At 40.2% G+C, this 263933-nt stretch overlaps 4 protein-coding genes and 2 pseudogenes across 12 annotated transcripts in view; 2 read left to right on the plus strand and 4 right to left on the minus strand.

Annotated features, from left to right (window-relative positions):
• Positions 1–29948: 29948 nt before the first annotated feature.
• LOC129024774 (zinc finger protein 630-like) lies at positions 29949–61420 on the minus strand. Its single transcript, XM_054471971.2, has 4 exons — positions 61382–61420; positions 52582–52708; positions 52257–52352; positions 29949–30326 (listed from the first exon to the last, which is right to left on the minus strand). The coding sequence occupies exons 2-4, from the start codon at positions 52685–52687 to the stop codon at positions 29992–29994; spliced, it is 537 nt and encodes a 178-aa protein (XP_054327946.1). The 5' UTR covers positions 52688–52708; positions 61382–61420; the 3' UTR covers positions 29949–29991.
• A 3507-nt stretch (positions 61421–64927) lies between these two features.
• Positions 64928–67135, plus strand: LOC129024059 (actin-binding protein WASF2-like). Its single transcript, XM_063660217.1, has 2 exons — positions 64928–64953; positions 65107–67135. Exons 1-2 carry the CDS (start codon positions 64928–64930, stop codon positions 66752–66754), a joined length of 1674 nt encoding a protein of 557 aa, XP_063516287.1. The 3' UTR covers positions 66755–67135.
• Positions 67136–103594: 36459 nt separating this feature from the next.
• LOC129024773 (uncharacterized) lies at positions 103595–104353 on the minus strand (annotated as a pseudogene).
• Positions 104354–104456: 103 nt separating this feature from the next.
• LOC129024771 (zinc finger protein 81) lies at positions 104457–204115 on the plus strand. 2 transcript variants are annotated; one of them, XM_054471969.2, is made up of 5 exons: positions 104457–104558; positions 119678–119894; positions 169846–169972; positions 177713–177808; positions 193414–204115. In XM_054471969.2, exons 2-5 carry the CDS (start codon positions 119841–119843, stop codon positions 195120–195122), a joined length of 1986 nt encoding a protein of 661 aa, XP_054327944.1. In that variant the 5' UTR covers positions 104457–104558; positions 119678–119840; the 3' UTR covers positions 195123–204115. The 2 variants fall into 2 exon arrangements, with proteins under 2 accessions (XP_054327944.1, XP_054327943.1); XM_054471968.2 differs by having other exon boundaries at positions 104461–104578.
• On the minus strand, positions 111735–115269 carry LOC129024775 (ribosomal protein uL30-like; annotated as a pseudogene).
• Positions 204116–261610: 57495 nt separating the features above from the next.
• Positions 261611–263933, minus strand: part of ZNF182 (zinc finger protein 182) — a 31872-nt gene continuing 29549 nt past the window's right edge. For all 8 annotated transcript variants that reach the window (XM_063660500.1, XM_063660497.1, XM_054472719.2 and 5 more), the window contains one exon: positions 261611–263933. This exon is cut by the window's right edge and continues 632 nt beyond it. In XM_063660500.1, the coding sequence (XP_063516570.1) occupies positions 262935–263933 (999 nt within the window). In that variant the 3' untranslated portion in view covers positions 261611–262934.

Raw genomic sequence — 263933 nt, forward strand, 5'->3', positions numbered from 1 at the left:
TTTATTGCAGCACTATTCACAACAGCAAAGACTTGGAACCAACCCAGATGCCCATCAATGATAGACTGGATAAAGAAAATGTGGCACATATACACCATGGAATACTATGCAGCCATAAAAAAGGATGAGTTCATGTCCTTTGCAGGGACATGGATAAAGCTGGAAACCATCATTCTCAGCAAACTAACACAGGAACAGAAAACCAAACATCGTATATTCTCACTCATAAGTGAGAACTGAACAATGGGAACACATGGACACAGGGAGGGGAACATCACACACTGGGGCCTACGGGGGGTGGGGTGCTAGGGGAGGGATAGCATTAGGAGAAATACCTAATGTAGATGATGGGTTGATGGGTGCAGCAAACCACCATGGCATGTGTATACCTATGTAACAAACCTGCACGTTCTGCACATGTATCCCAGAACTTAAAGTATAATAAAAAAAGAAATATTAAATAAATAAAAATTAAAAATATATATATATACTTAACTGATATTGAAATACCCTTGAATTCCTGAAATACAATGCTCTTTGCCATAGTGTATTACTCTTTTTTGTTGTTGCAATTATTAATAACAGTGCTGGGTTTTTATTTAGAATATTCATTCATATGTATAAGTAAGATTGGTCTATAGTTTTGGTTTTTTTCTTTTGTTTTGAGACGGAGTCTCGCTCTGTTGCCCAGGCTGGAGTGCAGTGGCATGATCTCAGCTCACTGCAACTCCACCTCCTGGGTTCAAGCTGGGATTACAAGCATGCACCACCACGCTGGGTTAATTTTTTTTTTTTTTTTTTTTGAGACGGAGTCTCACTCTGTCACCCAGGCTGGAGTGCAATGGTGCGATCTCAGCTCACTGCAAGCTCTGCCTCCTGGGTTCATGCCATTCTCCTGCCTCAGCCTCCCAAGTAGCTGGGACTACAGGCGCCCACCACTATGCCCAGCTAGTTTTTTTTGTATTTTTAGTAGAGACGGGGTTTCACTGTGTTAGCCAGGATGGTCTCCATCTCCTGATCTCATGATCCGCCCGCCTCGGCCTCCCAAAGTGCTGGGATTACAGGCGTGAGCCACCACGCCCGGCCTGGGCTAATTTTTGTATTTTTAGTAGAGACGGGGTTTTGCCATGTTGTCCAGGCTGGTCTCGAACTCCTGACCTCAGGTGATCTACCTGCCTTGGCCTCCCAAAATGCTGGGATTACAGGTGTGAGCTACTGTGCCTGGCCTATGGTTTTGTTTTGTCTTGTGTTTATCAGGTTTTCATATTAATGCTGCACTGGCTATATCAAATGATTGGTGAGTTTTTTTTTTTTAATTGGGATACTTTAAATAATGTTGTAATTATCCCTCTTGCAACCCTAGTACTTTTTAAATTATGGATTTAAAAAATCACTTTACACTCTCTTCTTTGTAACTGGTCTATTAACATTTTAAATTTCTTCTTGGGTTAGTTTTGGTCATTTATGTTTTTCTAGAAAATTATCCATTTTCTCTAGATTTTCCAATGTGTTGCTATATTGTTGCATGCAGCATTTCAAAGTGAATCTTTCTACCTTCATCTTATTTTACTTCTTGGTAGCATTCTACAGAGTTGAAGATTGTACTTGTGAGTTTTTTTGTTTGTTTGTTTTGTTTTTTTTTGACAGAGTCTCACTCTGTCGCCCAGGCTAGAGTACAGTGGCGCGATCTCGGCTCACTGCAAGCTCTGCCTCTGGGGTTCACGCCATTCTCCTGTGTCAACCTCCCGAGTAGCTGGGACTACAGGTGCCCGCCACCTCGCCCAGCTAAATTTTTTGTATTTTTAGTAGAGACGCGGTTTCACCATGTTAGCCAGGATGGTCTCAATCTCCTGACCTCATGATCCGCCCGTCTCGGCCTCCCAAAGTGCTGGGATTACAGGCGTGAGCCACCACGCCCGGCCCTATATTTGTGAGTTTTGAGTTTCTTGATTTATTGAATGGATGTGAGGAATTTATATCTTTAGCGTGACCATGCAGAGAAATGTATGATGGATAGTAATGGAAAATTACAGGAAATCTGAAAATTTAATAAATTGTTTGTTGACAAAAAAAAAGAAGTCTCAATTTTTCCTGCTTCCACCCCTTGACAACCAGTAATCTACTTTCTGTCTCTGGATTTGCCCTCTGGACATTTCATAAACATGGAATCATGCACTATGTGGCCTTTTGTGTCTGGATTCTTTCACTTAACATAATGTTTTCAAGGTTCATCCATGTTGTAGCTTGTAACAGTACTTCATTCTTTTTTTGTGGCTGAATAATATTCCATTTTATGAATATACCACATTTTATTTGTCCATTCATCAGCTGATGGATAGCTTCATTTTTCTAGTTTAATGCTAGGCATTTAAAAATTTTATTTTTTAATTTATAAAGAAAAGAGGTTTTTTTTGCCCATGTATTCTGCAGGCTGTACAGGAAGCATGGTGCCAGCATCTGCTTCTGGTGACGGCCTCCATCACTGTTCCACTCACGGCAGAAAGTGAATGAAAGCAAGTCTGTGCAGAGATCACACAGTGGGAGAGAAAGTGAGAGAGAGGGGAGGAAGTGCCAGACTCTTTTTAACAACCAGCTCTGGTGGCAACTAACAGAGTGAGAACTCACTCATTGCTGCCAGGACAGTACCAAGCCATTCATGAGAGACCCATCCTCATGACCCAAACACCTCCCACTAGGCCCCACCTTTAACACCGGGGATCAAACGTCAACATGAGATTTGGATGGGTCAAATATCCAAACTATAGCATTCTGCCCCTGGCCCCACAAATCCCACGTTCTTCTCATGTTGCAAAATATGATCATCCCTTCCCAACAGTTCCCAAGAATCTTAACTCGCTCTACCATCAACTCAAAAGTTCAAAGTTCAAAATCTCATCTGAGACTTAAGGCAAGTTGATTACAGTTGTGAGCCTGTAAAATAAAAGGCCAGGCATGGTGGCTCACGCCTGTAATCCCAGCACTTTGGGAGGCCGAGGCAGGAGGATCACCTGAGGTCAGGAGTTCGAGATCAGCCTGGCCAACATGGTGAAACCCCGTCTCTACTAAAAATACAAAAATTATCCGGGCTTGGTGGTGCACGCCTGTAATCCCAGCTACTCGGGAGGCTGAGGCAGGAGAATCGCTTGAACCTGGGAGGCAGAGGTTGCAGTGAGCCAAGATTGGTCCACTGCACTCCAGCCTGGGCGACAGAGCAAGGCTCCGTCTCAAAAAAATAATAATAATAAAATAAAAATAAGAAACAAGTTATTTACTTCCAATATACAATGCTGGTACAGGCATTGGGTAAACATTCCCATTCCAAAAGGGAGAAATGGGTAACAGGCTCCATGCCAGTCCAAAACCCAACAAAGCAAGCGTTAAGTCTTTCTTTAAAAAGTCTTTATAAAATTAGAGACAGGGTTTTTCTCTGTTACCCAGGCTGGTGTGCAGTGGATTAATTGCTGCTGAGTGCAACCTCGAACTCCTGGGCTACAGTGATCCTCCTGCCTCAGCTTACCAAAATGCTGGGATTACAGGCATGAGCCACCATGCCCAGAGAGCATTAAGTAACAGTACCTGGTAGATTATAAGTCCTAGATAAATACACAGCAAATAGTAATTGCCACATAAATATTTATAATAATAATGATCATCATGATCATCATCATTGTCATATGACTCATATTTCCCTGTGTTCCAATTGGGTGAACAATATATGCTTTCTCCTCCATCCTCTAACTATTCTTTCAGTTATAATTACTCTCTCTTTTACATTTCAGAAGGGGAATTTGGGCTTGAAGTCGCACAGCAGTAAATTCTGAAAAAACTTGACTTCACAGTGAGATGCTTCCTGTTAGAAAAAATTATGATGACCAGATGGAGAAATATCAGGAACATCCAAACAAACCCTGAAGTCATATTTCTTTCATCAAAAAGAAAACATTAAATACAAGAGAGATTATGATTATTACAATGTTGTAAAAGTATTTGAAGTGGTTCCAAACATTGTCCTCTAACAAAAAGACCCCATTAATCTGATTCATTTGTAAAGAATTAGAAACAAAATGTAGACTCACAGAGTGATAATAGAAGCAGTACCACAAAGAACCTTGACAAGATTAACTATTGACTATTTTCATGTGTAGTTCATTCTGTAATAAACATGAAAATATTTATGCAGGAGAGAAATTTTAAAATGCAATCCATGGAAATGAAATCCATGTAGAGTGTGTATTCACAAAACTCATACAGTGCTCTACGGTGCTACAAAGCACTCTGTGAGTGTGGCGAATACACAAAGGCTCCATCCAGAAGGCAACACTCAAGGTCCAACAAAGAATTCACACTGGACAGAAACCTGACAAGTGCAGTGGCTGTAGAAAAGCCTTCACTGGGATTTCACGTTTCAGGAAACACCAGACGATTTATACTGAAGAGAGGCAATGTGAATACAATAGTCAAGTGCAGTGGTGTGCGCCTATAGTCCTAGCTACTTGGGAAGCTGAGGCAAGAGGATCGCTTGAGTCAGGAGTTCAAGACTGCAGTGTGCCACGATATGATCATGCCTGTGAACAGCCACTGCACTCCAGCCTGGGCCACATAGTGAGACCCCATATCTTAAAAAAAGATTATTGTGAATGTGGTACAACGTTCAATCAGAAATCAATACTAAATATGCATCAAAAAACTCACAAGGAGAGAAACTTTATGTACGTAATGAATGTGGTGAGGCCTTCAGCTGGAAGTCAAACTTCATTACCCACCAGATGATTCATGCTGGAGAGAACCTTAGGATGCAATCTTGTGGGAAATTCTAAACTTCCAAGCCACAACTCTTATGGCAGTCAGCAAGTTCACATTGAAGCCAAGCTATATTTATGTACCGAATGTGGAAGTGCTTTCACCAAAAAATTAAGCCTTCTCACACACCAGAAAACTCATACTGGAGAGAAACTCTGTACTGACTGAGAGAGGACCTTCAGACAGAGGCCAGAGTTGATTATACATCAGAAAATTCATTCTGCAGAAAAGCCTTATTAATGTAGTGTCTGTAGGAAATCTTTTGCTAGGAAATCGTGCCTCCAACTGCGTCAGCAAATTCACACAGGAGAGAAACCCTACATATGTTCTGAATGTGGGAAGGCCTTCACCAACAGTTCCACACTGGAGAAATGCTACAAAACTTGCATTTAAGATAAACCCTACAAGTGTAGTGACTGTGCTAAGGCTCCATTCAGAAGTCTGTTCTCATCATGTGTGGAACTATTTATACTTTTGAGAAAACCTGTTTGTTTTTGAAAAACGATAAAGCTTTCTCAGGAATCAGATCTGATCGATTTATGTGGAAAAGCCTTAAGTGAGAAGTTGTTCCTTACTGTACATGTGGGAAATAATTCTCAAGGGAACCTTTAAGAATGCATGGCAGAAAGCGGGGAAATTCCTTTTAAAAATATTTTTTATTTTATTTTTTGGTAGAGAAGGGGTCTCCCTACGTTGACCAGGCTGGTCTTGAATGCCTGGGCTCAAGCAATCCTTCTGCCTCAGCCTCCCAAGCACTGGGATTACAGGTGTGAGCCACCATGCCCGGCCAGGAAATTTCTTATTTGCACCAGCCTTATTGATTATCACAGTCTTCATGTTGACAATTTAATGCATTAGGAAAGCTTTCTTGTAAAATTTTTCAAAACAGATTTTTAGTAGAAAAGTTTGTGGGAAATTATGTAAAGAATAATGCTATATACCGTGAAAAGTTGTGCATTTTAAAGTGTGAAAAAAATGAATGATAGGTTCACAATATAGCTCTGAGGGAAACATGCTCTTAAATCCATAAAGATTATGTTGCAAAGTAAAAGGAGTAACAGGAAGTATAAATGTATTGTTATTTTTAAAATCTAAAGTAACTGCATTTCACATTCTCTACTCTAACAACATATTCTAAAATAAAAATCATGACACTAATTTATTCATCTATACATACACAATAGTGTATGTATAGTTTTTAGTAAATGCATGAACATGATCTAATCATAGATACTGGCTTATGTAATATATCTTTTATCCTCCTTGTTTACTTTTCCACCCCCTCTTTCCCAATTCATTGCATCTTCACCCACATCAGCAACTCCCTAGAGATATCCATCTAGTGTGATCTGTTTTATTTTTGTCCCTGTGCTTATAATTATTTATACACACATAAATTATCTCTACATACTTGTATAGGAATTCATTTCTTCTCTGTTTTAGAAAAGTAACATTGTTATTCCCACATCCCTGCATCTTCGTTTTTTGCTTAACACCTCTTTTAATGGTATTGAATTTTCCCAACCATTACTCATGTGTCAGTTAGTTACCAGGTAATCAACACAAGAGCTCATAGGCATGTTCCTATAAGTGTTCATCCTCACAGATTTACAGTTCAGCTGGGGTTCTGTTCATCCAAGCTAGGCTTGGTTGGGTGGCTCTATTTAAGGTTGTGGTAGCTGTGGCATCTCCACTCTTCAACTCTCTCAGTGTGGGGCTTAAGTTTTAGGGGCAGAGGTTCCCCATGGGAATATTCTTCTCACAGCTATGGCAGAAACATAAGGGGACATGGGAAAACTATGGGGTGACTAATGAGGGTCTGTGGTACGGTTTATGGAGGGATTCTGTGTGGTCAGTGATGAGGAAATCTGTGCAGTTAATAACTGAGGATCTTTGGGATCAGTGATGGGGTTCTGTACCTCTTAAGGCCTAGACCTAGAGCTGACACACTCACTCTCACATGCTCTTGGCCAAAGTAAGTCACATGTGCAAGTCCAAGTTGAAGAGGCAGGGAAGTATACTCTGCTCATGTGAGGGCAAGGCAAGGATGTAGATGCAGGAAGGGCTGAAAGGTTGGGGCCAATGACTTCATCTATCACAAAACAATGGTTTTTTTTTTCTTTTAACAATTTCTCTACTTTTGTTTTCCACCCAAAAGAATGTTGTCAATAAATATCATAGAGAGAGGGAGTAGAGCATAAATAGGTGTTTCAGCTCAGGAGCCAGACTTTCTAAAATCCATATGGTAAAAACACACATGCAAGAAAAGGAGGAGAAATGAGAGAGGCTAGGACTGCCCAACTTTAGATTCTACTACAACCCCCCTATAATTAAAGCAATGGGATACTGACACAGGAATGGGCAGACAGACCATAGACTAGAAATAAAAATTCCAGGCATAGACCCAAGTATATCTAGAAATTATGGTACTGTGTATGAGAAAAGAGTTCAAGACACTGGGGCAGGCTGGGCATGGTGGCTCACACCTGTAATCCCAGCACTTTGGGACGCTGAGGAGGGCGGATCACTTGAGGCCAGGAGTTTGAGACCACCCTGGCTGACATAGCAAAACCCCTTCTCTATTTTTTTTAATTTAATTTAAGAAAAGACACCGGGGCAAAGATGTACTTTTAAATAACTGGATAGCCATTTAGAAAAAAGATTAAATTGGATCTATACCTCGCACCATACATGAGAATTGTAAGAGCCCAATAATAGACCCCAGGTAGATCCTAACCTTTGTCTTAAACTAAAACTGAAAAGTGTGTGGTCGGGGAAGAAGTGGGGCTTAGAAGATAAAACAGCCTCTGATTTCTTTCAGCTGGGAACTGGCCTTCTCCCGACAGCTAGGCTTTGATGTTCTGCTGTTGAACATAAACAATTTCCCAGTACAAGAGATAAAAACAGGACCACCCTGTCAGCACAGTGGACCACAGACAAAACAAAAAAGAACTCCAGATGTGCTAACTCTAAGTCTCTCCTTTCTCTACAACTTAGGAAGTGTCTGGCACAGTGTTACCTTTTGCTCAGCAAGTCACTGATTTATATCAGGGGCTCCCTGCTGTGGAGCAGTTTGAATAAAGCATTTCTTATACTTTTCAGCTCAGTCTCAGATTTGAAAGTTTTTAGATAGAATAAGCTGTAAATGGATGAGAGATCTAAATGTAAAAATAATGAAATTATACAGGTACTAGAATATAATATACGTGAATTCCTTTCTAACAGTTGTAAGGAAAGGCCTTCTAAATGACCCAAATCCAGATACCTCGTAGATTCGATGTAAGAAAAAAACTGAATTAATACACATAAAGCACTTGGAAGTGGAGTTAGTAAGTGCTCTATGAATAGTACACCTGAGCCTTCATGCCAGAGTTTTTGTTTTGTTTGTTTGTTTCTTGAGACAGGGTCTTGCTCTGTCACCCAGGCTGGAGTCCAGTGACATGATCATGATTTACTGCAGTCTCGACCTCCAGGACTCAAGCAATCTTCTTGCCTCAGCCTCCTGAGGAGCTGGGACCACAGGAGCATACCAGCACACCCAACTAATTTATTTTTATTTTTATTTTTTGTAGAGATGGGGGCTCACTATGTTGCCCAGGCTAATCTCGAACTCCTGGGCTCAAGTGATCCTCCTGCCTTGGCCTCCTAAAGTGTGGGAATTACAGGCGTGAGCTACCATGCCTCGCCTGTTTTGTTTGTTTTCGTTTTCTTGTGTTGTCATTTTTGTGTGCTGATTCGTTTCCAGTATCTACAAGAGCAGAATCCAAGGAAAAATAGAGACTAAGAAAACACCAGTTGTCCATATTAGATATTAATGATAATTGCTTCTATTTTCCTGTGAAGGTTGGGGTGTGTTCTGATAGTTATTAAGAGGGGCTTTTAGAACCCTGCCTCCACTTGCCACCAGTACAGTTGGAGTGGGCTGTGCTGTCATAGTATCTTCTCCTCATTTTCCCCAGTATTCTCATCCCAGAACAGCATGTAGCATCCTGACAATTACCCCAGTGTTATCTCCTAGGCTCTCATTCCTGGCTCTTTCCCATCCTCTTCTTAGCAAATGGTCCCTTGACACCATGCTATGCACTGAGGGGCACCTCTGCTTCTCTAAATATTGCAGCAAGCTCTAGGTACCAGCTCCAAAGACACTTCCCTTCAGAAAACCTGTCCAGAGGAGGACCCAACCCTTGCTGCCTGCTGCTCTGGTATAAGTTCACAACTCTGCTCTGTGAGGCAGGAGGTGCCTTTGTCTTCTGTATGGAATGGACACCTTCCCCAGATAATGATGCCCACAGTGAACAGCCAAGTGGGCACAGCCATATTCCCTGCCCTACAGCACTGCAGACACCTTTTCATTTCTATTGCAGTAGTGAAAGCTGTCAAAACAATACTAAGTAATGGTGATTATGGAGCCTATCTTGTCGGTTTCTTCAGTGGAGACGTCTTCAGTATTTTTCAATTCAGTGTTATGTTTCTTGATGACTTTCAGTAAATGATCTCTATTGTATTTAAGGTTTTAATATTCCTGCTTTGGTTTGAATTTTGATTGAGAATGACTGCCAATTTGTGCCCAATGCCTACTGTATATCCATTGATATAATCATGTGTTCCCCTAGGGATCATGTATACTTGCTGTGGTACTATAGCGTCCTTTCTCCTCGGGACCAACCTCCTCTTCAATTAATGTGCTCTGGGTCTGAAAGTGGCTCAGGTCTGGAAACTCGCCTCTGTTGCATTGCAGTCCTATCATCCTCAAAGCAATCAGTTAGCAAAAGTCTGTAACAGCTTTTCCTATTGCCAGCCCTGACCTAGAAAGGAGAGACACCACTGAACTTAGTGATGTCAGTGTCCTTCTCACCTGAAAATTCTTAATGGCCTTTGTAAATAGGACTTCTCGTGGAGTGTAATTATCCAGTTTCTGGTAGTGTATCCAGCAGGTCCACTTCCCTGAGACTTTTCATCCCTTCTCCCACTAACTGCCATGGCAAATCTGGCATTTCAACATCACTTTGCACAGATTATTGCTTTCCCCATATTGCAAGGAACCATCTCAGTGGTGAATTACATCATTTCCTGAAGTCCTTGCCAAGATGTTAAATCCTGTGTTTCTCTTTTACCCATTCTTGTGTTCTTCCCATCCACCACCTCTTGATCCAATGCCCTCAGAATCCCTCTTGATCAAGCACCCTCAAAATTCTGCCCCATATGTACTCCTCCAGCTCTTGTTGGTACATGCAGCCCAGGCCTTGCATCGCCTTTGCAGTATAGTCACTTTCCTCCCTTTTCATGCCCAGCACATATCTGTGGGTTATGCCGTGGCTTAACCTTATTTATAGGTATAGTGGCAAAGAGGGGAAGTGAGGATAGATCCTGATGGGGGCACAGTGGAGGGGCTGCACTGTACTTCAGCATAGGGGTGTGATAGTCCTTAACAGGGAGGGATGGGCCACTTCTGCAGGCTTACAGCATTCAGAGATATGGTAACCAGCATCCAAGATGGATCCTAATAACCCTTGCCTTCTGGTATTCATGCCCTAGTATAGTCCCTTCTCACACTGGCTAAGGACTTGGTCCTGTATGACCAATTCAGTACACTTGAGTCTACGTCATAGAAATCACTGCAGCTGTTTCCTTGACCTCTCAGATCATTCACTCTGGGGGAAGCCAGCTGCCACACTGTGAGAACAGCCCTGTGGAGAGAGCCATGCGGGGAAGAACTGAGGCTCCTGGCCAAGAAACAGCCAGTACCAACTTGCTAGCCATGTGAGTGAGCTAACTTGGAAGTGGACACTCCAGGACCAGATGGCCTTACAGATGACTTTAGCCTCAGCCAATATCTAATGCAACCACAAGAGAAACCCTAAGCAAGAACTGCCGAGGCAAGTCCTTGAATTTCTGACCCACAGAATCTGTAGGCATAATAAATGGTTGTTTTACATAACTAAGTTTTGGAGAAATTTGCAACATAGCCATAATAACTGGAATAAAAGGAATCTGGAGATTCAGGATTTTGGAGGTCATCAACCCAGATGTACCCTGTGTCAAGGTTGCTTCCTTTCCCAGTCAGAGCCCTGACCTCGGCATAGAAGATTTGCCTTAGTCGGGAGTTTCGCTTTCCTTGTACTCTGCTGCTCTGACCAAGTCCTGAGCCTTGTCCTTAGTGTCCTTTGCCCTTCCACTTCAGGACATGAAAGCTTCTTCATATGCTGCTGCCAAGGAAGCCCCTTGAGGCTTTTACACTTTGTTTCATTGCCTGTTAACCACCCTGTGTCTTTTATTGTCGTTTTCTAGATTGTCAATTGAGCTCAGCAAAGGCACCAAAAACTTTTAGCCTGATTGTTACTATTTCCCCCATGTGCATCCCCCTCCACCAGTAGCCAGTCCAGTTCACCACCTGTGAGAGTTTTAACAATTGAATTGTTTATTTATTCCAGGAGCTGTTTGCACTCCACCTGCTACTAATAATGATGACTTCTTTCTCAGATGGGCAGTGGGTGATGTAGTTCCAGAACTCCATTTCATCCACAGCTTGCTTTCTCAGAGCAGTTCTGATACTAATTGTTATGTGTTGAGTTCCCTAGGAAGCAGGCTCTGAGAAAGAGTTTAGAGTACAGGATGTTTATTAGGGAGGGCCCTTGGGAGAAACACCTGTGGGAAAGAGTGGAAGGAAGCTGGAGTGAACAGAAGCTGAGCCGTGCTGCAGACCAAATGACAGCCTTAGCCAATCCTGCAGGGAGCTTTGGAGCTAGAATGGCTCTTTGCTGTGCTGAGTTTTTACTCCCTAGACTTGATCAGACATTGGATGGGGACTGCCCCAGGAAAGGGCATGATCTTGGGCATGGTAGCTCCGTGCATCTTAGGCAATTCCTGAAGGGATTTACAGTCCTGAATACTGTCAGCTGATAACTGGGAAACCATCTTTCCTTGAAGAGAGATCTGGGTGGTATGTCACAGTGATCATGGGAGTTGTTCAACAGACATTGGGCTGAAAGCAAATGGGGTATCTTAATGTTACAGGAATCCCTGCTTACTGGGCCTCTGGTTTAATAACATGTGGCTAGAGTGAGTCCATTTTGGAGTGAGGAACTAGGCACTCACAAGGCACCTATAGGGTTAATACTTATGATGTGAAAATAGCCACATTCTAAGTTGACCATCAATCATAAATACAGAATATTTACGGCCATACAGAGCATCTCCCACCAAGCCAGCAGAATGTCCAGATGTCCTAAGCTTGCAGCCCACTTTATGAGCAAGTTTAGGTTGAAGGATTAATGGTCATTAATAACACCAATTGCTCCTACCCATAGTGAACACATCTGCACTTTCCAAGTTTAATTCTAGCTCCTTATAGTTTCTTATAAGTAGGGACACTAACAAAGGACAGTGCTTTCCTCCTCTTGCTTTCTGAGGACACCCTACTCTGTAACAGAATAGTTTCCACTAAACTTGCTTCTTTCACTGTGCTCTGTGAATTGTCTCTAATTCTTTCCTGTGCAAGATCCAAGAACCTGCTACTGAAATCTGGATCAGGACCCTTTTTTCTAATAACAGTGAGGCCCAGTGAAAGGACCTCATGAGGTTTTCCACAAACACCGTGATGGAGGAAAACGAGAAGTTCAGCAAATAGTGTGCTGAAGGAAATAGCGGGAGAGCAGACTGCTGGGAGAAAATGGGGAAACAACAGATGCTGTTCAGGGGACAATAGGGATTTGAGGACACTATATCATCTCCCAACACCCTCTGCACCCCTTCAATTTTCCCCCAACATAACCCCTGAAACACTTTGGTTTCATTGCCTGTTAACAACTCTCTGCCTTTTATTATCATTTTCTAGATTGTCAATTGCGCTCAGCAGATGCACCCAATACTTTTAGCCTTATTGTCACTAGCCTTATTGTTACAGAATAATAGTGTGATGGGGGCTAATGATGAACTCATTGACACAGGAATTTTCTCTCAGCTCCTTTGCCAGACTCGCAGCAAGGGCACCCTCTCTACTCAGCCCGTGCCACTCAACCCCTTGTGGGAGGGAGCACATGAGCAAGTGAGTGTAGGATAAGCTCTTTTAGTTCTGCTGTCCACAGCCCATTGAACAGCGGCGTGTTAGCAGCTCAGTTGGCTCCTGGCCCCGTCGTGTGGGGTGGCTGCCCTCTGCTGGCGAGGGCAAAGGGCCAGTGCAACAACCTTTATGGGTACCTGCACTAGGTGGGTCCTGAACTCTTGTTCAGCATCCAAGAAGAATGAGGATACGCTATCAAAGAGTGAGCAAGGCGGGGGGTTTTACTGAGGGATGAGTGATGAAATAGCTTTCTGTGGAGAGGGGACATGTGGGTGGTCCCCCTATCTGAAGGCAGGAAAGAGCCCCCAACCCCCCACCCTCCGCTGCAATGTGTCTGAGTCTGGGGCTTTCATGGGCTCAGAATAGGGAAGGGGCAGGCAAACAGGAACAGACATTTTCACTCTGGTCCGAGGTTTTACCTGGGACTGTCCTCAGCTTGAAGGTGGGGTTTCACCAGGGACCCACCCCTATCTTCCTAGGCGTTTGGCTGCCTCCTGTCGCTATCATCATTAGCCTCCATCACATTATTATTCTGTGACTCCCTACTGTACCCCAGCACAGGATCTATGAATCACCAACAACACCCAGGGCAACGTCTACTTACTCCATCAGCACCCCCTAGAATAGCATTTTCTACTCTACCTGGCCCTGATCCGTGTCTTCTGACATCCGAATAGCCTGAATCACAGTGTCCAATGACTTCACTAGGCCACAGCTCAGTCACAGCTGTTCCGTTTTGAGTTTTAATCTTCTTTTTCAGCAGGCACTCTCTTTGCAACCCAGGATCCCTGGGTTTTGGAGTATGTAACCGAACTCAGGCCTGGGCCACTAGTTATTTGAAAGCCAAAAGCTCAAAAGACAAGCTTTGGTAAAAGGAAAGTTAGCTTTACTTGAGAAGCCAGCAACCTAGGGGAGGCAGTGAACTAGCATTCAAAGATTCAAAGACTACCTTACTGAGTTGTGTCTCTGCATCAGGGAGGTTTAAGGGAAATTAGGGGAAATGATGATCAAAACATTTGCACGCGTGCAGTCTCGGGTGGGCAGTTAATCATTGCTTTCTTGGTCTATGTTTTGTGGCCTTCTGCAGGCGCTATCAGCGTATATTCTTATCAGGCTGGTCAGCCTGTCCCAGAGTTGTTGGTCAGCGTCTTTTCTTTTATCTCTATTGAAGGTCATGTTTCCTGAGGCTGTTTTTCCTGAATAATCTACAAACTCAAGCAAAGTAATAATTATATTCAAACAAATAAACTTTTGTCTAACATGGAGTCAGTACTGTGAAAAAGTATCCATTTTTAACTGTTGCACCTTGGGTTCTTATTTCAAAAAGTTCCAGGAAGAAGATCAGCCCCAGCAAAACAAACAAACAAACAAACAAAAACAGTTGGATCCAGAGATGCCTGAGTTAGAGATGATTTTGGCAATTCTCCTCATTGGCATACTTAAAACCCTACTCAGGGAGGAGCTTATTTGCCACCTTCTATGTGGAAGCATGTTCATGACTGCACCTGTGCTGCCTTTACTCCACCTCTACGTACAATGACTCAGCTAACTAGCCCCACCAAAGCCCTTGTTTTCATCTTCGTTCCAGGAGGTGCTGCTTTGAGGAATTATCCCCAGTGTCCTCCTTGTTGCAAGTAATAAAATCCTCTTGTTAAATCCTCCTTGGTTGTGGTCATTGGCCAAGCAATCAAACCCACTCGTATGAGTAACACCTTGTTGAGATGTAGCACAAGGATTAGTTGGGTATGTACTCTTAGCTTCCTGTTGGTTCCTGCTTTCACCACCTTGGCAAAGAGATGTGCCAATGCACAGAAATACAACTTCACCTTGACTCTGGGGACATCTGCACCGCCTCATTGAGTACATGTCAACGTATAAGGTCATCTCCACTGAGCCTGGCTGATGCGAGGGAGAGGAAAAGCAGGATCTGACACACTGCCTGTTGCTGCAGGGTGGGAGCAGAAGCTCAGCTCCCTATTGGGCCCTGCTGATGGCAAGGGTGGAGGAAAACAGTGTGTCCTCTAGCTGTTTCCTGCCACTTCATTCTGCCTCATTGATGCCATGTGTGGCTTGATTCTCAGGTTCTAACTGGGATCCACTGACACCCAAGTGGTGGCCTTGTTCAGTCTCATTCCCTTCTAGATGGGCCTCACTGGGCCCCACTGACCCAAGGGGTGGGAGGCAAGTGGAGTTCTGACTGGCCCTGACTTTTGCTGCATTGTTCAGTCTTTTTGATACCAGGTAGAGTGGAGGCCCAGCTCACACCGGACCTCCCTGATACTACCATTGTGGAAGAATTGGAGGACTGCCTGCTTTTTCCAGGCAGGGGGATGTATGTAAGATCAGATCTGCACCCCACCTTGGTGACACTAACCTGGCAGGAGAGTGAGAGTGCCACATGCTTCCACTGGGCAGAGGATGAAATATTAACTCCCTGCTCTGTCCCATCGACACTACCCCAGCAGGGGATAAGAGCGCTGCCCTGTGCTTTCTGCAAGGTGATGGGGTGGGGATCAGGTCCCCACTCATCTCGCTGAAATGGGTGGGGTCAGGTTTTTCTATTGGTATTTGGCTGGAGTAGGATGGGTACTGCCAAAAAAGTTTTTCTGATTTTCCCTTTTCACTCCTTGTATAGTAACCACATAAATCTGTTTTCTGTTTAGGTTTGTTCTGTCACCTATCTGTATTCCTTTGCCTTTGGACTCATTTGAATTTTTCTGACCATGTTATGATCTCATTAAGGCCTCAACCCAAATAGCTGCTCTTGTTGGCAATGGCAACATCAGGGCTAGGACTTTTTTTTTTTTTTTTTTTTTTTTTTTTTCTAGACAGGGTCTCACTCTGTCACCCAGGCTGGAGTGCAGTGGCACAATCACAGCTCACTGCAGCCTCAATCTCCTGGGCACAAGCGATCCTCCCTCCTCAATCTCTCAAGTATCTGGGACTACAGGTATGCACCATCATGCCCAGTTAATATTTTTATTTTTATTTTTTGTAGAGACGAGGTCTCGCTATGTTGCCCAGGTTGGTCTTGAACTCCTGGGCTCAAGTGATCCTCCTGCCAGGCTGGGATTACAGGTGTGAGCCCAGTGAGGACTCTTTTCTAATTTGTCACAGGAATTGAACTACTTCACTGCATAACATGTGCTCAGTTTTGGTTTGGCTGCCTGACACTGGGGTTTGGTGGTGCCATTTAAAATACCACCAGACCCCATACAGGGCTTGCATTGTCTCTTCTACCATAGGGTTATGTAATCATTCAGTCATAGTTAGACTCCTGATTAGATGACGGCTTCTGCTACCAAAATCCACATCTCCACAGAGTAGAGTGACAGTGAAATATCCCTGCTGAGGACCAGACTGGGATTTTTTTTTTTTTTTTAAAGAAGCTATCTCTTTAAGCACAAACAAAGACAAAGTCAGTGCACAACCCCCAAAATACTAAATATCCCCCTTTTCTTGGCTAAAATGAATGACTTCTGCTTCTTTATCAATTTTAGCCTCATCTTCACTCTATCTAGTTTGCCTTCTCTATAGATAGGACTTGTTGAGATACTCAATCATAGAATTGTTCTGCTTTCTGACAACTCCCAATTAGAGCTGGTCTCCACTTCTTTGAACCCTTCAGAAAATTGCCCAACCAAAGCTCAAGTCCTATAATATGTCCTTTTAATATCCTCTTATTGAGATGCTCCATGGTACCCCATGATGTGCACTCTCCCCTGCTACAATGAGTAATAACTCAACTTACTCAAGTATAGCTGTGTTCTTGGTGATCTTTGACTGGAGGGCATTGATATCTTGTAACTCTTTGGTTAAAAATTCTTGCTTTTCCTGAATTTTCCGTTGGTTTTCTCATCTGGGATTTAATCATGGGATTGCAAGAAGCAAAGTAGGTAGTCTGGCATATTCCCCTCAAGAAACTTGGAAAGTCAAACTACATAGATGAGAAACAATAGGTTGAACCAGTGAGAAACAGCTGGTTGTGCCTATGAGATGGGAAGATTCTCAGAGTTGTATTGAGTCTGTGGGAGGGAAGACTGTTGTAAATTACTTCAGAATTAATTGGTCTCTGTCAAGAGGTAGGTATGAGGGGGATATGGGCTTAGTACTCGGCAATGTGTACCTCCCTCTTATCCTTAGGAATACTATGAACAACAAAGACAGGTAAGGTAGATTATTCTCTGAGGCTGAGTCATTTGCAAATAATCTGCTATTCCCTTCACTGGAAAAGGGGCTGCAGGTGAGCAACCACTCTTTCCTCTATAGCATCTACTTTCTCTTCATCAATCTGAACTCACTCCTTAACTTGTCCTGAAATAGCCCACATCCCTGACATTTTATTAATTCTCTTTCCTGGACTTGACTCCAGAAAGTACCTAAGAGGGTAAATACTATGTAAGACACTGTGAGTAGAACTTTAGACTCTCCACCTCCACTTCTTCTTCCCAGTATACCCATTTAACTAACTGCCCTGGGAACATTGTTAATAAATCTCTGTCCCATCGTATGGACTCCCTGTACTGTACCAATAAGGCCCCTGGTTAGGGGGCACACTCTTTCCCTTTCAGGCAATCCCAGAATGCTTTTACCCTTACCCCGATCATCCCATCTCTTCCATGTAGCAAGCCATGCTGCAAGATCAATTGGAAATTCTGCATCAAAGTGTTGCGAGACATTAACATAATTTGAAAACATTCTGTAATATGTGGTTTGTTCAACAGAAAATTATGGAAAAAACATTGAAGAGGATCAGAATTCCAGTGATACTGAGTGAGGATATCCATGAAGAGCTGCTCTTCTTATCTTCCCAGCCACAAATTAATTTCCCTAAGTGTCCTAAGCAGAAGTTTCATGGGAGGAGAACATTTCTTAAAGCCCTGGCTAGGTTTTATCAACTAACAAGTGCGTGTATCCTTGTGTTAGTCCATTTGCGTTGCTATAAAGGAATACCTCAGGCTGGGTAATTTATAAAGGAAAGAGATTTAATTGGCTTACAGTTCTGCAGGCTGTACAGGAAGCATGGCGCCAGCATTTGCTCCTGGTGAGGACCTCAGGAAGCTTCCAATTATAGCAGAAGACAAAAGGGGAGCAAGCGCATCACATGATGAGAGCAGGAGCAGGAAAGGGGGAGGATGGAAATGCCATACTCTTTTACAACCAGGTCTCGCGTGAACTCAGAGTGAGAACTCATTCTACCAATGAGGAGAGCACCAAACCGTTCACGAGGAATCCACCTCCGTGACCCAAACTCCTCCCACCAGGTCCCACCTCCAACATTGGAGGTCACATTTCAACATGAGATCTGCAGTACACAAATATTCAAACCATATCAGTACTATTACAAATTATGTCACATTGTCATGTGCATCTAACAATGATTCAGCTCTGAGAAGCCACTGTAATACATATATGTTTGATTACTGTGCAGCTATTCTGTACGATAGTTCTGGGACTTCAGATGACCACTGGAAGCAGACTTCTCTGGTGGCCACACTAGGCATCACTACTACAGATATATAATTCCACTTTTCTCCCTTTTACACACTCACACATTTAAATTATACGCACACATATACAATATTATGTCATCAGGGCTTTCACTTTGAATGAGGAAGCTGCAATATTAATCTGGAACACAGCTTTACATTTTCTGCAATCAGTTTGCCTAGGAAGAAATCTCTTCATTTAAAGATTAATAATAATTATGATGATAATAATAATTGTTCCCGACCCACAAAGATACTACAAAATAAAATAATGGAAGAAAGAAAAAGTTATCATACACACACACACACACACACACACACACACACACACACACACAGATCCTGGCTTTTGGATTGAGATATATAAATTTTTAAATGTTAAGAAAGTATGCATCATTTCCACTTTTCTTGAAGGTTTTTAAATGTTCATACAGTAAAATTGACCTTTTTTGGGTCTGCATCACAGTAAGGATACAGAACAGTTTCATAACCTCTAAAAGATCCCTCATACTACCTCTTTGTAGCCAAATACTTCCTCCCCACCAGTTCCTGATAATGACTGATCTGTCCTCATCCCTATAGTTTTGTCATTTCCACAATGTTATATAAATGAGATCATATAGTATGTAATCTATCATGAATGGATGTTGAATTTTATAAAGATCTTTTCAGTATCTATGGAAATAATCATACAAGTTTTCTTTTTAGGCTCATTAAAAATAGTGAATTATATTAATATGACAACTCAAATTTTAATCACACCCCCAAAATTTATTAGCTATATGACATTAGACTGGTTACTTGTTCTATGTTCCTCAATGAGGATGAAATGAGTTAATCCAGGTAGAGCACTTAGACTTGCCTGGAACAAGAATATTATATGAACATTTGCAAGTATAATTGCTAACGTTATTACCGAATACATTTGAGATTATAGAGAGGAGGTTTACACACTTGGAAAGTATCTCAGTTATTTGTTGCTACAAAATAAATTACCCCAAAACTTAGTGGCTAAAAAAGACAACCATTTTATTAGTTCATGATTTTATAGGACAGCAGCTTTAACTTGGCCCATTTGGAGGACAGAGTGGTTCTGCTAGTCTTGTCTAATGTCATTAGTGGGGCTGCAGTCATCTGGCAGCTTGACTGGGACTAAATGTTCTAAGATGGGCTCACTCACAGGTCTGGGGATAGCTGGAAGGCTGGTACTTCTCTCCACTTGATCTTGCCTCATTCAACAGTCTTGCCCAGGTTTCCTTTCATAGTAGTCTCAAGGCAGCAAAAAGATGAGAACAGAAGCTGCAAGGCCACTTGAAGCTCAGGCTCTGGAACTGACACAATATTTCCACTGTATTCTATTAGTCAGAATAAGTCACAAGGAAGCCCAGATACAAGGGAGGGGGAAATTGATTCCATCTCTTGATGGGAGGAATTGCAACATAATGCAGCCATATATTTCAATCTATCAGAGGGGAAATTTGGAAATGGACTAATAATAAACATATAGAAAATTAAATAAACCACTAAGCCAGACAGTTGTTAACTCCAGAGAAGACAAAGAGAGAAACAGAAAAGGAATAGTAATCACAGTATCTATATTATTAAACTCAATTGTGACTACAGTTTACAAAGCCATAATGATAATTATCACTGACCCTAAGTCTGACCACAATTATGATGCATCTATATTAGGAGGATGGAGGCAGTAGAATTATGTATGTGAGTGATGTGCATATGGGATGAGATAGAGAACTACATCTTCTTCCAGTAGGAATTCAGTCAGTAGAGAATACTTAATATTGAAAAATCAAGGAGCAATCTGATTATGTTTCTGACAGTTATGAAGGTAAATACCAATAGAATCCTTGAAAAGGGTAAAAGGTGGTTGCCTCTGGGATAAGAGAATAGGATGAGAGGTGGGGCAGAGCAGGAGAAAACTATTTTTTGTAACAATTCTTGTAAAACTACTTAATTATTTTTATGATATGCACATATAATTTTGATAAGTCTATAATTTTCTCAAAAATCTACCTTAATTAAAATGCAAATGATGGTTGGGCGTGGTGGCTCATGCCTGTAATTTCACCACTTTGGGAGGCTGAGGCAGGTGGATCACTTGAGTTCAGGAGTTCAAGACCAGCCTGGCCAATATGGTGAAACCCTGTCTCTACTAAAGATACAAAAAATTAGCCAGGCATGGTGGTGTATGCCTGTAATCCCAGCTACTCAGGAGGCTGAGGCAGGAGAATCGCTTGAAGCCGGGAGGCGGAGGTTGCAGTGAGCCGAGATCACGCCACTGCACTCTAGCCTGGGCAATAGAGTGAGACTCTGTCTCAAAAAAAAAAAATTCCAAATGACAAAGAAGCAAGAAATAGTCACAAATTTATATATAAGAGAAACTATTATCAATCTTATTAAGGTTGTTATCCTTAACATATACAAAGCTCTTTAAAAATAGATAAACCGGCCGGGCGTGGTGGCTCAAGCCTGTAATCCCAGCACTTTCGGAGGCCAAGGCAGGCAGATCATGAGGTCAAGAGATCAAGACCATCCTGGCCAACATGGTGAAACCCCATCTCTACTAAAAATACAAAAAATTAGCTGGGTGTGGTGGCACACACCTGTAGTCCCAGCTACTCAGGAGGCTGAGGCAAGAGAATCTCTTGAACCTGGGAGGTGGAGGTTGCAGTGAACCGAGATAGCACCACTGCACTCCAGCCTGGTGACAGAGTGAGACTCTGTCTCAAAAAAAAAAAAAAAAAAAAGATAAGCTAAGTCAATCAATAGAAAAATAGATCATCAAGGGAAAGGAAAAGAAATTTTTAAAAAATAATGAACAGTTTAAAAGTTTTAAAGGTATATTTCATTTTTAAAAGTAATGGAAATTGAATAAAAATGGGATGCTATCTATCATAGATCAAATTAAGAAAGGTAAAACATAATAACATCTAGGTTTGGTCAGAGTGTGGGCTAATGGGCACTGCTTATAGTAGTGTACAACAGTGTAGGGGCAATTTGGCAAAGAATATAAAAAAGCTTAATAATGGGCTATGCCCTTGTCTCAAAAGTTATAATCTAGAAATACATGCTAAGGAAATAACCAAAGAGAGTAATTTAAAAATCACAAGCATAGTCAGCACAATTCTGTTAATCAAGGCAGGAAATAATGAAAAACTTAAATAACCAACAGTAAGATCTTGGTTAACATAAAATATATAACATCTAAGGGCCAGATGCAGTGGCTCATGCCTGTAATCCGAGCACTTTAGGAGGCCGAGGCAGGCAGATCACCTGAGGTCAGGAGTTCGAGATCAGCCTGGCCAGCATGGTGAAACCCCATCTCTACTAAAAATACAAAAATTAGCTGGGCATGACGGCACGTGCCTGTAATCCCAGCTATTCAGGAGGCTGAGGTAGGAGAATTGCTTGAACCTGGGAGGCAGAGGTTGTAGTGAGCCGAGATCGCACCACTACACTCCAGCTTGGGCAACAGAGTGAGACTCTGTCTCAAAAAAAAAAAAAAAAAATCTGTGTAATGGAATACCATTTAAATATCAGACAAAGAATCATTATTATTGACATAAAATATTTAATATGAAAATTATTTTTAAGTAATCAAAAAAGATTCAAACCTTTGCATATAGTATAAATTCATATTGGTAAAATGTATCTACCTTTCCATCTATAAACATATAGAAATGTTATATGTAGATGATAAAATTACTGGTAATTCATCTTTCTCCATCTTGCTCATCATTGAAAAGATATTTCTGGAACACATATATTTTCCTTGTTTAATTAGAAAAAAACTAAAAACATAATAAAGGTACCCTGTCAAAAAAATATTCTCGAGGGATATCCACCAAGTTGCTAAGATTTGTTATTTCTCTGTAAATTATGCACTTGCAAGGTTATTACATTTGTGCAGTGGGTGGGACATGTGAAATAAGTTGAAATCTTGGTTCCTTTTCTTTTAAGTTTTTCTTGTTTAGTAATATAAAAATCATTTAAGGCTCAGAATCTTCTTATTATGGCCTTAATTGGGTCCCAGAGGTTTTTATAAGTGGTGTTCTTATTATCATTGATTTCTAAACTCATTTCAGTTTAAAATTCCTCTTTGACTCAAAATTCACTAGAAGACAGTTTTAGACATAAAAATATTTAAATAATATTTTTCCAACTTATCACATATATTAGTTATCTATTGCTGTATAACAAATTATCCCAAGACTTAGCAGCAGCTTAAAATAACTCATATTTATTATTTTACATAGTTTCTGTGGGTCAGGAATCCAGGCATTGGCTAGCTGAGTGTGTCTGGCTCCGTGTCTCTCATGAAGGCCGCAATCTTATCTGAAGGCTTGACTGAGGCTGAAGGATTCACTTCTAGGCTCACTCACATGGCTACTGGTGAGTCTCAGAAGATCTGCTTCCAAGCTCACCCATGAGGGCCTCTTCACAAGGGTGCCTCCTGACATGGCAGCTGGCTTTCCCCAAGACAAGTGATCCAAGATAGAGTAAGCAAGGGCACACCCAAGATTTTATAATATGATCTTGGAAGTGATATCTTGTCACTTCTGCCTTATTTTATTCGTTAGAAGCAAGCCCTTAGGGCCAGTCTACATGCAAGAGGAGAAGATTAAACAAGGGTGTGAATAGCAAGAGGCAGAGATGATTAGAGTCTATATTAGAAAGGAGCATACCATACTATATTAGAGAAAAAACTCAAGGAAGAATTTTAAATAAGTGAAAACTGAATCAGCAGAGAGATCTCCAAGCAGGTAGTCAATCACTCTTGTGAACACACACACACACATCCATATATATTAATTACACACATATATATATTCAATGTATATATGTGTAATTAAATTGTAAGGAAGAAAATGTGATTGTGAATCTGAAATAAAAACTGTTACATAAGGACTCTTGAAACAGAAGAAACATGCCATAAGTAAAATATAAATACCTGGGAATTAACATTTTAAAATAATATTTGAAATATTCAGAACTAAAATTGTTTAACTTGCTGAGAAAAAGTGGGAATGAGGAGGCATCTGTCTGTGCAGGTGGAGTTACAAGTTTATAGAAACATGACAGCCTTAGTTGTGCTTATTAAGAATGGAACATATCCACTTGAACAATTTACAGAATTAAAAATTGCTGAATGAACAAGGTGGGTGGAAGAAGAACGTGAACAGAAACTTGATTAAGCCAGTAAAAGTAAAGAAAAAGAAAGAGAAAAACAAAGAAAAATAAATGGTAACAATAAAATCAAAGGCATAAAATTCGTTATTTCATCATTACATTCCATTGAATAGGCTGAATTATTCTATGAGAAGATATAGATATGAAATCAGGATAATAAAATCAAGTACAATAATATTTATTTAATGTATTATTTTTAAAAACTTTTATTTAAAATTCAGGGGTACATTTGCAGGTTTGTTACATAGGTAAACTTGTGTCATGGGGGTTTGTTGTACAGATTAGTTCATCACTCAGGTATTAAGCCTAGTACCCATTAGTTATTTTTCCTGATCGTCTCCCTCCTCCCACTCTCCACCCTCCAAAAGGCCCCAGTGTATGTTGTTCCCCTCTATGAGCCCATGTGTTCTCATCATTTAGCTCCCACATAAGTGAGAATATGCAGTATTTGGTTTTCTGTTCCTGTGTTAGTTTGCTAAGGATAATGGCCTCCAGCTCTATCCATGTCCCTGCAACAGACATGATCTCATTCTTTTTCATAGCTGCATAGTATTCCATGGTGTATACGTACCACTTTTTTTTTATGCAGTCTATCACTGATGGGCATTTGGGCTGATTCCATGTCTTTGTTATTGTGAATAGTGCTGCAATGAACATATGCATGCATGTGTCTTTATAATAGAATGATTTATATTCATTTGGGCATATACTCAGTAATAGGATTGCTGGGTAAAATGGAAGTTCTGTCTTTAGGTCTCTGAGGAATTGCCACACTGTCTTCCACAAGGGTTGAACTAATTTGCATTCCCACCAACAGTGTATAAGCGTTCCTTTTTCTCCACAACCTTGTCAGCATCTGTTATTTTTTGACTTTTTAGTAATTGCCATTCTGACTGGTGTGAGATGGTATCTCATTGTGGTTTTGATTTGCATTTCTCTAATGATCAGTGATACTGAGCTTTTTTTTAATATATGATTGTTGGCCACATGTATGTCTTCTTTTGAGAAGTGTCTGTTCGTGTCCTTTGCCCACTTTTTAATGGGGTTGTTTTTCTCTTGTAAATTTGTTTCAGTTCCTTATAGATGCTGGATATTAGACCTTTGTCAGATACATAGTTTGCAAAAATTTTCTCCCATTCTGTAGGTTGTCTGTTTACTCTGTTGATAGTTTCTTTTGCTTTTACAATAGCCACAAAACCCCAAAAATATCTAGGAATACATCTAACTATGGAGGTGAAAGATCTCTACAAGAAGTACAAGACACTGATGAAAGAAATATTAAATGACACAAACAAATGGAAAAACATTCCATGCTCATGGATTGGAAGAATCAATATCATTAAAATGGCCATACTATCAAAAGCAATCTACATATTCAAATGTGTTCCTATCAAACTACCAATGTCATTTTTCACAGAATTAGAAAAAAACTATTCTAAACTTTATACAGAACCAAAAAAGAGCCCAAATAGCCAAAGCAATGTTAAGCAAAAGGGACAAAGCTGGAGGCATTACATTACCTGACTTCAAACTAAACTATAAGGCTACAGTAATCAAAACAGCCTGGGAATATTTTTATCTTAACAATATTAATTCTTTCAATTCATAAACATGGGATATATTTTCATGAGTACTTGATTATTTTTGGTGCTATTATGGTTGATATTGTTTTAAAATCTCAAATTCCAATTGTTTATTGCTGGTATAGGAACACAACTGAATGTTGTATATTGATCTTGTAACTTACAGCTTGCTAAAATCACGTATTACTTCAGGACATTTTCTTTATAGATTCTTTGGGATTGTCTACATAGAAAGCCATGCCATCTGTGAATAAGGAAAGTTTTACTTATTTCTTTGCAATCTTATGTGTTTTTTATCCTTGCCTTATTGCACTAGCTAGAACTCCCAGTACACTATTAAATAGGAAGTGGTAAGAGACCATGTCCTTGCTTTGTTTCCAATCATAGGGGGAAACATTCAGTCTCTCACCATTAAATATGATGTTAGCTCTGGGTTTTATTTTTAGATATCCTTTATTAGATTAAGGAAAATTCCTTCTATTCCTAGTTTGCTAAGAGAGTTAATCATGAGAGGTTGTCAAGTGCTTTTTCTTCATCTACTAATATGATAATATGGTTTTTCTTATCTAGTTTGTGAATTACATTGATTGTTTTTTTTTTTTGAGATGGAGTTTCGCTCTTATTGCCCAGGCTGGAGTGCAATGGCATGATCTCAGCTCACCGCAACCTCCGCCTCCCAGGTTCAAGTGATTCTCCTGCCTCAGCCTCTCGAGTAGCTGGGATTACAGGTATGTGCCACCACGCCTGGCTAATTTTTGTAGTTTTAGTAGAGATGGGGTTTCTCCATGTTGGTCAGGCTGGTCTCGAACTCCCGACCTCGGGTGATCTGCCCGCCTCAGCCTCCCAAAGTGCTGGGATTACAGGCGTGAGCCACCGTGCTGGGCCCACATTGATTGATTTTTGAATGCTGAACAAGTCTTGCATTCCTGGAATGAATCTCACTATTTTTGATGTATTATCTTTTTTGATATATTGCTGGATTCAATGTACTAATATTTTGCTAAGGACTTTTGTATCTATATTCATGAAAGATATTGGTGTGTAGTTTTCCTTTTTTGTAATGCCTTCATTTGGTTTTGGTATTCATGTAAAAATTATCTAATAAAGTGAGTTGAGAAGTGTTTCCTCCTTTTCTCTGAAGACATTGTGTAGATTTAGTATTATTTCTTTCTTAATATTTGATAGAATTCACCACTAAAGCTATCTGGGCTTACAGTTTTTTTTTCTTTGAAGGTTTCTAGCTACAAATTTAATTTATTTAATAGATATTGGGCTATTCAAGTTATCTATGTCTTCTTCAGTGAGTTTTGGTAGATTTTGTCTTTTAAAGAATTGGTCTATTTCATCTAAGTTATTAAATTTATAGACCTACCATTGTCTGTGGTAGTCTCTATTATCCTTTTGATGTCTATTATGTTAGTAGTGATGTACACTTTTATTTCTGATATTGGTAGTTAGTGTCTTCTGTTTTTCTTGGTTAGCTTGGCTAAAAGTCTATCAATTTTATATTTTCAGTCACCTTTTTGTTGTATTGATTTCTTTTTATATTTCCTGTTTTAATTTTGTTGATTTCAGCTCTAATTTTTTATTATTTCTTTCCTTTTGCTTAAGGTTTACTTTGCTCTTTTTTCTTGTTTTCTAATGTATAAATGTCTGTTACTAGTTAAGGTAATTCCCATTTTCTAATATATGCATTTAATGTTATAAATTCCCCTTTGCTCTCTGCTTTCTCTTCATTCCACAAATCTTGATAAGTTGTATTTTCATGTTCATTTAATTCAACATATTTTAAATTTCTCTTGAAATTTCAAATTTATTTCGAAGTATATTGTTTAATTTCCAAATATTTGGGAGATTTTTCCAGATATATTTCTGTTATTGATTTTTATTTTAGCTCTGCTGTGATCTGAGAATATTCTTTGTATGGTTTTTATTTTTTAATTTGTTAAGGCTTGTTTTATGGCCCACAATATGGTCAATCTTAGTGCATATTCCATAGGAACTTGAGAAGATGAAGATGTGTAATTTTTTGTTATTTGGTGGAGTATTCTATACGTGTCAATTCAGCCAAGTTGGTTGATAGTGCTGTTTGGGTTAGTTATAGGCTTACTTATTTTCTGCTTATGTGCTCTGTCAATTACTGAGAGAGGAATGTTGAACTCTCTAACTTTAACTGTGTATTTATCTATTTCTCCTTTCATTTCCATCAGTTTTTCTCTCATGTATTTTGCATCTCTGTTGTTAGTTGCATACACATTTAAGATTGTTATGTCTTCTTGAAGACTTGATCCCCTTATCATTATGCAATGTTCCTCTTTATCCCTGATAATCTTCCTTGTTCTGAAGTTTACTTTGAAATTAATATAGCCCCTCCAACTTTCTCTTGCTCAGTGTTTGCATAATATATCTTTCTCCATATCTTTACTTTTCAACTATCTAAACCTTCATGTTTGAAGTGTTTTCCTTATCGACAGTATACAGTTGGTCTTGCTTCTTTATCCAATCTGAAAATATCTGCCTCTTAAATGGTATGTTTAACCTCTTCACATTTAATGTAATATTGGTATAGTTAGATTAAAATCTACCATCACACTAGTTATTTTTTCTTTGTTGCATTTGTTCTTTGTTTCTTTTTTCCTCATTTTCTGCCTTCTCTATTTTTTATTGACTATTATCTATGATTCCATTGACTTACTACTTATACTTATTTTAAACACTTTTTTTTTTTTTGAGATGGAATTTCACTCTTGTTGCCTAGGCTGGGGTGCAATGGTGCGATCTTGGCTCACTGCAACCTTCGCCTCCCAGGTTCAAGCGATTCTCCTGCCTCAGCCTCCCAAGTAGCTGGGATTACACGCGCTGCCACCATGCCTGGCTAATTTTTTTGTATTTTTAATGGAGACGGGGTTTCACCATGTTGCCCAGGCTGGTCTTGAACTCCTGACCTCAGGTGATCCATCCGGCTCGGCCTCCCAAAGTGCTGGGATTACAGGCGTGAGCCACTAAGCTTGGCTTTAAACACTTTTAAAGTGGTTGTCCTAGGGTTTAAAATATATGTTTTATAAAATTAAAATGGAGGCTACAGTATAAATATTCCCCAAGACCAACCACCCATAATCACTTAACCAAAATGTAAGTCATCTTTATTTCCCCACAACACGGACTCTAGTCATCAACAAAATACAAAATGTAAGCTTTTGGACATCCTTGTTAGTGTGATTCAAAGAAATGAAACCAATCAGCTATACACAAGTCAGCTTACACAGCTCTACTTGCCCTAAAAAGAATGCTAATGTATAACAGCCAATGATGAAATAGATCAAAATACTTGCTCCTTTCTGCTGTATCTGTGCTGTGACTGCAGTAAGGCAGTATCTTACCACTTGGCTGGAAGTCTTTCACCGTGATCTGTACTTACTTTCATTGTATGACAGTAAACCTTGAAATGTTTCCTAATATATATGTTTTAATATAATCTGGGTCCATATTCAAATAATACCGTAATGCTTCACATGTAATATAAGGACCTTATGACAGTACATTTCACATTTACAGATGCTATAAATATTCAATACACTGTTACTTTATTGCTTAATGGCCAATCATATTTTAGATCAATTACAAATATGGAAAATAATATCACATTTTACCTTCATTTATTTCATTTCTTGTTAAAATTTTTCAACTTTTATTTTAGATACAGGGGTACATGTGCAGATTCGTTACATGGGAATATTGCATGATGCTGAGGTTTGGAGTATGAATCCCATCACCCAGGTAGTGAGCATAGTACCCAAAAGGTACCTTTTTAACCATCTCCCCTCCACCCTCTAGTGGTCCACAGTGTCTATTGTTCCCATATTTATGTCCATGTGTGCTCTGACACTTCATTTATTTATGTAGATCCAAGTTTCTGACCTATAACATATTGCTTCCCACTTAAAAATTTCCTTTGACAAGGTGGCCAACTAGAAGCAGCTAGTGTGCATGGCTCCCACTGAGAGGAACGGAAGGGGTGAGTAAATACAGCACCTTCAACTGAAACATCCAGGTACATGCACTGGGACTAATCAAGGAAACAACTTGACCCACGGAGAATGGAGAAAAGCAAGCCCACCCAGGAGCGACACGGAGCCAGGGCAACCTCCCCTGCCCAGGTAAGCCATGAGTGAATGTGCAACCTTCTGGTCAGGAGATCCCCTTGTGAACCCACTCCACCAGGGCCTTCACTCTGACACACAGAGCTATGTGGAGTCTCAGCAGAGCAGCCACTCAGGCACATGCAGAGACCTGGAAACCATAGATACTCGGGCTTTCTGGGCTTCCTGGCAAAAGCAGGAGGTTAGACCCCCATAAATACTCCTAGGAAAGAGGCTGAATCCAGGGGGTTGAGCAGTGACAGTCCACAGGCCCCACCTCATGGCACCTCATAGAATAAGACCCACTGGCTTAGAATTCCAGCCAGCCACCAGTAGCAGTAGGGGACAGAGCTCCTAGGGGGAGGGGCAGGCTACCATCTTTGCTGTCCGGGTACCTTAGCCATTCCAGCCTTCCGACTTTGGAGGCTCCAAGCTGACCAGGGGTGGAAGAGATTCCCCAGAACAGCACAGCCGCTCTATGAAAATGTGGCCAGACTGCTTTTTCAAGCGGGTCCCCAATCCCATTTTTCCTCATTGGGCAGGCTCTCCCAACTGGGGCCACCAGTCACCCTGCCCCCCTCCCCCTCACCCCCGCCCCCACCCGCCTAGTGTTCTCCAGTGGACAGAAATTTGAAAACTCCCTGGGATGGAGCTCCCAGAGGGAGGGATGAGCCGCCATCTTTGCTGTTTGGGTGACTTAGCTGTTCCAGCCTTCAGGTTTTGGGGTGTCTGAGGCAACCAGGTGCTGAAGTGGACCCCCAGCACAGCACAGCTGCTCTACAAAAACGTGGCCAGCCTGTTTTTTTAAGTGGGTCCCAAATCCTGTTCCTCCTCACTGAGTGGGACCTCCCAATCAGGGTCTCCAGCCACCTCCTACAGGTGCATTTGGGCTGGCAGCAGGTTGGTACCTCCCTGAGACAGACCTCCCAGACGGAGGGGCAGGCCACCATCTTTGCTGTTTTGCAGCCTTCACTGATGATACTTCCAGATACCGGAAAATCCGAGGTGACAAGGCACTGGAGCAGGCCCTTGGAAAACTGCGGCAGTCCTATGAAAAAGTGGCCAGATTGTTATATGGGTGCGCGTTCCCGTATCTCCTCCCAGGCAGATCCTCTATGCCTGGGCTTCCAGCCACTTCCTGCCAGAGCTATCGAGCCAGTAGCAGCTGGCCAACTCCCTGGACAGAGCCTCCAGGCTCAACTGAAAGCTTCTCTGCCACTGCCTCTGCAGTGGAACTGCCCTTGCTAACCTTGGACTAATGAAGGAGAAGAGACCCTCAACATTGGACCAAATGGATCTGTTAGACCTCTACAGAACTCTCCACCCCAGAACAATAGCATATACATTCTTCTCATCACCACGTGGCACATACTCTATAATTGACCACATAATTGGACATAAAACAATTCTCAACAAATGCAAAAGAACCAAAATAATACCAAACATACTCTCAGACCACAGTGAAATAAAAATAGAAGTCAAAACTAAGAAAATCACTCAAAACCATGCAACTACATGGAAGTTAAACAACATGCTCCTGAATGACTTTTGGGTAAATAATGAAATTAAGGCAGAAATCAGGAAGTTCTTTGAAACTAATTAGAACAAAGATACAACATACCAGAATCTCTGGGACACAGCTAAGGCAGTGTTAAGAGGGAAATTCATAGCACTAAATGTTTACATCAAAAAGTTAGAAAGATCTTAAATTAACAATCTACATTACAACGGAAAGAATTAGAGAAGCAATAACAAATCGATCCCCAAACTAGCAGAATACAAGAAATAACTGGCTAGCCATATGCGGAAGATTGAAACTGGACCCCTTCCTTACATCATATACAAAAATTAACTCAAGATGGATTAAAGACTTAAATGTAAACCCTAAACTATAAAAACCCCAGAAGAAAACCTAGGCAATACCATTCAGGACATAGGCATGGGCAAAGATTTCATGATAAAGACACCAGAAACAATTGCAACAAAAGCAGAAATTGACAAATGGGAACAAATTTAACTAAAGAGCTTCTGCGCAGCAAAATAAACTATCTGCGCAGCAAAATAAACTATCAACAGAGTAAACAGACAATCTACAGAACGGGAGAAAATATTTGCAAGCTATGCATCTGACAAAGGTCTACTCTTCAGTTTCTATAAGGAATTTAAAGGAATTTACAGGAGAAAAACAAACAACCCCATTAAAAGTGGGCAAAAGACATGAACAGACACTTTCCAAAAGAAGACATACATGCAGCCAACAAGCATATGGAAAAAGCTCAGTATCTCTGATCATTAGAGAAATGCAAATCAAAACCACAACGAGATACCATCTCACATCAGTCAGAATGACTATTATTGAAAAGTCAAAAATAACAGATGCTGGTGAGGTTGCAGAGAAAAGGGAATGCTTGCTTATACATTGTTGGTGGGAGTGTAAATTAGTTCAACCATTGTGGAAAACAGTATGGTGATTCCTCAAAGAGCAAAAAGAGGAACTCCCATTCAACCCAGCAATCCCATTACTGGGTATATACCCAAAGGAATATAAATAATTCTACCATAAAGATACACGCACATGAATGTTCACTGCAGCACTATTCACAATAGCATAGACATGGAATCAACCTAAATTCCCATCAATGGTAGACTGGATAAATAAAAGGTGGTACATATACACCATGGAAAACCATGAAGCCATAAACAAGAATGAGATCATGTCTTTTGCAGGAATGTGGATGGAGCTGCAGACCACTATCCTTAGCAAACTAACACAGGAACAGAAAACCAAATACCGCATGTTCTCATTTATAAGTGGGAGCTAAATGTTGAGAACGTATGAACACAAAGAAGAAAACAATACACACTGGGGTCTACTTGAGGGTGTAGGGTGAGAGAGGGGAGAGGAGCAGAAAAGATAACTGCTGGGTACTGGGCTTAATACCTGGGTGATGAAATAATCTGAACAACAAACCCCTGTTAAATGAGTTTACCTATGTAACAAACCTTCACATGTACCCCTGAACCCAAAATAAAACTTAAAAAAAATTCCTCTGATATTTATCATAGGTTAATCCTGCTGGCAATGAATTTTGTCAGTTTATGTTTTCCTGAAAAAAAATCTTTATTTCTCCTTCCATTGGATATTTCCACTGGAAAATTCTAAATTAACATTTTTCTTTAAACAATTTAAAGGTGTCACCTTATTGGTTTTTAGCTGTGTGGTCCTCACAAGAAGCCTGCTCTAATTCTTATCTTTGTTTTCCCATAGTAAGGTGTTTTTTTCTTCTCATTGCCTTCAAAGTTTTCTCATTGTCTGGTTTTCAGCAGTTCAAATACTATATATCTAGGTGTGGGTTGGTTTGTTTGTTTGTCCTGCTTGGTGTTCTCTGAGCTTCTTGGGTCTGTGGTTTGGTGTCTGCTACTATTTTTGAAAATATTATGGCCATTATGTTCTTCCAAATTTTCTTCAGCTCCATTCTGTCTTTCTTTTCCTCTGGAATTAAAATTACACATATATTGCATCATTTGATGTTGACTTACAGCTCTTGGACTCTCTGTTCTGTTTTCTTCATACACTTTTCTCTTTGTGTTTCAATTTGGATAATTTCTATTGACCTATCTTCGAGTTCACTGATTTCTTTCCTTGACTGTGTCAAGTCTACTGATGAACTCATTGAAGGCATTCTTTATTTCTGTTACGCTCTTTTTATTTATTGTATTTCACTGGATTCTTTCTTATGGGGCTTCTGGAGGAAAAGCCTGCAAAAGGGTAGAAACCCCACCACGTTTGTAGCACCTCCCCCAGGAACTTCACAACCTTACACTAGCCCACACTTGGCCCTTAGCAATTCATTGAAAGTTCTAGTTAAATTTCCTACTAGTTTATACGGCATTCAGCTGGCATCTGCTCCAGGTAAGCAAATGTTTGTGTTGTGTTTTCCCCTGAAGGTGCCTGTCTCTCTCAAGATTTTATAATACAATAGTTGCTTGTTCCATGACTTCAGTCTTCTGATGGTTTCTAATGGGTTTAATTTCCAACTTGTCCAGTTTTTTTCTTGTTGTAAGAATGGCAGTAATGTCGTTTCAGCTTTATATGACTCCAAGCTGAAACTGGAAGTCCTATAAAATTTTTTTGAAATTTATTACTGCCCCACAAATCCCTTTTATCACCCCATGCCTTAAGTCATCTCAATACTCCTTAGGTGCTAAACCTTTGAAACCTTGGATATCTTCCATGCAGTAGCACTAACTCCTACACTGAAAGCCGCTGTTACTTTGGGAGCTCACCCCTAGCACCACACCTTCTGAAGCTGTGGTTTTGCACATACTTAGGAACATTGACACCACAGTTGGCCAACAGTCAGTATGGTACAGATAGTCTGTGTTTGGTCTCCATAAGTGGTGTTTGTAGGCAGGGAACATGGTAGAGTTTACGGTGAGCTCCCCCATGGGGGCTGCCTTCTTGGAAAAGTATCCATTACATACAGAGAAGGAAGCTGCCTTGCTTGTTTTAACAAAGGGTTCAGGGATTAGAGGTGTTGGCCTTCACTAGGCAGGATTCCTGGAGTAGGAGTGTTTAGATCTGAGCTATAGGGATCTGTGGTATTTACAGAAGCTTAAGTGCCCCCTCAGTTTATGGCATGGGGCAAGGCAGATAAGTGATCTCCTAAGAGATACAACTGTGGGACAGAGGTAAAAATTTGGGATAGAGCCATCCTCTTCTGAAGGATATCACTGGAGAGAATGGGGAAGTCAGAGAGGTACAGTAAACTACTGGGAAATACCACTGGAGAAGATGGGGGAGATGTCAGGGTGATATATATCCCTCTAGGTAAATAATCCTCGTGGTTATGAGTGAGTTCAGGGTAATACAGTCCACATGTGGGTGTTACCACTGGGGGAGAGAGGGGAGAAGTCAAGATGGTAAAGTTCCAGCCCTGAGTGCTACCACAGGGAGATGGAAGGAGAAGTCAAGGTGACGGAGAAGCAAACAACCTCTGAGAATCTTAGGGACATGTCCACTATTCATCGAGCATTGACTGATTGCATGCATTGTTCTAAATGCTTTACATCTATTAACTAATTTATTTCTCTGAGATATCTGAACTTTAAGGCACAGCTGATCTGGGCTAGAAAGGAATACACCCAAGTTTTTTTCTAATACTTGTATATTATTTCATTTTTACATTTAAATCTCTGATCCATATGGAGTTTGTTCTCGTGTATGGTGTAAGGTGTATATCCAATTTAATCTGTTTCTAAATGGCCATGTCTAGTGGGTTGTTGTCTCCCTAAAAGATGTGTCCCCAGAACCTGGGAAAAGGATCTTTGCAAATGTAATGAACTTAAGGATCTTGAGATGACATCATCCTGGATTAAGCCAGTGGGCCCTAAATCCAATAATAAGTGTTCTTATAACAGACAGAAGAGGAAAAAGAAACAGAGAGGGTGATGTAAAGACAGAGGCAGAGATTGGAGTGCTGCGTGTACAAATCAAGGAATGGCAAAGATCGCCGGAGCTACCAGAAGCTAGGAGAGGCATAGAATAGGAGAGAGGCATAGAATAGGACAGAGGCATAGAATAGATTCTCCCCCAGAGCCTCTAAAAGGAAACAGCTCTGATGACAACCTGATTTTTGGCTTCTAGCCTCCAGAGCTGTGAGAGAATAAATTTCTGTTGTTTTAAGCCACCCAGTTTGTGGTAATTTGTTACTGCAATCCTAGGAAACAACACCATTTATGTAAAAGTTCATCTTTGCCTCTCATGATTTGAGATGCCATTTCAATAATATACAAAAATTTATTCTGTATTTGGATCTATTTCTGGACCTTTTACTCTATTTCACTGGTTTGTGTACTCATGTGACATAACCACATAGTTTTAATTATAGAGGCTTTATAGTATGTTTTAATACCTGGTGGGGTTAATCACCATCATTACGTTTTTTGGGGAGTGGCTTATAGCTATTCCTTTATGTTTATTTTCCCTTATAAATCTTAGGCAATTTGGTTTCTGAGTTGATGCATTTAACTATTATGCTATGCTAACTTTCCAGGATATTTATTAGAAAAAAGTCAGGGAAAGGGGTGAGTGACCATTCATTGAGTTTTGGGAGATTGAATGATTGGTCCCAATTTTTCCCTCCTCCCTGTGTCCATACCCTTTCCCCCTTGACTTTGTGCTTGCTCATGTGATTTGCTTTGCTTAATGGCATATGGGTAGAAGTAATATGTCATTTCTGAGGCTAGGCCTTACAAGGCTTTGCCTGTACTGGCTTGCCTTCTTGCCCCTTTGCACCACTATAAGAGGATACACAGGTAATTGCTGCCTTCCAGTCTCAGTTCCAGAATGGGAGACATGTAGAGCATAGTTTCCCCAGCTGCAGTGCCAACAGTGGGGCCCAACTTAGATTAGACAAACCTCAGTCAGTTCTCTAGATGCTGGAGAATAAATTTGGCACTTACCCAACCGATAAATAATTGCAGGGAATGGAAAAATTCTATCATGTTGGAGTTTTCTGTCACTATTTAAAATGTATTATTGAGTGAAAAAATCAAGTTGCAGAGAATTGAGCATAATATAATCTCACTTTTGTGAAACATCCAAAAAGAATGTATGTGTGTAATATAGGAGAAGTGTGTGTGTGTGCATGTGTGTGTATTACAAACATGAAAATAAGAGTGAAATTATTCATACATGACGGTTTGCACTGGTGATCTGTAGGGAGGATTGCAGGTATTAGTGAAGGTAGAATAAAAGGATGAGGGAGGGAGGAACCAAGATGGCCGAATAGAAACAGCTCCTGTCTACAGCGCCCAGCGTGAGCGACGCAGAAGACAGGTGATTTCTGCATTTCCATCTGAGGTACCGTGTTCATCTCACTAGGGAGTGCCAGACAGTGGGCGCAGGTCAGTGGGTGAGCGCACCATGCCCCAGCCGAAAGCAGGAACGAGGCATTGCCTCACTCGGGAAGTGCAAGGGGTCAGGGAGTTCCCTTTCCAGGGCTGACAGATGGCACCTGGAAAATCGGGCCACTCCCACCCGAATACTGTGCTTTTCCGACGGGCTTAGGAAACGGTGCACCAGGAGATTATACCCGCACCTGGCTCAGAGGGTCCTACGCCCACGGAGTCTCGCTGATTGCTAGCACAGCAGTCTGAGATCAAACAGCAAGGCGGCAGCGAGGCTGGGGGAGGGGCGCCCGCCATTGCCCAGGCTCGCTTAGGTAAACAAAGCAGCTGGGAAGCTCGAACTGGGTGGAGCCCACCACAGCTCAAGGAGGCCTGCCTGCCTCTGTAGGCTCCACCTCTGGGGGCAGGGCACAGACAAACAAAAAGACAGCAGTAACCTCTGCAGACTTAAATGTCCCTGTCTGACAGCTTTGAGGAGAGCAGTGGTTCTCCCAGCACGCAGCTGGAGATCTGAGAACGGGCAGACTGCCTCCTCAAGTGGGTCCCTGACCCCTGACCCCTGAGCAGCCTAACTGGGAGGCACCCCCCAGCAGGGGCAGACTGACACCTCACACGGCCGGCCGGGTACTCCAACAGACCTGCAGCTGAGGGTCCTGTCTGTTAGAAGGAAAACTAACAAACGGAAAGGACATCCACACCAAAAACCCATCAGTACATCACCATCATCAAAGACCGAAAGTAGATAAAACCACAAAGATGGGGAAAAAACAGAGCAGAAAAACTGGAAACTCTAAAAAGCAGAGTACCTCTCCTCCTCCAAAGGAACGCAGTTCCTCACCAGCAATGGAGCAAAGCTGGACGGAGAATGACTTTGACGAGCTGAGAGAAGAAGGCTTCAGATGATCAAATTACTCCGAGCTATGGGAGGATATTCAAACCAAAGGCAAAGAAGTTGAAAACTTTGAAAAAAATTTAGAAGAATGTGTAACTAGAATAACCAATACAGAGAAGTGCTTAAAGGAGCTGATGGAGCTGAAAACCAAGGCTCGAGAACTATGTGAAGAATGCAGAAACCTCAGGAGCCGATGCGATCAAATGGAAGAAAGGGTATCAGCAATGGAAGATGAAATGAATGAAATGAAGCGAGAAGGGAAGTTTAGAGAAAGAAGAATAAAAAGAAATGAGCAAAGCCTCCAAGAAATGTGGGACTATGTGAAAAGACCAAATCTACGTCTGATTGGTGTACCTGAAAGTGACGGAGAGAATGGAACCAAGTTGGAAAACACTCTGCAGGATATTATCCAGAAGAACTTCCCCAATCTAGCAAGGCAGGCCAACATTCAGATTCAGGAAATACAGAGAACGCCACAAAGATACTCCTCGAGAAGAGCAACTCCAAGACACATAACTGTCAGATTCACCAAAGTTGAAATGAAGGAAAAAATGTTAAGGGCAGCCAGAGAGAAAGGTCGGGTTACCCTCAAAGGGAAGCCCATCAGACTAACAGCGGATCTCTCAGCAGAAACCCTACAAGCCAGAAGAGAGTGGGGGCCAATATTCAACATTCTTAAAGAAAAGAATTTTCAACCTAGAATTTCATATCCAGCCAAACTAAGCTTCATAAGTGAAGGAGAAATAAAATACTTTACAGACAAGCAAATGCTGACAGATTTTTGTCACCACCAGGCCTGCCCTAAAAGAGCTCCTGAAGGAAGCACTAAACATGGAAAGGCACAACCGGTACCAGCCACTGCAAAATCATGCCAAAATGTAAAGACCATCGAGACTAGGAAGAGACTGCATCAACTAACGAGCAAAATAACCAGTTAACATCATAATGACAGGATCAAATTCACACATAACAATATTAACTTTAAATGTAAATGGACTAAATGCTCCAATTAAAAGACACAGACTGGCGAATTGGATAAAGAGTCAAGACCCATCAGTGTGCTGTATTCAGGAAACCCATCTCACATGCAGAGACACACATAGGTTCAAAATAAAAGGATGGAGGAAGATCTACCAAGCAAATGGAAAACAAAAAAAGGCAGGGGTTGCAATCCTAGTCTCTGATAAAACGGACTTTAAACCAAAAAGATCAAAAGAGACAAAGAAGGCCATTACATAATGGTAAAGGGATCAATTCAACAAGAAGAGCTAACTATCCTAAATATACATGCACCCAATACAGGAGCACCCAGATTCATAAAGCAAGTCCTGAGTAACCTACAAAGAGACTTAGACTCCCACACATTGATAATGGGAGACTTTAACACCCCACTGTCAACATTAGACAGATCAACGAGACAGAAAGTCAACAAGGATACCCAGGAATTGAACTCAGCTCTGCACCAAGCGGACCTAATAGACATCTACAGAACTCTCCACTCCAAATCAACAGAATATACATTTTTTTCAGCACCACACCACACCTATTCCAAAATTGACCACATACTTGGAAGTAAAGCTCTCCTCAGTAAATGTAAAAGAACAGAAATTATAACAAACTATCTCTCAGATCACAGTGCAATCAAGCTAGAACTCAGGATTAAGAATCTCACTCAAAACCGCTCAACTACATGGAAACTGAACAACCTGCTCCTGAATGACTACTGGGTACATAACGAAATGAAGGCAGAAATAAAGATGTTCTTTGAAACCAACGAGAACCAAGACACAACATACCAGAATCTCTGGGATGCATTCAAAGCAGTGTGTAGAGGGAAATTTATAGCACTAAATGCCCACAAGAGAAAACAGGAAAGATCCAAAATTGACACCCTAACATCACAATTAAAAGAACTAGAAAAGCAAGAGCAAACACATTCAAAAGCTAGCAGAAGGCAAGAAATAACTAAAATCAGAGCAGAACTGAAGGAAATAGAGACACAAAAAACCCTTCAAAAAATTAATGAATCCAGGAGCTGGTTTTTTGAAAGGATCAACAAAATTGATAGACCGCTAGCAAGATTAATAAAGAAAAAAAGAGAGAAGAATCAAATAGATGCAATAAAAAATGATAAAGGGGATATCACTACCGATCCCACAGAAATACAAACTACCACCAGAGACTACTACAACACCTCTATGCAAATAAACTAGAAAATCTGGAATAAATGGCCTTATACAAAAATCAATTCAAGATGGATTAAAGACTTAAATGTTAGACCTAAAACCATAAAAACCCTAGAAGAAAACCTAGGCATTACCATTCAGGACATAGGCATGGGCAAGGACTTCATGTCTAAAACACCAAAAGCAATGGCAACGAAAGCCAAAATTGACAAATGGGATCTAATTAAACTAAAGAGCTTCTGCACAGCAAAAGAAACTACCATCAGAGTGAACAGGCAACCTACAAAATGGGAGAAAATTGTCACAACCTACTCATCTGACAAAGGGCTAATATCCAGAATGTACAATGAACTCAAACAAATTTACAAGAAAAAAACAAACAACCCCATCAAAAAGTGGGCGAAGGACATGAGCAGACACTTCTCAAAAGAAGACATTTATGTAGCCAAAAAACACATGAAAAAATGCTCACCATCACTGGCCATCAGAGAAATGCAAATCAAAACCACAATGAGATACCATCTCACACCAGTTAGAATGGCGATCATTAAAAAGTCAGGAAACAACAGGTGCTGGAGAGGATGTGGAGGAATAGGAACACTTTTACACTGTTGGTGGGACTGTAAACTAGTTCAACCATTGTGGAAGTCAGTGTGGCGATTCCTCAGGGATCTAGAACTAGAAATTCCATTTGACCCAGCCATCCCATTACAGGGTATATACCCAAAGGACTATAAATTATGCTGCTATAAAGACACATACACACGTATGTTTATTGCGGCATTATTCACAATAGCAAAGACTTGGCACCAACCCAAATGTCCAACAATGATAGACTGGATTAAGAAAATGTGGCACATATACACTATGGAATACTATGCAGCCATAAAAAATGATGAGTTCCTGTCCTTTGTAGGGACATGGATGAAATTGGAAATCATCATTCTCAGTAAACTATTGCAAGAACAAAAAACCAAACACCGCATATTCTCACTCATAGGTGGGAATTGAACAATGAGAACACATGGACACAGGAAGGGGAACATCACACTTCGGGGACTGTTGTGGGGTGGGGGCAGGGGGGAGGGATAGCAATGGGAGATATACCTAATGCTAGATGACGAGTTGGTGGGTGCAGCGCACCAGCATGGCACATGTATACATATGTAACTAACCTGCACATTGTGCACATGTACCATAAAACCTAAAGTATAATAATAATAAATAAATAAATAAATAAATAAATAAAAAGAAATACTTAGAAGAAATAATGGTTTTGGTTATTGTGAATGCTATTTAATAAACATGAGAGTGCAGTTAAAAAAAAAAGAATAAAAGGATGAGGAAGTTGAGCAAATAAAAGGAAGATTAAAAGTACTACATATTAAAATCTAATAAGAATGATACTATTGTGGAATGCTATTCAGTCATAAAAGAATGAAATCGTGTCATTTGTAGCAACATGAATGGAAGTGGAGGTCTTCATGTTAAATGAAATAAGTCGGGCCAGGCGTGGTGGCTCACGCCTGTAATCCCAGCACATTGGGAGGCCGAGGTGGGTGGATTGCCTGAGGCCAGCAGTTCAAGATCAGCCTGACCAATATGGTGAAATGCTGTCTCTACTAAAAATACAAAAATTAGCTGGGCGTGGTGGCGTGCATCTGTAGTCCCAGCTACTTGGGAGGCTGAGGCAGGAGAATTGCTTGAACCTGGAAGGCAGAGGTTGCAGTGAGCCAAGATTGTGCCACTGCACTCCAGCCTGAGTGACAGAGTGACACTCCATCTCAAAAAAAAAAAAAAAAAAAAATGAAATAAGCCAGGCACAGAAAGACAAATATCCCATGTTCTCACTCATGTGTTAGGTAAAAAAGTTGATGTTCTAGAGGTAAAGAGTAGAATTATAGATATCAGAGGCTGGGAAGGATAAGGGGGATAAATAGAGGTTGGTTAATGGATACAAACAAAGAGTTAGATAGGAGTAAGTTCTAGTGTTCAATAGCACAATAAAGTGACTACAGTTAATCATTTACTTTATATTTCAAAATATCAAGAAGAAAAGACTTGCAAGATTCCAAACACAAAGAGAAGATAAATGTTTGAGGTGATGGATATACCAATTACCCTGATTTGATCATTATGTGTTGTATGCATGTATCAAAGTATCACATGTACTCCATAAATATATCCAATTATTATGTACTAGTAATAAGAAAGAATAATAGCATTGTGTTTAGGCTTTCACATGAATGTCTACAGAAAGAAGAGAAAAAGTATTGTGAAATAAAAGCTAGTATGATAGGATTATATTTACACATTTACATAAAAACAGAATCCTATATATATAAAGGAATCAAAATCATGGTTTTATTGTGGAATCTCTTGCTAGAAATACACACTAGGGAACATATTTGACAGGTACAATTATACCATATTACAAAAATATTTAAAACACATACTATACCTTCTGTTGTGCAGTGTATCATGAGACATATTCTCTTGAATTCAGGGTATGTCCATATCAGATATACTAGTTAGTTGTCCTACAACTTAGTTTGTTGACACTATAAAATACTTAAAATTTCACAGAAAACAGGAAAAGCATTTACATAATTTTCCATATTCCTTTTTTATAAGGAGTTTGGAATCAATTTATGTTATAGCGGTTTTTGTGGGAAGTCTTTTCCTAAAGGATTAAACTTGAGCAATTTCTCCTCAGTTGGGTTCTATGAATTCTATGATACCATCTCAGGTCAGGTTCCCTTCTATACACAGAGGCTAAGAAAGGCATCTGGAAGCATATGATTTATGTGTTCTTCATGGTGAACCTGTAAGGGAATAAGAGAAGGATAGGAAAAGAGGAGTCATCACAAGGATGTGGTTTCATGTAGAGTCAAGCTTTGGCCCCATGCGGGGCAGAGGAGTGTGGAGAGGGGGAGGAGCCTCTGGATTGTAAATTTCACTGCAAAGTTGTTCTGCCTTGAGGGAGGAACTTGGGCTCTTGTATCCTTTTATAAATCACTCACTGGCTACTCCCTAGGAGGGCAGTATAACCATCTGCAAGCACGTTGGCACTATGGAAAACCAAAGGCAATGCTCTGGAAAAAGTTACAGGTATAAGCTGTTTGCTACAGCACTTGCATCAGTTAGAAAATGGATGCCCTGGCCAGTCAAGGGGATCAGGGTGAGGCACCAACAGTGTATACTCCACATAATGAGGATGTGCAAATATGGAAAGATGCTGCTCTGATGCATTCTTAGGGCTTCTCCTCTTAACTTGGCTCATGAATATATTCACATGGTTTTTCTGCTGCAGGCATTCTACAGCATACACTTAGATCCAACTTCTCTGAGAAGGCTTTCTCATATTCAAGAAACATATAGATTTTCTTTTAGGTAGGAATACTTGGATGCATATTGAAAGCTGATCTCTGGGTGCAGCCTTTCCCACAGTCACTGCATTTATAAGGTTTAGCTGGAGAATGAGTAATCTGGTACTTATTCAAACTTGACTTGTTGGTGAAGGCCTTGTCACACTCGGTATATACGTAGGGCTTTTCTCCTGTGTGAATTCACTGCTGCTGCTGAAGCTAGTGGTGTGTGTGTGTGTGTGTGAAGGCTTTCCCACAGTCACTGCACTCATAAGGCTTCTCTCCAGTGTAAATTTTCTTTGATATGTAATCAAAACTGACTTGCATGTGAAGGCCTTCTCACACTCAGGACATACATATATGGGATGTATTAGTCCATTCTCATGCTGCTATAAAGAAATACATGAGACTGGGTAATTTATAAAGAAAAGAGGTTTAATTGGCTCACAGTTCTGCAGGCTGTAGAGGAAGCATAATTCTGGCATCAACTCAGCTTCTAAAGAGGCCTTAGGAAACTTTCAATCATGATGGAAGGTGAAGGGGAAGCAGACATGTCTTACATGGCCAGAGCAGGAGGAAGAAACAACAAGTGGGGAGGAGCTACACACTTTTAAACAACCAGATCTCATGAGAACTCACTCACTAGACAGTACCCAGCAGGGATGGTGCTAAACTATTCATGAGAACTCTGCCCCCAATGATCCAATCACCTCCTACCAGGCCCCTCCTCTAACAGTGGGGATTACAATTCAACATGATATTTGGGTGGGGACACAGATCCAAACCAGATCATGGGATTTTGCTCCAATATGAGTTTTCTGATGTGCAAGGAGATGTGATTTTTTGAAGGCCTTCCCACATTTAGTGCATGCATAGGGTCTCTCTCCTGCATGACTTTGTTGATTCTCATGGAGCTGTGAATTGAAAGGATTCCCACAATCACTGCATTCATTGAGTTTTTCCCTAACATGAACTTCTTAATGTGTGATTAAGTTTGACTTATGGTTGAAGGCTTTTTCATGTTCAGTACATACACTGGGTTTCTCTCCAGTGTGAAAATTCAGATGTATGTTGAGGTGAGACTTCTGGGTAAAGGTTTTCCCACAGTTGCCACATTCATAAAGTTTCTCATCTTTGATGTGTAATCAAGACCAATTTGTAAGTAAAGGCCTTTCCACATTCAGTACAGACATAAGCTCTCTACAGTATGAGTCTTCTGGTGTGCAAGGAGATTGGATCTTTTGGTGAAGACCTTCACACATTTTGTGCCTGTAGAGGGTTTTTCTCCTGTGTGGGTTTTCCTATGCTCATGCACTTGGGATTTGGAATGAAAGGCTTTCCCACAGTAACAGCAATCAAAAGGCTTCTCTCCACTATATATTCTCTGATGTGCAATCAAGTGTGTCTTTTGGATGAAGGCCTGCCCACATTCAGTGCATATATAGGGTTTCTCTTCGGTGTGAATTCTCTGTTGCAAAGTGAATATTGACTACTGGGTGAAAGCATTCTCATTTTCTCTGCATTCGTTGGGCTTTTCCCCAGAATGAAAAGTCTGATGTGTGAAGATGTGTGACTTCTGAGGGAAGACTTTTCCACATTCAGTGCCTACATAGGCTATCCTCCCAGTGAGAAATTTTAGATGAAGAATGTGTCCATTCTTCATCCAAATTTGTCACTGAGGACTTTTCTACATTGATTAGGTTCACAAAATTTCTCACCTGTATGAGAATTAACATAGTATAAGAAGCTGTAAGTAAAATTTGACTATAATTAATAATCTCAAGGTTTTTCTTGCATTGCTTCTATTGGGACTTGTAAGTTTTAATTATGTTTCAGATCCTTTCCAAATGAATCATATTTAAGGGATGGCTTCTGTGAACTAATTAGATATGGGCTCATGTGAATTGTTTTTCCAATGTACTTATATTCATAATCTTTTTCATTATTCAATATGTTACTGTTGATGAAAGCAAATGACTCAAAGATCTATTTTGGTTTTCCCACTCTCTATCTGTTCATCATCTTGCCACAGTTTTCACTAAAAATGGAAACAATGAATTGTCCCTCTTGAATTCACCTACTCTCTTATTGTGAAATAAAGCTTTTAACAGAAATTTACTATTATAGAATTTCAATCCCACACTTCCCTCCTAAAAGGAGAAAAAGAAGGTAAAATTGAAACATAAAACAGTTAGCTTAGTATAGAGGAGCCGTATGCAACTTATCCAGACTGAACACAGAGAAATCACATGATGATGATGATAATGATGATTCTCATTATATGCTGTACACTTAGCACTTAGAACATGCCAGGTACTTTTCTAAGTGATATAAAAGTATTAATACATAATACATATATTTAAACTCATTTAACTTTCATAGCAACCCTCTGAGGTAGATATTATTATACATGCTTTCAGAAGAAACAGCTGAAGCTCAGAATGGGTAAATAATTTGCCCAAGATGACACAGGTCCTGTGTCAAGTAGACTGGATTTAAACCAAGCCAGCCTGTCTCCATTTACATAGGCTATCTAGTACCCAGTTAGTTCTTATAGCAGCTCAGTTTTACCCTAAGTAATAAATAAATCAACTTACCAAGAAGAGGAAATCACTAATATTTCAATTATTTTTACAGAAGATGAAATATAGCAGGTTTTCAATATTTATAAAATGCATAAATTGCACCAGCAGTCCCCAACCTTTTGGGCACGAGGGACTAGTTTTGTGGAAGACAATTTTTCCATGGACCAGGGAGGGGGGATGGTTTCAGGATGATTCGAGTGCATTACATTCATTGTGCACTTTATTTCTATTCTATTATTATTACACTGTCATATACAATGAAATAATTAGACAATTCACCATAATGCAGTGGGAGCCCTGAGCTTGTTTTCCTGAAACTAGATGGTTCCATCTGGGGGTGATGGGAGACAGTGACAGATCATCAGACATTAGATTCTCATAAGGAGTGCACAACCTAGATCCCTCGCATTCTCAGTTCACAATAGAGTTTGCACTCCTATGAGAATCTAATACCCCCACTGATCTGACAGGAGGGGGAGCTCAGGTGGTAATGTGAGTGACAGGGAGCAGCTGTAAATACAAATGAAGCTTCGCTTTCTGGCCCCACTGCTCACCTCCTGTTGTGCCGCCTGGTTCCTCGCAGGCCACGGACTATCTTCCACTGGTACAAGTCTGTGATCTGGAGGTTGGAGACCCCTGAATTACACCATTATTCTATTCTACCAAGTTTGAAGATACTGAGCATGATCTGATCATAAAATCCCGTTTGTTTTCCTCTTGTAGCCAGGCTAAAATACTGGCATCCAGAACCTTGTCCCCCAAACTCCACTATACTTTCACTCTTATACTATACTCTTATATCCATAAATCTCTTTTCATTTATTCTTAAGCATGTCAATTCATAGGCACAGATGAGGAACTTTTTTGAACTTCGTACTTCATTTAGCATACACACACAAACACACATACATGCACACACACACACACATATACACACACACACAAACACACGCACACAAACACAAATCTTTTACTGGAGCCAAAAATATTTAGTTACAGCTACTACTCTTCAATGTAAAAAGTTCATGCCTGTGCTGAAAATGTTATCTTTAACACTCTTGAGCCCACCAACTTCATAGGCCACACATACAGTCATTGGTTTGAAAAAATAGATAGTATATGTGAGTTTGCATTCCATTAGTAAGTAATATTTACTCAAAAATCCAGTGTATTCCTAAATCCAATCATTATTCACATATTCTTCTCTCATTAAGCTTGTTTTTTCTGCTTTGTGACTCAAAATGTATATGTGATTCAAAATGCATATGTGATTCATAGATCAGTTAAGAGTCCTATGCTCTGAAAATTAATCTCATGATCTAACTACATTTCTAGGGAGACATGATTTTCTCTAAATTTTAAGAGCAGACACTATCTATGTTACCCACTTTTATGGTTTTTAAATAATTGTTGTCCACATTGCTGGAATGATTAATGAACAAAGGCTGAATTCTTTTTGTTTTCAAGCCATGTTTTCCCTTCCCACTAACAATCTGTTTCTTTGAACACTTTTCAACACACTGAAAACAATCCCACTGAAACAAAACACCCTGGTTTACCTATCTCCACAAAACCAAAAATTTTAGTACTTGAACTGGTTTATCCCTTTTTCTACTAAAAAATTAAGAATAAAATATTGCTATCATTTTTATTCTTAAGGATTTTAGAAAAGTTCTAGGAGGGAAATCATCATCTGTTATACAATTTGAAAATATATAATTTGCATATAAATATTTCTGGAAGGAAGCCATTAATATTGGTAGTCCCTGGGGAGGGATATGGGAAAAAAGAGATGGGAGTGAGAATTTTCACTGTGTACTCTTTCATATTTTTGAATTTCAAACCTTGTAAATATATTATCCCTCCCAAAAATTTAAATTAAAAACTAAAATAAAGGGGAAAAGTTATTAGTTTTGAAATTCTGAGGGATGGAAGGTGAAGAAAGGGAAAGATATTCAATGCTAGAGTAATTAAACATTAAATTTAATAGAACTAGTGAAACCCATATCTGGAGAGAAACAGCCTTAAATAATCAACAGCCAAGATGCAGAGAGGAATTTCATATGTAGGAAACATTAAGGAAAATGAGAAAAATGGAATAGAACATGAGTTACAGAATATATACAATGTTCAACTAGAAATTTGTGGCCTGTTGTCACTGAGAAGAGTTTAATGATCATTTGCTACATAATAGGGAGTAACTTCCATTTTATTTCATACAGTGAGCATAAAATAGATGTCATGGTTTAGATAATAAAATCTGCCAGCAGTACTTAAAATAAACTTGTAAAAAAAAACCAAGGGAATTAGCTAATCCCATTAAGAACAGAATAATACAGCAATTTTACTGAGCTCATTTATCAGTTCTAACAGTTTTTTGGTGGAATTTTCAGGATTTTCTATAATATAAAATTGTGTCATTAGCAAATAGACAATTTCACTTTTTCCTTTTCTATTAGGATGACTTTTATTTATTTCTCTTAGCTAATAGCCAATTAATCAACAGAAAGAAGGAAAAGGCATCCTAATAGAAAGGACTTAGTTCAGGACTTACAGAACTATGTTGAAAAGAAGTGACGAGAAGGACATCCTTGTCTTACCTCTGATCTTAGTTAGAGGGAAAGCTTTCAATTTTTCACCATTGAGAATGATATTAGCTATGGGTTTGTCATATACAACCTTTATTGTATTGAGGTAAGTTCCCTCTATACCTATTCTGTTGAGAGTTTTGATCATGAAACAGTTGAATTTTGTCAAATGCTTTTTCTGCATCTATAGAGATGATGATATGATTTTTATTCTTCATTTTGTTAATGTGGTGAATCATAATTGTTGATTTGCATATATTGAACCATCCTTACATCCAGGGATTAAATTTCACTTGATCATAGTGATTAATTCTTTTAATGTGCTGTAGAATGAAGTAGAAGAAAACACAAATAAATAGAAAGATATCACATATTCATGGATTGGAAGAAGATACAACAACGACAACAAAAACACATCAGGTCAATATCCCTGATGAACGCTGATGCAAAAATCCTCAATAAAATACTGGCAAACTGAATTCAGCAGCACATCAAAAAGCTTATCTACCACAATCAAGTTGGCTTCACCCCCAGGATGCAAGGCTGGTTCCATATATGCAAATCAATAAACATAATTCATCACATAAAGAGAACTAAGGCCAAAAAGCCCATGATTATCTCAATAGATACAGAAAAGGCCTTCAATAAAATTCAACATCCCTTCCTGTTAAAAAGTCTCAATAAACTACATACTGACGGAACATACTTCAAAATAATAAGACCCACTTATGACAAACCCATAGCTAATATCATACTGAATGGGCAAAAGCTGGAAGCATTCCCCTTGAAAACTGGCGCAAGACAAGGATGCCCTCTGTCACCACTCTTATTCAACACAGTATTGGAAGTTCTGGCCAGGGCAATCAGGCAAGAGAAAGAAATAAAGGGTATTCAAATAGGAAGAGAGGAAGTCAAACTGTCTCTGTTTGCAGATGACATGATTGTGTATTTAGAAAACCCCATCATCTCAGCCTAAAAGCTTCTTAAGCTGATAAGCAACTTCAGCAGTCTCAGGAAACAAAATCAATGTGCAAAAATCACAAGCATTCCTATACACCAACAATAGACAAGCAAAGAGTCAAATCAGGAATGAACTCCCATTCATAATTGCTACAAAGAGAATAAAATACCTAGGAATACAGCTAACAAGGGAAGTGAAGGACCTCTTCAAGGAGAACTACAAACCACTGCTCAAGGAAATAAGAGAAGAGACAAACAAATGTAAAAACATTCCATGCTCATGGATAGAAAAATCAAGATTGTGAAAAGGGTCATACTGTCCAAAGTAGTTTATAGATTCAATGCTATTCCCATTAAACTACCACTGAAATTCTTCACAAAATTAGAAAAAAACTATTTTAAAATTTATATGGAATCAGAAAAGAGCCCAAATAATCAAGACAATCCTAAGTAAAAAGAACAAAGCTGGAGGCATCACATTACCTGACTTCAAACTATACTCCAGGGCTACAGTAAGCAAACCAGCATGGTACTGGTACAAAAACAGACACATAGATCAATGAACAGAATAGAGGGCCCAGAAACAAGGCCACACAGCTACAACCATCTGATCTTTGACAAAGTTGACAAAAACAAGCAATGGGGAAAGGATTCCACATTCAATAAATGTTGCTGGGATAACTAGCTAGCCATATGCAGAAGATTGAAACTGGACACCTTCCTTACACCATATACAAAAATTAACTCAAGATGGATTGAAGACTTAAATGTAAAACCCAAAACTATAAAAACCCTGGAAGAAAACCTAGGCAATACCATTCAGGTCATAGGAATGGGCAAAGATTTCATGATGGAAATGCCAAAAGCAATTGCAACAAAAGCAAAAATTGACAAATGGGATCTAATTAAACTAAAGAGCTTCCGCACAGCAAAAAGAAACTATCAAGAGAGTAAACAGACAACGAACAGAATGGGAGAAAATATTTGCAGAGGTCTAATATTCAGCATCTATAAGGAACTTAAACAATTCTACAACCAAAAAGTGAACAACACCATTAAAAAGTGTGCAAAGGACATAAACACTGAAGACACACATGCAGCCAACAAGTATATGAAAAAATGCTCAACATCACTAATCACTAGAGAAATGCAAATCAAAACCACAATAAGATACCATCTCACACCAGTCAGAATGGCTATTATTAAAAAGAAAAAATAACAGATGCTGGTGAGGTTGTGGAGAAAAGCAAATTGCTTATACACTGCTAGTGGGGGTGTAAGTTAGTTCAGCCATTGTGGAAAGCAGTGTGGCAATTCCTCAAATAACCTAAAACAGAATTACCATTTGACTCAGCAATCTCATTACTGGGTATATACCCAAAGGAATATAAATCTTTCTACCATAAAGACACATGCACACGTACATTCATCACAGCACTATTCACAATAGTAAAGACATGGAATTGACCTAAATGCCCATCATTGATAGACTGGCTAAAGAAAATGTGGTAATATATACCAGGAAATACTATGCAGCCATAAAAAAGAACAAGATCATGTCCTTTGCAGTAGCATGGATGGAGCTCGAGGCCATTATCCTAAGCAAACTAATACAGGAACAGAAAACCAAATATCACATATTCTCACTTATAAGTGAGAGCTAAATGATGAGAACTCATAGACAAAAGAGGAACAATACACACTGAGACATACTTGAGGGTTGAGAGTGGGAAGAGGGAGAGGAGCAGAAAAACCTATAGAGTACTATGCTTCTTACCCAGATGATGAAATAATCTGTACACCAAACCCCCATGACATGCAACAAACCTGCACAACAAACCTGCACATGTACCTATACAACAAAACTGCACATGTACCTCTGAACCTAAAATAAAAGTTAAAAAAAGGAATAATATAAAAAGAACAGTATAATCCAAACATGATTAAAAAAATGGACTTAGTTTTAGGTGAAATAAGTGGGATTTGAAAAGAAAGGACATCTAAATATTTCCAAGAATAGAAAAAAAGGTAGGAGTTCCAGAGTGAAGAGCCAGGAAATATATTAGAATCCAAAAGAATTTAGGAGGTAAGAACATTTTCTGATTCAGGCAATGAAAATTCCACTTACTAATATATTAAAGTGAAGAAATTAAATAGCTGTGATAAATCTTATTTTACACAGGTAAATATGGTACTACAGCACAGTTATAATGCAAAGACTAAAGGTACAGTGGGTCCTCCGTAATCCGTGGGTTCTGCATCCATGAATTCAACCAATGGCAGATCAAAAACATTTTTTAAAAAGAGAATGGTTGCATCAGTACTGAACATGTACAGACTCTTTTCTTGTCATTATTTCCTAAACAATACAGTATAACAACTATTTACATGTCATTTACATTATATTAGGTATTATAAGTAATCTAGAGATGAATTAAAGTATAAGAGAGGCTGTGCATAGGTTATATGCAAATACTATGCCATTTTATTTCAGGGACTTGAGCATCTGTGGATTTTGGCATCCAAAGGGGGTTCTAGAACCAATCCCCCATAGATAATGAGGGATGACTGTATATAAGTCAATAGAATAGGAAAACAAAACATGAGTTCAGAATAGATGAAAGACTCCTTTAAGGAAGATATTCTACAAAGGGAAGAACAGAGGACAGTATACAGGGCCCTAGTGAAGGGCACCTCAGCTACAGGGAGTGGAGGAAGAAAAGTCTGTAAAGATAAGAAAACAAACAGTACAAATCAACAAGTAAAAGACAGAAAGATCTGTGGTTAGAAATAGATATAACAATAAGAACAAGCAATCCACAGAAATGAATCCCACATGGATAACAAATATAATTAAACATTCCAAGTAGCTAATTATAAGAGAAATGGAATGAAAGTATGAACACCACAAAGTGAGCAGTTGAGGCTGAGGCGTGGGTTGGTGAGGAAGAGTATAGATTCTGATGGAAGTGTTGACAGACCAGAAATGGCATGAGGATAGTTGTAGATGGCAGTTCTGAGAAGCTGGAGAGGAAATGAAATGAAAGGAGATTAAGCAGAAGCAAGAGTGGGATGCAGTGATTTTGAAAGGAGGCAGATCCATAAAAACCTGAATACATAAGGACTGAATCTAAGATCACTGGAGAGGGCAGGGAAGAAAATGTAAGAGAAGGGGAAAACAACCAAGAAAGGGAGGTCCTTGAGGGGCAGCTTGATACGTGATCCAGAGTGCAAGGATGGGGAAGAGGAGGCAGATCACTCTCCTGCTAAAAGGCCAAGCAAAGAAGACAATGGATATTGGCAAGAGTCATACTCGGAGATGACATTTAGGTATCTGAGGAACTAATACTCTCTATATTCAGTTAACCCCAAAAGTTTAGAACTTTCAAGATGGGTTATCTTCAAAGTGTTTCCAAGACATCAGGTTCTCCTAGGGAAAGTGAGACTGACTTCCATGTCCCCATCTGCCTGGATCACGCTCACTCACCTGAATAGCTCTTATGTGGGGCTTCCCCCTCCAGCGTCCATGGCCCCTCTCTTTGCTCCAACTTGAAGGTGGCCTCTGACTTGGGGACTTGGTACCCTGTTAAGAGGACATGATACACGATTGGGTCCAGCTGATTGGGTTTCAGGGGATTTTCAGAAAAGTAAACACATTTCACTGGGAACAGAGTAATAATCACAAAAATGAATAGAACTGAATCTCAGACAAATCAAGGGTCATCACATATGAGATGTCAGGCAGCACTCAGCAGCTGAGATTAGAAATATCCTCACTGAGGCCTCAAAGATGCAAGGGCAGCAGTGCTTACCCACTGAGAGCAGGTGGCTGTAGTTCTCTAGTGTCATATCCCAGTACAGGCATCTCTGAGCAGGGTCCAAGTGCTGCCACTCCTCCCTGCTGAAGTCCACAGTCATATCCTCAAATGACACTGATACCTGTAACAACACAATCCCGTTCAAGGTAGCATGGTCAGCACTGGGGATGGAAGAAGGTCGGAAATTGTTTTTAATGCATTTTCTCCATGATATCCCATATGGTATGCCTCTTAAATACCTAGTTATACTTAACATTGTGTAGGATAAAAATATCTAATGTAAATTTCTCCCACTCATTGTGTATTAAATTCAATCAGCAAATCATGTCTCTACTCAATCTCAAGCCTTCTTTTAGTTTCTTGAACATAGGGAATACAGTTATAATAACTGCTCAAATGTCTTTATCTACTAATTCTATCATCTGTGTCCCTTCTGGGTCAATTTTGATTGATTTTTCTCTTCATTATAGGCCATATTTTCCTGCTTTTTTTGCATGCCTGGTAATTACTGGATGCCAGACATTGTGAAATTTATCTTTTTGGGCCCTGAATATTTTTGTATTCCATAAATATTATTGAGCTTTGCTCTGGGAAGCAGTTAGGTTACTTGGAAACAGTTCAATCCTTTAAGGTCTTAGTTTTAAGCTTTGTTAGGTGGGACCAAAGTAGCATTTAGTTTGGGGGCTAATTTTGTCCCACTACTAAGAGAAAGACCCTTTTGACTACCTGATGCTTCATGAATTATGAGCTTTTCCACTCTGGTGAGAACAGGCACTATTTCCAGTCCAGTATGAGCTCTGCTAATATTGTTCTTTCCTTGGTCTTGAGTAGTTTCTTCACACACACTCATAGATCAGTCTACCCAACTGAATATATAAGGGAGACCTCCTGCAGATCCACAAAGTTCTTTCTCTATGCAGCTCCCTTTTCTCTGGTATTCTGTCCTGCAAACTCCAGCCACTTTGGCCTACCTGTACTGTTAGCTAGCCCTCTTCAACACAGGGAGACTGCCAGGATCTACCTGGGTTCCTCTTCCTTATTCTATGGATTAGAAACTTTCTCCGGGTTGTAAGCTGGAGCATTCACAGGGCTGATCTTATTTGATTCTTATTTCTCAGGGATCACTGTCTTTCAGTGACCGACACACAATGTCTTGAGAATTTTGTTTTATATAATTTGTCTGTGCTTCTTTTTAGTTTTTTTTTTTTCTGTTGAGATGGCAAATCCATTCCCTGTTACTCTACCTTGTTCAGAAGTAAAAGTATAATCAGATTTTTTATGTTAAAAATATTATGCCTCCTATAGGAACTGTACTTCAGGGTTACCTATAGTTGATGATATGAAGTTCTTTTTTTTTTTTTTTTGGAGGCAGGGTTTTGCTTGAGTACAGTGGCATGGTCATAGCTCACTGCAGGCTTGAAGTCTTGGGCTGAAGTGATCCTCCTGCTTCAGCCTCCTGAATAGTTGGGACTATAGGTGTGTGCCACCATGCCCAGTTATTTTTTTAAATGTGGATATAGGGTCTTACTGTGTTGTCCAGGCATGTCTACGAACTCCTGGGCTCAAGCAATCCTCCCCCTCGGCCTCCCAAAACATTGAGATTACAGGTGTGAGCCACCGTGCCTAGCCTGAAGTTGTTCTTTATAGAAGTATTCCAGCTAATAAAGAGGGAGGGATAGCATTAAAATATCACTATTTTGAAAATCCTAATTAAATAATGGACCTAGGCAATGATCATCAATGGATGCTAAACATTTAAGTGAAAGGCTGCAGGGAGCTTTATAATCTATGGATCAGGTTCAACAACACCTGAGCCCACTGATTAATCTTAGCACATAAAGATATTGAGGAATTATGCACCTCCCAGTGATATGCAAGAATATGTACGAAACACAACTTATGAAGCATTTTGCCAAAAAATTAAACCTGAATATGTTCAAGCCTCTAGAGCTAACAGCTTACATTAAATATGAAGGATCAAGGAATATCTTCAGTGATATCACAAGGATGTCATCAGCCAAATCCAGAATATGGGACATTCTACAGAATAAATGACCCAGTTTCTTTAACAAATAAATAGCAAGGGAAAATGTGAAGCTAATCTTTTATAGAGTAACATAAATTTAAGAACTGTATCTCACAAATGCAATGTGTGGCCTTTGTTTGAATCCCAATTCATTTTTTTAAAAAGGCATTCATCAGATATGCCCAACTGACTTTTTTTTTTTTTTTTTTTGAGACAGGGTCTCACTCTGTCACTCAGGCTGGATTGCAGTGCCATGATCATAGCCCACTGCAGCCTTGCCCTCCTGAGCTCAAATGATCCCCTCCTGCCTCAGTCTCCCAAAATGCTGGGATTACAGGCATAAGCCACTGCACCCAGCCTCAACTGATTTTTGAGGAAGATGTAAAAACAGTTCAACGGAAGAAATATAGGCTTTTCAACAAGTGGTGTTGGTGCAATTAGACATTGTAACAAGTAAATAACCTCAACATAAACCTCACACCTTATACAAAATATAATTCAAAATGGATCATGAACTTAAATATAAAACATAAAACAATAAAACTTTTATTGGACTTCATCAAAATTAAAAACTTTTGCTCTGTGAAAGATCATGTGAAGAGAATGAAAGACAAGCTACAGACAGGGAGAAAATATTTGGAAACCACATATCTGACAAAAGACTGACATCTAGAATATATGAAGAACCTCAAAACTCCATGGTAAAAATCCAGACAATCCATTAGAAAATGGGCAAAATATATGAATAGACATTTTGCCAAAGAGCATATAGAGATGACAAATAAGCACATGAAAAGGTGTTCAACATCAGTAGACATTAGGGAAATGCAAATTAAAAACACAGTGAGACACCTATCAGAATGGCAAAATGAAAAGTGGTGACAATGTCAAATGCTGGCGAGGGTGTGGAAAAACTGGATTATTCAAGCATTGCTGGTGGCAGTGTAAACTGTAAAGTACCACAGTCAGTCTAGAAAAGACTTTGGCAGTTCTCATAAAACTAAACATGAAATTACCATAAATCCAGCAACTGCACTCTTGGGTGTTTCTCTCAGAAAAATAAATGAAACTTGTGTTCACACAAAAACCTGTACACAAATGGTCATATCAACTTTAGTTGTAATAGCTCCAAACTGGAATCAACCAGTTATCCTTCAACAGGTGAATGGTTAAACAAACATGTACATCCATACTATGGAATACTACTGAGCAACGAAAAGGAATGAACTATTGATACATGCAACAGCTTTTCATTCATTCATTCATTCATTGAATGAACTAATTCATGAATGAATGAATGAATCTCCAGGGAATTATGCTAAGTGAAAAGAGCAAATCCCAAAAGGTTACATACTACAGATTCTACTCAACATACATCCCGTTATAAACCCATTGTAAGTTGAGAGTACCATAATTCAAAAATGCATTTAACACACCTAACCTACTGAACATCATAGCTTAGCCTAGCCTACCTTAAATGTGCGTAGAATACTTATATTAGCACAGTTGGACAACATAATCTAGCAAGAAGCTTATTTTATAATAAAGTATTGAATATTTCATGTAATTTGTTGAATATTGAACTGAATGTGAAAAAACGGAATGGTTGTATGGATACTTGAAGTACAGTTTCTACTGTATGTGTATCACTTTTGCACCATGGAAAAGTTAAATAATTTTAAGTCAAAACATTGTAGGCCAGAGACCATCTGCACATGATTCCATTTATATAACATTTTTGAAATGATAAAAGTTTAGAAATAGAGACTAGATTAGTTGTTGCCAGGGGTTTTAAGACAAAGGGATAAGAAGAGAAGATAGTTATGGTTATAAAATCGCAACAATGAGGATCGTTATGGTGACAGAACTGTTCTGTATCTTCACTGTGGTGGTGGATATAAAAACTTATACATGTGATAAAATTGTACAAAACTAAATACATAAATAAGTACAAGTAAAACAGGAAATCTGAAAAAGAACAGTATATAGTATCAACACCAATATTCTTATTTAAATTTAAACAAATTTAAATTAAAAGGACACTTATGAGACTATTAAGGAAATGCTATGGTTTGAATGTGGCCCCCAAAGTTCATATGTTAGAAACTTAATCTCCAATGCAAAAGTGTTGAGAGGTAGGACTTTTAAGAGGTGATTAGGTCATGACAGCTCTGCCTTCATGAATGGATTAATGGTGTTATTGTGGGAGTGGGTTCCTGATAAAAAGGATGAGTTTGGTCCCCTTCCTCTCTCACACGCACATGCTTTTTCACCATGCGATGCCTTCTGCCATGTTATGATGCAGCAGATGTGGCCCCTTGACCTTGGACTTCTTCTTCTTCTTCTTTTTTTTTTTTTTTTTTTTGAGACAGAGTTCCCCTTTTGGTGCCCAGGCTGGAGTGCAATGGCACGATCTTGGCTCGCTGCAACCTCTGCCTCCTGGGTTCCAGTGATTCTCTCACCTCAGCCTCCAGAGTAGCTGGGATTATAGGTGCCCACCACCACGCCCAGCTAATTTCTGTATTTTTAGTAGAGATGGGGTTTCGCCATGTCAGCCAGGCTGATCTTGAACTCCTGACCTCAGGTGATCCACCCACCTCGGCCTCCCAAAGTGCTGGGATTACAGGCATGAGCCACTGCGGCCAGCCAGACCTTGGACTTCTCAGCCTCTAGAACTGTAAGAAGTAAATTTATTTTCTTTTCTTTATAAATTATCCAGTCTGTGGTTTTCTGTTATAGCAACACAAAGTGGTCTAAGAGAGGAAATTTATACACAGTGTAGGAACAGATAATATTAAGAAATTATTTTCTTAATATTGTTAATATTTTCAGTGTGATAATGGCATTGTAGTTAAGCAGGGATACGTACTAAAGAAAGTAAGGAAGAAATGATATTACTTCAGTGATTTTCTTTAAAATAACCCAGCAGTAGTAGATAAAACAAGATTGGCCATATGCCCATAACTATTGATAACTGTTGTATATTGATGATGGATACAAGGGGGTCCATTATACTATTTTTGTGTTTCTGAGTAGCTTGAATATTATAAATTACACATGGATAAGTTCTGTAATATGAAAAAAATAGACAATTTTTAAGAAAAAAGGAAATGAACACAGAATGGGCTCCCATACGGTCTAAAATTGTACTAAAAATTATATATATAACTAATTCCCCTTATAATTTTGATCTATCTGTGGCTCAAGCAGTGTCAAAAGACTGCTGTTATAGACTGAAAGTTTGTTCCCCCAAAATTCATATGTTGAAATCTTAACCCCCAATGTGATGGTATTAGAAGGTGGGTCCTTTTGGAGGTAATTATGTCATAAGGTCAGAGCCCTTATAAATGGGATTACTGCCCATATAAGAAAAGACACGAGGGAGATGATCTCTTTCTCTCTCTCAGCCATGTGAGGATACAACAAGATGACCATCTGCAAACCAGGAAGAGGGCCCTCACCAGCCAAAGATTTGCCAGCACCTTGATCTTGAACTTCCTAGCCTCCAGAACTGTGATAAATAAATGTTAGTTATTTAAGCCATCAGTCTATGGCATTTTGTTATGACAGCCTGAACTAAGACAGCTGCCCAAGAAAACTATTACATGTCACTGAAATGCATTCAGTCCATCCACTGAACATATAATTGAACTTTTTCTCTTTGTATGAAATCAGGCCATCAGAAAGGTGTGTCCTCAAATACTCTTGGTTGCTTGTTATAATACATTTGCTGAGATTTGCTTTGACCCTAGACCTTTTGCTGCCTCTGAAGAATGCTCTAGAACAGAGGTAGGCAGCCACCCTCATTTGTTTACACACAGTCTAAGGCTGCTCTCACGCTACAACAGCCGAACTGAGTAGTTGCTACAGAGACCATACGACACACAAAGCCTAAAATATTTACTATCTGGCCCTGCAGACAAAGCTTGCCAAGTCCTGCTCTAGAAGATAGCCAAAGCAAACACAATACAGTAGTCCCCCCCTTATCCATGGTTTCATTTTCTGTGGTTTCAATTACCCATGGCCAATCACTGTCTAAAAATATTAAATGGAACATTCCAAAAATAGAGAATTCATAAGTTTTAAATTATGCACTGTTCTGAGTACGTTGATGAAATCTTATACCATCCCACTCCATCCTGCCTGGGACATGAATCATCCCTATGTCCAGTGCATCCATGCTGTATACCCTATCTGCCTGTTAGTCACTTAGTAGCCATGTCAGTTATCAAATCAACTCCCGTGGAATCACAGTGCTTGTTTTCAAGTCACCCTTATTTTACTTTATAATGGCCCTGAAGTGCAAAAGTAGTGATGGTGTCAATTTGGATATGCCAAAGAGAAGCCATAAAGTACTTCTTGTAAGTGAAAAAGTGAAAGGTCTTGACTTAATAAAAGAAAAAACTTGTATGCTGAGGTTGTTAAGATCTACAGTAAGAATGAATTTTCCATGAAATTGTGAAGAAGGAAAAGGACATTCATGCACAGGATATGTAGGAATCAGTAATATCCATGGTTTCAAGCATTTACTGGGGGCCTTGGAACATATCCTCAGCAGATAAGGGGGGACTGCCATACTACTACTACACACATGATGGAGTTGCTATAAATAACAGTGTTATTTATACCCTGGGGGATACATGATTTGCTGTCCTGGAGAATTGAAGGACATCTTGTTTTTAGGCATGACTGGAACAGAGCCCCAGTGTTCCAGCCAGTCCCTGCCTATTTCAAGATGTTGCCTTCCAAGAATGTTCTACAGTTATCTTGAGAACTGCAAGTGAGAAAAGAGGGAGAACCGGGTCAGTCCAAGGCCACCCAGAGTTATTATATTGCTATAAATAACAACATTATATATTAGTCAATATATAGTCTTATATTGAACATATAGTCAGCCTAATAATAGGGTTCTGTGACTAGTTGTTATAGCATAATTATGAACAGAACCCCCATGTATCAATTTATATGAAGATTTATCAAAAATCTTTTGAAAACTCCATCCAGAGAGTCTTTACTATAGAGGAATTGTCACATTGTCCTTGTGGCAATTAAATGTAAATTATATAACTGCTTATATTTCTTTCATTCTATATCTGCCACAAAGAACACAACTTTATAGTTTAATTTTAATAACTATTGCAGGACAGTTCTCTGGGTGGCCTTGGACTGACCCGGTTCTCCCTCTTTTCTCACTTGCAGTTCTCAAGATAACTGTAGAACATTCTGGGAAGGCAACATCTTGAAATAGGCAGGGACTGGCTGGAACAGCCGGGGCTCTGTTCCAGTCATGCCTAGAAACAAGATGTCCTTCAGTTCTCCAGGACAGAAAGTCATGTATCCCCCAGGGTACAAAACCCAGGGTGAGTTGCTTTCTGGGATCGTCCCTCAGCTGTGGGGCAAGTGAGGCATACACAGACAAGACTTCTTCCTTCTCTGGCAGCTTTCCTGAGCCTCAGGGGACCCGCTCATAATGATTCCTAGGCTTCCATTGTCCCTTGCTGCCTGTCTGTAAGTAATAAACCTGATTCATGTCATTTGTTGTGTGTGTGTATGTTCTGTCCCACTGGACTCAGAGAAGTTGGTAATCAGTGCACAGTGAACCTGTTTCATATCTATGTTACTAAAATTCATTCAACATTGCACGAATATTTACAGTCCACTGATGCTCTGTTGTTGACTGTGTCAACATTGTCTGTGTTTTCCCTGATCATATTATAGATTCACATGTATTCATGTTACTATTCTGATTATTATAAACCTCCTAAATCCAATGGTAAATGGAAGCAGTAACTAAACAAAGAAACAAATGATGATTTAGCAGAGACCAGGTCTTTTCTGGTTCTTTTGTAGACAAGAAAAGGGATCTATGAAGTCAGAGTTGGGGAAGTGAGGATGTACAAGTGAGGGGATACCTTGCAGAGTCTAGAATCGGCAGGGAGCTGCCTCCCTTCTCCTCTAGGCCATGGGGCTGAACCCTCCACATCCCCCCTCTCCTCCATCAACTACACTATACAGTCCACTGAAACACACAGGTCTCTGGATAAGCTGCTGAAAGGGGACATAGACATTGGAAGTCAGAATGAAACTGATTTATTTGGATTTGGAAATACTCATGAGTACCCAGACTTACAGATGATGTTGTTTGGAGCATTATGGTGCAACATCCATAAGGTCTCTGGGAAAGCCTGCCTTATATTCCCACACAGAGGGTACAACAGCAGTAAACTCCACAACAGAGGGATATGCCTATCCCTGCGGTCGGGGTCAATGTTATAAGCAACTTTTGCCATTAGAATTGTCCTGACCTGAATCAGGATGCTAAGCATTAGTCTAGAGACAATGTGTGGCCAGACATAGCTTTGATTTGTTGGTGCATGTCTTGTAGGGCTATCTGGGGCATTTCCTGAATTCTTAATTATAAAGCAGTTTCCCCACTGCCAATCACAACCAGATATGATGATAGGTTGGCTAAGTATATATATTTAACAGGCTACAGAGAGAGCTATGAATACTCATGAAAGTAGTGATAAGCCCTGTCCAGTTCTTGAGACTGGATCAGCTTAAATAGCTGTGTCTCATCCAGGAGGCGGCATTACAGATGGGCTAGGCCCCTGCATCTGATGGAGACAAATTTTTAATAAGAGGCATTTCTATGGAAACAGAAGAAAAACAAAGATTAATGTTGGGCACAATTTATTCAGATGTTAGACTCCAGTATCTTTAGTTATACAGGAGGAAGGAAGAGGCAATCTGACACTTTTTTCTCACCTGTGTTACAAGGAATAAGCTTCAGTTTGCAGGGCTTCAGGAAAAAGGTAGTAGCAATTTCATTGAATCCAAGTCAGAAAAATAAAAGAAAAAATTGGAAAACATTAGTTTGGGGACTCATAGCCTGGAAATAATTTAGGATTCACTCCAAATTGTAGAAAATAATACAAACTCAACAACAGTGAACAAAACTAGAATCTAACAATAAGTGTACTACATTTTTTTCCAAAACATACTTTTTCTCTCTCCAGTCCCTGTTTTTACTAAAGACAAATCATAGTAGGACAAATGTATTTGCAAAATAAATTTTAGTCTTAGTATTCTTGGCCTGAGTGTTTGCATAAAGTCAGCAAGAATAATTATTTGTCATATAGGCTCTTTCGAAAATTGGCTTTGCTGGAACTTTATTCCATAAGGAATCTTGGATTAGACTTTCAAAGCCTTGAGCCCAGCCATGGATTCATCTGTGCCTGTAATACTTGTATGATTTGGGTGAATTCCTTACTTCAGGTCCCAAGATAACTTGGGGCTCCTAGGCCTGTCAGAGAATGACATTCTTTACTTACCACAAGTCAAAAACCCTATACAGGGACTGCATAGACAATGTATGAGGCCAGTTTTTCCAAGGGGCTTTTATGGGCTTTATAAGTCAACTTTGATTCCTTAAAGCAGTATGAAAGTGTGCTATTCCAACCAAAGCCTTGGTAAAGTAACCACTATCTCCAGTTGTGTTTTGTTAGAAAAGAAAACAGATTCTTATTGAACTTATGCAAATAACTTAAGTTTACTAACAAATGGTTTTAAAATTCTGGAGAAAGCAAGTAGAGAGAAAGAAATGTGTTTCAAGTTTTGCTCACAGGAGTGTACTTTATGCAATTGTTAAAAGCTGCAAATAGCTCAAAAGAAAAAGTTTTTCTGGACTCTGAAAAACAAGAGTTAGCAACGTTTTAAACAAAATGCCATAAAAAGATTTTGGTCTTCTGTTGGTTCAGTCTACGTAATTAACTCCTGTTCCACTCAATATTCATGAACACATTAGCTCTCTACGGGAGTCTTGGAAGTTTTTCCTCTATTCTGATGCCACAATCTCTGAAGTTATCAGAAACTTGCATTCAAGAGCAGCTCTCAGAGTCCTACAGCTGATTATAAAATCATTTGAAAATAATCAAAGTAAAACAATTGTGGATGACAAAAGTCTTAGAATAACCATGATTAAAGTCTGAACATCTCTGTGGCATGCAGCAATTTAATATAACAATTATAATTATTACTTATAATATATACTGAGACATATCAGAATTGCAAGAATCTTACACAATTTTGGAACACACACCAATAACACATTTATACAAATACAGCCCAAAGAGATCTGAAAACCATTTTGTACTTGACAATACTTCCTGTATGATTTTAATATGCAGAACAAGCTGAATATGTCCCTATTGGACTTTAGGGGATCCAATATCTAAAAGTGTTAACCAGATCAAAAAAGGGGGCTTAATTTAAAATCTGACTGTGGAAAGTTTGTCAAATATCAAAGGTTTAAACACTTAATATTATACAATAAAATTCTAGGTCACCATTAATAAAAGCGAAAAATCTGTACTCATTAATAGAGGGGAAACGGCTTTCCAAACAGGACCCAATAAAGATGCATGAGGCCAATTGAATCTGTCTCCTCTCCCCTCGCTTTTTTTCTGTCATTTATTCCAAAGGTAAACAAAAATATTTCACTATCTTTTAATATTACATGCAAATCTTGTTCAAAAGAGAAAGCTAAATTTCACCTTTGTTTGCATTAGTGTACTATTAATGTTAAACCCAATTCTTAATAAAACCTTATAAACAAAATCTATCCAATCTTAATTAGTTTGACTATAAGGTAAAATTTCCAGAAATCTTTTATAATCCTTTACAGCTTTCTGTTAAACAGCAGATCAATTCTCTAAGAAAACCCTGTTACTCAGACACAGGGGCCCAGATTCTGGCCCTGCATCAGTGTGCTTTTATTTCAATGTTCAATCCACAAAAAAACTAAATCATCCCTTTCAAATCTCAGGCAACTTGCTTATACCCACTGAACTTTGTTTATAAGATCCACTCTTCACAAATTCTTCACAACTTGCTTAAACTTTCAGTTTCATCCCATTACTCCTTTAGGTTAGGACAGACAAAATTACGTTCCCTTTAACAAAAACCATGTTTTCATGCCTTCTTATAATCTTTTACCAAAAACACATTCTACTTTCCTTATATACCTTGCATGTAAAACTATTTTTCCAGTAGTCGCAAGTACATATTACAATGTTAACTCTTAGCAACTTTTATTGTTGGTGAAAACCTGGCGAGTAAGCAATTTTAACCATGTATAAGATTGCAGAACACATGACTTCCCAGCCTAGCCAGGGGGCCTGGCTAACTTCATATGTCCCCAGGCCTTACCTACGATCTAATTGCTGTACAACAGGCAAGTCAAACAATTACTAAAAGTCACAGAAGCAGTTTATGACCTTAAAACATCTAGCAAACAGTATCTGATCCCCCCAATTTAGACCAAATATCTAAATTTTGAAGATATTTTTATTTTACTTTACCAATAATCTTTAAGCTGTCTTTATTTTTCAAAGATTGTTAGAGACATTGTGACTTACAAGGCATTAAAGTCTCTATTTTTCTGACAAAATATTTTATTTAAGTGCTTATCATTCTTAAGCCAATAAATTAGACCACTGTCATATATTCTGGTAGTAAAACATCACACACATCATATATAAATACACAGATATGGAGATGATTTGGTAGGGTGACAAAAGATTAGATGCAAGAGGAAGGAGGAACAGACAGGAGCAGGTGCAGAATTAGACAGATATCCATCAACTGAGGAGGTTTGAGAGGCAGAGCAGGGGTTTAAAACAATATCCATGCACATATAGTGCAAATATCAGCCTTAATTAAGTTGATTTCGAACTACAGAGCTCTCCAAAGGAAAATCATTTTAAAATATTTTATTACTAGATTTTAGCCAAGAGAAATGGCCAATATTTCTGGCTTTTGAATTCTTTTACCTCCTACATGAAATCAATAAGCCTTAACTAACGGTATGACTTTACCACAGGTGCATGAAGTATCTTCAATGAGACAGCAAGCGGTTTTTACAAGACCTAGAATTGCTCCAAAGGTAGCCCAGAGAAAAGAAAATTTCAAGACAGGAAATCAGAAGCTGTCCATGGAAGGGAAAAGAACCAATAAATGGCAAAAAGTCACACACATAACGAATGGGAAAGGACTAATTACCTAAGCTGAGAATTGAACCCAGGCTGCCAGTGTGAAAGAGCAAAAATCTTAGCTACCGAACTATTGCACAAGGTGACCACTACTACTTCTTCTCAGGAGTCTAGAGCAGTCATTTTTGAGCTTGCAAATGATTTTAACTATTCAAGAAAATTAAGACTAGATATAACACAATCATGTGTCCTTTTTAGTCTCAAGAGTCAAAGCCCTGTAACTTAACGGCGCAAGGACTTTAAAGACAATACAGAAACTTACATGGATACAATAACCTTTTTAAGTCCGTAATTTGAATTAGCTTTTAAATAACTTTTGAATTAGACAAAATTCTTTTTTGTCAATAAGAACATATTTTCCTTGTCACATTTTCTATAAAACTAGGAAGCAAGAAATTCTTTTTTTGAAAAAGTGAAAGCAATTTTATTAAGAAAGTAAAGCAATAGCCGGCCGTGTGGCAGCCCGCGAGGCGGTCCGCGGGAGCACACTCTGTGCGGAGACTGGGCGGCCGGCCTGCCCTTCCTGTCGCTGACGGTGACTGCGGGAGGCCAGGTTGTTTTTCATCATTCAGAACATTGCCTGAAGCAGGTCCACCATGCCGTTAGTAACGAGAACATCGAGCCAAGGCACCTGTGCCGTCAGAGGTTGCCTAGCGTTAGAAGCAAGCTGGAATGCGTGACCAACATCACCCTGGCAAATGTCATCCGACAGCTGGGCAGCCTGAGTAAATATGCAGAGGACATTTTTGGAGAGCTCTTTACTCAGGCAAATACCTTTGCCTCTCGGGTAAGCTCCCTTGCTGAGAGGGTCAACGGACTACAAGTTAAAGTCACTCAGCTGGATCCCAAGGAAGAAGAAGGGTCACTGCAAGGAATCAACCCCCGAAAAGCCTTCAGAAGCTCCATCATTCAAGACCAGAAGCTTTTTGACAGAAACTCTCTCCCAGTGCCTGTCTTAGAAACATACAAGACCTGTGATACTCCTCCCCCTCTCAACAATCTTACCCCTTACAGGGAAGATGGAAAAGAGGCACTCAAATTCTACACAGACCCTTCATACTTCTTTGATCTTTGGAAGGAGAAGATGCTGCAGGACACCAAGGATATCATGAAAGAGAAGAGAAAGCATAGGAAAGAAAAGAAAGATAATCCAAATCGAGGGGATGTAAACCCATGTAAAATCAAGACACGTAAGGAAGAGTGGGAGAAAATTAAGATGGGGCAAGAATTTGTGGAGTCCAAAGAAAAGGTGGGGCCTTCTGGGTATCCACCCACCTTGGTGTACCAGAATGGCAGCATTGGCTGTGTTGAAAACATGGATGCAAGTAGCTATCCACCACCATCACAGTCAGACTCTGCTTCTTCACCTTCTCCTTCCTTCGAGGACAACTTGCCTCCTCCACCAGCAGAATTCAGTTACCCAGTGGACAACCAAAGAGGGTCTGGTTTGGCTGGACCCAAAAGATCCAGTGTGGTCAGCCCAAGCCATCCACCACCAGTTCCTCCTCTAGGCTCTCCACCAGGCCCTAAACCCGGGTTTGCTCCACCACCTGCCCCTCCACCACCTCCACCTCCAATGATAGGCATCCCACCTCCACCACTGCCTGTAGGATTTGGGTCTCCAGGGACGCCTCCACCACCCTCACCCCCATCTTTCCCACCTCACCCTGATTTTGCTGCCCCTCCACCTCCTCCTCTACCACCGGCAGCTGACTACCCAACTCTGCCACCACCTCCCTTGTCCCAGCCAACAGGAGGATCACCTCCTTCTCCCCCTCCTCCTCCTCCTCCGGGGCCCCCTCCTCCCCCTTTCACTGGTGCAGATGGCCAGCCTGCTCTACCACCACCGCTTTCTGATACCACCAAGTCCAAGTCCTCCTTGCCTGCTGTAAGCGATGCCCGTAGCGACCTGCTTTCAGCCATCCGTCAAGGTTTTCAGCTGCGCAGGGTTGAGGAGCAGCAGGAACAAGAGAAGCGGGATGTCGTGGGCAATGACGTGGCCACCGTCGTGTCTCGTCTCATTGCTGTTGAGTACAGTGACTCAGAAGATGACTCCTCTGAATTTGATGAGGACGACTGGTCCGATTAACTCTTTCTGCCTGCTGCCCACTTTCTTTTTCCTTCCTTCCTACCTGCCTTCTTTGATGCCAACCCCAACAGACCCGTAGGGGAGAAAAGGGAGGAAAAACATAATTTTAAGGGGCCGAAGCTTTCCCTGAAGCAACCAAAGATATATCCAAGTGCTTCCTCCAAGTCAACATGTATTTCCTCTTCCCATTGTCAGGCCCTGTGGGGCTCCTGAGGCTCAGTAGCTGGGATGTTCCCTCTTTCCTTCAAGTGCCTGTTGCATATTTAAAGGAAGGAGAAATCCCAAAGCAGATTCCTTTGATTGGGTTTCCGTTGGAGATGGGGCCTTCCCTTAGGAGCCATATTCAACTACAGTCTTCTAAAACCTGTGCTCTCAGCCACTTCGAATAATGCCAACCACCTCTGGTTCTAAAGCAGGGGGAGTGGCCTGAATGGACACAGCTGGCCCCTTTCCCGTGCACTGAAAGCGCAGAGCAGGTCGAAGGCTCCAACGGCCAAACTGCCTCACCCTCTGCCCTAATCAGCAGGGTGGGCCTGCCTTTTGCTAAGCGATCTCTATGCCTGGGATGCCCTTTATTCCAGGAGGCATCAAGCCTCTAAAGAATGTCTCACCTCCTCTGCCCAAAAATGATGCTCTTCTATAGGCTGGTGTTGTTGCTTCCCTCCCAGGATCCCTTTGGTGAGTATGGTGTTCAGGATGCACTACCACCACCTCTACATGCCTTCAGGCAACACAGTTCAGTTTTAACCTCTAGTATCCATGACCAAACTATCCCTGACACATAAGGACAGGAGCCTCTTCTGGCTGTCAGGAGCAAAGCCTGAAGACTTGGAGCTGCAGGACTGGAAGAACAGTGGAGCCCCGTGGGTCTCACCCTTTAACGATGCTGAGGCCTAGAGATGGGAAGTGACTTGCTCAAGGTCACACAATTGGTTAGTGACATAGCTAGAGCCCAGAGTTCCTGATTCCAAGTCACCTGTGCTTTCTGGGACCAAAGAATGGGCACCTGCTGGAGTCTGGGAAGAGCTTTCTCGGCTGTATTGCTACTCCAGACCTCACCATAGGTTGGGGTCCCAGTAGGAGGGCTCAGGGTCTGTGCCAGCCCTGTCAGTGCTGCTCAGACCTTCATAGCCTCTCTTGTCATTCTTTGTTGCCCCTTTTCTGTCACCAACCAACCACATAGCCTTGGGACCAGCCCCTCTGGGGGACCAGAAGTAGTGAGAGAAGGAAGGGGATAGGCAGCTTTGACAGGTGCTGTTTTCAATTCCTCTGCAACTCCTCCCCCTTTTATTTCCCTAGTTTAAACAAAGATTCTGCCAACTGTGGAAACTTCAGTCCCTCAGGCTGGCAGCTGTGCCGGTACCTGCCTGGGGGGTCCTGGCAGTTGTGAAGCAGGCTGAAAGGCAGAGGGGCTCCAGGTCCTGTTTCCAGCTCCCCTCACTGCACATGGTGAAGCTCCCTCCCTCCCCACTTTTCCCAGAGCTAATTCACAGGTGCTATTATTCAGAAAAAAACTGGTCAGCTCTAACCAACAGTGAGGTTTCTTCTCTTCTGCCCTAACTATTGTGTAGCCTCTTATGCTGAAATCGGCTTCTGCTGGCTTCTCTGGCTTTCAGAGCCCTGAAACAAAGAGAAACAGGACCTGTCCCTACCCAGCACAGCAAATAGTTGTAGTAATTGCCAAAGCCCTCGTAAAGCCCTCTGGCTTGAGGAGAGAGTGTATAGTCATGAGTTCTGCCTCTGTCGCCTTGCTGGCTGCTTCCCCTTTGCCTTCTTTCCTGGAACTCAGGGTGTGGGGACTGACACTATAGGGGTCAGCATGCCCTCCTGCTGTGGCCACTCCCAAGTTATGCCCTCTTCCCTCACTCTAGATCAGGTGTCTCTAGCACAGGACTTGGCACCAAGCTCCATGCTGAGACACCAGGCTATGTGGGCCCCCACCTTGTTTCCCAGCCTGTACCTTAGAAGCTGAAGGTGCTTTCATCAGAATCCTAAAATGGCTGTTGAAGGTGCCTGGGCCGCAGCCCAGCAGTAGCTGCAGAGGCAGGCAGAGGGCAGTGGTTGTCCCAAATAGGAGACCTGGGGCCTGGCCAGGCCAGGGTTTGGGCCTAATGGCTTTGACTGAATTACCCCCATCCTCCTCCTTTCCAGAAAACGGAGAGCTAGAGCCACTCACTGTCATTCTGCTCTGACCTTGAAGGGGGCGGTGTTGGCCTGGCTTCTGGAATGGACTGAGTCCATTGTGGAAAGGGCTGGGGGCAGGAGGAGGTGGGGAGGGGCACTGCCTGTGGAAGGTAGGATTAGATCATTAGCTCAGTGACCTCCTAGGGTTTCGATGTGCTGTGTTCTCATCCTACAGCTGGTTTGGTAATGATCTGCAAGTCCGGAGAGCAACAGCAAAGCTCTGCCTGACACTCTCATTAAAATCTATGCAGCCAAGCTCAGCACTTTGTCGCAGCCAGCCTTGCGAAGCCTCCTCAGCTTGGGGGGCCGGGGACCCAGTGAGTCGGGAGGCCCTCTGGGCTCCACCTATGTGTATGCACCAAAAGAAAAACAAAAAAAGGCTTCTTTAGACCCAGAGCCCTTTAAGATGATAAAGGACCCAATGCAGGTAATCCTGTTTTTGGACTCACATAATGTAGAATGCAAAGTTTAGTGATTATTTAATCTGGGCCTAAGCTAGTGAGAGTATGGAACAATGGCCCATAATGACTCCTAAGCGCTGAAGCCAAGGAGCCTCCTCCCTTCCTGGTTCACCCCACCCAGGGGACCTGCCCCCATTCCTGTGGCCCTGGGGCCCAGCTTCCAATAGTGTCAGAAGTGACTTGTGGCTTTGCCTTGGTTGTGAGATGGGTACATTCTAAAGGAGCAGCCCGGGGGAGGGGGCAGGCTCAGCCAGCCCTTGGAGGCTCAGAGCAGCTGACCCAGGCTCCAGCTCGCCTCCAGTGGAAGCTCGAGTGCCGTCAGAAACGACCCTGGCCAATGTCACTGCAGAGCCGAGGCGGTGTTGTCAGGGCTAATGTGAAATCTCTTCCCGTGGCGCTGATCCTCCGACTCTGCAGCGCCAGCTTGGACAGATTGAGGTCTCTGTGGCTTTGCTGACCCTGCTTAAGCATTCCCACCGTGTCCCAGCTCTGCTCTAAGACTGCCTCCCACTGCGGCCCCTCACCTGACCTCAGGGTATGGGGAGGGAGGGAGCCAGTGCCCCAAGGCCAGGGGGCTTTGCTCATGAGAGATGTCAGGCTTCCTGGGGGCATCAGGCTTTAAGCCCTGCTGGGGTCCAGCTGACCTGGCACCAGGTGTCGCGCAGAGATGTGCCTCATTCTGTGCCTCCTGCCGTGTTCACTTTAACCGTGCCTCAGTGTGGGTTAGGGAACAATTTTGTCATTGTATTAAGTTTATTCAGTTAATTCACTTGAGGAAGTAACTAATTTTTACTTTCTGTCTAGAATGATGTACATGTAGTAGAGTAAGCCATAATGCTCCCAAAGTGCCTTGTTTTCTCTGATACAAACATATTTACAAGGACGTATTCCAGTGGGTTCTTGGGTGTGTTTGCCACATCAAGATTTTAGGGAAGGGGTGTAAGTGTAGTAGGGATGCCGTTTGAAAACAGGCCCTCTTCCCCTGAGGATGGGAAAAGAGCTCTTCAGTTGGAGATTTGGGCAGTGGGTTAAGCCAGACCCCTAAAGTGACCCTTTCCTCTTCTGCCCTATTCTTCTCAGACCCTCAGAAAGACATCCAATTTTTTTAAAGCCCTGTAGCTCCAAGCCTGGTCTCATTTGCTTCCCTGCCAGGCTCATTGTGTGTATACCACATTTGTGCCCCATTGACCTGAAGGTTCCATGTAACTGTACACACATGAATACTTAAATGCCAACATTTTAAATAATTTGATAAAGACTTTGTAGCCACAAAAAAAAAAAAAAAAAAAAGGAAAGGAATAAAGAATGGCTACTTCATGGGTGGAGCAGTGGCATGGGCTGCTCGACTGAGTATATTTATAGTTATTTCTTGATTATATGCTGTATTAATCTGTTTTCACACTGCTATAAAAGAACTTCCCTGAGACTGGGTGATTTATAAAGGAAAGAGGTTTAATTGACTCAGTTTTGCATGGCTGGAGAGGCCTCAGGAAATGTATAATTATGGCAGAAGGGGAAGCAGGCACCTTCTTCACAAGATGACATGGGAGAAAAGAGCAGGGGAAACCGTCACTTATAGAACCATCAGATCTTGTGAGAACTCACTCACTATCACGAGAACAGCATGGGGGAAACTGCCCCCATGATCCTGTCACCTCCCATCAGGTCCCTCCCTTGACAGGTGGGGATTATGGGGATTATAATTCGAGATAAAATTTGGGTGGGGACACAAAGCCAAACCATATCATATGCTAAACAACGGGTGGATTATTCATGAGTTTTCTGGGAAAGGGGTGGGGATTTCCCAGAACTGAGGGGTCCTCCTCTTTTTAGACCATATAGGGTAACTTCCAGACATTGCCATGGCATTTGTAAACTGTCAAGGCACCGATGGAAGTGTTTTTTTAGCATGCTAATGGATTATAATTAGCATATAATGAGCACTGAAGATTACCAGAGGTCACTTTCGCTGCCATCTTGGTTTTGGTGGGTTTTGACTGGCTTCTTTACTGTATGCTGTTTTATCAGCAGGGTCTTTGTGATCTGAATCTTGTGTGGACATTTTATCTCATCCTGTGAGATAAGAATGCTTAACCTCCTGGGAATGCAGCCCAGTAGGTCTCAGCCTTATTTTACCCAGCCCCTATTCAAGATGGAGTTACTCTGGTTCGAACACCTCTGACATATTTCCCCCCTCCCTTTTACAAGGGAACCCTTAATCCTAGCAATTGTAGAGGGACAAAGATCCATCTTCTGTGATTTTCAGGCCAAATGGGGCGATGACATTCCCGCCTAACTATTGGGGTGTCTTGTATCCAGGGTAGAGAAGAGCTCAGTGAGAAAACATCATTACACTGAGGGCCATTCATAACTCCGAGTTCTGACCAAAGGTGATATCTGGAAGATTGGTATGTGTTCAATTTAAGAAAACATTGAGTAAGCTTACCTATCCAGCATTTCTACACAGAGTACAGCAGGAATATATTTCACAACAGTAAAGTAAAATAAGCAAAATTATTCTAAGTAAACGAAAAAAATAAGGCATTCAATGAACTGGGCAACTGTTGGGACCAAACTGATATTGGGTTGCTAGCCAATTCCAATATGTGCCCAGAATTAGAATATTGATCCAGATTTCTACAGTACCCATCCCTCTTGTTTCTTCTGAGCTCTAGTCAAAGATCACTGGTTGATTCACAGGAATAAGCAGGGTTAGTCTAAATTACAGAAAAAAAAAAACAAAAACAACTGATGAGACTAGAATCTAATAACAGGTGTGCCATAGTTCTTGAAACATAATTTTTCTCTTTCCAGTCTTCATTTTTATTAAAAACAAATAATAATAGGGCTAATTTGTTTATAAAATAAGCTTTAGTCTTATACTTGGCCTGTTTATTTGTATAAAGTGCAGCAAGAATAATTATTTTCACATAGGCTTTTTAAAAATTGGCTTTGATGAAACTTCGTTCCATAAAGAATCTCAGATAAGACCTTTTTTAAAGCTGAGCCCCAGCCATGGGTTTGTACTGTCAAATGCCTATACGAGTCAGGTAAATTCCTCTCCTCTTGAGGTTCCATAATTTTGGAACACATATCAATAACATATTTATTATAAATAAATAAATAAATAAAATAAAACCTTTACTCATTAATACAGGGAAGACTTAGTTTTCCAAACAATCTGTTTCTTTTCTTTCCCCTATTTTTACTATAATTTATTCAAAAGGCAAACAAAAATCTTTCAATATTTTTAATATAACATGAAAATCTTGTTCAAGAGAGAAAGCCAAATTTCACCCTTTGCATTGGTGTGCTATTAATGTCAACCCCAATTCTTAATAAAACCTTATAGACAAATCTATCCAATTTTCATGCCTGACCATAAGGTAAGAGTCTCATAAACTTTTTATAACCCTTTACAGATTTTTGTTAAAGAACAGATCAGTGCTCTAAGAAAAATCTATTGTGCTTTTTTATTCCAATGTTCAACTTATGAAAAAACTGAATACCCCTTTAACTTTAGCCAGTGTTCACACATAGAATTTCTTTTACAAGATTAATCTTTCATAAACCTTCCATAAGTTGCTCAAAAGTTTAGCTTTTTCCTATCAAACTTAAAACAAGACTTTAACCCTTTAATCTAGGCAAAAAAAAAAAAAAAAAAAGAAAAAAGAAAAAAAAAATCCACATTCCCATGCCTTCTTATAATCTTTTACCAAAAACACATTTTACTTTCCTTACACACCTTGCATGTAAAACTGTTTCCTCAGTAGTTTCAATTACATGTTACAATATTAACTCTTAGTAACTTTTATTTTTGGTGAAAAACTTAGTAAGTAAGCAATTTTAATTATGTACTAGGTGTGAGGCTTAGGACACCAGACAGAAGTGCAGATAAAGTCTGACTCTTGTCAGCATTGGTAGGGGTTATGGCTAACTCCACATGTCCCCAGGCCTTATGTAGAATCTAATGGCTCTAAAGCAGGTAAGTTGAACAATTTTCAAAAGTCAAATAAATAACTTATGACCTTAAAGCATTTATCAAACCTAATATCTGACCTGCCTAATTTAGACCAAATGTCTAAATTTTGAAGACATTTTTATTTTACCAATAATCTTTAAAACTATCTTTATTTCTCAAAGATTACTAAAGTTATGTGAACTAAAAGGCATTACAGTTTTTATTTTTCTGACAAAATATTTGATCACACATCACACACACATACAACACATATAAATACACAAACAGTCAGAAGATTCTGTAGTTGTAAGATTTTTCATTTGCCAGTTTTTGTTTCTCAATTGGATTACTGGCTTCAGGGTAGAGCCCTTTGAGGAACAGGGCCAGGAAACCATTCAGTTTCTAGGGCCTAATAAGCAGGCACAGCTGGAAGGCAAAACAGATCCCCCAAAATTAAGGGTCCCATTTTTATACTAGATTTTAGATCCCAAAGAGGAGGGAATCAGCCCATATCCCATAAAAGCCCATAACTGCCATTAGCCAGCCCTAAAAGTATATTTCCTACTTAGTAATTAGACACCAAAGTTCTCTCATAATGCGAAGTAATTTCTGATACCCCCAAATGTCAAAAACATCAGATAACACAATGTAATACAGAACAGGGCCTTAGATTTTGAGAGAGATCTATCCACTTTCAATTCCTGGGGTTTCATGAGGAAAACAGAGGTTTTTCCCCAAACAGGGTGTGTGGCACCTCCTCTGTTTTCCCCAAAGAGTCCCAGGCTGTTAGAAATTTTCTTAGGTCCTCTCATGTATGCATCAAGAGTGGCAAGAAAACAAAATGGAGAAAAATGACTTTTCAGTTGACTGAAAAGAAAAACTTTTTCCCAAGAAAAACAAGATTTGAGAAAAAAACATAAAGGCCTTTTCAATATACCCATAGCTTGAATATCCACTTTTAATTAAGCTGACTTTTAACCATAGTGTTCTTTTTAAAAAAGTCTTTTAAAATTTCTTATTATCCAACTTTTAGCCGAGTAAAATGGTCAATATTTCTGGCTTTTGAACTTTACCAAAGGTAACTTCCCAGGTGCTCAGAGAAAGAAAAATTCAAGAGAGAAGTCAGAAGTTGTTCATGGAGAGGAAGAGAATCAACAAATGGCAAAGGTCACACAGATATCAACCAAAAAGTACTCATTCCCTAGACAGGGAATTGAGAGCCTGGGCTACCACTGTAAAATGGCAAAGCCTTAGCTACTGAGCTACAGCACTGAGCAGTTTTCATTGCTCTTCCTAGGAGTCTAGAGTCAGCCAATTTTGAGCTTGCAAAGGTTTTTAACTGCTCTGGATAATCTTTAAGGCTAACTATAACACGAACTCCAAAATTCCTGTTCCCTGGATGGTGGAGACCAAGAGAAAGTACCACCCACTTGGTTACAAAGTCAAGCTCCCAAGGACATAAAACAAGATGAGAGGGAAACTTCATCCAGTTTTTTTGTTTGTTTGTTTCACAGGTCTCCAACCAGGAGTTTCAACATGTGGTCTTTGGACAAGATGGTTGCTCTGAGTAACAGAAAATATAGGAAAGGGAAAGGAGAGAAAGAGAGAGAGGGCCAGGCGCAGTGGCTCACACCTGTAATCCCAGCACGTTGGGAGGCCGAGGCAGGTGGATCACGAGGAAGAGATTGAGACCATCCTGGCCAGCATGATGAAACCCCGTCTCTACTAAAAATACAAAAAAATTCGCTGGGCATGATGCGCACACCTGTAGTCCCACCTGCTTGGGAGGCTGAGGCAGGAGAATCACTTGAACCCGGGAGGCAGAGGTTGCAGTGAGTCGAGATCGCGCCATTGCACTCTAGCCTGGCGACAGAGCAAGACTCCGTCTCAAAAAAAAAAAAAAAAAAAAAAAAAGAGACAGAGAGAGAGAGAAAGCATTCCCTGCGGTGGGGAAGGTGAAGAACTCAGGGAGGCCAGAGAAAGACCTACTCATTGCAGCAACACTGAATCAAAAGTTCAAATGGCCACTTGTCAGTTGTGAAGGGATCTTTTCCAGCAGTCCCATCAGCTCTCAAGTTTCCCCTTTTGGGAAGGAAAAAGTTCCCCATGTTCCACGGTCTTGTATACGCCTAATCCTGTCACCCACAGTCGTCAGCAAAGAGTATAAGACAGATTAATCCAAAGAGAATAGCGGTTAACATCCCATAATGCCAAATTCATTTTTAACCAAGAGGGACTTTACTGAGAGGGGCCTTTAACCCTCTAAATCTTAGGAAGGACTCTAACCTTCCTAAGTTGGGCCTGAGACCCAAGTTTGGTCAAGAAGCCTTGCCTTTTATTAAGATGGGCCTTTAACCCTCTCTATCTTAGGAGAGTCTATCCTAAGGTGGGCCTCTAACTCAATCCCACCCTTTACCCAGGTAAAATATACCCCACCACTTACCCAAAATCAGCCAGTTGGTGCTGCAGTCTATTTCCGTTGGATCAGGGGGTCTCCTCAGTATAGTCCCTTGTGGTTCGCCAGGAAGATGTTAGTGGAAAGGGGTCTCAATCCAGACCCCAAAAGAGGGTTCTTGGATCTCACACAGGAAAGAATTCAGGGCGAGTCCACAGAGTAAAGTGAAAGTTTATTGAGAAAATAAAGGGATAAAGAATGGCTACTCCATTGGCACAGCAGCCAGAAGCAAGAAGTTCTGAACTGCCTATCAGATATTACCATTTTATAGATGAGAACCAGTCCATAATTTTGGAACATGTTTCCTATATAATAACCCTTTCTTAGTTGGAAATGACCCAGACATTCAACAAGCATCTACAATGATTTTAAGATCTTAAATCATACAAAAAAGTTTTACTTAGAAGCATTTATCTCATTTATATGCATATAATTCTCCCATTTTTAACCGTTTACTTAGATTACTTCTGAAAACTGAGATCTTACCACAGAGGTAGTCATTATTGAAAGTTAATTCCCTGTTAACCATTTTAAAGCTTGTGAACATCAGGTGTTCATCTAAGTAAGAACCTTAAAGTTAAAACACATAGGCGTTTTGTTGATAACTCATAAGGTTTAGCTATTTTCCTCAAACAATATTAAATGTCTTATTTATCAAAAATTACACAAAGATCATTCTGTCTTGGGCTGGGTTTATAGTTTTATAACTCTTATGCCAAATTTTGGCACCTAATGATATCTGGCAGAGATAAATATGAAACCGCTTGATCAATAAACTCAAATGGAAATGTATGTTGACAATTCTTAAGATATTTATAATATTATTTTACCAATAATGTAAAGCCAGCTTATTTATTAAAGATTTTACTTAATTTATGAGTACGTCTTAACTCTAAGGAATTTGGTTCCTTGTGACCACAATACATAACAAAATACATGTACGTATGCATAAACACACACATACACACTTATATAAAGCAGGCCAAAAATAAACAGAGGAAGATATCACCTGGCTGCCTTCTGCAAGGGTGGCATGAGGTAGGGGAAGAAAGAGATGAGAGAATAAAGCGATGGAAAGGGAGCTCAAGAGCCCTCCTGCAGACATTGAGTGGTGTGAGGTTGATACCTCCACCACCATCATTTATCTCCCATCAGGGAGAGCCTCAGCACCCTAAGTCTGCACAGTGTGGGACGGGTTCCTCCTACTTCTGCAAGTCACTGGTCAGACCAGAGGGAGCTAGAGCCGCCTGCAGCTGAGAAGAGTAAAGCTGTAAGCGGCTCTCCAAAGATAGAAGGGTGAAGTTGGAGGTAGAGAGAAAAGAAAGAAATCAGGGCCCATACACAAAGCCATATATTCATATACGCAAACAGACAGCATGCTTCCAAACGAGTCCCCAACCAAGGGGGCTGGGTGAGGTCCTGAATCCCTCTCCCCAGTTCCAAATGGCTCCATGGGCTGTTAAGTCCAGTCCGAGCACAGGTCCCATGGTGCCGCACATACAAATAAATACAAATGCATTAAAATGCTCAAATGATGTCAATAACAGCCAGGTCTTAAGTAGAGCAGGGCTTCAGTGACACCCCAAAAGAGACAGAGGGTGGTCAGGTGCACTGCCAACCAAATTACCCAGTTCCAAAGTTTGTCAGCTCTTTCTCTTTTTCCCCCAGAATTCACTTCCCTTGCACAGGCAATGCGTTGAAGGCAGCAAATGTTGTGCTGGGAGTGGGGAGCAAAAGGGAAATTTCCCCCCAAAAAAAGCATTTTTTTGCAGCTGCTGGGAAGCTCCCTAACGCTTTCATCGTGGGATCTGATAGCCATGAGCAGCTGGCACTCACAGGTGACCCCATGTCTCATCCGATAGCGAAACTGGGTGGTCAGGCACAGGCCTACCTGGAGCACAGAGCATGTCCCTGTGTGGGCCACCAAAAATTGTAACCAAAAAGTGGGTTAGTCGCTTGCTGCATGTAGAGTCCAATTAACAAGAGTGAGTCCTGGTACTTTCCAGAAAAGTGATTTTATTTCCAAAGCTAGCTTGGGGGAGTGCACAAAGTGTCCAGCTTTAAATGTACTGCTTCACCTTTGGAGCAAAAAGTGAGCATTTATATAATGTAGGGGAGGAAACGAGCAAGGGCAGGGCTCTTCTGCTAGCCTTATCTGTACCTTATCTACTGGGCCATTGTGTTGCCACCTTCCTGGGCAGAAGTAAGTTGTAAAAGTGGCTAAGTGGGCATGCTCTGGGCATGTCCTCCTGAGGCAACACCCTGGAGGTGGGAGTTCCCTCTTGGAGCACATAGATGAACTTGCCATGTAGGAAATGTCTGGAGAGGGGGAGGTGAGAGGTTATTTTGCACTTGAAAAAGGGCTAATGGGAAGTAGGAGGAAAGGGGAAAGGAGAAAAGAGAAAAAAACTGTTGCTTAGGAAAATGGGAGTACTCAGTTACAGTTGTGAAACTGCCTTTGCAAAAATTATATCAGTGAGCAAATTATGACAGTGAAAGAGATCTGATCTAGCCCACCACCCATCTTGCCTTTTCCTTAATTATTCCTGGGCTTTGGGGCTGAACTAACTTTGGAAGATATTTAGGTTATGGTTTAAATGATAATAGCTCTTTCCCAAAAATCATTGTAAAGCTAATGGAAGGCCATCAGGCTAGGGGTTGGAGAGGAACCTGATTCTGCTAAGGTTTAGACATAGATTGCCAGCCATTCCTGCAGATAACACCACTACTGTAGATTGGCATTTCGAGATATCTTTTCAGGTTTTTTGCATGTCTGACATCCATGGCTCCACCTAGACTCACCAATCCCACTCCTGTGGCCCCACCCTGAGGCAATTCAGCATGCAGGAGGACAGCTTTCACCTCCTATGATTTCATCTCTGCCCCAACCAATTAGCAGCAAGCCTAGCCACCCCCACTGCTTCCCCCAAACTGCCTTCGAAAAACCCCCAACCTACAAGCTTTGGAGGAGATTGATTTGAGTACTATAATAACTCTGTCTGTCATATGCCGTGGCCCGCCTTGTGACTATTAAACTCTTTTTTTTTTTTTTTTTTTTTTTTTTTTAAATCGAGACTGAGTCTCGCTCTGTCGCCCAGGCTGGAGTGCAATGGCGTGATCCCGGCTCACTGCAACCTCCGCCTCCTAGGTTGAAGCGATTCCCCTGCCTCAGCCTCCTGAGTAGCTGGGACTACAGGCGTGCACCACCATGCCCAGCTAATTTTTGTATTTTTAGTAGAGACGGGATTTCACCATGTTGGCCAGGATGGTCTCGATCTCCTGACCTCGTGATCTGCCCGCGTCGGCCCCCCAAAGTGCTGGGATTACAGGTGTGAGTCACCACGCCTGGCCTAAACTCTTTCTTTACTGCAATACTGTGGTCTTTCTTTGTGCAGTGGGCAGGAAGAACCCCTCAGGTGGCTACAGTTGCACAACAATGTGAATATACTTAACACTACTGAACTATAAACCTAAAAATTGTTAAGATGGTAAATTTTATGTTATGCATTTTTTACAATAAAAATGGGATGTTACAATAAAAAATTGGATGCAACATATGCTCACCTTTGGGTGGTCCCCAGGTGTGCATACGTTGTGGCCGTACATGCTAGTATATATGTTACATGTCTTACATCTCCACCCAGGGGTGTGTGTGTGTATATATATATATATATATATATATATATATTTACTATTAAAATGAGCAAAACGTTACCTTTAGGGCAAGCCAAGCTGAAGTGCACATGCTTACTGCTGGGGAAAGTCCCTACTGAAGTTATGTCCTGCCAGGGCCAGATAAGTCCCAGTTAGGGCCAGATAAGCCTAACTGCAAGTCCAGATATGGCCATTGTTTTTTCTGATTGCTAGTGGGGTAAGGTTTCCAGGGCTTCCTTACTTTGAGGCTGCCTTTCCTGCTCATGTCTGTCTGTCTGTCCTGTCTGTCTATCTAGCTATCATCTATCTATCTATCTACTCTAACATCTGGAGTTTTTTTTTTTTTTTTTGTCTTGTGGATGGAAAGATCTTAAATAAAATTTTAGCAATTTGAATCCAGCAAGTATGGAAAGAAAAATTTACCCCATGACCAAACTGGATTTTCCAGTAAGGCTGTTGATGGTGATTGTGAGTCCTCAGTTCTTGTCTTCCTGGTTTACAGAATTTAAGCAAGAGACACACAGCAAGGGAGATACAGCCATAAACCAGTTTATTACAAAATTGAAAGAGCACTCTGAGAGCTGAGTCAGAGTGGGCTGCTCAAGAGTGAGACACCCCTGGCTGACACTAGGGAAGCTCCCTTTAGGGGAGTTTTACATGATTATTCATAAGAGTGTGGGAAAGGGCATTGCTAGTAAGTATGTGATGGGTGGTCCTCTAGGTGCACATGTTCGGTAACTGTACATGTTTGTTCATACACCACCTCTCATTAGCATCTTAAATCTCCACCCAGTAGTGTGTTTTTCACTAGTATAATGAGCAAAAAGTCAGTCCAAGGACAAGTAAAATCAAAGTGCATGCTTTCTACAGGCTGAAGTCCCCACTGAGGTTAGTTCTTGCCTAAGCCAGAGGAGCATGACCACAAAGCAAGCACTGTATTAACACATCCTGATAGACATGGCTACTTTCTTGACTACGTCTCCTACTTCAACTTCAAGGTAAAGATGGTTAATGTTAGTACATCTATCCGTTTATTTCACTACATCAAGAAATAAAAGAGAAAACGACAAAATCACATCAATGGATACTAAAAAAGCATTTGACACAATTTGGCAGTATTCTCAAACTAAAACCAGACTAAAATGGGAATATAAAAATTCAGAAAAGATTACAGGCTCAAAATCACCAGGAAGCCTATTACTAAAAGGTAAAATGCTGAAGTTGCTACCAATAAAACTAGTAATGACATACAGTTGTTCCTATCACAACGGTGTTTTGAAAAAAGCTCTAGCTAATGCGATGAAATATGAAGATAAAATAAACTGATTATATATTAAGAAAGGAGAGATAATCATTTTTATTTGCAGATGATATCATTGGAAGGGTGTTCATGCTATACAGTTAAAGAAGTTGTGGCTTCCCACCTCACAGAGCAGAACAGTGGTGCTCCCCCGGGAAGAAATGGCCTGCACTGCTGTTAGAGTAGGTGGATAGGCAGATATGAGCAGAAGAGGATAGGGCCCCAAAGAATGTCAAGTGACTCTCAGTTGACTGTCAGGTGGTTGTCAGGTGGCTGGTGACAGGGAGGGGAAAATTTCCTAACAAACAAGAGACATCTTGAGCTTGTTGGCAACAATTTCCCAATAAGAACTTAAAATGGCAAAGTTTGATCTTCCTCTGGGAACATGTCCAGGCATGCACAGTAAGGGGCAAAATGGTGGAGTCTGACCTGTATATGATCTTCCTCCAGGGGCACTAGACCAGTAAGTGAAAATTGCCCTAAGACAGCATGCACATAACTTCAATCATCAAATGGCTCATGCCGCCACTCCCAGATACTGGCAAGTCACTGCCTGTGGTGATTAGCCAACAGCCTGTCCAAGAGGAAGGATGAGACTGGGAAGAATCAGGAAATAGTAACTCTATATTATAATTATTATATAAGAGCCATGAGCCAAAAATCAGGTGGGGCGTTCCATCTTTTGAGTTGCTTGCTTGGTTCCTTTCAAGTATACTTTGCTTCAATAAACTCTCATTTCTGCCTTAAATCTACTTCTGTCTCTCGGCTGAATTCTTTCTCTCAAGAAGACAAGAATTGAGGACTGTAGACCCTGCCCAGACTCACTGCCAGTAACACTTCTTTGGGTAGACTTCCTGGTGGACAGATTCATCCTCTCCTTGGTGATACTACTGGATGTGAAAGGATGCAGTGGGAGTGGTACAGTCCCCATCTAGGAGATACCATGAGGAGAGAGGGGAGATAAATCAGAGTGGTACCGTCCAGTCCCACTGTGTTGGTGATGGGAGGAGAGGGATGCGGTTGGAGTAAGAACCTAAATATCCTCATAATCTCCATGAGCTCCCCCACAAGCCATCTCAACTGAAATGATAATAGGTATCAATTAAATAAGTCTTAAGTTGATATGGCTACTAGTTTTCTTTAATATGTGTCAACAAAAACATCTTTTAGAAAATTTTATTGTTCATAATTCCTATGGAAGCATAGCATTAAGACACATTTCTGACCCTGCCCCACAACCAGTTTGCTGCCTCTTAGCACCTCAAATACAAAATTATGGAGATGCCAGTGCCCCTCTGGGAGATGTCAGAGGGGCAGAGGTAATAAGAATCCATACATCCCCTCAATGGATGAACTGCTACACATTCTGCAACACCCAGTTCAAGTACCTCCTATGAGAAGCCCTCCCTGACTGTGGTAGGAGACTCTATGCTAGCTGAAGAACCTTTTGACCCAGCAAGTAGGGAAGACTTTTTTAAAGGGCTTGTTCCTAAGCTCTGGTGTCCTCTATCTTTGTGCCCTCAGATCAGTCACACCCTTTTTGGAGCCCAGTTCAACATTCTAGACATTAGAGGGTTAGAGTCTAATTATCACATAGTTCTCTGTCTTTCCTACAGCCCTGGATTGGATTATTTTTTGTTTGGTGAATGATATGGTTTGACTGTGTCCCCACCCAAATCTCATCTTGAATTATAGCTCCCATAATTCCCATGTGTTGTGGAAGGACCTGGTGGGAGATAATTGAATCACAGGGGCAGTTTCCCCCATATGGTTCTCATGGTAGTGAATCAGTCTCATGAGAGCTGATGATTTTATAAGGGGTTTCCCCTTTCGCTTGTCTCTCATTCTCTCTTGTCTGCCACCATGTAAGATGTGCCTTTTGCATTCCGCTTTCCACCATGATTGTAAAGCCTCCCCAGCCACATGGAACTGTGAGTTAATGAAACCTCTTTTTCTTTATAAATTACCCAATCTCAGGTATGTCTTTATCAGCAGCATGAAAACAGACTAATATAGTGAACAAATAAAAGAAGAAATTGAATCAGTGGAAACTTGCTAGCACACGTATACATATCTAAAAATGTTTCAGGCACAGGAGAGGAAGAGGAGAAAAAGAAAAGGAAAGTGTCCTAGTGTTATGTTAGAGGTTTATACTGAAGTGTATGGATGAAATGATATGAAGTCTGGTATTGGCTTTAAAATACTCAACCAATGGGGCTGTTTAACTAGGGGTGGAGAAGTGAGGAAATAAAATAGAATGTTGATAACTGTTGCAGCTGAGTTTTGGGTACATAGGAAGTCACTATTGTATTTGATCTACTTTGGTGTATATATACAAAAAGTTTGCAGTGAAAAGGTTTTAAATGAAGAAAAGAAATGGATGAAAATATTCACGAGTAACGATATTAACATTAGACAAAATATATTTTGAAGTATAGAATTTAAAAAGGGATAAACAGAGGGAGTTCTTAATTTAAAACCATGCAAGCCACCAAGAAGACACACCAATCATGAGCATTTATATGTGTGTGTGTGTGTGTGTGTGTGTCTATGTACTTTTGAAATACATAAAACAAAAACTGACACAATGGGGAAAATTTTACGAGTATTCAGTTACAAAGGAAGAATAATATATCTCACAGAAACTGACAAGATCAAATAGATGAAATATGTAAGACACAAAGACTGGAATAATACAATCAATAAACTTGGTATTTGATATAGCTATATTCAATCTTTATTTTGTACTCAAGAGAATTCACATGTTTTAAACATGAATGAGACACCCTTAAAAATTCTTGCACTAGACTACAAACAAAATAATGAATCTTTAAAATGATATCACAAGGCAATATTCATAACCCACAATGAAATAAAAATGGAGGTAAAAGCAAAGGGACAATAAATATTTCAAATACCTGGACATTAAAAGCACTCACATACAATTAATACTTGGGTTAAGGAGGAAATTAAAATGGATTACCAACTACCTAGTATTATGAGAGCACTACATATAACATCTATGGGCTGGGAAAATTAATATACTTAAGATTATGTATATCATAAAATGCGTTTATTAGTAAACAAGAAATTCTGAAGATGAATTATCTAAACTTTTAGTACACACTGTAGGAAAGGAAAATGAAATACCCACAAAGGAGGTAAGTAAATGTTAAAAACAGAAATTAATAAAATAATGAGTAAAACATTACTAATCAGAGAATTGCCTATTGAGAACATACTGAAATACTCTCTTATATCCATTCATTTGGTAAAAATAAAGCAGTTGGGCAAGATTAAATGTTGCTAAGGATCTCTTATACAATTTTGGTGGGAATGTAAGTTAGGGAAACCACTTTGGAAAGAAGTTTAGCATTTCCTTCTATAATTGGACATTCACACACCTCATCACACAGAAAGTCCACTCCCAGAAATAGCCCCAAGAGAAGCTCTTGCCCAGGTGCCCCACAAAATATGTAAAAGGACATTCATGAAAGCCTATTCATGTCATAAAAACCTGGACACAAACCAGATGCTCACCAAAGGAGTAAAAATGAACAAACTACAGTAATATTTAACAACACGAAGGGATGCTAAGTGAAAAAGTGTAAATTGCCAAAGATTATATAAAGTATGATACATTCATTACAACATTTTATTATGAACATTTTGGGACATAAAGAAAAGCTAAAAGAATTTTAAAGTGAGTATGCACAAAACCACAACCTAAAAATCTATAACAAATATTTCAGTATATTTGCTTTATCTCATATCTATTCATACACATATCTTTCTTTTCATTCATCAACCCATCTTCTTTTTTTGATGCATTTCGAATTATGTTACAGTCGTCAGCACACATCACCCCTAAAGTTTCAACATGCATATCATAAACTAGAGTTTAGTATTTGTCTATATTCTAAGGCAAAATTTACACACAGTAAAACACACAAATCTTATGTGCACTATTTGATGAGATTTAACAAGTGAACACAGACTTCTAGTTTCAGCTCTGACATGTTAAGAGCTTGGAAGTAATCACTCCCATCCTTGCAACAATAATAAAGGCTGAACAAACTGAAACTCAATGACTTTTCATAGGCCGTCAGAGAGTTTAGGTCACAAGGCAAACTGCCACCCCCAAATCTGGAGAGACAGACAAATACAGAGAATCACAGCTGAGATCAGCTTACTTTACCTGGAGCAGAAGCTGCTGGATCCCTAAGCAGATAGGAACACTTCACTGGTGATTTTGACAAATTGCTAGAGGCTGAGTATGAATAGCTTGAGAATAAGAAACCTCTTACGGAGGTCTCATGCTTTCCTGGGTTTTACCTCCAGGAAGCCAAGAAGGTCCTCAGGTGAAGATCTAAAGACAATCCCCTCAGGTTTCTGGCAAGAGGAGGGTAGGAGGGTAAGAGGGTTCAAATTGCCATTTTGAAACACACTCAGAGCTTTCTCTATAACGAAGGACTGCTCTCTAGGGGAAGAAATTTTTCCAGAGACTTGTCTACCTGGGTGAAGGGCACCCAGTCAAAAACGTCCTGTGTAATCTCAGGGGAGAAAAAAAGGCTAAGAAATACTTTTGAAGGTCACAGCCCAGAGACTAAGGCCCACAAAAAGAGTGAGATTTAATCATAAGATAATGGAACATTTCCTCTCTTTCACTCTTTACTACTGCAGTATAATAACAGTGAATTAAAACTGAAAGAGCTGCAAGACACAGACCCTATTTAATGAAGGAGTTCTTAGGGAAACTCAAAGACACCAGGGGAGGGAAAAAATAAGAACACTGGAGAAACCTGAAGCCTCTGGCATCTAGAACTACAGCAAACATTAAACACAGACCAGCTCCTAGATTAACATAAAACCTCATACTAAAGATCTGTATTTGTTAGATACCTGATACATCATGTCCAGCATTCAACAAAAAATTACAAAACCATGCTAAAAGGCAAGAAAAAATATAGTCTGAAGAGGCAAAGCAAGCATCAGAACCAGACTCGGATATGACACAGATTTTGAATTTATCATGTAGGGCATTTAACAGAAATATGATTAATATGTTAGAGGCTCTAATGTAAAATGTGGACAACATGTGAAAACAAATGGGTAATTTAAGAAGAGAGATAGGAACTCTAAGAAAATCAAGAGGAAATGCTAGAAATAAAAAAACACTATAACAGAAATGAAAGAATGGCTTTTGTGAGCTCGTAAGTAGCCTGGACATAGCAGAGGAAAGAATCAGTGAGCTTGAAGAAAGGTCATAGAAACATCTCAGACTGAAAAGCAAGGATAAGAAAAAATGAAAAAAAAGCACAACAGAATTTCCAAGAACTGTGGGATAATTACAAAGAGTGTAAAATATGCATAATTGGAAAGCAAAAAGGGAAGAGAGGAAGGAGCAGAAGAGAAATATTTGAAGAAATAATGGCAAGAATTCTACAAAATTAATGGCAGACACCAAACTGCAGATCCAGTAAGCAGGATGTCTTAGTCCACTTAGTGTTGTTATAAAGGAATACCTGAGGCCTGGTTATTTATAAAGAAAAAAAGATTTATTTGGCTCATGATTTGGATGATTGGAAAGTTCAAGATTGGGCATCTGCACCTGGTGAGGGTCTCAGGGTGCCTCCACTCATAGTGGAAAGCTGGCATGTGCAGAGATCACATGGTGAGAGAAGAAGGAAGGGAGAGTGGGTAGGTGCCAGACTCTTTTTAACAACCAGCTCTCCTGGGAACTAATAGAGTATAAATTCACTCATCGCTGAGAGAGAGCATTAATCTATTCATGAGGAATCCACCTCCACGACCCAAACACCTCCCATTAGGCCCCTCCCCCAACACTGGGGATCAAATTTCAACACAAGGTTTGGAGGGAACAAACATCCAAACCATAGCACAGGATAAATACCAAAACAATCTACACTAGTCATATGATAGTTGCACTGAAGAAAACCAACAACAGAGAAAATATTGAAAGAATCCAGAGGAGGGGGAATCTTACCACTAGAAGAACAAGATTAAGAATTACATTGGACGACTTGTTGGAAACCATGAAAACAGTAAGAGAGTGGAGAGGCACACTTAAAGTGTCAAAAGAAAAAATCCAACAACCTAAATTCTAGATCCAGTGAAATTATCCTTCGAAAATGAAGGTGAAATAAAGACTTTCTCAGATAAACGAACACTGAAGAAATTCATTGCCAATAGATCTGCCTTGCAAGAAATGTTGAAAGGGGTTCCTCAGAAAGAAGGAAAATAATCTAGGTCAGAAACTCAGATCTACTAGGAAGGAAGAGGAAGAATAATTAAAGTTAAAATATTTTATTTTTCTTATTCTTAATTGATCTAATAGACAACTGTTCAAAGTAATGTATTATACGATTATAGCATATTTATAAGTGAAATAAATGACAGCAACGTTATAAAGGATGAGAGGAAGGAATTGGGAATACTCAGCTATAAAGTACCTGTACTACCCATGAAGCAGTATAGTGTTAGTTGAAAGTGGACTTAGATTAGTTGTAAATGTATATTGAAAAGTCTACGGCAACTGCTAAAAAATATTTTTAAAAAGTGTAATTGATAGAGGAGAGAGGAGAGAAAATGGAATCATATAAAATGATTAATTAAAACCAAAGAAGGCAGAAAAAAGGGGAAGATAAAAAAGGAAAAAGTACAAGTACAATAAAGAGAAAACAGTTTAAAAGATGGTAGATAATTAAACTACATCAATCATCACCTTAAATGTATTAGTCTGTTTTCACACTGCTATAAAGAACTGCCCAACACTGGGTAATTTATAAAGGAAAGAGGTTTAATTGATTCACAGTTCAGCATGGTTGGGGAGGCCTCAGGAAACTTACAATCATGGCAGAGGGCAAAGGGGAAACAAGGAACCTTCTTCACAAGGCAGCAGGAAGGAGAATGAACACAGAAGGAACTACCATACACTTATAAAATCATCAGATCTTGTGAGAACTCTCTCACTATCACGAGAACAGCATCGGGGGAACCACCCCCATGATTCAATTGCCTCCACCTGGTCTCTCCCTTGACATGTGGAGATTATGAGGACTACAATTCAAGATGAGATTTTGGGTGGGGGACACAGCCAAACCATATCAAATGTGAATCATATAAATACACCAATTAAAAAACAGGGAGTGTCAGAGTGCATAAAAAACCAAGACCCAACTATATGCCAATCTATAAGAAGCCCACTTTACATATAAATATACAGATAGTTTAAAAGCAAAGGGGATAAAGAAAGGTATATCATGCTAACACTAAGTTTAGAGCATTCTAATTTAGGAACATTAAACAAAAACATTCCTAAATGAAATATTAGCAAATAGAATCCAATAGTACATTAAAATAATAATAATATATCTGTACATCTATTATATATCAATAATTTTTTTAAAGAATAATACATCATAACTAAGTAGGACTATATTAGGGTTAAAGGGAAGTTTTAAAATTTGGCAGTATATTAATGTCATGTTAACTGAAGTAAACATAGGCAAAATTCATTGAGAGAAAAACGAATACACAGGATTTTAATAACATGAAAGCATGCTCAACCACCCTCATATTAAGACAAAAGTAAATTAAAACTACACTTGAGATATCATTTCCCACCTCCCAGATTGGCAAAATCTAAAAGCTTAACAACCCATACTTTTGGCGAAATTATGAGAAAACTAATACTTTCATCTATTGCTGGGGTGAGTCAAAACAATACAATTCTATGGAGATGAATATGGCAATATTCAATAGTTCAGTTGTTTCTCAGTAGAGCTCAAATAAATCAATGAAATCAAGTCATCAGCATGATTCCAGTCACTAGAATCAAGAAGCATGAAGATATTAGATTAGAAGTAAGAAAAAAATGTGGTTTCAGAGCCAAGACAAGATTTCTGAGGACCAGTATATCTGACATACTGCAATTGGGGAAGAAAACTGGAATTGATGAGTACAGATTATATGTCCAGGAGTTCTAGTAGACTATTATAGCAGTACTTATCATTTATTCATTGCACTGATACTTCTTAAGCACTAATTGTGTGTTATGCAATGTATCTGCAATCAGAAAAGCAGTAAATCTGATGGTGGGACATGACTATAATTATTCTAAAAAAAAAACCCTACATGCACAGGGAAGGAAAATTCTTTAACAAAAAATGCCAGCTAATACAGAAAAATAATAGAATTAGAGAAGCACATTTTGCCACCCTAAAGTTAATAATTATTTTAGGCAAAGATCATCAATGGACCCAAATTAAGGTTGTTGAGGTAGAAATAATTTGGAAAAGTTTTACTGGAAGCCAAATGTGAGGATCAACCCAGGAAGACACACCAACAAAGTTGATCATGTTCAAGTTTGCCATAGGCTGAAAGGCTTTTATGGGAAAATTTAGAAGAAGGGAGAAGGACTCTTCATGTCAGTTGTCCTTTTTATTGAAGGGTATAATATAGAGGTTATAATCATTAACTATAGATTATAACACATAGGCTAAAATGTTCTACACGTAAGATAATCAGTAAAACTTTATGACTTAGCAAAAAATTTGTAAAACATCATGATTTAGAAACAAATTAGTGTCCTTTTTAGTGTCAGTAGGTTATGTATTAATCAGTTTGTCAATAGTTTGAGGAACTCATAAGATTTTTTGCTCCAGGGACAGGAAATAAGCCATGAATTCTAATACTTCCCTGGGTGGGTTAATTTGGAAGCCTGCTAAATGTGACCTGTCAAAGTGCTAAAACCATTTTTGTGAATGCTTCTTGGGGAACAGATTATTCACAGGGTTCCCAAAGAATGACCCCACAGCTAAATACAAAGGGCAGAGGTGGCTTTTTTTGCAATGGGGAGATTTGGTGGTCCATCCCTTATCCAAGAAGTCAAACTTAGTATAATATTACCAACAGAGTGAACTGACACATGCCTCCAGATACGACTTACCGAGAGGGACACATCACCCATGTAGTTTTCTTTTCCAAGTCGTTTGGCCTAAATCCGTTTTTGAGAAAACAGTTAGAAATGCAGAACCATCTGTAACTGTAACCATCTGTAACAATTGACATAAGCCCTTCAAAAATATTAACATTGTGACAGACAAAAAGGCTGGGAAACTATTATAGATTAAGACTAAAGAAGAGATTAGAGACTAAGGAGATACGACAACCAAACGCAATGCATGAACCCTGTTTGGATACAGGATTTTTTTTTTTAAGTTGTAAAAAAAAAAATTGGAGCTAACTAGAAACATATGGAATTTGGACTGCATAATATTTTTGTATCATTGTTAAATTTCTTAGGTGTGATGAGTTTTTTTGTGGGGGAGGTGTCATGGAACTGTTCTGTATGCTGATGGTGGTGGTGGTTACACAAATCTACACATGAATTAAAATTTATGAAACTGGTCTGGGTGTGGTGGCTTATGCCTGTAATCCCAGCACTTTGCAAGGCCAAGGCAGGAGCATTGCTTGAGGCCAGGAGTTTGAGGCTGCAGTGAGCCATGATCACGCTACTGAACTCCAGCCTGGGCAATAGAGCAAGACCTCCACTTAAAAATAAATTAATTAGGCTGGGCATGGTGGTTTACGCCTGTAATCCCAGTACTTTGGGAGGCTGAGGCAGGAGGATCACTTGAGGTTAGGAGTTAATGACCAGCCTGGCCAACATGGTGAAACTCCATCTCTACTAAAAAAATACAAAAATTAGCTGGGCATGGTGGTGGACACCTGTAATCCCAGCTACTCAGGTGGCTGAGGCAGGAGAATGGCTTGAACCCGGGAGGCGGACGTTGCAGTGAGCTGAGATCAGGCCACTGCACTACAGCCTGGGTGACAGAGCGAGACTCCATCTCAAAAATAAATAAATAAGGTAATTAATTAATTAAACTGTACACCAAAAAGTCAGTGTTACTATATGATAATTTAAACATAAAATTTTAAATCATTTAAAAAAACCTCTCAAATTTCTTAGGGGTGAGAATGGGTTTGTGGCTATGCAAGAAAATGTCCTCGTTCTTAGGAGAGTGGAAATATACACAGACGATCCAATGAGAAAAAGCAGAGACTTTTCAGAGCTTACTATAGTAAGGTATTGGGCCATTATCACTTGGCGTTTGTCAAAGACTCAAAGGCAGGCAGAAGAATGGGAAAGCTTTATATGTAGTAGAAAAAGGGGAAGGCTTCAGGTGTGTCCTGATTGGAGGGTGTTGGAGTGCACAAGCTGGAGGTGGACTAACTGAAGTGGGGCAACCTATGCGATTGATTTGGGAAGTAGATTCGGCTTTTTCTGGTTGGCCCTGAGTTGGAAATTGGGTTAAAAAAATTGAGAAGCTAGATGTCATCAATCAAATCCTGACCATCTGGGCTGATTGCTACTGAGGTTGTGGTTTAGCTTCCCATGCTTATTGCTGTAGAGGTTGTAGGTCAGGATTCTATTGTTATACATGGTCTGGCCATTGCCTGTTTGGATATTCAGTCCCTCAGGAGATACATGCTGAGTATATATCCTGCTGAGTATAAGGAGCATGATGTCTGCAGCTTACTGTACAAAGGTATTGTAAAACAAACACGGTGGAGTCCTCAGTTTCTCTGTTGCCTTGTACCTTGCACCTTTCATCCTTTTTTGCTATCTCTCCCCTGCCCCCATGAGCTCTGACTAGCAGATAAGCCACAATGTTTGCAAAAGTAATCCTCTGAAAATACTGTCCTGAAGGGTTCTGATTGAGCAAGGGGCACAAAAACAGGAACGACCCTGCCACCAACTACGAGTTTCACTTAAAGTCAAAAACTGCTACCCAGTCTAGGCATGGTAGCTCACCAACTATAATCCTAGCACTTTGGGAGGCTGAGGCAGGAGGATCGCTTGAGGACAGGAGTTTGGTACCAGCCTGGGCAACAAAGCAAGACCCTGTCTCTCTCTAGTGTGTGTGTGTGTGTGTGTGTGTGTGTGGTGTCTGTGTGTGTGTGTGTGTGTACACACATACAGCTACCTAAGCCAAAAGCAAGAACACATATTCCACTTTCCCTCATAAAAACCCTGATCCTGCTTCAATCAGGACATCACCTGATGCACCTCAGCTGAATAAAGCCTTTAAGCTCTATAGCAGTCACTTCAATCATTTTCTTTTGACTCTGTTTTTAAATGATGGGGCCTGTATATATGCAAACAGAAATATAAGGCAAATGTGACATAGATGAACAATTGTTACTTCTAGGTGGAAGGTATCTGAATATTCATAGTGCAATTCTTTCAACTTTTGTGTAGGTGTGAAATTTTTTCCATTAAAAATTTTTCCATTAGAAAAATAAATAAGGTATTATTGCTTGCTATCTACCGAAGTATATAAATGGTTGTGGTTATTGGTCTGAGGTCCCTGCTGAGCCATTGAACCTGACACTTTTCACAAAGTTTTCTTTGACTTTTGTCAGTGGAAGACTTTGTAAAATGTTTTCCCCTACTAAAGGGAGGCACACAAGACAAGAGTGACCAGGAGACCTTGGCTGTGGATTAATTTTTGCATCTGCTCTAGGACACAGGTGCTCATCATTATGTCCTTAGCTGCAGATATAAAAATACTCAGACTTTGCATTCTTCTTGGTTTTCAACTGGGTACCCACATAAATGTAAAGAATCCTGACTGACCTCTCTATTTAAAGTGGCAGTTCTGGAAATCAGTATATGGAAGAAGTATCTGCACTCCTATGTTTGTTGCAGCACTGTTTACCATAGCTAAGATTTGGAACCCACCTAAAGGTCCATCAACAGATGAATGGATAAAGAAAACATTGTACTTATACATAATGGAATACAATTTAGCCATAAAAAGAATGAGACCAGTCATTTGGAACAACATGGATGGAACTGGAGATCATTGTTAAGTGAAATAAGCGAGGCACAGAAAGACAAACATCACATGTTCTCACTTATTTGTGGGAGCTATAAATCAAAACAATTACGGAGATAGAGAGTAGAAGGATGGTTACCAGAGGCTGGGAAGGATAATGGGGGGCTGGTGGGGAGGTGGGGATGGTTAGCGGTTACAAGAAATATAGTTAGAAAAAATGAATAAGATCTACTATTTGATAGCACGATAGGGTGACCATAGTCAATAATAACTTAATTGTACATTTTAAAATAACTTAAAGAGTGTAATTGGATTGTTTGTAACTCAAAGGATAAATGCTTCATGGGATGGATATCCCATTCCCCATGATGTGCTTATGTCACATTGCATGCCTGTATCAAAATATCTTGTGTGCCCTATAAATATATACACCTACTATGTACCCACAAAAATTTAAAACATAATTTTTTTTGAGATGGAGTCTTGCTCTGTCGCCCAGGCTGGAGTGCAGTGGCACGATCTTGGCTCACTACAACCTCCACTTTCTGGGTTCAAGCAATTCTCTGCCTTAGCTTCCCGAGTAGCTGGGATTACAGAAGCCTGCCACCACACCCGGCTAATTTTTGTATTTTTAGTGGAGACGGGGTTTCACCATCTTGGCCAGGCTGGTCTTGAACTCCTGACCTCGTGATCCACCTGCCTCAGCCTCCCAAAGTGCTGGGATTACAGGTGTGGGCCACTGTGCCCAGCTAAATTTTTTTTTTAAAATAAAAACTGAAAACATAAAGTGGCAGTTCTCCCAGCATTTCCAACTCATATCACTCCCCTATAACATCCCCTCTTTAGCAGTTGTCACCTTTGTAATTTGCTCTTTTAAAATGCTTATTGCCGAGCTGGAGATTTGAGAACGGGCTGACTGCCTCCTCAAGTGGGTCCCTGACCCCTGACCCCCAAGCAGCCTAACTGGGAGGCACCCCCCAGCAGGGGCAGACTGACACCTCACACGGCCGGCCAGGTACTCCAACAGACCTGCAGCTGAGGGTCCTGTCTGTTAGAAGGAAAACTAACAGAAAGGACACCCACACCAAAAACCCATCTGTACATCACCATCATCAAAGACCAAAAGTAGATAAAACCACAAAGATGGGAAAAAAACAGAGCAGAAAAACTGGAAACTCTAAAAAGCAGAGTACCTCTCCTCCTCCAAAGGAACGCAGTTCCTCACCAGCAACGGAACAAAGCTGGACGGAGAATGACTTTGACGAGCTGAGAGAAGGCTTCAGACGATCAAATTACTCCGAGCTACGGGAGGATATTCAAACCAAAGACAAAGAAGTTGAAGACTTTGAAAAAAATTTAGAAGAATGTATAACTAGAATAACCAATACAGAGAAGTGCTTAAAGGAGCTGATGGAGCTGAAAACCAAGGCTCGAGAACTACATGAAGAATGCAGAAGCCTCAGGAGCCGATGCGATCAAATGGAAGAAAGGGTATCAGCCCTGGAAGACGAAATGAATGAAATGCAGCGAGAAGGGAAGTTTAGAGAAAAAAGAATAAAAAGAAACGAGCAAAGCCTCCAAGAAATGTGGGACTATGTGAAAAGACCAAATCTACGTCTGATTGGTGTATGTGAAAGTGATGGGGAGAATGGAACCAAGTTGGAAAACACTCTGCAGGATATTATCCAGGAGAACTTCCCCAATCTAGCAAGGCAGGCAAACATTCAGATTCAGGAAATACAGAGAAGGCCACAAAGATACTCCTCGAGAAGAGCAACTCCAAGACACATAATTGTCAGATTCACCAAAGTTGAAATGAAGGAAAAAATGTTAAGGGCAGCCAGAGAGAAAGGTCGGGTTACCATCAAAGGGAAGCCCATCAGACTAACAGCGGATCTCTCGGCAGAAACCCTGCAAGCCAGAAGAGAGTGGGGGCCAATATTCAACATTCTTAAAGAAAAGAATTTTCAACCCAGAATTTCATATCCTGCCAAACTAAGCTTCATAAGTGAAGGAGAAATAAAATACTTTACAGACAAGCAAATGCTGAGAGATTTTCTCACCACCAGGCCTGCCCTAAAAGAGCTCCTGAAGGAAGCGCTAAACATGGAAAGGCACAACCGGTACCAGCCACTGCAAAATCATACCGAAATGTAAAGACCATCGAGACTAGGAAGAGACTGCATCAACTAACGAGCAAAATAACCAGCTAACATCATAATGACAGGATCAGATTCACACATAACAATATTAACTTTAAATGTAAATGGACTAAATGCTCCAATTAAAAGACACAGACTGGCAAATTGGATAAAGAGTCAAGACCCATCAGTGTGCTGTATTCAGGAAACCCATCTCACGTGCAGAGACACATATAGGCTCAAAATAAAAGGATGGAGGAAGATCTACCAAGCAAATGGAAAACAAAAAAAGGCAGGGGTTGCAATCCTAGTCTCTGATAAAACAGACTTTAAACCAACAAAGATCAAAAGAGACAAAGAAGGCCATTACATAATGGTAAAGGGATTAATTCAACAAGAAGAGCTAACTATCCTAAATATATATGCACCCAATACAGGAGCACCCAGATTCATAAAGGAAGTCCTGAGTGACCTACAAAGAGACTTAGACTCCCACACATTAATAATGGGAGACTTTAACACCCCACTGTCAACATTAGACAGATCAACGAGACAGAAAGTCAACAAGGATACCCAGGAATTGAACTCAGCTCTGCACCAAGTGGACCTAATAGACATCTACAGAACTCTCCACCCCAAATCAACAGAATATACATTTTTTTCAGCACCACACCACACCTATTCCAAAATTGACCATATACTTGGAAGTAAAGCTCTCCTCAATAAATGTAAAAGAATAGAAATTATAACAAACTATCTCTCAGATCACAGTGCAATCAAGCTAGAACTCAGGATTAAGAATCTCACTCAAAACCGCTCATCTACATGGAAACTGAACAACCTGCTCCTGAATGACTACTGGGTACATAACGAAATGAAGGCAGAAATAAAGATGTTCTTTGAAACCAATGAGAACCAAGACACAACATACCAGAATCTCTGGGATGCATTCAAAGCAGTGTGTAGAGGGAAATTTATAGCACTAAATGCCCACAAGAGAAAGCAGGAAAGATCCAAAATTGACACCCTAACATCACAATTAAAAGAACTAGAAAAGCAAGAGCAAACACATTCAAAAGCTAGCAGAAGGCAAGAAATAACTAAAATCAGAGCAGAACTGAAGGAAATAGAGACACAAAAAACCCTTCAAAAAATCAATGAATCCAGGAGCTGGTTTTTTGAAAGGATCAACAAAATTGATAGACCGCTAGCAAGATTAATAAAGAAAAAAAGAGAGAAGAATCAAATAGATGCAATAAAAAATGATAAAGGGGATATCACCACCGATCCCACAGAAATACAAACTACCATCAGAGAATACTACAAACACCTCTACGCAAATAAACTAGAAAATCTAGAAGAAATGGATAAATTCCTCAACACATACACCCTCCCAAGACTAAACCAGGAAGAAGTTGAATCTCTGAATAGACCAATAACAGGAGCTGAAATTGTGGCAATAATCAATAGCTTACCAACCAAAAAAAGTCCAGGACCAGATGGGTTCACAGCCGAATTCTACCAGAGGTACAAGGAGGAGCTGGTACCATTCCTTCTGAAACTATTCCAATCAACAGAAAAAGAGGGACTCCTCCCTAACTCATTTTATGAGGCCAGCATCATCCTGATACCAAAGCCGGGCAGAGACACAACAAAAAAAGAGAATTTTAGACCAATATCCTTGATGAACATTGATGCAAAAATCCTCAATAAAATACTGGCAAACAGAATCCAGCAGCACATCAAAAAGCTTATCCACCATGATCAAGTGGGCTTCATCCCTGGGATGCAAGGCTGGTTCAATATACGCAAATCAATAAATGTAATCCAGCATATAAACAGAACCAAAGACAAAAGCCACATGATTATCTCAATAGATGCAGAAAAGGCCTTTGACAAAATTCAACAACCCTTCATGCTAAAAACTCTCAATAAATTAGGTATTGATGGGACGTATCTCAAAATAATAAGAGCTATTTATGACAAACCCACAGCCAATATCATACTGAATGGGCAAAAACTGGAAGCATTCCCTTTGAAAACTGGCATAAGACAGGGATGCCCTCTCTCACCACTTCTATTCAACATAGTGTTGGAAGTTCTGGCCAGGGCAATTAGGCAGGAGAAGGAAATCAAGGGTATTCAAGTAGGAAAAGAGGAAGTCAAATTGTCCCTGTTTGCAGATGACATGATAGTATATCTAGAAAACCCCATTGTCTCAGCCCAAAATCTCCTTAAGCTGATAAGCAACTTCAGCGAAGTCTCAGGATATAAAATCAATGTACAAAAATCACAAGCATTCTTATACATCAATAACAGACAAACAGAGAGCCAAATCATGAGTGAACTCCCATTCACAATTGCTTCAAAGAGAAGAAAATACCTAGGAATCCAACTTACAAGGGATGTGAAGGACCTCTTCAAGGAGAACTACAAACCACTGCTCAAGGAAATAAAAGAGGATACAAACAAATGGAAGAACATTCCATGCTCATGGGTAGGAAGAATCAATATCATGAAAATGGCCATCCTTCCCAAGGTAATTTACAGATTCAATGCCATCCCCATCAAGTTACCAATGACTTTCTTCACAGAATTGGAAAAAACTACTTTAAAGTTCATATGGAACCAAAAAAGAGCCCGCATCACCAAGTCAATCCTAAGCCAAAAGAACAAAGCTGGAGGCATCACACTACCTGACTTCAAACTATACTACAAGGCTACAGTAACCAAAACAGCATGGTACTGCTACCAAAACAGAGATATAGATCAATGGAACAGAACAGAACCATTAGAAATAATGCCACATATCTACAACTATCTGATCTTTGACAAACCTGACAAAAACAAGAAATGGGGAAAGGATTCCCTATTTAATAAATGGTGCTGGGAAAACTGGCTAGCCATATGTAGAAAGCTGAAACTGGATCCCTTCCTTACACCTTATACAAAAATCAATTCAAGGTGGATTAAAGACTTAAACGTTAGACCTAAAACCATAAAAACCCTAGAAGAAAACCTAGGCATTACCATTCAGGACATAGGCATGGGCAAGGACTTCATGTCTAAAACACCAAAAGCAATGGCAACAAAAGCCAAAATTGACAAATGGGATCTAATTAAACTAAAGAGCTTCTGCACAGCAAAGGAAACTACCATCAGAGTGAACAGGCAACCTACAAAATGGGAGAAAATTTTTGCAACCTACTCATCTGACAAAGGGCTAATATCCAGAATGTACAATGAACTCAAACAAATTTACAAGAAAAAAACAAACAACCCCATCAAAAAGTGGGCGAAGGACATGAACAGACACTTCTCAGAAGAAGACATTTATGCAGCCAAAAAACACATGAAAAAATGCTCACCATCACTGGCCATCAGAGAAATGCAAATCAAAACCACAATGAGATACCATCTCACACCAGTTAGAATGGCAATCATTAAAAAGTCAGGAAACAACAGGTGCTGGAGAGGATGTGGAGAAATAGGAACACTTTTACACTGTTGGTGGGACTGTAAACTAGTTCAACCCTTGTGGAAGTCAGTGTGGCGATTCCTCAGGGATCTAGAACTAGAAATTCCATTTGACCCAGCCATCCCATTACTGGGTATATACCCAAAGGACTATAAATCATGCTGCTATAAAGACACATGCACACGTATGTTTATTGCAGCATTATTCACAATAGCAAAGACTTGGAACCAACCCAAATGTCCAAGAATGATAGACTGGATTAAGAAAATGTGGCACATATACACCATGGAATACTATGCAGCCATAAAAAATGATGAGTTCATGTCCTTTGTAGGGACATGGATGAAATTGGAAATCATCATTCTCAGTAAACTATCACAAGAACAAAAAACCAAACACTGCATATTCTCACTCATAGGTGGGAATTGAACAATGAGAACACATGGTCACAGGAAGGGGAACATCACACTTTGCGGACTGTTGTGGGGTGGGGGGAGGGGAGAGGGATAGCATTGGGAGATATACCTAATGCTAGATGACGAGTTGGTGGGTGCAGCGCACCAGCATGGCACATGTATACATATGTAAGTTACCTGCACGTTGAGCACATGTACCATAGAGCCTAAAGTATAATAATAATAATAGTAATAATAATAATAATAATAAAAAGAAAAAAAAATGCTTATTGCCTCTATTCCCTGCTAGGATGTTAACTCCATGAAGTTAGGGATTTGGGGGCTGTTTTGTTGCACCAAACATCAAGTACCAAGAACAGTGCTGGATGGTCAATTCATCAAGTATTTATAAGTTCTCCATCTCTTTGGTATTTCATGCATTACTTATACCACATTAATTTTATTATAGCAGTCATGTCGTCCAGAGATGCCTGCAGAGTCTTGTGGGGAAATCATTAATATTTTAAGAAAATGACTCTGATGTGTGTATTTTGCTGCCCTCTACATTGTATAATAAAGATACTGGAAATAAAGCAGTTGATTACTCCATATATGTAAGAAGCAGAAATCACTGCAGTATCAGCATGAACAAGTAAATGAGCAAACAGTAAACAAATACAATAATTTCTGATACAAAGGAAGGCTATGAAGAAAACTGAAGCCTGGCGAAGAGCTCGAGTGTTGGGATAGACCAGGGAAGAAAGACCTCTGAAGAAGAGACATTTGAGCAGGTAAGTGACTCGATAGAGTGACCCATGGAGCCAGGGGCAGCAGTAAATGTCAAGGCCATGGAGCACCTGCCTCCCTGTTCATCCCACCACTAGGTGGCATCTCTGGGCTGGAGCCAAATGTTTTCTTGCCCCATTAAAGGGAGAGATGCCACTTTTCTCCATACAGATTTTTTCTTTTTATCAGTTAGATATTTATCTGTATTAGTCAGGGTTCTCTAGAGGGACAGAACTAGTAGGTGATATATATATGAGTTTATTTAGCAGTATTAACTCACACAATCACAAGGTCCCACAATAGGCTGTCTGCAAGCTGAGGAGCAAGGAAGCCAGTCCAAGTCCCTAAAGCTGAAGAACTTGGAGTCCCATGTTTGAGGGCAGGAAGCATCCAGCAGGGGTGAAAGATGTAGGCTAGGAAGCTAAGCCAGTCTAGAGTCTTCACATTTTTCTACCTGCTTTATATCCTGGCTGTGCTGGCAGCTGATTAGATGGTGCCCACTCAGATTAAGGGTGGGTCTGCCTTTCCTAGCCCACTGACTCAAATGTTAATCTCCTTTGGCAACACCCTCACAGACACACCCAGGATCAATACTTTGCATCTTCAATCCAATCAAGTTGACACTCAGTATTAACTATCACATTATCTAACATCTTAATTTTCCCAATTAATTTAAATATTTAGTTACTTTTAATAATATAATTAGCTATGATCATGCCACTGCACCCCCGCCTGGGCGACAGAGTGAGACTCAGTCTCTAAAATGAATGAATGAATGAATGAATGAATGAATGAATATATGCACCTACCACCCAAAAGAAAAGGTACGGACTTGATGATAACCTCCATCTATCCATGGAGTCCCCCAATTTGTTGCCTTGCCCCACCCTCAACTGAGGTAAATATCATCCTGAATCCCAAGTTCGTCGTTTTAAAATTTCTTTTTAATGTAATTTTATTGCAACTACACAAAATCCTAAATAGTTCATATCCTTTATATTAGTAGCTTTTTTTTTTAAAGAGACAGGGTCTTGCTCTGTCACCCAGGTTGGAGTGCAGTGGCACTATCATAGCTCACTGCAGTCTTGAACTCCTCAAGAGGCTCAAGGGATCCTCCCACCTCAGCCTCCTGAGTAGCTGGGATTACAGGCACACACCGCCACACCTGGCTAATTTTTAAAATTGTTGTAGGGACGGGGATCTCACTTTGTTGCCCACACTGGTCTTGAACTCCTGGCTTCAAGAGATCATCCCACCTTGGCCTCCCAAAGTGCTGGGATTACAGGCATGAGCCACTGTGCCCAGCCTATATTAGTAGCTTTTAAGTTTATAAAAGTGTGTTATGCTTTATATAATCTTTTGGGATTACAGTTCCTCCCCCTTAATATTCATCCATATTGTTGGGTGTTGTTCTAGTTCATTCATTATGACTCCTGTTGATGAGCATCCATTTTTGTTTCCAGGTTTTGCTGTTGTGAACAGGATGCCATGCTGGCATGGCTTGAATATTTGTCTCCTCCAAAACTCATGTTGAAATTTATCCCCAATGTAGCAGTATTGAGAGGTGGGGCCTTCAAGAGGTGATTGAGTGTTGAGGTCTCTGCCCTGCCCTCATGAATGGATTACTCCATTAATGAGTTAATGGATTTAATGGGTTATCATGGGAGTGGAACTAGTGACTTTATAAGAAGAGGAAGAGAGGCCAGGTGCAATGGCTCATGCCTGTAATCCCAGCACAAGGTCAGGAGTTCGAGACCAGCCTGACCAACATGTTGAAACCCTGTCTCTACTAAAAATACAAAAATTAGCTAGGCGTGGTGGCACGTGCCTATAATCAGGAGGCTGAGGCAGGAGAATCGCTTGAACCTGGGAGGCAGAGGTTGCAGGCATCCGAGATCGCACCACTGGACTCTAGCCTGGGCAACAGAGAAAGAATCCATCTCAAAAAAAAAAAAAAAGAGGAAGAGAGACCTCAGCTAGCATGCTCAGCCCCTTCACTGTGTGATACCCTGTGCTACCTTGGGACTCTGCAGAGAGTCCCTACCAGAAAGAAGGTCCTCACCAGTTATTGCCCTTCAACCTTGGGCTTCTCAGGCTCCATAACTGTAAGAAATAAACTCCTTTTCTTTAGAAATTACCCAGTTTCAGGTATTCTGTCGTAAGCAACAGAAAACAGACTAAGAAACATGCACAACATGCATATCCTAGGTTTCTTGTGCAAGTGTTTCTCTTGGCTACATTCATGAGAGTGGATTCACTGGATTGTAAGGTATGTATATATTCACTGTAGGAGAAAATGCAAAAATATTTTCTAAAGTGGTTGCACTGATTTACATTCCTTCAACAGGGCAAAAAGATCCTGTTGGCCCACATACTCTCCAATTCTTGGTATTGTCAGACTTTTACGTTTTTGCAATTTGAATGGGTATAAAATGTCATTTTTATCATGTCTTGATTTGTATTTCCCTAATCACAAATGACTTTGAACATCTCTTTATATATTTCCTTCTTCTCTGAAGTGGTTTAACAGAACTTTTTTTTTTTTTTTTTTTTGTTGGTACTATTATGACATCCAAGAACACTAACAGTGATTCTTGGCACTCTATTAGAAGTGTATGCATGCCAAATATGCTTCCACTGATTCCATTCTTCTTTCATGTATTCATTCAACAAACATTTGCCCAGACCAGGGATGCAGGAGCAGAATGACAAGCTGGGATAATCAAAGTTCAACTGCTATGGTTCAAATGTTTGTCTCCTCTGAAACTCATATTGAAATTGCCATTGTAACAGTATTAGGAGGTGGGGCCTTTAAAAAGTGAATAGGTCATGGAGGCTCCATTCTCATAAACTGATTAATGCTGTCACTGAGGGGATGGGTTAGTCACCTCAAGAGTGGGTTGTTATAAAGTCAGCCCAGTCCCTTGTGCTTTCTCTTTGTTCATACACTTGCTTGCCCCCTTGTCCTCTGCCATGGAATAATGCAGCAATAAGACCCTCACCAGATGCTGGCACCAAGTTGGACTTCCCAATCTCCAGAACTATGAGCCAAATAAGCTTATTTTCTTTATAAATTACCCAATCTGTGATATTCTGTTATAGTAGCAGAAAATGGACAAAGATACCAACTCTCTTAAGAAAATTAAAATGAAAATCGGACTATAAAAATCTGCCTTGCTATTCATCAGGATGGAAGAACAGACACATATAAAGCCAAATGCAAAATTCACAGGAAACATTATTTCTTCTAAGGACATGCTGCATTTGTAATGCCATAAAGAACCCCTACTTTAAGTGCCTATTGCTTTCTTAGTCAATGAGAAACTTTGTTCTCTACAATCATAGACTATCAGAAACTTTGCTATTTGAAATGATATCAGTAAGAGGGAAACATGTGATTCTCATGGGAGATTCTAAGTCACTTCCAGACAGAGAAGCAAGATTCAATTTTCAACCCAGGTGCAAAGCTTTAGGCAAGAGTTATCTGGGGACACAAAATTCTACATCTAAATTGTTTCCAAGGAAACAGCACTCTGGGTTCACTTCACAGTCCAGACCTGACAATGACCCTTTACATACAGCCCTGCTTTCCTTTGAGCCCATTAAAACACTGCTTCATTTAATTTCATCTGAACTCCACTATTCCTCAAAATCCTATAAGAACTCTATCTTTTCCTTTGCTTAGTGAGCTGCCCATGGTGCCCCGGGTGTGCAGTCTCCCTTATTGATTGCTGGATCTGTCAGACTAAAAATTAGTTTGAGGCTAATTGGACTAGGACACCTCTAACTTTCGAGATTGTTAAACCGAGGGCCAGAGGGGATAAGACTGGATTGAGAGCCCCCAGCAAGTCCACACTTCAGCCTACACCAGGTCCTCTCAAAATATTTTTTTCACCTGAGGATTCAGAAAGGCCTTCAGGAGGGCACACAGGCTTCTAGCTCTGTCAGGAGGATTCTCTGGAGGAGGAGATATTTGAACTTGGTATTGAAGGATGAATAGGCATTCATAGGTGAAGGACTGTATGACTTCTTCCCCTTCTGCTCCAGTGACATCTCCCAGAGGGCAGGGGCATCTCCAGAATTTACACATTGGAGGTGATATGGGGCAGCAAACTGGTTGAAGGGTAGAAGCAGAGCCTTGTATTAAAGCTACATTTCCAAAGTAAGGGCACCATGACCACATATATTTTACTTCATGAGGAAATAAAAATAATAAAGTTTCCTAAAGATTTTAATTGACATATTGCATTGGACTAAGGACACATTAAAAATTATTAGTATTGGTACTACATAGTCCCTTTTTAGCTGGGGTAGATGGAGTGGGAGATAAGGTAGATTGGAGCATTCAAACCCCCGCATCCAAACCCCACAGGCACAGCAGGAGGGGAACCCCGCACTCTGAGTTCTCCCTTTTTCATACCTCATGGCATATCCTAGGAGGACTTGCATAACCCTGATTTCTCCTCCTCCTTCCCTTGTGGTATGTCCTAGGAGAAGCCTGTAACCAGCCTGACATCTCCCCGCTTCTCATCCTGTGGTATCTGCCAGGAGATAGCCGCGGCCGCCCCTGATTCTTTCCAAGAGGCCCTTCAGTTTCTCGGAGCGGTATCACACAGATCCATAGACGACAGGTCCAAAGACCCCTCCTCCAGTTAGCCCGCCCAGAGAAACGTCCCTACCCGTGCTCCCCGCCACCAGCGGGACAGCTCCACCTGAGTTTAGAGAAGACAGCTCCAAATTCACAGCCTGCTCTGTGAGTTTAGAGGTGTCCTCATCCTCAATACGGATGGACACTCCTCCAACATGGTGTACCCCATGGGGAAGCGCGACGTGGGCGCGGCCATGTTCCCCACCTGACCACGCCGCCGAGGGTCACCGAACGTCCCAAAGCACCCGCTTCCGTAACTTCTCCATGTTGACTCCTGGCTAACGGCAGCTTCAAAGGTGGTTTTGCGCACGCGCGGACCCCCCCCTTCCCCTCATTCATGTGAAGTCCCAAACCTCGAAAAAGGGCGGTGCTAGGGGTAGTGACCGGAAGCGGCTGCGGTTCTCGCCGGTTCTCAGCCGGGGTTTGGTAGTTGTCAGGAGGATTCGACGTTCAGTGCCCAGGGATGTGGAGGTGATGGGGGGCCGGGGAGGGTGAGTGCTGGGCGATTTTGTGTGGCCAGTGATGGAATCGTTTATCTAACTTGAGTTGGATGATTCGGTCATCATTTTGCAGGCTTTTCTCTTTTCTAATATCACCGTTAAGGTCTTAAAGTTCATTCTAAGCCCCATTGGGTTTGGAGCATTATGCTTTTTAAGAGTGTTAACTTGTATTCATTTGTCTTTTACCCAGGAGTTATTCAAAAGTGGGGTTTCAGTGTGCAAAAGTTTATCTCTGTAATGGATCTCTAACCTTAGTTTTCTGTGTTAGAAAAATATCTACGTGAAGCTCATTCCTTGAAATATAAGGAGACTTATGGCCTAGTCCGTGGTGAATTTTTAGAAACGTTCTGTATATAACTTGAAAATAATATTTAATTATTTAGTCCTCAATTGTGTCATAGAAAATCTATCCTTTTTTGTCTGCTTCTTCTGTTACTTCGAGGAGAGAGAAATTCTCCACTGTGATGGTGATTTGTCTGTGTCTCCTTACTGCTGTCTGTGATCCTCTGTGAGTTACTTTTTGTATAAAGTATGAGACTTAGGTCGAGGTGCATTAATTTGCTTATGGATGTCCAGACTGAAGCACTATTTGTTGAAAAGACTATCTTTCCTCCATTGACTTGTCTTTCACCATTGTCAAAAATAAGTTGGCCATACTTGTGTGTGGGCTCTTTCTGGGTTTGCTATTCAGTTCATTGTCTATGTGTCTATCCCTCTGCCAGTACTACCTTGCTGTCTTGAATTGGATAGAGTGATTCCTCTCACTTTATTCTTTTTCAAAATTGTTTTAATGCCTCTGGTTCCCTTGCCTTTCCTATATGCATTTTACAAAATCTTGTCTCTATCTACAAAGCATCTTGCTTGGATTTTGATAGGAATTGCATTAAACCTGTATACCAACTCGGGAAGAAGTTAAGTCTTAACTGTGCCAAGTCTTCCAATCCATGTACATAGTATGTCTCTCTATTTATTTAGATCTTTTAAAATTTCTGTAAATGGTATATTTTAATTTTCATCACCCAAGTTCTGTACATGTCTTATTCAATTTATACCTAAGTATTTAATTTTTTTGGAGTGGTCATAAATGGTGTTATCTTTTAAATTGCTGCTTATATATAGGAATACAATTGAGTTTTGTCTGTTGGTCTTGTATCCTGCAATCTTGCTGAGCTCAATTATTAGGTTTTACACCTTTTTGGCAGATTCCTTGGGTTTTCTGCATGAGCAATCATGTCATATACAAACAGGGATAGTTTTATTTCTTTCCAATCTTTATACCTCTGCTTTTCTTCCCTTATTACACTGGCAAGAAGTTCCAGTACTATGTTGAATAAGAGAGTGGACATCTTTGCATTGTTTTCAGTCTTAGGGGGAAAATATTCAACCTTTTACCATTAAGTATGATTTTAGCTGTAGGGCTTTCTTTTTTTGGACCCTCTTTTTTGAGTTGAGGAAGTTCCCCTCTATTTTTAATTTCAAAAGTAGTTTTTATCGTGAATGGGTGTTGAATTTCATCAACACTCTGAATTTTTATGATCTTGTGATTTTTTTTCTTTTTTAGCTTGTCAGTATGGAGGGTTATGCTGATTGATTTTTGAATATTGATCTAGTCTTACATTCCTGGAATAAACCCTACTTGGTTGTGATGTATAATTCTTTGGATATATTGAAGGAATTGATTAGCTAATGCTTTTTTGAGGATTTTTGCATCTAAGTTCATGGGAAATATTGTCTATAGTTTTCTTTTTTCTACTATCTTTGTCTGGTTTTATTTTTTATTTTTCAGACAGGCTCTCATTCTGTTCCTCAGGCTAGAGTGCAGTGGTGTGATCATGGCTTACTGCAGCCTTGACCTCCCAGCCTCAAGTGATTCTTCCACCTCAGCCTCCTGAGTAGCTGGGACTGCAGGCACATGCCACCACACCCAACTAATTTTATTATTTTTTGTAAACGGGGTCTCACTATGTTGCCCAGGCTGGTCTCAATCTCCTGGGCTCAAACAGTCCTCCTGCCTCAGCCTCTCAAAGTGCTGGGATTACAGGTGTTAGCCACTGCTCTTGGCCTTGTCTGGTTTTAGTATTAGGGTAATACTGGCCTCATTGAATGAATTGGGGACTATTTCCTCCTCTTCTGTTTTCTGGAAGAGATTGTGTAGAATAAGTACTAATTTTTATTTAAATATTTAAATATTTGGTAGACTTCTCCAGTGAAGCCATCTGGGCCTGGAAACTTCCATTTGGAAGCTTTTTGATCATGGCTTCAATGTCTGTAATATTTATGTAACTATTCAGATTATCTATTTAATATCATTTTAGACTATCTACAGGTTAAGCATCCCTAATTCAAAAATCTGAAATCCAAAATGCTTCAAAATCCAAAACTTTCTGAGTGCCGACATAATGCCACAAGCAAAATTTCACACCTGATTTTGTGACAGGTCACAGTCAAAATGCAGTGAAAACTTTGTTTCATGCACAAAATTATTATTATTATTTATTATTATTATTATTATACTTTAGGTTTTATGGTACATGTGCGCAATGTGCAGGTAAGTTACATATGTATACATGTGCCATGCTGGTGCGCTGCACCCACTAACCCGTCATCTAGCATTAGGTATATCTCCCAATGCTATCCCTCCCCCCTCCCCCCACCCAACAACAGTCCCCGAAGTGTGATGTTCCCCTTCCTGTGTCCATGTGTTCTCACTGTTCAATTCCCACCTATGAGTGAGAATATGCGGTGTTTGGTTTTTTGTTCTTGCGATAGTTTACTGAGAATGATGATTTCCAATTTCATCCATGTCCCTACAAAGGACATGAACTCATCATTTTTTATGGCTGCATAGTATTCCATGGTGTATATGTGCCACATTTTCTTAATCCAGTCTATCATTGTTGAACATTTGGGTTGGTGCCAAGTCTTTGCTATTGTGAATAATGCCGCAATAAACATACGTGTGCATGTGTCTTTATAGCAGCATGATTTATAGTCCTTTGGGTATATACCCAGTAATGGGATGGCTGGGTCAAATGGAATTTCTAGTTCTAGATCCCTGAGGAATCGCCACACTGACTTCCACAAGGGTTGAACTAGTTTACAGTCCCACCAACAGTGTAAAAGTGTTCCTGTTTCTCCACATCCTCTCCAGCACCTGTTGTTTCCTGACTTTTTAATGATTGCCATTCTAACTGGTGTGAGATGGTATCTCATTGTGGTTTTGATTTGCATTTCTCTGATGGCCAGTGATGGTGAGCATTTTTTCTTGTGTTTTTTGGCTGCATAAATGTCTTCTTTTGAGAAGTGTCTGTTCATGTCCTTCGCCCACTTTTTGATGGGGTTGTTTTTTTCTTGTAAATTTGTTGGAGTTCATTGTAGATTCTGGATATTAGCCCTTTGTCAGATGAGTAGGTTGCGAAAATTTTCTCCCATTTTGTAGGTTGCCTGTTCACTCTGATGGTAGTTTCCTTTGCTGTGCAGAAGCTCTTTAGTTTAATTAGATCCCATTTGTCAATTTTGGCTTTCGTTGCCATTGCTTTTGGTGTTTTAGACATGAAGTCCTTGCCCATGCCTATGTCCTGAATGGTAATGCCTAGGTTTTCTTCTAGGGTTTTTATGGTTTTAGGTCTAACGTTTAAGTCTTTAATCCATCTTGAATTGATTTTTGTATAAGGTGTAAGGAAGGGATCCAGTTTCAGCTTTCTACATATGGCTAGCCAGTTTTCTCAGCACCATTTATTAAATAGGGAATCCTTTCCCCATTTCTTGTTTTTCTCAGGTTTGTCAAAGATCAGATAGTTGTAGATATGTGGCATTATTTCTGAGGACTCTGTTCTGTTCCATTGATCTATATCTCTGTTTTGGTACCAGTACCATGCTGTTTTGGTTACTGTAGCCTTGTAGTATAGTTTGAAGTCAGGTAGTGTGATGCCTCCAGCTTTGTTCTTTTGGCTTAGGATTGACTTGGCGATGTGGGCTCTTTTTTGGTTCCATATGAACTTTAAAGTAGTTTTTTCCAATTCTGTGAAGAAAGTCATTGGTACCTTGATGGGGATGGCATTGAATCTGTAAATTACCTTGGGAAGGATGGCCATTTTCACGATATTGATTCTTCCTACCCATGAGCATGGAATGTTCTTCCATTTGTTTGTATCCTCTTTTATTTCCTTGAGCAGTGGTTTGTAGTTCTCCTTGAAGAGGTCCTTCACATCCCTTGTAAGTTGGATTCCTAGGTATTTTCTTCTCTTTGAAGCAATTGTGAATGGGAGTTCACTCATGATTTGGCTCTCTGTTTGTCTGTTATTGGTGTATAAGAATGCTTGTGATTTTTGTACATTGATTTTGTATCCTGAGACTTTGCTGAAGTCGCTTATCAGCTTAAGGAGATTTTGGGCTGAGACAATGGGGTTTTCTAGATATACTATCATGTCATCTGCAAACAGGGACAATTTGACTTCCTCTTCTCCTAATTGAATACCCTTGATTTCCTTCTCCTGCCTAATTGCTCTGGCCAGAACTTCCAACACTATGTTGAATAGAAGTGGTGAGAGAGGGCATCCCTGTCTTGTGCCAGTTTTCAAAGGGAATGCTTCCAGTTTTTGCCCATTCAGTATGATATTGGCTGTGGGTTTGTCATAGATAGCTCTTATTATTTTGAGATACATCCCATCAATACCTAATTTATTGAGAGTTTTTAGCATGAAGGGTTGTTGAATTTTGTCAAAGGCCTTTTCTGCATCTATTGAGATAATCATGTGGTTTTTGTCTTTGGTTCTGTTTATATGCTGGATTACATTTATTGATTTGCGTATATTGAACCAGCCTTGCATCCCAGGGATGAAGCCCACTTGATCATGGTGGATAAGCTTTTTGATGTGCTGCTGGATTCGGTTTGCCAGTATTTTATTGAGGATTTTTGCATCAATGTTCATCAAGGATATTGGTCTAAAATTCTCTTTTTTTGTTGTGTCTCTGCCCGGCTTTGGTATCAGGATGATGCTGGCCTCATAAAATGAGTTAGGGAGGAGTCCCTCTTTTTCTATTGATTGGAATAGTTTCAGAAGGAATGGTACCAGCTCCTCCTTGTACCTCTGGTAGAATTCGGCTGTGAACCCATCTGGTCCTGGACTTTTTTTGGTTGGTAAGCTATTGATTATTGCCACAATTTCAGCTCCTGTTATTGGTGTATTCAGAGATTCAACTTCTTCCTGGTTTAGTCTTGGGAGGGTGTATGTGTTGAGGAATTTATCCATTTCTTCTAGATTTTCTAGTTTATTTGCGTAGAGGTGTTTGTAATATTCTCTGATGGTAGTTTGTATTTCTGTGGGATCGGTGGTGATATCCCCTTTATCATTTTTTATTGCATCTATTTGATTCTTCTCTCTTTTTTTCTTTATTAATCTTGCTAGCGGTCTATCAATTTTGTTGATCCTTTCAAAAAACCAGCTCCTGGATTCATTGATTTTTTGAAGGGTTTTTTGTGTCTCTATTTCCTTCAGTTCTGCTCTGATTTTAGTTATTTCTTGCCTTCTGCTAGCTTTTGAATGTGTTTGCTCTTGCTTTTCTAGTTCTTTTAATTGTGATGTTAGGGTGTCAATTTTGGATCTTTCCTGCTTTCTCTTGTGGGCATTTAGTGCTATAAATTTCCCTCTACACACTGCTTTGAATGCATCCCAGAGATTCTGGTATGTTGTGTCTTGGTTCTCGTTGGTTTCAAAGAACATCTTTATTTCTGCCTTCATTTCGTTATGTACCCAGTAGTCATTCAGGAGCAGGTTGTTCAGTTTCCACGTAGTTGAGCGGTTTTGAGTGAGATTCTTAATCCTGAGTTCTAGCTTGATTGCACTGTGATCTGAGAGATAGTTTGTTATAATTTCTGTTCTTTTACATTTATTAAGGAGAGCTTTACTTCCAAGTATGTGGTCAATTTTGGAATAGGTGTGGTGTGGTGCTGAAAAAAATGTATATTCTGTTGATTTGGGGTGGAGAGTTCTGTAGATGTCTATTAGGTCCGCTTGGTGCAGAGCTGAGTTCAATTCCTGGGTATCCTTGTTGACTTTCTGTCTCGTTGATCTGTCTAATGTTGACAGTGGGGTGTTAAAGTCTCCCATTATTAATGTGTGGGAGTCTAAGTCTCTTTGTAGGTCACTCAGGACTTGCTTTATGAATCTGGGTGCTCCTGTATTGGGTGCATATATATTTAGGATAGTTAGCTCTTCTTGTTGAATTAATCCCTTTACCATTATGTAATGGCCTTCTTTGTCTCTTTTGATCTTTGTTGGTTTAAAGTCTGTTTTATCAGAGACTAGGATTGCAACCCCTGCCTTTTTTTGTTTTCCATTTGCTTGGTAGATCTTCCTCCATCCTTTTATTTTGAGCCTATGTGTGTCTCTGCACGTGAGATGGGTTTCCTGAATACAGCACACTGATGGGTCTTGACTCTTTATCCAATTTGCCAGTCTGTGTCTTTTAATTGGAGCATTTAGTCCATTTACATTTAAAGTTAATATTGTTATGTGTGAATTTGATCCTGTCATTATGATGTTAGCTGGTTATTTTGCTCGTTAGTTGATGCAGTCTCTTCCTAGTCTCGATGGTCTTTACATTTTGGTATGATTTTGCAGTGGCTGGTACCGGTTGTGCCTTTCCATGTTTAGCGCTTCCTTCAGGAGCTCTTTTAGGGCAGGCCTGGTGGTGAGAAAATCTCTCAGCATTTGCTTGTCTGTAAAGTATTTTATTTCTCCTTCACTTATGAAGCTTAGTTTGGCTGGATATGAAATTCTGGGTTGAAAATTCTTTTCTTTAAGAATGTTGAATATTGGCCCCCACTCTCTTCTGGCTTGTAGGGTTTCTGCTGAGAGATCCCCTGTTAGTCTGATGGGCTTCCCTTTGATGGTAACCCGACCTTTCTCTCTGGCTGCCCTTAACATTTTTTCCTTCATTTCAACTTTGGTGAATCTGACAATTATGTGTCTTGGAGTTGCTCTTCTCGAGGAGTATCTTTGTGGCCTTCTCTGTATTTCCTGAATCTGAATGTTGGCCTGCCTTGCTAGATTGGGGAAGTTCTCCTGGATAATATCCTGCAGAGTGTTTTCCAACTTGTTTCCATTCTCCCCGTTACTTTCAGGTACACCAATCAGACGTAGATTTGGTCTTTTCACATAGTCCCACATTTCTTGGAGGCTTTGCTCGTTTCTTTTTATTCTTTTTTCTCTAAACTTCCCTTCTCACTTCATTTCATTCATTTCATCTTCCAGGGCTGATACCCTTTCTTCCATTTGATCGCATCGGCTCCTGAGGCTTCTGCATTCTTCATGTAGTTCTCGAGCCTTGGTTTTCAGCTCCATCAGCTCCTTTAAGCACTTCTCTGTATTGGTTATTCTAGTTATACATTCTTCTAAATTTTTTTCAAAGTCTTCAACTTCTTTGCCTTTGGTTTGAATATCCTCCCGTAGCTCGGAGTAATTTGATCGTCTGAAGCCTTCTTCTCTCAGCCCGTCAAAGTCATTCTCCGTCCAGCTTTGTTCCGTTGCTGGTGAGGAACTGCGTTCCTTTGGAGGAGGAGAGGTACTCTGCTTTTTAGAGTTTCCAGTTTTTCTGCTCTGTTTTTTCCCAATCTTTGTGGTTTTATCTACTTTTGGTCTTTGATGATGGTGATGTACAGATGGGTTTTTGGTGTGGGTGTCCTTTCTGTTAGTTTTCCTTCTAACAGACAGGACCCTCAGCTGCAGGTCTGTTGGAGTACCTGGCCGGCCGTGTGAGGTGTCAGTCTGCCCCTGCTGGGGGGTGCCTCCCAGTTAGGCTGTTCAGGGGTCAGGTGTCAGGGACCCACTTGAGGAGGCAGTCTGCCTGTTCTCAGATCTCCAGCTGCGTGCTGGGAGAACCACTGCTCTCCTCAAAGCTGTCAGACAGGGACATTTAAGTCTGCAGAGGTTACTGCTGTCTTTTTGTTTGTCTGTGCCCTGCCCCCAGAGGTGGAGCCTACAGAGGCAGGCAGGCCTCCTTGAGCTGTGGTGGGCTCCACCCAGTTCAAGTTTCCAGGCTGCTTTGTTTACCTAAGCGAGCCTGGGCAATGGCGGGCGCCCCTCCCCCAGCCTCGCTGCCGACTTGCTGTTTGATCTCAGACTGCTGTGCTAGCAATCAGTGAGACTCCATGGGCGTAGGACCCTCTGAGCCAGGTGCGGGCTATACTCTCCTGGGGCACCGTTTCCTAAGCCCGTCGGAAAAGCACAGTATTCGGGTGGGAGTGGCCCGATTTTCCAGGTGCCGTCTGTCACCCCTGGAAAGGGAACTCCCTGACCCCTTGCGCTTCCCGAGTGAGGCAATGCCTCGGCCGTGCTTCGGCTGGCGCAGGGTGCACTCACCCACTGACCTGCGCCCACTGTCTGGCACTCCCTAGTGAGATGAACACGGTACCTCAGATGGAAATGCAGAAATCACCCGTCTTCTGCGTCGCTCACGCTGGGAGCTGTAGACCGGAGCTGTTCCTATTCGGCCATCTTGGCTCCTCCCCCCCATGCACAAAATTATTAAACATGTTCTATAAAATTACCTTCAGGCTATGTTATAAGGTAACATAGTGTACATGAAACATAAATGAATTCTGTGTGTATATTTGGGTCCCATTCTGCAAGATACTTCATTATGTATATCATATATTCCAAAATAAAAAAAAACCTGAAATCTGAAACACTTCTGTTCCCAAGCATTTAATAGTGGGTGAATTGTGGTACTTTGCGTTTTACAAGGAATTGGACTGTTTCATCCAAGTTGTTGAATTTATGTGCACAAAGTTGTTGTGGTATTCCCTTACTATCCTTTTAATGCAAGCTTGTCCAACCTGCTGTCCGTGGGCCACATGTGGCTCCGGACAGCTTGGAATGCAGCCCAACACAAATTCGTAAACTTTCTTAAAATATTGTGAGTTTTTTTTGCATTTTTTTTAAAGCTCATCCGCTATCGTTAGTGTTAGTGTATTTTATGTGTGGTGAAAGACAATTCTTCTTCCAGTGGGGTCCAGGGAAGCCAAAAGATTAGATACCCCTGTTTTAATGGCTGCAGGATCTTCAGTTACATCTCTGTGTTTCATTTCTAATATTGGTAATTTATGTCTTCATGTCTTCTCTCTCTTTTTATTTTTTCAGAGACAAGTGAACATTTATTTTTGTGCCTTTCTTCCTATGTGTATTTGAAGTCTTTTTCAAAACAAGGCCCCAGGAATCTCCAGATTCAATTATGTCCCTGGGCTTGGTCGACTGCTGCAGGATTCTTAGGAAGCCTTATACAAATGCTAGAGTTACTCATTAACCAACATTAAACCCTAGGATAGAAGATGCAGCAAAGCAGGACTCCTTCCTCCCTGGAATGTGCTGATATCAGATGAGGCCGCAGCCAATGTAGAAAATGGTGGAATTTTTCCTTGGAACTGGACTGTGATGAGAGGTGCTTGCCGTGAACATAAGCTGCTGTCTTTTCTTTTCTTTTACTTTTTTTTTGAGACGGAGTTTTGCTGTTGTTGTCCAGGCTGGAGTGCAATGGCGTGATCTCAGCTCACCGCAACCTGCGCCTCCCAGGCAGATTCAAGCGATTCTCCTGCCTCAACCTCCTGAGTAGCTGGGATTACAGGCATGTGCCACCACGCCCGGCTAATTTTTGTATTTTTGGTAGAGATGGGGTTTCTCCATGTTGGTCAGGCTGGTCTTGAACTCCCGACCTCAGGTGATCCGCCCGCCTTGGCCTCCCAAAGTGCTGGGATTACAGGCGTGAGCCACCGCGCCCGGTGAGCTACTGTCTTTTCTTTGACCCTTCCTTTCCAGTTTTTGAAGATAAAGCTGGAAATAAACTTCTCTGAAGATACTTGATAAAAATTCCCCCAAAAAATAAAAACACATGCTTCCACTCCATTGATACAAATTTACTGCAGTTTGGCACCTGGGTCTAGTTCAGCTGGTGGATGAGCAGATTGATGTGTTCACCCCGATAGCCAGGTGTGCCCATCTCCTTGAGGAAGCCCACTCTATTTTTGTTAGCATGATGGGCCACTGACAGGTGGAAAGGGCTCAAGAACCATGAGATCTCCCGGAAATGCTTCCCTGGGAAGGCAATTTCATGAATGAGGTCTTCCAAGCAAATGACACCAACTTCCCCAGGTGCTTCTCAATCACTGTACTGTCTGTCAGAGGGATGGTCTTATTCTTGACCTTGGCTTGTCTACGTTTAAAAATGAGTTCCCGGACAGACTTCAGATTTGGAAATCCCCAGGTCACATAAGGTTCCACTATACGCAGCATTTTTAGGTTCTGGGAGGTAACTTTTACAAAGACACCGCTAAAAATTTTCTTTAGGCGGTCTTGCAATGGTTCTCTGCACCAGTAAACTCACGCCATCAATCCTTTCGATGTGTATGACAAAGGCCAAGGAATGTTTATCTGGCAATTCCAAGGCATGAAGTTTCACTTCTAGTCGTCTGAGACGCACCTTGTCACGTTTCTGCCACCAGGAATCATGTAGGAATGATTCCAGTCACTTAAACCTGAGCCCTTTTCCTTTCCTCTGCTCCTTCTTTGCCAAAAGTGCCTGCTTTGACTGGGTGGCTTTGAGGGCTTGATAAACCTTCCTCTTTTTTTCAGGAGATTTTCTGGAACCAAAGGGATTTTTCTTTGCTCTTGCTCTGCCATCTTTCTAGTCGTGTCTTTTTTATCCTTGTCAATCTTGCTGGAGGATTACAAGTTTTATTGTTCTTTTCAAAAGACCAGCTATTGGATTTATTTATTTTTCTATTGTTTTTGTGTTTTCAATTTCATTGATTTCTGCTCTTATATTTATTACTTCCTTCCGCTTAGTTTGAGTTTTCTTTTTCTAGTTTCCTGAGGTGGGAGCTTAGATTATTGATTTAAGACCTTTCCTCTTTTCTCATATAAACATTTAGTGCTATAATGTTCCCTCTCAACAGTGCTTTATCTGTACCCCACAGATTTTGATAAGTTACATTTTTCGTTTTCATTCATCCCATTTTAATTTCCCTTGGGACTTCATCTTTGATCCATGGATCATATAGAAATATATTATTTAATTTTAAAGTATCTGGAGATTCTCCTGTTATCTTTCTGTTGTTGATTGATAGTTCTATGCTATTATAATCAGAGAACATACTCTGTACGACTTCAATTTGTGGAGGTGTTTTATGACCCCCGGTATGGTCTATTTGGAGAATGTTCAACAAGTGCTTGAAAGGAATGTGCATTCCATTAGTGTTTGGCTGGAGAAGGCTGCGTATCTTCAAAAAGGTTTTCTGTTCAGTGAAGTCACCTTTTTCCTGGTCCTTTAACAGGAATGGCTTTTCTTGGAGCCATATTGTTTTGGCGGGGGGAGTCTGTTCCTGTTGATGGTTCTGAGTTGTAAGTTTCTCCAGTACCTTTTGATGATATATGGGAGGATAAAGGAAAACCCAGGGAACTCAACCACTGTGCTGTTCAAGTCCTGAGGTCTGCAAGCTGTCCTCCTTACCTTTCTACCTTTCAGAGTCTTCCGATTTGTGTTTGTTGTTTTAATTTTTTTTCTGGTCTCTTCTACATGTACTAGTCTCTTCTTTCTTTTCTGTTTTTTTGTTTTGTTTTTTTGATAGAGTCTCACTCTGTCACCCAGGCTGGAGTGCAGTTTGTGTGATCTCAACTCACTGCAACCTCTGCCTCCTGGGTTCAAGTGATTCTCCTGCCTCAGCCTCCTGAGTAGCTGGAATTACAGGTGCGTGCCACCATGCCTAGCTAATTTTTGTACTTTTAGTAGAGACAGGGTTTCACCATGTTGGCCAAGCTGGTCTTGAACTCCTGGCCTCAACTGATCTGCCAGCCTTGGCTTCCCAAAGTTCTGGGATTACAGGTGTGAGCCACCGCACCCGGTCTCTTTTCTTTTCTTATATTAACTTTGTCAATTTGCATTTTACTAGGGAAGCACTTGTTTTATGGCAGTATTAAAATGCATTGCTATACAGTTATGCATAATGTTCTGCAATAACTGCTTTAAACACCTTCCTATCTGGGGAAGATTTTCCTCTCATTTTGAATATATGTATATGTGTATGTGTGTGTGTGGTTTCTATGGTTTTAAGGCTCTTCCATGTTGTAATAGGTATCCGTACTTCTTTTTTATTACCAAATAATACTCTGTTGTATATATATGGCAAATTTTGTTTATCCATTCATCACTTGATGGACATTTGGATTATTTCCACTTTTTGGCTATTATGGATAATGCTGCTGTGACTATTTGTGTATAAGTTTTGGAATGGACATGTGTTTTAATTTCTCTTGCATAGACATGGTCTCCTAATCAAATGGAAGATTTGGGTTTTGATTTGTATTTTCCTAATGACTGATGATGATAATTATCTTACGTTATTCCTATATCTACACACACACATACACACACACACACACACACACACACACATACACATTCTTGATTCCTTTATCTGATTTGCTAGAGAGTTTTTTTTTTATGACATTGGGCATTTCCATTTGTTTATTTTTTTGAGACAGGGTCTCACTCTGTCATCCAGGCTAGAGGGCAGTGATGCAGCTGTAGCTCACTGCAGCCTCGACTTCCCAGGCTCAAGCAATCCTTCCACCTCAGTCTTCCTGAATAGCTGGAACTACAGGTGCACACAACCATGCCTGGCTAATTTTTCTATTTTTTTGTAGAGATAAGGTTTCACCATGTTTCCCAGGTTGGGCTCAAACTCCTGGGCTCAAGCGATCCTCCCACCTTGGCCTCTCAAAGTGCTGAGATTATAGGCACGAGCCGCTGCGCCTGGCTACATTGGTCATTTCATTTTTTTTTCTTTAAACCTCCTTTATTTATTTGATTTAGTTAAGGTTTTATTCATTACTTCCTGGTTTTGGTTTTTGTTTTGCTTAATTTTGTTTTTCTAATTCTAATGTTTTAGGTTGAATATATAGCTCATTTTGGGGTTGTATTTATTTTTAATTAAAACCAAAGCTATTTAAAGCAGTAAATTTCACTGCAAATACAATGCTGTATTCCGTAACTTCTCGTAAAATTTGTATAGCTTCTGTATTGATTTCCCACTTTGATCCTGGGTTATTTAGGAAAAAGTTTTCTTCCCCTTTTAAAAATAAGATTTATTTAGGTATATTCCAATACCATAAAATTCACCCACTTAAAGTATGTAGCTCAGTGGTTTTTAGTATATTAATAGAGTTGTGCAGCCATCACCACAATCTAATTTTAGAACCTTTTCAACACACCCAAAAGAAATCCTGTCCTCATTAGCAGACATTTACCATTCATGCCACCTCATACTCCCAGCCCTAGGCAACCACTATTCTATTTCTGTCTCTGTGGATTTGCCTATTCTGGATATTTCACATGAGTGGAATCACAAAATATGTGGTTTTTTGTGACCGGCTTCTTTCACTTAGGGTAGAGTTTTCAGGGGTCATCCATGTTGTAGTAAGTATTAGTACTTCTTTTGTATTACCAAATGTTATAATATTCCATTGTGTATATATGCCAAATTTTGTTTATCCATTCATCAATTGACATCAAACATTTGGATTGTTTCTACTTTTTGGCTCCTATGAATAATGCTGCTGTAAATATTTGTATACAAGTTTTGGAATGGACATGGGTTTTTAAAAATTTCTCTTGCATAGATACCTATGAGTGGAATTTCTGGGTTATATGGTGACTTTATGGTTCATATTTTGAGAAACTGCCAAACTGTTTTTCAGAATGAGTACACCATTTTACAATCCAACCAGCAATGTATGAGAGCCCCAATTTATTCACAGCTCACCAACACTTGTTATTGTCTTTTCTTCTTATGTTAGCCATTTTAGTGGATGTGACATGGTCTCCTAATACATGAAAGATTTTGGTTTTGATTTGCATTTTCCTAATGACTGATGTTGTTGAACATCTTATGTTACGATCAGAGAATGTAAACCTGTCAATTCCCAACATTAAAACATTTATCAGATTTTTTTGGTGGCCAAGTTATTTGAAGGAATTTCGTAAAAGTTCCATTACTATAAGAGAAGAAAGTATATTTTCCGTCTTGTTTTGGTATAACATCCTTTTTATGTTTTTAAAATTTAACTTGTTCATGCCTTTTATTTTATTTTACTCTTTATTTATTTTACTTTCTCTTTTCCTCTTCATCCCATTCTTACTTCCGTTGTCTTAAGTTCCTCTTTTTTAAGTAGATATTTTTCCTTTCTTAACAAGAATGACTAAATAAATCTACAGTGCCTCTAATAATTGATCAGAATAAAATTGTACCTCAACTTGGACACAGAGACACCCTCTCCTCCCTAGTTCCCTCAACAAGGAAACAGTTTTACCTTTGGATATTTTTGAGTTAATTAAAAAACTTTAGTCCCAGGCTATTAATATTTTTCTTATAGCATGTCTCTTCTGTTTCAAGAAGTTTTACTTAACTTTTTTATTCTGAATTCAGGGTCATATTTTCAACATCTGTTAAACAGAACCATTTATTTTGAACCTACCATGGGATAGGTATCATATGATATAACTTTGACAGTGTGAACTTTGGAGCCTTGGTAGATTGGGTTTGACTTAACACCACTAAACCTCTAATTCTGTATGCATAAAATGAAATAATGATTATAACAACACACAGATGAAAGGACTGTTGTGTAAATTACCTGCTTCTGCATATTACATGCTTCCTTATAACAATACTTGGTAACATGTATTAAGTGTTTACCTGGGGCCAGTTCACCACTAAGTACCATTGAAACATAATCTCACCTAATTTTCATAACCACTTGAGATAAATATTTCAAATTCATTTTGAAAAATAAACCTGAAGCAGCTTTTTCGTGTTCTCATAGCTAAAAGGTGGCAGAGCTAGAATTTAAACCTTTATTAATTTTAGTCCAAATCTCATGCTCTTGCTCATATTCTAATTGATAAGCAGAATATGTGTTTCTTGGACTTTATCTACGTCACAGTATCCAGTGCAGTGAACTGTACTTTGGTTCCCCCAGGAGATGTCTGTGTAGTAAGTGCTATCTGCCTCTGATCATATGGACACTGTCTTTCCAGAGTTCTTGGAGTCTCTGCGGAGTCCCTGGGCCAGATCTCATAGTGAAGGCTGCAGGATCTTCCTTCTGACCCCAGCAGTCCCCGTTGAGTCCACCGATCCCACTGGAATTATAGAGTTGTCAGCAAGAAAGCCCCAGGGCTGAAGTCCAAGTCCATCGGGAACATGCCAGCTAACGAGGACGCTCCCCAGCCAGGGGAACATGGCAGTGCCTGTGAGGTGAGGAGGAGGAAGAGGTGCCCACGGGTTGGAATTCATCCAGAGCCCTGAAGGAAAGATACTATCTCATAGTTTTCATTTCTAGTACTTTTTTTAGCAGGCAGGAAAATTTCCCCCCACCCCCATTTTTATTGGTCATTTATTTCCCTTTTGTGAATTTCCTTCTCCTGTTCATTGCTGATTTATTTATCTTAGCTTATGGATTTTAAAAGAGGCTTTTGAAAATATTTAGGTTAATAGCCCTTTATCATTCTTGCATATTTTTATGAATATTTGTTGCCACTTCGTAATTTGCAATTAGCTCTTAGTTTCATTTACAAGTGGTAAAGGTATCAAATAGTTCTCTAAGTCTTGTTTAAAAAAAAAAAAAAGCTCTAAGCTCTTCCATGCTTTGTTTTCCGCCAGATTCCAGCTCCCCAGAAGCAAGCACCCTTACTCTTTTTAATAGTTTTAAAGAATGTTTTGGGTGTTATCTATTGTCTTTCCACTATGGAAGATAGAGATTGAGCTTTTCTTTACACCCTCACTCACATACACATTTCCTAACTCCACCTCCCTAAGATAGGTATATCATTGTTTTGGTGAGATTCATGGTCAGTGTTGATCATTGAATCCCATGGTATCTATGCTGTGATGACTATTTCTGCACAACTTTTTTCTTTTCCCTGGAATTAACAATTTTCTGTCTCAGTCATTTGTTTGCGTTACTATATACACATCAATCATTCAACTCCAAATTCTTCCCTGGTGTTTAGATCTCTTTTCTATATATTCAAACACATTAGATATTAATCACAGTGATAATAATTAAAAGCAGTCATACAACATTGACTGCATGCCAAGCACTGTTACACATACTCTAATGTGTTCACCCATCTTCAGAACAACCTCATGAAGTAGGTGCCATTATTATCTTTAGAGACAGGGTCTCACTCTGTTGCCCAGGTTGAAGTGCAGTGGCACGATCATAGCTCACTGCAACCTCGAACTCCTGGGCTCAAGTGATCCTTCTACCTCAGCCTCCCAAGTAGCTGGGACTACAGGTCCGAGCCACCATGCCCAGTAGGTGCCATTATTATCCCCATGTCATAGGGGGAAAACTGGGGCATAGGGGAAAACCATTTGGCCCAGGTTTACACAGCAAATAGCCAGTAATAGGTGGGGCTGCTCTCACTTCTGGGCGTCATTGTCTTCTCTTTGAAGAAATCTCTCCTGGAGCTTGACTTGCTAAAGTCTGGACTGGTGGCTTTCTCAGTTTGATACAGAGCTGTTACCTTGGTGTCTTCCCTTCACCATCTCCCAGGAAATCCCCTTGACTTCTCTCTTGGGTCAGATCTGTTTCCTGGAGCTTGTGTCTTCATCTTTCTTGGCTTACCTCTTCATTTTGTGGGGAGCACATCCTTCAGTATATCCTTGCAAATGGATGCATGACAGGTACATTTTATGAAACTTTGCATGTCTGAAAATGTCATGCAGAAATATATTTACTCAATACATATAACTGTATAAATTTATGTGTAGAAATATAAATATGAATGCCATGGAAATATACCTATTTGATCCTGACAAAAAAGACTAAATTTGTCTTTTTGGCTGAGAATAGAATTCTAGATTAAAAATGATTTTTTTTTTTTTAGATAGAGTCTTGCTCTGTTGCCCAGGCTGGAGTGCAGTAGCACAATCTCGGCTCACTGCAAGCTCTGCCTCCTGGGTTCACGCCATTCTCCTGCCTCAGCCTCCCGAGTAACTGGGACTACAGGCACCCACCACCACACCAGGCTAATTTTTTTGTATTTTTAGTAGAGACGGGGTTTCACCGTGTTAGCCAGGATGGTCTCGATCTCCTGACCTCGTGATCTGCCCACCTCGGCCTCCCAAAGTGTTGGGATTACAGGCGTGAGCCACCGTGCATGGCCTAGAAATCATTTTTATGCCCAATTTAAAAGCCTGTTTCCAAAGTCTTCCTAGGCCTTTTCTACTCACACGTACATTTTCTCTGCTTTTCTAAAACTCTTTTTATTTGGTTGTCGATGCTCCTTTGTAAAAATTATTTGCTTTACTGATTTCCATTTCTATCTCTTTTGTTCTCCCTTCTAGTAGTACTTTTTAAAAACTTTATCTTCAAAATCTTCTTTTGTGTCTCTCATTAATGCTGTTATATTTTTTCTTTTAAGTAGTTCTTTTTGTCTTCAGAATATTCCCGTGCTATTTTTGTTTTATGGATGCAGCATCATATCATTCTAAAGATATTAGTAGTAGTTTTTTTGACAACTTAATTTTTTGAATAGTAATATAGAAAAAATGGCTCAAAAAATTAAAGACATATAAAAAGCTATACAGGTTGAGTATCCCTAATCCAAAAATCCAAAATCCAAAATGCTTCAAAATCCAAAACTTTTTGAGCACTGACATGACATTCACAGGAAATGCCCATTTGGATTTTGGATTTTCAGATTAGGGATGCCCAACCTAAGTATAATGCAGATATTCTAAAATCTGAAAAAAAGTCCAAAATCCCAAATACTTCTAATCCCAGGCATTTCAGATAAGGGCTACTCAAGCTCCATGGTCTAAATTCTCTTATCCATCTGTCTCCTGTCTGCTCAGCTCTCTCTAATACATATAACCAGATTAGTTAGTTTTTCTCTGTATGATTAGGGTTTCTTTATGCAAATAACAGCAGCTGAGAACACATTCTTATTTTCTCCTTTTTATGTCACAGAAGGTAGCCAATTAAAGACATTTTTATCAATTTTTGTTAATTTAAAATATTTCAGTGAACTATAATGTGAATTATAAGCAATGCTGCTAGGAACATTCTTCATGTCTCCATGCACATGTGTACACCCTCTCTTAAATATATACAGGGGGGTGAAGTTAATGGGTCATAGTTATGTCTTAAAAACATTTTTATTGTGAAATATAACATATATACAGAAAAGCATACAGAACAGACATGTATGGCCGAGTGAGTTATCCTTCCATAGGCCTAGAAAGAGTCCATAGTTAGCATTCCACAATCCCTCTACTCCCAGAGCTAACTACTACCCTGACTTTTATGTTAATCACTTCCTTTAAGAAGAAAATCACAGCTGGGCACGGTGGCTCACACCTGTAATCCCAGCACTTCAGGAGGCTGAGGCAGGTGGATCACCTGAGGTCAGTCAGGAGTTCGGGACTAGCCTGTCCAATATGGTGAAACCCTGTCTCTACTAAAAATACAAAAATTAGCCAGGCATGGTAGCAGGTGCCTGTAATCCCAGCTACTTGGGAGGCTGAGGCAGGAGAATCATTTGAACTCAGGAGGCAGAGGTTGCAGTGAGCTAAGATCGCGCCACTGCACTCCAGCAGTCTGGGTGACAAGAGCAAGACGCCGTCTCAGAAAAAAAAAAAAAAAAAAAAAGAAGAAAATCGCAATCCACAGAGTGGGAGAAGGGAGAAGATATAAACAACAGAGGACTTATAAAGAATATATCAAGAGCAACAAAACAACAAGAAAAAGCAGAATACTCACTAGTCAGAGGCCTTCTTGAACAGATATGTAACAGATGAAGATATTCAGATGGCTAATAGACACGTGAGACAGTGCTCAATGTCATTATTCATCAGGGAAATGCAAATTTAAACCACAATGTAATACAACTACCCCTTACCACCACCACTAGAATGGCTATAATTTAGAACACTGACAATGACAAGTACAATGACAAGTGTTAGGAGGAGGAGCACTGCTGATGAGAATGTAAACTGGCACAATCTCTGGGGACCTTTTAGCCTTATTCATCCATACATATGTAGACCATATGAGGAAACAGTTCTAGGAAAACACCCACCAGAAATCCTTGGCTGATGTACCAGGACACATGTATAAATGCTCACTGTAGCATTACTTGTAACAGCCAGAAACTGGAAATAATGCAAATGACCATCAATAATAGAGTGGGGCCAGGTGTGAGAGCTCATACTTGTAATCCCAACACTTTGAGAGGCTGAGGCAGGAAGATTGTTAGAGGCCAGGAGTTCAAGACCAGCCTGGGCAACATAATGAGACCCATCTCTTAAAAAAAAAAAAAAGAAAGAAAAAAAAGTTTAAAAATAGAATGGATAAATAAATTGAACATAATATTGAGTGAAAGAAGGTAAACACCAAAGAATTTGTTGTGTTTATTTCAATTTATATGAAGTTTTAAGACAGGAAAAGCAAAAGCATATAGTATAGAGGGGTATATTTGTAGGTGATAAAACTTGAAAGCAAAGTGAGGAAGTGCTCACCATCTGAGGTAGAATAGTGGCTTCCTTGACCAGGGGCATTGCAGGGAGGGAGGGAAAGAGGCATGAGTAAGGCTTCCGGCCAGGGAGCTGGCCATGTTCTATTTCCAGATTGTGGTGGTAATTAGGTTGGTATTTGCTTCGAATGATTAGTTAAGGTGAATATTTGTTTCATATGTTTTTCTGCATGAATATTATATTTAATAATAATAATCTTTTGAAAAGAAAAAAATGTACCCTCCAATTTTGACCCCAGTAGCCTATATATTCTTTCCCAAGGCAGCTACAGATAGTCTGTCCATACAAACACATACACTCATTCACAGGCACACACACAAACACACATGCACACACATACCCCAACACCCCTATATCCATTTTTAAACTGAAATATTAGCATACAAAATTTCCAGCACTTGCTTCTCTCCCTTAACAATAAAGCATGGTGATTATTCAGTGTCACTACATGTAATGAGTTACCTCATTCCTTTACAAGGCTACGTCTTATTCTATTATATGAATATATCAAAATATGCTAACCAGTTTTCTATTAATAGACATTTAAAGGGTTTCTAATCTTTTGCAATTGTACACAACACTGCAATGAATATCCTTATACAAATCTTAGTTAACACAAGAGAGAGTATGTTTAAAGAGAAATTTCTCCAAGTAGAATTCCCAGGACAGATGATATATACATTTTTACTCTTTTTGTTTTGTTTTGTTTACACATTTTTATTCTTAATGGATATGGAAAAATTGCCTGCCCTGTGGGTTGTGTCAGTTGTATGAGTGTCTGTTTTCACCATACCCAAGCAACACAGTGTCTTGTCATATTCATTTTTTCTTTTTGGCCAGTCTGATAGGTTACGACACAGTATCTCAGTATAGATTTAATTTGCATTTCTCTTATGGCCGAGGCTGAATATATGTGACTGTGTTTAAAGAGCCATTTATATGATTTTTTTCTGAGGCATTTTAAAATTTCCTTTTCCCATTTTTCTATTAGGGTGTTGCTATTTATGGAAGGATATTACATGTGTCCCAGTTATTTTTCCCAATTTCCCATTTGTCTTTTAAATGAAAATGTTAGTGTTTTCTCTGTGCATTGAGTTTATGAATCTTTTCTGTTCTCCAAGTTTTGTATCATAACTAGAAAAGCCTTCCTCATTGTTCCTCATTGCTCAGCTGTATTTGGGAAAAAAACCTCTTACATTTTCTGTTTAATACTTAATTGTTTTTATTTTTTACTTTTACTGCTGCGACTAGCTGGATTCTTTTTGCTATTGTTGTAAAGCCTTAGCCAGGGATCTGTCTTAATTTTTCTTCAACATGCCTACACATTTGTCCAAATACCATTTATTGAATAATCTATATTTTCCCCACTAACATGCAATACTACATTAGCATATACAGGCATACCTTGGAGATGTTGCAGGTTCGATTCCGGACCACTGCAATAAAGTGAGTATCTCAGTAAAGAGAGTCATACAAATTTTGTGGCTTCCCACATAAAAGTTATGTTTATAGTATGCTATAGTCTATTAAGTGTACAATAGCATTATGTCTAAAAACAGTGTATATACCTTAATTTAAAAATACTACTACAAAATGGTAACAATCACGTGAGCCTTTGGTGGGTCATAATCTTTTTGCTGATGAAAGGTCTTGCCTTGATGCTGATGGCTGTTGACCGATCAGGGTGGTGGTTGCTGAACATTGGGGTGGCTATAGCAATTTTCAAAAATAAGACAACAATGAAGTTTGCCACATCAATGAACACTTTCCTTCCTGAAAGATTTCTCTGTAGTATACAACACTGTTTGATAGCATTTTACCCACAGTAGAAATCCTTTCAAAATTGGAGTCAATCGTCTCAAACCCTGCCCCTGCTTTCTTTCAGTTTATGTAATATTCTAAATCACTTGCTGTCATTTCCACACTGTCCACAGCATCTTCACTAGGAGTAGATTCTGTCTCAAGAAATCATGTTCTTGGCTTATCCATAAGAAAAAACTCCTCATCTGTTAAAGTTTTATCATGAGATGGCAGCAATTCAGTCACATCTTCAGGCTTCACTTCTAGTTCTCTCACTATTTCCACCATCTCTGTAGCTATTTCCTCTGGTGACGTCTTGAACCCCTGAAAGTCATCCATGAGGGTTGGAATCAAGTCTTTCCAGACTTCTGTTATTGCTGATATTTTAACCTCCTCCCATGAATCATGAGTGTTCTTAATGGCTTCTAGAATGATGAACCGTTTACAGGAGGTTTTCAATTTACTTTGCCCAGATTCATCCAAGGAATCGCCATCTGTGGCAGCTATAGTCATACAAAACATATTTCTTAAATAAGACTTGAAAGTTGAAATTACTCTTTGATCTATGGGCTCCAGAATCATGTTGTGTTAACAGGCATGAATCTCCTTGTACATCTCCATCAGAGCTCTTTGGTGACCAGGTGCATTGTCAGTGAGCAGTGATATTTTGTAAAAAATCTTTTTTTCTAGCAATAGGTGTCAACAGTGGTCTTAAAATATTCAGTAAACCATGCTGTAAACAGATATGCTGTCATCCAGGCTTTGCTGTTCCATAATTCTTTTTTTTTTTTTTTTGAGATGGAGTCTCGCTCTGTTGACAGGCTGTAGTGCAGTGGTGCGATTTCAGCTCACTGCAACCTCGCCTCTGCTTCCTGGGTTCAGGCGATTCTCTTGCCTCAGCCTCCCGAGTAGCTGGGACTACAGACACACGCCACCACGCCCAGCTAATTTTTGTATTTTTAGTAGAGACAGGGTTTCACCGTGTTGGCCAGGATGGTCTCGATCTCTTAACCTCGTGATCTGCCTGCCTTGGCCCCCCAAAGTGCTGGGGTTACAGGCGTGAGCCACCACGCCTGGCCAATTTGGCATAATTCTTAAGGATCTTAGGATTTACAGAATGGTAAATGAGCATTGGCTTCACCTTTTTTGTTGTTGTTTGTTTGTTTGAGACAGGGTCTCACTCTGTCAGTCAGGCTGGAGTGCAGTGACGTTATCATAGCTCACTGTAACCTTGAGCTCCTGGGCTCAAGCAATCCTGCCTCAGCCTCCTGAGTAGCTGGGACTACAGGCATGTGCCACCATGCCTGGCTAATTTTTTTTTTTTTTTAAGAGATGGGGTCTTGCTCTGTTGCCAGGACTGATCTCAACCTCCTGGCCTCAAGCAGTCCTCCCACCTCAGCCTCCCAAAGTGCTGGGATTACTGGTGTGAGTCACCATGGCTGGCCGGCTTCAACTTAAAGTAACCAGCTGCATTAGTCCCTAACAAGAGAGTCAGCCTGTCCTTTGAAGGTTTGAAGTCAGGCATTTACTTCTCATCTCTAGCTATGAAAGTCCTAGCTGGCATGTTCTTCCAATATAAGGCTGTTTAATCTACATTGAAAATCTGTTGTTTAGTGTAGCCATCTTCATCAATGATTTTAGCTAGATCTTCTGGATAACTTGCTGCATACAGCTTCTATGTTAGCACTTGAGCACTTGCTACTTCACCTTGTACTTTTATGTTATGGAGATGGCTTCTTTCCTTAAGCCTCACGAATCAACCTCTGCTAGCTTCAAACTTTGCTTCAGCAGCTTCCTCACCTCTCTCAACCTTCGCAGAATTGAAGAGAGTTCAGGTCTTGCGCTTTTGAGTAGGCTTTGGTTTAATTAAGGGAATGTTGTGGCTGATTTGGTCTTCTTTCCAGATCACTCAAACTTTCTCCGTATCAGCAATAAGCCTGTTTCACTTTCTTATCTTTCATGTGTTCACTGGAGTAGGACTTTTAATTTCCTTTAAGAATTTTTCCTTTGCATTCACAACTTGTCTGACTGGTGCAAGAAGCCTAGCTTTTCAGCCTAGCTTGGCTTTCAACAGGCCTTCCTCAATAAGCTCAATCATGTCTAGCTTTTGATTTAAAGGGAGAGACATGTGACTCTTCCTTTCACTTGAACACTTAGAGACCACTGAGGGTTATTAATTGTCCTAATTTCAATATTGTTGTGTCTTAGGGAATAGGGAGGCCCGAGGAGAGGGAGAGACAGGGAACGGGCCAGTAGGTGGAGCAGTCAGATCACACACAGCATTTATCAATTCAGTTCACCATCTTCTATGGGCATGGTTCGTGGTGCCCTGAGACAACGACAATAGTAACATCAAAGATCACTGATCACAGATTACCATAACAGATATAATAATAGGCCAGGTGCGGTGGCTCACACCTGTAATCCCAGCACTTTGGGAGGCCAAGGTGGGCAGATCATGAGGTCAGGAGTTCAAGACCAGCCTGGCCAAGATGGTGAAACCGCGTCTCTACTAAAAATACAAAAATATTAGCCGGGCGTGGTGGCAGGTGCCTATAATCCTAGCTACTCGGGAGGCTGAGGCAGATAATTGCTTGAACCCGGGAGGCAGAGGTTGCAGTGAGCCGAGATCATGCCATTGCACTCCAGCATGGGTGAGAGAGTGAGACTCCGTCTCAAATTAAATTAATTAATTAATTAAATAAAAATAAAAAATAACCAAATCTTCCACCTTAAAAAAAAGAGAAGAAACAGATATAATAATAATGAAAATGTTTACAATATTGTGAGGATTACTAAAACCTGACACAGAGACATGAAGTGAGCACATGCTGTTGTACAAATGGTCCCAATAGACTTGCCCTATCAGAGTTGCCACAAACCTGCAGTATACAAAAAACACAATATCTCAGAAGTGCAGTGAAGTGCAATGAAACCATGTATGCCTATACATACTTTCCAAGATATAACTCTGAGTATATTGGGTATATTTCTGGACCTTATCCTGTTCCATTGAGCTAATAGTCATATCTTTATTATTCTAATTCCTCTATATTTGTTATTTCTTCTAGTAGATGGTAGGGCTGTCTCTGATTACCCCTTTTTTCAGGAATTTACTGTTTTCTTTTTTGTACACAATTTATAATTTACTTACCAAATTTAAAAATAATTATATTGCCATTGTGAATAAACTTGCATTAAACTTATATCTAAGATAGGGCCATTTGCTTCTTTATGATAATTCAGATTTCCTACTAAAGTATTGAGTATGGGCTGGGTGTGGTGGCTTATGCCTGTAATCCCAACACTTAGAGAAGCCGAGGCAGGTGGATCACTTGAGGTCAGGAGTTTGAGACCAGCCTGGCCAACACAGTGAAACTCTGTCTCTACTAAAAATACAAAAATTAGCCAGGCGTGATGGTGCACACCCATAATCCCAGCTACCCAGGAGGCTGAGGCACAAGAATCACTTGGATCCAGGAGGTGGAGGTTGCAGTAAGCCGAGATCACGCCACTGCACTCCAGCCTGGGTGACATAGTGAGACTCTGCCTCAAAAAAAAAAGAATTGAGTATGTTTGCTTTTTTTCAAGTAATCTTTGCATTTCCCGTTAATGTGTTAACATTTTCTTCAAATATGTTTTGACATCAGTTTTTGTTTCTATTTTCTAAATGGCAAAAATGCAAATATATATGAATGTATATCATTATAAATTGAAACTAAAATTACAATTATTCCCACAGAAGAAATAGTTGAAAGAAAGTAAGTGAAAGGGAAAGCAAGGAATCCTATGATTCTCTTATTCTTTTTCAGAAGAATATAGATATTGATAGACTTTGGGAGAGAAACATGCATATAATTCTGGTCTTATGTTGGGATGAGTGATAAGACTAAACATAGAATGAATAGTAATTTTCAAATGAGCATTAAGGGGGAAAACACCAAAAATTTTATGTGCCAAGGAAATTAAAGGAAACCAAAAGAAATATTTAAATAGCAGAAATCCATCCTAGTGTTCCAATAATTACATATGGGTTAAAATCATTCATTAAAAGAAAAACATCGTCAGCAGATAGGAAAAAACAACTGAAAAATTCCCCAAGGTCCAGCATTATTTTATAAACATGAGTTACATTTGAAATTAAAAGACCCAGCTGGGCGCAGTCGCTCATACCTGTAATCTCAGCACTTTGGGAGGCCGAAGCGGGTGGATCACCTGAGGTCAGGATTTCTAGACCAGCCTGGCCAACATGGTGAAACCCCATCTCTACTAAACATACAAAAATTAGACGGTGCTCACCTGTAATCCCAGCTACTCGGGAGGCTGAGGCAGGGGAATTGCTTGAACCTGGGAGGTAGAGGTTGGCAGAGGTTGCAGTGAGCCGAAATCATGCCACTGTACTCCAGCCTGCGTGATAGAGCGAGACTCCTTCTCGAAAAAAAAAAAAAAAAATTAAAAGACCCAGAAAATATGAAAATGACGGGATAGAAAATGATAGACTTGGCCAAAAAACACCAATAGAAGCCTGTGGCTGCAATTTTAAAACCTGAGCAGAGGGAATATAAGGTGAAAAACATCGCAAGGTATGAAAGTAGATGGTTCTTCAAACTGTGAAATACCAAGAATTATAACATTTATCAACACATATATAGCTAATGATATATCCTTAAACTATGTAAAATTAAAACTAGGTGAAATAGTTAATTGTACCACTAGCCACTTTAACCCAGCCTTTTTCAGAAACTAGATGATGAAGCAAAGAAAAAAAAATTTTAAAGCTTTGCTGTAATATGGATCATCACACAGAGCATGAAAGCATGAAATTAAAAATAAAAAGTAAGCAGCTAGTGAAAAATAAATATTCTCTATGCACATTAAAATATTTTACATAAATATGTTTAAAGAGAAAGCATAAATCATCTTACAAAATACATACAAGTAAACATCAAGAGGCACATTTCAAGGTTTATGCAGTAAAGCTAAACTTACAGGTGGATGGAAAATTATAGATTTGAATGTCCATTTATTCCTTTCCTATACCCATGAACTTTCCTTCCTGTTAGAAATGATCTTTCCACTGAACCCTTTCCCCTCCCTTCCAGTTATCTCCTCTCTTTCCTATCACATCACTTTTCCCCTTCTATGCTGGGCCATTCTCACAAGCATGCAACATGCAGAAATATTGTCTATCTGAAAAAATCTGCCCTTGACCCCTCATCCACTCCCAGCCAAGGTGTTTCACCAGAGGAATAAGTAATTCCTGCAAGCTCACTGACAAAACCTGTGACTTGCAAAACAGTTTAATGTCTTCTTCTGTTAGGTGGGTTTTGGGCCAGGGACACGTTTCCTCAAACTGGGGCAAGGCTGGGGGTTACTCCCCTATAATCTCTGTGGTACACTTCTTTGCAGGTCCTGGGAATCTCAATTATGCCAACCCCTGACCCTCAATTCTTCCCCTTTTATTCTGTAAGCTGCCATTCTTACTACCAAGGGTCTCATACTTTTTACCTAATGTTGTGGTATAACAGCCTGCCAAAGAGAACATCAGCAATTACAGATCAGCCTCACTCATGAATAGTGATGGAACTGTTATAAATGAAATATCGTCAAGCAGAATCCATCAATTCCTTTAAAAGTCACTCATTCTGACCACGTGGTCCAATATTATAAAATCTAGAATGCACCATATTAACATACCATCAGAGAAAAGCAATGTCACAAGATTCAACATCCATTCTTGATTTTAAAAAGTATCAAAGTCAAGCATCCCACGCTTCCAGTTCCTTCCCCCAACTCACCCTAGGGATTGTCACTGAAGTAGTGAAGGCTGATTAAGAACATCCAGAACTCTTCATTTGGGAATGAGTCCCTTATAAGTCATCTTCGTTTGTCTTGTCTTATACTTTTCCAGAATTCGTCTCTGGCTGATTAAGATGGAGACCATGCCTCCTTTCTTTTGGGACTTCCTTATACACTGATGATGTTCAGAATCCTTTATTTTAGATTGAGTCTTTTATCTTTATAAAGTGTCTTCCTTTGTCTTGTTTCATTCTTTTGCCCTGGAATTCTACTCTGGTTGATATTAAGATGGAGGTCTTGCTTCCCTTCTTTTGGCTTTTTCTGATACACCTTTGCTTATCCTTTTACCATCATTCTGAATCTTTGTTCATCTTTCTATATAATATGTGAAAGATGTGTTTTATATTATACTTTCTAATTTTAATGTTTCTTTTTAATATGTTTCACTATATGCTCTATTTTGCTTTGTGTTTTGTTCTTTCTAATAATTTGAAAGGGTCGGCTGGGCGTGGTGGCTCACGCCTGTAATCCCAGCACTTTGGGAGGCCGAGGCAGGCAGATCACCTGAGGTCGGGAGTTTGAGACCAGCCTGACCAACACAGTGAAACCCCGTCTCTACTAAAAATACAAAATTAGCCGGGCGTGGTGGCACATGCCTGTAATCCCAGCTACTTGGGAGGCTGAGGCAGGAGAATTGCTTGAACCCAGGAGAGAGAAGTTGTGGTGAGGCAAGATCGCACCATTGCACTCCAGCCTGGGCAACAAGAGCCAAACTCCGTTTCAAAAAAAAAAAAGAAAGAAAAGAAAGTAAAAGAAAGGTTTAAATTCTTTTTTTGGTTCTTTAAGTGGTTACCTTTATAACATTAATTTTATAAATTATAATTAATATTCTAATTATTATAACACTATCTATTAACTGTCCACCTTGAGTAGTGACAAGATTTGTATATGTTATTTCAATAATTCTTTTATTAGTTTTCCTTCAGCCTTGTATTTGAAGGCTTATCAGTCCAATTTGCCTGGGTCCATTTTTAAGAACAAATTATATACTGATTTTCCTCTCTTCCATATTTCTGTCATTTTTTTCCTATTATATTTTGAAGTATTTGTTGATTTCCACTTCATTTTGTTTACTGGCCATAATCCTTTCTTTGTTCCTACCTGTTTTGACAGGAACTGTTAAAGACATTCATATCTGTATTGATTTTTTGTTTTTTTAATCACTTCAAATGGTCATGTCAATGTCTTTTCAAAGTTGATGACTTCAAATCAGAATCCAAATAAGGTCCACACATTTGTTCCTATGTCTCTGTCAAGAACTGTGAAGAGTCTGAGATTTTTACCCTACTTGTGAGCTAATGAGTTAGCCTGAGACAGTGTCCTGGATGCTGGCAAAAGAGATATGAAACTATGGGCTAGAGAAAAGGACTTTATTACTCATGGCAGTCATGGTAGCTAGAGTCTTAACATTTGTGCCAGCTCCCCAAGTCCCGATTCCTACAGGGTGATGTGAAGAGAGCCAGGTGATGCACAGTGGGTCGCTTAGGTACCCTGAGTCTTTTATACTGAGTAGTAAGCAAACTTGTCCTTTCCTCTGGAGGGAGACACAATATATATTTCCAAGGCTATTTGCTCTGCAAACATCCTCGAAAAGATGGCCTGGAACAAAAGGCAGTGTGGCATAATAAAAATATGTATATTTGGTTCCTTGCACAGAGCTCTGAAAACTCTTGTAATTTCCTGAGTGGATAGGGGTGCCAGGAACATCTGTTTGTTCTAATATTTGGTCTTTGACCCTAGTTCTTGACACAGAGCTGTTAATCCCATGCAATTTCCTGGGTGATAGGAGCATCTTTTGTTCTAATGAGATGACCTTTTTTTTTTTTTTTTTGAGACAGAGTCTCGCTCTGTTGCCCAGGCTGGATTGCAGTGGCGCGATCTTGGCTCACTGCAAGCTCTGCCTCCTGGGTTCATGCCATTTTCCTGCCTCAGCCTCCCAAGTAGCTGGGACTACAGGCGCCCACCACCACGCCCGGCTAATTTTTTTTATTTGTTTTTAGTAGAGACGGGGTTTCACCGTGTTAGTCAGGATGGTCTCGATCTCCTGACCATGAGATGACTCTTGATGGGCTCCTGGATAGCTTCAGGAGCGGGGCTGATCACCAGAAAGACCAAGCCGTGATTAGAAGCTTGGAACTTTCAGCCTCACCCTCATCCTCTGGGGAGGGAAGAGGGGCTGCAGATTGAGATGATCATCATGCCTATGTGATGATGTATCCATAAAAATCCCTATAAACCAACCCCTGATTTATAGCCAATTGGCCAGAAGTACGGAGGCCTGTACTTGTGATTGGTGTCTGAAGCAGGACAGTCTTGTGGGACTGAACCTTAACTTGTGGGCATATTAAATTGTAGAACACCTATTGGAGTCTGCAAAAGATGTGGTTTGGAGAGCTTCAGGGTTGGTGAACATGGAGGTGCTGGGTGGGTGGCACGCCTGGAGAGGACGTAGAAGCTCTGTGCCCCTTCCCACATACCTTGCCCTATGTATGTGGATAGGGGTACTAGGAACATCTGCTGTTCTAACATTTGGTCTTTGACCCTGGTTCTTGACACAGAGCTCCTAATCCCATGCAGTTTCCTGGGTGATAGGAGCATCTTTTGTTCTAATCAGGCTGTCTATCTAGCTGTTCATCTGTTTCTTTTGTAATATTCTTTATAATAAACCAATAAATGTAAATAAGTGTTTTACTGAGTTCTATGAGCTATTCTAGCAATGATTGAACCCGAGGAGGAGTTCGTGGGAATCCCCAATTTATAGCCAATTAGTGGGAAGTACAGGAGACCTGGACTTCTGATTGGTGTCTGAAGTGGGGACAGTCTTGTGTGGCTGGGCCTTAACCTGTTAGTGTCTGTTCCAACACTGGGTAGTTAGTTCAGTATTAAAGTGTGGAACACCTGTTAGAGTCTGCAAATAATTGCTTGGTGTGGAAAACCCAACACATTTGGTGTCAGAAGTGTTCTGTGTGAGTGGAAGGAAAAACAGTTGTTTTTTTCCCTTTTTCAGGCAATCAGTACCTGTCCTCACAAGATCTGCAAAATGTGAGAGCCCCGTAGAGAACTGTCTCGCATCTCCCCCTTGTTTCTACACTGTCTTTGATTCTGCACATGTTCCCATGAGTACACTACTCCACTGGTTACTTTAATTATTCTGTCAGAGGCTAGGGCCAAATCTGTGCAATTTGTCTCATGCAGCACTTAATTAAGGGTTGATCAGCAGTGCTCCAAGCAGCAGTCTGGCCGGTACTGGGCCAATACCAGCAATACTGGGCCAATCCGCAGTGTTTTCCTCAACCGTAACCCTTAGGGTTCCAGGCCCAACCAGCTGAACAAATCCCATAAACCGTTAAGGTCTGTCTCCCTGATAAAACCAGGTGTTTTTCTCCTTAACTTTCTAGCTTGACCTTTCTACTTTGGCCTCAGGCACTAATCCAGGTAACATGAGGTATTAGTATTAGCAATTGCACAAATTCTGCCTTGGCCCCAAAGGGCAATTTCATTATCCATAACGACCTTGGACAGCAAGTTGAGGCTGACCAGAATGTTTCCAAGGCCAAGGTAGCATTATTAATCACCTCGGCTAAAGTCAGGGACAGATTTGCTACCACCTTTTCTAACTGGATGATTCCTATCATGGGAATAACTGCTTGCAGGGTACACATAAATAACAGGCCAGTTTATCCCTCTAGGAAGTTCCTCCTAGCAACAATGGGTAGCCTTGTTTTGGTGAGGTCTCAAGAGTCATTTGAGGGTTACGTGAACCCCTGGTAGTGATTCCTTACAACTTGCAGGTCTCTAATGAGCCCCACTCAAGGTGCAAATCCCCATATTTTGGGAGGGGACAAGTTAATGTCTGACTTACACACAAAGAGTACAATCTCGGCTGGGCGCGGTGGCTCATGCCTGTAATCCCAGCACTTTGGGAGGTCCGAGGCAGGCGGATCAGGATTTCGAGACCAGCCTGGCCAACATAGTGAAACCCCGTCTCTACTAAAAATACCAAAAAAAATTAGCTGGGTGTGGTGGCGGGTGCCTGTAATCCCAGCTACCCGGAAGGCTGAGGCAGGAGAATCACATGAACCTGGGAGGCAGAGGTTGCAATGAGCCGAGATCATGCCATTGCACTCCAGCCCAGGCGACAAGTGCGAGACTCCATCTCAAAAAAAAAAAAAAAAAAGAAAAAGAAAAAAGAAAACTACAATCTCAGGGTGACTCTGGGAAGAAAGTGTTGTTTAAAACTGAGGGGGCTCCCTAAGTAGGAACCACAGCAGTCCAGGGACACAGGGTGAGAGTACCTCCAATGTGATCTCACAGCCCACTGATAGTCTTTAATTATTTAAGATAAAATCCAAGCAGTGTAAGAAATTGAATGTATTCAGGCTACTGCAAAAGGACAGTGCCTCAGATCTGGAGATCAGAGTGTCTGGGAGGGGTGGTTTTGAATCTTACTTTTATAGGGAAGAGTAGACAGGTTTGAGTGGGGAGAGTTCCAGTGTAGAGGTGGGTTGTTGTTTTTGCATTCAGGGGAAGTCCTAGTCAACTGAACAGGGAAATGTTTATCTTTGTGGCTAGCTAGTTTCAGGAAAACAAGCTTCCAATCTCAGTTAATCATTCATGAGACACAGAACAGGACGTTAGAGGGTCTGTCTCAGGCGTTTTTGCAGGTTCAGGCAAAAGGAGAGTGGTCTGTGTTTGGCTTTTTCACAGGTAAACCCAGGAGTCATGAGAAAGAGTGGACAGCAAGCCTTATCTAAGCCATGTGGGGGAGAGGGGTCTTTTGCAGTCAGTGTTTCCAAAACATGAAACGGGGAGGGTGGTTCTTAACTGTTGCTATTTTCAGAGTGCTGGTGGAATTCAACATTGTCAGACCCCTTTTTGTTCAAGGCAGCTATAAGGTTGTCCTTGAACAACTGTCTGGAAATGAGGCTACTTGGGATACCAGGTCTACACCATTGTCAGTCTAGATTTGATCTCCACATGTAACTTTGTTGGCTCAGATTTGGCCTCTGGGCACGAAGTCAGTTGGCAGTGCAGCTGTCAGGTCTGCTGGATTGTGATATGTTGAATGATTTGTCGAGACTGGCTGCAGTGTGGCACTAAGACTCTGGGCAGGCTGTATCCCCAATTGCAAAGTGTAAGATTATACACAGGAGAAGGATTAGTAATCTCTGCCATCTGCCTGAAAGCTAAGATCTTCTACTTCCAAATTCTGCCCAGGAGAACATGCCCCATAGGCTGTTCATGTGAACCTTAGAGAGGCAAGTAGCCTTTCCCTGGAGTTTAGTGATTGACTATTCTACAAGGCCTGTGGTGTTCATCCAAGTAGAGCAAGAGGTGTTGGCTATGGTACAGACACCTCCTTGACCAGCTAGGAGGAATGCAAGAGCTACATGGTTGTACTAATTTGAGCCAGTGAGTTTCAACTTATTTGCTATGTTGTAGGGCAGAGGTGGTATCATATCATTTATTACTTCTGCAAGGGTTTAGGAGAGATTTGGAGCTACTTTTTCTAATTGCAGAATTCCTTGAGTGGGTAAAATGATCCTTATAGTGTGCATAAAGAGAAAATTGCTGATTCTCCTGGGGGGTTCTCCTGAATACCCTTTAGTTGCATCATTTTGGAATGGTTAAGTCTCCAGAGGGACATGTGGGTTGACAGGTGAGGTGGTGGTTTTCAATATTCGGAGGTCCTGGACAAGGATTCCAAAGACACTGAAAAGATTAATGTCGGGAAGGCAGGTGTAGACTGGCTGGACACATACAAAGTAGTACCATAGGGGTCATAGACAGTGTTTGTGGTTTAGGAATTCTTCATAATGGTTGCAGTTAGTCAAGGGGTGGACCCCTCAGTGGGGCAGAATCTTTGTGTAAAATTGAACAAAGTCTATGAGGCTGATTGAAAAGTGGTGGAGGAGAAAATGGTGGATAAAAGCTCTGCTATGTTTTTTTTTTTTTTCCTTTGACTGATTCTGAGGAAGTGGAGTCCATTATAAATAATGTACTGGGATATTTTCTCCTTTCCCCTACCCTATTTGGTTACAAATTATTGCTGGAGATTTCAAGAGAAGCGTTAATTATGTTAGGAGTTACAGTGTCATTACTATGTGCTAAAAGGTTGGGATTGGTGAGGTGAGATGGTTTAAATACCAATATAAACCATTAAGGGGAAATGGGATGTGCTGAGGGGAATGGTGATTAAATGTTAATGCTGAAAGTCAAGTGAGGGTTGACACATCCAACAACTGGCGAGACTGCGAGTGGTAGCAATAGTTGAAAACCAAACAAGGGGCCAGGTGGGGTGGCTCACACCTATAATCCCAGCACTTTGGGAGGCCGAGGCAGGCAGATTACTTGAGGTCAGGAGTTCGAGACCAACCTGGCCAACATGGTGAAACCCCGTCTCTATTTAAAAAATACAAAAAGTAGCTGGGTGTGGTGGTGGGCACCTGTGATCCCAGCTACTGGGGAGGCTGAGGCAGGAGAATCGCTTGAACCCGGGAGGTGGAGGTTGCAGTGAGCCGAGATCGCACCATTGCACTCCAAGCCTGCGCGACAGGGCAAGACTCTGTCTCAACAAAAAAAATAAAATAAAACCGAACAAGGGAATATCATCCCCTCTTTGTACAGTGGGAATATAAAGGAGGGAGAGGACAGAAGGTACTGTGAGGGGCAAAGCCGTCTTAGAGTACAGGATCATAAGGGGACGGTTGGGTCAGAGGTCAATGGAAAAGAAGGAAAAATATGACAAAGAGCAGACAAAGAAGCAAGATGGCAAGGGCTAAATAATTTTAACTAGAGCAAAAACCAAATTCTAGTTTCATATCAGTATAATATTCGTTACGAAAACTCATTTTGAAAATCTTACAAATAAACTCATTAAACCTTAGCAAACTTTGTCCACAACAAATAAAATTCTTTCTGTGGACCTTCTACAACTTTCTATATTCATTCAAGTTTTGCCCTCTATTTTTCTCTTCTCATTCTGGAACAACCATTCGTTTTACTTTACGACAAAACTACTTACTTTTTCCTCAACAAAAACATATCCTGTGTAGCTCACATACAGAGTTATTCCTTTCCACCACTGTTGCTCCTGGTAGTCTCATTCACATATATAGATTACAACTTTTAACCACAATAATTTCTATTTCACAGAGAAAACTATGAACTGTGAATAAATGTGAATTGTCTGTCATACACCAGCATTTTGTAGCAGACTAGCAGAGCTTATGAATATACATCTCCCAATTTTTTATAGCCATACACATCCTTTATAGTACAACTTCTCAAAATGACAAAGCTTAACATGTTCATTAACAGACCCAAATATGTATAGCCTCTCTGTACCATATAAAAATAAGACACAGGCCAGGCGCAGTGGCTCACACCTGTAATCCCAGCACTTTAGGGGGCCGAGGTGGGCGGATCACCAGGTCAGGAGTTCGAGACCAGTCTGGCCAACATAGTGAAACCCCACCTCTACTAAAAATCCAAAAAATTAGCCGGGCATGGTGGTGTGTGCCTGTAATCCCAGCTACTGGGAGGCTGAGGCAGGAGAATCGCGTGAACCCAGGAGGAAGAGGTTACAGTGAGTTGAGATCGCGCCACTGCACTCCAGCCTGGGCGACAGTGTGACACTCCGTCTCAAAAAAAAAAAAAAGTCACAAAGGTTACATAAACTTAAAATTATGCTTAATGTTTTAGTTTTCATTCTTACTTAAAAATAACTAAGTATCTGATGAATAATGATTAACTTAATTTGACATACATCTAAGGCTTCAAGTTACCTAAAAATATTGGCACCTGTCTTCAAACTGACATACTGACATATAATTACTATAGAAATAAAGTTTGTCAGAATAATGATTCTATTTGGTCAAATATACATGTACATTTTTCATAATCTTGAACATCTAGTAGATGTAATGATAGCATATTCAACCAGTAAACCTGTATAAATATAGAAAGAATATATCCAACTGGAATAGAAATGTATGTTTCTGTTTAGTTTCAATTTTTGATATAGAAAATCACCCTAAAGGACGTTTTTACATCACTTATGGATTTCAGTCTTTTATGCCACAGCCCTGTCTACTCTTACCTGGAATAATCAAGAACTGGTTAGCCTCCAGGGGAATGCAGTGAAGTCAGTGATATAGTGATGGATGGTATTTTGGAATGAAAAGCAAGATGGTTATTGTCCATGAAGCACTAATGTGATGAACAGCTCCCCAGTATGCTGCTTGATGGATGGAGGGAGATGCTGACTTTGTAGGCTTCAACCAGACATTCTAGATTCTTCAGGCAAATATTTTATCTAATGGAAAATGACATTGCAGCCTGTTGCTTTGCTTGTCCTTTAAGGTAAGCTAGCAAATAGAGCAGAGGCTTTCAAACTTTTTAAAAAAAGTTTCATTGAATTTTTTTCCAAACATGTTTTACTGTGATGCACAGTGAGAAGTACATTTTACATGGTGATCTGTTTGTATGTATACACACACACACACACACACACCATATACATAAACCATATATATATACCATATATATAAAATATATGTATGTGTGTGTGTGTGTGTATATATATATATAATCTCCCCACTGTGCATTCATATATGCAGGCAGATGTGCACACACACATGCACGCATGTGCACACACACACACAAATGCGATAGAAAAAAAGTTTAGAAGCAATACTCTTCGCAAATAATATACTGGGATATTTTCTTTTCCTCTAACCTATTTTGTTACAAATTTATGCTGGTTGCAATAAAAAAAATGCTTGTATTATACTTCATACTGATAATACAAAAGACATGGCTATTTTTATTAACTAATAACATTAAACTAGTCTTGTTTGGCAAAGATTTACCTCAATTATGTGAATTTGAATTCTTAAAACATTTGAGTTAGTCTCTGTAAGTAATGTCCCCTTATCTGCAGTTTTGCTTTCTATAGTTTTAGTTACCTGCAGTGAACCAGGGCCTGAAAATATTAAATGGAAAATTCGAGAAATAATTTCTGTTTTAAATTGCATGCTGTTTTGAGTAGCATGATGAAGTCTCGTGCCATCCCATTCTATCCCACGTGGGATGTGAGTTATCCCTCCATCCAGCACATCCATGCTGTCTGCTTTCCCACCTGTTAGTCGCTTAGTAGCCATTTTGGTTATCAGATGGAAAAAACTTAGTATATACAGTGTTTGGTAGTGTCTACAATTTCAGGCATCCACTGAGGGTCTTTCTTGGAACATATCTCCCGTGGATAAGGGGAAACTACTGTACTTTTTAAAAAAAGCATATTAAGGCCAGGCATGGTGGCTCATGCCTGTAGTCCCAGCACTTTGGGAGGCCAAGGTGGGTGGATCACGAGGTCAGGAGTTCGAGACCAACCTGGCCAACATGGTGAAACCCCGACTCTACTAAAAATATAAAAATTAGCTGGGCATGGTGGAGCGTGCCTATAATCCCAGCTACTTGGGAGGCTGAGGCAGGAGAATTGCTTGAACCTGGGAGGCGGAGGTTGCAGTGAGCCGAGATTGTGCCACTGCACTCCAGCCTCGGCGACAGAGCAAGACTCCATCTCGAAGAAAAAAAAAAAGCATATTAAAAGTATTAGAAGTTCAAGTTATTGGGGGTGAATTTTAGGAATATTCATTTTTTCTCAGAGGTAGGAAAATATTACTTACTCACAGACACATAAACATACAGACAGACACAAATAGAGAGCTTATAGCTCACTGGTTCATATAAGAGCTGTTCTCTTCTCAGTGGGCTTACTGGGGCAGTGGAGCTGAGCAGAAAGCTCTGCTGGGTTTTGAGAGGTCCTAGTGAGACAGAAAGAGGTCTAGAGGAAGGCAGGTCATGTAGTACATTATCAGGTTCCACCACAGGTTGGTTTGGATGATCTGAGGCAGGATGGTGGGAAAATAAGAGGCATTAATGGTGGAAAGTGTTGGCCTTGTGTCTGCTGGGAAGGTGGTAGGATGTCTATGCTGGGGATGATTTTCTCCCTTTGCAAACTGAGTCAGTTCTGGGCACAAGGGCAAGGGTCCTTCCAAGGAAAGTCACTGGGGAGATGAATTTTTGGATTCTTGTTCCCTTTTGTGATTTAGAGCTTGGAATTCCAAGTCCAATGTCCCCACCCTATCTGTGGGGGTTGCGGGGAGAGCAGATTGCTCTGGCTCATTCCTTTCTTAATGTTTGAGTTGTAAAGCCATGGGTTTGCATTGTGTTGATTTGGTCTTTTCAGTAGTGAAGTCCTTATGGTGTCGAACTAGTGTGTGTATTTAGGAGAGAAGAGTATTTCACCAATTTACATTATGTTTTTGAATCATGTCTCTAATTTCTGGTTGTAAGCTATTAACGAAGTTAATGACCAAGGCAGATGTGGCTTCATCTTCAAGAACAAGACCAGAGTAGTCTTTCCAAACACATTCTAATCTCTGTCTTTAGTTAGAGATGTATTTATCTCTTTGTTGTGTACAGTCTTGTGTCTTAATTTCTGAGAGGGAAGACAGTGGGAGTAGATTCTAAAAGCCTCTCCCCTATGGTTTTAACTTGCATGTAAGCCTCAGGGTATTTCCCATCCAAGTACTAACCAGGCCTGATCCTGCTTAGTTTCTGAGATCAGATGAGACAGGGCTTGCAGGGAGTTATGGCTGTAGATTGCCTCAAGGTGTTCTGATTTCTTTGAAGTTCCACCTGCAGGGCCACTAGCAGTAGCACAAGTTGAAAAGAGTCAGAGAGCCCAGGAAAATATGCCTCAAGGAACTCTCTGAATTGATTACAGAATTCTTCACTCTTATAGGAGTTTAGAAAGTCCTTAACAGTCTCATGTATATATGAGCAAGACCAAGGCTGAAAGAATACTTGGTTCACATGGGGGCTCAGGTCATTGACCTTCCATCACAGGTGGAGAAAGGCCAATACTACAGGTTAGGATGGGGACTTGGTAGCAGGAGAGTTTAATAGACCCAGAGAGGAGGAGTAGGGGGAATCCACAGGAGTAGGGAAAGGGCTCGGTGGCACACATGGAGGGTTCCAGATGAGAAGAGGGTTTTGAGGTTTAGCTGGGGGGTGAAGGAGGAGCAGGAGGAGTGGACTGTTGATTGAGAGACAGTTCTTAAGGGATTATGCAGTTTGAGATACATTGAAGACATTTTCTCATTTTTCAGCCTCCTCATAGAAAACAAAACAAGCTGAGCTTTGGTGAGAAGAGACAGTAGAGCTCCAAGGTTTGGGAGCATTTCACAAATAAGTAAGTTTAGGGAGATCCTGAGGGCCTCAAAGGGCCATTAGAGTTCTAAGTTATCCTTAGTAAAATTTTGGCATTTTTTTGAGATCACGAACTGAATTGTTGCCATAGTAGCAAAGCATTTAATCGCCAAGAGTTTTTTGAAGGCGTTGATAATTGGATCAAGAGTTTCCAATGAGTGAGAATATGCGGTGTTTGGTTTTTTGTTCTTGCGATAGTTTACTGAGAATGATGATTTCCAATTTCATCCATGTCCCCGCGTGTTCTCACTCATAGGTGGGAATTGAACAATGAGAACACATGGACATAGGAAGGGGAACATCACACTTCGGGGACTGTTGTGGGGTGGGGGAAGGGGGGAGGGATAGCATTAGGAGATATACCTAATGCTAGATGACGAGTTGGTGGGTGCAGCGCACCAGCATGGCACATGTATACATATGTAACTTACCTGCACGTTGCGCACATGTACCATAGAGCCTAAAGTATAATAATAATAAAAATAATAATAATAATAATAAAAAAAAGAGTTTCCAATGAGTACCAAGGTTAAACAAAAGCCAGCAATAAAACAAAACCAAAAGAGCACTCAAAGAATGAAAACCACATGCTTACTGTGCTACCATAGACAGTGTCTAGAGCACAGGGATCAGGGTCTGGACTTACCCAGATCCCCGAATCACCAGTCAGGGAGGAGCACAGTGGGCTGGAGGCCTTGGTACCTGGGTGGAGGAGGCAGTCAGGAAGTGAGCTTCTAGTCCTCTTCAAGTCATGGCACCAAACTGTCCAAGACAAAAACCGAGCAAGTAAGAAAGTGGATTTGATTCAATCTGTTGCAATAGGGAGAGCACCCTAGATCCAAATAGTAGAGTCTCAGCCGGGTGGTTTTACCTTATACTTTTGTAGGGAGGATAGACAAGTTGTAAGTGGAGAGATTTCCAGGGGAGATTGTTTTTGCCATGAGGGGAAGTCTCAGTCAGTCAGCTGACCAGGAAATGTTGATCTTTGTATCTAGCTAGTTTCAGAAGGATAACAGTTTGGTTGATCATTCATGAGAAAAGAATGGGGAGTTAGAGGGTCTGTGTCAGGCCTTGTGCACAGGTTCAAGCAAAAAGGGAAAGGTGTGTGTTTGGCCTCATCACAGGTAAACAATGGAGTCATCTGCAAGTCTTATAGGAGTTATGACAGAGAGTGGACAGCAAGCCTTAGCTTAGGTATATAGGGAAGAATGGCTCTTTGTGGTAAGTTGTTTCTCAAGAAGGAACTTAAACAGGTGGGGGGGGATTTCTTAACTCACTGTTTTCAGAGCTCAGGTGAAGTTCAGTGTTGTTGAGTGTTCTCACTTCTGTTTGAAAACTTGAGTCCAGTTCTTGTTATTGGAGAGACTGCCTGACGGCAGTCATCCTACTGGTCCTACATGCCCATGCCACTAGCCCCATGGCATTCTTCTACCCACAGAATGACTTAGTGACAGCTGGGGGAAGGGCTTGGAGAAGACATTTGGAGATGTTGATAGTTGTTCAGCATGTGAGATGCAGGAGCTGGGTGGAGGGAGGGTGGGGATTGGCCTCAGCTGACAGTTATTTTCTTTTTCATTTTTAAAAAGTTTTTTTTTTTTTTTTTTTTCTTTTTCTTTTTTCTTTTTTTTTTTTTCTTTTTCTTTTATTATTATTATTATTATTATTATTATACTTTAGGTTTTATGGTACATGTGCGCAATGTGCAGGTAAGTTACATATGTATACATGTGCCATGCTGGTGCACTGCACCCACCAACTCGTCATCTAGCATTAGGTATATCTCCCAATGCTATCCCTCCCCCCTTCCCCCACCCCACAACAGTCCCTGAAGTGTGATGTTCCCCTTCCTGTGTCCATGTGTTCTCATTGTTCAATTCCCACCTATGAGTGAGAACGTGCGGTGTTTGGTTTTTTGTCCTTGCGATAGTTTACTGAGAATGATGATTTCCAATTTCATCCATGTCCCTACAAAGGACATGAACTCATCATTTTTTATGGCTGCATAGTATTCCATGGTGTATATGTGCCACATTTTGCTAATCCAGTCTATCATTGTTGGACATTTGGTTGGTTCCAAGTCTTTGCTATTGTGAATAGTGCCGCAATAAACATATGTGTACATGTGACTTTATAGCAGCATGATTTATAATCCTTTGGGTATATACCCAGTAATGGGATGGCTGGGTCAAATGGTATTTCTAGTTCTAGATCCCTGAGGAATCGCCACACTGACTTCCACAATGGTTGAACTAGTTTACAGTCCCACCAACAGTGTAAAAGTGTTCCTATTTCTCCACATCCTCTCCAGCACCTGTTGTTTCCTGACTTTTTAATGATTGCCATTCTAACTGGTGTGAGATGGTATCTCATTGTGGTTTTGATTTGCATTTCTCTGATGGCCAGTGATGGTGAGCATTTTTTCATGTGTTTTTTGGCTGCATAAATGTCTTCTTTTGAGAAGTGTCTGTTCATGTCCTTCGCCCACTTTTTGATGGGGTTGTTTGTTTTCTTCTTGTAAATTTGTTTGAGTTCATTGTAGATTCTGGATATTAGCCCTTTGTCAGATGAGTAGGTTGCGAAAATTTTCTCCCATTTTGTAGGTTGCCTGTTCACTCTGATGGTAGTTTCTTTTGCTTTGCAGAAGCTCTTTAGTTTAATTAGATCCCATTTGTCAATTTTGGCTTTTGTTGCCATTGCTTTTGGTGTTTTAGACATGAAGTCCTTGCCCATGCCTATGTCCTGAATGGTAATGCCTAGGTTTTCTTCTAGGGTTTTTATGGTTTTAGGTCTAACATTTAAGTCTTTAATCCATCTTGAATTAATTTTTTTATAAGGTGTAAGGAAGGGATCCAGTTTCAACTTTCTACATATGGCTAGCCAGTTTTCCCAGCACCATTTATTAAATAGGGAATCCTTTTCCCATTGCTTGTTTTTGTCAGGTTTGTCAAAGATCAGATAGTTGTAGCTATGCGGTGTTATTTCTGAGGGCTCTGTTCTGTTCTATTGATCTATATGTCTGTTTTGGTACCAGTACCATGCTGTTTTGGTTACTGTAGCCTTGTAGTATAGTTTGAAGTCAGGTAGTGTGATGCCTCCAGCTTTGTTCTTTTGGCTTAGGATTGACTTGGTGATGTGGGCTCTTTTTTGGTTCCATATGAACTTTAACGTAGTTTTTTCCAATTCTGTGAAGAAAGTAATTGGTAGCTTGATGGGGATGGCATTGAATCTATAAATTACCTTGGGCAGTATGGCCATTTTCACGATATTGATTCTGCTTACCCATGAGCATGGAATGTTCTTCCATTTGTTTGTATCCTCTTTTATTTCCTTGAGCAGTGGTTTGTAGTTCTCCTTGAAGAGGTCCTTCACATCCCTTGTAAGTTGGATTCCTAGGTATTTTATTCTCTTTGAAGCAATTGTGAATGGGAGTTCACTCATGATTTGGCTCTCTGTTTGTCTGTTGTTGGTGTATAAGAATGCTTGTGATTTTTGTACATTGATTTTGTATCCTGAGACTTTGCTGAAGTTGCTTATCAGCTTAAGGAGATTTTGGGCTGAGACAATGGGGTTTTCTAGGTATACAATCATGTCATCTGCAAACAGGGACAATTTGATTTCCTCTTTTCCTAATTGAATACCCTTTATTTCCTTCTCCTGCCTAATTGCCCTGGCCAGAACTTCCAACACTGTGTTGAATAGGAGTGGTGAGAGAGGGCATCCCTGTCTTGTGCCAGTTTTCAAAGGGAATGCTTCCAGTTTTTGCCCATTCAGTATGATATTGGCTGTGGGTTTGTCATAGATAGCTCTTATTATTTTGAGATACATCCCATCAATACCTAATTTATTGAGAGTTTTTAGCATGAAGGTTGTTGAATTTTGTCAAAGGCCTTTTGTGCATCTATTGAGATAATCATGTGGTTTTTGTCTTTGGTTCTGTTTATATGCTGGATTACATTTATTGATTTGCATATATTGAAACAGCCTTGCATCCCAGGGATGAAGCCCACTTGATCATGGTGGATAAGCTTTTTGATGTGCTGCTGGATTCGGTTTGCCAGTATTTTATTGAGGATTTTTGCATCAATGTTCATCAAGGATATTGGTCTAAAATTCTCTTTTTTGGTTGTGTCTCTGCCCGGCTTTGGTATCAGGATGATGCTGGCCTCATAAAATGAGTTAGGGAGGATTCCCTCTTTTTCTATTGATTGGAATAGTTTCATAAGGAATGGTACCAGTTCCTCCTTGTACCTCTGGTAGAATTCGGCTGTGAATCCATCTGGTCCTGGACTCTTTTTGGTTGGTAAGCTATTGATTATTGCCACAATTTCAGCTCCTGTTATTGGTCTATGCAGAGATTCAACTTCTTCCTGGTTTAGTCTTGGAAGGGTGTACGTGTCGAGGAATTTATCCATTTCTTCTAGATTTTCTAGTTTATTTGCATAGAGGTTTTTGTAGTATTCTCTGATGGTAGTTTGTATTTCTATGGGATCGGTGGTGATATCCCGTTTATCATTTTTTATTGTGTCTATTTGATTCTTCTCTCTTTTCTTCTTTATTAATCTTGCTAGTGGTCTATCAATTTTGTTGATCCTTTCAAAAAACCAGCTCCTGGATTCATTGATTTTTTGAAGGGTTTTTTGTGTCTCTATTTCCTTCAGTTCTGCTCTGATTTTAGTTATTTCTTGCCTTCTGCTAGCTTTTGAATGTGTTTGCTCTTGCTTTTCTAGTTCTTTTAATTGTGATGTTAGGGTGTCAGTTTTGGATCTTTCCTGCTTTCTCTTGTGGGCATTTAATGCTATAAATTTCTCTCTACACACTGCTTTGAATGTGTCCCAGAGATTCTGGTATGTTGTGTCTTTGTTCTCGTTGGTTTCAAAGAACATCTTTATTTCTGCCTTCATTTCGTTATGTACCCAGTAGTCATTCAGGAGCAGGTTGTTCAGTTTCCATGTAGTTGAGTGGTTTTGAGTGAGTTTCTTAATCCTGAGTTCTAGTTTGATTGCACTGTGGTCTGAGAGACAGTTTGTTATAATTTCTGTTCTTTCACATTTGCTGAGGAGAGCTTTACTTCCAAGTATGTGGTCAGTTTTGGAATAGGTGTGGTGTGGTGCTGAAAAAAATGTATATTCTGTTGATTTGGGGTGGAGAGTTCTGTAGATGTCTATTAGGTCTGCTTGGTGCAGAGCTGAGTTCAATTCCTGGGTATCCTTGTTAACTTTCTGTCTCGTTGATCTGTCTAATGTTGATAGTGGGGTGTTAAAGTCTCCCATTATTATTGTGTGGGAGTCTAAGTCTCTTTGTAGGTCACTCAGGACTTGCTTTATGAATCTGGGTGCTCCTGTATTGGGTGCATATATATTTAGGATAGTTAGCTCTTCTTGTTGAATTAATCCCTTTACCATTATGTAATGGCCTTCTTTGTCTCTTTTGATCTTTGTTGGTTTAAAGTCTGTTTTATCAGAGACTAGGATTGCAACCCCTGCCTTTTTTTGTTTTCCATTTGCTTGGTAGATCTTCCTCTATCCTTTTATTTTGAGCCTATGTGTGTTTCTGCATGGAGATGGGTTTCCTGAATACAGCACACTGATGGGTCTTGATTCTTTATCCAATTTGCCAGTCTGTGTCTTCTAATTGGAGCATTTAGTCCATTTGCATTTAAAGTTAATATTGTTATGTGTGAATTTGATCCTGTCATTATGATGTTAGCTGGTTATTTTGCTCGTTAGTTGATGCAGTGTCTTCCTAGCCTCGATGTCTTTACAATTTGGCATGATTTTGCAGTGGCTGGTACCGGTTGTTCCTTTCCATGTTTAGTGCTTCCTTCAGGAGCTCTTTTAGGGCAGGCCTGGTGGTGACAAAATCTCTCAGCATTTGCTTGTCTGTAAAGTATTTTATTTCTCCTTCACTTATGAAGCTTAGTTTGGCTGGATATGAAATTCTGGGTTGAAAATTCTTTTCTTTAAGAATGTTGAATATTGGCCCCCACTCTCTTCTGGCTTGTAGAGTTTCTGCCGAGAGATCCGCTGTTAGTCTGATGGGCTTCCCTTTGTGGGTAACCCGACCTTTCTCTCTGGCTGCCCTTAACATTTTTTCCTTCATTTCAACTTTGGTGAATCTGACAGTTATGTGTCTTGGAGTTGCTCTTCTCGAGGAGTATCTTTGTGGCGTACTCTGTGTTTCCTGAATCTGAATGTTGGCCTGCCTTGCTAGTTTGGGGAAGTTCTCCTGGATAATATCCTGCAGAGTGTTTTCCAACTTGGTTCCATTCTCCCCGTCACTTTCAGGTACACCAATCAGACGTAGATTTGGTCTTTTCACATAGTCCCATATTTCTTGGAGGCTTTGTTCATTTCTTTTTATTCTTTTTTCTCTAAACTTCTCTTCTCGCTTCATTTCATTCATTTCATCTTCCATCACTGATACCCTTTCTTCCATTTGATCGCATCGGCTCCTGAGGCTTCTGCATTCTTCACGTAGTTCTCGAGCCTTGGCTTTCAGCTCCATCAGCTCCTTTAAGCACTTCTCTGTATTGGTTATTCTAGTTATACATTCGTCTAAATTTTTTTCAAAGTTTTTAACTTCTTTGCCTTTGGTTTGAATTTCCTCTTGTAGCTCGGAGTAGTTTGATCATCTGAAGCCTTCTTCTCTCAACTCGTCAAAGTCATTCTCCACCAGCTTTGCTCCATTGCTGGTGAGGAACTGCATTCCTTTGGAGGAGGAGAGGCGCTCTGCTTTTTAGAGTTTCTAGTTTTTCTGCTCTGTTTTTTCCCCATCTTTGTGGTTTTATCTAGTTTTGGTCTTTGATGATGGTGATGTACAGATGGGTTTTTGGTGTGGATGTCCTTTCTGTTTGTTAGTTTTCCTTCTAACAGTCAGGACCCTCAGCTGCAGGTCTGTTGGAGTTTGCTAGAGGTCCACTCCAGACCCTGTTTGCCTGGGTAACAGCAGCGATGGCTGCAGAACAGCGGATTTTTGTGAACCGCGAATGCTGCTGATCGTTTCTCTGGAAGTTTTGTCTCAGAGGAGTACCCGGCTGTGTGAGGTGTCAGTCTGCCCCTACTGGGGGGTGCCTCCCAGTTAGGCTGCTCGGGGGTCAGGGGTCAGGGACCCACTTGAGGAGGCAGTCTGCCTGTTCTTAGATCTCCAGCTGCATGCTGGGAGTACCACTGCTCTCTTCAAAGCTGTCAGACAGGGACATTTAAGTCTGCAGAGGTTACTGCTGTCTTGTTGTTTGTCTGTGCCCTGCCCCCAGAGGCGGAGCCTACAGAGGCAGACAGGCCTCCTTGAGCTGTGGTGGGCTCCACCCAGTTTGAGCTTCCCCGCTGCTTTGTTTACCTAAGCAAGCCTGGGCAATGGTGTGTGCCCCTCCCCCAGCCTCGCTGCCGCCTTGCAGTTTGATCTCAGACTGCTGTGCTAGCAATCAGGGAGACTCCGTGGGCGTAGGACCCTCTGAGCCAGGTGCGGGATATAATCTCCTGGTGTGCCGTTTTTTAAGCCTGTCGGAAAAGCACAGTATTAGGGTGGAAGTGACCCGATTTTCCAGGTGCCATCTGTCACCCCTTTCTTTGACTACGAAAGGGAACTCCCTGACCCCTTGCACTTCCCGAGTGAGGCAATGCTTCGCCCTGCTTTGGCTCATGCACGGTGTGCTGCACCCACTGCCCCGTGCCCACTGTCTGGCACTCCCTAGTGAGATGAACCCGGTACCTCAGATGGAAATGCAGAAATCACCCGTCTTCTGCGTCGCTCATGCTGGGAGCTGTAGATTGGAGCTGTTCCTATTCGGCCATCTTGGCTGCTCTCCCAAAACACCAACAGGTTCCTTTTTTTCCTCTAAGGATCCTTCCAGTCAAACCAGTTAACAAAACATTTTTGTATCAAATTTAGGGCTTGAGTATCTGGATGCATATAAGTTACTTTAGTATTGTCAAACATTATTCGTGAAGATGGCTCTACCTTTACTCTGCCAATAATTTGACTGTTGGACTTAAAAGTCCAGATCATGTGTATTCTGAGGATATAATATGGAGTTCATCAGGAAAAAACAGGACATGGCACGGGCACAGGACATGGTCTGTGTAATTGTGGAGACCATTACTGGGAGTACAAAAAAAAGCAGCATAACAAATAACAGATTTGTTTTCTAGTAAAATGAGATTCTTAAGTAATCAAAATGAGCCTATTAAGAACAGGAGAGCAAGGCAATCTCTGAGGATAGTAGTAATACATTTTCCAGAATACCTCTTTTCAGTCGAATCTCAATACCAGTGTAAGTTACTTTGGAAAACTTAAGTTTCAAGTCTTTTGTCAGTGCTGGCTTCACAAGGAAAGCATGGATCCAACTGTATTTTTCGGTTTTTTGTTTTGTTTTGTTTTTTCCCTTTTTTTGAGATGGAGTCTCACTCTGTTGTCCAGGCTGAAATGCAGTGGTGCGATCTCAGCTCACTGCAACCTCCGCCTCCTGGGTTCAAGTGATTCTTGTGCCTCAGCCTCCTGAGTAGCTGGAATTATGGATGTGCACCACTGCACCTGGCTAATTTTTGTATTTTTAGTAGAGACAGAGTTTTATCATGTTGTCCAGGATGGTCTGAAACTCCTGGACTCAACTGATTGCCTGCCTCGGCCTCCCAAAGTGCTGAGATTACAAGACTGAGCCACCACACCTGGCCCAACTGCATTTTTCTTTTACTTTGATAGCAGAGTGGGTGATCAGCAGCACTTGAAAAGGTCAGCGACAGCCTGTCTTTCCCCAGGAACACTTTCATGTAGATGAAATCTCCTGGTTGAAAAAGGTGGCAGACTTCTTCCAGCAGGTCCATCCAGATCTTTATGACTTTATATCTTAGGGTTCCTAAGGAAGAGAGGAACTCTTCTAAATATTGAATATGATTATAAGAAGATTCAATTAAGTTAGGCACAGGACATGGTCTCAGACCCACATCATAGGTCTGCCAAACATAAGTTCAAAGGGAGTGATACCATGCTTGCTAGCAGGGGTTGCTCTAATTTTTAACAAGGCTAGTGGTAAAGCCACTGGCCATTTTAATTCAGAAAGTCAGTGAATCTTGGCCAATGAGTTTTTTTAGACTTTGATTCATTTGCTCCACTTGTTCAGAGGACTGAAAATGATTGATAGAGCATATAATAGTTTATAGGATTCTGCAAACATTTGCATAATTCCTGAATAACAGAAAATAAAAGGTCTTACTCTGATTCAATCTGCTTTTTTATCCCCAAAGTGAGAATTACGTTTATTAAGGAAAACTTTACCACTGCCTGAGCAATGACTTTTGAAGAGGGCAAAACTTCAGGGCATTCATACACACCATAACTAGACAAACGTCTCTTACCTTCTGCGGGCATTGATTCTATGAAATCCAGCTGCCACCAGGTTCCTGGTATGTTGATTGGGGAAAACTTCCTGTGCTTACCCTGGGAGTGGTCTGTGAAGACTTTTGCTGACAAATAGCACATCTCTTTACTATGTTTTGAATAAATTCATCTTTTTGGTAGGCATAGTGAGAGTCTGATACCTTTAAAATCCATCTTTTATGTAGCTGATTTTGTTGCTGACACAATACTAACCAAGTAAATAAAGACCAAGGAGTAGGAATTATATTGTTAGCTAATTCCCATAGTACAGCCCCTTCCTTAATCCATTTGCCCATTTTCTTTTGGAATGCATATTTTGGAAAATAAATGAAAGTTTCTTGTATTAGAATTGGGGCTTCTGACCTGGGTGTCAGCCGTGTGTTAACCGTAGGTTTTACAGCCCTATCAGCAGAATCATTGCATTTAGAAATTTTGTTTTTCTGCACTATGTGGTTTCTACAGTGGATTATTGCTATCTTACTCGGCAGTTGTGAAGCCTCTCATAACTCGGATATTAATTTTCCATGAGATATTTTAGTTCCCATGGAGTCAAGAATCCCCCATTTTTTCAAATTTCCCCTATTATGTGAGAGACACCAAACACATGTTTATTGTCAGTATATAGATTCACTTTAAGTCCTGAACCAAGAGTTGTAGATTCCTAGTGGCTACTATTAGCTTGGCTGCTTGTGCTGATTTAATTCCAGGCAAAACATAAGCGTTCATGATTTCCTAAGCAGTCACCACAGCATAAGAATCCTGAAGGTGGCCCTTCTCATCCCAGGTATATGCCCCTCAGTAAACCTTATCAAATATGCATTTTGAATGGGAATATCAGAAAAATCAGGTTTCTGCCTAGTATCTTCTATTACTGTTGTACACTCATGATCATCTGTTTGACCAGGATCTGGTAAAAGAGTAGCTGGTTTTTGAAGACTGCATCTTCCAAGCACAAGATTAGGATTGGGTAATCATGCTGATCCATAATTAATCAGATAGTACACTGATAAATGCTGGGTCTTATGCACTTGTAAGATAGTTGTCATAGCATGAAGGGTATGCAGAAGAGTCAGGTGACCCAAGGTAAGGGTTTGAGCCTTTTCACTAAGTGTGGCAGCTGTTGCTACTGCTTGGGGGCATCCAGACATTCCCAACAGCATCCAGAAGAACTGGGAAATGAGCTGTCGCTCTATAGCCTAACCCCGCCTTGTGAGTTAAAATTCTACTAGCAGCACTTTTATTTTCATGATAAAACAAGTGGAAAGGTTTTAAAAATTTTGGAATCCCCAAAGCTAGGGGAGAGACCATAGCCAATCTTAGTTACTCAAAAGCCTTTTCGGATTCTAGGGACCAAATCAGAACATTTGGAGAATTACCATGCAGTTGCTCCATCCGAGGTTTTCTGCTCTTTGCAGAAGCTGGAATCCCTTGTTCTATAGTCCCCTAGCAGTTCCCAAAATGGTCTCAGTTGTTTTATTGTAGTAGGCCCTTTCATCTGCAAAATTGCAGCCTTTACCTGACAACAGATTCCCTAAGTATTTCACTTAAGTTTGGCAGTATTAGAGTTTGTTTAGTGAGGCCATATGTCCTAGCCAAGCAAGGAATTGTAACAAAGCCAAAGTATCAGTTTTGCATTGTTCTTCAGTTTTAGAGGCTACCAGCAAATAATCTACATATTGAATAATTACAGATCCCTCCAGTGAGACAGATTTCCCTAAGTTTTCCTGTGAGTGGCTCGAGAAAAAGAGTAGGAGAGTCCGGAAACCCTTGAGAGACCATTTGCCATAAATATTGAACTTCATCGTAAGTAAAACCAAACTAAAATTTAGACTCATTAGCTAGAGGAAAAGAAAAAAATGCAGAACACAGATAAACTACACAGGAAAGATTTTCAGACAATGGCACTGAAGTCAGATTAGTTGCAGGGTTAGGAACTAATGGGGTTAATGGAGCAACAAATGTATTTACTTCCCTAAGGTCTTGTATAAATCTATATAGTGGTTGTCCGTCTTCATCAAATGTACTTTTCTTGACTAGAAGTATGGGACTATTACAGGGTGAGTGCCCTTTTAAAAATTATTCCTGGTTTTTCTAATTCTTTTATACATGGTTTTATTCCTTCTGATTGAGCTCTCAGCAAAGGTTATTGTGTTATACATGGCCATAGCTTATCTTTTTGGTAAGCTATTTTTATTGATTTGATATCTTGAATTAAACCAGTATCATTATTCTGTGGGGCCCATTGATTTGTTTCAGTTTGGGGTACTTTTCCAGCACAGTGTGAGACTGCTACCCTCTGCCATCCCCTTTTCTTTCTAAAGGCACTTAGTAACCAGATCAGGTGCCTTTTCCTCTAGGCATCTCCACAAGCACTCCATCTGGAGTAGAGAATATGGTAGCCTTTATTTTGCACAGCAAATCTGCAAGGAAGTCTCTCTTCAATAGCTTTACAGGAGGATCAGGAGAAAGTAAGAAAGCATGTTCGTTATCAGAGGACCTATCTTTATGGGAACTGTGGAGGGAAAGAAACAAGTAGAAGGCTGACCTGAAATGTCAACAGCCTGTATTAACCTGTCACCAGATGGCAAGTGAGAAATTTGAGGCAGTTGCAGAATAAGTAGCACTAGTATCTACCAGAAAAGGCAAGCATAGGTTAGCCTGAGGGAAAGTTATTGACACTTGCCGTTCACTAGTTTCCACCCCTGAAACTCCCTCAATCTGCCAGTTTTGAGCCAATTGCCATTTGTTCCTTAGTGGAGGGTTTTCTCCGGGGCTTTCCTGATGTCTCTGTTCCTGCAATTTTTGCATCCTGTGGGGTCTCTACAATCCCTCTTCCAATGTCCTGGCTTCTTACTCTAATGACAGTTTTCTCATTGTCCTTGGCTCCCTTTATATATTGTCCAGGGTAGCATGATTCCTTTGGAAAATAATTGTAACTGAACAGTTAACACAGTGGAGTTTGTTTGTTTTTTGTTTGGTTGGTTGGTTTTGTTTTGTTTTGACACAGAGTCTTGCTGTGTCACCCAGGCTGGAGTGCAGCAGCACAATCTCGGCTCACTGCAACCTCCATCTCCTGGGTACAAGTGATTCTCCTGCCTCGGCCTCCCGAGTAGCTGGGACTACAGGCATGTGCCACCATGCCTGGCTAATTTTTGTATTTTTAGTATAGACAGGGTGTCACCATGTTGCTCAGGCTCATCTCTAACTCCTTGGCCTCAAGCAATCTGCCCATCTCAGCCTCCCAAAGTGCTGGGATTACAGGTGCAAGCCACCATGCCTGGCCTCACAGTGGGTTTTAATTGCTTCTCTTCTTCATCTTTCTCTAACTTGTCCCAAAACTAAGTAGCTGCTGCTAAGATTTGAGTAATAATCTGTCCTTGGCTGAGACAAAGGCAGACAGGACCAGAGAGTGGTTTTGATCTGTCCCTGGGTTTGCACTGGTAAATTTTGAGAAAGCCTCAACAAACTGCTGAGAGAAATCAACAAGGAACACACTCATCTTCTAGGTTCACTGCTGTAATTTCTGCCAGCTCACTTTTAGCAGAAAGGGGTTCAAGTATGGGCATTAGCAACCCTTTTTAATGGGTCCCTAAAGCCCGTGTTCTTCCATGGCCATGGGGGATGGCAGATAGTAGCAGTCTTTTGGCCACTATTCCTCCTATTGTGACAGGTCATCTTCCAATCCCTAACATGCCTGTTCCATCAAATAAGCACAGCCTGCTGGTTGCAGAATTCCATGCGGGAGCCAGGGTACATCCCCATATTCAGGGTTGTAAACTGGAAACACACAGCCAAGTTCTTGTGCAAACTTCTGTGGCTCTTGCCTGGGCACGGGAAAGGAAGTCCTTGTGTGAGTAATACTGGATGAGTTGAGGGCATATAGATTCTTACCATTTCAGGTTCCCCTTGTGTAGGTCTGGGGTAGCTTTGTGATGGCACCAGCCTTATTGGTGATGCAGATAGGAAGGGCTGCTGTCCTCTCATTGAGTCAAGAAAGATGTAGAATTAGATAGCACTTGGGATTTCTTTTCCATATTGGTATGTATCAGCCTAACACACCTTTTTTGTTTGTCTTTTCCAAGTAGCTACTGCAACTGCTGTCCATCTTGTCACCTGCATATGGGGACACAGTCTTGTATCTCAGTTATTCCCTGATGCTGTTGCTTTATTACCTCTGCTTCCCTAGCTATATGGTGTGTGGATAATAAAGGACTGTTGGAGGTGCAATCTAGGCTAAGCATGAAATGGAATCAGGGCACACAAACCTCACACAGGGCAGATAATTCATTGCTGGTGAAAACAGTTGGGCTTTTGTCCCTCTTTGCAGGTAAACCCCCTAAGGGAACCACCCATCTCAAAGATTATGGCTTTCTTCTTACCAGGAGTCAGTTTGAGGCCACGGGGGTGGGGGTGGGTAGAGATAAAGAGGTCAATGCAAGGGGAACAGAGTGAATGGGGACAGCAGAGCAAGGAGGAGCAGGAGGGTTTGGTGAAAGAGAAAGTACCTTTCATTCTCCCATTTGCTCTTCTGTTTTCCTCAATCCTTCCAAATAATTTTTAACTTTCTTCTTAGAATGACATTCATCCCATAAACATGAGTAATGCATTTGCTTGCAATGAGGTCCTTCTAAGAATCACCAGAAATAAGTTAATTCACCCAAATGAAAGGAATCATCCTCAGGTCACACTATAAGACTGGATTCTCATTCCAAATGGATTTCATTCCAAATGTTATGTACAGATATGTTAGCCCTTTAAGAGAAAGCCGTGCAGGCTTTCCCATATTCTTCTACCATCAAAGCTAGTGGTGATCCTGATGGAGTTATAGGTTCTTCATTACACATGCTTCTCAATCATAAAATCTGGAATTTGGAAAAGATGATTTGTCTGGCTAGTATTTGAAAATGGCACAGAGCTAGAAGGGAGACATTTTATAATTCACCTTCAGCTGGTCTGCTCAATTGAGGAACTTCCAGGCCATCTCGTCCTCATCAGCAGATTGCTAGGGGAAAATTAAAAGTAAAATCTGGCAACCCAGGAAATCCTGACTACAAATGTAGGGAAGAAAGAAAACAGTTTTATTATTGAATAAGCATTAAGCCCACTGATTTGCATCACAGGCAATCTGCTAATGAGATTGCAAAGGTAGCAGGAAATCTCACCCTTTTATATAGCCAAGCAGATACAATCCATTACATACGTGTTCTCAGGATAAACGATAACTCATCCTCATGTGAGATGACTTGACAGCACCATTTGTTATACATTCTTTTATAGTTCATCCTGTTTACCTGGTAATTGGATATGTGGTAACTAGCCACATATGCTAGTTAATTGCCTTTATACAAAGGCAAAAGTCAAACTTCTGTCTCTGTGATAAGCAGGTAGTTACATCTTAGAGCCTGGTGCCTAGGGTAAACTCCAGGGTTACAGGGAGATAGGAGATAGGATTCTTGATATCTGTATTCAAAGAGATGGCTCATAAGCTCTTAAGAAAAACATTCCTGCATTGTAATGCTGACAAAAAACTTATTTAGCTTTTAAAAAGATTTATGTACATATTGAAGAGAATATAAATCTTCTCAAGGAAATGCTCTAGAAAAGGGAAGAAGAGAAAAGGCATTTTTCCCCCTTGGCAACAGTGAAAATTCAATTCTTTTTTAACCTTATAGGCTAGGGGTTCTCCAAATCCCAATTCCCACAGGGGTGGCTCAGATTGTCCTTGATGAGTGCCTGCACATGCAGTGAGTGAGGTGCACTACAAGAAATGAACAAGCCCAGGGAATCTGCTACTGAACAGCCGCCTGTAAGCAAGGCTCAAACTTGCTTGATGCAGATATAAGCCTGAGACGTGTCCAGGTCAAGAGCAGTCCGGGCCTTGCTGTCTAGTCATACCCAGCAAGATGTGTAGGAGCACAAGAGACCCATGGAAGTGTCTTCTAACTCCAGTGGGGTAGAAAAGAAAGCATAGGCAATGTCCAACACAGTGTCCCAAGTGTCATTCGCTTGTGCAGTGTATTCAGTTATAGTCACTATGTTTGAAACAGCCAGGACTATGGGAGCAACAACTGAATTCAGTTGGCGGGAATCCCCTGTCAGCCTCCAGCTCCTGCTGATCTTTTTCACTGGCCATATAGGGCTGTTGTATTGACATCTTACATATCTCACGATACCTGCTGCCTTTTTGTCCTTAATTGAAGCTGTGATTGCTCTTTGTCCTCCAGGGATTCTCTCTCTCCTTTTTGTTGGACCACCTGGGAGAGGAAGGGAGATGGGTTGGGGAGTGGCTTGTATGTCTCACTACCATGTGTCTACATATGGGGAGTCCCTGAACAGGAGAATCCCTTTTGGACTGGATGAGCATTCACAGCACAAGCATGTAAAACATCATGCCAGTGATACACTCAACCATGGAAGCCCCAATAACCATACACTGAATTGGCCCAAAGGGCCCTATCCACAAGGTCACTTTAGTTTACCTTCCTCACTAATCCCTGCCTAAACCCCATCAGTTGAATTTGGGTGCTCCCTCCGCACCTTGAGATCAGATAGGATGCTCCCTTGGGCGACGGTATCCAACCAAGCCTTAGAAGTCCAAGTCCCTCCCTTCCCTGAAGTTCTCCAGCACACTCAGAGGGGCATGTATGGTGGCCTTTGGTCCCTCTTGGAAACAGGGAGGCCTCTGTCCCCTCTCTAATCATTTATTAAAAACAGCTGATTTCAGGGTAGAAGGGGACAGAGGGACCAAGCATGTAGTGAGAGAACGCGGTGCCATGCCAGTAAGCAAGTCTTCCTATTTACTTTCAGTTTCAAGCAATGCAGCAGCTGCTCAGGACTCAACCTAGTGAACCTCTCATGCTTTTAGTATGCCCAGAACTCTGTATTGGGCGGCAAGGTCAGCCTTACTGACACCATCTGTTTCGACTTTGGGGATGCCTCAGTTCTACAGCCATGGCCACATTGGTTTCTGGTCATGCCCACTGGTGAACTCAGGCTTTACTAGCACGGTAGCAACTTCTATTTTTAAGATGTCCACTTTAAGCTGGCACATTTGCTGCCCATTTTCCTGATAGCATACCTTAAGTTGTTGCTTAGTTTTAAGCATAAAAACGAGGGGAGTTTTCCAGGACAGTGTGAGCTGACCTAAAAAACATCTTGAATTCTTTGGGTCAGTTTCTCATTTCCTAGCATTATGGATCCAATACAGGGCAGTAAGAGCCCAATGCCTCATCTGTGATTTCCCACAAGAGTTCATCTCAGGCAGCTTACCAAGAGGGCTAACTATAGGCCTAATGACAGCAGCCAGGATCTACTGCAAAAAACCTCTGAGACCTTTTCCTGTTGCTTCTGAAGGGCTCTAAGATTGGCATGATAGACTGTAGGAGGGGCCGAGCCATGAACATCCCAGCTGTTGCCATTCTTCCTTAACAAACTTTACATCCCCCTCCTGCCTGTCGTGCAACCAGACCAGCCAAAGTTCTGACCATTTTCCTGGTTTCTGTGCCTACCAGTCATGGATTTTCCTCTTTTTGTCTTGAGTGTAGATGCTCTTTTCTGTAACTATTGTCTGCAAAAGGGTTGGGAACTGCACCTCCACCCCTCCCACCAATGATTCTCAATACTGGTTGTTACTAAGGGTAGAAGGGGACAGAGGGACAAGGCATGGAGTGAGAGGGTGCGGCGCCATGCCAGTAAGCAAGTCTTCCCATTTACTTTCAGTTTCAAGCAATGCAGCAGCTGCTCAGGACTCAACCTAGTGAACCTCTCATGTTTTCAGTATGCCCAGACCTCTGTATCGGGCAGCATTCCCCTCAGTGACATCCCCCCATTGGGGGGAACCTGAGACTGACCATCAGATTGGTGAGGAAGTCCCCCACCTGGATGAGAATTTGGAATAACTAGGAGACTCTTTAAACCTACTTCCTGGCACTTAGTGTGAATAATTTCTCCAGTTCCTCCTCATTGACAAGCAATAAAGTGGAGGACCATTTATTGCACAGTTGACCATACAATTTAGTCAACATATTCACTGCTGATTCACCTTAAATCCTCTTAATTGCCCCATATATTAGTTTTCTATCACTGCTGTAACAAATTGCCACGAACTTGGTGGCTTAAAATAACAGAAGTTTGTTATCCTGTAGTTCTGTAGTTCAGAAGTCCAAAGTGGTTCTCACTGGTCTAAATTAATCAAGATGGCAAGGCTGATTCCTTCCTCAAGGCTCTAAGGAAAATTCCATTTCTTTGCCCTTTCCAGCCTCTAGAGGCCACTCGTATTCCTTGGCTTGTGGCTGCTTCCTCCATCTTCAAAGCCAGCAACAGTGAGTCCAGTTCTTCTTACATTGGGTCACTCTAACCTTCTCTTCTTCCTCACTCTTCTTCTTTTAAGGATCCTTGTGGTTACATTGGCCCCACCTAAATGATACATTATAATTTCCGTATTTTAGGTCTGCTGATTTAAAACCTTAATACCATATGCAACCTTAATTTCCTTTTGCTATGTAGTATAATATATTCACAGGTTCCAGGGATTAGACGATGGACATCCATGGCAGGGAGTTGGGGGGATTATTTTTTCCTTCCAGGGGTCCACAAGGCCCTCATCTTTCCTTTTCCAGAAAGGTACATCTCTGTGAGTGGCCAATCCTAATCACCAGAACTTCCCAGAACTGTGAAGGGTCTGAGATTTTACCCTACTTGCAAGATAAAAACCCAGCACAGTATCATGGATGCTGGCAAAAAATACAAGACTCCTCAGTAAGAGATAAAGGACTTTATAATACTTGTGGTAGCCGGAGTGTTAGCAGTTGTGCTGCCTCTCTAAGCCTCAGTTTCCACAAGGCAATGCAGAGGGCTAGATGACACCTGCACATACAGTGGGTTCCATTACAGGAGAGAAAGCCTAAGTTTATGGACTCCAGATCTTTTATAATGGGCAATAAGTCTGCTTCTCCTTTGTCCTGAAAGGAGAAATTACGTTTAGTATAATTTCTAGTGTAACCTGCCCTTTGTTCTGGAGGGAGACTCTATCTTCCAGGGCTGCTTGCTGTGTTAACAGGCTTGAAAAGATAAGTTGGAAAAAAGGCAGTCAGTTAGTCTGCTTTCAAGATGTGCAGAGACCTGTGGAGAGCCATCTCCCAACAGCCTCTCAAGTCCCTTTTAATCTGTGACAAATCTCCCAGATTCTCCTCTCTCTTGTTTTTCTCCTTGCTATTTATTTGTTGAAGAAACTGGGCCATTTGCCCTGTGCTATGTCCCACATTTTGGAATTTGCTAATTGTATTCTTGTGGTGTTATTTAACGTGTTCCTGTATCTTTATTTTAATATGAACTGATGAATCTAGAGGCTTGATCAATTCAGATTTAATTTTTTTTGGCAAGAATACTTCATAGGTGGTGTTGAACACACTTGCTAATTCATCCCTCCAGGAGGCACATAATACCTAAGCATGTCTGTGTGTTCAGGGGTCCTCAGCCTGGTCCATACATTATAAAATTTCTGCAGTCTTTCACTCAGTGGTTTCAGCAGCCATTGATGATCAGTGCTTTCTTTTGAGACAGGGTCTCACTCTGTCATCCAGGCTGGAGTGCAGTGATGCATCACAGCTCATTGCAGCCTCGACCTCCCAAGCTCAGGTTATTCTCCCACCTCAGCCTCCCAAGTAGCTGGGACTACAGGTGTGCGCTACCATGCCTGGTTAATTTTTTGTATTTTTTGTACAGACGGGGTTTTGCCATGTTGCCCAGGCTGGTCTCAAATGCCTGGGCTGAAGCAATCTGCCCACCTTGGCCTCCCAAAGTGCTGGAATTACAGGCATGAGTCACTGCACCCGGCCTTGTGATCATTGCTTTTATTAGCATTTCTCAGCTGGAATTCTTCTGTAAAGAATAAATTTCCAAAATCAACTATTTGTGTACCCTGAAATGAAGTACTTGTGGGTGGGATAATTTAATATAAAACTCAGTAATACCTCTTTCTTGATATATAAAACACTTCATTGGCAAACTGTTATTTAAAAGAATTCGTGCTATTTCCATGATCAGACTCCGGCATACTTACTTGAATGTTTTTCTCATAATCACCTCCCTAATTGTCTTACTTCCATTTTCTGTTGCTTATAACAGAATACCTGAAACTGGGTAATTTATAAAGAAAAGGAATTTGTTTCTTATAGTTATGGAGGCTGAGAAGTCCTAGGTCACGGGACCACATCTGGCGAGGGCCTTCTCGTTGGTGGGGACTCTGCAGGGTCCTGAGGTGGTGCAGGGTATCACATGGCGAGGGGACTGAGTGTGCTAGCTCAGTCTCTCTTCCTCTTCTTATAAAGCCAGAAGTTCCATTCCTGTGATAACCCATTAATCTATGAATGGACTAATCCATTTTGGAGGGTGTGGAGTCCTAATTAGGGAAAAGGAATTGGGCTAGTGGGACTGAAGGAAAGCAAAAAGAGAAAGCAGATAAGCTACAAGTCTGCCTTTCTTCATGGTCCGGGACACATAGCCCTCCTGCACAAATAACTTGCAATCTTCCTGCGCCCAACTATCACCAGACCTTCAGCTGGTGTTATCAGTACTGCACAAAGCCCTCTTCAGCATACATCATAAACACCATTGTATAAAATCCCCAGCAAGCCTTTCTCTCCTTGCAGTTAGCTCCTCTCTTGTTGGTCTGCCCATTGCACCCTTGCAACATATTTTCCTACTTTCTCTAATAAATCTGCCTTTCTTCACCTACAACTGTCTTGGTAAATTCTTCTTACCCCTGTGCCACCGGCCCCAGATAGTCACTGCCTACCTGTGACAGAGGGGACAAATATTCAAACCATAGGACTGACATATAAATAGTCTTCTCTCTTTTTTACAGAGCTGTTTGCTCTTTACTTAATTCACCATGTATTTTCCTGTTTCCACACTATTTTCCTTGTCTCTTCTGGAAAGTATTTCCCCCACTTATCTTTTCAATTAATTTTTTTCCCAAGAGTCAGTTTAAACTGCACCAACTTTATGGAACCTAAACTTAACATCCCCAGTAGAATTGACTGTTTTCTATTTGGGGCCCACAGTGTACCCTGAATATATTTCAATATATTTATTTTATTTTATTTTATTTTTAGAGTCAGGGTCTCACTCTGTCACTCAGGCTGGAATGCAGTGGTGCATCCATAGATCACTGTAACCTCAAACTCCTGGGCTCAAACTATCCTCCCTCCTCAGCCTTCCAGGCAACTGGGACTACAGGCTTATACCAGCATGCCTGGCTAATTTTTAATTTTTTTTTAGAGATGGGGTCTCACTGTGTTGCCCAGCCTAGTCTCGAGCTTCTGGCCTCAAGCGATCCTCCCAAAGTGCTGGGATTATAGGCATGAGCTACCACACCCAGCCCCTTGAATATGTTTCTAACATGCCCTTTTGTTTTTTGTGGTTTTTGAAATTGAGTTATATTTGAAATATACTGAATTGCCCAGATCTTAAATGTATAGTTTGATGAATTTTGACAAGTATATGGGTGTGTATATATATATATGTACATATATACACACCCATATACGTGTGTATATATGTATGTACATATATATATACACACCCATATACACACATATATGTACATATATGTACACACCCATGTGGCCAGCATACAAATTAAAATATAGAAAGTTCCCTCTTGACCAGTCAGTATTCTCCCCTTGAGGCAACAACCATTGTTAAGGTTTTAAATCCCTGTAGATTAAAATTCTTGATTGTCCTGTCTTTGTAATGGAATCAAACCATCTGTGTCTGACTTCAGTGTTTGGCTTCTGTTTGTAAAATAGCATAATGCTTTTGAGATTCTTCCAGGTTGTTGTGTCTATCCGTGGATTTTTCCTTTTTTGTTGCTGAGTACTCCATTGTATGAAGACACCACAATTTGTGTAGACATTCATGTGTTGATGAACATTTAGAATGTGTCTAGTTTCTGATTATCATGAATCAAGCCTGCTATGGGCATTCTTATATAAGTTTTCTGAGGATGTATGTTTTAATTTCTTTTTAGTAACTACTAAGAAATGGAATTGCTAAATTATATGGTAGGTATATGTTTAACTTTATTAGAAATTGTCAAACAAGGTCTGGCACAGTGGCTCAGGCCTGTAATCCCAATACTTTGGGAGGCTGAGGTCGGCGGATCACTTGAGGCCAGGAGTTCAAAACCAGCCTGGCCAACATGGCGAAACTCTGTCTCTACTAAAAATACAAAAATTAGCCGGGTGTGGTGGCACACGCCTGTAATCCCAGCTACTAGGGAGGCTGAGGCATGAGAATCCCTTGAACCTGGGAGGCAGAGGTTGCAGTGAGCCAAGATCACACCACTGCCTCCAGCCTGGGTGACAGAACAAGACTCTGTCTCAAAAAAAAAAAAAAGAAATTGTCAAACAAGTTTCCAAAGTGATGGCTTGGTTTTTACATTCCTACCAGCAATTTTTGAGTTTCTTTTTAATTTTAGCTTTTCTAGTGAGTGTCTAGTGCTTTCTCAGTATAGCTTAAATTGCATTTCCCTTACAACTAATGATGGTGAACATCTTTTCATGTGCTTTATTGGCCATTTGTATATCTTTTTTGTGTCTGCTCAAGTATTTTGCTCATTAAAAAAATTGGGCTGTGTGTCTTTTTCTTACTGCTTTCTAGGAGTTGCTTCTACATTCTAAATATGGGTGTTTTGTATATGTATTGTAAATATTTTCTCCCAGTCTGTGGCTTGACTTTTCATTTTCTCAGTAGCGTCTTTTGATGAGCAGAAGTTTTAATTTTGATAAGGTCCAGTTTTTGAAGATTTTCTTTTATGGCTGGGGCTTTTTGTACTATGTCAAGAAATTCATGCTTACGTCAAGGTTGCAAAGATAACCTCTTACATTTCCTTCTAGGGCATTTTTAGTTTCAGCTTTTATGTTTAGGTCTATAATCTAGCTCAAGTTAATTTTTTGTTAACTTTTTCTATGATTTGTTTTCTATTTCTGTTCTTTAGTAATTCCTCTCTTTTACTTCCTTTAGGTTTATTTGGTCCTTCATTTTCTATTAGCTAATGGCTCCTTGAGGGTAAATTTGAGGACACTGATTTAGACTTTTGTAATATAAGTGTTTAAAGCTATAAATTTCCTTGTAAATTTGTCTTTTATCTGCTTCTCACAAATTTTGATACACTGTAGTAAGCAGCCTTCTAAAATGGCTCTCAGTGATCCCCACTACTCAGTATTCACACCCTCGTGTAATCCACTTCCCTTTATGTGTGGGCTGGACCTAGTGACTTGCTTCTCATAAATAGAATATGGCAAAAGTGATGGGATGGCCCTTCTGAGGTTGGGTTATAAGAGATTGTGGCTGGGCGTGGTGGCTCATGCCTGTAATCCCAGCACTTTGGGAGGCCGAGGCAGGTGGATCATGAGGTCAGGAGTTCAAGATCAGCCTGGCCAAGATGCTGAAACTCTGTCTCTACTAAAAATACAAAAATTAGCCAGGCATGGTGGTGGGCACCTGTAATCCCAGCTGCTCGGGAGGCTGAGGCAGAGAATTGCCTGAACCAGGGAGGCGGAGGTTGCAGTGAGCTGAGGTCGCGCCACTGCACTCCAGCCTGGGTGACAGAGCGAGACTTCATCTAAAAAAAAAAAAAGAGATTGTAAGATAGCTTGCTGGCATACTCTCTCTGGCTCTTCTCGCTTGCTCTGATGAAGGAAGGTGCCATGTTGTGAGCTGCCCTCATCTATTACCTCACAGTTTCTGTAGGTCAGGAATCCAGGTGTGGCTTACATGGGTCCTCTCACTCAGGGTCTCTCACAAGGCTGCAGTCCAAGTTGGCTGGGGCTGCATTCATCTTGAAGACTGACTAGGGAAGGATCCACTTCCAAGCTTACTCAAGTGATTGTTGGTAAGATTCAGTTTCTTGCAGGCTGTTGTGCTGAGTGATTCAGTTGTTTAAACTTACTAAGTTTTAGAGTGATTTGCTATGCATCAAATAGATAAGTAACACAGATTTTGGTACTGGGAATGGGGCAGCCTGAAAATGTGGGAATGTCCTTCAAACTGAGAAGTTGGTGGAGGCTGGAAAAGATTTTAAGGAGAATATTAGAGAAATCCTAAATTTCAGAGAGATCTATGGGTGTACAGCTTTTGTTTAATGGTGTGAACCCAGTGAGATTCACAGAAAATAAAATTTTAGTGCAAACTATATTAGCAGAAATACTACCACTTTGGACTGAAAGGGATATAAACAATAAAAATGGAAAAACATGTTGGCCCCCCAAAATTCTTTGGCAGGAAGCAGGTTGAGCAAACTCTTTTGTTGCCTTTCATGAAAAAGGAAGGATAACTTAGATGGTGTGGTGCCAAGGACCCAGAGTGTGGAGCCAAAAGCCACGAAGATTTATTCCTAGGCCTCGAGACCTAATCAAAGAACTCCTAACATTTAACCAGCCAGATAATACTTTACTTTCTTCAGCATTTTAGAAGTACCATCCAACTGTGTTTTAGCCTCCACTTCTTCTGTTGAGCAGTAAGTGGTCACTTGAATCACCATTTCTCTGTATGTAATATTTGGGGGGATTTTTTGTTTGTTTTTGGCTTTTCTGGGTGCTTTTAAAATCTTGTCTTCTTTGGTTCTCAATAGTTTGACTATGATGCTCCTAGGAGTGGTTTTATGTGGATTATTCTGTTTAGAATTTGCAAAACTTATTGAATCTATAAGTGTATGTCTTTCACCAAATTTGAGGAGTTTCTGCACATTATTTTTAAAAATACCTTTTCTGCCCTTCTCTCCTTCTGGGTCTTAAATTGCACGTATGTTAGATCTTTTTATTTTTGTCTTTCTCATCTGTTTTAGTTTGTTTGTCCTACTGTAACAACATTCCTGAGATTTGGTATCTTATAAACAATAGAAATTTATTTCTCACAGTTCTGGAGGCTGAGAAGTCCAAGATAAAGGCACCAGCAGCTTAGGTGTCCAGTGAGGGCTGCTTTCTGCTTCCAAGATGGCGCCTTGTTGCTGTGTCCTCCAGAGGGGGTGAATTCTGTTTCCTCACATGGTGGAAAGTGTGGAAGGTCAAAAAGGAAGGATGTAGCTAGTTCCCTCCAGCCCTTTTAAAAGAACACTAACCCATTCATGAGCCCTCATGACCTAAATACCTCCATACCTCTTAATACTGTCACATTGGGATTAAATTTCAACATGAATTTTGGAGGGATAACAAACATTGAAACCATAGCATCATCCCTGAGACTCTGTTTGTTTTTATTTTCAATTTTGTTCTCTCTGCTTTTCAGGTTGGATAATTTCTGTTGGTCTATGTTTAAGTTAATTACCTCTTTCTTCAGTTACCTCTATTCTTCTGTCAAGCCCATCCAGTGAACTTTTTAGTTTCAGATTGTATTTTTCAGTTTTTTTAAATAGTTTATATTTCTTAGTTGGCCTATCCTATTTAATCATTCATTATGAACATATTTGTATGTTTTTGAGCATAATTATAACTAACTGATTTAAAGTACTTTTCTGCTAATTCTAGCATCTGGATCACCTCAGGTCAGTCTCTGAGTGCATTTTCTCTTGAGCCTCTTCCCTTTCTCTCCACACCTTTCTGTCTCTTTCTCTGTTGAGTTGTTTTGGATTGTATCTTTGTTGTGAAACATATATTAGAGATGCTTGATTCTGTTTAATTCCTCCGACTATTGTTGATTTTTTTGTTTTGCTTTGTGTAGGGAGCACTTAACTTGGCTAGACTCAAACTAGGAAATGTTTTCTCTGTGGTATGTGGTAGCTCAAATTCCAGTTCATTCAGCTGGTCAATCAGAGATCTGGGCAGAGTTCATTCACAGAATTTAGGCACCCTTCTCTCTTTCAATGCCTTTCTGGTTCCCCCTTGATTTTCCAATGGTAGTGATGACTGCAGAACTCCCTTCAATTCTTCAGGTCAGTAACACTGGTGGTTTTCTTTTCTCTCTCTTTTTTTTTTTGAGACAGGGTCTCACTCTGTCACCCAGGCTGGAGTGCAGTAGCACAATCATAGCTCACTGAGCCTTGACCTCTCAGGTGTAATCAGTCTTCCCGCCTCAGCCTCCCAAGTAGCCGGGACCACAAGCATGTACCACTTCTCTTGGAATTTTAGTTACCCCACATGGCACTGACTGGGCCTATTCACAAGCTGAAGTGCCAGCCTCTTTTCTGAGTGTCAGCTCTCCTCCCATAGATGCCTGACTTGGGTTGCTCCTTAGTATCTTTAGGTAGTTTTTAAAATATTTTTTGTTCAGAGTTTATAGTTGTTATGTGTATGAAGGTTGGTCTGATAAAAGCAATGTAGTCATACTGAAACTTAATTTTTGTTAATTTTTGTATATGGTGTGAGGGGTGGGTCAACGTTTATGCTTTTTTCCTAATACTGATATCTATCTCTTCCAACACAATTTGTTGAAAAGACTTCACTTTCGCCCATTGAATCACATTGGCACTTTTGTCAAAAAACAATTGTCCGTACATGTGTGGGTCTGTTTCTGGACTTTATTCTGTTCTAATGATATATCTGTCTGTGCATACATTGTCCCATACTGCCTGTATTACTGTAGCTTTACAGTAAATCTTAACATTAGAGTGTACAAATCCTTCATACTTTTTCTTGCTTTTGGCTATTCTGGGTCCTTCGCATAGCCATATAAACTTTAACATTTGTCAGTTTTTACCAAAATCTTGACAAATAAGTGATTAAACAAGTAGAAAACAAATCAGTGATGCAACAGGAAATTTCAACAACACTCAACCAACTTGATTTATACATTACAGAACAATACAGCCATCAATAGCCAAATATATATTCTTTTCAGGGAGTCATGGACCATTATCCTAGATAGACCATATGTTGAAATCATACAGAGTATACTTTCTGACCATGACGGAATTAAATTAGAAATGAGCAATAAAAGGGCATCAAGAGAAAGAGGCCATATTTTTGAAGAGTAAATGAAAGCAACAGGAGAGGGAGCTATGTGAAATTTTTAAAAATTGGGATGGAAGGGATATATGTGCTTCCTTCTACAAGTTATAGAGCACAAATTTCTCATAAAAATGAGCAACAAAATAGGATCAAGGTCAAATCCTTACTAAAAATTATAATTTTTAATAAATGGAAGAGTAAATGTCATACATAATAAATAGCAGAAATTTATGATTAGATTTTTATATTCTACACAATATTACATATGTGTATATATATAAACTGAGTATTTAATGGGCATACCATATCGTATATTATGATGAAAAAGTATCAAAAAGAGCTTCCTATCTGTTTTCTCTCCATCCTCCAGTGCTGATCATGTTGCCTTGAACAAGATTGTGTTGTTACAGGTATCAGTGTCATTTGAGGATGTGACTGTGGACTTTAGTAGAGAGGAGTGGCAGCAACTGGACTCCACTCAAAGACGCCTGTACCAGGATGTAATGTTGGAGAACTACAGCCACCTGCTCTCAGTGGGTAAGGACAACCATCCTGTGAAGTTGTGAGGAGCCTGTTATGGGTTAAATTGTGTCCCCCAAATAAAATATGTTGAAGTCCTAATACCCCAGCCCCCAAGAATGTGACCTTATTTGGAAATAGAGTCTTTACAGAAGTAATCAAGCTAAAATGAGATCATTAGGGTGGGCTTTAATCTAATATAATTGGTGTCCTTATAAAAAGGAGAAAACTGGACACAGACACATATACACACACACGCGCGCACACACACACACAAACACACAGACAGAGTGAAGACAATATGAAGATACACAGGGAGAAGATGGAATGTGACTAGAATGATACATCTGTAAGCCAAGAAACACTTGAGGCCACCAGAAGCTAAGAGAGGCCTGGAACAGTTCCTTCCCTAGCACCTTCAAAGAGAGTATGGCCCTGCTAACACCTTGGTTTTGGAGTTCTGGCCTCCAGAACTGTGAGACAATAAATTTCTGTTGTTTTGAGCCCCCTAGTTTGTGATACTTTGTTATAACAGCTCTAGGAAACTAGTACAGAGTTTTACACTTGGAAATGGGGTGTGGCTGTGATAAATACCTTAAAAATGTGAAAGTGGCTTTGGAATTGGGTAACGGGTAGAGGCTGGAGCTAGGGGCTAGGTTTTGATATGCTTGACAGAAAAAGCCTAGATTGCCTTAACGAGACTATTGGTAGAAACATGAATGTTAAAGGTACTTTTAGTGAGATCTCAGATAGAAATAAGGAACATATTATTGCAAACTGGAAGAAAAGCGATCCTTGTTATAAAGTACCAGAGAACATGGCTGAATTGCGTTCTGTTGGGTCAGAAGTAGAACTTGTATGTGATGAACCTGAATATTTAGCTGAGGAGATTTCCAAGCAGTGTTGAAAGCACAGCCTGGTTTCTCTGTGCTGCTTATGTAAAATGTGAGAAGAAAGAGATAAATTGAAGAAAGAGTTGTTAGGAAAAAGGTACCAGAACTTGAAGATATGGAAAATTTTCAGCCTATCCATATGACAAAAATTCAGAAAGTGTACTCTGGAAAGAACACAAAGGGTGTGTCTGGACAACCAGTTACTAAAGAGATTAGGTGTGTGACTTGTGGATCCAATCAACTGTCTCACTAGAAATGCTTCCAGGTTGGACTGAAGGGGACAGAGACAGGAGAAAATGAAGGAAGGCTGTTGGATTTCTGGGATTCTATAAGCAGGAAATGTGATGGTAAAGCTATTTTGACTGTGAACATGTGTCATCCTTCAAGAAAAGGGAAGAATGACTTTGAGGATAGTTCAGAAGCTAGTAGGGCTGCAGCTGCCACCACAGGCCCTGAAGGCACAGGCTGGGGAGATGGGGGGACCCATTGCCTCCTTAGTTTCAGAGAACAGGGCCATCTCTTTGTTTTCAGTGCTGAGGGGGCAGGGCCCTCAGGGTTACAGGGTTATCATGTCTGATCTGAGGTTACACCACGTATTAGTTATACCATGTATTAGTCCGTTTGTTCTCACATTGCTATAAAGAAATGCCTGAGACTGGGTAATTTATAAAGAAAAGAGGTTTAATTTGCTCATGGTTCTGCAGGCTGTAAAGGAAGCATAGTGGCTCCTGCTTCTGAGGAGGCCTCAGGAAGCTTCCAATCATGGCTGAAGGCAAAGAGGAAGCAAGCATATTACATGGTGGGAGCAAGAGCAAGAGTGAGGGGGAGATGCTGCATACCTTTAAACAACCAGATCTCACGAGAACTCACTCACTATCATGAGAACAGCACCAAGGGGATGGTGCTAGACCATTCCTGAGAAATCCGCCACCATGATCCAGTCACCTCCCACCAGGCCCCATCTCCAACACTGGGGATTGCAATTTGACATGAGATTTATAGGGGACACAGATCCAAACCATATCAGGTGATGAAGACCAAATGTATATATCTTTTTAACTTTCCCTTATGGTTCTTGTTGACTATCAATTTTGTGCAGGTATTTAGCCTTAGTAGATGGAGTTTACTACCCACTTTGGGGTACATTCTCAAGCAACATGGCCCCAATAACGCCCAGGCCCAGTGCATCAGAGCCTGCTGCTGGCCTCATACCATCATCAGGCTGGGCCTTAATCAGAAGGACTTGGGTGCTATAAGCAGCAGTGGGGAGTGGGTCTTCTCTATGCCACATTTCCAGCACCCCCACTGTGGGGCAGAGGTTTAGCACTGGGCTCTTCCATGTTCACTTGCTGTTACTGAGGGAATCCTTGTTAAGTTTCTTCTCCACTAACTAGTGTGCTTAAATTCAGTGGGTGAGTAAATTCTGGCCCAATAGCAAGCCAAACATTATTTCTCAAAAAGAGAGTAGTTATCCACTACTACAGGATGGCAGGACTTTGCTCCCAAATCCTAAAGATCTGCACTGTGATTCACCTATAGGGGATTGCCAAAGGCTCCAAACAGCATCCCTGTCTGCCATTGTCACTTCAGGCACCATTGGATCTGCTGGATCGTATGGTCCAAGCAGCAGAGCAGCTTGCACAGCAGCCTGGATCTGTTGTAGAGTCTTCTCTTGTTCTGGTCCCCACTGAAAACTAGCTACTTTTTGGATAACTTGATAAATGGGCCAGAGTAGCTTTACCCAAATCAGGAATGTGTTACCTCCAAAATCCAAAGAGGCCCAGTAAGCATTGTGCCTTTTCTTTGTTTCTTATAGGAGGGGCCAGATACAACAATTTTTGCTTCACCTTAGAAGGGATATCTCGACATGCTCTATACCACTGGACCCCTAGAAATTTCCCTGAGGTGTAAGGCCCTTAAATTTTTTTTCAGATTTATTTCCCACTCTCTGATATGTAAATATCTTACCCATAAGTCTAGCGTAGTTGCTGCTTCATGCTCACTAGGTCCAATCAGCATTATCTCATTAATGTCATGGACCAGTGTGATATCTTGTGGAAGGGGAAGGTGATCAAGATGCCTGCAGACTAAATAATGACATAGGTCTGGAGAGTTGATATACCTCTGAGGTAGGACAGTACAGGTGTATAGCTGGCCTTGCCAGCCAAAAACAAACTGCTTCTAGTGGTCTTTACTAACAAGTATCACAAAAAAACATTTGCCAGATCAATAGCTGCATAGGGTACCAGGGAATGTGTTAATTTGCTCAAGCAATGAAACCACATCTTGAAGAGCAAGTGTAATTAGAGTCACCACTTGGTGACGTTTACAGTAATCTGTCACTCTTCAAAATCCATCTATTTTCTGCACAGGCCAAATAGGCAAGGTGAATGGGGATGTGGTGGGAATCACCATCCCTGCATCCCTCATATCCCTGATGGTAGCACTGATTTCTGCAATCCCTCCAGGAATGTGGTATTGCTTTTGGTTTACTGTTTTCCTAGGCAGAGGCAGCTCTAGTGGCTTCCACTTGGCCTTTCCCACCATAGTAGCCCTCATTCCACAGGTCAGGGAACTAATATGGGGATTCTGCCAGTTGCTGAATATGTCCTTCCACTTATGTATTCAGGAACTGGGGAAATAACCACAGGACAGGTTCAGGGACCCACTGGACGCACTGTGAGATGGACCTCAACTAAAACTCCATTAACCACTACACTTCGTAAGCTCCTACGTTGACTGGTGGACCATAGTGGTGTTTGGGATCTCCTGGAATTAGTGGCAGTTCAGAGCCAGTGTCTAGTAATTCCCAAAATGTCTGATTATTCTTTTTTCCCAGTACATAGTTATCTTGATAAAAGGCCATAGGTCCCTTTGGGGAACACTGGGAGATTTCATAGTATAAGTTTTTGGCAGTGTACCACGGTCCTTCCCTAAGGGAACCTGGCTTCCCCTTCATTCAAGGGATTCTGGGGTCTGAGTCTGTAAATAGGCTCAAGTCTGGGAATTGATTGAAGGGCTGTGACTTTGTGCTTTTATGATTCGAGTTAGAGTTTTGTTCACTTGACCTGGAACTCCTCTACTTATACAGATCAACTTATTATTGCGTAGACTACCTATCTGTTTCTTTTCTCAGGACACCATGATCAACTAGCCAGTGCCATAGGTCTCTGTGAATCAGACTATTCTGATTGTTGCTTTGACTCTGCTGTCCATTGTGGTAGCCATGTTCACCTTGCATTTGGTGATTAAGTACCTCCCTTTAACCCCTGCCACCCCAGGATCCAACTACCCCCATTGCACTTAGGTTTCCCTACTCAGTGGCTGCAGTTCCCACTGTAAGTTCCAGCCTACAGACAAGAGCACTCAGAGCTCTTCAAGGATGCTCGGGCTCCCCTTAAAACTTTGTTTCTCACAGTGGTGACAGGTGTGTCCTCTGGACCCTCCCAGAGTAGATGAACAGGTCTCACATGATAAATCCCCTCCAACAGTCCAATTCTTTGGATACCTTCCTCTGCAGAGTACCCAGGCAGTTCTGGCATTTCAACTTCATTTAGTGTAGGCCACCTTTTGGTCCATGTTTAACCAGCCAACCAAACTGTTAGAGCCCTTTCTAACCCCTCCAGCAGAAATATCAAATTCAGAATCTCTGCTTAGTGGGCCCATATCAATTAATTCAGCCTGATCCAACTTTCTGTTTCTTCCACCTTTATCATACACCCTTGATATCCATATCCATGTATAGTCTTTAGATTTGTCTGCATAAATTAAATGAATCGTGCAGTTCTTTTGGTGTACGCACATCCTCATGGGTCACTCTTTGTACTTCACCTTTTGGGACCTGCTTTGACTTGAGTCCAGTTATATGTCTAAAAGCAAAGAAGGGTGGTGAGCATAGGCTCTTAAGGGAATTGGCAGTGCCTGTCAAGGCAAGTACCTCAGGGGAAGCCACTGAAAGTACTTCAGGCAAAGTAGGGTTAACCTTCTCAGATAGGGTAGAAGGGCTGCCTCTACTGGCAAAGGAGACCCAAGAATTTAAAGGTTCAATGTCCAGTCTATTTCCAATTATTTTTTTTTTCTCTTTTAGTCTCAGGTGATTGCTTTTAGGGTTCCCTCAGTCTCTTGAGAGCCCCTGATGGAGGAGGGGTCCCAAAGTTCAAGTGACTGTAGGGAGTTAAGAGACTGAAGTAGGAAGGGAAAGGTCTGGCAGGAATGGATAGAGGGGTGGAAGAGGTAGGGGTTTGAAGAGTGACCTATGAAAGGATTCAAGAGAGCTTAAAGGGAAGATCAAAGGTGGTAAAAGGAAGAAGGAGGAGCAGAAGCAATGGGAAGGGAGAGGTTTTGGAGGAGACAGTTGGGGAAGATGTAAAGTTTCCCAAGGAAACCCCTGAAGTTCCAAATTATCCTTAGTAAAATCATGCCAACAAGACAGGAAACAGGTAGAGTTGGTGGAGCATATAGCCAGCAGGGGTTCAAAAAGGGATATTTTGGTAGACTGAGAAGTTCCCATGTTTTTTAACTGATAGTACTTTTATGGTTATAAATGGAGAAACTTGGGACTCTGACCCAGCTTCTGTTCCTTACAGAACCCAGCCTCTTACAAAGACAGAAGCCTAGGAGACTAACCCAGCCTTTCCTTGCATGAGACTCTAACTTATTTTCTTATAAACAGCTGCTTACCTGGAACTTTAACCTGCCTTCTAGCATGAGAATCACTTGAACCCAGGAGACAGAAGTTGCAGTGAGCTGAGATGGTACCACTGCACTCTAACCTGGGTGACAGAGTGAGACTCTGCCTCAAAAAAAAAAAAAAAAAAAAAAAAATCAAAATCTGTCCTTACTATGTGCTTCAATGGACTGTCATCCAGAGGCTCAGGAGTCGGACTCATCAATGGGTCCCCAATCAGTCAGGAGTGAAGACAAAGGCTTTGAAGGTGCATATTTCAGATTCTGAGTGAGAAGTCTGGGGTCCAGTGATCAATCTGATCTTATCCGAGTTGTGGCACCAAAACTGTCAAAGAAAACCAGAGCTGGACAATAGTTAAAGTGGTGAAAATAGATTTTATTCAGAACTATTACAATAGGGGAAAAGATACTTCGGTATAGAACTGGGCTCAATTCCAAATACAACGTGGACAAGTGGGGATTTATAAATATAGCCCAGGAGCAGAGTGGGGCCAGTAGATGGAAAATGACTAATAAGAGGAAACATCAGGGGTAAAGGGGGATTGTTACTAAACTGACCTGACAAGATTCATGCTGAAGGCAGGTGAGGGTGATCAGATATTATGTGGGGGATAGTAGAAGATGAGGAATTTGATCAGATATCGAGGGTGATCAGATATTGAGGTTGGGGGATTCTAGCTAAACTGACTTAACAGGAATCTTGCTAAAATTAGGCAATGCAAGGATTCCCCTTGGTAATCATGATCAGTTACCCCAGCCAAAACCATAGCTCCCTTGTTTGCCAGTTGATTCAGGAGCATGAGGGACCCCCGAAGTGGTCGGGTGGGAGTTTTAACTTTTAGTTTAGTGGAATCATTGTATGTTTCCTGGTGGAAGTATTTCTCCCTTTGGAATTAAGACCTCTAGAACAGCAGAGCATGAGGTCACAGAGACAGGTAGCAAAAATGTTGCTAGTGGACCATTAGGGGTAATAGTGAGGGGTGTCATTCCTGGCCCAGGGCTACCTGCCACCCAGTGGGCTCAGAGGACAGATCATGGAGACAATGAGATTATTCACAAGTCTTAAAATCTAATTGAATTTTCCCTGCTAGGTTTCAGACTTGGGTCCCATTATCTCTTTTTTCATTCCAGTTTCTCCCTTTTGGAATGGGAATATCTATCCTATGCCTGTCCCACCATTGTATTTTGGAAGCAGATAACTTGTGGTCTGGTTTCATAGGTTCACAGATAGAGAGGAATTTTTCCCCAGGATGAATTATATCCTGTCTCATCCATAACTTATTTGGATGAATTAGATGATGAGATTTGAGACTTTTAGTTGACGATGTCAAGATGTGATTTTTGACTTACAAGTTGATGTTAGAATGACTAAGGCTTTGGAGGATGTTGGGATGGGGTGAATGTATTGTGCATGTGAGAAGGAAATGAATTTTGGGGGACTAGAGGGCAGACTCTTGTGGGTAGAATTTTGTCTTCCCCAAAAACTATGTGGAAATCCTACCCCTCGATACTTCAGAATGTGACCATATTTGGAAATAGAGTCTTTGCAGAGGTAATCAAGTTAAAGTGAGGTCATTAGGGTGGGCCCTACTCTAATCTGACTGGTGTCCTTATAAAAAGGGGAAATTTGGACACGGGGAGAATGCCATATGAAGATGAAGGCAGAAATTGGGGTATTGCTGCTACAAGCATGCGTAGAGGGAAGACAATAAGAAGATACGCAGGTAGAAGACAGACATGTCACTGGGGTGATGTATTCACAAGCGAAGGAATGCCAAAGAGTGCCAACAAACACTAGAAGCTAGAAGATGCTGAAAGCGTTCTCTCCTAGATCCATCAGAGAGAGCATGACCCTGCTGACACCTTGATTTTGGATTTCTAACCTCTAGACATAAGAGACAATAAATTTCTGTTGTTGTAAGCCACCAGGTTTTGGTACTGTGTTATAGCAGCCTTAGGACACCAATATAGAGCCTCGTTGTGTTTCCCTTCACCACCACTGAGCTATCTGGGACATCTGAACCCTATGATGATGTCCTCCTTGATTTGTCTGAGATTCTTCAGTCCCTTTTCACCTCTGTGATTATTACTCAGTTCCCAATGAAATGTGGTTACTTCTCCAAAGAACAAATGGAAAGCAATTTGCTGGACCCAATTCTCTATCATATCCTGTTAACAGGGTTCGAAGTTCCTAAACCAGAGGTCATCTTCAAGTTGGAGCAAGGAGAGGGGCCATGGACATTGGAAGGGGAAGCCCCCCATCAGAGTTGTTCAGGTGAGTGGGTGTGACCCAGGCAGATGGGGACACGAAGTAATTTTTTTTTTTCCCTAAGGAAGACCGATTCCTTTAAAATGCTGTTATTGCTTAAAGGTTGGAAACTTTAGAAATTGCTTGAGGATAGGTAGCATTGGCCTCTCGGGTGCCAAATTGTTCTCTCCCTTTATTTCTCTTACCGTTATCACCTGTCTTCTTTGCTTGGCTTTCTTCCAGGAGAATTGCCCCAATTCCTATACTCTGGACCATATTCCAGGCTTCCTCACTAGAGGTCTTGCTTTCTTGGATATTCTTTCCTTCCTTCCATCCCATTTTTATGTGTACTTCCTTAAACCACACCCCAGAGTCTTAGATTCTTATCACATACATTTCAGTTTTACTGGATTTGACTTTTTGAAAACCCATTGGTTGCGTCGCTTCTGTTCTTCCTAGCACTCTTGCACTTTATTCTTTCTTTTGTTCTCACCTTCTCACTCTACGGTACCAACAAACTCTCATCTACAACCAGCCTCACCTCCCGTTGCCTTTGTAAGTATCACCTTCAGATTCCTCACTCCTCTCCACCTTCCCATGGCCTAGTACCTCTCTCCCATCTTCTGACTTTATGGTCACTATCACTTAGCATTTCTTCTTTTAAAATCCATTTTATTAAGGTAGAATTTACACAAAATGAAATGTATCTATTTTAAGTGGACAGTTTGATGAGTTTTGATAAAGATATACACCAGTGTAACCACCACCCCTATTGTGATATACACCATTCCTTCACACAGAATGCTCCCTCATGCCCTTTGCAGTCAATATACACAGCCCCAGGCAACCACTGACATGCTTTTTGTCACTCTAGATTAGATCTGTCTTTATTAGGGTTTTATATAAATGGAATAATACCTTACATACTCTTTTGGGTCTGGCTTCATTTGTTCAGCATAATCATTTTGCAATTCATCCATGTTATTAAGTATATCTCTGGTTTATTCCTTTTGAATGACAAATAGTATTTCATGGAATGAATATATTACTATTTGTTAATCTCTACACCTATTGATGGATAGGTGGTTAATATTTGGTTATTATGAATGAAGCTGCAGTGAACATTCTCGTATGTCTGTGTGTGAACATACGTTTACATTTTTCTTGGGTAAATACCTAAGATTGGAACTGCTAGGTCATATAATAAGTGTATACTTACCTTTGTAAGAAATTGCCAAACTGTGTTCCAAATTGGCTGTACCATTTTACATTCCCAGCAGCAATACATAAGGATTCCTCTTTCTCCACATCCTCGTCAACACTTGTTATCATCAAACTCTTTTATTTTTGCTATTGTAGCGGATGTTATAATTTAAAGTTGCATTTCTCTTATGAGAATAATGATGTTAAGCATCTTTTTATGTGCTTATTGACCATTTGTACATTTTTTTGGTGTGAAATATCTACTCAGATATCTTTCTCATTTTTTAATCAGTTTGTTTGTCTTCTTATTAGTGAGTTTTAATATATTTACTGGATACAACTCCTTTGCCAGATATATGTATTGCTAATATTTTGTTCCAATCTGTGGCTTGAAATTTCATTTTCTTTTTGGTGCCCATCAAAGAGCAAACATTTTAATTTTGATGAAGTCCAATTTATCATCTGTTTTATTGTTAGTACCTTTTGCGATCTGTTTAAGAAATCTTTGCCTACCACAAGGCACAAAGATTTTCTCATACTTTCTTCTATAAGTTTTATCATTTTAACTTTTTCAGTTAGGTCTGTGATTCATTTTTCAATACTGATATCTAATTGTTCCAGAAACATTTGTTGAAGGGGCTTTCTTTTTCCTATTGAATTTCCTTGGTATGTTTATCAAAATCAATTGACTTTATGTGTGTGAGCCTGTATCTGGTCTCTCTTTTCTGTTCAATTAATCTATTTGTCTGTCTGCTTTAAAAGATAGGTTTTATTATTATTTAGGTTTGATGAAGCCAACAGATCAGGAGACAACTGCCATTGGAAAGATAGTTTGTTACAATTCCCAAGAGGCGGGGGCATACCACACCATACAGGGCCATGCATACCACACATGTGGAAGCACCAAGGTCATTTGGGATCTAGAAGGAGTGAGGGGAAAGCATGGGCCAGAGCCTTTATTTAGGTTTTGTGGGAAAGAATGGACTAGGCAAGGTCAGAAGGCTAGGCAGATTTAAGATTGGCTAGTTTGAATAATTCCACTGGGCTCTAGGGTATAGGGACTCTCCCCAGTTGCTTGGTACCTGGCCCTGGGGTGATTAGTGCAGGGGGATAGTGGCTCAACCTGTGAGAGCTCAATAAAAGAGGCAGGTGTGGGTATGGGCTGTGTATTGGCTGCTTTGCATATGAAAGGCATCCTCAAGGTCAAGTTATTTCCTAATCTCTAGAATTAGCTATCACTGGGAGGGGGCAGTCTCTCCAGGATCAGTTAAGCCCCAGATGCCAGAACATCAAGGGTACAGAAAATAAGAAAATATAGTTAATACATTATCCTTTTAGCAAACCCATACTATCTTTATTACTGTAGTTTTTACAGTAAATCTTCAATCAGGTAGTATAAGTCCTTCAACTTTGCTTTTTAAAAATTACTTTGCTCTTCTAGGTCATTTGCATTTTCATATACATTTTATAATCAGTTTGTAATTTTTACAAAAAAGCCTACTGGGATTTTGTTTGGAGTTCAGTTGACTCTGTAGATCAATTTTAGGAGAATTGACATCTTAACAATATTGAGCCTTCTAACCCATGAACATGGCATATTTCTGCAATTATTTAGTTCTTTAATTTCATTTAGCAGAATTGTATAGTTTTCAGCACAGAGGTCATAGGAAACCTTCATTAAGTTTATCCCTAAGTACTTGATGTTTTTGATTCTGTTTTACATGGCATTGTTTTAGTTTTATTTTTTGATTTTCATTGCTAATATAAAGTTTTTTAAATTTTATTTTTAGATTGTTTATTGCTAGTATAAGTTGCTAGTGATTGATTTTCGTGCATTAACTTTGTATCCTGAGGCACTGCTAAATCTACCTATTAGTTTTCTTGTAAGTTCCTCAGGATTTTTCATATAAGTAATCATTATCACCTAAAAATAGGGACACTTTTACATCTTCCTTTCCAAACTCATGTTTTAATTTCTTTTCATTATTTTACTGTCTAAGACTTTCAGTTCAATGTTGAATGGAAGGGGTGAGTGTGGGCATGTTTGTCTTGGTTCTGATATTGTGGGCAAAAACTTCAGTCTTTCACCATTAAGTTATGATATTAGCTGTAGGTTTTCTGTACCTGCCCTTTAACAGGCTATGTAAGTTCCTTTCTAATCCTAGCTTGTTTCATAGTTTTTTTTTTTTAAATCATGATTGAGTGTTGAATTTTGTCAAATGCTTTTTCTGCATCTATTGGAGTGATATTATATATATGAGCATTTTTTATTCTGTTATTATGGTGAATTCATTGATTTTTAAATGTTGAATTAACCTTGTATTCCTGAGATAAATACTAGTTGATTACGACGTATTAGCTTTATTATATATTGTTGGACTCTACTTACTGATATTTGACTTAAAAGTTTGCATTTTTCATGAGTGATTTGGTTCATGGTTTTCTTTTTTTTCAATGTCTTTGTCATGTTTTGATATTATGGTTATACTGGCTACTAAAATGAGTTATGAAGTGTTCCCTTCTCTATTTTCTGAAATACTTTGTGTGAGATTATTATTTCTTTTAATGTTTCATGGAATTAACCAAGAAAGCCATTTGGACCTAGAGTTTTCTTGACAGGAAGGATTTAGTGACAAACCTAATATTTTAAATAGACATAGAGCTATTCAGATTTTTTGTTTCATCTTTTGCCAGACATAGTAAGTTGTACTTTTCAAGGAATTTTGTCTATTTCCTCTATGTTGTCCAATTTAATCCTGTTGTGGTCTGAGAGCATATCCTTTATGATTTAAGCGTATGGTCTACCTAGGGTAATGTTTTGTGTGTCCCTGCAAAGAATGTATGTTCAGCTGTTGATGGGTACAGTGTTCTATAATCTATAACTCAGGTTGGTTCCATGTTGTTGAAATCTTCTAATGCTTTACTAATTTGTCTTCTACTTGTTCATTCAATTATTTGTAATTTGGGGGGGTTAAAATTGTCAAAGAGATTTTAAAATTTATATGGATATGCAAAAGACCTAGAATGACCAACACAGTCTTGAGGCAGAAGAAAAAGTATGGAGGACTGACACTACCAAATGTTAAGATTTACTTTAAAGCTATAGCAATCTGGACAGTATGGTATTGGTGTAAAGACAGACTAATATATAAATGAAACTGAAGGGAAAGACTAAAAATAGACCCATTAATATACAGACAACTGATTTTTGACAAACGTGCCAATGTAATTTGAAGGGAGAAATGAAAGTCTTTTCAAATTGTGCTGGAACAAACGGATGTCAGCATTGGGGGAAAAATTCATACTTTGACCCATACTTCACATCCTATACAAAATTTAACTCAAGTTCTAGTATTATAGAATTGTTTATATTGAAATAATCTGCCAGACAGATAAAAAATTGTTAACCCTGGAAAGCATATTTTTAAAACTAGCTACTGAAGATGCTGTAGAGTGATCAAAAGAACATTTTTCTGCTCCATCATATTTTGAGTAATTTTGGATTGTGTCCTGAACATTATCAATGTTTACGGTAACATGGTATTCTGTTATATTGTTCTGAAGAATGTCAGTGTTCTTATCACAGCAGGCAATTAACTAGGTTAGATTGACACTGGAAATGCTGTCTCACCTAAGGCGAGTGGCAACTCAGATGCACTTCAGCCCAGCTTTAATTTTGCTCTACCCATGCAAAGTTGAGGGGTCAGCCAGAGACTTAGGCAGATTTTATACACAGAATTAGGAATTTGCTTTTTTTGATTCTTTCTTTTTGAGTTGCCCCCTTAATCTCTAGTGGCCCTGGGTACCCAGGCCTTCTTCCCCGATTCCTCTCGTAAAAGGATTACAAGCTTTTATGAGAATTTTAGCTGCTCCACATTGCTGCTAGGAGTGCAGCTACTCTCAACAGAAACCTGAGAAAAGGGGAACTCACTACATGCTAGTCACTTCCTCTAACTTTTGACCCCCCTCCAAAATCTGCCTGCTTTTGTTTTTTTTTTTAATTTTTGTTTGTTTTTCTAGAGATTACATTTACTATCTGTAGAAGGGCCTTTTTCAGAAGCTTACTTCTCCATACTGGAAGTAGAACTCTTACCATTGATTCTTGTACATTGACCTTGTATTCCGAGACTTTGCTACATTTCGCTTATTAATTCTAGTGGGTCTTTTTGTGAATAAATACCATAAAACTTTCTGCAAACATTATCATGCCTTTCTGTCATTTCCTTTTTGGTCTATATGCTGTTTATTTTTATTTTATCTTGTTCCCAATCTGAAGGCAAAAACTTTCAGTCTTTCACCATTAGGTGTATTAGCTGTGATTTTTCTTAGATGCTCTTTATTAATTTGTGGCAATTTCTTTCTATTCCTAGTTTGATGAGAGTCTTAAACATGAATTGATGTTGAATTTTCTAAATGCCAAATGCTTTTTATGTATTTATTGAAAAGTGCATTTTATTCTACTAATATGGTGAATTTTTATTGATTTTTAGATCTCAAACTAAACTTACATTCCTGAGATAAACCTTACTTCATCATGGTGTATTATCTTTTTATGTATTTCTTGATTTGATTTGCTAATATTTGGTAAGGATCTTAATCTCCATGTCTTTGAGAGAGATTGGTCTCTAGTTTTGTGTGGGGGGGGTTCCCTTATAATATCTTTGATTTTGGTATCTAAATTTGGTATCTAGATTTGTTAATTCTAGCTTCATAAAATTAGTTTGGAAATTTCATGCCTGTTCTGTTTTCTGAAAGAGTTTGTGTAAACTTGCCATATTTGCTAGAATTTTTCAGTGTTCACGTGTCTTGTGATTTTGTATAAGATTACTTTAAATTTCTTTTTCTTAAATATGTGATAAAATTCACCAGTGAACTCATCTGGGTCATCTGAAGTTTTCTTTGTGGGACTGTCTTTGATTTCAAATTCAGTTTCTTTAATATAGGAATATTCAGATTTTTTATTTCTTCTTGTTTTAATAATTTGTTTCTTCAAGGAGTTTGTGTATTCCATCTAAGATGTCAATATTTTGGCATAAGTTTTTTTCATTAATACTTCTGTATTGTCACTTTAATGTCTTGTATCTTCGCCAATGTACCCTCTTTCTCTGAAGTTGATAAAATTTCAATTCAACAGGAATATATATATATAAACCTAATTTTCTATGTACTTAATAACATAGCCTCAAAATATATAGTAAACATTGACAGTATTAAAAGGAGAAGTAGACAAAATGCACAATCATAGTTGGAGATTTTAACATACCTATTTCTCTAACTGTTGTAACCAGCACACAAAAGAATCCCTAAAGAGGTAGAAGACTAGAACATGATAAACCAATATGGTGTAATCGACATGCATAGGTTACTACATCCAACAACTACAGAATACACATTCTTTTCAAGTATCCATGGCACATTCACCAGAATAGACTATTTTGGGATATAAAGCTGTTTGCATCAAATTTCAAAGGATTGAAGTCATAGACTGTATGTTCTCTAACCACTGTTAAAATGCTGAACAGAAAAACAACTAAAAAATATCTAAATGTTTGAAAAGTAAGCAACACACATCCAAATATCCCATAAGTCAAAAAAGATATCACAATGAAAATGTATTGAGTGAAATGATAGTGAAAATATGACACATCAGAACTTGTGGGGCCAGGCGCAGTGGCTCACACCTGTAATCAGCACTTTGGGAGGCCGAGGCGGGTGGATCACCTAAGGCCAGGAGTTTGAGACCAGCCTGGCCAACATGGTGAACCCCATCTCTACTAAAAATATAAAAATTAACGCAGATCAATAAATGTAATCCAGCATATAAATAGAACCAAAGACAAAAACCACATGATTATCTCAATAGATGCAGAAAAGGCCTTTGACAAAATTCAACAACCTTCATGCTAAAAACTCTCAATAAATTAGGTATTGATGGGACGTATCTCAAAATAATAAGAGCTATCTATGACAAACCCACAGCCAATATCATACTGAATGGCCAAAAACTGGAAGCATTCCCTCTGAAAACTGGCACAAGACAGGGATGCCCTCTCTCACCACTTCTATTCAACATAGTGTTGGAAGTTCTGGCCAGGGCAATCAGGCAGGAGAAGGAAATAAAGGGTATTCAATTAGGAAAAGAGGAAGTCAAATTGTCCCTGTTTGCAGATGACATGATTGTATGTTTAGAAAACCCCATCATCTCAGCCCAAAATCTCCTTAAGCTGATAAGCAACTTCAGGAAAGTCTCAGGATACAAAATCAATGTACAAAAATCACAAGCATTCTTATACACCAATAACAGACAAACAGAGAGCCAAATCATGAGTGAACTCCCATTCACAATTGCTTCAAAGAGAAGAAAATACCTAGGAATCCAACTTACAAGGGATGTGAAGGACCTCTTCAAGGAGAACTACAAACCACTGCTCAATGAAATAAAAGAGGATACAAACAAAAGAAAAACATTCGATGCTCATGGGTAGGAAGAATCAATATCGTGAAAATGGCCATACTGCCCAAGGTAATTTATAGATTCAATGCCATCCCCATCAAGCTACCAATGACTTTCTTCACAGAATTGGAGAAAACTACTTTAAAGTTCATATGGAACCAAAAAAGAGCCCGCATCGCCAAGTCAATCCTAAGCCAAAAGAACAAAGCTGGAGGCATCACACTACCTGACTTCAAACTATACTACAAGGCTACAGTAACAAAAACAGCATGGTACTGGTACCAAAACAGAGATATAGACCAATGGAACAGAACAGAGCCCTCAGAAATAATGCCACACATCTACAACTATCTGATCTTTGACAAACCTGACAAAAACAAGCAATGGGGAAAGGATTCCCTATTTAATAAATGGTGCTGGGAAAACTGGCTAGCCATATGTAGAAAGCTGAAACTGGATCCCTTCCTTACACCTTAAACAAAAATTAATTCAAGATGGGTTAAAGACTTAAATGTTAGACTTAAAACCATAAAATCCCTAGAAGAAAACCTAGGCAGTACCATTCAGGACATTGGCATGGGTAAGGACTTCATGTCTAAAACACCAAAAGCAATGGCAACAAAAGCCAAAATTGACAAATGGGATCTAATTAAACTAAAGAGCTTCTGCACAGCCAAAGAAACTACCATCAGAGTGAACAGGCAACCTACAGAATGGGAGAAAATTTTCGCAACCTACTCATCTGACAAAGGGCTAATATCCAGAATCTACAATGAACTCCAACAAATTTACAAGAAAAAAACAAACAACCCCATCAAAAAGTGGGCGAAGGACATGAACAGACACTTCTCAAAAGAAGACATTTATGCAGCCAAAAAACACATGAAAAAATGCTTATCATCGTTGGCCATCAGAGAAATGCAAATCAAACCCACAATGAGATACCATCTCACACCAGTTAGAATGGCGATCATTAAAAAGTCAGGAAACAACAGGTGCTGGAGAGGATGTGGAGAAATAGGAACACTTTTACACTGTTGGTGGGAGTGTAAACTAGTTCAACCATTGTGGAAGTCAGTGTGGCGATCCCTCAGGGATCTAGAACTAGAAATACCATTTGACCCAGCTATCCCATTACTGGGTATATACCCAAAGGATTATAAATCATGCTGCTATAAAGACACATGCACACGTATGTTTATTGCAACATTATTCACAATAGCAAAGACTTGGAACCAACCCAAATGTCCAACAACGATAGACTGGATTAAGAAAATGTGGCACATATATACCATAGAATACTATGCAGCCATAAAAAATGATGAGTTCATGTCCTTTGTAGGGACATGGATGAAACTGGAAACCATCATTCTCAGCAAACTGTCGCAAGGACAAAAAACCAAACACCGCATGTTCTCACTCATAGGTGGGAATTGAACAATGAGAACACATGGACACAGGAAGGGGAACATCACACACCAGGGACTGTTGGGGGGTGGGGGGAGGGGGGAGGGATAGCATTAGCAGATATACCTAATGCTAAATGACGAGTTAATGGGTGCAGCACACCAACATGGCACATGTATACCTATGTAACTAACCTGCACATTGTGCACAGGTACCCTAAAACTTAAAGTATAATAATAATAAAATTAAAAAAAAATCAACTCCAAAAAAAAAAATACGAAAATTAGCTGGACGTGGTGGTGGGCGCCTGTAAACCCAGCTACTCGGGAGGCTGAGACAGGAGAATCACTTGAACCCGGGAGGCAGAGGTTGCAGTGAGCCAAGATGGCACCACTGCACTCCAGGCTGGGCAATGGAGTGAGACTCCATCTAAAAAAAAAAAACTTGTGAGATGAAACTGAAGCACAGTGGTATGATGAAAGTTTCTTATTATATATATATCTACCAGAAAATTACAAAATTAAAAATTGGCCACTAAGTTTGCACCTCAGGACATACAAAAGTGAAAACTACCAAAGCCAAAATTTGCCTCTTTGAAAGATTAATACAATTGATAAATTTAGCAAGATCAATCAAGGAGGAGAAAGAAAACACAGATTATCAATGCCATGAATGAGAAAAGAAACATCATTATAAATCTTAAAGGCCTTAAAAGGATACTAAGAAGATATTATGACCAACTTTATCCCCCAACATTTGATAACCAAAATGAAATGAACAGTCTTAGAAAAACAGAAATTACCAGAAATGTCACAAGAAAAAAGGTCAAAATCTTAGTAGTATTTCTATCTATTAAAGAAATTGAACTTATAATTTAAAACCTATCCACAAAGCTCTCAACCCACATGGCTTCATTAGTGAACTCTGGCCTTTTAGAGAAGAAATAATACCAATATTATTCATGTTCTTTTGAAGGAAATAAAGAGAGAATACTTCATATCTCATTTGATAGTAAATTGAACTATATTAGAATAAAGAATTACTCTTCTTTGAAAGATATCATTAAGAAAGTTAATAGGGAAGCCACAAGCTGGGAGAAGATATTTGCAATACATATATTTGACAAATGACTTTATATTCAGAATATATAAAGAACTCTCACAAATCAATAGAGAAAAAAATAGGTAAAATATACAGGCACTTTAAAAAAAGAGGTATTCAAATGGGCATTATATATATCAGAAGGTGCTAAAGATTATTACTTATCAGAGAAATGTAAATTAAAACCACAATGTGGCAGCCCTACACACATACATACATACAAAAAAAAAGGGCTAAAATTTAAGACTGACAATTATCAAATGTTGATGAGTATTTAGAGGATGAATTCACATTCATTGATGGTAGGAGTGTAAATTCTTTCAACCACTTTGGAAGATAGGCATTACCTGCTAACACTAAATGTACACCAATTCTGTGGCCCAGTAGTGCCACTCCTAGGCATATATTTAAGAGAAACAAGCAAATATATTCACTAAAATAAATGTACAAGAATGCTCATACCAGCTTTAGCGTAACTGCTCAAAATTTGAAACCACTCAAATGTCCATCAGTAGGAGAATAGATGAGCATTATGCTATATTCTTACAATGTGATACTACACAACAATGAAAAGAATGAACTACTGTTACAAGAACTTGGGCGAACCTCAAAAAATTTGTTGAACAAAAGAAGCCAGACATGCAAATGGGTATATGCTATATGATTCAATTTACATAAAGTTCAAGCAAGGACAAGCAAAACTAATATATGATTGTGATAATATTGATAAGTGATTGGCAATCTATGGTCAGAATGGTGGTTACCGCTGAGAGTCAATTATTGACAGGAAAGGGCCACCAGAGAACTTTCTGGGATAATTAAAATGTTTTCTACTTTCATCTGAGTTGTGGTTACATGGGTGTATACATATGAGTATTGGAGTTCAGCTTTATAGCTAAGATCTATACTATATAGCTTTGCATACATTCATTGAGCTTTACAGTTAATATCTACACTTTACTATATATAAATTATACCTCAATAAAAAATAATTAGCCTGTGAGATTATTCCTCAGGGATGTTTATATAGAATTGGTATTGGTTGATCATTGGAGTATATGTGCAATCCACAAGTGTGCCTATTTTACCACATTTATGCCAACACTCAGCATCGTTCAGATTTCTTATCTTGTGTCAATATAATGGATGTAAAGTGGTATTGTGTTATCTTCCCCCCTTTCTAGTATCTGCTATCCATTTAGGTTTCCCCTTTGTTAATTGTCTGTTCCTATTTTGTCTCATGTACTTTTCATAGAGGCTTTTTTCCCACTAAGATGCACTAGCTAGGGGTACCATTTACTGTCTTCAGGATATCTGTTCTAATAGTAATTAACTCAAAGGGGTCTTCCATTTGGAACACTTAAGGTTTTTATTTGTATTCTGATGACTTCCATGTTGACACCACTAGGTGCTGTATTATAATTGTGCTCTAGTACTTACTTACCTGCATACCACACAATTCCCATTGAATATTCTACTTTATTCATCCTCAATATGGGAGGAATTGGCATCATCATTACCCAAATCAGGAATCCTCACATTCCAAATTTTGTCAGATTCTGCTGTTTCTTGTTTCTTCCCTCTTAGCTGTCTTTTCTTACTAATCACTCTGCAATTCCTATTTTTTCTTTTTTAAAGAATGCTACTTAGCCTCTCATCTTAGTTGCAGTAACATCACTCCAAAACAGGTCTGTATTTTCTTATGCTTGGATTATTCTGTTCCTAATGGAAGCTGCAGATTCCATTCTTGTTTCTAGTTAATCTTTGAAATGCTACTGATAGATTTCATTACCTAAGACATTGCATTTATCTTTGCCATTAGCTTCATGAAGTAATCTTACAGTTACTCCATATTATATAACACATGACTAATAACTTTTCTCTCAGTGCCATCTATAAGATTACCATTATTCCCAGTTTAAAATTTTATCTGTACAGTTTCCTTAATTTACGCTTACTTCAAATTGTTCGCCTGGTCTTTAATGCCTGTCATATATGAAGTGTGTCTGTGTATCTGGGCTTTTTATTATTTTGTGCTCTGCCTGTCCAGGTATATAGACATTTTCCTTTTGTGTTCAGGCTTTCATCTATTCCATGAAATGGCCCTTACCTACTCCAGATTTATTACTCCATTATTTATTATTCTTCCCCATTTCTGTTTCCCCATGTCCCAGATGCTTTTGCCCCCATTAATTTTTGAAAGTCTCTGAAAATAAGAGCTCGTATCTTATTTTCATCATTCAAATGTTGAGCATGAAGAAAATACTTACCAATATTAACTAACTGAATTTGTGGGGGATAAGAATAGAATTTGGCTGTGTTTTAGAGGGATTTTAAAAAATTATACTGAGAGGAATTCAATGAAGATTGTTATTGGAAAGTAAACACAATGGCACCAAATATTTAAAAGTTTATCCTCTTACACATTGTGTTTCTGTTATAATTAGGAGTCTATTACAGGGATTAGCAAAATGAATAGCATAGAGAGTGCCTGCTTTTGACATTCAGAAGAAAAAAACTTACTAGCAATATGATTAGATTAGTTTTCTAAGTAAAAATTCTTAAACTGCTTGATGAAGCACATATATCTTTTTTAATGGCATAAAAGAAAATGCTAAGCAGGCTTATTGGGGAAGGAGGACATGAATATGTCCTTTAATTTGAAAATAAACTGGACTCTTTTGAGGCATCTTTGTGTGTGACAAGTAGAATGTAAGCTCACGTGAGCAGCTCTTTTTTCTAGACTGATGACTCTTCATTTACGTACTGTTCATAGAATCGGGGGCTCAGGAGAGGTATAAAGAAGCTTTTTATTGCAGGAGCAAATTTTTTACGATGAACATTGGTACTAGTGATATAAAAAATAATTGTCTGGTACAGCAAGGGATTTATAATTTAAATAAAGTAAAAAGTAGAACTGCTTCTGAAACCATGCCTAGGAATCCAGTGCTTAGTATCTCCAGAATAAATTAAAGCCAGATGTGTGAGAATACAAATAATCTAGTATGTCTCATGCACTGTACTAGGAATGGAAACATCTGTAATTCCCACTCTGGGCAAGAATAATGTATGAATTATGCTAATACTAATTTGTAGCACTAGATTGTCAAATATAGTGACTAAAATAGTAAGGAATTGTATTTCCCTCTTATAGGAAACCTCATTGCTCATGATTGTTCAGGAATCCAAGCTCCGTCCAACACACATTACTCCATCTCTTAGAATTTTTGTGGGATCTGCGTGCTTGACTCTGTGTTTCTGCCAAGTCCAGGTTTTAGTAAGCAAGAAGGTAGAAGCGGGTGTGGAAAAAACATGCCTGTGGTCTCAGTGCTCCCATCTGAAAGTGGCACCATCATTTTCTCTCAAATTCTCTTGATGAGAACATTGTCACATGGCCACACTAATTTCAAAGGAGGCTAAGAAATGCTCTATGACTGGGCATCCATATGCCTGGATGCTACTCTGTTAAATGCAAAAGAATGGGGAAACAGATTCTAGTGGGTAGCTTTCAGTCTCTACCAGAGATGACTTGTCTTTTCTGCTATTTTTTGTTAGATATATATATAATGTAGGTCCAAGAAAACAATTACACCTGGATGTAGAGTTGGAGTATAGACATCTATTTATTGTTTGTATAGGTTAGGATGGCTATGACTACAATATTTTTATAGACATGAATACATTATTTTTATCACATAAATTTTGGATTTTTGCTGATAAGCAAGATTAATGAGGATTTAGAATTGAAAATGAGTATAAATAGCAGAGCATTTATTATAAAAGAAAAAAAATAGTTCTGCAATCCCAACTACTCAGGAAGCTGAGGCAGGAGGATGGCTTGAGGCTAGGGGTTTGAGACCAGCCTGGGCAACATAGTGAGACCCCATGTCTAAAAACAAATTATGTAAAAATTAGCTGGCTTGGTGGGGCATGGTCCCCAACACTTGGGAGGCTGAGGCAGGAGGATCATTTGAGCCCAAGAGTACAAGGCTGCCGTGAGCTATGATTGTACCACTGCACTCCAGCAGCCTGGGTAACAGAGTGAGACCCTATTTCAAAACGAATAAAGAAAAGAAAAATATGGAGAATTTTGCATCAAGGTGAAGTAAAATTCATTCATTTATTGTATTTTGATCATATTCATTCTTCACTATGTATTGAGCCAGCTCCATGAAAGACAGTAATATGACCACTTAAATTTGTAGTTATCACCCCCTCTATTAAATTCGATAAACATTTTTTGTTATCTTTTACAAGCACTGCTTGTTAGGAGAACAGTGTGGTGTCAACAAAGTAAGACATATGCACCTCTAGTCCCTATGAGGAAAACCTTCAAGCACATAGCAAAGGACCTACCTATATTAGAAGCCCCACAGAATTGAAAGAATTGAAACCCATCGAGAAGAGTTGTTGCAGAGAGCAAGATTCAAAGTGTGAACACTCATCCTTGTCAATCAGGGTTCTCACTCTTCAACACAATGTCAGAAGTAAGCTGATGGTTATATTTAATATTTAGGCAAGAAGATACATGTGTATGCATTTTTGGACTTGTACACATACCAGGATTCAATATAAGTATCATCTATTAGTGGAAAAAAAAAAAGAATTGAAAGCTAATGAGGACTTAAACTCCAAGCCTAGGCCCTCCTAGATCTTTCCCCTGAAAACTCTTGTATTATCAGTCTTCTGTCCACCCTACCTAATAGCCAAACTTCCTACCAAAATAGAACTAGACTGCTTATGTTGAATGCCAGCCTCCAACACTTAATAACCATGTTTTATGGCAAATTATGTAACTGTCATGAGCTTCACTTTTCTTACTACAAAAGGTGGATAGTAATAGTAGATACCTCATAGGACCTCTGAAAGGATTAAATGAGTTCATATATACAGTCATGTACCACATAATGATATTGAGTGACTTAAGATTGTAATGAAATTGAAAAATTCCTGTCACCTACTTACATCATGGCTATTGCTGCGTTGTAGTGCAATGCATTACCTTTTCTATGTTTAGATATGTTTAAATACACAAATAGTTACTATTGTATTATAGTTGCCTACAGTATTCAGTACAGTCACATGCTATATGGGTTTGTAGCATAGGAGCAATAGTCTATACTATATAGCCTAGATGTGTAGTAGGTTATACCATCTGGGTTTTTATAAGTACTGTATACTCTATGATGTTTGCACAACGAAATTGCCTAATGACAGCTTTCTCAGACTGTATCCCTGTTGTCAAGCAATGCGTGACTACATATGTTTCTTAGAATGGTGCCTGGAATATTGTAAGTGTCATGTAAGAGTTTGGCACATAAAAGTGCTATATATGTATTTCCTGTCATCATTGTTATCATGAGATTTACTGATTTCCATGTGTTCAGTTTGTATTAGCTTATGTGTACCTTTTAATCTCTTGAGGTCTATTGTTTGTGTCAATTTTACTTTTTCTTTCTCTTTTTAGATGGGAAATTTGGAATTAAGCCTTCCCAGAGGAGAATTTCTGGGAAATCTACATTTCATAGTGAAATGGAGAGTGAAGATACAAGAGATGATTCATTATACTCTATTTTAGAAGAATTGTGGCAAGATGCTGAACAGATAAAGAGATGTCAGGAAAAACACAACAAACTTCTGAGTCGCACTACTTTCCTCAATAAGAAAATATTGAATACAGAGTGGGATTATGAATATAAAGACTTTGGAAAATTTGTTCATCCAAGCCCAAATCTCATTCTTTCACAGAAAAGACCCCATAAACGTGATTCATTTGGGAAGAGTTTTAAGCATAATTTAGACTTACATATTCATAATAAAAGCAATGCAGCAAAGAACCTGGATAAAACTATTGGGCATGGTCAAGTTTTTACCCAGAGCTCTTCTTATAGTCACCATGAAAATACACATACAGGAGTGAAGTTCTGTGAACGTAATCAATGTGGAAAAGTCCTCAGCCTCAAACACTCACTCAGTCAAAATGTGAAATTTCCCATTGGAGAGAAAGCAAACACATGTACTGAATTTGGGAAGATCTTCACCCAGAGGTCACATTTCTTTGCTCCTCAGAAAATTCATACTGTGGAAAAACCTCATGAGCTTAGCAAATGTGTAAATGTTTTTACACAGAAGCCACTACTCAGTATATATCTGAGAGTTCATAGAGATGAAAAACTCTACATATGTACTAAATGTGGGAAGGCCTTCATTCAGAATTCAGAATTAATTATGCATGAGAAAACTCATACTAGAGAGAAACCCTATAAATGCAATGAATGTGGGAAATCATTTTTCCAGGTGTCATCTCTACTCAGGCATCAGACAACTCATACTGGAGAAAAACTCTTTGAATGCAGTGAATGTGGTAAAGGCTTCTCCCTGAACTCAGCCCTCAATATACATCAGAAAATTCACACTGGAGAGAGACATCACAAATGCAGTGAGTGTGGGAAAGCCTTTACCCAAAAATCAACACTCAGGATGCATCAGAGAATTCATACAGGAGAGAGGTCCTATATCTGTACTCAATGTGGGCAGGCCTTCATCCAGAAGGCACACTTGATTGCACATCAAAGAATTCATACTGGAGAGAAGCCTTATGAATGCAGTGACTGTGGGAAATCTTTCCCTTCTAAGTCACAACTCCAGATGCATAAGAGAATTCACACAGGAGAGAAACCCTATATATGCACTGAATGTGGGAAGGCTTTCACCAACAGGTCAAATCTCAATACTCACCAGAAGTCTCATACTGGAGAAAAGTCTTATATATGTGCTGAATGTGGGAAGGCCTTCACCGACAGGTCAAATTTCAATAAACACCAGACCATTCACACTGGAGAGAAACCCTATGTTTGTGCTGATTGTGGGAGGGCCTTCATCCAGAAGTCAGAGTTGATTACACATCAGAGAATTCATACTACAGAGAAGCCTTATAAATGTCCTGACTGTGAGAAATCCTTCTCCAAGAAACCACATCTCAAAGTACATCAACGAATTCACACAGGGGAGAAACCATATATATGTGCAGAATGTGGGAAAGCCTTCACTGATAGGTCAAATTTCAATAAACATCAGACAATTCATACTGGAGATAAACCGTATAAATGCAGTGACTGTGGAAAGGGGTTCACCCAGAAATCAGTTCTCAGTATGCATCGCAATATTCATACATGAAAGTAATCCTGTTTCTTGAAAATGAGAGCCTTATAAGGCTGACAAAAGTCAGGTCTAACTATATATTATAAAATTCATCCAAGACAGATCCTATATGAATGTGTTGTATAAGGAAAAGCATCAGGCTATCTCACTTGAGATGGAAAAAAATTATTCAGAAGAAACTCTCTTAAAAATGTATTGAAGGAGAGAGAATTTGCACAGCCTCATGAAATATAGTAAAAGTCATACTGGGAAAAATGTTGTCAGTTTGGTGTGTTAGGAAAAGCCTTCCTATAGAAAGTATTATAAGTTAAATTGTTACCAAATTCTTTATAGGAAGGACAGTGCAAAATTATGTAAATGATGGTCAGGTTTACTGTGTTTTATTAAGCAATTTAAAGTGATAACAAAATGAAAGGTAGTGCAGCAAAATAATATAACTGATGAGTAGACCTACTGTCAGTTCTATAGGGTATCTGTGGCAGAACACAGTGCATAACAGGAGGAATATTACATTTTTTTCAAATTTAGAATAATTATGTCCATCAAATGTTTCTTACTGAATATGTCTATCAAATATGTTTCTTATTGAATATTTCTATCAAGTGAATCCACAATTTAAAAGTCACTTTGGTTTTATATATACACATATCTGCAGATATAATTTTATAAGAACACACAAATATAATCCTGTCATTCGTACTGGTTTCCATGACATAGTATCTTGTTTTCTTTCATTGTGGTACAATGCAAAGTAGCCACAGATTCCTCCCATCCCAAGTAGCGTCTCTTTGTCTACTACTTGACTTTGAACCTGGCCATGTGACTTTCTTTGGCCAATGGAAATTAGCAAAGAGAATCAATAAGAAGCTTGAGAAGTGTGCAAAGCCTGCCTTGAAGCTTACCCTCTCTTGCTGCTCTTTGCAAACCTGAAGAATCTCAAATTGCCCTACAAGGGGGTGAGGAGCCACCACATGGAGCAGTGGTGAGCCAGCCTTGCTGAGGCCCCTTAGACCAAGTAGCCTGCCAATTGTCAGAATTGGGAGTGAGGTTTTCCAAGACCTCTAGCCCCAGCTGAGCCAGCCTAGCCCAGAAGAGCCATACCAGTTATTCCAGCTGATTTACAGAATTGTGAGATAAATAAAATGATTACAGTTTTAAGCAACATAAGTTTTGGGGGTAGTTTGTTGTACAGAAAATGCTAAGTAATATTTGAAAGTATATGTTTGGGGGAGGGGGCATAGTGGACCAAAACATGACATGTGTCATTGGCTTTGGGTCTGAGTGGCACAAAGAAACTGGAAAAACAGTGAGGAAAACTTTTTCCTCAAATAACAAAGGTTGGATAGATGGCAACCCATGTTATTTAGTAGGGAAAAATATAGAAAAACAGTCGTCACCATACTCTGTGGGAAGATAGAGAATGGACCAAACGAACTGGTGGATCTGGCTAAGGAGATTTGCAGCAGAATATGGGAAGTATCAATTTGCTTCTTTTAGCTGCATATGATAAGATACAGAAAGAGAGAAATGAACTAAAGAAATAACTGTTTCTTTGGCAAGCAGAATTCAGAAGAAATACGGAAAAGCCAAGGATTGCTGGGTTGAAAAAATAATGGTTTCACATCGCTAGTCTCTCCAGCTGTCTAACTATTCTCAAGGTAAAAAATGGCCTCAGGGTAAAGATCAAATCATGGTTGTGTCTGTAAGACTCTTTATTACAATGTGTGAAATAGTTCAGTTGGTGCTTAGGAGACCATCTCAGCTAAACTTAAGGGCTTCTAAAAATCATGATGTTGTCCCATAGAAGCCTGACATACTACTCAAAGTGGAGAGAGACCTATCTTGAAAAGAAATGCTGATGTGGCATTTGGGGAAAGGAGTAGATCCAAACCAGATTCATAGGAAAAACTCACAAAGTTTTTAATAGAGTTTTACTAGTAAAACTACCTCCAGGTTGGACTTCCAGGGACTGAAACAGTTCAAAATGAAAAGTGGCCTCTGGATTCCCCTCCCTAACTTCTATGAATAGGATACAAGCTGAGAAAGTTACTCAGATGCAAACATGGTCCATTTCTTATGGAAAATGAAGGGCATCTCAGAGGGAAGACCCAAGAACAATATATTAAAATGGGCTGGGGAGCCGTTCCCAGGGAGAACTGTGCCCTAATCAAGAAACATTATCTGCCCCTGGAGCCAAGGGAACTGACAACATTTGCTCTGTGGGATTTCAGAATTGTTATGGAACAGTGACTGATATGTGCCTCGTCGTCCTCCTCTTTTTGAATGGGAGTGTCTATTACAGTTATCCTGTACCTATCCCACCATTGTATATATTGGGTGTGTGTTGGGGGGCATGTAACTTGTCATTTAGCTCACAGGTATCTGGATCAAGAAACTGAAAAATTGTACCCTAGGAACCTCAGCCACAACTGAACCTGATACAGAAGACTTGAGATTCTGGATTGGAGCTTGATGCCACAATTTTGGATGAGAAATTTGGAGGTCCTGGAATAGGGGTGAACATATTTTGCATGGGGTGGTAATGTGAATAATTTGTGACCAGAAGACACACAGTGTTAGGTAGAAAAATGCTACAGATGTCTTCATCCCTATATATGTGTCCTGCTTCAGTCTTTATTTCTCTTTGTGTTTCAGTTAGGATAATTTCTATTGATCTATCTTCAAATTCACTGATGTTTTTTCCCTTACCCTGGCTTTGTCAAGTCTACTGATGAGCCCATTGAAGGCATTCTTCAACTCAGTTATGTTTTATTTTTATTTCTAATATTTCCATTTGATTCTTACAGTTTTCATATATCTGCTGAAATTCCCCATCTTTTCATTCATGTTCATGTTTTCCCCTCTACCCTTTGTCTTAGTCAGTTTGAGCTGCTATAATAAAGCACCATAGACTTGGTGGCTTATAAACAACAGAAATTTATTCCTCACAGTTCTGGAGCCTGGAAGTCTGAGATCAGAATCTAGCATGGTTAGGTCTTGGTGACGGCCCTCTTCAAGGTTGCAAACTGCTCACTTCTCCTTGTATTTTCCCATGTCTACAGCTAGAGAACTCTTTGGGATCCCTTTTATAAGGGCACCAATCCCATTCATGAGGTCTCCACCCACATTACCTAACTACCTCCCAAAGGCTCCACCTCCCAATACCATCACATTGAGGATTAGGATTTTAACATATGAATTTTGGGGGGGATGCAAACATTCAGCCCATAATACCCTCTAACATATTAATAATTTTTAACTCCTTGTCTGATAGTTCCAACTACTAGGTCAACTGAGTCTAGGTCTGTTGTTGTCTTCTCTTGCTCTTTTGCATCTAATAATTTTTGGCTGAATGTCACAGATGTTGTATGTAGGATAGTAGAAACTGAGGTAAATAGTAATTATTCCTGGAAATAGCCATGGTTGCCCTTTTGATAGGCCATTAGCATGGGGAGATTGAATCCATCTAATCAGGAGTTGGGCTGAGTTTGTGTTTCTTTGTTGCCAGTGTTACCTTTGCTGTACCATAGACTTAAAATTCCTCTATTGTTATCTTATGCTTGAGGTAGGCACTGGTTTGCCCAGAGAATTTTTATTTTTCCCAGACCACACTTGCCTTTAGGCCTGTAGGCCTTTCCTGTGTGCCTGCATCTCAGGGAGGGTCTCTCTCCATGTTGTTGCCTCTATGTTAGTAGTAGACAACTGTTATTACTTGGTTCTTGCTGACCTGGTGAGTTGGGGGGCAGGGGTTGTCCTGGGCCAGCCTCAGTTTTTGTCAGGCCATGAATCCCTGGGTCTTGAGGGTGGGATTTTTTAGTGATCCTGCCCTCTTCCACTGGTAGAAGGCCTTTAATGATCTGGGCCCAGGATGATTTCCTGCCCTTTTATCATGGGTGGAATTTTTTGTTTTCCATTTCCCTCACTCTAGTCACAGTGAATCTTGACCTGTGTCCTGAGGGCAACAGGGTTTGCTGCACTTCTTTTAGTGGCTTAAGGATTTTGTTCTGTAGGGGAGTAGGGTTTCATTGGAGCTTTGTGCCATTTCTATATTAGCAGCAGCCCCCTTGCAGGCCTACCCCACGGAGGTAGGCTTTCTCCAATCTTCTTCTTTGTCCCCGTGTTTCTTGAGAGCACTCAGTGGATGACTATGGAGAAGAGCCTGCAAGTAGAGACCAACTACCCTTACGTCTACAGCTCTCATGAGTCTCCCACACTCAGCCTTTAGCAATTCATTAAAAATTCTTGATGAATTCTTACTGCTTGTATAGTGGCCTCATCTTCCTTCCTGCTGTACCACAGATGGCCCAGGAGAGGCACTTGTCTTTTATTATATTTCAAGCTAGTTGGTTGCTCTGTAATCTTAGCTCTCTGATGGGTTCGAGAAAACTTATGTTTTTGCAGATTACCCAGCTTTGTTCTTGTTATAAAGATGGGAGCAGTGTTCTTTCCAGATGTCTACATGCTAGGCAGAAACTAGAAGTCTGGACAGTCTCCATTGTCTCCTACTATCAGAATATGTGCCCTTTTCAGTGTGACTTTCCCACTTCGCCCATCAAGAGGTAGAATCTATTTCTTCAGCCCTGCAACTGAGCTTGGCTATTTTGTTGGCCAATGGGACATTAACAAGTATGATACAAGCAGAGGCTTGAGACGTGCCTGCACAATGAGGCTTGCCCACTTTTGCAGCTCTTTGGAATCCTGAACCCATGTGTGGAAAAGCCTGAACTGTGCTGTTGGAAAATGAGAAAGATCACATGGAGCAGTAATGGAGCAAAGACCAGCCATCCCAGTTGAGATACCCTACACCAACCAGATTTTCAACTGCCGGACATATGAATGAAGCTATCCTAGGCATCCAGTCTTGGTCAAGGCAACTTTGGCTGGCAGTCTCTGAGATGACCCTGAATGATCCCCACCTCCTGGTATTCTCACTCTTATATAATCCCCTCCTCTTGAGTTTGGACTGGAATTAGTGACTTGGTTCTAGTGAATAGAATGAGGCAGAGGTAATGGGACGTCATGTCCAAGATTAGTTACAAAAAGACTGTGGCTTCCATTTTAGGTGCTTGCTTACTCTCTCAGATGGCTCATCATAGGGGAAACCTGCTGCTACATCATGAGATAGCCCTGTGGAAAGGCACACATGAGTGAACTTTGAAGCATATCCTCCCCCAGTTTAGCCTTTAGATAAGGACCACAGCCAAATAGCTTGACTGTAAGCCAGATAGCTTGACTCATGAGAGACCTTCAGCCAGAGGCATCTTTTGAGCCACAAGAATTCCTGACCCACAGAAACTGCAAGACAATAAATGTTGTTTTAAGTTGTTAAATTTTAGGGTAATTTGTTACCCAGTAATAGGTTAATAATACACTGGCCCAGATTAGGAAGGTTCTGCCATCCATCCCAGCCATCCCAAACAACTACCAGAATAATGGATTAAAACGTTAATTGTTTTAAGTCACTAAGTTTTGGGCGGCATGATAACAACCCAGCAAAAAGCTAACTGATACATTCATTATTTATTGCATTTCTTCCTCCACTGTTCTTCCCTAACAGATGACCAATACTAATAAACTACTGTGAACACTTTCATGTTTTAATCTCTGCTCTGTGCTCATAATTATATATAGACATACATACGTTCCCATGCTTGTAATCAGAAGTTATATAAGATTGTTTCCTCCTTTGATTTTCAAAAATGGGATCATAACATACAACCATCTCTGCAGCTTGCTTTATTATTATTCAACAATATTTCTTTTGAATGGTTGCATGATAGTTTATGGGGTGGATATACAATAATGTATTAAACTATTTGCATTGTTAAAATTTATTCACTCCCATTTTCAACCCTTTTTTGTCACTGGGAACAATGCTGTTAAAAATATTAAAAGATAGTTTGCATAGTGGTTAGGTAGATAGGCTCAGGAACCCATCTGCCAGGGTTTCAATCCTGGCTCTACCAATTTACTAGTTTATGTAACCTTGGGAAGGTTAGTTAACCTCTCTGTCCTGATGGTTTTCATCTATAAAAGATGTACACACTAGCACCTATCATAGATTTGACTAAGAAGCGTATTTCTTTCCTAGGGCTGCTATAACAAAGTACCACAAATTGGGCAGCCTAAAACAGCAGAAATTGTCTCATAGTTCTTGAGGCTGGAGATCCGAATCACGGTGTCAGCAGGGTCATGCTCCTTCTGAAGGTGCTAGGGAAGGAACTGTTCCATGCCACTGTCCTAGCTTTTGAGAGCCTCAGGTGTTATTTGGCTTATAGATGCATTATTCCTGTCAGATGGCTGTTTTCTCCCTGTGTTTCTTCACATCATGTTCCTTCTGTGTGTCTGGCTCTGTTTCCAAATTTTCCCTTTTGTAAGGACACTATATTGGATTGGGGTTCACTTTAATGGCCCCATTTTAACTTAATTACCTCTGTACTCTATTTCCAGATAAAATTGTATTCTGAGGTTCTGGGGATTAGGATTTCCACGTATCTTTTTTGCAGGTACACAGTTCATTAACAAGAAGTTAATGCATATTGTGTAGAGCTCTTAGAACTATGCATGGAGAGAATTTCTTAATGAGTATTAGATACACCTCACTTCCTGAGCCCACATAGGTACCCCTACAACTCTCTGTGCTTGGGACACTGAGGTGGGATTTGAGAGCTTGTTTCCGGCATCTTAGTGTCATCCAACTATCTAAAGAAAATGTGGGGAGTAACAGGAAAAGCAGGCCTAAGACCAAAGCTTGTGCTTTGGGTCGAGAAGGATATGTCTATAGAAGATAATGAGAAGGAGCAGCCAGAGAGGTAAAAACATACCAGGTGAGCAAGGGGCTCATAGAGAACAGTGTTTCCAATGAGTGTTTTAATGGAGGACTTGTCCAAATTAGACATCAATTCGTATGAGGATGGAAAATTGGTTCTTGATTTTATGACACAGAGGTTGTTGTTGGCTTTGATGAATGCTATTTTGGAAGTAAATTTAAACAAAGCAATTGAGCAAACTCAGAGGAATTTCTGAATTCAGGTAGTGTTACTTCACCATGAAGCAATTTTTCTCATAGAAAAATATCAAGCCATTGGACTAGATTATTCTGTCGTTTGGGTTATACTGAGAAATAAGAGTTGGCTAAAGTAGAAATTACATGAGATTTGGAAGGCCAAAGGGAAGGAGCAACTATTGCTGTGAAAGTCTTTGAAATTAGAGACAGTGAGGACAGATGCAGAGGTACCCAGCAGGTTCCAATTTTTCCTATCTTCCACTCTATATCCAGCCCTTCTTTCCATCTTCCAGCCCTACTGACCAACAGTAGCCCCAGGTCTACCAACAGATGCTTGGCTGCAGGCTCACAAAAGCTTCTCATGGACTTCTCCATCAGCTTCTCTTGGCAGTCCCACATCAGCAGCTAGAGGTGCCCGGCTTCTCAGATTTTCCTGAAAGCTCTGATTTATCCACCCATGCTAATGTCTCAAAAGGGCTGGTTTAGTGATTTCTTTAGTCTTCTAACTCCCCCTTCTAAACCTTCCCCAGCTACTTCTATAAATTGTGCATGCATCCCTTATTCCATAATACTCATAGTTATTATGCTTCCCTGATTGACATATTTGAACTTTCTTTTCCTGAGAATTTGGTAGATGCTGCTCTTCTAAAATTGAGTGATGTTATTGAGAAGTCTTAGACAAACTTGCTCTCTTTTTTCTTGTATATAATGTGCCTTTCTACCATATGATTCTTTTTTTATTCTTGAAGTTAAGGATCTATGGAAGCATATGCTTTGGTCCTGATCTTTGTGTATTAATTTTACCTGAGTTACAGTGAGCCATTCCAGTTATTCATTTCAAGGAAGCTTTATTTTGCTTAACATTTTTTCTGATCCATTTCTTCTCTTCTTCAGGGACATCAATTATGCATATGTAAGATGTCTTTGTCATCTTCTACATTCATTTTCTACCAATCAACATTCATTTCACATCATTATTCTTTTCAGTTTTGTGTGATTGACTCTAGCCTTGTCTTCAGAGACAATTCTGCTTGAATCTCATGTTCTTCCTGTTTAGACATTAACAAGCAATTTGCTCAGATTTATTTACATTCCAGGATAGTAAAGATAGAGAATGTCTCCCTCCCTGGAGACTTTCCCAGAGAAGATTTGGTTGCATTCCAGGTTAATAAAGATTGTATATATATATATATACACCCGAAGAATAGGATGGACAATAAAATGATATAACATTATTTCCCTCACATCTTAATTATGTGTATTTTCAATCATGTAGAAATATTGAAAACACATTACAACCTATATAACATCCATCTAGATTTAACAATTTATATGTAATTTTTCCTGAAATACCAGTGGTGAGTTATAGATATAACATTATACCCATAAATAATTGAGCATTCATCTCCTAAAAATAAGGACATTCTCCCACATACCTGGGATATCATTATCAATCTAACTCTATGATATTTCCAGTCCATTTCCAAATTTCTCCCATTGTCCCCAAAACATATTTTACAGTTCCAATGAGGTAGAATTAGCATACAAAAAGTGGAACTTGTTTAAAGTGTACAATTTGATGAGTTTTGACGTGTGCACCTTTCCAACCATCATGACAGTACAAATAAAGAACATATCAATCACCCCAAAAAAGTTTCCTTATGCCTCTTTGTCATTCAGCCCTCTTTCCCCACATTCTTCCCACATCCACAGGCAATCATGGATCTGTTTTCTATTGTTATAGATTAGTTTGCATTTCCTGCAATTTTATACACATGGAATAATACTATAGGTACTCTTGTTTGGCTCCTTCCATTCAGCATAATAAGTTTGAGATTCATTCAGGTTGTTATATGCGTCTTGTTCATTCCTTTTTATTGCTAAGTGTTATTTCATTATATGGACATACCAGAATTTGTTTATCCATTCATGTTTTGATGGAAATTTGTATTTCCAGCTTTTGGCTATTACAAATAAAACTGATGTGAACATTTGTTTACAAGTCTGTGTGGACATAGTTTTCATTTCTCTTGAGTAAATGCATAGGAGTGAATGGCTTAGTCATATGGTAGGTATATACTTAATTATTTAAGAAATTGTCAAACTGCTTTCCAAAGTGGTTGTACTATGTTACATTTTAACCAGCAGTATATAAGTGCTGCAGTTGCTTCATTGGATATGATTATTATTTTTAATTTTAGTCATTTAATGGGGGTGTAGTGGTATTTCACTGTGGTTTTAAGTTACACTTCCCTAATAATTAATGCTGTTGAGCATCTTTTCTTGTGTTTATGTACCATCTGTATACCATCTTGGTTGATGTATCTTTTTAAATATTTTGCCCATTTGTAAGCTCAGTTATTTGTCTTATTATTGAGTTGTAAGTGTTCTTTATATATCCTAGATATATGTCCTTTGTTGGATGTATATTTTGCAAACAGTTTCTTCTAGGTTTGCCTTTTCATTTAAATAACAGAGGACCAAAAGTTTTTAATGTTAGCAAGCTCAATTCATTTTTGTTTTCTTTTATAGTTCATGCTTTTTTGGTCGTGGTTAATAAATTTTTGCAAAGCTCAAGGTCATTAAGATAAAAGTTTTTTTAAAAGATTTATGCTTTCTTCTAGAAGTTTTATAATATTGGCTCTTATATTTGGTTACCTAATCCATTTTTATTAATTTTGTATATGATGTAAATCCTTTCCAAAGATAAGGATTTAGGTTGATTTTGTTTTGCATATGGCTGTGCAGTTGTTCCAGAACCATTTGTTGAAAATGATAATGCATTGATTGCCTTGATACATTTATCAAAAAATTAATTGGTTGGTTCTATTTCTGCTTTAGTTTTCTATTATGCCAGTACCACTACTGCCAGTACTACACCATTACTGTAGCTTCTGTACTACTGTAGCATTACTCTTTGCTGTAGCTTCATAAGTCTTGAGGTCAGATCATGCAAATCCTCTAACTTTATTCCTCTTTTTCACAGATGTTTTGGCTATTCTGGTTTTTCTTTGAATTTCTGTATAAATTTTAGAATCACCTTGTCAGTTACTATTAAAAGCCTGCAGGGATTTTGAGATTGAACTGAATTCATAGATCTATATGGAGAGAATTGACATCTTAATTACATTGTTTTCATATCCATAAACAGGATATATCATTCCATTTATTTAGGTCTTTAATTTTTCTTAGAAGTGCTTTGTAGTGGCTGGGCGCGGTGGCTCACGCCTGTAATCCCAGCACTTTGGGAGGCCAAGGCGAGCGGATCACGAGGTCAGGAGACCGAGACCATCCTGGCTAGCACGGTGAAACCCCATCTCCACTAAAAATACAAAAAATTAGCCGGGCGTTGTGGCGGGCGCCTGTAGTCCCAGCTACTCGGGAGGCTGAGGCAGGAGAATGGCGTGAACCCGGGAGGCGGGGCTTGCAGTGAGCAGAGATTGTGCCACTGCACTCCAGCCTGGGCGACAGAGCGAGACTCCGTCTCAAAAAAAAGTGCTTTGTAGTTTTCAAGTGTACAAGCCTTAGACATATCTTGTCAAATTCATCTCTAAATAATTCATATCTATGCTTTTGAATGGTACTAGTTATTTTTAAATTTCAATTTCCAATATTTCTTTGCTAGTACTTAGAAATATAATTCACTTTTATGTGTTGATCTTGTATACGATAACCTTGCTAAACTCACTTATTATTTCTAGTAATTTCGTAAATCCTGTAAGCTTTTCTACACAGACAATCATGTCATCTGTGAAGTGTGATAGTTTCACTTCTTCCTTTCCACTATAGGCGCTCTTTCTTTTTTTTTGTCTTATTGCATTGACTAAAACCTACAATATAATGTTGAATAGAAGTGGTCAGAGTGTATATCTTTGCCCTTTTCTTGATCTTCAGAAGAAAACATTTAGTCTTTCACTATTGAGTATGATATTAGCTATATGTTTTTCATACATGATCTTTATCAGGTTGATGAAGTTGCCTCTACTCCTAGTTTGTTGATAGTTTATCTGGAATAGGTGTTAGATTTTGTCAAATGTTTTTTCTCCATCAAGATTATCATATAGTTTTTCTTTTTTAGTTCGTTAATTTTTTGAATTACATTGACTATTGATAGATTTAGTATTCCTGGAATTAAACTCTCCTTGGTCATGATGTACTACCATTTTTATATTTCACTAGATTCACTTTGCTAAAATTTTGTTAAGAATTTTTGCATATATGTTCATGTGGGATACTGGTCTATAGTTTTCTTTTCTTGTATTTTCTTTGTCTGCTTTTGGTATCAGGGTAATGCTGGGCTCACAGAATGAATTGGAAAGTGGTACCTCCCCTGAAAGAGTTAGTGTGGAAATGGTATTATGCCTCCTTTTAATGTTTGATACAATTTTCCAGTGAAGTCATTTGGTCCTAGAATTCTTTTGTGAAAAGGCTTTTAACTACAAATTCAATTCCTTAATAGTTAGGAAACTATTCAGGTTGTCATATTCTTCTTCACTAAAGCTTTGTTTGTATATTTCAAAGAACTTGTCTATTTTACATAAGTTGTCTAATTTAGGAACATGAAGTTGTCACATCCCCTTTTTATCTGTAGAATTGGAAGTGATGTCTCTTCTCTCATTCTTGATATCAGTAATTTATGTCTTCACTTTTTTTCTCCTGATCAGTCTGGCTAGCAGTTTCTCAATTTTATTGACTTTCTCAAGAAGCTTTTAGTGTCCTTGATTTTCTCTATTGTTTTTCTATTTTGGATTTTATTGATTTATGCTCTTTTCTTTATTATTTCCTTTTTCTGCTTATTTGACTTAAATGTGCTCATTTTCGGCCGGGCGCGGTGGCTCACACCTGTAATCCCAACATTTTGGGAGGCTGAGGTGGGTGGATCATTTGAGGTCAGGAGTTCAAGACCAGCTGTGCCAACATGGTGAGACCCTGTCTCTACTAAAAATACAAAAATTAGCTGGGTGTGCTGGTGCATGCCTGTAATCCCAACTACTTGGGAGGCTGAGGCAAGAGAATTTCTTGAACCCGGGAGGCAGAGGTTGCATTGAGCCAAGATCACGCCACTGCACTCCAGCCTGGGCGACAGAGTGAGACTCCGTCTCAAAAAAAAAAAAAGTGCTCATTTTCTAGTTTCTGTGGTTGAAGCTGCAGTCACTGCTTTGACATTTTCCTTCTTTTGTAGTATAAATTTTTAGTGATATAAATTATCCTCTAAGCACTCATTTAGTAGCAACTCATATATTTTGATGTTTTTACATTTTTACATTGATACTGTATTGTAATGATATTTTTACATTGTTTTTACATTTTCATTCATTCAAAATACTTCCTAACTTACCTTAGGATTTCTTCTTTGTCCCATAGGTTATTTAGAAGTGTATTATTCAGTATGCAAATATTTGAGTATTTTTTACTTATCTTTCCCTATGATTTATAATTTGATTCCATTGTGGTCAGAGAACATACTTTATAGGACTTGGATATTTACAAATTAACTGAGATTTCCTCTATGGCCCTGAATATGGTCTGTATTGTTAAAAAGTTCCGTGCATACTTATAAAGAATATGTATTCTACTATCATTGAATGGCATGATCGATAAATGTGAATTAAGTCAAGATTTTTGATAGTGTGGTTCAAGCCTTCTATAGACTTACAGATTTTCCTATATAGTAGTCCCCCTCTTATCCACGGGGGATATGTTTCAAGACTCTGAGTGGATGCCTGAAATCATGGATAGTACTGAACCCTATGTACTCTGTTTTTCTGATCTGATAACCAATATGGCTACTAAGTGACTAACAAGTGGATAGCATATACAGCATGAAGATGCTGGAAAAATGGAGGATTCACTCCCAGGCAGGACAGTGTGGGATAGTGTAAGATTTTATCATGCTACTGAGAACTGTTTACAACTTAAAACTTATGAATTTTTAATTTCTGGAAATTTCCCTTTGATATTTTTGGACTGCAATTGACTGTGGGTAACTGAAACTATGGAAAGCAAAATCACGGATAAGGGGGGACTACTGTATTTATTCTATCAATTATTGAGGGAGAGGTATTGAAATCTCTAACTAAAATTATATCTTTTCTATTTCTCCTTTTAGTTATACCAGTTTATACTTTGTCTATTTTGAAGCTCTGTTATTGAGTACACAAGCATTTAGGATTGTTAAGTCCTCTTGTTAAGTAGACACTTTTATCAATATGGAATGACACTATTCTGGTAAAATTCTTGTATTACAATAGCCACTCCATTTTTCTTTTTCTCAGTTTTAGCAAGTATGTATTTTTCCACTACCTATCTACATATCTTCTTATTTTAAAATGATTTTATACTTACAGAAGAGTTATAAAGATAACAGAGTGTTCCCATATACCCATCAGTCATCTCCCCCTAATGTTAACATTATACATAATCCTGATAGATTTTCTCAAAATTAATAATAGTGTTAATTAAACTACATACTTCATTGAGATTTCCTTTGTTATTTTATTACTGACTATGAGTTTGGAGGTCCCAAAGACCACCTTCAGATTCAATAATCCACTAGAAAGACTCACAGAACTCTGAAAAGCCACTATACTGACAGTTACAGTTCATTACAGTGAAAGGATACACACTGAAATCAACAAGGGGAAGAGGCACATCAGGCAGAGTCCAAGAGACACCAGACATAGAGTTTCTAGTTGTACTCTCCCAGTAGAGTAATGCAGATAGCGCTTATTTCTACCAGCAATGATGTGTGACAATACACATGGAATATTGCCAACCAGGCAGATTACCTGAGCCATGTCTAGAGTTTTTATTGGGAGTTGGTTACATAGACATGACTGAGTGCCTGCATTGCCTACCTTAATTCTCCAGATCCTCCAGAGGTTAAGCGATACTGCATGGCTGAAGACCCCCAGGTAACCAAGGACATTCTTATCAAGCAGGACATTCCAAGGGCTTAGAGGTTACCTCCTAGGAGCCAGGAACAAAAAGCCAAAGCTTCTTTGAGCAAGATTAATCCTTTACTGCATACTGACCCTTTTCTGTTCCAGGATCCAATCCAGGATATCACATTGCACTTAGTTGTCATGTTTCCCTAGTCTCTTCCAATCTGTGACAGCTCTTGGTCTTTCTCTTTCATGACCTTGATGCTTTTGAAGAATAGTCATGAATATTGTAGAATGTTCCTCAATTTGGTTTCGTCTGATTTTTTTTATCATGAGCAGATTGAGGTTATGAATTTGAGGGATGGATATCACCAAATCTTAGTCCCTTCTTATTGAATTATTTCAGGAGACAAAATTATATCAACATGATTTATTACTAGTAATGTTAATCTTGATCACTTTGTTATGGTGTTGTCTCCTGAGTTTTTCTGTTGCAAAGTTATTACTTTTCCTCTTTCCATATTTTTCATTAAAAGTGAGCCAAAGTCCCACTCATACTAAAGGGGAGTGGCATTAAGCTCCACCTTCTGGACAGAGGGGTATCAAAGACTTTGTGGTCATATCTTAAAACTACCAGAGGGGAATTGCTTTGATGTTACACAGATAATCTGTTTCTCCTTAAAGTTTTGCCCAGTAATTTCAGCATTCATCAGTGAATCGTGCCTTCAGCTACTACTGTGTTTTTCTAATAGCGATTTTCTGTTTCCTTCATTGCTTTCACAATTGTTAATTGGGATTCTTCTGTAAGGAAGATATGTCCTGTCTCCCCTGCTTATTTGTTTATTCAGTCATTTACTTATGTCAGTATGGATGAAGGGACATTTATTTTATTCTTTGTATTATAATCGAATACTACATTATTAATTATGTGGCACAAATTGTTACAGGTTTGGCTATTGTTAGATCTTTCAGATTGGTTCTTCTGTTCCTTTTACATGACCCCATCCTTTTATTGGTAGTTGGGGGGGCACTTTCTTACTTCCTGGAACCATAAGGTGGTCCAGGCTCATCTTGTATTTTCCTTGACCCAGACAAAGAATCCGCTATTTATTCCTCCAAGGAGATCTGGTTCCTTTTGCTGGAAAATGGCATTTGGAAATCAAGCTCTTAAGATTAGGTGTGTTTATTGTTACTGGTGTGTCACTCCTAGGAGTGTCACAGAGCTAGGAAATTCATGTATGTATTCTAATCCATGTGTGCACACATACCTATTTTTATTTCTTTAGCTATTTATCTGTATACATTTAAATATAAACATAGCCAGGCGTGGTGGCTCATGCCTGTAATCCCAGCACTTTGGGAGGCCAAGGCGGGCGGATCACCTGAGGTCAGTTGTTAGAGACCAGCCTGGCCAACATGTTGAAACCCCATCTCTACTAAAAATACAAAAATTAGCCGAGTGTGGTGGCAGTCACCTGTAATCCCAGCTACTCGGGAGGTTGAGGCAGGAGAATCGCCTGAACCCGAGAGGCAGAGGTTGCAGTAAGCCAAAATCATGCCACTGCAGTCTAGCCTGGGCGACAGAGCGAGACTCTGTCTCAAAAAAACAAAATAAATAAATAAATAAATAAAAACATAAGTTCATACTGACATCTCCAACTCAAACCCAGCACTACAGGGTTCCTTCTAGCCTTCTCCCTGCCCTTGCTTATTTTTACTTCTTTCTCCATAAGTTAGGAAAGAAAAACAGTTGACTACAATTGTGTTGGCCTATTGGGGGTTCTCTGTTCTGTTCTTTTGATCTTTATTTCTGGCTTTTTGTCAATACCACACTTTCTTCATTACTGTAGCTCTACAGTGAGTCTTGAAATTCGGTAGTTCGAGTTCTCCAACTTTGTTTTCTCTTTTCAGAATTGTTTTGGCTATTCTTGCTCCTTTATCATGTTAATTTTAAAATCAGCTTGGTACCTCAAAAGGGCTTTCTGGGAATGTGATTGAGATTATGTTGCATCTATAGATCAAATTAGGGAGAAATTCTATCTCAACTATACATATATTTTTATCATACTTTAAGTTTTAGGGTACATGTGCACAATGTGCAGGTTTGTTACATATGTATACATGTGCCATGTTGGTGTACTGCACCCATTAACTCGTCATTTAACATTAGGTATATCTCCTAATGCTATCCCTCCCCCTTCCCCCCACCCCACAACAGTCCCCAGTGTGTGATGTTTCCCTTCCTGTGTCCATGTGTTCTCATTGTTCAATTCCCACCTATGAGTAAGAACATGCGGTGTTTGGTTTTTTGTCCTTGCAATAGTTTGCTGAGAATGATGGTTTCCAGCTTCATCCATGTCCCTACAAAGGACATGAACTCATCATTTTTTACTCCATGAGCATGGTCTGTCTTTCCATTTATTTAGATCAGGGGTGTCCGTCCAATCTTTTGGCTTCCCTGGGCCACATTGGAAGAATGTACTGGGCCATACATAAAATACACTAACAATAATGATAGCCGATGAGCCAAAAAAAAATAAATCACAAAAACATCTCACAATGTTTTAAGAAAGTTTACGAATTTGTGTTGGGCCACATTGAAAGCCATCCTGGGCTGCATGTGGCCCGCAGGCTATGAGTTGGACAAGCTTAATTTAGATGATCTTTTATTTTTCCTTTTTAAATTTTTCAGCATATAGATCTCACACATATTTATGTATACACACACACACCTAAGTACTTCATTTTTGACAATATTGTAGATGTTATATTTTAAAATTTCAAATTCTGATTGTTCATAGATAGTACATAGGATACAACTGACTTTTGTATATGACAATGTATTCTGTAACTTTGCTAGCTCACTTACTAGTTCTGGGTAATTTTTTGTAGATTTGTACTATTTTCTACATAGACAATAATGTCTGGAAATAGAGTTGTATTTCTTCTTTTCCAATCTGAATGCCTTTTATTTCTTTTCCTTATCTTATTGCGCTGTCTAGAACTTGTAGCATAATGTTGAATAAGAATGATCAAAGAGGACACCTTTGCCTTGCTTCTGATCTTAGGAAGAATGCATGTAATTTCTCTTCATTCAGTATGATGTAACTTGTAGGTTTTTGTAGCTGCCACTTACTGGGTTGAATAATTTTCATTCTATTCCTAGTTTGCTATGAGTTTTTAAAAATCACAAATGGATATTCAGTTTTGTCAAATCCTTTTTCTGCATCTACTGAGATAATTATATGATTTGTCGTATTTAGTCTGTTAATATGGTGAATTACAAAGACTGATTTTCAAATGTTGAAACAGCCTTGCATTCCTGGCGTGAACCCCTCTGTTGTGATATGTTTTTATATCTATATATAAAATCATATTTACATATATCTATATATAAAACGAATATTTTGGGGAAGATTTTTATGTCATGCTCATGAGGGATATTGGTCTACAGTTTTTTTTTTCCTGTTGTATCTTTTTCTGGTTGTGGTATTTGGGCAATGCTGGCCTAATAAAATGAATGGGGAAGTGTTCCCTCCTCTTTTTTCTGGAAGAGTTTATGTGTTGTGAAATGTTGGCAAGGATGTGGAGCAATTGGAACTCTCATGCATTGTTTGTGGGAATGTAAAATGGTACAGCCTCTGAGGAAACAGTTTGGTGGTTCCTCAGTCATTAAATGTGCAGAATTATCATATGACCCATTAATTCTACTCCTAGGTATATACCCAAAATACAGATTCTCCTTGACTTATGATGGGGTTATGTCCCGATAAACCCACTATAAGTTGAACTATCACAAGTCAAAAATGCACTTAAACATTCCTAACCTACTGAACATCACAGCTTAGCCCAGCCTACCTTAAATACGCTCAGAACACTTATATTAGCCTACAGTTGGGCAAAATTATCTGGCAACACAGAACACAATAGAGTATTGGTTGTATATGTTGGGTTATTGTAAACCACAAAAATAACCAAATTTCTTTGTCAATTGTGTTTCTAACTGTATCCAAACTGGACATTTTGTTATTTACAAACAATTGTTATTTTGTTTTAATTCTCTTCAAAACATGGTTTATATTCAAGCTGTGGGACTTTTAACAGGTGCTCTCAAATGCAGGTTTCCAACAACAACACACACACACACACACACAAAAGAAGTACAGAACTCATAAAAAGCTAAAATGTTTATAAATATCAAGATATCAAGCAAAACAAAAGTTAATAAAATGGACTAAACTAATAAAAACAAAAACAAGTTTTTACCTTTTGCTTAGAACACTACTAATCCTTATTTTACTTTTCGAAGTCAAGAAAATTTGTCTTAAGCTAGCTACAGCCTTTAACAACTAAGTAAATTATACTCTTGTAAATAGGATTTAAAGTGTGTTTGTTTCTCTCTACTTAGTTCCTCTACAATTTGAAAACTTTATAAGTATTCTTAAATTACAACAATATAGTTGTTTGCATCAGTGCAATAAGAATCTGTTTTCTTTTGTAATGGAACACAATTGGAAAAATGGAACACAATTGGAAAAAATTGAAAAAAGGCTTTGACTGGAATGGTGTGCTCTCCTTTAAGGAATCAAACTTAACTTATGGAACCAATAAAGCCCTTGGAAAACTGGCCTCATATTTTGTGTACACAGTCCCTGTACTGGGTTTCTGATCTGTAGTAAGTAAAGAATGTCACTTTCTAACAGGCCAGGAACCCCAAGTTATCTTAAAACCTCAAGAGAAAAGGAATTTGCCCAACTCATAGGTATTTGATAGTACAAATCCATGGCTGGGCTCAGCTTTAAAAAGTCTTATCCCAAATTCCTTCTATGAAACAAAGTTCCATCAAAGCCAATTTAAAAGGCCTATATAGCAAATAATTATTCTTGCTGCACTGTATACAAATAATTAAGCCAAGTATAATAAAGCAAACCAGTCCTACCATAATTTGTCTTTTAATAAAAATGGGAAACTGGAGAATGAAAATTATGTTTCAAAAACTGTAGCACACCTGTTGTTAAATTCTAGCCTTGCCTAATGTTTTTCAATTTTTATCATTTGCTACAGTTTAAATTATATCCGTTACAAAAACCAACTCCTGGTTACATCACACTCAAGTCAAAGCCTAAAAAGCTAAGGAAGCAACCCCTAACAGCCCAGAGAAACATCCTAAATATCAATGTAAAGAAATAAGAAATCTTAAGCTGGAAATCATAAAAAATAAGTAACTGAGTGAGAATTACTCATCTTACTCAGTCTCACCCCTACAAATACTTTTTGTCGTTTCTCTCCTTTTAAGCCAAATATTAAAACCTTTTTAATGGAAATTATTTACTATGCCACCCTTGTGGGAATTGCTTTACTCACTCTACTCTTTGCAGTAGGACTATATGCCGTAGCACCCTCAAGGTGGAATATCAGAAAATCTCAATTACTGTAACATTTTGCTTAATTATTAGCCTCATAGCAGGAATAACAGTTACTAACAAAAAATAACACATGGGCCTTTCCAAACATGCGGCTCTGCCTCTCATTGAGTCAGGAATGTTTCTATCTCAACCAGTTGGGCCTAGTAAAACATGCTGCTGAAAAACTAAAAATAATAATAATAAAAGGGGGGCTAAAGAGCTAAGGAAATACCAAAACAACCAAATAAATTATTGGTTTAAAAACAAAATCATAGCATGGGTAAACCCATTCCTGGACCCTCTCCTAATAATATGCCTAGGACTAATGTTCTTGCCCTGCCTAATTAACATTTTTCAAAGATTTTTAACTGACAGGATCATGGCCATCTCACAGGTAAGTACCCAAAAACATCTACAGATGGTGTTCTCCAGCAGTCACTCCGAGACCAAGAAACTCTCCGTGCCCCCCACCCCTCAGCAGGAAGTAGCCAGAAAGAACACATCACCCCTTGTCCTTTTATAACTATAGGGTCTGCAATGACAAAGCAGGAGCACTGTCATCTCAGACAAACACCGCCACTTTCAGTTCCAGCTCCCTTTCTATCCTCATGCATTTCAAGGAAATCACTTCTTTTCTAACTACAAGCAACCAGAAAAGAGCAGACAGTAAAACACAGATAAGACAGCTCAGGCACTGAGCTGGGGCCGGCAGCGGCAGGGGCAGGGGCAGGCGGGGCGGGGGGTGGGGACATCTCTCGGGTAACTGCCAAACTTCACCCTTATACAATGGGCCCCATGAAACAGTGGGTCTTAATAAGCACATTTCTTTCCCTTCAGGTGCACTAAGATAGGGAAGCTAAAAGCAGACTCTCCGGGGGGCGGGGGGAGTGGGGCGGTGGTATGCCTGCAGCTGCAGGAAGATGTATGGGAACAGACACACAAGTCTCCCTCCCAGATAAGCACAACTAAGAGACACAAAAGCAGTCCAAGTCTCTGATAAACTCTCCTGCCCTAAATCCTTTTTTTTTTGGATGAAAAATGTTCCATATATATATATATATATATATATATATATATTTATTCTTATTATACTTTAGGCTTTATGGTACATGTGCGCAATGTGCAGGTTAGTTACATATGTATACATGTGCCATGCTGGTGCGCAGCACCCACCAACTCGTCATCTAGCATTAGGTATATCTCCCAATGCTATCCCTCCCCCCTCCCCCCACCCCACAACAGTCCCCAAAGTGTGATGTTCCCCTTCCTGTGTCCATGTGTTCTCATTGTTCAATTCCCACCTATGAGTGAGAATATGCGGTGTTTGGTTTTTTGTTCTTGCGATAGTTTACTGAGAATGATGATTGGCTGGTTCAATATATGCAAATCAATAAATGTAATCCAGCATATAAACAGAACCAAAGACAAAAACCACATGATTATCTCAATAGATGCAGAAAAGGCCTTTGACAAAATTCAACAACCCTTCATGCTAAAAACTCTCAATAAATTAGGTATTGATGGGACGTATCTCAAAATAATAAGAGCTATCTATGACAAACCCACAGCCAATATCATACTGAATGGCCAAAAACTGGAAGCATTCCCTTTGAAAACTGGCACAAGACAGGGATGCCCTCTCTCACCACTTCTATTCAACATAGTGTTGGAAGTTCTGGCCAGGGCAATTAGGCAGGAGAAGGAAATCAAGGGTATTCAATTAGGAAAAGAGGAAGTCAAATTGTCCCTGTTTGCAGACGACATGATTGTATATCTAGAAAACCCCATCATCTCAGCCCAAAATCTCCTTAAGCTGATAAGCAACTTCAGCAAAGTCTCAGGATACAAAATCAATGTACAAAAATCACAAGCATTCTTATACACCAATAACAGACAAACAGAGAGCCAAATCATGAGTGAACTCCCATTCACAATTGCTTCAAAGAGAATAAAATACCTAGGAATCCAACTTACAAGGGATGTGAAGGACCTCTTCAAGGAGAACTACAAACCACTGCTCAATGAAATAAAAGAGGATACAAATAAATGGAAGAACATTCCATGCTCATGGGTAGGAAGAATCAATATCGTGAAAATGGCCATACTGCCCAAGGTAATTTACAGATTCAATGCCATCCCCATCAAGCTACCAATGACTTTCTTCACAGAATTGGAAAAAACTACTTTAAAGTTCATATGGAACCAAAAAAGAGCCCGCATCGCCAAGTCAATCCTAAGCCAAAAGAACAAAGCTGGAGGCATGATACTACCTGACTTCAAACTATACTACAAGGCTAGAATAACCTGTCCTAAATCCTTAAAAACTCTTACCCCTCTCAGATGTATTTCTCTAAAATGAACCTGTCTTTGACTGTCGAGCCACCTTTCATGTTTCTTTCCTCTTTCTTTAATTCTTACAGTATACCCTTGTGAACACATGAATGACTGGGAGCTGTGGCTCACTACCACTGCCCAGCATTGTGAGAGACTGTCATACCACTTTCTACTCAATGTGTCATGTTTACACCATTGTAAAATTGAAACGTTGTAAGTTGGGGACCATCTGTAATTGAAAACAGGTGTTCAAAGAAAAACTTGTACACTTACATTCGTAGAAGCACTAGTCACAATAACCAAAAGATAGAAACTACCCAGTGTCCATCAACCAATGAATGGATAAACAAAATGTAGTATATCTATACAATGGAATATTATTCAGTTATAAAAAGGATTGTGTCATGGATATGTGCCACGATATGGATAAACTTTAAAACTATGCTAAGTGAAAGAACCCAAACACAGAAAGCCACAGTATTTTATGATTTAATCTATATGGAATATCCAGAATAGGCAAATCTGTAGAGACAGAAAGCAGTAGTGGTTGCCAAGGGCTGAGGTGAGAGAGGAGTGGGAAGTTGTTGCTTAGTGGGTATAGAGTTTCCTTTTTGTAGTGATGAAAATATTCTGGAATTAGATAGTGATGATAGTTGCTCAAATTTGTGAATATACCAAATGAATAACCATTAAAATGGTTAGAATGGTGAATTTTATATGTATATTTGACCGCAATAAAAAATGGATCATAGATCTAAATGTAAAACATAAAAGTGTAAAACTTCTAGAAGAAAACAAGGAAGAAAACCTCATGATCTTGGGTTTGCAAAGATTTCTTAGATATGACATGGAAAAGCACAATCCATTAAAATGTATTGATAAATTGGATTTTTAAATAAAAACTCTGTGCTATATTAAAAGAAAACAAGCCAAAGGCTAGGGTAAAATAATTGCAAAACATATATCTGACTCATATTAAGAATATGTAGATCAGGCATGGTGGCTCATGCCTTTAATCCCAGAGCTTTGGGAGGCCAAGGCAGGAGGATTGCTTGAGCCAGGAGTTTGAGACCAGCCTGGGCAACATAGTGAGACCTCATCTCTACAAGAATAAAATGCTAGCCAGGCATTGTGGTGCATTTCTGTCATTGTAACTACTGGAGAGGCTGAGGCAAGCGGATCTTGAGCCCAGGAGATCAAGGATATAGTGAACTATGATTGTGCCACTGTGTTCCAGCATAGGCAACACAGCAAGACCCTGTCTGAAAAAAATATGTAAAACAACTCTCAAAATGCTATAAGTAAACAACCCATAAAAATGGGCAAAAATCTTGAGCAGATGCTTTACCAAAAAATGACAAATAAGCACATGAAAATATGTTCAACATTATCTGTCATTAGGGAAATGCAAACTAAAACCACAACTAAATACCCCTACACACCTCTTAGAATGGCTAAAATAAAAAAGTCTGACCATACCAAGTGCTTTAAAGGATGTGGGCCAACTGGAGCTCTTATACATTACACAGTTTCATATAAAATTAATCATACCACTCAGCAATCCCATCTTTAGGTATTCCACCCAAGATAAATAAAAACTTATATACACACTAAAACCTGTGCATGAATGTTTTAAGCAGTCTTACTCACAATTGTCAACCTGAAAAGAACTCAAATGCCCTTCAACTGGTGTATTATGACTGTGGTGATGGCTCCATGCATTTATCAAAACCCACAGAAATGTATACCACAAGAAGCAGATTTGACTATATGGAAAATTTTTAGAAAGGATTTCGGGGGAACCCAAAGTGGGACACAAACTTTTAAAAATGAACGCAACTATCTTTGGCCGGGCACAGTGGCTCGCACCTGTAATCCCAGCACTTTGGGAGGCCGAGGCGAGCGAATCACTTGAGGTCAGGGGTTTAAGACCAGCCTGGCCAACGTGGTGAAACCCCATCTCTAAATACAAAAATTAGCCAGGCGTGGTGATGCGTGCCTGTAGTCCCAGCTACTCGGGAGGCTGAGATGAGAGAATAGCTTGAACCAGGGAGGCAGAATTTACAGTGAGCCAAGATCGCGCCATTGAACTCCAGCCTGGGTGACAGAACGAGACTCCATCTCAAAAAAAAAAAAAAAAAGAAAAGAAAGAAAGAAAAAATAACCCAACTATCTTATAAATTAATAACATTACACTGAAGGGGGTGGGGCAGAAAAGACAGAAATACATAACTTAGGACATAGTATTTTTACTGGATACTGTAAGGGTATAGACAAAAATAATGGAACACAAATATTATTCTCTAGTTAGTAAATTTCTTGTTCCCAGGGGTATGAGTTAGCAATTCTGAAAGTTCTTTATGTTAATACTAGAGTTGAACAAATAAGTAAATATATCAGTTAGTGAGAGCTAGATTTCTCACTGTTATAATTAAGGAAATGGGAAAGGCTAGAATGAATCCTGTGGTGTTGGATTGGAATCAGAGGTGGAGAGAGAGAGAGAGAGACATAGAGACAGAGAATGAGAATGAATATATGTGCATGCATGGATTAATATATACATATATTTCCAAGCTTTCAAGTTAGCTGAGAGGGTCTAGAAGCAATAATAACAGTACCAGTGAGCACATACAGCAGTCAGATCTTGGTTTTTAAATACCATTCTCTAATAAAAGGAACCAGGGTTCCATGAAAAAGTGGTTGAATTGGAGCACCTTGTAGTCTGAGAAGGTAGTGAAGTGCTTTTTAAAAAAGATGGAGGCCTATCAAAAGAGCACCATAAACTAAACTGAAAGAGCTTGCAGTGGCCAAAGCTAGAATAATTTGAGACAGAAAATAAATAATGATAGATTATAACCCATAGATTAAAATAAATATGAGTCTAAATTGTTGTAAATAAATAATTGAATAAATAAATAAATGGGGGTAAAAGGGACAACTCTTCCTTACTGAATAATTCTAATTAACAAACGTAGAAAGAGTGAGGGAAGTAGAAAATTGTTATTAGAATACTATAGTAATAATTGTTGCAGGGAAGATCGACCCATGGGTGCTAAAATTAGTGGGTAAAACCTTGATGAGAAAGTGTATTCGCATAGTTTCAAAGTACCTTCCCAAGATATTTATTAATTACAAAGGAAAAAATAGTAACTTTATGGTGAAGGAACCTAGTAGATACCACTGGGTTAATCAAGTGATCTAAGTTAATATCACCAGTAAGATGATGTGGCCATTATGTGACCACTGATATAATGCACTGAGAAGGACACATTGCTTCTGTAGTATTCTTGCCAAAAATGTGTAACCTCAATCTAATAATAAGAAGACAGGCCGGGCGCGGTGGCTCACACCTGTAATCCCAGCACTTTGGGAGGCCGAGACGGGTGGATCATCTGAGGTCAGGAGTTCAAGACCAGCATGGCCAACATGGTGAAAACCCGTCTCTACTAAAAATACAATAATTAGCTGGGTGTGGTGGTGTGCACCTGTAATCCCAGCTACTCTGGAGGCTGAGGTAGGAGAATCACTTGAACCCAGGAGGTAGAGGTTGCAGTGAGCCGAGATCACACCATTGCACTCCAGCCTGGGCGACAAGAGCAAAACTCAGTTTCAAAAAAAAAAAAGACATAAGATAAACTCAACTTACAGGACATTCTGCAAAATAGCTGGCCAGTACTCTTCAAAAGTGTCAAGGTCATGAAAGATAAAGAAAGAGGAAGGGCCTGCCACAGATTGGTGGAGACTAAAGTGACATGAAAACTAAATTCCATGTGGTATCTTGAATTGGATCCTGGATCTGAAGACATTAGTGGAAGAACTGGCGAAGTAGGAATAAAGTGTGTAAGTCAGTTAATAATATTGTTCTAATGTCAATTTCTACTTTTTATCATTATATCATAGTTATGAAACATGTTAACATGAAGGAAACCTGGTGAAGGGAATATAAGAACTCTGTACTATTTTTTCAACTTTTCCATAAGTCTAAAAGTATTTCAAAATAAACAGTTAAATAAAAGCTCATAAATGATCATGATTTAAGAAATCTAGGTGTGGAATTGTTGGTCACATGGTAAGTATATGCTTAACTTTACAAGAAACTGTTGAACTATTGAACTGTTGACCTTTATAAGAAACTGCTGAACCGAGGTGGTTATACCATTTCACACTCCCACCAGGAATTTATGGGAGTTCCAGTTGCTGTACATCTTCACCAACATGTGGTAGATCAATGTGTATTATGGTAGTCAGCTTCTAAGACGACCACAATGATACCCACTTCCTCATATTCACTCTCTTGTGTAATCCCTTCTCCTGAGTGTAGACTGGACTTACTGATTAACTTTCAATGAAGAGAATACAGCAAAAGTGATGAGAAGACACATCCAAGATTAAGTTATGAAAAGATTGTGGCTTCTGTCTTGGGTATTCTAGCTTGGATGACTTGCACTGGGGCAAAAGAAAGATCCCATGTTTTGAATAGCCCTATTAAGAGGTCCACATGGTGTAGCAAGGACCAAGGTCCTTAGTTCATCAGCCCACAAAGAATTGAGGCCCTCCATTCAGGACCCATGTGAATGAGCTTAAAAGTGTTCCTCCAGGTCCAGTCAATCGTTCTGATGACTGTATCCCCACGTGACATCTTGACTGCAGCTTCGTGAGAGACCTTGAGTCAGAGGCACCCAGCTATACCACTCACAGATTCTTAACCCACAGAAACTGTGACATAATTCCTATTTGTTATTTTAAACTGCTAAGTTTTGGGTTAATTTGTTACTCAGTTAAACCACACTGAGATACTATCCTTTACCTATAACGTTGGCAAAAACAAAAACAAAAACAAAAACACCCAGTTGATGAGAGAGGGGGGCACATGCAGTCTCATACAGTGATGTTGGAAGTGCAAAATAAAAATATTACAGCTCTTTTGGGGCTAATTTAGTGCTTCTAACAAAATCAGAAAATTATTTACCTTTGACTAAGCACTCCCACTTCTGGAAATTCATCCTACAGGTGTACAATGTAAAAAAAAAAAAAAAAAAAAAAAAAAAAAACGTGTCAAGAGAATAAGACAAGCCACAGATTCTGAGAAAACATTTGCAAAAGATATATTATTCAAAAGATACAAAGAACTCTTAAAACTCAACAGTAAGAAAACAAACAACCCAATTTAAAAATAGGCAAAAGACCTCAACAGATACCTCACCAAAAAAGAGATACAGGTGGCAAACCAATAAGCATATGAAAAGATGAATTGCAAATTAAAACAGGGAATTGCAAATTAAAACAACAATGAGATGCCACCACAGCTGTTAGAATGACCAAAACCAGAACACTGATAACACCAAATGCTGGCAAGGATGTGGAGCAACTCTCATTCATTGCTTGTGAGACGGCAAAATGGTACAGTAACTCTGGAAGACAGTTTGGCAGTGTCTTACAACACTAAACACACTCTCATCATATGATTCAGCAATTGTACTCCTTAGTATTTACCCAAAAGATTTGAAAATTTGTGTCCATACAAAAACCTGCACATGGATGTTTGTAGCAGTTTTATTAATAATTCCCCAACTTGGAAGCAACTAAAATGTCCTTTAGTAGGTGAATGAATAAATTGGGGTATATCCAGACAATGGAATATTATTCAGCACTAAAAAGAAAGATGCTATTAAAGCCATGAAAATGCAAGGCTGAGACTTAAGTGCATATTACTAAGTCAAAAAAGCCAGTCTACAAGGCTATATACTGTATGATTCCAACTATATGACATTTTGGAAATGCACAACTATGGAGACAGTAAAAATATCAGATTGTCAGAAGCTGGGGAGAAGGAGGGATGAATAGGCAGAGTGCAGAGGATTTTTAGGTCAGTGAAACTACTCCGGATGATAGTATAATGGTGTGTACATGTCATTTTACATTTGTTCAAACCCATAGAATGCACAACATAAAGTGTGAATCCTAATGTAGATGAGGCACTTTGAGTGATAATAATGTGTCAATGTAGGTTCATCAGTTCTCACAGATGTATCTCTCTGGTGAGAGATACTGATAGAAGGGGAAGCTGTGGGGGAGGACAGGAGGAGTATGGGAACTCTTTGTACTTTCTGCTCAATTTTGCTATAAACCTAAAACTTCTCTAAAAATAAAGTCTATGAAAAAATAAAATATAGACATAGTTATATTGCAGCATTGTATGTTTATACTATTAAAAGACTGGTAACTTAATTGCCCATCAATAGAAACAAAATATGGCAATATAAACACTGGAATACATTGAAACCATGTAGAGACAGATCTCTAGAATATATTGAGAATAGAAAACCAAACTAGGTATAGAACAGTGTAGTAAGCTCAATTTTGTGTGAGAAAGGGGGTTATATATCTATATATATGAGTTAAATATATATGCAATATACATTTATAAATATATATTTTTATCTATTTGCAAATTATACATATTTGCAAAAAGAAATCCAAGTAAACCCACTAATGAAGTAATGAGCTAATGAAGTAAAATTTTACCAGGATCTACACATGTCTGTATGTGTTAGACTTAACTTATGTATTTTTATATCACATTGCTTTTTGAACCACATAAATGTATTACCAATGTATTACCCATTCAAGAAAAATAAAATAGTATAACCCTAGTGCGGGGGGAGTGGGAGAAGCTGTTAGAGTTCCAAAAACACTCCCCCACTATCAGTTTCCCACTTAGGTAGGAAGTTATAGGTGTGAGTTCTAGGGAGGATTAAACAGCAAGAATATGGTTCACATGGACAGCCCCCACCCAGGCTACAATCCACTGTTGTTGGGCTTCCTGATGGATGTTTATGGAGAGAAAATACTAACAGAGATGGGGCCATTGTGTCCAGGGCACTAGATCAGTGTCCCTTCCTCCACTGGAACACAGGGTCCAGATCCCCTCCCCATCCTCACAGGCCTCTGAGAATCAAGAGAGGTAGATGCTCTCTGAGATAATCCTTGTCTTCTGCTAGAGGCAGATGGCAAGCCGGGCTGGGAGAAGTCATGCCTCAACTTCCCATCTTTGTTCCTGAAAGCTCCTAAGGTGGACTCCACCCAACTTTCTTGCTGACCTCTGCTTTTTTCCTCTCTGTCCATGATCACTCATGGGCAGGTCTGCAAATGTTACCTACTGCACCTCAAGTCTATTTAATGTGACTTGGACTTGAGTAAGTCTGGACAGACTCCTGAAAATCTCCTGTGATGGATGTCACAACAGGAGGCTCTAGAAGGGCTGGGAATGCCACCTCTTGATATGGCTGTTTGGAAGTAGCCTGGGAGATAGGTCTGCACATTGTCTTCTAGAGACCTTGAATCTGTGAATCCCTGACCCATTTATGCCTCCCTGCAGTTATTTTGACTCAATTCCTAACCAAACCCTCCATCACCTAGGCCATATACTATTACCTGACAAACTTCAACAGGACCACCTGCCTACCTTTTTTCCACATCTGTCTCCCCACCAGAACACAAGCACCCCAACTCCGCTCTGGTAGTGGGAGTGGGGTGGATTCCTGGAGCCCAATAGCTCCTGTTGAACTGCTAAGAACTCAGCCCCTGACACCATAAACATCCCTCAGTCCTAGTGTTCCTTTTCCTCTTGCCCCTCAAAAACAATTAAGGCTCTTGAAAGGTCCAGAACTTCTGGTTCATGGAAAAATCCCAAAATAAAGATCAATGTGGTTATATCTATCAGAGGACATACCCCAGCATGATATTTCTCATTGCAGGCACAAGTCTCATTCCCTTCCTGATATGGTTTGGCTGTGCCCCCACCCAAATCTCATCTTGAATTGTAGCTCCCATAATCCCCACAGGTCATGGAAGGGACCCAGTGGGAGGTAACTGAATCATGGGGGTGGGTTTTTCCCATGCTGTTCTCGTTATAGTGAATAAGTCTCACAAGATCTGATGGTTTTATAAAGAGCAGTTCCCCTGCACATGCTCTCTTGCCTGCTGCCATGTAAGACATGCCTTTGCTCTTCCTTTGCCTTCTGCCATGATTGTGAGGCTTCCCCAGCCATGTGGAATGTGAGTCCATTAAACCTCTTTTTCTTTATGAATTACCCAGTCTCAGGTATGTCTTTATTAGAAGTGTGAGAACAGACTAATACACTTGCCCTCTGTCTTTCCCTCTGTAGAGAACTGTCCCTCTGGCCCAACTCCACCAGTGCAGGTATCCAGGGCTGCCCTCCTAGGAACTCCCCCCGCTCCCAAGACACTGCCCCAAGGACCAGCCAACCACAGCTGAATCTATGCCCATGCCAGTATGTCCTGGCCCTCTGGAGCTAAACACTCAGAGACAGATACTTTGTGCTGACCATTGGGACATGGCCTCTGTCCCCTGAAGGATCTTTAGGAATGGGTCCCATAATCCTATTATCATTTTTGCTGTCCCAAATTTGATTTAGAAATATTAATATGAATTCATGATATATCTTCTCTTAAAATGTATATTTTCTCACTCTGTTTCATTAAAAAGAACTGGAAATCTAGAGCCATGAGCACGCATAGCACCCAGACTGTGATCTCACATATCATTTCTCACTAAGGCTCCTGGGAGAAATGTTTGATTCCAGGTCTGGACACCAAAGATACATGATAAACCTGAAAACTGGAACATCGGAAAGCAAAGACACTCTCAAAAAGTACTAAATTCATGTCAGACTCAGAAGCCAACCTAAATATGTTCCCATCAGCCAAAGATGGAACAACTATGCATCAATAGGAATAATAACTGTAATGGATTAAAATACACCATATGTGTTTAAATTCATGAATTCACAATGATACTTTTAAAATATTATTGGTCATCTTTGGAGGATGCTAGAGAATCATCTCATTATTTGATAATTGGTTTGAAAAGGAAATAATTAAGCATTTATCCTGACTTTCTTAAGTGAACTATACTTCAATGAAATGAGACAGTTACAGAAAGAATGAGAGAATTAGAGTTCACCATGGTGAATTAATGGATATAGAAAGTGATCATCAACAGGTGATACCATTATAACAAGAGAGATGACCAGCTGGCTGTGGTGGCTCATGCCTGTAATCCCAGCACTTTGGGAGGCTGAGGCAGGTGGATCGCTTAAGCCCAGGAGTTCAAGACCAGCCTGGGCAACATAGCAAGACACTGTCTCTACAAAAAATACAAAATTAACCAAGCTGGTGGCGCATGCCTGTGGTCCCAGCTACTTGAAAGGTTGAGGCGGGGCTGGGCGCGGTGGCTCACGCCTGTGATCCCAGCACTTTGGGAGGCCGAGATGGGTGGATCACGAGCTCAGGAGATCGAGACTATCCTGGCTAACATGGTGAAACTCCATCTCTACTAAAAATGCAAAAAATTAGCTGGGCGTGGTGGCGGGCGCCTGTAGTCCCAGCTACTCGGGAGGCTGAGGCAGGAGAATGGCGTGAGCCTGGGGAGGCAGAGCTTGCAGTGAGCCGAGATCGCGCCACTGCACTCCAGCCTGGGCGACAGAGCAAGACTCCGTCTCAAAAAAAAAAAAAAAAAAAAGGTTGAGGTGGGAGGATCCCTTGAGCCTGGGAGGCAGAGGTTTCAGTTTGCTATGCTAGCACCACTGCACTCCAACTTGGGCAACAGAGTGAGACCCTGTTTCAGAAAAAGAGAGAGAGAGAGATCACCAGTCAATATGTGTCTCTTGTAATGGTCTTCTATGCGATGGTCTTGAAAAAAAAAAAAAAAGAATAAAATTTGAATATGATCAACCTCTAGATAAGACTGTCTATTTGTAGGAAATGCAAAGGATAGAAAAACATGTTTGACAACATCATAGGAATGTAACCAGCAATATGCACACTGTGGGAAACTGTACAGGACAAATGGCCTGGGTTTTGCAACAATAAATAAAATGTAAGAAAAACCGTTATAGAAGAGAATCTATAGATTAAATACATGTAAAGAAATATCAACCATTTACAATGTGGTGCACCTTGTGGTGTATAGACCCTATGGTTACCTCATGATTCCTGTCACTTGGTATCCATGCCTTTCATAATTCCCTCTCCTTGAGAACAAACAAGACCCATGACTTGCTTCTAGCCAAAGAATATAGCAAAGGTGAAGGAATTTTGTATATATAGTCAAAATCACAGATCAGTTGATTTTGAGTTAATCAAAAGGAATACTGTAGTCAACTGTAACACAATGGTAAGTATCTGTGTATCTAAACATAGAAAAAGTATAGCATAAAAGTTAAAACTGGTATACCTGTACAGGGCACTTACCATGAATGGAGCTTACAGAACTGAAAGGTGCTCTGGTTGGGTCAGTGAGTGAGTGGTAAGTGAACGTGAAGGCCTAGAACATTAGTATATACTACTATAGACTTTATAAACACTGTACATTTAGGCCACAGTAATTTTTTTCAAAGAGTTTTTCTTTCTCCAATAATAAATTAACCTTAGCTTACTGTAATTTTTACCTTATAAACTTTTTGTGTTTTAAATTTTTTAGAACTGTTTTATTCTTTTAAAATAGCACTTAGCTTAAAATACAATCACATTGTACAGCTATACAAAATATTTTCTTTCTTTATATCCTTACTCTATAAGCTTTTTTCTATTATATTTAAACATTTTATTTTACTTTTTTTCAACTTTTTGTTAAAAACTAAGACACAAACACACATTAGCCTGGGTCTACACAGGGTCAGGATCATTGAGATGTCACTAGGCAATAGGAATTGCAGCTCCATTATAATCCTATGGTACCATTGTCATATATGCAGTCTGTCATTGACTAAAACATTATTATATGGCACATGATTGTAATAACGGAAAACATCCCACAGAGGAGTGAAATGAACATGTAGGTCTATGATGCCCAAAGAACCCCAAATAGGCTGAACGTTAAAAGATCTTCACTGACATACATTATAATCAAATTATCTAAAGTTAAGGATGAGGAGAATTTTGAATGCAACAAGAGAAAAGAGAATATGCATAAACTATCATATATCAGAGAATTCCCATAAGACTATCAGTAGCTTTCTCACCAGAAACCTTTCAAGCTAGGAAAGAGTGGGATGACATATTCAAAGTACTGAAAGAAAAAAATTGCTGTCCAAGAATACTAAACCTGGAAAAATATTCTTTAAAAAGGAAGGAGAGATAAAATCTTTCCCAGACAAATAAAAACTGAGGGAGTTCATCACTAGACCTGCCTTGTAAGAAATGTTCAAGGGAGTTCTTCAAATTGAAATGAAAACATGCTAAACAATATCACACATATCAAAGTATAAATCTCACTGGTGAAGACAAATATATAGACATATACAGATTAATATAACACTTTAGGGATGATGCATCATTTGCTTTTAACCCTGATATAAAAGTTAAAAGATAAGAATATGTTAATGGATACACAATATAAAAAGAAGCTAACTCTGACTACAAGAATACAAAGTGTTGGGACAGGGTGAGTAAAGGTACAGTGTTTTGGGGTGGGATTGTACTTAAGCTGTTATCAACCTAAAATAGAAGGGTGTAACTACAAGATATGTATGCAAGCCTCAAGGTAACCACGAAGAAAAAGCCTATAATAGATTCAGAAAAGATAAAGGGAAAAGACAATACAAGAAAGTCACTATAAAAAAAATCACCAAATAACAAAGGAAGACAGCAAGAGAGGAAAAGGGGGCAAAACAACTACAAAATAGACAGAAAACAATTAACAAAATGGCAATAGTAAGTTCTTACTTATCAATAAGTACCTTAAATGTAAAAGAATTAAAATAACTAATCAAAAAGCACAGAGTGGCTGAATGGATAAAAATACAAAACAGGATCCAGCAATATGCTCTCTACAATAGACTGCGTTTAGATTTAAAGAGACACATAGGCTGAAGTGAAGGGATGGAAAAAGATATTTCATGCAAATGGTAACCAAATGAAAGCAGGAATGGTGATACTTATTTCAGAAAAAGTAGATTTTATGTCTAAAACTGTCTCTAATACATAAAATGTCATTAAATAATGACAAAGGGGTGAGTTCAACAGGAAGATTTAGCAATTATAAATATATACATACCCAACATCAGAGTACCTAAATATAATGCTATGGTTTGAATGCTTTTGTCCCCTCAAAAACCCATGTTGGGCAGGACACGGTGGCTCATGCCTATAATTCCAGCACTTTGGGAGGCCAAGGCAGGTGGATCACTTGAAGTCAGGAGTTCAAGACAAGCCTGGGCAACATAGTGAAATCCTGTCTCTACAAAAAATACAAAAATTAGCTGGGCATAGTGGCATGTACCCATAGTCCCAGCTACTATGGAGACTGAGATGGGAGGCTCGCTTGAGCCTGGGAGGTTGAGCCATGATCATGCCACTGCACTCCAGTCTGGGTGACAGAGTGAGACCCAGTCTCAAAAAAAAAAAAGAAAACAAAGAAAAAGAAAAATGTTGAAACTTAATCCCCAATGCAATAGCATTGGGAGGTGAGGCCTAATGGGAGGTGTTTAGGTCATGGGGACTCCACCCTGATGAGAGAATTAATTCTGCTATAAAAAGGGCTTTTAGGAGTGAGTTCACTCTCTCTTCTGCTAGTCTGCCATTTCTGCAATGTGAGGATGCAGCAACAAGGCCCTCAGCAGACACTAAACGCCAGTGCCTTCATCTTGGAATTCCCAGCCTTTAGAGCTGTGAGAAATAAATTTCTGCTATTTATAAATTTCCCAGTCTCAGGTATTCTGTTATAGCAGCACAAAATGGACTAAGACATTGTAAAGCAAATATTGACCAATCTGAAGACAGATATGGGCAGCAATACAATAAGAATAGAGGGCTACAATACCTCACTTACAATAATAGATAAAACATTCAGACAGAGTATCAATAAAAAACAACTGACTTGAATGACACTACAGACCAAATGTACCTAAGTGACATATATAAAACTTTCTGCCCAACAGCAGAAGAATACACATTCTTCTCAAATGCACACAGAACATTCTCAAGGATAGATCACATGTTAGGTCACAAAACAAGTCTTAACAAATTTAAGATCAAAATAATTTCAAGTATCTTTTCTGACCACAATGGAATGAGACTAGAAATCAATAATAGCAAGAAAACCAGAAAATTAATTTAAAAAAAAACCAGAAAATTCACAAATATGTAGAAACTGAACTACACACTTTTGAACAACCATTTGGTCAAATAGAAAATCAAAAGAAATTTTTAAACTATCTCGAGACAAACAAAAATGGAAACAAACATACCAAAACATATGGGATACAGCAAAAGCAGTACTAGCAGGGATAAATGTCTACATTAAAAAAGAAGAAAGATCTCAAATAAACAAACTAATTTTACATCTCAAAAAACTGGAAAAAGAACAACAAACTAGGCCCAAAGTTAGCAGAAGGAAGGAAATTATAAAGATTAGAGCAGAAATAGAGAATTAGAAAACAGAAAAAATTAACAAAACTAAGAGTTGATTTCTTGAAAAGATAAAATAAACCAACCTTTAGCTAGAATAACTAAGAAAAAAGAGAGAAGGTACAAATGAATGAATCAGAAATGAAAAAGGAGATATTACAGCAGAAATGTCAGACATTGCCTGAGAAATAAAAAGGATCACAAAGGACTATTATGAATAATTATATGGCAACAAAGTGGGTAGCTTAGAAGAAATGGATAACTTCCTAGAAACATACAGCCTAGCAAAACTGAATCAAAAAGAAATAGGAAGCCTGAACAGACCAATTACAAATAAGGACTTTGAATCAGTAATCAAAAACCTCCCAACAAAGAAAAGCCCAGGACTAGATGCCTTCATGGTAAATTCTACCAAACATTCAAAGAAGAATTAATACTAATCCTTCTTAAACAAAGAAGAAGAAGGAGAAGGAGAATGAGAAGGAGAAAGAGGAGAAGGAGAAAAGGAGGAGGAGAAGGAGAAGGCACACCTCCAAACTCATTCTATGAGGCCAGCATCACCCTGATACCAAAACTAGACAAAAACACTACAAGAAAATAAAACTATAGGCCAATATCCCTGATGAACACAGATGCAAAAATCATCAATAGAATACTAAAAAACTGAATTCAAATGATCATATACCTTGACCAAGTGGGATTTATCCTGGGATGGAAGGGTGGTTCAACAACCTTCCAAATTAAATCAATGTGACACAATACATTAACAACATGAAAGAAAAAATAATCATCTCAATAGACACAGAAAAAGCATTTGACAAAGTTCAACATCTATTCATAATTAATAGAACAAAGTTCTCCACAAGATGGGTATAGAGGGAACTTACCTCAAACAATAAAGACCATGTATAAAAACCACACAGCTAATGCCATAATCAATGGCGAAAACTGAAAACTTTCCCTCTAAGATCAGGTAGAAGTCAAAGATGCCAAAGCCACTTCTTTTCCAAGTTGTATTGGAAGTCCTAGCCAAAGCAATTAGACAAGAAAAAGAAGTAAAAGACATCCAAATTGGAAAAGAAGTGAAATCATCTCTGTTTTTGGATACCATTTTCTTTTTTTTTTTATTTTTTATTTTTTTTTATTTTTTATTTTTTATTTTTTCTTTTTATTATTATTATTATTATTATACTTTAGGCTCTATGGTACATGTGCGCAACGTGCAGGTAAGTTACATATGTATACATGTACCATGCTGGTGCGCTGCACCCACCAACTCGTCATCTAGCATTAGGTATATCTCCCAATGCTATCACTCCCCCCTCCCCCCCACCCCACAACAGTCCCCAAAGTGTGATGTTCCCCTTCCTGTGTCCATGTGTTCTCATTGTTCAATTCCCACCTATGAGTGAGAATATGCGGTGTTTGGTTTTTTGTTCTTGCGATAGTTTACTGAGAATGATGATTTCCAATTTCATCCATGTCCCTACAAAGGACATGAACTCATCATTTTTTATGGCTGCATAGTATTCCATGGTGTATATGTGCCACATTTTCTTAATCCAGTCTATCACTGTTGGACATTTGGGTTGGTTCCAAGTCTTTGCTATTGTGAATAATGCCGCAATAAACATACGTGTGCATGTGTCTTTATAGCAGCATGATTTATAGTCCTTTGGGTATATACCCAGTAATGGGATGGCTGGGTCAAATGGAATTTCTAGTACTAGATCCCTGAGGAATCGCCACACTGACTTCCACAAGGGTTGAACTAGTTTACAGTCCCACCAACAGTGTAAAAGTGTTCCTATTTCTCCACATCCTCTCCAGCACCTGTTGTTTCCTGACTTTTTAATGATTGCCATTCTAACTGGTGTGAGATGGTATCTCATTGTGGTTTTGATTTGCATTTCTCTGATGGCCAGTGATGGTGAGCATTTTTTCATGTGTTTTTTGGCTGCATAAATGTCTTCTTTTGAGAAGTGTCTGTTCATGTCCTTCGCCCACTTTTTGATGGGGTTGTTTGTTTTTTTCTTGTAAATTTGTTGGAGTTCATTGTAGATTCTGGATATTAGCCCTTTGTCAGATGAGTAGGTTGCGAAAATTTTCTCCCATTTTGTAGGTTGCCTGTTCACTCTGATGGTAGTTTCCTTTGCTGTGCAGAAGCTCTTTAGTTTAATTAGATCCCATTTGTCAATTTTGGCTTTTGTTGCCATTGCTTTTGGTGTTTTAGACATGAAGTCCTTGCCCATGCCTATGTCCTGAATGGTAATGCCTAGGTTTTCTTCTAGGGTTTTTATGGTTTTAGGTCTAACATTTAAGTCTTTAATCCATCTTGAATTGATTTTTGTATAAGGTGTAAGGAAGGGATCCAGTTTCAGCTTTCTACATATGGCTAGCCAGTTTTCCCAGCACCATTTATTAAATAGGGAATCCTTTCCCCATTGCTTGTTTTTGTCAGGTTTGTCAAAGATCAGATAGTTGTAGATATGTGGCATTATTTCTGACGGCTCTGTTCTGTTCCATTGATCTATATCTCTGTTTTGGTAGAAGTACCATGCTGTTTTGGTTACTGTAGCCTTGTAGTATAGTTTGAAGTCAGGTAGTGTGATGCCTCCAGCTTTGTTCTTTTGGCTTAGGATTGACTTGGCGATGCGGGCTCTTTTTTGGTTCCATATGAACTTTAAAGTAGTTTTTTCCAATTCTGTGAAGAAAGTCATTGGTAACTTGATAGGGATGGCATTGAATCTGTAAATTACCTTGGGAAGGATGGCCATTTTCATGATATTGATTCTTCCTACCCATGAGCATGGAATGTTCTTCCATTTGTTTGTATCCTCTTTTATTTCCTTGAGCAGTGGTTTGTAGTTCTCCTTGAAGAGGTCCTTCACATCCCTTGTAAGTTGGATTCCTAGGTATTTTCTTCTCTTTGAAGCAATTGTGAATGGGAGTTCACTCATGATTTGGCTCTCTGTTTGTCTGTTATTGATGTATAAGAATGCTTGTGATTTTTGTACATTGATTTTGTATCCTGAGACTTTGCTGAAGTCGCTTATCAGCTTAAGGAGATTTTGGGCTGAGACAATGGGGTTTTCTAGATATACTATCATGTCATCTGCAAACAGGGACAATTTGACTTCCTCTTTTCCTAATTGAATACCCTTGATTTCCTTCTCTTGCCTAATTGCCCTGGCCAGAACTTCCAACACTATGTTGAATAGAAGTGGTGAGAGAGGGCATCCCTGTCTTGTGCCAGTTTTCAAAGGGAATGCTTCCAGTTTTTGCCCATTCAGTATGATATTGGCTGTGGGTTTGTCATAGATAGCTCTTATTATTTTGAGATACGTCCCATCAATACCTAATTTATTGAGAGTTTTTAGCATGAAGGGTTGTTGAATTTTGTCAAAGGCTTTTTCTGCATCTATTGAGATAATCATGTGGTTTTTGTCTTTGGTTCTGTTTATATGCTGGATTACATTTATTGATTTGCATATATTGAACCAGCCTTGCATCCCAGGGATGAAGCCCACTTGATCATGGTGGATAAGCTTTTTGATGTGCTGCTGGATTCGGTTTGCCAGTATTTTATTGAGGATTTTTGCATCAATGTTCATCAAGGATATTGGTCTAAAATTCTCTTTTTTGGTTGTGTCTCTGCCCGGCTTTGGTATCAGGATGATGCTGGCCTCATAAAATGAGTTAGGGAGGAGTCCCTCTTTTTCTATTGATTGGAATAGTTTCAGAAGGAATGGTACCAGCTCCTCCTTGTACCTCTGGTAGAATTCGGCTGTGAACCCATCTGGTCCTGGACTTTTTTTGGTTGGTAAGCTATTGATTATTGCCATAATTTCAGCTCCTGTTATTGGTCTATTCAGAGATTCAACTTCTTCCTGGTTTAGTCTTGGGAGGGTGTATGTGTTGAGGAATTTATCCATTTCTTCTAGATTTTCTAGTTTATTTGCATAGAGGTGTTTGTAATATTCTCTGATGGTAGTTTGTATTTCTGTGGGATCGGTGGTGATATCCCCTTTATCATTTTTTATTGCATCTATTTGATTCTTCTCTCTTTTTTTCTTTATTAATCTTGCTAGCGGTCTATCAATTTTGTTGATCCTTTCAAAAAACCAGCTCCTGGATTCATTGATTTTTTGAAGGGTTTTTTGTGTCTCTATTTCCTTCAGTTCTGCTCTGATTTTAGTTATTTCTTGCCTTCTGCTAGCTTTTGAATGTGTTTGCTCTTGCTTTTCTAGTTCTTTTAATTGTGATGTTAGGGTGTCAATTTTGGATCTTTCCTGCTTTCTCTTGTGGGCATTTAGTGCTATAAATTTCCCTCTAACACACTGCTTTGAATGCATCCCAGAGATTCTGGTATGTTGTGTCTTGGTTCTCGTTGGTTTCAAAGAACATCTTTATTTCTGCCTTCATTTCGTTATGTACCCAGTAGTCATTCAGGAGCAGGTTGTTCAGTTTCCATGTAGTTGAGCGGTTTTGAGTGAGATTCTTAATCCTGAGTTCTAGCTTGATTGCACTGTGATCTGAGAGATAGTTTGTTATAATTTCTGTTCTTTTACATTTATTGAGGAGAGCTTTACTTCCAAGTATATGGTCAATTTTGGAATAGGTGTGGTGTGGTGCTGAAAAAAATGTATATTCTGTTGATTTGGGGTGGAGAGTTCTGTAGATGTCTATTAGGTCCGCTTGGTGCAGAGCTGAGTTCAATTCCTGGGTATCCTTGTTGACTTTCTGTCTCGTTGATCTGTCTGATGTTGACAGTGGGGTGTTAAAGTCTCCCATTATTAATGTGTGGGAGTCTAAGTCTCTTTGTAGGTCACTCAGGACTTGCTTTATGAATCTGGGTGCTCCTGTATTGGGTGCATATATATTTAGGATAGTTAGCTCTTCTTGTTGAATTAATCCCTTTACCATTATGTAATGGCCTTCTTTGTCTCTTTTGATCTGTGTTGGTTTAAAGTCTGTTTTATCAGAGACTAGGATTGCAACCCCTGCCTTTTTTTGTTTTCCATTTGCTTGGTAGATCTTCCTACATCCTTTTATTCTGAGCCTATGTGTGTCTCTGCCCGTGAGATGGGTTTCCTGAATACAGCACACTGATGGGTCTTGACTCTTTATCCAATTTGCCAGTCTGTGTCTTTTAATTGGAGCATTTAGTCCATTTACATTTAAAGTTAATATTGTTATGTGTGAATCTGATCCTGTCATTATGATGTTAGCTGGTTATTTTGCTCGTTAGTTGATGCAGTCTCTTCCTAGTCTCGATGGTCTTTACATTTTGGTATGATTTTGCAGTGGCTGGTACCGGTTGTGCCTTTCCATGTTTAGCGCTTCCTTCAGGAGCTCTTTTAGGGCAGGCCTGGTGGTGACAAAATCTCTCAGCATTTGCTTGTCTGTAAAGTATTTTATTTCTCCTTCACTTATGAAGCTTAGTTTGGCAGGATATGAAATTCTGGGTTGAAAATTCTTTTCTTTAAGAATGTTGAATATTGGCCCCCACTCTCTTCTGGCTTGTAGGGTTTCTGCCGAGAGATCCGCTGTTAGTCTGATGGGCTTCCCTTTGATGGTAACCCGACCTTTCTCTCTGGCTGCCCTTAACATTTTTTCCTTCATTTCAACTTTGGTGAATCTGACAATTATGTGTCTTGGAGTTGCTCTTCTTGAGGAGTATCTTTGTGGCCTTCTCTGTATTTCCTGAATCTGAATGTTTGCCTGCCTTGCTAGATTGGGGAAGTTCTCCTGGATAATATCCTGCAGAGTGTTTTCCAACTTGTTTCCATTCTCCCCATCACTTTCAGGTACACCAATCAGACGTAGATTTGGTCTTTTCACATAGTCCCACATTTCTTGGAGGCTTTGCTCATTTCTTTTTATTCTTTTTTCTCTAAACTTCCCTTCTCGCTTCATTTCATTCATTTCATCTTCCAGGGCTGATACCCTTTCTTCCATTTGATCGCATCAGCTCCTGAGGCTTCTGCATTCTTCACATAGTTCTCGAGCCTTGGTTTTCAGCTCCATCAGCTCCTTTAAGCACTTCTCTGTATTGGTTATTCTAGTTATACATTCTTCTAAATTTTTTTCAAAGTTTTCAACTTCTTTGCCTTTGGTTTGAATATCCTCCCGTAGCTCGGAGTAATTTGATCGTCTGAAGCCTTCTTCTCTCAGCTCGTCAAAGTCATTCTCCGTCCAGCTTTGTTCCGTTGCTGGTGAGGAACTGCGTTCCTTTGGAGGAGGAGAGGTACTCTGCTTTTTAGAGTTTCCAGTTTTTCTGCTCTGTTTTTTCCCCATCTTTGTGGTTTTATCTACTTTTGGTCTTTGATGATGGTGATGTACAGATGGTTTTTGGTGTGGATGTCCTTTCTGTTAGTTTTCCTTCTAACAGACAGGACCCTCAGCTGCAGGTCTGTTGGAGTACCTGGCCGGCCGTGTGAGGTGTCAGTCTGCCCCTGCTGGGGGGTGCCTCCCAGTTAGGCTGCTCAGGGGTCAGGGGCCAGGGACCCACTTGAGGAGGCAGTCAGCCCGTTCTCAGATCTCCAGCTGCGTGCTGGGAGAACCACTGCTCTCCTCAAAGCTGTCAGACAGGGACATTTAAGTCTGCAGAGGTTACTGCTGTCTTTTTGTTTGTCTGTGCCCTGCCCCCAGAGGTGGAGCCTACAGAGGCAGGCAGGCCTCCTTGAGCTGTGGTGGGCGCCACCCAGTTCAAGCTTCCAGGCTGCTTTGTTTACCTAAGCGATCCTGGGCAATGGCGGGCGCCCCTCCTCCAGCCTCGCTGCCGACTTGCTGTTTGATCTCAGACTGCTGTGCTAGCAATCAGCGAGACTCCGTGGGCGTAGGACCCTCTGAGCCAGGTGTGGGCTATACTCTCCTGGGGGCACCGTTTCCTAAGCCCGTCGGAAAAGCACAGTATTCGGGTGGGAGTGGCCCGATTTTCCAGGTGCCGTCTGTCACCCCTGGAAAGGGAACTCCCTGACCCCTTGCGCTTCCCGAGTGAGGCAATGCCTCGTCCCTGCTTCGGCTGGCGCACGGTGCGCTCACCCACTGACCTGCGCCCACTCTCTGGCACTCCCTAGTGAGATGAACACGGTACCTCAGATGGAAATGCAGAAATCACCGGTCTTCTGCGTTGCTCACGCTGGGAGCTGTAGACCGGAGCTGTTCCTATTCGGCCATCTTGGCTCCTCCCCATTTTCTTATGAATAGGAAAAACCCTTAAAAAGCCACCCAAAATTGTTAGAACAAATACACAAATTCAGTAGTTGCAAGATACAAAACCAACCCACACAAATCAGCTATGTTTCTATCCACTAACAACAAATTAGCAGGAAAATAAACTAAGAAATAAACTTATTTACAATAGTGTCAAAAAGAATAAAATCTTAGGAATAAGGTTAACCAAGGAGGGAAAGGTCTGTATGCTGAAAACTATAAAATGCTGATGAAAAAAAAATGAAGGAGACACAAATAAATGGGAAGATATCCTGTGCTTATGGATTAGAAGAATTAATATTGTTAAAATGTCCATACTACCCCCAAGTGATCTACAGATTCACTGCAATCTCTATCAAAACTATAATAACATTTTCCACAGAGATTAAAAAAACAATCCTAAACTTTGTATGGAACCACAAAGGATGCTGAATAGCTAAAGTAATCTTGAGAAAGAAAGACATAGCTGGAGCATCACACATCTTTTTCTTTCTTTCTTTCTTTCTTTTTTGGAGATGGAGATCTTGCCATGTTGCCCAGGCTGGTCTCAAACTCCTGGGCTCTAGCAATTCTCCCACCTTAGCCTCCGGAGTAGCTGGGATTACATGCAGAAGAATGAAATTAAGCCCATATCCTACACCATACACAAAAATTAACTCAAAGTGAATTAAAGACTTAATGTAATGCCTGAAACCATAAAACTCCTGGAAGAAAACATAAGGGTTTGCTCCTTGACATGGTTTTGGCAATGATTTTTTTTTTGATATGACACCAAAAGTACACATAACAAAAGCAAAAATAAACAAGTGGTACTACATCAAACTGAAACCTTTCTGCATAAAATATATACAAACTATATATCTAATATATTTAAGGAACTCATACAACTCAATAGCAAAAATCAACCTGATTTTAAAATGGGCAAAAGACCCAAATAGACATTTTTTCCAAAGAAGACATACAAATAACCAACAGGTATATGAAAAGGTGTTCAACATCACTAATCATTAGGAAAGTGCAAATCAAAACCACAATAAGGTGTTATCTCACACCTGTTAGAATAGCTATTGTCAAGAAGACAAGAGACAGCAAGTGTTGGTGAGGATGTGGAGAAAAGGGAACCCTTGTATACTATTGGTGGGAATGTAAATTGGTATGGCCATCATAAAAAACAGTATGGGTGTTCGTCAAAAATTAAAAATAGAACTGCCTTGTGATCCAGCAATCCCACTTCTGGGTATATATTCCAAAGGAAATGAAATCAGTACCTAGAAGAAATATTTGCACCCCCATGTTTATTGCAGCATTATTCACAATAGGATAGCCAATACATGGAAACCCCTGTTGAGTTTTTCTCAGCCTTCTTTCAGTGACACCTTACTTCCATTTAAACCAATTTCTTGTAACAGATCAACCACTCCTTGTAATAAATCAACCAACTTGTAAGGTAACTGGACTCAATCTCTGAGAGACTTTTTTGATGTCAAACACAACAGGCCAGAAGAACAAAAAGCAAAACTCCTTATCGTATCATCCCTAAATATGGAGATTGCTCTCTCCACTGAAACAATACTTGGGAATATTTTGTGAATTTTGAGTTTTAGAACTGAACTTTCACCAAAATGGAATTGAGAAAGCTTTGAGGAAGAGATGGTGTATATTCAGAGGCTACCTCACTTTTGTACAACTTATCAAAAAGGCATATTACACATAGACTCAACCCAAAGTTCTTTAGGTTTAGATCTACCTCAGGGTCTCTGTTACTAAAAATGTCAATGCTTGGCACCAGACCACTCTCGCTATTCAACATAATATTCAACATATTATGATACTATTTGACACCCTATAGGGGTTATTTTATTTTGGCCAAAGATTGATCACTGGATAGCCCCTGATGACCAGTATTCAGGCTGGGTGCAGTGGCTCACACCTGTAATCCCAGCACTTTGGGAGGCCAAGGCGGGTGGATCACCTGAGGTCAGGAGTTTGAGACCAAGCTGGCCAACATGGTGAAACCCCATCTCTACTAAAAATACAAAAATTAGCCGGGCGTGCTGGCAGTCACCTGTAATCCCAGCTACTTGGGAGGCTGAGGCAGGAGAATCGCTTGAACCCAGGAGGCAGAGGTTGCAGTGAGCCAAGATTGCGCCATTGCATTCCAGCCTTGGTGACAAGAGCAAAACTCGGTCTCAAAAAACAAAACAAAAAAAAAAACATACCTTGGTCAGCAGTAGGGTGTAGATGATCAGGGTAGGGTGTTCCATCAGTGGATGTGTACTTGACACTAGCGAGGGTACAAGCTTCTCAGGTAAGAAAAGGGCACAGCAACAGAGTAGGGGTTAAAGTCAGAGGTCATCTGTGGCCAGGAGTAGGGATCAGATTGTCCTTTGGGTATCGCTCAAGTGGTATTAGTGGTTCAGAGGTGATGAGTGCATGTCCTGGGTGTGGGGAACACGTCCAGGGTGTGTCCCATGGTACCTTCAGTGGAGGACGTGGGCGGCAGATGAGGGCGTCTCTCTCTGCAGATGGTGGCAGGTGGTTTGCTGCTCCACGGGGTGAGGAGACACAGGCTGAGGATGGTCCTAGTGGGTGGTCCTCACAGATCCTCATCAGGATTGAAGGGAAGTGGCTCGACCCTGCACTCTCCAGGAGGCAGAAAGTAAAGATGAAAGACCTTTGCTGTGGGAACTACGTCAAGGCTCCTGAGTCTTATGAAAGCCGGTAACTATCTCTAGTGTCGGTGTGTACACCAGCAGGGGTGGCAGTGTCCTGTTGGCAGTCTCCTCATTTATTGTGAATTTCAATACGGTGTAGTTATGGCATAGGCATGTGAAATAATGATCAGGCCTATGGGCAGTATTTTTTTTTACCATTTGGGGGTCTATTTTCCTACAGGTTCTCTCAATAGCCGTTGTTTTAAAAGTCCACTGTGGGCAGGGCACGGTGGCTCTTGCCTATAATCCCAGAACTTTGGGAGGCTGAAGTGGGAGGATTCCTTGAGCCCAGGAGGTCAAGACCAGCCTGGGCAACATAGCAAGACCTTATCTCCAATTCTTTAAAAAATTAATTAATTAATTAATTAAATCCCATCATGTCTCTCTCTGATACCTGCCTCTTTAGGGTGATGGGGTAGGTGGAAAACCCAAGCAATGTGATTTTGTAACATCCACTGCTGCATTTGTTTGCGGTGAAATAGGAGCCTTGATCTGATCATACACCTTGTGGCAAATCCAAATGCTGTAAAAGCTGATGTGCTAACCCTGCAATAACATAAACAGAGGCTGCTACCTTGCATGGGTAAGCCGATAGATGCCTGTGTAGGCATCCACCACTGTTCAGGCATATTTCACGGTTCCAGCCGCTGCAGAGAGATGCCCAATGGAGTCGATTTGCCAGTTTTTATGTAGCCCTTCTCCTCTCTAAATGTTTCCTCCCACGAGGTGGTCCCAATGTCTGGATTTCTGACACCTGGTATGGTCCCTAGTGACTTTGTTTAAATGTCCCTCCACTGAGTCAACTCCTCTATTAACAACATATTTTCACAACCTCATGGTGCCCAAGTGCCTTGACCTCATGTGTCCATTGGTAGAAGGGGTCAGGTGGCTTGTCTCCAGGGTCTGAGGACTCGCCCTCCTTCGCAGCCCTGCCTGCTTGGCTGGTTGGATTAGCTCATCTTCAGCATGGTATCGCACCTCCTACGCATCTTGTTTAATGTGAGCAGAGGTATGGTACACAACCACGGGCAGAGCAGTGTGAATTTGGCAATTTCCACCCCCACCCCCCACCCCATCTCTTTATCCCAAATGTCTGGGCCTTGTATTTTCAGCCTTGATTCTGCTAACGCCCCAACTATGTAGTCAGCCCATTAGCCTCTGACCTGGAGTGAGTGAAACACCTTGGGAAAATATTTGCCAAGAGCATGGTCTGTTGCTACGAATATTGCACGCAGCTCAGCCTGCTGGCACTGGGGCCTCTACCCCACAAGGAAAGTGGACTGGTGGACTGGGGTGCAGGTGTCATTGCCTGACTCTCGTATTCCCCGTGTTCGCTCCATCTGTAAAGAAAGAGCGTTGCTTTTCTTGTTTTGAGAGTGCTGGCTTTCCTCCCTCTGGTCCCCCTCGAGCAACGGGTAGAATTATTTCTAAGGTTTGGCAAGTTTGCCTCACCAGCAGGGCACGTGGCAATTTGCTCAAGGGGTTGTGGCACTCCAGGAGGGCCGAGTTTAGCCGGAGCCTGTGGAGCCCGTGGAGCCCATGGAGCCCGTTTCTATTTTGACCCGGGGTCCTCTGTTGCAGATTCGGTTTTAGGGGGAGCTTCTCCCAGTGTGCAGGGCATACTAGGAATCTCGGCGTGTAGGGTGATGGGCTGTGTCCCAGGAAGGGCTTCCGTTTCCAGAAGTACCCAGGGTGATGCCTATCTTGTGATGAATACCTTTGGGCTGAGACTGGGAGCCGCCTAGAGCAGAAGCCCATGGATAGGTGCTTGCCTGTGCATTTGGGGCAGACACACTGGGAAGCAAATTTGGAGGCGACTGGACCTTCTCACTTCATGAGTCCTACCCTCAGGGCAGGTCAGGGAGCTGACATAACAGCCTCCATGCGTTTATGTGGTGTCTGTTGCTCAGGTCCCCACTAGAGAGTGGAAGAGGTAAGGGAGACTCCACAGATAGCGCCCAGCAAATATTGGAAGTGGGGGATGTGGTGGCGCCAGAATCCAACCATGCCAGCCACAGTTGGGTGTCCTTGACAGTGTGGGAGGCTGCAGCTCTGGGAACTTGTCTTTTACAGGATCGGGGACAGTTTGCCCTTCTGAGTTCTACACGTAGCCCCCTAATTCAACAGATCGGGAGGGGCCGTGGACCTTTTTGAGGGGCAGTTGTCCATCCCCTCGCAGTGAGGTGCTTACTCAAGACTGCGACCGCCTATAGGACAGCGTCTTGGTCCCTTTCAGTGAGGAGGATGTTGCCAATGTGATAGCAAAGCCGAGCTCTGTCGGGGGAGCAGGCAGCACTCAGGTCCTGTGTGCAAAGCCCGTGTGCAATCGTGGTGGGGGGCAGCTACTGAACGACCCGAGTCGACCAGTACAAGGTGTCTTGTTGGCCCTGAAGGGGAAGGCGATTGTGCTGAGTCTCCTGGGACATTTTCATGGAACAGAACATGTCAGCAGACTCTTCAACTCCAAACTATTTAGCCAGGTTGTTTTGAATGTCGTCTTAAGGCAAAGATGTCTAGTAGAAGTGCTCTAAGCAAGGGGACAGTCTTATTTAAGGCTCCGTAGTCTGGAGTTAGCCTCACACATTAGTAGTGGCTTTCAGCACAGCTCGTACTGGGGAGCTGGAAGGTGAGATGGTAGGAGTTGGTTCCCTTTCCCTAACCAAGTGAGCTCAGCAGGACTTGTCTCCACTGCTACGGGGTGTGTGGACCCCCACACTGGCAGGGGAAGGGGCTTGGTTAACCGGCTCCCACCTGTCAGTGGCAGCAATAGCACAGGACCCTTAGGTCATTCTCTGAGGTCACCCGCTGACTGAGAGGGCCCGTTCCAGCGATGGGAAAAGGGGCGGATTGGGGACAACAACCAGGACAGAAACGGCTTTTAGCAACCCTGGGCCAAGCTGAATAGGGAAGAGGGTGATGATGCTTTCCTGGTTCCTCCTCCCAAGCGGGCCACCTCCTGGGGAGGGCCCTTTAAAGCTTGAACGTTGCCCGGGATGAGGGAGAGTCCAGCACCTGTGTTGGCCCGTGGTGTTGATTTGCTGGAGGGCAAACCACAGTTAATGTGGAAAAGGCTGATTTTCTGCCAGAGGGACCTGCTTCCATGACCACGGGATCTGTGTGGGGTGGGTCCCTGTCACTGGCAGAGATCAAGGCAGGTGCTGAAGGTGAGGCTGCCTTGGAAGCAGAGGTCTGCCATGGCTGTCCCCTCACCCTGGCTCGTATTGTGTTGTTGCACTGATTTATCAGAGCACATCCAATTTGGGATCCTCTTGTCCCTTGGGGCTCTATACAACCCGTGATGGTGAATTTTACATGTCAACTTGCCTGGGTTACAGGGCGCCCAAACATTGGATCAGACTGTTCTGGGTGTGGCTGTGAGTGTGTTTCTGGGTGAGCTTAACCTTTCTCTGGAAGACTAAGTGAAGCTGAACTCCCTCCCGGATGTGGGGGGCCCCACCCAGCCAGTTGAAAGCCTGAGGCAAACAAGACTGCTGACCCTCTGTGAGTCAGAGAGGACTCCTCCTGCCTGAGTGCTGGGGCTGGGATATCAGTTTATTCTCGCCTTGGAGCATGAACTAAAACGTCAGCTCTTCCTTGGCCTCAAGCCTGCTGGCCGTCACACTGGACCTGCACCACCCGCTCTCCTGGGTTCCCAGCTTGCCAACTACAGGTCTTGGGACTTGTGGGCCTCTGGGCCCATGTGGGCCAATTCCTTATAATAAATCCCGCATATCTCCACATAGACGTAGACATATCGCCTCCTATTGGTTCTGTTGCTCTGCAGAACCCTGACTAATAGATGACCTCTTCCATGCATCTCAGGGTTCCCGCTCAACTGGGGGCCTGGCTGGTGGTGGTTTATTTGCACTACGAGGGGGCGGCCTTACCGGTGATGTTCCTTGTGATTTAGGCCAGGTGGGGCATTGTTTTCATAACTGCAGGCAACACTAGGCTGTGAGTTTGTCCTCCATGAAATTCTATTCCATCCAGGGCAGCCACGGCTTGGTGGATTGTTTAGCCTTAGCCATCGCTGACAGGAATCAGGACTTGTACTTGTCAGGCACCCCCTGAGAAACTACTGTGTGGGCTCAGCACTCCATTCAGCCTCCTCAGACTACAGAGTCCTCATGCCGCGCCATCTGTCACCAGATAATCCCACTGGAATGTGCAGAGCTGATGGAGGACATCTTTGGCCTCAGCTAACGTTTTCCATCGCCAGTCTGCCCAGGGGATTGTGAGGCCTCATGTAGGGTGGGCAGCTTTCCAAGCCACCAAAATTCACAAAAATGCAAAATCCATACTGACCAGGTGTACATGGACTGCAGTGCAAAGCCTCCTGGGGGTCACTCGCAGCTTCTGCACTAACTGCAGAATCCTTTAGTAGGGAAGCCACTTTTCCATACCGTCCTGGGGCAGCCAAGAGCTTCACTTCAGCCCCTGTCAGGTGGAGCTTGCTTTCCTGGTTCTTCCTCCCAAGTGGGCCACCTCCTGGGGACCGCCCTTTAAAGCTTGAATGTTGCCTGGGAGAGGGAGATTCCAGCACCTGTGTTGGCCCGTGGTGTTGATTTGCTGGAGGGCAAACCACAGTTAATGTGGTAAAGGCTGATTGTCTGCCAGAGGGGCCTGTTGCCTCTTTCGAATACATTCTCTGTAGCCAGGCAGCCACTTTTTCATTTGGTTCCTGGGCTAGGTTCTTAAGGACAGGCAGGGCCTCTGGGTGAGACAGAGGGTATCTCCTCCTCCAGATAAGAAATGGCCTCTCCTTCTTGACCCTCCCCTGTTGTCTCTTCTGTCCTTTTGACTTTGCAGGTGATCACTGGAAAAGGAGAGGGTCAAGTTCCTCACTCTCCCACGGTGGTATTGTGCTGCCTTATCCTCTAGAGGATGCAAATCCTCTTCTCCAGGATCCTCTCCTCCTTCTGGTCGTCCTTGGATGTTGGGCTCCCACCTCCTCTCTGTGAGGCGTCCTGGTGAGAAGCAGCTGTGAGCAAGCCCAACACGAGTTCCCTGGTTTGGATTCAGTAGGACAGCCACCTCTTTTGGAGGGCCTGGAGGCTCTGGGACTTAAACTTCCTGCCTTTGGTCACTTTAAGCAATGCTTTATCTAGCTTAGCCCAAGGGTTGGGGTATCGATATTCCTCTGCAAAGGGGCTACAAAGATGACATTGACAAGAGAATAACTGAATGTCACAACAGCTGTGGCATGCTAACTGCTTGTAAAGGCATCTCCCCCAGCTGTGCACATGGAGTGGCCTCAGCCTGGCATCTCTGCCTGATCAGCTCATGTACCTGCCATAGTGGTCCCCAAAAGTAAGGATGTCCTCTTGTCTTAGAGTACCCCAAATCACTGGCCTGGCCACAGGGAACTCCTCCCACTCTAGCCTGTCATGGGGTGAGGGTAGGCCACCTTCAGTCCAGAGATGTGTACTCCTCCCCTTTATGTGTGCGGGTCTATAGGCCTTATAGTGTTCAGCACCTGCGTAGTGGGGCCTCAGGCGGGCAAGCTGACCTCCTTCCCCAGGCAGTCCCACTCCTCTGACCCCAAAAGTCAGTTCTAATGAGATGAATTCACTCAAATACTGGCATGACCAGGTTAATGAAGCACAGGAAGAGACCACAAAAAAATAGTGTAACACAAGCCAGGTACAGTGGCTCATGCCTGTAATCCCAACATTTTTGGAGGCCAAGGCAAGAGGATTGCTTGAGCCCAGGATTTTGAGACCAGCCAAGGCAACATAGTGAGACCCTGTCTCTACTAAAAATAAAAATAAATAGCCAGGCGTAATGGTGCACGCCTGTAGTCCCAGCTACTCAGGACACTGAGGTGGGAGGATTGCATGAGGCTAGGATTTTGAGGCTGCAGTGAGCTTTGAGTGCACTGCACTTTGAGTACAGTGATCATGTTACTGCACTCCAGCGTGGGCAACAAAGCTAGACTCTGTCTCATAAATATAAAACTAAATAAATAAATAAATAGAGGCAGGAGAATAGACACAGTCAGTCCAAGACCAGCCTAGAGAGGCTTAGAGATTATCTCTTAAATTATCACAACATTCTTAGAGAATATAACACAGCACAGAGCAATGTCATGCCAAACTGATATGGAGGCATTCCAGATTTGAGCCCCAACTACTTGAAGCCATCCAGTATCGATTTGCCAAGTGATGATCCTACTGACCAATTCCTTGATCACTGCCAAAATCCCATCCTTATCACCCCATGTAGCAAGTTTGAAGATTTCAGGGCTGATCCAAGAAAAGACATGATCATGACATGTCAGTATTACAAAACAAGCTGTCATGTGGGTGGCACCAGGACACATTGCACAAGAGGGGAAGTTCCCTACAGCAGGAGACCTCCTGAGACAGTGGCATGGGGCCACTGCCCAAAAAGGGAAGAGGGCAATGGAACTCCCGGTGGAGAAGGGAATTGGAGAAGGGGTTATGTGTCCAGGTGATGTGGCTCAGCAGCAAGATGGGGAGTCTGTGTCAGAGAGCTCTGAGGAGCAGCAGCAGCTTGGTGTCTTTTATAGCTCCAGAATTTGTTTTATCTATGGCTGGCAGAGGCTAGGTGCAGTTTTGCAGGGTATGCAAAGCAGGGAGGTTCTGAATGGCTAAAAATATTACTTGGGCTATATTTAAAGCAATTGATGTGTAAGAATTTGAATTTGGCACCAGCCTGCTGTGAAGAAGTGAACAACAAAGAGTCAATATACAGGGACCATCTTTGGCTCATTTATGTAACAACCTTTAATTCTTGCAATATGAGGTAGAGATCAAGATTATTTTTTCCAAGGCTATTCAGTTGCTCCAGCACCAAAAGAGTATCTGTTCCCCATTGAATTTTACTGTGGCTTTTGTTGTAGTTCAGCCAATAATCTATGTGTAGATCTATTTCTAGATTGTTGATTCTGATCCATTTATCTATTTGTCTATCCTTGTCCCAGTACTTGACTGTCTTATTTAGGCCTTTACATTCTTTCAATAATATTTTATAATTTTCTCTACAGTGGGTTTTGTACACATTTTGTTAAATTTTTTCCTAGTTTTTTTTGGTACATTTCTTGATGTTCTAGTAAGCAGCCTTAAAGTTTGATTTTCTTATTGTTGTTCCTGATATGTAGAAATATAGTTGTATGTATACAGCTTTATATGTTGACATTTTATCCAATGATCCTGATAAGTTCACTTATAAATTGTACTAGATCATCTGAAGATACTTTTAAGCTTTTTTACATTCACAAAAATGTCATCTGCATATTATGGCAGTTTTATTTCCTCCTTCCTATCCTTTACATTTTTAATTTCTTTTTCTTGATGATTGCATTGGCTAGGACCTTTAATACAATGCTGAGCAGAAATGGTGATAGTAATAACAGATATTCTTTCCTTGCTCTTAATCTATGGAGAAACTTTCACTCATTCACCATTAACTATGATGTTTGCTGTAGGTTTTATGTAGATATTCTTTATCAGATTAGGGGAGTTTATGGGGGGAACCAACCCCCAATATTTCAATGTAGGTTCTTTTCTATTTTCTCTAAGTGTCAGCCAGTCTGAGAAATAAAGGGAAACAGTACAAAAGAGAGAAATTTTGAAGCTGGGTGTCCAGGGGAGACATCACATGTCGGCAGATTGCGTGATGTCCCCTGAGCTGTAAAAGCAGCAAGTTTTTTTAGCAATTTTCAAAGGGGAGGGAGTGTATGAATAGGGTGTGAGTCACAGAGATCACATGCTTCAAGGGCAACAGAAGATCACAAGGCAGGTCAGGGCGAGATCACAAGGTCAGGGCAAAACTAGAATTACTAATGAAGTTCTGTGTCCCGCTGTGCACGCATTGTCATTGATAAACATCTTAACAGGATTCAAGAGCAGAGAACAGGTCTGACTAGAATTCGCCAGGCTGGAATTTCCTAATCCTAGCAAGCCTGGGGGCACTGCAGGAGGCCAGGGCGTGTTTCATCCCTTATCTTCAACTGCATAAGGCAGACACCCCAAGAGCGGCCATTTTAGAGGCCCGCCTGGGAATGCATTCTTTTCCCAGGGCTGTTAATTATTAATATTCCTTACTGGGGAAAGAATTCAGCAATATTTCTCTTACCCGTTTTCAGCAATAAGAGAAATATGGCTCTGTCCTGCCTGGCTCCCAGGCAGTCAGACCTAATGGTTATCTCCCTTGTTCCCTGAACATCGCTGTTACCCTGTTCTTTTTTCAAGGTGCCCAGATTTCATATTGTTCAAACACACATGCTCTACGAACAATTTGTGCAGTTAAGGCAATCATCACAGGTCCTGAGGTGACATACATCCTCAGCTTAGGAAGATGACGGGATTAAGAGATTAAAGTAAAGACAGGCATAGGAAATTATAAGAGTATTGATTGGGGAAGTGATAAATGTCCATGAAATCTTCACAATTTATGTTCTTCTGTCACGACTTCAGCAGGTCCCTCCATTTGGGGTCTCTGACTTCCCGCAACATGAGTTCTTATCGATTTCTAGTTTGCTAAGTTTTTTTAGCACGTTGTGCACATGTACCCTAAAACTTAAAGTATAATAATAATAAAAAAAAACATGAATGGAAATGCCTCTCCCAATCCCTTCATTCTGGTGGGTTTATAAATTTTTAAAAATACATATTATTTTAAGGGCAGTATATTTGTGTCTAGGGAGAGAGAAGACTAAATGTTTGTGGCCAATTCCCCTTTTTAATTGGAAGACTTAGATTGTTTCTTTTTTATTTTTAATCTCCTTGTATGTGTAATGATGTTCCCTTTCTCATTCCTAATGTTTCTTTTATCATTTTTCTTAATCAGATGTCTTTGACCTATTACTTTTAAAATCTACCCTAGTGATTTTGTTAATGAAACCTAATATTTTGTTCTATGTGTTAATGTCTCATTTTATCCTTAATTCCTACTTTTTACATTATTTGGACTAATTTTGTTGTTTTTATATTAAATGTTTGGTTCATTTCTTTCTAGATTCCACTTATAATGTATGCAATGGGCGCATTTTTAAATTCAGTTTTTGCCACATTCTGCATATTTTTATATTTAATGTGTACTCATTATTGTTCATTTCTAATATGTTTGATTTTTGTTCATTTCTAATATGTTTGATCTAATATTTTTGATTTTTTTTCTTTAATAAAATAATAATTTGGGGGGAGACTTTTTCCATTTCTAATTTTATCGCATTGTGCTTAAACAAAGTGTCTCTACGGTTTGTTGGGATTCTCTGAGTCATCTATGTTTGTAAATGTTTCCTGTGTATTCCTCATTGGATTTAAATATGTGTATGTATACCCATATCCATGTATCAGACATAGATCAAGCTTAATAATTGTGCTATTTAAATGAGTCATTATTTTTTGTCTGTTTAAGAGATGTGTGATAATTTCTGCTCTATAATTGAGGGTTCATCACTGACTTTAAATCTATGTTGTTAGGTACATAAACATGCATTACCACCATGTCTTTTGATGAATGTTACCTTTTATTATTATTAAAATATCCTTCTTTGTCCCACTTAATGTTTTTGCTTTCAAATTTTATGTCCATTTTTCATTTTGTTAGCATTTTCCTAATATATTTTTGAGACAGGGTCTTGCCCTGTCACCCAGGCTGGAGTGCAGTGACACAATATCAGCTCACTGGAGCCTCAACTTCCTGGGCTCAAGCAATTCTCCCACCTCAGCCTTCTGAGTAGCTGGGACCACAGGCATGCAACATCATGCCTGGCTGACTTTCATATTTTTTTGTAGAGATGGGGTTTCACCATGTTGCCCAGGCTGGTCTCGAACATCTGAGCTCAAGCAATCTACCTGCCTCAGCCTCCTAAAGTGCTGAGATTATAGGTGTGACCACCGTGCCTGGCCTAACTTTTTATTTTTAAAGTTATTTTTCAAAATTATGCAATATTTCAAACAAACCAAAAGGTATAGAGAAAAGTACTTGGGTAGTGTACAGATCACATGTTTGTGTCCCCTTTTTCTGCCCAATTCATATGTCAAAACACTTAACGTTAACCTTAATGGGATGGTATTAGGAAGAGGGGCCTTTGGGAAGTAGTTAGGATTAGATGAGTTCACAAGAGTGGAATCCCCATGATGAGGTTAGTGTCTGATATGGTTTAGATGTCTATCCCCTTCAAATCTCATGTTGAAATGTGATCCTTGATGTTGGAGGTAGGGCCTAGTGGGAGGTGTTTGCGTCATGGGGGCACATCCCTCATAAGTGGCTTGGTACCATCCTTGTGGTAATGACTGAGTTCTCACTCTATGAGTTCATGTGAGATCTGGCTGTTTAAAAGAGCCTGGCATACAGAGTGATATAATAGACTTCAGAGACTCAGAAGGGGGAGAGGGAAGGGGGGGCCAAGGATAAAAATAAAAACTACACATTAGGTACAATATTTGCTACTTGGGTGATGGGTGCACTAAAATCTCAGAATTCACCACTATAAAATTAATTCATGTAACAAAAAAACACTTGTACCCCAAAAGCTATTCAAATAAAAAAATAAAAGAGCCTGGCACCTCTCCCCTCCCTCTCTCTTGCTCCCTCTCTCACCATGTGACATGCTGGCTCCCCTTTACCTTCCATTATGATTGTAAGCTTCCCCAGGACCTCACCAGAAGCAGATGCTGGCACTATTCTTCATGTACAGCCTGCAGAACCACAAACCAAATAAACCTCTTGTCTTTATCACCAGAAGCAGATGCTGGCACTATTCTTCATGTACAGCCTGCAGAACCACAAACCAAATAAACCTCTTTTCTTTATCACCAGAAGCAGATGCTGGCACTATTCTTCATGTACAGCCTGCAGAACCACAAACCAAATAAACCTCTTTTCTTTATAAATTACTTGAGTCTCAGGTATTCCTTTACAGCCATGCAAAAATAGACTAACAGAAAATTGGTATTGAGAAGTGGGGCATTGCTATAAAGATACTTGAAAATGTGGAAGCAGCTTTGGAACCGGGTAACGGGCAGAGGTTGGAAGAGTTTGGAGGGCTCAGAAGAAGACAGGAAAATGAGGGAAAACCTGGAACTTTAACGTTAGAGACTGGTTAAATGATTGTGACCAAAATGCTGATAGATTGTGTTGAGTCTTGACAATGAAAAAAAATGCTGATAGAAATGGACAGTGAAGGCCAGGCTGACGAAGTCTCAGATGGAAATTAGGAATTTATTGGGAGCTGGAGCAAAGGTCACCCTTGTTATGCTGTAGCAAAGAATTTGGCTGCATCGTGTCCATGCCCTAGGGATTTATGGAAGGTTGAACTTAAGACTGATGACCTAGAGTATCCAGCAGAAGAAATTTCTTTTTTTTTTTGAATGTGATTTTTTATTGTCAAGAGAGTAAAGAAGACATATTACTGGTTTGTGGACAAGAACAAGTAATATGCTGCCTAGCTGCCCAACTGTCTGGGACGTGAGGGGCGCCTCTGCCCGGCTGCCTACTGTCTGGCAAGTGAGGAGCACCTCTGTCCAGCTGCCCAATTCTCTGGGAAGTGAGGAGCACCTCTGCCCAGCCGCCCAACTAGGAAGTGAGGAGCGCCTCTGCCTGGCCACCCCGTCTGGGAAGTGAGGTGCCCCTCTGGCCGGCTGCCCACCATCTGGAAAGTGAGGAGCGTCTCTGCCCGGCTGCCGCCCTGTCTGGGAAGTGAGGAGCGCCTCTGCCCAGCTGCCCACTGTCTGGGAAGTGAGGAGCGCCTCTGCCTGGCCGCTGTGCAACCTTCCAAGTGTGAAGTGACAGCCTTGTGTGTGATCTTTTCCGTCTTCCCCAAGTTTGCATTTTCAACATTAAAGTTTACTTTTTAGTTAAAAGTAAAAAAAAAAAAAGAACAAATAATATGATTGAAGGAGATGACAAATATTTTGTCAGTCATATGTGATCTTTAGTGTTTGTTTTTTTTGTTGTTGTTGTTGTTTTTTTTTTTGAGACGGAGTCTCACTCTGTTGCCCAGGCTGGAGTGCAGTGACACGATCTTGGCTCACTGCAACCGCCACCTCCTCCAGCAGAAGAAATTTCTAAGCATCAAAGCATTCAAAAAGAGGCATATGGATAGATATGAGAGCAAAGAAATGACTTAAAAGTTGGAACTTATATCTAAAAAGGAAGCAGAGCATAAAAACTTGGAAAATTTGGCCGGGCGTGGTGGCTCATGCCTGTAATCCCAGCACTTTGGGAGGCCGAGATGGGCAGATCACCTGAAGTCAGGAGTTCAAGACCAGCCTGGCCAACATGGCAAAACCCCGTCTCTACTAAAAATACAAAAATTAGCCGGGTGTGGTGGTGGGTGCCTGTAATCCCAGCTACTTGGGAGGCTGAGGCAGGAGAATCACTTGAACCTGGGAGGCAGAGGTTGCAGTGAGCCGAGATCACGCCATCGCACTCCAGCCTGGGTGACAGAGCAAGACTCCGTCTCAAAAACAAACAAACAAACAACAACAAAAATAAACTTGGAAAATTTGCAGCCTGGCCATGCGGTAGAGAAGGAAAGAGCATTTTCAAGAGAGGAATACAAGTGGGCTTTGGAACACCCACTTGCTAGAGAGATTAGCATGACTGAAAAGGAGCCAAGTGCCAATAGCCAAGACAATGGGGGAAAAGGCCTCAAAAGCATTTCAAAAACCTTCAGGACAGTCCCTCTCATCACAAGCCCAGAGGGCTAGGAGGAAAGAATTGTTTCATGGGCAAGGGCCGGGGCACCACTGCCCTGCACCTCCTCAGGAGGCTGTTCCTCACATCCCCGCTGCTCCAGCTCTAGCCTTGGCTCAAAGGGCCCCAGACACTGCTCTTGCCACCATTCTAGAAGGCACAAGCCATAGCCTTGGTGACTTCTCCATAGTGTTAAGCCTGTAGGTGCACAAAATCCAAGAATGGAGGAGGCTTGGCAGCTTCCAGCCAGATTTCAGAGGATGTATTGGAAAGCCTGTATGGCCAGGCAGAAGCCTTCCACAAAGGTAGAACTCCCACAGAGAGACTCTACTAGTGCAGTGCCAAGGGGAAATATGGGGCTGGAGCCCCCATGCAGAGTCCCCACTGGGACACTGCCTAGTGGAGCTGTAGGAATGGGGCCACTGCCCCCCAGATCCAAGAGTGGTAGAGCTACCAGTGGCTTGCACCCTGAGCCTGAAGGCACTTAACTCCAACCTGTGAGTGCAGCCAAGCCACAGATGCAGAGTTGCCCAAGGCCTTGGGAGCCCACCTGTTCTACAAATGTGCCCTGGATGCAGGACATGGAGTCAAAGAAGGTTATTTTGGAGCTTTAAGGTTTAATGTCTGTCTTGCTGGGTTTCGGACTTGTGTGGCGCCTGTTGTCCCCTTTTTTTGGCTGCTTTCTCCCTTTTGAAATGGAAATGTTTACCCAATGCCTGTACCACCATTGTATCGTGGAAGTAAATAACTTGTTTTTAATTTTTATAGGCTCATAGGTGGAAGGACTTACCTCGTGTCTCAAATGAAACTTTGGACTTCTGAGTTAATGCTGGAATGAGTTAAGACTTTGGGGGACTATTGGGAAGAACAGTTGTATTTTGCAATGTGAGAAAGACATGAGATTTGGGGGGCCAGGGGCAGAATGATATGGTTAGGATGTTTGTCCCCTCCAAATCTCATATTTAAGTGTAATCCCCAGTGTTGGAAATGAGGTCTGGTGGGAGGTGTTTGGATCATGGAAGTGGATCCCTCATGGATGGCTTGGTGCCATTCTTGCAATAATGAGTTCTTGCTCTATGAGTTCATGCAAGATCTGATTGTTGAAAAGGGCCTGATACCTCCTCCTCTCTCCCTGTGGCACGCTGGCTTCCCTTTACCTTCCACCATGAGGTCCTCACCAGAAACAGGTGTGAGCACCATGCTTCATGTACAGACTACAGAACCATAAGCCAAACCTCTTTTCTTTATAAACTACCCGAGTTGCAGGTATTCCTTTACAACAATGCAAAAACAGACTAATACAGTGGGCTTATAAGAGAAACAGACTAGAGCTGTTTCTCTTAGCCATGTGAGGACACACAAGATGATGCCATCTGCAAACCAGGAAGGTGGCCCTCAACAGACTTCAGATCAGCTGGTGCCTTGATCTTGGAATTCCCAGTCCCCAGAACTATGAGCAATACATGTTTGTTGTTTAAGCCACCCAATCTACAGTATTCTGTTATGGCAGCATAAGCTGACTAAGACAGGTTCTCTCTGCCCATTGCTGATAGATCTTTATATATTTTTTTGCCATATTTGCTTCAGATATACATACACACACACATATATATATGCACATACATACATATACAGATATACACACACCATTATAGATAAATGCTGTTAAAGCTCCCTGTATACACCTTCCTTCTTTCGCCTCATTCTCTCCATAGAGTTCATGGCTATCCTGAATTTGGAGGTTCACTTCTCCATGTCTGATATTGGTATAAACATACCTACTTTCTTAGGTTAGTCTTTGCATAACATATCTTTCTCCATCTTTGCTCTCTACTTTTTTGTGTATTCATAATAAAGGCACCCCACTGTCCTCAGATGCTGGAGATCAAGGCAGCACTACAGTTATAACGTTAACAGATAAGCCAATACATGAGCCCACACATGTATCTCAAGCCCAAGGATTGGTGGCAGACCCTTTATAATAAGCCCAAAACATATCCTGTGCTCAATGTGAGCCTCACCCCAACTTGGCACATGAGCACCATTCTGGTGGCTTAATTTCACAAAATCCTATGAAAGAAATATGGGTCATGCAGCAAGAGCAATCTTCTTGCAGTACTAGAACCAGGTCCAGTGACCTATCCAGATGGCAACGGCCCAAGCTAGTCTTAGGCATTGGAGAGAGACTTAGAAAACTTAGAGGCAGGCCCTTGCACAGGGACTGGAGCCCCGACTTGTGGGTAGCACTGAAAAAAGCTATGACTCTTAAGGGTAGCACATGCTGTAGTCAGGCTTAGTCTTCATTTGCTCTGACAACCTTGGTCTTTTAATTCTCTGGCTTCTTGGGCTCTCAAATCTCAGGTACCTCAGCAGCTTTCTGATGCCTCCAAATAGTTTTTGTCCTTTATCCAGTTGCTCTCAGTAGGAACACTGGTATGCCAAGAGCTTGTCTGTCATCACCAAAAGTAGTTTCTCCAATAAGATTTTTGTTTCTCCTCCAACATGTAACAAAACCCAGTTTGAGTGCAGGCATCCTTTGTGTGAACAGACAAGAATAAATAAGTTCCCATATATCTTTTTCTTATCACCCAGGGATGGAGCCATCATGTGTTGTTGCAGGATTAGTGGCATTGGAGGATGAGGAATGAAGGCAACTTTCAAAACCTCAGTCTGCAGTGGGCCATCATGTGTTGATGCAGGGACCAGTGACATTGGAGGATGAGACTGAGGACTTCACCTGGCAGCAGTGGCACTTGGACACTGCTCAGAGGACTGTGTGTGCAGACGTGATACTGGAGAATTACAGTCAGCTGGTGTCTGGGGAGGGAAGGTAATTTGGTATTTATGATTATTGTGTCTAGGTTGACCCCTTTGGCATGCCATTGACATACCATGTCTTTCTTACAGGAAGTGGGTCTCTGGTGGTTACAGGACATGGATATGAGCTCCTCAGATGAAAGGACATCTCCAAGTCTCCCCCCATTCTTTGCTTAGCTTTGAGAAAGAACCCTGCTTCTCTTCCTTGTCCTCGGGATCTGATCCCTGCCTCCTTCAGCTGGAGCAAGCCTTTCTAGGTCATCCTCCCTTTCCCTAACCCTTTTCACTTTCCCTCCAGCCACTTGTCATCAGCTCCACTCCTTATGCACTCAGAGATTTATAGATCTGTCCTTTTTCAAATTTGCGACTTGTACTTCTACTTCCTTTTCTCATTCTTGTGAAAGGCTCAGGTGTTTTCTACTTGTGTTATACAACCAGATTCCACCCCACCCCAAAACTCCTCCTTTCAAGGATCTCCATTAGGTGGCCCTATCAGTTGTTTCTCTCTGTTCCCCCAAACTGAAGTTATGGTGTTGTATTAGTCTACTCTCACACTGCTACAAAGTTGTATTAGTCTACTCTCGCACTGCTACAAAGAACTAAGACTGGGTAATTTATAAAGAAAAGAGGTTTAATTGACTCACAGTTCCACAGGCTGTACAAGAAGCATGTCTGGGAAAGCCTCAGGAAACTTACAATCATGGCAGAGGGTGAAGAGGAAAGAGGAACATCTTATATGGCTGGAGCAGGAGGAATAGAGAACAGGGGGAGGTGCTATACACTTTTAAACAACCAGATCTCATGAGAATTCACTCACTATCACAAGAACAGCAAGGGGGGAAATCCACTCCCATGATCCAATCACCTTCCACCAGGTCCCTCCTCCAACACTGGGGATCACAATTCGACATGAGATTTGGATGGGGACATAAATTGAAACCATATCAGTGTCTTTGTTTTCTAGTTGTTTGCTGCTGATGCAAAGAAAAACAATTTCTATAGTTTGAGCTTATATTTAGCAACTTTGCTAAATTCACTTATTAATTCTAATAATTTATCTATAGATACTTTGGATTTTTCTATGTATACATCATCTGCAGAAATTGAAAGTCTTATTTATTCACTTCCAGTCATTACTCGTTTTCTTTTTCTTGTGTTAATGCACTGCCTCAGACCTCCAGTACGATGTTGATTAGAAGTGAGCATACCAGGTGTCCTTGTCTCATTTCCAATCTCAGGAGGAAATTTTTTCCATGTTACCATTAAGTTTTGCCATGCATCTTTTAAACACACCCTTCATCAGGCTAAGGAAGTTCTCTTCTACTTCTAGTTTGCTAAGAATTTATATTGTGTTGAATTTTCTCAAATCCCTCTCTTTAGAGAAATTAATAGATTATATAATTTATTATTATGAATATATGAATTCATATATTCATAAACATTCAACACAATATTAAAATAGGTTATATGATCTTTCTTAGAGATAATATAACCTATTATTAATTACATTGACTAAATTTTTAAATTTATTGGCATAGTTTTCATAATTTCCTGTCCTTTTAGTGTTTATAGAATCTGTAGTGATGGACATTTATCATGGACATTTGAAAATTTGTATTTTATTTGTTGCTCAGTCTAGAGTTTCTTGCATATATTAATCTTTTTAGAGAACTAGCTTTGATTTATGCTATTGTTTGTCCTCTAGAGGTCCTGAAAACAAATGTGAGTGCTTAGCACTCACAAGAAGTGCTAAGCATAGATAGTAAGTAAGCTAGACACTTATGAGACATGAAGAAAATGCACAGGATGTGTGAAGTATAGATAAGTAAACAAGTAGCTTTTGAGACAGGCAAAATTCATAAGATGTGTTATAGTTAGCAAGCAAGTACTTGTAAGATGTACTAAAGATAAATAGAATACATAGAATATGATAGAACAAGGATATTACTTATAGATAGAAAGGGACAGGAACACCAACTCATAAGGTATCCTACCACCTTGGTTATATTATACTTAAATTAACCACCAACTGGTGACACTTAGTATTGTTCCACTGAACACAGATAAAACCCATCACTGTTCAGGCTAATTGGTAAGCTATAAGCTGAGGTAAGCAAGGTATGTCATTGACCTTGAGCACCTTCAGTCTGCATGGGGCCCTTTTTCAAACCTCAACTCTGGTCCTTGTAACCAATAAGGCTGATGGAACAGAGACAGACAGAGACAGAGGCAGGGTCTATGAATATTGCATAACACAGGACTCAGGAAACGTAGTCCTTCATCCTGTTTGTACCCTCTCCTAAGTCTGTCAACTTACTCCATCTCTTTGCTTCTTCGTGTATATATATACACATATATATGTGTGTGTATATATATACATCTGTCCTATACGTATATATACACATATGTATACATATATACATATGTGTATATGTATACATATGTATATACACGTGTATATATGTATACATATGTATATACACGTGTATATGTATACATATGTATATACACGTGTATATATGTATACATATGTATATACACGTGTATATATGTATACATATGTATATACACGTGTATATATGTATACATATGTATATACACGTGTATATATGTATACATATGTATATACACGTGTATATATGTATACATATGTATATACACGTGTATATATGTATACATATGTATATACACGTGTATATATGTATACATATGTATATACACGTGTATATATGTATACATATGTATATACACGTGTATATATGTATACATATGTATATACACGTATATATGTATACATATGTATATACACGTGTATATATGTATACATATGTATATACACGTGTATATATGTATACATATGTATATACACGTGTATATATGTATACATATATACATATGTGTATATGTATACATATGTATATACACGTGTATATATGTATACATATGTATATACACGTGTATATATGTATACATATGTGTATATGTGTATACATATGTATGTACACGTGTATATATGTATACATATGTATGTACATATGTGTATATATGGATATGTGTATATATTTGCATTTTTCAAAAAAATTGATTTAATAAGCCATGTGACTCAACCATTTTATTTTTTTGAGGCAGAGTCTCACTGTGTCACCCAGGCTGGGGGCAATCTTGGCTCACTGCAACCTCCACCTCCTGGGTTCAAGCAATTTGGCTGCCTCAGCCTCCCGAGTAGCTGGGACTACAGGCATGTGCCACCACACCTAGCTAACTTTTGTATTTTTAGTAGAGACGGGGTTTCACCATGTTGGCTAGGCTGGTCTTGAGCTCCTGACCTCAAGCAATCCATTTGCCAAAGTGCCAAGATTACAGGCATGAGCCACTACACCCGGCCTGACTAAAGCATTTTAATTTGGTCTGTGAGCCTTTCTATTCTGAGACTTCTAGGGTAGCTTGACTGGTCGCATATTGGAGACTATCATTGTATCAAGGGAACTTCTCACATTAACAGACCCCAAAGGATAAAGTGAGAAGGGATCATAATTCAAAGTTTGGAGTTTACCTAAAGAAATAGGACAATAATATGAAATAATTTGCTAAAATATTGGGGGCCCAGTATTGATCTGGGTGGTTATAGGGTCAATCAAGGGACACAGGGCTGATCTTAGGAATCTAGGATAGTTTTGGGAGCCCTAAGAACAAGGTGAAGAAGGACCATAATTAATTTTATTTTAGACATTTTAGCTAAAGCAGTAAGACAAATTAAGTAACTGGCATAAATAATGTGGGGGTGGGACTTAGGGCTGGCCAAGGGGGCACAACAGAGCTGATTTGGGGGAGGTGTCAGGGACACCTCTGGCAGTGGGGCCTCTCCCCCTCTGAGTATATATAAGTAACAATGGCAAGGAGATTGTGTTAGTCTGTTCTCACACTGCTAAAATACCTGAGACTGGGTAATTTATAAAGAAAAAAGGTTAAGTTGGCTTACTGTTCTGCAGGCTGTACAGGAAGCATGGAAGCATCTGCTTCCAGGGAGGCCTGAGGGAGCTTTTACTCATGGCAGAAGGCAAAGAGGGAATAGGCATCTTACATGGCAGGAGCAGGAGGAAGAAAGGAAGAAGGTGCCACACGTTTACACAACCAGATCTCACCAGAAGTCACTAACTATATGGTACCAAGGCGGGATGGTGCTAAACCATACATGAGAACTCCACCCCCAAGATCCAATCACTTCCCATCAGACCCCTCCTCCAACACGGGATTACAATTCAACATGAGATTTGGATGGGGACACAGATCCAAACCACATCAGGGATGGAACACAGAAGTGACATTCATTGAGCACTGTGTCCAGAACACAGGCTGATCCCATCCCATACACCTGTGGTCACTGCAGGGTCTTCAGTGCAGCTCCTCTTTGTGCAGAAACCCCAGGGATCACCTGCCACCTCCACCCAACTCCCCATCGCCACCAACGCAAGGTCATGCATCACTGAGACCCCAAGACCCTATAACCTCTGACACCACAGATCCCCATTACTCACCTCACAGAGTGCCTCCCATTCCAGCAGTCTTCCCACCTTGACTGTCCGGCATTCTTTCCCTCTTCACTCATTAGCGTCATGCCATGCTTTGCCACTTTCCTGCACTGCTCTTCACCCAACCCCATTAACCACTGTCATTCACACTGTGCTTCATATCACTCCCAATTTCCTCCACTCTCCACTCACTCACTGCCACTCTACTCCCTCCTTCTCTCCCCAGTACTACTCATGTTTACTTACACTCAACTGTTTCTTCTCCAGTAACTCACACCACTGGATATTTCCCCCGTTTCGCCCTACTCTTCCCTGTTCACCACCCTTCTGCCTCTCTTTACCCCATTCACTCCCCACTTGGCCCTTCATTACCCTCCTCTCTCTTCCTCCAATCCCAATCCGTTTATTCACATGCTGATGTTCATCTCCATCCATTCCCCTGTCTGTGCTTCACTCACCTCCATTCACCCACATGTGGGCCATCAGCTTGCCATTTGTGTCCCAAGAAGCAGGAGTCCAAGATCTACCTGAAATGGTGAGATCTGACCCTCACTCCCACCCCACTACAGGATGGCCTTCAATGGACCTGAAACCCTAGCAAGATTCTCTATAAGTAGAAAGGTAAAATAGCTTTATTTCCAGTGCCCTTGGGCATCTTTCAAGGAGACTGCACCAGGAGCAAGCCAGTCTGCCCCACGTTTCCTCTCCCTGGAAAGGCACTGAATGTGACATGTTTACCTTAAATAGTTCATAAAGTGAGCCCACGGCTTGTTTCCTTGCAGGATTACTCAGGGAAAAAAGAAGGCCCGGAAGGGCACAGGCAGGGTCTCAGGTCTAACTCACCCACCCATTTTGATAAATCCAAACATTGCCCATCCCTAGTTTTTCATAGCTTAAGTTGTCCAGTTCCAGCAAAGACATGGCCCCAGTGAAAAGCCACAGAAGCGTGAGGGCCACAAATACAGTAATTCACAAGCAGGACCTCTCGTTCTGAAGCAAATGTCCTGTTATGTGGTCTTTGGCTATGTCCATTCAGACCATCACTCTTAATCTGTCTCTCACCTTGGAAAATATGTATCACCAGCACTAGTGCAACCTTAGAGAAGCAAGTTATTCAACCTCTCTATGGATTCGTGTTTTGCAGCACTTGTAAAAAGCGTTTGTATGAATGATGTAATAAAAATCATTTCGTTAAGATATGGAAAGTCCTCAGTGGGCTTTAGTACAGGATCTTTTCACAGATGTCACTGTGCATGTTCCAGTCTCAATTATTTTAGTTACCTAATGTGGTCCCAGCTGACCGGAGAATCACTTTATTTGGCAACCTCAGGAAAATGATGCCTATGTGCCTCTGGAATTGATTGAATAACTGTTGTTCTATCTGCTTGGTTCTTCAATTTATTCACTAAAAATAAACTCTACATTGAGCATATCTATATTAAATGTTATAAAATCCTGTACCTAGACTGTGACTTTACTATAACAGTAGAACAAAATAGCTTTTTAAATGTTTTATTTTTGAAAAGGTAGTACATCCACATAGTACATAGTACACCCACATTTTCAAAAGCTATGAAAGGATACAGTTATCTCCCTCTCAATTCCATCCCCCCAGCCACCACTGCTCCTTCCCCTCCCAAGGTAATCAGGGTTACCAGGTTCTCGTGTCTCTTTCCAGAGATAACTTATGAATTCACAATTATGTACTTACCATTTTTCTCCTATTTATATACAAATGGCAGCATATTATACTCACTGTCCTCAACCTTGTTTTTCCTACCTAATAACATAAACTGAAGGTTATCCCATATCACTACATAAATGGTATCCAAGTTCTCCTTATTTATTCATTGTTGTCTACCCAGGAGTAGGCTGTATGAATATACCACAATGTAGGGAACCAGAACCCTGATATGGTGTCATTTAGACAGCTTCCAATCTTTTGTTCTCACAAACAGCGCATTAATGAATATTTCTGTATGTTCATCATTTTGTATATGTGTGAGAATGTACATTCCTAGAAGTGGAATTGCTGGCCCAAAAACCAAATGCATTTGTGGTTTTGATTACTTTTGAATAATTCCTCTTTGAATGAGAAGAGTTTTTCCTGGACTTGCTATTTGCTGGAGGTTCATGTGGGAAAAGAAACCAGGGCCACATTCTAAGCAGATCAGTTTTTTTTTGACAACTGAGAATTTTTTTCCCCCACATCTGTTAGTTTTTTCTGACTTTACTTCTCCCAAGTCAGTAAATAGGGTCAGCTGTAGGGCTCTTCACAAGGAAAAGTCCCTTCTCTTCCCCCAGCACCCCATAACTGTTGCTCCCATCAGTAGACTACTTTCTAAAAATATGGCTTGCCTGAGTGACTCCTTCTAGAGGCCCCAGCCTGTTTCTCCTCAGACCCCAAATGGTCTAGGAAACATTCTACCTCCTACCTGCCCACGCACTGTTACCACTGTTATATCTATGGTTCCGCGCCTCGGGGTATATCCAGAACCTCAGCTAAGAGTCCTTACCAGTGCTGTCTCGCATCTGCAGCCTTGAGCACGCTCAATCTGAAATCTCCTGCACCAGTGCTTCATTTCCTCTGCCTGTGGCAGCCCTCTCATCAGGGTTGCAGCTGTCTCCTAATTTTGTCAGATACAGAGATTACACTTCTGCTTTTTCTCCCATAGCTTTTGGGTTATGACTGAGATGAAAAGAAGAAAGGCTGAATTTACTCCCATATTTAAACCACAAGTCAGAATATACTTTTAAAATGTGAGTAAAACTGACACAACTTTCTTTCAGTGTCCACAATAGATACTGCTGATTAGCTCTCTAATGTGCCATGAACTTTGACTTCCGAGTGTGGCCTCTTCCATGGGCTTTCTTTCCTGTATGGGTTCGCTGATGTACAATAAGGTTTGATTTTTGTGTAAAGGCTTTCCCACATTCTGTACATTTATAGGGTTTCTCTCCAGTATGAGTTCTTTGATGTACAGTGAATGTCGATTTTTCTCGGAAGGCTTTGCCACACTCAGTACATGCATAGGGTTTCTCTCCCGTGTGCGTTCTCTGATGTATTATGAGCTGTGACTTCTGGCTAAAAGCTTTCCAACACACGGGACATTCATAGGGTTTCTCTCCTGTATGAATTCTCTGATGTATAATGAGCTTTGACTTTTCTCTGAAGGCTTTGCCACATTCATTACATTTATAGGGTTTTTCTTCTGTATGAGTTCTTTGATGTATAATGAGATATGATTTCTGTGAAAATGCTTTTTCACATTCATTGCACTCATAAGGTTTCTCTCCTGTATGACCTCTCTGATGTAGCATGAGGTAGGACTTCTGAGAGAAGGCTTTCTCACATTCATTACATTCAAAGGGTTTCTCTCCTGAATGAGTTCTCTGATGTACACCAAGGTTTGACTTTTGCGTGAAGGTTTTCCCACACACATCACATTCATAGGGTTTCTCTCCTGTATGAGTTCTTTGATGCACAATGAGGGTTGACTTCTCATTGAAAGACTTCCCACATTCAGTACATTTATGAGGTTTCTCTCCCGTATGAGTTCTCTGGTGTATAATGAGAGTTGACTTATCACTGAAAGCTTTCTTACACTCATTACATTCATGGGGTTTCTTTCCTGTATGGGTACTATGATGTATAATTAGATCAAGCTTCTGTATGAAAGATTCTCCACATTTAGTGCATTCATAGGTTTTCTCTCCAGTGTGGGTTTTCTGATGGACAATGAGGTTGGACTTCTGAGTGAAGGCTTTTCCACATTCATTACATTCATAAGGTTTTTCTCCTGTGTGAGTCCTGTAATG

The sequence above is a fragment of the Pongo pygmaeus genome, chromosome X (assembly GCF_028885625.2).
Source record: "Pongo pygmaeus isolate AG05252 chromosome X, NHGRI_mPonPyg2-v2.0_pri, whole genome shotgun sequence".
Taxonomy (NCBI): Eukaryota; Metazoa; Chordata; class Mammalia; order Primates; family Hominidae; genus Pongo; species Pongo pygmaeus.

Bases quoted from the DNA above. Each gene is read 5' to 3' on its own strand.
- LOC129024774 (XM_054471971.2), bottom strand. From the start codon at position 52,687: ATGACTGTGGACTTCAGCAGGGAGGAGTGGCAGCACTTGGACCCTGCT. The intron at 52,353-52,581 runs GTAAGCACTGCT...TCCTCTTAACAG, and splicing joins CAGCCACCTGCTCTCAGTGG to GGTACCAAGTCCCCAAGTCA. The intron at 30,327-52,256 runs GTGAGTGAGCGT...ACTTTTTCATAG, and splicing joins CCCACATAAGAGCTATTCAG to GACTGCCGCAGTTTTCCAAG.
- LOC129024771 (XM_054471969.2), top strand. From the start codon at position 119,841: ATGCCAGCTAACGAGGACGCTCCCCAGCCAGGGGAACATGGCAGTGCC. The intron at 119,895-169,845 runs GTGAGGAGGAGG...GTGTTGTTACAG, and splicing joins AACATGGCAGTGCCTGTGAG to GTATCAGTGTCATTTGAGGA. The intron at 177,809-193,413 runs GTGAGTGGGTGT...TTCTCTTTTTAG, and splicing joins CCCCCATCAGAGTTGTTCAG to ATGGGAAATTTGGAATTAAG.
- LOC129024059 (XM_063660217.1), top strand. From the start codon at position 64,928: ATGGATACAATAACCTTTTTAAGTCC. The intron at 64,954-65,106 runs GTAATTTGAATT...AAGAAAGTAAAG, and splicing joins ACAATAACCTTTTTAAGTCC to CAATAGCCGGCCGTGTGGCA.